The 250,594-nt window shown below is 45.0% G+C and overlaps 4 protein-coding genes across 18 annotated transcripts; 2 read left to right on the forward strand and 2 right to left on the reverse strand.

The window, feature by feature from the left end:
* Window positions 1-4,716: 4,716 nt before the first annotated feature.
* Window positions 4,717-85,235, reverse strand: CLUAP1 (clusterin associated protein 1). Of its 2 annotated transcripts, none has more exons than XM_067306208.1 (12): window positions 85,133-85,235; window positions 84,343-84,454; window positions 78,854-78,938; window positions 73,062-73,241; window positions 71,808-71,903; window positions 56,875-56,958; window positions 53,805-53,938; window positions 52,488-52,629; window positions 29,812-29,884; window positions 19,412-19,513; window positions 8,095-8,150; window positions 4,717-5,042 (listed from the first exon to the last, which is right to left on the reverse strand). In XM_067306208.1, exons 1-12 carry the CDS (start codon window positions 85,152-85,154, stop codon window positions 4,896-4,898), a joined length of 1,233 nt encoding a protein of 410 aa, XP_067162309.1. In that variant the 5' UTR covers window positions 85,155-85,235; the 3' UTR covers window positions 4,717-4,895. The 2 variants fall into 2 exon arrangements, with proteins under 2 accessions (XP_067162309.1, XP_013795434.1); XM_013939980.2 differs by lacking the exon at window positions 85,133-85,235 and adding an exon at window positions 84,905-84,987.
* A 28,050-nt stretch (window positions 85,236-113,285) lies between these two features.
* LOC106482325 (glucagon receptor-like) lies at window positions 113,286-121,332 on the forward strand. Its single transcript, XM_067306447.1, has 13 exons — window positions 113,286-113,396; window positions 113,765-113,861; window positions 114,447-114,554; window positions 114,920-115,041; window positions 115,190-115,296; window positions 115,448-115,604; window positions 115,773-115,932; window positions 116,144-116,204; window positions 116,429-116,498; window positions 117,138-117,226; window positions 117,467-117,605; window positions 118,255-118,296; window positions 118,951-121,332. Exons 1-13 carry the CDS (start codon window positions 113,319-113,321, stop codon window positions 119,020-119,022), a joined length of 1,302 nt encoding a protein of 433 aa, XP_067162548.1. The 5' UTR covers window positions 113,286-113,318; the 3' UTR covers window positions 119,023-121,332.
* Window positions 121,333-122,586: 1,254 nt separating this feature from the next.
* On the reverse strand, window positions 122,587-141,781 carry ANKS3 (ankyrin repeat and sterile alpha motif domain containing 3). 4 transcript variants are annotated; one of them, XM_067306240.1, is made up of 19 exons: window positions 141,752-141,781; window positions 140,743-140,858; window positions 137,940-138,043; window positions 137,617-137,792; window positions 137,065-137,263; window positions 136,721-136,912; window positions 136,534-136,653; window positions 135,692-135,827; window positions 133,831-133,989; window positions 132,539-132,664; window positions 131,759-131,874; window positions 130,875-131,042; window positions 130,216-130,340; window positions 129,797-129,938; window positions 129,470-129,642; window positions 128,071-128,174; window positions 126,996-127,079; window positions 125,596-125,690; window positions 122,587-125,354 (listed from the first exon to the last, which is right to left on the reverse strand). In XM_067306240.1, exons 2-18 carry the CDS (start codon window positions 140,834-140,836, stop codon window positions 125,608-125,610), a joined length of 2,301 nt encoding a protein of 766 aa, XP_067162341.1. In that variant the 5' UTR covers window positions 140,837-140,858; window positions 141,752-141,781; the 3' UTR covers window positions 122,587-125,354; window positions 125,596-125,607. The 4 variants fall into 4 exon arrangements, with proteins under 4 accessions (XP_067162341.1, XP_067162339.1, XP_013795330.2 ...); XM_067306238.1 differs by lacking the exon at window positions 140,743-140,858; XM_013939876.2 differs by lacking the exon at window positions 141,752-141,781 and having other exon boundaries at window positions 136,534-136,615; window positions 136,721-136,842; window positions 140,743-141,152.
* A 632-nt stretch (window positions 141,782-142,413) lies between these two features.
* Window positions 142,414-241,100, forward strand: DNAAF8 (dynein axonemal assembly factor 8). 11 transcript variants are annotated; one of them, XM_067305969.1, is made up of 32 exons: window positions 142,414-142,512; window positions 143,692-143,877; window positions 146,270-146,383; window positions 147,555-148,049; window positions 150,645-150,747; window positions 151,165-151,306; window positions 152,387-152,533; window positions 153,122-153,187; window positions 155,515-155,883; window positions 157,763-157,922; window positions 174,424-174,615; window positions 177,216-177,371; window positions 182,318-182,512; window positions 189,754-189,870; window positions 191,945-192,089; window positions 194,358-194,670; window positions 197,411-197,517; window positions 200,731-200,885; window positions 202,927-203,074; window positions 206,428-206,556; window positions 208,422-208,616; window positions 209,916-210,242; window positions 212,235-212,297; window positions 213,991-214,044; window positions 216,120-216,289; window positions 223,666-223,861; window positions 227,591-227,685; window positions 228,958-229,078; window positions 231,690-231,907; window positions 233,511-233,596; window positions 237,700-237,769; window positions 240,928-241,100. In XM_067305969.1, the coding sequence occupies exons 2-32, from the start codon at window positions 143,731-143,733 to the stop codon at window positions 241,003-241,005; spliced, it is 5,073 nt and encodes a 1,690-aa protein (XP_067162070.1). In that variant the 5' UTR covers window positions 142,414-142,512; window positions 143,692-143,730; the 3' UTR covers window positions 241,006-241,100. The 11 variants fall into 11 exon arrangements, 10 of the variants coding, with proteins under 10 accessions (XP_067162070.1, XP_067162072.1, XP_067162073.1 ...); XM_067305971.1 differs by having other exon boundaries at window positions 213,994-214,044; XM_067305972.1 differs by having other exon boundaries at window positions 209,919-210,242.
* The last annotated feature ends 9,494 nt before the right edge of the window (window positions 241,101-250,594 follow it).

Here is a 250,594-nt window from a genome sequence, read left to right on the forward strand (position 1 = left end):
AAGTACAACCTGTGGTGTTTGTCTTGCCCTCAATAGCAGGTTGGTTTTGGCTGAGCATGACAGAAGTGTTTGGTAGTGCTGCTCTCTATCAAAGCCTCTTGGAAGAGATACGAATCCCAAGAGAGTGGAGCCATCTAGAAAGACCACGGGAAATAAGGAGGAGGAGCAGGAGGGTGCTTGTGGGAGGAAGAGCACTGCACAAGGATAGGCCATCTGTAGCAGATGTGGCTAGATGCTACACTTGGGAGCACCTTATCAAAAAGTTCTGCTGCTCAAATTTAGGCTGGACTTCTTGGGTCTCCTGCTGTTGCCATCAGTGAACACTGACCTTCGGACATGCCTTCCCGATGCCCCGGCTGCAGAGTGGGTCCTCCCCTAGCAGGTCACCTTTTGGGTAGGCGGCTGCTGAAAGCAGAGGTGCTAGGTGATGCCTTTGTGTGCATGGCTGAGACTCAGCAATTCCCCAGAAGCTGCTGGGATTACAGATGGACCAGTTGCCAATGTGTGCAACCCCCAGAGTCCTCCTGCAGCAACTGCCCCCTATCCTCTACTCTGTTCCAGCCAGAGTCCAACATGCTGCTGCTGCATTCAGTCCAGTAAGCAACTGCTTCAAGGACCTGTGTGGCCTGATCCTGGAGAAATGCTGGGGTGACCTATGTCATTATGTGCATACTTGGAAATAAAGTGGTTCCTAGCTGAAAAGTTGCCTTGTGCTGCCTTCCTCTCAGTTGTGGAACATCACATGTGACTTTCAGGGGGCACTGTCAGGCCCAAGCTCCGCTGCCTGGACAAGAGATTCCATGCCATGTACTAGTGTGACAAGAAGGCTCATGGCTCATCCTGCCTCTTACCAGGGGCAAGGAGTATGAGCCGTATGGTGACCAGCCTCCAGGCAAGCGAAGGAGGACCCAGCCTGTAAAGGAAGGGTTTAGAGGCCTGGTCAGTGCTGAAGTCCTTGCACATGGGAATGACTTCCTGCTGCTTTTCTCACTAAAGTCAGTGGTCATTCCCAACAGTGTCTGTCTAGTAGTGGTGGCCAGAAGGCAATCCCAGCTGGCGTACACAGAAGCAGATGTCCTTTGCAGATTACAAAATGGAGAGAAAAGCTGGCTCTGGTTGAAAGGAGCACTCAGTCACATCATGGAAACAAATGGCCTCGGCAGGATGCACAGCTCAAGGCACCAATTCTCGTCTGAGCTTTGGAACAAGCCCCTGGAACTGTTAAACCTCTTTCACTCTCCTACAACTAACCTGTAGCTCAGCATCTCCCAGCCTCAGAAACACCAATACTTCATACACACACTATTAAGATGTTATCTATGGGGAGACTATTTAGCTATTCAGGCTGTAGTTAGGAACATGCGTCTTGGCTTTTTATCCGTTTTCTTCCTAAGGAACCTGATATTCACAGTGATTCTTCCCCCAGCACAGACCCTGAAGGGAACGTGCCACATGGACAGACTGTGCTGAAATGGAGCTGGCTGTACTCAGCACTGCGCCTGGGACAGGAGGGGAGCAGGGACCTGTTCTCTGCCCACGGCCATGGTTCCTGGGAAGACATCATGCCAGGATAAGCCAGAACCAAACCTGAAAAGAACATCTAGTCCCAAAGCAGTGAGCTGGGCTGACTCCAAGTCGTTGCTGGTATAAGCCCAGAGTCAGGATTGTCCCTCTGTCCCCACTGTGGCAACTCTTGCTGAAATTCTGGGATTTCAGCTCACAACTCTGAGCCTCAGCCTGCTGCTTGAGAACCTTCTAATGCAAACAATGAGTAACTGTGGAAACAACCTACTGTCCTGAAGAAGGCTCAGTCAACTAACAGGGATGGAATAAGCATCAGCCCAGGATGGGAGGCACATTTTCTCACCTGCCTCTTCAAGAAGCAGATGGCATTTGCCTGAGGGAGTGCCTCCAAAGCCTTTTTTCCAGGTGGGGGAACATGAGTTAGGGGCTGTCTCACAATCTCCAACAGGACATAGTGATGTGGAGTGATTAAGTCCTACCTCTTTCACCATTATTTCCAAGCAGATGGAGTGGCTCAGGGTCAGCCCTGTCCAAAGCCTGTGTATAACCCATAGCTGTCACCCATCCGAGGTCATCTGGAATACCAACAGGAGACAGCAGTCAACAATCCCAAGCTGTCTCCTATGCTCTGAAACTCCAGGAAACGCAGAGTTAACACAACAATTTGGAATATGTTTTATCTGTCTGTACGCATGTATGAGTATCTAGCTACACACTAACCCTTCCGAGCTGAAGGCATCAAATGCTTGGAGGGTGCATTTCCACTGGAATTGGGAGGTAGATGCTAAAAGCACTGCTGTTTATGTCTCATACAAGAACCTGCAATACAAACCACAGCTACCCTAAGACCTGGCTGGCTGTGCTGAAAGGCTGGGTTGCAGTGCTGCCTGAAGAGGCTCCGTTTCTATGCACAGAAGGTATAAAGTCAGCTTTCCATTTCAGCTACAGAATAGGAAATAAGATGGAAAACTTTAAAACTGCAGCCCAAACCCAGAAACTGGGCCCAATTTCATGAGAAATCTCTCTCTTGGGCCAGATGCACCTCTTTCAGTATGAGGGGAGGACCAGCATGAACTCCTTGCATCACATGGGAGAATGTTTTCAGAACAGGTCCTAAAACTGGACATTCTCAGCACTGAGGAAAGGGAATGGCAAGCATGTGCACTCTCTAACTGGCTGTCACAGGACTACCCTAACAAATTTGCAGTAGATGTCTAACACTAAGGAAGCTGTCCTCCATGTTTGCTTCTTCTGAAGTGAGGCGCAAAATGCCAATTAACTTTACAGAGGGCAACATGGTGTCAGCCTGTTCAGCTCAGACCTGTATAATTGTGGGCATTTCAGTACATCACTGCACCCACATATGTCCCCTGTTACTGCACAAACTTAGTGGTTTATTTACCTGTAAACTTTCGTCCCATCCTGACATGACATTTCAAGTTCTGAGTTCTGCTGATGGGGATCTGCCTGAAGTGTGAAGATTCCACCTTTAGGGTCAGAGACACGGAGAGATGAAAAAGCTCTTGGTTTTTCAAGTAATTCATGTGCATTCCTTCCTTCAGCACAATAATGGAGGGGTTGGACCTGACACTAGATTTCAGGTGGAGGGAAAGCAAAGTACTTTGCTGACGCAGAAAAAGGGAAGGGCAGAAGAACAGCCTGGGCTTATCTGCCTTGATGAACACACACTGAAGTGAACTCTTCTAATCAAACACTGATTTCTGCTCCTGTGAAGATAAATTGTGATGCTACAGCAGAACTAAAAGAAAAGAGGCAATACACTAGACAAACTCGAGTTTTTTGCTCTAACCTCAGTATGCTTTCGCTGATGGCATCAGTCTAACCTAATGAACCCCTCAGTATACCAAGTTCTTCTGTGAGCAGGAGACTAACAAAGCCTGGTTACCTATAAATTTGTGCTGAAGTCCCAATACCATCACTACCCTACACTAATCCCCAGCTCCTACCATATTGCTTATGATCTTCTGGCCCTTGCACACACTATCTCTTATTCCTTGCCAGGGTAACTGACCATCTCCTTGAAATATTCTCATAACATCCCTCTCCCTCTCTGCCAGTAGTGCAGAGGGTAACATGCGGTAGCTGATACCAAGTTATTATGACCTGAATGGCTGGTTGTGCATGTATGCTGATGGGTCAGCCACAGGCTCCACAGAGCAGGTAACTGCTAAGCTCAGACAACAGCCTTGCATCTGGGAAAGGAGCACAAATTTGGCTCTTTCCAGTGTACTTGGCAAATATTTTTTTTAAAATGTGCAGAAATTTAATATCTGGAAACCTTTATCACTCTTAGCTGAAACTGGCCAGCTGTCCAAAAGTTCTTTGGGGGGTGGTGGGGGAGGGGGATTGGCACAGACAAATGAACAATTGCTTTATCTTGTTTCTATAAGAAGACAAGGTAGAAAATGGTGTATAAATAAATACGGAAAATACGTCTATTCATGACACAAGGAAGAAAAAACATAAACAAAAAATGCAACAGGGGAGCTATTCGAAGAAGCATTTTGTACCTGTCAGCTTCTATGGATTTTTGGGTTTGGACATTTGTTCTCCTGGGTTCCCACGGACGAAAATGAAGACAGGCAGGTATAGAAACAAAGGGGAACAATGGTAGCTAAACTTCTGGCCTGTTTGAGTGCCTAAAGCTCAGCTGACCCCAGAAGTACCAGTATAATTAAAGGGCTGATATTGTATGGATTTAATTACAATGCAGTCCTGCATGGCTGCTCTCAGGGCATTCAAGCATGGCCCATTTCAATTTAATTTAGGAACACTTCCCATTGACACAGCTGAAATACTGAGAGATACTGCATCGAAGGTGGTATTTGAGAATCCCTTCACTGGTTCCCCTGTTTTAACTTCACTCCTTTAGTCCAACTGGTGCTGCTCTTTGTGGAGACAAGCCCTTGATTTAGTAAGGGGTATGTTTAGGATAAATACATTTAAGCCAGATTTAAAATCAATTTAAATGTGCTCCCAAAGCGGCTTTCCATCCAGATTTATTAAGCCAACAAGTCTGTTTGGATATTGTGAAATGCAGGGAAATCAAGCACACAATGCTCACTGGAGTGCAACTTTTGGCACTGTGGTGCATGAGGGCCTGTTCTAAGGCAATTATGGAAATAACAGCATTCCACATTACTGTGATTCTAATTACGGATAAACTGCTCGTACTTTGAGAGTCACAAGATTAGCAATCCAAGTTTAATTTTCAAGTTTAATGAACATTATATACCAACTTCTGAATTCGGGCTGGCAAGCACTTTTCAGATGGCAGGCTATTAACTCCTGACCTGCACGCTGTCCAAAGTTTGCATTTCAAGATGCCTCCTGGTCCTGCTACTGAAGAGTCAGAAGTCATTATCACTTTCCTCTAGCGGCTCTGGCTTCCTTGCCCGGCGATTGGATTTGCTCGGGGAGATTTCCATGCTGTCATCTTCCACTTCTTCATCATCATCATCATCATCCAGGTCAATTTCACTGTCCTCCGAGTCCTCCTGCAGGAGAGAGCGCACAGAATTCACGGCCAGTTCAGATCTCAGAGCTATGTGCTACCAACAGACAAAGCTCACCGTTCACAAGGCATCTCTGTCAGCTCAAAAGTAGAGGATACTGCTTCTGGCTGACATTAAGTAGCTTCCTCCCCTGCACGCGGCATGATCACACACTTGGGGGCTGAGGGGAAGGCTCTTTGCCTGGACTGGTAGGACTCTAGATTTGGACTTGCTCCAGCGAGCAGCAGCAGATTCTGCAAAAGGCTTTGCTCCAGCCTGTAGCTCAGGCTGCTGTGCTGCTGGCCTCCCAAAACAGTGAAGGGCTGAGCTAAAGGCCCCCATGGCCCCATGGCTTTCACCTGCAGTTCCCCACTTTACTAGACAGTGGCTGCTCCATACAATCTGTTGCACACCTCCTTCCACACTGCATGGGGCTGACAACAGACTCCCTCACTTCTGCTCAATCTGTGGTATTAAAAACTTTGTGGGGCTTTAACTTTAAAGTAGGACCTAATGCAAGACCAAGGGACTTGGGCCTAGTGGAAAAAAATTAACTGCAGGAGAAAAACCTACCTGTGCCTTGTTCTTGTATGTGCCTGGCTGGGCTGGGGCAGATCCCCCCTTGGAGAGTCAGAGTGGAAAGAACAGGAGAGGCAGAGCAGAAAAAAAAATGTACGAGAACATAAAAGAAAACAGAAGGCAACCAGGATGACAGCAGGAGAGAAGGCAGCAGGGAAAGCAGGTACAGCTGAGGTGCCGTGTGCCATATTCGAGAACTGTTGCACTCCTTCCAACAAAGACACTGAGAGTACAAACAAAATGGGGGAAACTCAGCTTAAGCTACCAAGAAAGAGCAGGTGCTCAGAGACCTGCTCCCCAAGAGGAGGCCTGCAGGTCCTCCTGCCTGACACACATCCTCCAGGAAAAGCAGCTGCCTAGAATGGGAGGGGAGCTGAGATGAGAAGCAGGGAAAGGTGGGAGAGCTGGAGCTCACCTAAAGCACTGGCAGCTCCCATCCCTACCTAGAGATGGGTCTGAATGCCAAAGGCATAAATCATTCCCCAAAAGGCACCAAACAGCCTTAACCAGATCCATTCTGGCAGAGACAAACAGCAGAGCATGGCCAGGCAAGCTCCTTTCCAGGGAAATGCGAAGATGGGAAGAATGAAAGGCAGTTCTTCCCTCTCTAGCAAGAAACTTAACTCCCTTAACACTATAGTGCTCGTGTCTTCCCACAGGGAACACAGAACAGCAGAGGTTTTTTCTCTCTTTTGGCCCTGCCTACAGGAGAAAGTCTGCCCAGACCTCTGTGTGGTTAACCTAGCAGTGTGGACAACTGTGGCAAAGAATGCCTTTTGTATTTGGTGGTGAACGTTAGGAGTTTCCTGCTGTTCTCGTCGTCTTTGGTGACGATTTTCCCTGTCAGCTTCCCTCCAATTTTAAATCTTTTCCTTGGGACTCTGGGGCTTAACAGTCCATTTTGGCTCTGGTGGGACACATCTCTCACTGGAGGTCTCCAAGGTAGGTACTGCAATACTATCAGGGGCTTTGAGTGTGAGGGCAGAGTCTCTGAACCAGCTTATGGCCAGCAGGTGCCGAGCTCTCAGAGACCCGTGTGTAACTACCTAATATGCAGGCTGCTGTGCTGAAACCTCACTGGAGCTCTGAGTTGCAACAGATAAACCCAAAGGCCCCAAATGCTGGATTACAGGGTAGAGCTCTGTCTCACTGTAAGACTCAACATCTCCACTCCCAATGCAGAATGACAGAGCAGCTTTTGCTAGCTGATGACTGTCCATTAATCTCATTTTTTTGATCCAAGCCAGTGTTTCGTTGCTCACCCAGGGTCTGCTGTCCATAATGGGCTTTTGTGAAAGACTTTTTGAAAGAGCAAATTCTTTGTTTCAAAGAGGCTTAATTTCTATGGCATGAAGGTGCCAAAAGGCAGAGGCAGGACTGAGAGAGACTGAGGATGCCCCAGTACTGCAGGGCTTCTTGCTGGCCCAGACAGGATGTCTGAACTTCTAGCATGTCCTCCTCACCTAGACAGGCAACACTGGCAGGGCCCATGTCCACTGGACAGTGAGACAGAAGGGCTACATCTGTACTTGCAAACTAACAGACAGCACAGGTTCAAAGACTAGTCCACCGTCATCACAGTTTTTAAGTGTTTGCACTACTTCCTAGCACAATTTTGACCTGTGCTAACTAGCACTCTCCCAGACAATATCCCAGCACCATCTGGGGAATAGGACATCCCCACTGTTCCCAATAGACAGGTTGGATGCAGGCACCTTTTTGGATGGTGTACTGTATGGATGCAAAGCACATCAGGGCAGCTGCGTTAAGGGCCGGAGGCCCTGTTTTACTTCCTAGTACAGACATACCACTTAGAGCACCCGAAGGCACGGCAAGATCGCCTCTCTGCAGCAGGCTGAGCACGGCAGCCAGAATACCTGCCTGCTGTACAAGCCTGTGCGCACCTGTGAGGCACTGCCTGCTCACCACGTCGACCTAGACCAGACACAAAGCAAGGAGCCATGAGATGGCTCTATCTGCAAAGCAGGGACCTCGAGGGGCGCAGAGATCACAGTTCAACTCTCATCCTGTCACAGCAGCTGAAGGACTGATGCTTGCGATGCTGTGTTAACACAGGCCAGCGTGAGGGCTACGAGTCATGGTACAACTTTGGAGCAGTGCATATGCACAGATCCATATGTCCGACTCCTGCTGCACTGCACTGATGCCCTCCTCCCAGCAATCTGCCCCAACAGCTCAGCAGAACAGCACGATGGCAGCATTCCTGCAGCACATGTACCATTATTTACACACTGCAAGCTGAGGTTAAAGCACAGGCCAATGCCCAGAGACTCCACGAGCAAAATAAAAATGGAAAAGTATGTATGTATACAGATAGCTGGAGGAAAGGAAGGGAGAAGCAGGCCTGTGGCATGAAGATTCACCAGGTAAGAAACTGTTTCTCTAGCTGAGGAGAGGGCAGTAATTCTAAAGCACTGTCAGAGAAGCTCCGCAGGCATGTGGGATGGTTACTTACGTCTTCCTCTGTGTCTCCACCGTGCATTGTTCCCACGATCCGTTTGCCAGATCTTCCTGCAGAGCAAAGAAAATCACCATAACGACTGGTTCATGGTTAAGAGAGAGGGAGAATGAAAGAAAAAGTTCAGGGTTTACCTTTTAGAGAGGCAGTGAAAGGGTAAGATCCCAATGCATGTAAGGTCATCCCACTTGTTAAGCCACAGAGCTCAGGAGAAGGTAGAAGAGGGAAAGGCTGAGATATCAGAGTAATTCCAGTCAAGATCATGTTTCCACAGCTACCTTATGCCACTATGACAGTTCTGTAGGCCAGGGCATATAATTGCTTGAAGAACAAGCATTTACTTGCCATGCATAAGGAACTTGATAGCAATTTCTTGCCTGTTGCATAAAGTTTCAAGCAGGGAGAAGTTCTGGTCACGTAGCTCAATCTATTTAGCTTACTGAAAATTTGGCTGAGAGATGACATGATTATGGTGTACAGGTATTCATCAGGAGAAAATCCTAGGGCATACAAGCTCTTAAACTGCTAGGAGAAAGACACAAGAATCTGGGGCTGGAAGCTGAAGCCAAATGAACTTCAATCCGAAATATGGCAGTGATTTCTCACCCTAAGGGTGATCAAACATTGGAACAAGATGCTACAGGCAGTGTCAGGTTCTCCATTTCTTGTTTTCTTTAAATCCTAACAAATCATTGGTTCAAGGATAACAGGGTAAAATTTAGTGTCCTGTGATACACAGGATATCAGATCTAAACAATTGTTCTGGCTTCAAATTCTAGGAAAAAAATCACAAGGGGGACTTAGCATAAAACTCTTCCAGAAAAGAGGACCAAATATTTGCCATTAATACTGAACTACAAGAAAGTTCCTTAACACATGAAGCATGAAGTGAAATAGGTTTTATGCTTTTTAGCTAGCACTCTGTTATGTGGGACAAAGATTATCATACACTGAATGTCCAGCAAGAAAACAATAACTCCAGCTAAAGTTTGGGAAAAACAACAGGGAAGCTCCTAAGGACTCTCTCTATCCAACTTCCTCTAAGTCTGATTCAGTAATCTTATTCAGTACATGAGTCATTCCCAAAACGCCTCCTGTAAAGCTCTACGTACTCAGGGCAGAAAATATTAAGTGGAACCATGTACATAACTGTTTTAAGGATTTCCACATAAACCTCTACTTGCTTCCCATCTGCCCATGTGAAGTTTGAGAAAAACAGGTCAATCTGTACAAATCTGTAGAATTCACCTGAAACAGGGCAAAACAAATAAAAGGACCATCCTAGGTTTGGCTGCAGATCAACCAAACACTGGGCTTCTGTGGCTCCTGTATACACCAGCGTGGCAGTTCCTTGGGATTTCAGGGGGTAGGATACCTTGACTCTCTGAACTAAACTGGTATATTCCTTCCTCTCCTTTGGTGCTCAGAGAACAAAAATTCTTCTTTTCCATGCAGTCAGTTCCTTAAAGAGCCTCCAATATTCTGATCTTTTCAGACCTTCTAGCAGGGATAGATCTCTCACAGGTATCCCAGGCAGCACCAGGGCAAATGTCAAGAATTCCCTGCTGAGAGCCGGAGGTGCAAGTTTGCAGAGGCAGGTGGAGTTCTCACCGGTGGAAGAAGGGTTGGAAGGAATTCACTGCAAAGGGAGAAAACACTTGTGCCTTGCTTTGCTACTTTTGGATACGTAGGGGCCATCTGAAATGGGGAAGATGCCAGTGTGGCCTTCCTTTGTGGTTACCTGGAAGGGGTGGGAAAGGGTAGAGCGGAGCTGACGGGGGAATTCTGCATGTGGGTTGCCTGGGCAAAGGGAAAATGTTTCACTTCTCTCCGCCCTGCTTTCTGCAGCCACTGAAAGTCACTCGGTGCTAATCGGATGCCTATTCAACAGATCTGCTGTGACCATCAGATTTCACCATTTATTTATCTCCTGTCATCACTAGTTTTTTCCACATTGGATATAGGTTTTTCCAATCTTGACAAAACCTATCTTTTTAGCATGAGAACAAAGCAACTTTAAAATATACACTGTCAACCTCCTTTGTACATCCCAAAGTACCAAAACAATACGGGTCCCTTTCGCTCCCTTTGCAAGTTTGATTTTGGTTAGGTGTAGCAAAAAGCTGGCTAACTCATCTAGAATTTGTAAAAAAACCTTGCTATGTCAGGGCAGATAATTTAAGGCACCTTATGTCTCTAAACAAAAAGCCATGTCCTCTACCCACCTGCTTGCTGACAACAGAGGCAATGGAGATTTGTCTCCAGAGAATTCCTGAAAAGAGGATCTCTTGTCAAGCTTTAGAGACATTTGCTGTGATATACACTAGACCAAACTATGTAAATTCAGCGACAATTACAACCAACATCCTTAGGAGACAATAGATCTACATTGTCTATAGATGGGTCCAAGAGTTTAACTGTAATTTTGGTATGTACAAGACTCAGAAACCAAGTGCTAGATGGGGAATTATTACTTCAAAGAAGAAAGCAGAAGAGAGCTCCTGAAATTTACTGATGAGAAAAAGATGAGACACATCCTGAATATAAAAGAGAATCAGGATATCAGAAAAGGTGATGTGATGAAATAGGACAGTGCAAAATCACCAAGGGAAGAGCTTAGAGAATGCCAGCAGAAGACCTGCGGGATACTGGCAGACCATCAGTGTAAAGAGAAAAGACATCTTGTGAGCATCTGACTGACTGCTGCAGCTGGAGAAAGAAGAGGATCAAATATTGCCCCGACTTTGATCCTTACATTGGTTTAAGCCAGGAGCACCTTTTGAACTAATGTCTGTGGGATCAGCAGTAGGTCTTGTGGCACAACCCTGGGCACTCGCAGGGGACACTAGGGGATGTGGAGGGCCTGGAGCTTCAGGGTGTGCAATATGCTGTAGCCTACGCAGGAGAGAAAGCAGATTTTCCACATTAATAGAAGACCCTCTGTGACAAAGGTGGGAGGCATGTTTTATTTTTTAGATATTGAATAAACAAGTCTGTCTGTGTGGGAGCAAGAGACATGACAGATGGCCAGAGTGCATTTGTGTACTGGAGGGGAGGCAGGAAAGAGAGAAGTTGTCTGCACCGAACAGGGAGAGTTGGCAGCTACGGGGGGTTTGTCGCTTGAAATTTATTGGGTTCAATTTAGCTGGGCTCAGGTCACTATGACATTAGTGCTGCACCACTCTGGCCACAGAGGCTCATACAGCTTCCAAGCGGGCGAAAGCCGGTTATGTTTACTTACAGACAATGTGAATTCAGGTGGGACAGACTGTACGGAGTGATAATTAGGTAAAATGCTAGTAACGAGCAGACTGTAATTCACCGCACCTTTGGACTCAAATCTAATCTCAGTGCATTGCCACGGTTTATAGCCACTAGAGCCGTCAAAGATCAGAAGCGAACGCATATCCAAGATTTTAAGCCTGTGAGCATTTGCAATTTTTCCTCTGCATGTGAGGCTTGCCATTGTACTAATCTGTGCAGCTGCCTACAACGGATCTAGAGGATATGAATGATTTACATGTTCTTACTCAGCAGAGGGTATATGTTAACCCCGTGCCTGACAACAAGACGTGACACTTAACCAGAGAGGTCAGGACAACCTACCATGACAGGGAAGATAGACTTGCAGATGAAACATTTTGCTCTCACTTTGGAGATCTGCATTCAGTCTTGAACTCTTAATGCAAATTCCCAGTGTGAGCTTGGACAAGACACCTCCCTTCCCTCCGCTTCACCTCCTCACCCAGAGAACAGGGATAAATCTTTTGCCCGGTCTCTCTGATCTGCAAGTCCTTTGGGGACTGCCTTCTGATGCGTGAGTGTTTGCATCCCTTAGCACAAGGCCCTGACTTCAGCAGAGTTTTCTAGGCATTGCCAAAGTACAACAGTCAATTAAGTCCACTACAGCTGTTGCTCAGGATAAGCAACACTTCTAGCTATTTCTTATAACCTTCCCGAAAAGGAAATTTGCTTGGGAGCTAGTTGCCAGTGTTAAGCCCACCATTTCTGACCTACAGCCTCTCCTTCTCCTCCAGCATTGCAGCTGCCATAACATGGGCTGAAGGCATATGGAAAAACCTTTTCTCTCCCAATGTGCACTCAACTTTGCTGACACAGCACATGCACCTGAACACAGCTCTGTTAGGAGAAGATGAAGAGATTGAGGGAGGAAGCTCTATTTCCAGTTAAGACAAATTACTTTCTGCGACTTCCAAATGGCAGCCCCTTTTCTAGGATCTGGACTCTTATTATGTGCTGAGTGTTTCCAAAAAGGCTTGACTGCTACCCTTTCCCCAGGCACACAATCCCAGTAATGTCCAGCAGCTGGCCATCTCACTAAAGCAAAAGACTTTTCAGACTCTTATCTAGAGGATGGGAATCTACAGAGATTCACACAGAAATATGTTAAAATCACAACAGCAACTCTGCCAAGTTTCTTCCTTCCCAGATTTGTTTCCTTTAAGCGCTGGCATTCAAACACAGTAGTTCCTAAAGTACCTGCAGCGTTGACTGTTTTTCCTTCCTGCTTGAACTGAAGAGGCAAGGAAGAAGAGACTAACCTGATGTTAACCAAAATGTTTTTATGGGGTTTGCAATTAGAACTTGCTTTGCTTTACTAGAGAAATACATTCACTCCAGAAGCATGGTCACAAGGAGCTGCTGTATGCCATGCGTACAAAGTCCCAATCAGTGTAAAATTGCACTTTGTGATGTTCACAAAGGAGGAATTCATTTTTAAAAGTTCATGGAGATCAATACCAGTTTGGTAGAGTCCTGCAAGACTGTGAGCTGCTTTGAGAGCAGATGCATTTAGAAAATTGTTCCCCTTGACTTCATACGTTATTAAACAGCTGGAGAAGTCGAATACTGCTAATACATAGCCAAACACCTTCCTGCATGACGCATTCTTTACGCCTCTCTAGTTCTCCTCCTCTGCCACCACCATGGTAAGAGCAAAATCCAAACCTCTCACTCACTCACTCATCTCCTCACTTTCACAGACTTTGGATCAAGGCCCATTTGCAAAGACATGCAATAAGAGGCCTCATTGCATGTCATGGTTCATGAAGAACCATCAGGAAGAGAGCAGCAGTCTGACCAGATTGAAGGATTTATTGTGTTTCCAGGGCTGTGTATCCAGCGTTAATTGCCAAGAAATCAGATGGGGGTTTTCAAAGCTTCCAAGCACAATAATCACAAACCCTACACGGAAAGGAAAGGTATGAAGAGTTATAAGCCCAGTAGAGCCTATGGTGAGGCTGCTATTCATACCTGTCTCACCACTGCCTGTTTGGCACCACAAAAAGGCTATAGCTCTCCCTTCTGTGCAGACATCGAAGCCTATCCGGGAGCAGGCCTCCAAAGGCATGAGGTGCAGGGTACCTGCAAGCCCCACAGAGTATGTGACCTGCAGATTCCTGGTACTTTTGAGACTCAGGCCTTGACATGCTGGAATTGCTGGGACATCAGAAGGAGACTGGCAGTTTCTTGAGTCTGTGGCTGAAGGGTGCACGTGAAACAGACCCTTGACAAATCTTCCAAAGTGGCAGAGTGCTTTAATTACCAAGGGTGGGCAATTCTAAATGAGACACTTTCTTCTGGTCTTCCAACAACACAAGCTCCAGTGCCTCTGACTGCAGCAGCAGGGACATCCTGTTCACTGTTTCTTAATGGTTTCTGGATATACTGATTGGGAGGAATGCCTTTGGAAAAGTAAAAAGGGACACTATATCCTGCACTAAGCTGCACACAAGTAAGAGGCAGCTGTCCCTACGGAAGAAGCGGAAAGACCAGGGCTGATGGGATCACACAGCATTTGAATGATGCCTAGGGAAGTGCAGGGTGCTTCAGCATGTTTTTCCTATCAAGAATCATTTCCACTATAGAAAGGAAGGCAACACTTTGAGAAAAAGTGCAGAACTGTTCATCTTGTATTTGTAAAGATAAACGCACTTGCATATGTTTCTTGGTCTTGGACTCCTAGATATAATTTCCTTTAGGAATCAGAGAGAAGGGAAGAAATAGATTAATTATTTAACATATATTTTTAACAATCAGGCAGGTGACATCCGCAGGAACTCAATGTGAGCAAGGCACTGAACAAGGAGCAGGCAGCTGTTGTACATTCCTAATCGAATTCCTTCACTCCCCTTCAGATTTATGGCACGTCTGTGGTTTCGACACACCTTGGGGAGGCTAGAGAGAAGGAAAGCATTCTAGAAATGCAGTAGCAGATGTCTGAATGTTGTCGCAAGCTGGAGAGGGGATTTCTGTAAGAGAAGTCTGACCATTTCAACAGAGAACAAATCCAGATCATGACTTTCCTACTTTTTATCTTGTGTATTGTAAGAAGGGATTTGGAAACAGGTCGGTGGAGCTATTTCTTGCTGTTGTGTCAAACCTCCCTTTTCCCCCTAAAAAAAAAAAAAAAAAAAGTGGGCTGCTTCAGCCTTCATACCCTGCACACTGCGAAAAGTTATCTCTGGCCCTTGCCCATATCTACTGGTCAGCTCCTACTTTACACTCTCAAGCTCAAATTTAACAAGAAAACTAGGACAGGGAGGCTAAACATCATCATCACCTCAAGACCCTGAATGTCTGACATAGCAGCAGCAGCAGCATGCTTTGGATATGTGCCACTCCATGTGCAATCCCTCCGTGAAATGCATCTGTAGCCGGACCAGGAATGCGCACAGGCCTGGCTATAGCGCAGGAAGAGCTGGCACTGGCGAGTCAGCCTGTGGTTGGGTTTCATTGTTGCATATTTGGTTTTACTTCCTCCAGGGAGATACAGTTTACTTTCTTAACAAAAAACTTTTATTCTCCTCATCTGCTGCATCCAGACATTTTTGTCCTTGCTATGTTTAACTGTGCAGGTTTTCACAGGCTGAGATTTTATCCAAGTACACTTGCTAAACTGTCTGCCAACACATCATTATCACATTGATCCTCTGGGTGCAGTTCTGGAAAGGTAAAAGGCTCCAAGAAAGCTGAGGTCTCATTGTTTGACTTTGGACTGACTGTTTACTGAGTAGCATTTGGAGTCTGATAAAGCTGCCTTCTTACAATAAATACCAAATGAGGTTGAAGCTGTTATTGCCTCGATAGCGAAACAGTCTTTTCAATACAAACAGGACAAAAATGCCACTTAACATCAACATTCCAAAGGGAAGCATATGAGCTTCTAAAACATTTGGATATGGGAGCTGAAAGATGGATAGAGGAACAGATGCTGATTTAATATGGACAGGCACAGTCCCACAGCTCTGCAAGTGTAGATCATTTCTGTTTCACTCTGTCGCATTTCCACTGCCTACCTTGTTCCAAGCACAGCGTGTACCAGTCTGCCATGGCCTACACAACGAGCCTAGTAGTACACTGGGAACAGGAGAGATCCTGAATTGATTCATGATTCCAAAACGCATTTCAGAGCTCTGGTCTGAATGAAGCTGAAATGATAGATCTGCACATGTACTCACAATGTCACTTCAAAATCTGCCACTTCTGATAGTGCGGATGCTAAAAATTCACTTTAGTTCAAGGGGAGACTGCAGGTTCTTAGAAAAAAAAAAAATCTACTGAGGGTTAAACTAAGTATGTGGAAATCACATTCAGCTCAGGAAACCCTGATGGGGTCGAAACAGCTAGAGGATGGGGGAGCACCTGAGGGAAGTTCTTGCACTCTCCCCTTGGTGTTTTCTTTCAGCCAGTGCTGGAGACAGGAGATCAGGCTCAGTGGACCTTTCACCTGACCTGGCATGGCAACCTCTGCATTCCTAGCACAAGGTTTTGCTTTCCTCATCCCGACATCCACCCTGTCTGCACATGAACAACTAACCAGCTGCAAACTAGTGGTCTACAGCCCGTTTCAGTCAAGAGGGTTCTTTACATTGCAGATGATTAAGACCTTAGGACACTGCAAGAATTTATTTTCTTTATTTTTTGGCACTCTGATGAAACACAGTCTTATTCCAAATTCCACCACTCACCCATAGTGTGACCCTGGCGAGGGCTGCTTAACTTCTCCATGCATCTGCTATTTCATTTGTACAACTGCCTCACTTATCTCTTGCCAGAAGGAATGAAAGTGGATTGTGCATTTTTAGTCACATTTACAACCTTCAAATTAGAAGGTACAGAAGATCAATATATTCTTTTATTTATAAAAGCAATGATTAGTGACACGTGGATTTAATTTTAATAAGCCACATCAAGCAGGAGACCTGCCTGCAATTGTGAAACACTATAAAACAGGCTGTAGTTTCACAAACTCAATAAGCCAGCATCTGCCAGTTTGGCTACTATCTTCCTAGCCATTTTTTCTCAACCCCATGCCTCTTCTCTTCTTGTACCAACACAAGCCTTCTGGCTTCCTGAAGCCAGGTTTTCTGCTTTTTGAACCAGAGCCTAAAAATCTTGAACTCAGTGGAGATGCAAGCTACATAGCTCATTAAAACTTCCTTCTCAAACTGCCCCTTATTATTCCTCCTTGTATGAAGGGAATAATGATTTAATTTTCTCTCTGTACCACAGGAACTAGCAGTTTGTCATGCCTCCCCTTGCTAACACTCTTCTGCTTCATGGGAGACTAAATCCTATCCCTTCAAGTCTCTTAACTGACAAAACTAGGAGCAATTGTGTCAAAGTTGCATTTAGTTTGAATTTTGCTGCATCTAGACAGACCTCGTGAAAGGACTCTTGAGCTTGAAAGTGTGCCCATTTTTCTCAATTATACCAAGTGGCCTAATAAGAGATATTATCTCTCCCTGCAAATCTTGCCTCTATAATGGCCAAACACACTGGAGTACCTGCCCACCTATTACGAACAGAGGGAGGAAGTCTCCTCTTACCATATTAATAACCTGGAAATTAGAGATGTAAAACTGAACCACAGCATCTGCAGAAAGTAACCACAGTGGCCCGTTTCTCCTCAGCAGGAGGGCAGATGCGGCTCAGAAACACAACTTTTTAAGAAAATACAATTCTTTAAAAGAAAATGACTGAAATGTCTTGAACTGAGTCAGGAAAAGAAAGTAATAATTAATACAATAATGTTCTTATTATACTGCCTTAATAATTAAGTACATTTTAAATGCAAACAATATCTATGCTGAACTATATGTATAGATTTTCTATGTGTTTAATGACAAATGCCCAGTAAATGTTCAGGCTTGATTTTCCAAAGAAGCTGAAGCACCTGACTTTAGTCTCAGGTCTTGACATGGTCTTCAGCACATTAGTGTGTGAGGGTCACACAGTCAAACATATAACCTCACTACTGATGAAGGATCGGGGCCAAAGGGGCCCATTTACACAGACAAGTGCAGATCCGAACCTGTTCAAGTCTAGAATTGCTCATCATGTAAGTATGCACTCTGGATCATGCTGGAGCTCCTGGAGGAAAGCTCTGGCCTGACCGCTATCTAGACATAGTCCAAGTTTTTGTTCATAAAGTCTGGACAGAAAAAGGATGGGCAGGACTGAGTGAGCCAGAAGAACAGAAATCCCAAGGTTGAATTTTCTTAAAAAAAAATGTAGGCATTTTGAACCAAAGCCAGCAGTGTGGACAGAAAGCCTGCTCTTAACCTCACAGTATAGATACAGCTAGAGAGACTAGGTGACTAGGCTCAAGATTATGAAGAGAAACCTTAGCAAGGCAGAAAAGTGAGCCCAGGACTCTCAGCTTAAAAGCCTAACAGCATTTGTATCTGTCTCTGCCAGAAGACTGTAGGACTGAAGTGCTATGCGTAAGAATGGGAGAGTACAGTCATTACTCTTCCGGACAAATTGCAGAAAAGGAGCCATTTACCATACCTGGAGCTGATCCAATAGTTCTGTTCATAGCAGGCGGAAGGCAGAAAGAGGACAGAGCAGCTAAAGGGTGACTTCCAAAATACACAGAGATAAGGAAACAGTAAAACCTGGGATAGCGACCTTGGAGCCAGCAAACAGCAGAGTATGTGAAAGTCAGAGGATAATTATGTGCTAGAAGTAGTTTACTGTACAAAGAAGAGAGGTACAAAAGCATAGCAAGCTATCTAAACAGCATGGCAAAGAAAACATCTCGGGGATTACGGGTGCTTGAAGTGTGACAAGCATCGATTTAATACTGAGTTTGCAGTCAGTGTAATTAGTGATAACAAAGGTCTTCCTAGAAAAATTTTACTTGTAACAAAATTTACAATTTTTATAATAGAGCTTCTTTCTCCAAAAACTGATGTTAAGAGCTGACTATTTGACTGCAACCAGTTCCCATGTCCCTAGGTTATCACTCCCGGCCTAAGAAAAGCAATGAGATGGGGCATCATAAACAGTTATACATAGTGACCTCTAAAGTCCTAAAAACTTTGTACAGTCTTTTCTCTGAAAAACTGCAATGTAAAAAATATTAGCGAATATCAGGGTTTCCGGCATTTTCCAAGACGTTTCAAGAAATAGAGAAAACAGGGATAAAAATTCTTGAATTATATTGATCTGCAAACTTCAGCTTCCAGCTCTAGCCTCACTCAGAGAAGGGAGAGCAGAATTAGGCTCAGAAAAAAGTCATTTGCAGTCTATCCAAGTAACAGGTTTGAGCAGAAGTACTGGCACATGAAATTATCCGCACTGGTACTTCATCCAGAACCCAGAGGGGCTTTTGCTGGTGGTCAAAATCACTCACAACAGACAAAAATGCCAATGAGAGCTAGCCAGATTTTGTGGTTTCATTTTGCTGGACTGTAAGCTGGGTAGAACTTTTTTTTTTTTTTTTTTTTTTTTGCACCTAAGTGAAACACAGCCCCTCAGACAGCAATTTCTTTGAGTTCCTATTGCCCAGAGTCTACTGGAATCAGCAGTCGGAGGCTAAAACTTCACTACATGTAAGCAGAGACAGAAGCCAGATGTCTTTCCATGAAAGAAATAATTCAGGTGTCTTGCACCCATAACTGCGTCAGTGACAGTGGCTTTAGGAACTCAGTAAAGGTCTCCTTTTGAAGATGACCCTACCAGGACTAGTGTCTAGAGCTAAAGGAAAAGAAATGCTTTGCGATGAGAAATGCAATTACTTTTCTAAGGCTTTCTGTACAAAGCTACTTCTGAATCTGCAAGGCAAAACCAAGGGAGGATTCTTCTCACGTGGTACTCTTTCCAGAAAATACTCCCGAATATGCTCCCTTGAAAGCATTGTATTTTTTCTGCAAAATACTGTCCTCTTGAAGCTCAAGAGGACTCTGCAATGTCCTTGAACTGTAAAGGATCTTGCATTTAAGGTGATTCAGACACTTTCAGCGTGTTCTTCTGAATAAAGGAAACTAAGGAAAGGTTAAGATACCTTGCACTTTGGTCTCCATGGCTGTGCGCTGCTTCATTATCTGCCTCTCTTCGCTATCGGATCCTTCATCCTCCCGAATCTCTACGTCAGAATCATCATTATCTGGATAAAACAAAAGCAGCTGAGTAACATCATTCGAGCCAACCCACAACAACTCAGAATAGCAGTTGGATGCAAGAGCATGCTAGTAGTCTCTGCCTCTGTTACAGACCAAGATGAATTCAAAATGTGGTAGCAGACAGAGCATTGCCTCTGCTGACAAGCACACGGAAACAGCCAACCTCCTGGTCCTCACTAAGGAAGGCATCATTGTAGGCATCAGTGCCAAAGAAGTTGAGATGAACAGCATGTACAATATAAAAACCCTTGAGACAATTCTCAGATTGTACCATAAAGGCAATGTTCTAAATATACTCCCTGGCTATGAATCATATATACAGTCAGAATGTGCTATTTCAGCAATTGATTTCAGAATAAAAATCTTTTAAAAGCCTTTGGAAACTGTGGTGTTATTAATATATCTCCAAGTCTTTTACCCTGACATAAGCAATACCAAAAAATGTCCCCTTAGACTCTTTACCTTTCATTTAATCATAGATTAGAAAAGCACAATGTAACATCCCACATAAATGGAATTAGTTATGGCTAAACCCAAAATGCCTGGAAGAACAGGAGAACTTCCCAAGGTGCAGGAACTTCTCCAGATATTTTCATAATCTGCCTTTTCATTTTCTCCTTCCTATCCCAATCAAATCCTCCCGAGTCCTGACTCCCGTTCCCCAGTCACTGAATTGAAACAAACCTTAAGAACTCAAGTTAAACTGTCCTTCAGTTGTATGAAAGGATGGCAAAAACCTTCAAATGTGTAAAAGTGTCTGCAGAAGGAAGAGGGCAGACTGTTCTTCACGTTAGATGTACCAGTCCCATCTTGGTCCTCACAAGCATGACCAACTGAACTGATTCTCCTCCAAGTCTCCTCTGAAGCTGTCCAACTGGGCTCAGAAGCAGGTAGGAGGTTTGGAAGAGGCTCTGCTCCATTTAAGTCTCCTTCTATCCCATGGGCTTTTCTGCCCCCCCCTCCCCATTCCTGTTCATGCCAACCTGCTTCTGCAGACTCCCTGGCTCTCCAGACTGAGCCCTCAAACAGTCTGTCAATGAGGCAGGTCCTCAGCTGACGGAGGCTTAACATACTCTCTGATGAACCCCTCTACGCCAGCTGACCCTACGGCTCAGAGCTGGTGCTCTGGCAAGGACTGCTGCGTATGGCAGATCTACACAAGCCTGTGGAATCAACAGCCCTGTGACAAACCCAGCCGGACTCGGTGTTAGGTCATCACCCCGTGCAGCTACAACAATACCAGTTAGTTATTTAGAGAAAACAGGCAATCCTTTCCCAGGCTCATTTAATTATACACATGTCTCCGTGGAAAATGGAAATAACCACTTTTATTTATGATTAGTAATGAGCTGATATATCTTTGCAATATTTAATTAGCAGGCAACGTACAAATACTAGACATTTTTCCATAATCTTTTTTTCATTGCAATATTAAGTTAATGACAAAACATAATAGCAAGGGATGTATCTGATATCCTGGTAAGATTATGAAGCTCATAACAGCGCTGGCTACGATTTCTATTTGTATTGCAGTTTCTTCTTTGGCAAGTGAAAGAATCACTTACTGCAGTGTGACCTGGATACTGTTTCTGTTTACCTGGTATTCAGGAAAGCTAGATTTTGTTTAGACCTTGCCCAGGCAAACACCTTGGGAAGAGCAATGTGTAGTCTACCTAAAGGACTTTGGTTCACGCTCTATATGTTAAATAGCAAGACTGCTTCATCTGCAATGGTTCTCAGGCAACTACCAAAATGCTGTCTTGCTTATTTTGGATTGTTTTTTGTTTCTCTGTTTTTCTGAGCAGCAATTCCTCCTTTTCAGGTTTTGTCAAACATGGTACTCCTGCCACCAGCATCACTGGCCAGGGCTGATGCCACAGAGGGCCAATATGATTCCTTTGCCAAACCACTTCAGTTTCATTCCCATTAGCACTTTATCCTTTTCCCAGGGACCTCCTGAGCACGAGTTGCCAGCTGAGATGCAGACTAATGGTCCCAGGGCTTTCTGCTGATAACCCAAAGTGACAAACCCAGTTAACACCGCTTCGGGTGTCGTTAGGCTTACAGCATTCACTCGGCAGAGAGGTGCAGTGCTGTGATTCTGCTCTGGGTAGGGACTGCTGTTACAACACGGGACTTTAATTTTATACTTCACTTTTCTGGAAACCCTTTTTAAAAAAAAAAAAAAAAAGAAAAAAAAAGACACTTGTGGCAGCAGACTCTCAGATATAAGTGTAAAATATAATTCCCTTGGGAAAAAGCAGGGGTAAGAAGACAAAAAAAAAACAGGAATGAATCTGCCATCTTCCTTTAATATACATAGAAATGTTATTCCCTAAATACCCATCTTCCTCTGTGGCTTAATGCTCTCCTGAACTACATGAACCCTTCCAACTCCCCATAGCGCACTCCTTCGCACTCCAGCCATTTCTGACCCACTTCCACTTGCTAAAAGGAAGCTCATGTCATCATACAATTCCCCACAACATTTTTCTGTTGGAAAATGGGACTTGCTGTAAGATCCCGTGCCTTGGGATAGAAGTGGTAGCTACTTTGGAGAATGACGGCTGGAGGGGTCCAAGCTTTTTCTTTATGGAAGGAGATGGTTTAAACACAGCTTTTTCTCACCCAGCCCTTTTTTTCTTTCTCTCGGTTTCTTAGTTACTCTCCACTCCCTCTTATTCACATTTCTTTTATCTTTCTTGCCCACTAACTTAGATGTTTAAACTTAATGATGGAGCTGCAGTTCTGTCCTGTTCAGCCCGTATGTGGACGCAATAGCACACAACTGCCAGCCCCTGGAAAGCACGCCCTGCGTCCCAGCTCTACCGCCCAAGTTTCCTAATTACGCTCAACAAGTAATGCCAAGAGCAACTGAACATCTAGCTTTCATTTCTGCCTTTAAAAATCCTGGATTACTCTTCAATAAAAAAAATGAAGGAAGATTCATCAGGCGATTAGCAGCACATAAACACAGTGCAACCTTTTTCCTTCCAAGTTGTGACTTTGAAACAATTCTTGTTACGAGTGTATGGCAAGAGTTTGGATTTTCATTAGTCTGGCTGAAACTCTAATATGAAGCATAAGCCTGCTGCTATAGTGAAAGCATGCTGGAGGAACAGAAAAAAGGGAACTGCAAATGCAAATTCAGCATCAATAAAATCTGTGCCTGTGAGTCTCCTGCAAACCATTTAGAAAGAAATCCAGCACGTTTTCACTTACAAAAAAATAAATGTCCTGCTCTGACCCAGCACTCTGTGATGGATGGCTCAGGAGCTGCTATCACCAACCCCAGCTCTGCCTTGCTGGAGTTATCACCAGCAGAGCAGAATTATGCCAGGCCAAAATACCAAGGATGCAGAAGCAGAGCATATTGCTGAAAATTTATTTAAATACACAAGATAAAGACAAGCTGAGCAGAGGCTTCTTAATGGGATTAAACAGCACACTAGGCTAATGCTCTGTGTGACCCATCTTATCTAGAGGACTACAGGGTTCTAGCATCCGACATTTCTCATCGTATATGCCCACTGTGTCCAATTTTCAGCAAAATATTCTTGTTATTCATGAAAAGATGACAAGTCAGGAAGCTTCACTTAACAACACATAGAGGGAAACTACCTGCTGACCTAGGAGAAGTCACAGTCGTTCACTGGCTATTACTGCATTAATAGAAACGACGATGCATGAATTCCAGGGAGCTAAGGAATACTCTTTATGGAGAAAACGTACGTTTCTCTTAGTATCAGCATAAAGCAATGAATACGATAAAGCATACTACTCCAAATCCACACATACCGGTACATGAAGTACAGAACACACTCTAATGCAGCTGGCTTATGAGATTTGCATGGGTTTACATGAAGATTATTTGACGTTTAACAATAAACTGTGATTCAGCAATCCATGTGCCTAAATTTAAGCCAATGCTGGCAGCTTCCTGGAGCTTAATGCTGGTCTGTTTACTAAACCCTGTATTTTTACTGTGAAAAGGCAATCAACAGAGAGACTCTATAAACTGCATTTGGCCCATTTCCCCACTGTAGTGATTTGCTCTCATGCACTGACAGCACTGGCAAAGTATGAGACTGTCAGAGAGAATATACTGAACTTCGGCATTTTGGACTTCTCTCTCCTTACATTTTAAAATTTCTGAAGTAGAAATGTTGATCAACTACATTAGTGTCAATTAAACCAGTTCAGCAGTAAAAAGTACATACTGGCCATAGCTGAAAAACACTGCTCTCAGAAGATACGTTATTTGCTTCCAAAGCACATGTGCTGTTTCCAGAGAGAAAAGGGGCAGATACTTGGACCGATTAATATGGATAATGATTTAATTTTAGGTAGTTTGCAATGTTTGAAAGAAAAACAGTATGATTTAATAACTTACAGTGATTTCATTACAGATTTGTTTGTTTGCATAAATATTCAAGTAAATGTATGCAACTAAAATAAGGTATTGGGGTGCAGATAATGAGCATAAGGCGCATAGTTTAGTGAGAAGCTTTAGAATTAAATATAAATGTTGTTTAGCATATAATTTCATAATAAAAATCACTGCTTTGAAAACACAAGCATTGGCTCCACAGCGATTACTGAATTCAGTAAGGTGTTGATTTTGGTGAAGCAACATTATGAGAAAAACAAGTGGGTAACTGACAGCCACTTGATCCAAAAATAAAATCTATTTAATAATACAAGGAAATTTCAGAACTGGAAAAAAATGGGGGGATTGAGATTTTTAATGTGAGCTAAGGGAGAGTGGAGCTCAGTTCTCATTTGAAAGTCTCAGTCTCAATTTTACTAAAACTCATATTCACGTCTTGTCTCAAACTCAGAGAAACCAGTCATGTGTATCAACCTGAACAGTTACATGTTCACAGCTCTGCAATTTGAATTAAAAAAAACCAAAAAACTCATCTGATTTGAGAGAAATTCATCGCAGTACCAAGAGCTAGTGACCAAGCTCCAAGCCCCTGCAGCTCCTACAAACTTCAGCAGAAAGTGTGGGTGTCCAGACCTTAACACACTAAAACTGGGCAAGAACATACTAATAAACCCCAACTAGCATGTTGCAGAGTTGCGTCTAAGGGCATTTTCTTACATCTCTTGGTTATTTCAAAATGGCCTATTGCTGCAGTATCCAAGTCTCACATTTTTAACAGTAAGGATAATTAACCATTGCCTGGGGAAGGAACAGTTCTCTGTCACCTGAAATCATTAAAAATAATTGTTAATGACAAGTTCCATTTAAACCAGGATTTGTAGTCTTGGCTCAGGAACGAGTAGGTAAGATACTTTTTGGCCCATTTTACAGAAGAGGTCATACTCAGTGACCATAACAGTTTCTAATGTCTTTAAAAGCCAAAAATCCATCAAAGCACTACTGAATTAAAACACGAATTTGCAATTATCTAGCAGGCAACACACAAGATTTGTGGACGAACTCCAAGCGCCTGTTACAAAAAGAGAGATGGTCTCAGCGCCCCGCTGGCGAGGGTGCCGAGCATTAGCAAAGGTACCCGGGCTCCCAGCCCTCCTGGGCATTACCCAGCGCCTTACTGCTACCCTGCAAATGCGACAGCTGTTGCAATAGGGCTTTTTGGTTATCGCCTATCAGCCTTCAAAGCATCGATTCCTGACTAGAGAGAGTACACGAGAGTCAGGATAACACCAAACTGCAAGCGTCCCGTGATTTGCCACCCTAAGCACATCTCTTTGCTTTGCTTAATCGAGCAGGACGATGAAGTTGAGCACATTTTACTTGCCTGTTCAAAAGAGAAAGCAGCCCTTGCCAAGAAAAGGTTTTGGGCGTGTATCGGGCAGAATCCAAGCTCTACAGAAGCATCAGTTAATCTTGTCGGGACAGGAGTTTTGCCGAACAACGCTGAACTACTGCAAATTCACAATCCTGTGTAACATGAACATCCATTCGTTTTACAGGCCAAGCGAGACTCCGCAGGGCTGATGGACTGCACTGACAAACCTGTGATTACATCTTCAGTCTTTCAGATTTACCTAGCTGAAGCTCGGCACAGTTGTTGCACAAAGTAGTATATTCATTGAGGAAAAAATGCAGTTTTACAGCAATTTTTTTGCAAACTGAAATCAAATCCTGAGCATAGCTTTGGCCAAAAGAAATGCAGGAAATATTCTGAAAGTTTAGAGGGCTTATTTTTATATTTTCAAAACCAAATATTTTAAGTTTTTTGCTTTACTTGATATTTTCTACTTTTAAACAGACACAAAAATTAACAGAAAGAAGGAAAATGAAACAAGCTGATTAGTCTGCAAAAAGTGTCTTTTAGGCTGGAACATTTGCCACGTGTTCCTTTTTGCTCAGCAAACGTGTTTTTTCAACCATGGATGAACCAGAAGAAATAAATCCTGAATTTCTGCTGGGGTCAGTGACTTTCCTAGCCCCCTCCTTCCACACCAAGCCATTACCAGAGCAGCTCTTCATGTATCTCTGTCTGACAATAGTTCTACCAATGGTCTTCACAGTGGTCATCTGAGCAGCATCTAATACAATATTTTAAGAGTCATTATTCCATTTTCCACAGTCAAACTGAGCCCTGCGTTCCTGTCAGTTGGCACTTGTTTCTTGCACCAACCTCGGATGCGCTACAAGGACAGCAAGCGTGTCAAAAATACCCCGCTGTATGACAAACACCACATTGTATATTGGTTTCTCCAGCAGCGCCTTATGTGAAATAAAGATTACAAAAAAATACCAGCAATTTTCTTATCACTCATCGCAAGACATTTTTTGTACTGCCACAAATACTTAATTGCGTGTATTTTCATCATGCAAATAATACTAAAAGCTTGATCTGTATCTAAAGTTTGACATCTTCACATAATTTAAGAATGTTTTTTCACATAACTTAGTATTAGCTTTTTTTAGTGCAGTAGTTTTATGGAGATGCTCTGTGAGAAATAAGAGATGATTTGCAATGTATTCCAGCAGAAGAAAAGAACCAAGCTGTTACTGAATTACACCAAAGCTTTTGGCAAATTTTATGCAAGTGTCAGGACTTATCTAGCAGCTTTCTATATTCCTAACCTGGACCTGCACTATTTAACCTATCTTCCATAACACATTTTCAAAAAATATAGGCTATGATTTAGGTTTCTCTGGAGTTAGTTCAGCCTGAAACTAAAGGGAGAGCTGTCTAGAACTCCGGCAACTTTTGCTGCAGAGAAACGAACTGTTAATTTGCAATCACTTCTTACCAAATTAGCAGTAGAAAAGGTCAAAGGATTCAGACAGCAAGAGAAGTGCATCAATTACTAAGGCACGCAAAGGTAAGAGTGCTTACGGGGACAGGACGAATGCTTTTATCAGTTAATTGTAACAAATTTATCAACAGATTCCTGTTTATGCTGTTGGAAGAGCCTCATTAAGTGGTTTGCAGCTCTTGGGGACAAAGTGTAACGGGACTTGGAGAACCTTTCCCTTCCCTTGCAGGAGGCACTGGACCACTATCTGGAAACACCTTTGTGCAGGAAAACAAGAAGTCTATTCAAAAGAAGCTAATAGCACCACTCGGGGACCTTGAAGATTCACATGGAGAGTCTTAGGGTATTAGGAGACACCAGGCCAGCTTGCCTGCTTTCCACCGAGGGAGGCTGCATGGGAAAGAAGGTAATCCCTTTGACTCCAGAGCACATTATGTAGGCAGGACCAAGGCATTGCAGGACCTGCTTTAACAGCTCTGTGACCAGGCATTAATATATTACTTGACTTAAAGGCCCAGACATTTAAGTCCAGAGGTGGGGTTTTTTTGTTCGTTTTTACAAACTGAATACAGATGACAACTTATGATAAAAGCACTTTGCTGTGTACGTGTGGGTTTACTTAAAAATGCAAGTGGAATAAGCATTTTTCTGAAACCTACTTTAGAAAGATCTTTCTGATGGTGAGGAAAAGCCCTTCTCTATCTTCCGTGCATCTCTCGTTAAAAGGGCAACATCCTATCTTAGGACGAGGATATGGCATACAGAATCTCACAATATGGGTAAAATAAGGTTTAAGTGTTCATGCCTGTTCCACTTTACACCATTTCCCCAGAATATATATGATGCTTATAGTACACGTTGATAAAATCACTGACTGCCGGACCAAGGTTGTAGGGCTCTTGGGAAGCCTCGATTGCAGAAACTCCATCCCTTATCATGCTTTCTATTTCGAGTGCGAATTTCACTATAATTAACTTTTGGGGTGGTCTGGGCAGGCAAAGTTGTTTAGGTTTTTTTAGCTGCACTGATTCTGCTGCTGTTTCTTTATTTCCCTTTGTGCACAGTATGTGCCTTTTCTCGTGACCAGGATCCTAGAGTTATACTAACCCTTCTGTAAACATACCCCTAATAGGGCACCATGTCATTTAAGATACCAACCTCTGCATTTCTTACCAAAACAAGTATCTTGGTTTTGAATTGTATAAAGGGCATCATTTAACTAATAATGAGAGGAGGAGAGTGGGGTCTGGTCTAAAGGGAAAGCAAAGGCTGGTACTTGATCATTATCTGATAGCAAATGGCCGTCTCAGACAGCTTTACAAAATTCAGTAAATTAATCTTACAGCATCCAGTAATGAAGCCGTATTCCATGCTCATGCCTGGGGAAACAGCCTTCAAGAGTCAAATTATTCTCTCAGTTATACTTCTGCAACCCCATAGACTTCAAAGCTGTATGCAGACGACGACGGGCAAAGGCTCAGAAAGATCGCTGCATTTGCCCAGGGTTATAGGACAATCAGTAAATGAGCCAACAATGAAACCACGATCCTGGGGTTCTTATCACTAGAATAAATCCTAATTTTGACAATTAAATACTTGAATAATGATGTATTATGGTAATATTCTCTATGATAGTCTCTATCACTCATTAAAAGGCAAGATTCAAGTATTTCAGAGATGCAAAATCACCAAACAGTTTTTCAAGTGAAGGAAATCTTCACACTATCCTTCACGGTGCTAACTACTAATCATAAATGTTCTTCCCCTATTGAACTTACACCTACCCTGGCACCTGGCAGATAGCAGGCCATGGAATTTCTCATTCAAGAAAATCCTTGAAACAATTCCACATTCTTGTCATTGATATTAAACATCCTGTATGTTTCAGCTAAAACTTCTTCACTTTGCACTGCACTGCCATGAAGAGATGAGATTAAAGATGGGCAGAAAGGAGTGAGTTTTCTCTTTCACGAGCTTGCTCACAGAATATCTGCCAGCAAACTGAAACCATCATGCGTAACTTTAGCTTTCATGTACTTCCTCTGATCCTGAGAATTAATCCTCCTTCTATTTTTTTCTCCACCATATAAAAATGCACATATTACAATATTAAACTCATACAGTAATTAATGAGGAAGTTCTGCTGATGCTTAACTCAAAAGGAGCAAAATCTGGGTTGTGAGCTTTCTGCAAAATCTCCAGAGGTTATTATTCTCTTCTGATCCTCAGCTAGGATTCTAATTAATTAAAAGTTAGTTTAGAAAAAAAGAAAAAAAAACCCAAATTTTAATTGCTTTCACATTTTGTAGGTACCCCAAAATCAAGGAAATTCAAGCAGGCCAACATGGACCACTCTTTGAAGATCACTGAAATTAAAGAGCATTTCAAACTGAGGGTTTTTTTCATCTGTGAAAGTTATGACCTGGTACACATGTCACAAGGAATTAGCCTGTACACAAAACCAAACTCCAGGGCACACATGCAGCAGGCAAACTACTGAGAACAAGAGCTGTACTCCAGTTTTGCAAGGCACACAAACACATGTGTAACATGAGGCAGTCGAGCGGTCCCATACACCAGTGGGACTACTCACCTACACGCAAGCATTCTGCTGGATGAAATCTAACCAAATTTGTTAGCACACCGACCTTTCACAAGCAATTCCATTGTGCTGGGACAATGGCAGAGACCACAGCTAGTCCTTGCAGGCTTGAATAGCAAAATGAAGGCTAAATCTGCTCTCTGCAATTGCATAGTATGTTTAACGAGGGAGTGCTCTCACCCCTCAGCACTGCAGGTAAAATTCGCAAGGCGCAGGAGCATTTTATGGAGGTTAGGTTACCAATTTCACTGCTGTCCTTTTCGAGTCATTATCATTCCACTTTTTCCAATATAGTCTGTTGACTCTATCTTTCTGTTCCCACGTGGTTGACCCATCTCTGCTCAGCTTCAGGCTTTTAAGTGGATACTTATATATAGAGCAGCTGGTACTTAACAATCTTTCTGCTAGAACAAATAGTGAAGAAATGCAACTTACTTCCACTCTTAAGTAGGTTCTGCTCCTCTTCCTTCAGCCTGTTCTGCATTAGATGGAGTATGTTGGCTGCTTCCTGTAAGAGGTGAAAACAACTGAATCAGAAAAGCTGCCACATTGCCCAGTTGAGTGGCTATTTGGATGGTCCTGCAGCAGTTAAGGACACTCATAGGCAGAGTGAGAACGGAAAATTTCAGCATTGAAAATGTCTTAGGGGGAAAAAAAAAAAAAAAAAAAGGTCTTAATTGAAGTATGGGAGCTCCTACCTACTTTGCCCAAAAGGTCAGGATATAAAGAATATACCCAGAAAATCAACCACATATTCCCAGTGGCTGAAACCTCACTCATCACATTGAAAATGGGTTCACTTGTCTTCATTCCACAGAGAATTACTGCCATTACAGAATGAAGAAGACTTCCTGTGGAAAGCAGTCTTTGGTAGCCGTTTTCAACTCCTTTAAACCCCGGAAGTGGTTTGTGAAATGACTGTCCCCTCATAACACGTAAACTAAAACAGAACAAATTCACACATTTCCACACATGCAAACAAAACAGGAGGAAAAAGACCAATCATTAAGCATTAGAAGTACAGCCAAAATTGTATTTGGGTGTAAACACGAACCACTATAGCAACCCTGTGCAAGATGGTTTGTTGACTTCCTTCATTAAATGTAGCAGGTCTTTAGATAAAAATAGGCTGAGACACACTATTGTATGTTGTACTACTGTATGTACATATGTATATACATATGTGCATTGTATATACATATGTACATTGTATCAGTTATAATACAATTATGACACAAAGGGGGTTAAGAGCAAACAGAAGCAGGTAGGTAGAACAGTGGTTGCTGTAAGAGAAGCAAATCACAACAATTCTCAACCCATTCAAATGAATTCCAGTGAAAACAGAAAATGTTACAAAGATGCCTACAGAAACTTATAAAATCTAAGTCTGGCAGAGATAACCGAGTAAGATATGTGTCTCTTAGGCAGAAAAGGTGCAGAAATGGCAAGTATTACTTTATATTTAGGAGTCTGATGAAAAGCTCAGAGGGAAGAAGCCAAGCTGATGGTAGCAGGGGCAACGGCAGTTAAGACAGACAGACATTTCCATTCCACCACAACGGATTAGGAAGAAAACGTGCCTGCCTCTGTAAACAGTAATGGATGAGAGCAATTTTGGTCTTCTAGGATGCATGCCTTTGCAGAGCATCATGGACAAGGAGACTAAAGGTACTATTTGATTGCTAAGCAGCCCAAAGCAATTCTAGAAGGTGTTGCACTGATTTCATGAAGTCCTCCATCCAGCTGGGACTAAAATTTATCCAAGACATTAAGAGACTGAATTTTAGGAACTAGTGTTCACTATTCCAGGAGCAGCATCAGACAGGAAAATGTATTTTTTAATGACAGCAAGTTTAAATTAGGACAATTTTAATGGTGAAAAGCAGACTAGATGTGATAGAGTAGACGAGATACAAATGCATACAATAAGATTAAGACAGAACCTACAAAAGTAACCATATGGTAAAAAACTAATTGAAGGACTTAGCCACTAATTTGCTCAAAATACTCTTGATTTTTCATCTCTTCTACAATTCCAACCAAGCAAGACAAGTAGACAGGGACACTAAACTGTGGATTGAACTTAGATTTTTTCTGAGCCTTTGATTTGCTAGGCAGAACCACACACAACCAGCAAGATAACGAAGTAGTATACAATTAAAAATCATTTTAAAAAAGTTGCCCTGACAGGCCAACTATGGGTCAAATCTATATATTATCTGTGCATTTGTGGAAAGGAAACAAGGGCTCCAACTGGTGTACATGTGGGACAGAGGGAAAGAGATGAGAGGAGAATCCAAAAAGGGTTATGCTTTGGCAGAATCATAGGCAAGCTTTCCACGCTTTCAGATGGCTACATGTACCTTTATGCATAGAGCCGTGCACTAGCAGGGAAATAAAATCTCCTCCCACCAACCGCTAGGCAGGAGCAAATCACAAGTCCTACCCAGCGCACAGGGAAATTGCTAGGGACAGAGGCCTGGGGACTGGCTTGTGTGCTGCATCACTTCCAGTCTAACCGGCATAAACACTTGTCTTGGGAGTCGAAACTCGTGCTGAAAAAGCTTACAGAAAAGTTGCTTACAAGTAGTAAGGGGAGGTGATTCAAGTTCTGCATTTGTCAATTAGTATTTGAAATAAGTACTGAATAAGTCTTTTTTTTGTGTGTTGCTCGAGTTTGGTGGTTAGATTGAATTAGTGAAATGGTAAATTGTCACAATTTATGTCTAATCCTATATTTAGCAGAATTAAGCAAGGTCAGTAGTGACAGGGATAACAGGGATCAGCACCTGCATTAGTGCGTGGCACACATGCCGGCATCCAAATCATATCATATAACCTTATAACTTGTTTCCAAGTTGTTGTGTTTAACCAAACATATAGTTTTGAATGTAACCAAAGTGGGGTGACTGCAGGCAAAGTTTTTATCAAAACTTTGACCAGTTTGGGAGGCCAGTCACCTACACTGCCACCTCCGCCACCGACAAAAGCTGCCAGCACAGGCGTCTCAGGAAATTTCAACTGACCCAGCCGAAGACGTCCTGGAGGATGCTTGCGGAGGGGATTCCCACAACACCCTTCAGACAGCCACCGTCCATCCTGTCTAAGAGCTTTCTGATCAAGGTGCACCCCATTTTGAAGATCCTAATTAAGCTCACTTACCAACATATTGCTGCAGTTGTTCACATAACACACGCAATAATTAAAGAAGCACGAGCAAAGATCTTTGGATTTGCCTAAACTGTAGGAAAAAGAAACTGTAGAAATGGAAGCCAGAAGTTACCCAACCCAAAGACAAATATGCCCTCATATTGAGGGAACTGCTCATTGATAAGGCTAATTGTTTGGGTAATTATAGCAGTGGCTGCCCAGATCTCACACCATGACAGATGCAGAAGAACTCTTAGTTGGGGGAACTGCACCTGTTCCCCAAGACCAGGCAGACACAAAACCTGTACCTGCTGTCCTGGTGAGAAACAAAGGTCAGTGCCTCTCTCGTGCCCACACAAGGAATAAATTCTGATCCAAAATCTGCTTCAGACAACCCTGGAAAGTGTCTGCCACACAAAATCCTTCACTACGGCTCCACAGACTCTAGGAAGACTGATAATGTTTGCTTGGAGTCCTAGAAATAATACTGCAGAGGCAAAGTAGGCATGATGGCTTCCAGAGCTATAAAGCAGAAGGTCAAATGCAAAGTCATAATGAATATAAGATACTCGAACAGCAACTGGCAATAACAAACTACTGAAATCTCTGGAGTATTGGGATTCCATGCTTTCAAGTAACCAGTTTTCATTGCCTATGATTCAAGGTCTACAAACCCTTACTTACATATTCTAATTTTGCACAGTCCAAGGGGAGGAGCATGAATGCAAGGAAAGAATCTCAAGTTCAGCACAAACTTGACATACTAATATATTTCATATTCCTCTTCTCAAAGGTTTAGTTACTCCTACCTATTGAGCAGGAATCACTGCTTCCTTGTTCACAAAACATATTTATTTAAATTGAACTCACTGCACATCCTATACCAAAACTAAGCAGAGTTCCCCAGTTCCCAGAAGCTCCTGGTTGTTCTTCTACAGCACTCATGAGATCGATTGAGCCTGTGGTCCCAAATCACAATTCCCACAAGGAAGAATCCCTGCTCTTTGGCTTTCATCCTCATTACTGATTTTGTCCCCTAGGTACCGAAGATGTGACTGTGTATTCACAAAAGACTTTGCTGGGGAAAGCGGAACACACCAAAGAGGCTAGCATAGTTGTTAACCTCTGCCCAGCAATGATACAGCCTAGAGGAGAGGAAGGTTTGAAAGCGAAGCAGCATATGATATCTACTCACAGCGGTGGCTTTCTAGGCCTTGCCACTGAAGAGATCTGCCTTTCAGGATGCCTCTGTCCTTCAGTTCTCTTACGGAAACATAAAACATTTCAGTGAAACACCAAGCACTTCAGAAAGATGCACAGTTTTCACTTTGTTTTTATACACTAAGCAGCTCTGAAGTTTCTTTCATTACACACTTTTCCCCTTTTTTCTTAAATTTTTCTCGGGGAGTAATTGTGTGTTCCTCCACCACCACCTGTCTTCTGAGATGGAGGAGGACAGTTAAGCAAAACAAGGAGGTTGTGGTTTCTTCGAGTCTCAGCTGTTCCAAAGAAATTATAACACCGTTACCTTTCACAATTACCTTGCACAATACAGACAATGCCCAAAGGGAGAAAATGATCGAGTTCAATAGTTATCTAAGTAATACTGCAGTAGTTCGTAAGGGCGGTATGGGCAAGACACAAAATACTGGAACCTGGCGAACAAAACGGTGCATTTTAACAACACAGAGGATGAGACAGTGAGAAAAGGCTCACTGGGGATTGTCAGCATGGATGTAGGGAAAGGCCAGTAGACACAAAGAAATATTTCAGCTCATAATGAAAACATTCTGAGCAGAATCTCCTGTGTGTTTGTATAGGTATGTGTGAAACATTCAACTGAGTACTGGTGGATTTTCAAAATCACCAACAACTTGCTCTGATGGACTTCCATTCAGTGTGGGTCACCTGCATTTACAAAACTGCCTGGGAATATAGCAAAGATTCTGAGAAAAACCGAATGATTGCTTGCTGGGAGATGAAAAGGAGACTGCTGTTGCAGAGTGCTAAATAAAAGGCAATCATGTAGTAGCCATTCTACCTAGAAATTAAAACTGCTGGTGATGGATAAATATTCTGCAGAAAGAAGCTTCCAAAAGGAAAACAAACTAATTCAAGCTGAAGAACAAGGAAGGAAAAGAAAAAAAAAAAAAGTGGTGCATATTTTATTACAACTTATTTCTTCTTGATAACTTGTTTTCTTTCAGTACATTTTAAATATCCTGTTTAGGAAACTGTGCTTCTTCATCAATTCCTTCTGTAAGGAACAAATGACCAGTGAGGACAGAAGAGTGTGACCAAAGATTGAAAGAAAGGGAAGATGCAGGGATGCTGAGAACTATGAGGTACGGTAAGCAGGCCAGTGAAGGTCATCTGCCTCTTCAGGATCCATGCTGTTGACAATGACACAAATGACCTACACATAGCAGCAACATGTCCACACACCAACAAAGCCTTTTTAAAGGCTGATGAAAGTGGAAATGAATATGAGAAGCAAAATATTCACAGAATTGTAGCTACCAGTAAGTCAGTCATTCCTTTGTTCCCATTAGCACATGCCCTTTCCAAGATCTCACTCTACAACACCGGGTCCCAGCGCTTTCAGAGTTAGCCTCACAGTTGCTATTTTTCTCTCCTCACCTTTCCTCCCCAGTTGGTTCTTCCCAGTCAATCATAAGGTTTAAAGACAGTCAGTAAAAGTACAGAAACTGGCTTAAATAAGTCTTGCCCCAGCAAACATTTACAATATAGCCTCCTCACTACTATGCCCTTGGGACAAACGGGGCAAGTGAATAGGGAACGGAAGAATCAGCCATATGAACCTCAATCTCACTGGCTGTTGCAGCCTTCACATTGCATATGGCAAAGAAAATCTACAAGGAGGAAAAAAGGAAAAGACATTCCCCAAATATCCTAGGGACAAATTCATAAATCTGGAAAGCGTGTTTAAAACACACCTGCTCATGGGCCAGTGAAATAATAGGTACTGATATAACCACTGCCTAATACTGTAATTCCATGGACACATTAAGCCAGCTGAAGCTGGCAATTCAGTCAAAAAAGCAGTCTCACCCTCCCCAGTATCCTGGTCAACTGTTCTTTCCCTTATATCACCCTTTCTCCTGCTCTGGTGCAAGCATTTGTGCAGCTACACAATAGTGAAAACTAATCCATCACAACAAAACTAAGCCAGGCGAACTATCCAGTGCAGTTCAGCATGTGGCTGCACAAATTCTTGACTGGCACAGGGCAGGGAAGACAGTGCTGCAGTTGTGGCGAAAAAGTAGCAAGGGTAAGAAGAGGTGGTACTATCTCTTTCAGCTCCAGTGCTGGTTTGCGTGCTTAAAATACAGGGGAAGTGGAGTCGAAGAAAGTGGTTTGACCATACAGACGAGCCACTTCTCCCTCTTTCTCCTAGTCTCTTCCCTGTGCTTGGACTAGAAGCTCTGCCGACCTCATGGTGAGCCAGTTCCAAGAGCTACACTGGCAGAGCAACGTTCACTGGTGTTTCTTGTGTTGATTTTCTGCTGGTTTAGGTTCCTGAACGGCTCAATGCAGGGTCAAACAAATGCCACTGTCAGCCCAAGGGAACTGGGCAACCACGCTGTCCCTTCAGTTCAGCCGTGCTGCCAAACCACAGCCTCCAAAAGCTTACCATACACTGCAGAAAAAACCTGTTTCGAAAGACTGGCCTCAACTACGCTGATAAACCCTAGTTCTGGTGAAGTTAATGACAAAACTGCAATAATTTCATTGGTTAAGGAAAAAAAAACAAAAACATTTTTTTAAACAGCTGAGATGGTGGTAGCTTCAGATACTCCCCTTCTCCCTGCCACTTTCAATGACTGTAATCATGCTTCTATGTTTCTGGCCTGACTGGGTTTCCTTTCACCTTCACTGTAGACGCTATTCCTCATACTATAAATCATCTTAGCAGAAATTATTTATATCATGTGTGTGTATTTAATTTTCAGCTCAGCTTGTTTTTCCTCAAACAAGACCACGCTAATCAGAGATGCTTTTCAGCTGGCCACTTTTACGTGACCCAGTGCTTTTGAAATGTGACACGGGAGAAAAGCTAAGATGATGATGAATGTAACGGCACAGATGCTTTTTCAACCCATTAAGTAACGCGGTACAAAGGACTTGAACAGAATAGCACTGCACACAGGCCAACGGGCGCGCTTGCTTGCAGAGTGACAGCTCCATGCAACAACAGCCCTGGCCTCGCCCTCGCGAAGCGCCCATGAGGAACGGACTGAACGCCTCAGGAGGCACAAGAGCACGAGCCAATGCTTAAGCTCTCTGTTCAGTCTATCCAGTAAACAAACAAGACTGAAAGGCTGCAGGCAAAATGCCTCACGTATCTTACTCTAAAAGCTAACTCTAGCCAAATCAAGTGGCAGCATCAGCTGTGGAACCACAGTGTCGAGTTAACACAATTAACACAGTGCCAATTAACACAAAACCAGTGCCCGTGCGCCCCATCAGAACAAGGTCCCAGGCCTTTCAGGACACCAGAGAACCCAGATGTCCCGGGGCTGAAACCCCCGTTTCAGAGGCAGATCGATCTCCATCGAGATGGAACTTTACACCTTCTGCCTCGTAGAACATGCATTCTTTTGTAATGCACTGACAAAGTCTGCTCTCTAAAGAGTAGTCAAACAGATCATTTTTACAGTCTCAAAGCAGACAGTCTAGTGAAATGTGCAGCAATGCAGGAATTTGTGTTATCTAATCTATGACTTAGAATCATAGGGTCCAAGCTGAGGACCTTAGGAAGTCCCTAGTCCAACCTCCTGCTCCAAGCAGGATCAGCTACGGGATCAGACCGTATTGCTCAGTGCTTCAACCAGTTGGGTCTTAAAAATTTCTAAGGATAGAGACTGCACAACCTCACTGGGCAACCTGTTCTGATACCTGGCTGTCCTAAAGTGAAAGTTTCCTTATATCATTGCTAACAACTTGTCCAGGTCTTTACCATATAAGGGTTCTACTCACACTAGTTACTATTATGTTACCAGTTTTCCACAAAGGCACCTTATCTTGTGACATTTAAACAAACAGTCTCTGTATATTCAAAACTAATAGGAAATAAAAAAATCATTTTCTTGACCTACTAGGACAAACAAGGGCTTTTTAAACAAATAAATCTCATCTATGTTTACAGTCCACTTAGCCCTTTCCATGCCAACTTCAAGTTTGTCCAATTCAGCAAGAATTTTACCTGTCTTCCACAGAATTTTGAATGCACTATTTCAAGACAGATGTATGCTTTTCATAGAATAGAATTTGAATGAGAACAATACAGATATTCTCCTGTATCTCAATCTACTATAATTGGCAAAGCAGATGGCATTACATCTTGTATCTGACTGCAAAAGCCTTTGAAAAACAGGAATAAGACAACACATAGCTGCTTAGCAGAATGTTTTAACATAAACTAACCTATTTATCTACAGACGAGTAAAACCTCATCTGCAGGTTCCTAAGGCAGGGTGAGTGGGAGTCAGCTTTGAAAAATCTTTTTTTACACAAAGCTATATAAATGCATAGCCTGAGAAATGATTTTTTTATTTATCAGCTTTTTATTTAATTTATAGTATAATTTCTTGAAGAGGATGGTTATTAAAAAGCATGAAATTACAACTATGTGCAGTGATCTTTGTTAAAACAAAGAAAAACAACAAAGGAGGCCAATGTGCCAACATGTAGAATATCCTCCAGCAGTTGAAAACATTGTTTGACTTTGGGCAAGTGAACCATGACTTGAATAAGCCATACAATTTCTTGATTGCCAATTCTTTATGATATAAACTCATGCTGTTGAGCGTTGTTTTAAACAATAAAATCAAGTTGCTGAAATCATGATACTGAAGAAGACTCTCTACCCCTTTAGACTGCAAAGCACCAAATCTGAACAACAGGCTAAAAATAGGAAAAAAAAAGATGCAGTATTTGATCATTTAAAACATTTAAATACTAAGTTACACTCAAAATTTTATTGAGAAAGTTGTGGAGAAAATGCTGACAGGATTTTGAATAGAAAGAATCTGCGCCCTGGAGCCAGCTGGCTAGACAACATGGTCACCACTAAGAAGAAAGAAAAGAAAAAGAAATGGGAAAAACAGGAAGGTGATAAGTGTAAAAGAATGACAGGACAACAACTGAGATAGGAAACGTTGGCATCTGAACAAAGAAGTCAGCTTTTTTTCCTAAGCTATTTCTTCTGTTCATACCTGAAACGTCCTCCAAACCCCAGAAATCTCTCTAGACATCTCTATATATGTACACCTTTTCGTCTTAGTAAGGGAAAACGATGTTTCCTTCTGTTTTTTTCTGGTGATTTGCCAGAGAATATTGGTAATCCTGCTGCTCTGTAGTAAACTTAAAATGAACCGATTTGAAGATGGATTGAAATGCCTCCTCTTCACATTGCCTATTAATCTCAGCAGCTGTTTCTTGCTTTGTTATAGAACAAAGCAACTGAGATTAGCTCTTACTACGTGCACATAACGGGATTTTTTTTTCATAATAGAGTGTTGCCACTCATTCAGCAGGGGTGAGATATAAGGACTAGGAGAAATTGCGTGGTGCCTGAATAGAGAATGTGACAGTATTCTTAATAAGAGGAAGGCTGCTTAGGTGCAACAGAAAGGTAAGTGAGCACAGTATTAAGGCTGCACAGTTAAAGTACACGATAGCATGAGATGCCAACTTACCAGAGCTCCTCTTTAAGAACTGAAGACAATGCTTAGTATCTTGCTGAACTGCTTTTAATACCTGTCCCTATGCTCATGCCCATTTTTTTGCTTTGAACTGAAACCTGCGTAGCTATGGTTATGTTTGACTAAAAGCGACTGTAATGCTATAGGGTTTTTTCCTTCTTATTTTATTGAAGAACAAAGACTACAGGAGAGAGATGAAATCTGTCAGAAAGAGTGAAGTAGAAGACTCCTTGCCGACAGATTTGCTAACCAATGAGAGGGGCTTTAAACTAGGTTTGTCAGGGAATGATGATGAAGGCCTGAGGAGAAGCAGAAGCACTCGGAACAGTGAAAGGACAGGCTCCGGCACTTCCCCTGTGAAGGCAGCACAGGTGGGAGCCCATCTCTGGTGCTTATACACACACGCACATGGCATAGGAAGCAAATGAGAGGAATTAGAAGTTTATGCAGAGCTGCTGAACTTTGATCCCACGAGGATTACAGAAATATGGTGAGATAGTTCACATGACTGGAGTGGTGCAATAGATGGATATAGGCACTTTAGAAAGGACAAGCTGGAAGGTGAGGAGGAGGGGTTGCTCTCTGCAGAGAAGCAGCTTGAATGCACAGGACTTTGCCTTACAGTAGGGTATGAGTCCGTTGAGAGTTTACGGGTAAGGATCAGAGGACAAACTGCTAGCCTATAATACAACACAGCTCACACCGCAGAAACTAATGTTCACTTTAACGTTACACTTTCTTAAACTTTTAAATGCTTAAGTCATATTCTCAGCAGATCAGTAACTTAGTAAAAACCACAACAGGGACTTTCACTTTCCCATAAAAGCTACCAAAACTCAAAATTGAAAAACTTCTCTCAATATCACATGATATTGCACTCAGTAAATAGTATAGAACCACAATGAAACTGGTTTACAACTGCTTAGGGCAATAAAGTAGGTTCCTGGCATTCTGACATAAAGAAGAATTTTGCATCTGGAGGTCACTCTTCACAATTACTGAGGTGGCATCATCAGTCAAAGAAGTACTATTACTGTGATACAGCTGTCTGAGGAATACCAAAGCAGCTTCTCCCCTCTTTCCCTGCCCTGAATTAAATCAAGTACTGTGCGCTTTGGAGAATGTGGTCTCAAAGGAGCTACTGCTCTAAATACAGCTTCTTCTCCAAAACATACAAACAAACAAAAAAAACCCAAAACCAAACACACACATGATTCCCTGGATCCATCATCAAGGTTTATACCAATAAGTATTCAGCTTTTACATACGCTTAGGGATCTTTAGCATTTTAGCCTGAGGAGTATCTGAAAATCACTGCCATTTGCCTATTTTACTGTTTTAGAGAGGTCATCCTTACAGTGGACGGGCACACACTGAATGAACTGAAAATCATCATCCCCTGTTATAAAACCATCTGCCTCCTCTCTATTTTCATTATTCTCATCTTCTCCCTCACTTTCATGTCCCGAAGTAGTCATCTCCTCTTATCATTAATACTCATTTTAGAGTAATCATTTCCATTGAAACACATGTAAATCATACTTAAGAGTATTTTATAGACTTAAGTGATACTCAGCTGAAATTCACCAACTGTTATCATAACATTGTCACCACCCGTCATGGTGGAAAGGAGGAAAAATTCATTTCTGCTGTAGTGCCATTATTTTAAATGTGGTGCCATTATTTTAAATAACAATGATTCATTGCCATTCTTCAGAGAAATTCTTCTTCTTTCCCAACTAGCCATTACATCTATCTAGAATCAAATTCTTTTAAAAACCAGGAAAGCTTATGCTGCTTTATGATGCGACTTGGTCTTTTTAGCTTATTCTTTTCCCATCTTAAATCTTGATAGTCTCCTGCTTTTCTTCCTGTTGTGGTAGAAGTGTTCATTGACAGTACTGTAATAGTAGAAGTACTTCAATAAATGTGGGAGAAGACTATTATTCCTTAAAGTTGAGAGAATAATCCAAGGGAAGCATCAAATCTGATTTCATACTGAAAGAAGCTCTGCAGAAGCACAATGTCACTTCTCAAGAAAATATATAATAACCTAACTAAGCTTCATTCAGGATGTCATGAAAATTAGGGAAAATGCCTAAAAAAATTTTCTGATGTAAATGAAAACTACCATAGTAAAAGACTCCTGGGATTACTTTGTTCTGGGGAAAGTCTTCAAGGTAAATTGCTGTTACAGATCTGTGAGACCATGAAGCAAGGATCAGGCTACCCAGACGGGCCTTTGCACAGTGTCATGTGAGAAGCAGAAAGCAGAGACAGGAAAAGATGCAGTTTATGGCCTAAGATACCTATGCTGATGCTATCCTAACACGGCAGCTCTTGCATGAAACCAGCCAGTGAAGTGTTAAAAAACAAACAAACAAACAATCCCCCCCCCAAAATAACAAGATTAACACAGTCCACAGAACAAGTATTTTGAAATTACATTGGTTTTATGTTTCTCACATACAGACTTTTTCCTAAAGCAGCCACAGGATTATTTAGCAGCTCTGACTTCAGTATGTCCCACTCAAGCAGTGCAATAACCACTTGTTGCAGAACAGAAATTGGAGACGGAACTGAGCAGCATGCTTCATAATCAAAAGTCGAGAGACTGAGTCCTGAGACTTAAGACAGATCAGTTATTGGCCCTCTTTAATAAGCAGTCTGTGCATGAAGGCCTCATCTAGAAATGAATACCTTTCCTTTGGGAACTCAAAGAGAAGGGACTAAACAGAAAGAACATATTAGCTCAAGGGTACACATGCAAACTTTGTAGCAGTTGGTTGTTCCTGCACTATGGATTAGGTTTAATGACTTGCACTATAAATACAGATGCCATATTGATGCTTCATAAGAACCTAGTTAGCTTCTCTCTACAGCTCTCCCCTCTTACCCTCAAAAAGTAAGCAGATATTTATCCCAAGGGCAACTTTCTTGAACAACTTTCAATGCAATATAAAAACTTCTGCCCAGGTTACTCCACTTCTGTGCCTACACATTGCATGTTTTTCATCATTAAACAACCAAACGGTGGAACAGCCTGCCCAGAGAGGCTGCGCAATCTCTACCCTTGGAGGTTTTCAAGACCTTATTTAAAGCTTTGAGCAATGTGGTCCAATCCCACAGCTGACCCTGCTGCAAGCAAGAGGTTGGGCTAGAGACCTCATGATGTCCCCTCCAACCAGAATTCTTTGGTGATTCTATGATCAAGAAAGCTGCTCATGAAAGTTATTTAGCTATTCAGACTTGATTCTATTAAAAACAAACAAACAAATAAAACAAACACTCAAACACTCCCCTGCCCCTGCTGCACTGTGTTTATTTTGGGTTATATATTAGGATGAATAGCAATTCAAATTAAAAGAATTGGACATAAGCTACCTGAAGGCTCTTGAAAAGAATGGCAGTTCAGCTCTGTGCAACCCTATCTACGTCACTATGAGCTCTGACAGTTCTGGAGTCATTTCTGGCTCTGACAAGCTTGATGCTTCACATCCTGCTTTATTCTGTGACATTCTTGCCCTCTCTTTTGAAGCTCCAATGATTAGGATCCCTTCTCACATACACACACATGCAGCCTATTTTTTTTCCACTGCTTCTTGGACCAGCCAGTTTCCCCCACGCCCATGCAGCACTTTGTACAGTATGGGTCACTTCCTTTCAGATTGACATAAGTGTTCCCTTGACCACCTCTATTTGTTCAACAACAAGAAACAGGCACCATAAATATTGAGGAGTTTTCATAAAAAGACAGGTGACATTTATACCAAATGCTTCTGCTGAACTGTTTTTCCACCACTGTTCCCAGAGTGCACTTGGCCATGCCACTAGCCAGAACCACCTTGTTATTCACATAAATCGGGCCATCTTGAGAGTGAGGAGTTTTGCAGTGTCATGATTCACCAGAACAAGTACACGAATAAATGCCTTTTTCAGTTGGTTAAAGGTAGCATAAGGATCCTGCTTTCAGATAAGTAGCACATTTAGGCATAAATTGAGTTAGCAGGAACACCATTTTTCAAAATAAGCTTTTAAAAATTGGCATACCCAAGGAATTGCAAAGCCTTAAGCTGTAAGAGGTAGCACAGCACAGGATAGGAATAGGGCAAACAGGCACAGAATCACACAAAGGTTGAGGTTGGAAGGGACCTTTAGAGATCTTCTTGTCCAACCTCCCTGCTCAAACCTAGACCTAGGTCACCTAGACCAGGACCATGTCCAGTCAACTGTTGAACATCTCCACAGATGGAGACTCCGCAACCTCTCTGGGCAACCTGTTCCAGCGCTCAGTCACCCTCAGGGTAAAAAGGTTTCTTCCAAGATTCAGACTGAACTTCCTGTGTTTCAGGTTGTGCCCGTTGCCTCTCATCCTATCGTTGGGCACCACTGAAAAGAGTCTGGCCCCATCCTCTTTACACCCTCCCTTCAGATACTTCAGATACACATTGATAAAATTCCCCCCCAGCCTTCTCTTCTCCAGGCTGAACAGTCCCAGCCCTCTCAGCCTTTCCTCATATGAGAGTTGCTCTAGTCCCTTAATCATCTTAGGGACCCTTTGCAGACTTGCTGCAGTAGCTCTGTGTCTCTCTTGTACTGGTGAGCCCAGAACTGGACACAGTACTCCAGATGTGGCCTCACCAGGGCTGAGTAGAGGGGAAGGATCACCTCCCTTGATCTGTTGGCAATGCTCTTCCTAATGCAGCCATTGGCCTTCTTGGCCACAAGGGCACATTGCTGGCATGTTCAACTTCTTGTCCACCAGGACCCGCAAGTCCTTCTCTGCAAAGCTGCTTTCCACAGCAGGTCAACCCCCAACCTGCACTGGTGCATGGTGTTATTCTTCCCTAGGTGCAGGGCTCTGCACTACGCTTTATAAACTTCATGAGGTTCCTCTCTGCCCATTTCTCCAACTTGTTGAGGTCCCTCTGACTGGCAGCACAACTCTCTGGTGTAGCAGTCACTCCTCCCAGTTTTATATGATCAGCAAACTTGCTGAAGGTACACTCTGTCCCATCATCCAGGTCATTAATAAGTTGAACAGAGGCATCAACATAGAAACGAGAACTGCAACAGCCAAGACTCACAGAAGATTTGTAGGAGGGGACTGCATACCATAAAGTGACTATAACTTGACAATAAACTGCTAGGTGACTTCAGGGCTCTTCCTTACTCTTCCTGGGAAGCTCTCATTCCTAGTGCTTCATGATACTAGCTCACCTGGCAAGATCAGGAAGATTCTCTGAGGAAGAGAATGTTATGATACCATGGTGGCCAGAACAGTCTTGTGAGTATAGAAATAAGCTACAGGGCAAACTGAAGTTGGAACAAAAATCAAATATACTGATAAAACCAAATCAAATATACCGACAAAACTAATCATTTCCTGTGTCCCCTGTGTTGGTGGAGGGCAAATGAACCCCTAAAGCCTTCCCAAGCTTTTTTTGTTTCACTGTAAGTGAAGCATGCCCTCCTGTTATGAGTACTAAAAGGAGCAGTTACCTCAAGACTTTGCCGAAGCCACAAACCTGAGAATTGATGGAAAGCTTACATGCTTTGGTTTTCCCTTTTGGTTTTCCTTTCAGAATCAGTACGGTCCAGATTCAGTAAAGCTGGCTAGAGGCCTGAAGTCAAAGGACCCAAAAGGATGTAAGAAAGATTCCTGAGTCTAAGGGGCAGAACATTACAGGTAACACACCACCGAGCACACTGCTGAGGATTTACATGACCATCTACAATAGAGTACAGGGCAAGAGGATTGTGAAGAGAGAAACAGAAGACGAAAAGATCGGAAAGGAACTAGCACAGACTGCAGCAAGGGACTAGTTAAGATCACAAGCCTTTAAATCCTTCCACAGTGTCAAATGATAGAATCCAAACAGGACTAGGTGGTGGGGGGTGGAAACCAGCAACAGACTAACATTTTCTGCCCAGAGTTTTCCAATTAAAAATGCTTTTATGCTTTTATACAAGGTTCAAGTCAGCACTAACACTCAGGAATTCACTACTGCCTAAAATAATGTGACAGAGGAGGGACTTCATTCTGCAAATCAAATGTATTCATCATTAGATAATATGTAAATTTACCATAATGACAACTCCTCTCTTTACTTTTCCTATTCGTTTTTGCAGAAGATATGAATTATAATGACTCAATAACAGTTCATTGAGCATTCCCTTCATGCACTACATTTTTATTGTATTAGCTTACAAGCTATATTGGTTGGATGTGTGATATTTATTTGAATAATGTGCAATTTTGCAATGTAAACCTGAGGTCAGTTTGCACTGTCTGAAGAAATTATCACCAAATTAATATTGATTGGAAGTTAGTAGTCACAGCTGTGCCTTGCTCCCCACCATAAAGCAGTCACATCATTGCTCGAATCTAACATCAGAATTATGCTCTCCCTGTATCACAGGTAGCACAAACACTTAAGTGTTCCAAAGGGAGTTGGGAGTATTCGCTCCTTTCAAGTATACTGTTTATTATATTAAAGAGTAGTTCTTGGTGAACTTGATGGTTCCAGGAATTGATAATGGAATCTGTTGGCTTTCATCTTGAGATCAACTAGTCTGAATACAGCCCATGTTTGTTATAACAAAGTATCTCTTCTCCAGGTGGCTGAACACTTCAGTTTATTTCTTGTTTCTCACCAGTCAAGTCCCAAATTAAGAAGCAGCATGAGCATCCCTCTCTCTAACAGTCTTGCTGTTAGAGCCCTTGCACAGGAATTAGAGACCTGGGTTTAAGGATTTCTCCAGTCTGAGAACATCTGAGCCCCCAGTTCCTGCTTTCCAAGACAGTGGTCCAGATATCCGACTAGAAGACTAGGATAAAACTATTATATATCTCATTTTGATGAGTTAGAGAAGGAAAAGTAAGAAAGACTAGTAACGCAGACAAATCCCTCATTTGAAAGGGGATGGCAAGTTCTGTTTACAGCACTGTTTACATGCATTAGGTTATGATTCTTTAGTACAAAACGAATATGTAATCTCTGAGCAACCAACCTACAACAGCTACAAAAATTAGGCTTCTGTTTACTTATCTTCTTTTCTAAGTTCAATAATTCTGCATTCTTCTCTACAAAATCTGCCAGTTTAAGCAGTAGGGATACAGGAGTTTCATTTCAGTCTGCTCTACAGATTAAGAAACACAAGCTGTGGGTTCAAAATCCTTGTGCCTGAGGAGCAATTGGGATGTAGGATGCACTCACTTTAAAGACATCCTTGTTTCTTGTCAGAAGACAGCCACCACCAGGTATTTAAAGTGAATGCAACACTGCCACAGTGAGTTAGACCCTTCTTAACAGGCTGGCTATGACCAAGTCAGGTTTCTCCTCACCCCTCTCAGAGGTGCAACAAAGCTTGAGTAGGATAGAGGCATATAGCTCTCCAGGTCGACACATTTAAAAGAGGAGGCTTTCAGAGAATTTAGTGGCCTAAAATGGAGGTTCCCATTGGTTTCAGGCATTTCCAGGGACAATATTGTGCTTGAGATAAGCTTGTCCCAAGCTCCGTTGCCCCTCCTCTCCCTCTGTGTACTCCTTTCCTCCTCCACTTTTTTTTCCCTCCACATTTCTCCATTATGGGATTTGCGTGTCTCAGCCCACCAAGCTTGTCATACATGCACCCCAGACTAAATACAAAAATAGATGCAATCAACAATCAAGATGCCTATGCTTACTTTTAATTCTGATATTCAATATAATTTAGCTATGCTGGACCAAGAGTGTTCTCCTAGTACCCATAAAAATGTTACCGGTCATAATTCAAATGTACATTAGCTGGAAGTTTAAAAGACTGTAACCAAATGCTTTTCATATTAACCTTCTGTCCAGCTATTTTAACAAGGACACATTGCAATGGGAATTTCTAGATTTAATACTTCAAACAGGACAGCTGAATGCAGAAGATATAAAAAGCCACAGAACAAAGGAGTATCTTGGAGTGAAGCAGAACTCAGATATCCCTACTATGTATATATTCAAAATAAAGCATCTTCTCCAGGTATGGAGCTCTGATGAGAAAACAAGTTTAATGAAGAGAAGAGGTTACTTGGTGTGGAGGGTAGGAAGTGCGAACGGAAAGTCACAATATACTCTGTTTGTTTGGCTTTTCCTTGCTTAATCTTTTATCACGATGGCTTGCTTACAAATACTAGTACCAGGGTGATGAAAAGAAAAATATTTTAAGCAGTCTGAAGCCAAAGATAAGCACCAAGTAACTGTGTGTGTATTCTCCCTTGTGCGTCCACCACAACACTGGTACTCCTTAGTGGAGAATTCACAGTACCATCATAAAAGCAATTTTAAAAGGATGTTTGATGATATAGTATCTTAGTAGAAGGTAGCTGAAGGAGAAGAAAGTACTTCAGGGATGTTCTCTGAAAAGCAGAAGAATGAATAAGCACGTTCTGTCTAGAGAAAAGGCCAGCAAGTGGCAAAATATATTGCAGAGTTATTCTGGCATTACGCAAGCTAGTTTCAGAAACACCTTTTTGAACTGTATTAGTTTGTACTGTCCTTTAAAGTACAGACATTCATTATAGTCCACGGAAAAATTCAGCCTCCAAGTCTGAAAAGCCCTGAAACTTTGATTTTTAGGGTAGACAAAGTTCTAATAGCTTTAACATCTAAACATCAGAAAATTTCATTTTAAAAACAGAATAAAAATTAATGAAATGTACTTTTCTACTACGTAAAAATAGACAGTAGGAACAAATCTTTGAGGAGAACTGGCACATACAAACCCCTGCTAGCACACAAACGCAAAGGCACGGACCCCATGAACAGCACAAGAGAACAGCAACAGAATAAAAGAGGTGACTGAAAATGGAAAAAAGGCTACGGAAACTGCAAAGGCAAAATATGCTCATTTAAACTCCTTTGATCCAATAGGTGCATGTCAGTCTGTCAACAAATATGAAAAAGCTTACTCAAAGGAAGAGTTATGTGGGGACTTCTGACATGTCCATGAATCAGAGTTGATAACAGATGCATAATTTCATATTTTTCATACATTTCAAAGGGCTTTCACAGCAAACAGGCAGCTACTTTGCAGGTAGCAGTTTCGCCATCAGTTAACTATTCAGTTCTTGCAGTACATTCAGTTCAGACTCAACGCCACGCTTTTAAGTTCTTTTTAACACCCAGGGATGTTTCTCAGTCCAGCGCCTAGCAGGAAACCACTGTCAATTGCTTTCCAAATGTTACTCAGTGTTTTTACAAACAGTATGTAGCAAAAGGAACAGGAAACTCAAGACCACCACAAAACAGGCTACAGAGCCCCTCTCTCTATACAACTATATACCTATGAAATGAAAGAACAACCCCTCCCCCCCCCCCAAAAAAAAAAACCACAAAAAAACCACAAAACCAACTCAAACAACCAGTAGTGTGGTTTGGAAAGGCTGGAGTGCTTCATCTGCTCAAAGTCACTTAATTAAAATTGTGTACTTGCGTACAATCTTTAAATCACTTTTCTAATTAGGAAATGCACTCTGGCCAATGTCATTAGCTGTGCAACGTCAGCATGGTACCAAAACAGCTTTGAGTGCAAGTGCACTAGAGATTAGTCTCATTATTCTGCAATAGTATCCTAATCAGAGGAAAAATTCATCCTAAAAATATGCATTTAGTGAAGGAAGAGGGTCCAGGAATCAGTCCCCGCTACCGAATGCCACACAGAGTGCTGGATTAATCTAATTACATTGGAGTTCTTTTTCCTAGGAAGCTATTTAACAAAATACACAGATATGATAATAGAATTGACTCTCATTTCTCCTACAAAAGGTAATTAAGATTTGTTTGGTGGAACAAAAGACAAATCATGGCTGGAAAAAAAAAATCAATGTAATTTTTGACAGTTGGATAGAGTGGGTATTGTAATAGATTAAATGCAATTATCCTAGTCATTTTCCCTCTTGTTGATTCTAAAAATGATAATGGGATGATAAAGCTCAGAACAACATGCAGCACCAGTTTCAACCTCTTGGTGTGCAATCGTGCTAACTTTGGAGCAAACTGCTTTTTTCCAAGCATGGAATAAGCTGCCCACAATTTTGCTTCAGCAACAAATAGCCAAAGGTGATGAAATACTACCTGAAAAGCAGACCAAGACCGATGGAAGAAGTCAGAGAGACGCATGAATGTTTCGGGATGGCAAGGAATTAATCTGAAGTGGATTAAACACACTACACTGTCTTTTTTAAATTAAAAAAATACATATATATATATCCCACCACTGGTTTGGAAATAGGAGTGCACCAGCAAGTCTCTTGGTTTAGTTAAGCCTCAGATTCTTCATCCTCTTTCATTTGCCTAGTCTTGGAGTCTGGCTTTGAGCACTGACACCTCATGATGACTTCAAATGATAGTTTGGACTCCAGCTCTACTGAAAACCTGCTGGCAAAACAGACATAGGCCTAGCTTCTTCTCCTACCTAAGCAGAAGCTTCTACAGCTAAATAGTTGCGGCTACTTGAGTCACTGGATTGCTCCCCATAAAGAGACAGTTAGCGTCTCATCCTTTAAATATTCTAATATTATTTAGACGTTCAGATTTTCTGTTGTTGATCCCTATGCTTCTTTCTCCTGATCTGGAGAACAACTATCGGATGTAACCCTCTCCCCCACCTTTTCTAAGTTCACACAAGGCCTGTGAACTAATGCTGAATCCACACACAAAGATATAGGATGGTCAGGACTCAAAAGTTTACAGAAAGTGGGATTCCTATCAACTACTTAAGTGAAAATACTTAATAGGCTCTAATATAAAGAAAGGGAAATGAAATAACCTCCGAGTCTTTTCGGGGTTAAACTCGAACTACAGAACTAGATTTCATGCTGGTTTAAGCTAACACAGCATATTCTGCAGAAGTTTTAAGCACAGGCAGCTTGATCACGTGCGATCATGGGAGTATAGCCATAGTTAGAGACACCCAAGCACAGACCGCTACACGTGGTAAGAATGTATTCCAAATGCAGACGACCTGATGGTATTTTAGCACAAAGCATATCTCTGTTAAAGATCTTTCCCAGTTGTGATGCCTAGCGATGCATACTGCATACAGCAAGCGACTGCAGCAAGCGGAGAGAAACGCGCCTTTTGTGACAAGATTTTATACTCCTTAATTTTGCATGATGCTGAAGTATTGCTATCTGCTTATCCTAATAAATTAAAAGCCAAAGTATAAGGGCATGTTCTTTAGGGGTCTGACAGTTAGAGAGAAGGAGGAACAAAAGGTGTGCTCCATATTCTAAGCACAGACACATTCCTGAATGACAAAGGCTTTTCCTTCATCTTATTGTCTTTTAAAAAAATTCCTCTGAAGAGCTGTATGCCAACTTATTAATAACTTTTGTTCAAAAAAACAGGTTCTAGTAGCTCAGTTCAAAACATTCCTACTCTTGATATTAAGTTTCAACAGTATCTGAACAGAAAGGAAAAAATAAGATTTTAGGCTACATTTCAAGATTACCATTTAATTGAGGTCTTTTTTTTTTTTTTTTTTGCTAAAGATATGGGCAAGAACAAGAACATTATAAAACAAAAGACATGAAAATGTGAAGCTGACTCAAGATTAAAAATACGTGAACTAAAGTTTATAGAGATAGTGCTTATAAAAAGGGATGTTAATGGGAAATTGTTTCACAGTGATTAGCAAGTTGTCAAATGCCTGGGTGGACTTGTCAATCTTATTCCAGCTTTTCAAATCCCATGTTATCTTTTAAAATACAGGGTATGTTGCCCCTCAAGCAAACAATGCAGCAAAATACTTGAGCCTTCTCACCAGAATACAGCACACCTTTCCTACGTTGGAAACGGGATGCAAACCGATCCCATTTCCCCCATGTCCGTAAAGCCAACCGAAGCCTGGCTGTAAAGCCCCCTGCCCATCGCGCTGTGCGTCTTCGGCAACACTCAGTGCGGGAGGCTTCTGGGCGCAATCAGTGCTACAGAGTGACAAGGCTTTCTAAAAACACATCAGCTCATAGATATAAGATGTGCAGTTCGTAGGAGGAGAGGGACTACAAAAGTTACCTTATCTTCAGCGTAAACACAGGTCACAACATTTCACTGTAACTGAACAGAGGTATGATGATGTTGAAGGAGGAGGGTAAACAAACATGGGACCAAATTTTTTTTTCTTCACATCAGTAGGCACATACAGACACAGGAAAAGCAAAATATGCATTTATAGGCCGGATATGAGGAACGTTATTCAAAGCCCTCCAATATTTCTGTCAAGAACAAGTTGTGTTAATAAAATAAAATACGATTGTCATATGCAAGATAGGAAGATCCAGAGAAAGGAATCACTGGTTAACTTAAACAAGGTATAGAACACACACCGATTAATAATAAAAGTCCAAGGAGACATCATTCACTGAAACATCTGTTTAAAATGAAGAACAGAAAACGTATGGGGTAATGATTGTAAGAAAGATGAAAAGCCAATAATATCAGTAAAACACAAAGCTACAGAAAGCTGAAAGGAAGGCTGCCTGAATGTACTGCAGTCTAGTAAACACCCAAAGGAAAAGAGGGAGCAAGAAGAGACAGAGATGCTGTTTATCCAGCAAGATAGAAAAGAAACTGATAATCACACTGAATTGATACAATTCAGGAAGTGAACAGAAAACAAAATCTCTGCCAAACAAGAGTGAGGTCTGTGTTAGAGAGGATTTCAGCATATCTGACCTTTTCATTGATACTTTTTGCTATGTTTTCACTGAAGAGAGCAATTACAAGGAAATTGAAGAACCTTGTGCTAAGAAGCCCTTTTACATCAGTTGTCAGCAGGCGATTAAAAAAAAAAAAAATCTAATAACTCTTAACATATACAACGTATGTGGCACTGGAAGATCAGAAACGTTGAAAACATCCTTCAGGAACAGAGACAGAGAGATAAAGGAAGAATCAGGGAAAGTTAGAAATAGGCAAAAGGTATCAAAGCCCAGCATTGAGTTTTATGTGTGTTTTACACTGGTCTAGCTTCAAAAGCTGCATTAGGTTTGTCTGAGAGCAGTCAAACTTGCACTGCCTGGCAGAAAACGGCCAGTCACTCAGAGGTGGATCTTCAGTTAGTAACATGCTGCTTTAGTAAAGTGGGTGCTAGAAAGTTTTTCATTACAAGGCCAAAGCCAATAGTGTATGTACTGGAAGCTGGCTCTTAAGTAGATGCAGCTAAACTACAGTGTCACTTGGAACTTCTAAGCTGTCTTACCTCAAACATCTCTTGCTCTGTTCTACGATGCTCATCTAGGAGCTGCTCCATATAGGACAGATTATGGAATTTTTCTAGGTAACTGCTGTATTGTTTCTGCAGTTCCTCCTCAATCTTCTCATACTCATCCATAAAAGCAGGACTAGAGAGAAAAAGGACAAAGTGCTCAGAGAGATATTGACCTGTAGACACAGAATTCTGAAATGCATTTTTGTTTTTGAAGTTGCCTTTCTACATCTGCTAAACCAATCTAAAAGGACCTTTAATTTTCAAGATTCTTTATTACTTCAGAGACTAAAAGCATTAGACAAAAAATACTAACCTATCCTGCAAAAATTACACATAGCAAAGGAAAGGTTACTGCGTACCCGCTACCAAGCCCTTCCAAACAGGCAGAGGGGCAGCATTTCAGCAGACAAAGCTAAGGAGAGGTTAATCATCTTGCTATTCCATGACTTCAAGAACTAGCTTGTAGTATGGCTTGTAGGTCACCTACCTTGCCTGGAGACTTATTTTATTTGCAGCAAAACTGTGCTATGTAGCTAGAAGTATAATCAGACTTGACAGCAATAAGCCATGATGTCCTTTGCTACAAATACAACTATTGGGCCCCAGAGAACACTACTGCTGTTTTATGCTTCACACCTATGCAATATACCTCCTCCAAAGTGCTACTGACCAAAACGCATCTAAATGAATTCAATGCCATTCCTTCCACCTCTCATTTTTCTAATATTTCTATTATTTTCTCTTTGTATGAGGTCACAAACAGATCTTGTAGACCGTATAATCCCACTAGCTAACTAGGGGCATGAAATCAGCCCAAATTGTGATTCTCAACACCTTGATTTTATGGCAGGCTGCATCACAGCCTAGAGGAACTGATCCCAACAAAGGATGCTTAATGACCTTCCCTTACTGGTGGCTGGGAATGCTAGAAGCCTCTAGCAACACAGGGCACGGTTGCACCAGTCAGTTGTCATTTTCAGGAGAACTATCCGATACCATTTACATTTAATATCCTAAAGAAGAGCCAGGCCTGCTACCTGACTACTTTGTATGGCTCAAGCAGCAATTAATAAAAAAACCTCCAAATAATATTCTGGCCACTTTAACAGCACTGTATTGCTGATTTCAAATACACAGCAGCTGAAGAACAAACAATTGCATCCGCACTGGGCATCTGTAGAGAAGAAAATCTCTCTTGCACAGGCCATCAACTCAGACTCATTCCAGATTTCACTTCTCACTGCAGTAAGCATTAAGAATGCACAGTACCCTCATTTACACAGTAAATGATCAGTTCATAATGTTTACCGAACACTTTGTAGGGTCTGTAGCCTCTTCTGGCTTATTTCCAGTTCCAATTTTCGTTTTTCAATCCTGGCTTCCAAATTGGCTTCATCCAAAGTCACGTTATTCAACATGTCCTTAGTCTTTTGGACTTGTTCCTATGAGAGAAGAGTGGTGAACCACGGCTTGCACTGGAATAATTAGAATAGTCTTTCAGATGCTGGACCAGATTCCATATTATCTCACATTGCATGCTATCAAAGAACCTCAGAACAATGAGCTAGAGCATAAACTAAGCTCAGGTGAATAAAAGGTTTTTTTTTTTTTAAAAAAAAAAGCTCTTTGGGGCATCGGTAACAAACTAGCTGGACTCCTGGTCTGACCTGGCCTATTCTTTGTTACGTGTTTACACGTTGGCCACATCAAACAGTATCAAAATCATTAGGTGTCAGTAGGGCTTAAGATATTTGTCCCATGCTCTCCACCAACAAGTGCATACCAACCTGACCTTGTTTTGAGCTGCCCAGTCTTGCGCTGGCTTCCCCAGCCAAGCTGGGAGTGCTGGTGAACAGTCCCTCTGTTACAACTATCTAGAGGATGGGGGGCTGGAGATGGCCTCCCCTTTCTGCTTCTTGGGTGGCAGCACTCCTCTCCCTGTTCTCAGCAGAGGCCCAAGCAGAGCTTTTACATTTGAGAAGGGTCAATGTATCCTAAAAGATGGATAGGTCAGGGTCTCTTACTTCAGGAGGTACAGAGCATAAGGGTTAGCATAGGGACAGAGAGACCTGACAATTCACAACCCCTAAAATCTCCCAGACGCTTCATCCAGAAAGATTAGTAATATTAGAATATCTGTATTAAAGAAAAAAAAAGAAAAAGAAAAAAAAGCCAACCATCATCCATCACTACAGAGCATCTTGCCTTGCTGCAGGCTGAATTCAAACAGCATAAGCTACAGCCAATGGGCCTGCTACCACCACTGTTATGCCTGGCCGTAGACTTCCCATTAAAATACCAACACAAAGCAGCAAATATTACTTACATTAAGAGAGAATTCAAGCATTATTCATTGTGGAAAGCTAGCATAACTGGAAAACGTCCACAGGTATTTTCACAGGTAAGAGCACATGGGGCAAGACTAATATGCCCCAGCTACAAGTCAGCTTCTCTACAACTTCCTGTCTCTCATTTTTGTATTTCCCGACTTCTGCAAATGTAAAATATCACATTTCCTTAAAAATTAAAAAAAAAAAAAAAATCTGCCCTGGCCTTTATTTTTCCTTCTCACTGAAAAAGCAGTAAAAATAGGAAGGAAATAAGCCCCAAAAGAAAATCTGACAGGATGCACGAAGACATCTTTCGAGGTACAATGCCTGAACAAACACAGCTGAGAAATCCTTGGTACTATAGTGAATTTTAGGCTTCCATCAATATTTTCCTTCTTCCTGACAAATGCCACTTTATAAAGAACTTAATCTGTCCCATATCTTTGTCCTTTTCCGAGTCCTGCTGCATGCATCTTTTCAGAAGCTAGGAAGCATCCCCAACATTAAAACAGATGCTACTGGAATCAGAGGGGAAGTGGAAATATTCCAGCTTCTTAAAATGAGCTGGGTACATTAAATGTGCTTGTGTTCTAGAAATTGTGAGCATCTTGAGTGAGAGAGAGTGACTACATGGTTGCTGAAATTCCAGCACTGTTACTTGCTGTTCAACTGTAATAGGTCATTTCATTAACTGGTCCAGAACTAAACCAGCTGAGGTATGTGTTATTGATATTTCCCAAGAAACCAATTGCTCTAATATGCTGGTGTTAGTTTATTAGCACTACTGCCTAGAATATCAATGCCCATTAACAACATTTAGAATTCATATAGACTGCAAGCCATAGCAGAAATGTAAGGAAAGATCACCTGGAGTATCTATTGATTAGGCATCAGCTATTTAAACCTGGAACTCTGCTCTGTGTAATTATACAATTGGACTGGATACAGTTTGCAGTTAAATAACTCAAATTACTTACTAGGGTTTAATTAGCCACCATACTTGCACAAGGGCTGGCAGGGCAGCTCACGGTTCAGAGATATAGAAGCCAAGTACTGGAGCAAGAACAATGTTCCCAAGACTGGAACAGACCAAGGGACCTCTGGAACTAAAACCACACCGATGCACCAACGTGACACTAAATTAGCTCAGTGCCAGTACCTCTCACCTCTTGACCGGTTCAACTATTCTGCCTCCAGAGCCCAATTTCATACCTCCAAAGGTACCGGCACATTTTGAGTTACCAAATCTACAGAGTTAGGGCAGCAAGTTTAAGTGGCTTAGATGATATAGATGGATTGTAGATTTCTGTGTTGATTTAGGCAACTTTTATCCTTCCTAGAGTCTCTGGGGCTACTATCGAGCCCCTGTCAGAGACGGATAGCGACTAAAATGGCGAGGATTTTTCTGTCATTTGCTCCCTAAAGCAAGGGAGGCCAAGCACAGCTCTGTGATGCAGCTGTATTGACAGAAATACCACAGGCTTATCAGCAAAGCCACATCAGCTGAGGGAATGTTTCTGCACGTTGAACCAACACAGTTATACAGTGCAACAGTCTGACAGTAGATCTGGTCCTAACAGGTTCTTCTAGGGCCTGCTGCTAACACAGTTTACCCCTTCTGCTGCAGGCTGCGATTTCTAACAGTCAGCTCAGAATCAGCCCTGTGCAGGCACCTCTTACTCTACCAAGAGCTATTAGCTTCAACTAACAGGTTTGTTCACTTTGAACACAATAATTCTCCTACGGAAACCAAAAGGAACATCAATGACCATATTCATTGTCATGACAGCAGGAGTCCTCACAGACTGATCACTGCCCTGATGAACTTGTGTTTGCACATTTGATGTTACTTAAAGACCAAAAGTAGCCATTAACCAAAGTTCAACATTGCCTGTTAACTAACCAGGTGCAGCACTGCTTGGCCCAGACATTTGAAGGCGATGTGCACTATGCCAAGTTTAACCCTAGACTGTTGCTAAAACAAACTATGTTCTTCTTGCAAGAGAGAAATGAAGGTTTTGCAAATAAATAAGTAGCAATTTGTTTACCAGAATATTGTTGATGGCAATTTTCATCATCTTTTCAGCCTCGTTTATCTCCAAAGGTCTGGCAATAGATTCTGTTCTTGCTTCCTGTGAAATAAAAATACACTGATACATTCAAACACTACACAAGGGAATTCATATTTGCAGAACAGAGGGTGTTCAAGCAACTCCGATATGACCAGTTGCATAACAAATGGAATAGGACACTATGTAAACACCATGACTCAGATTGTTTAAAGAATGGGAAATTATGAAGAAGTCAGTTAAGAGTTGATGGGATTAACACTGAGTGTTGGGGCCTGGAGCATATTTGCCTTCCAGGAGTTTAGTTTGTTAAGTTAAAGAGTTTAGCTGGCTGAGTCCGAGGTCAGCTCCATTGCTGGTAAGAGCTGTGGTGAAGAAAGCTAGAAGCAAGGGCCTGCCTAACCCTTCCCATGGGAACTGCTTTTAAACTAAGGCTCTACCGCTGGCCCCTGCCTGTGCTATGTAGCTGCAGTGCAGCTGCAGTGTCTGCACCCAGTCTCCTACCTCCGCAAGTCTGACCCTGCACCCACCAGCTCAGCTGCCTGGCTTGACCTCAGACCTGCCTCAACCCTATGGACTCGCTGGGTGATCACTGGACTGCATCTGACCCTGACCACTGTCTCTGGCCCTGATCCTGACCTGGACTTGCCACTCTGTGTCCTGGCTCCTTGTTAGGGAGGTTGCTGCTCATGCTTGCCTTATTATCGCGCTCAGTTCCTGGCTCACCTTCCTTTGCAGAGCAGCCAGCCCTCAACGCTCCCTGATACTAAGCACTTAAGATACCATATCAAAAAAGAGGAGTGCTACTGCTCTGAACTGCAAGTATTCTGGAATACTTATTATTATTATTATTTATTTATTTAGGAACTGCTTACTGTTAACATAAAGGAAACCACACTGGTCATTGCACTGAGCAAAGTGTGCTACATAACAGATTTTATCATCTTTGCAACACAACCCGAGAAAGCAATAGGGCAGGTGGACGAGCCCAGTGTCACAAATATGCAGAGCAACAAGCAACATGAATGCATCTAACCCAGCCAGGCAGCTGCCACAATCAGCAGGTGCCTTCTGTGCCCATATGAAAATTAGATGATCCAGGTGTATTGATATTTTTTGACTCTGATAATCAAATGACCTGAATTCAGACTCCTCATCAAAACAGTGCTCCTTGTTTAGATCCCAAAGGATGAAGAATCCTCTCGCAGCCTCATCAGCTTTGGGGAAAGATGGGACGAGGGGTATTCATGCATTTATCTTTATGCTGTCTTACAAAACTGACCTGGTCATTCTATGAAAACACTGGACTGCCTGTGTGCTACTAGGACAAAAAGGGGGAGACCTGTCCAGCTAAATATCCTTAAAAATCATTTTCTGTTGTCAAACCATTTGGCAACAGATGGATGAAGATGGAAATAGCATCTCTAGCAAAAATCTAAGAATCTAAAAATGCTTTAGACACCCTGCAATAGGCTGTACCCAGCCTACTGAAGGATGTATTCTAGCAGCAGATGCAATTACTTTGCTATGTTACAGTTCCAGACACACTCCAAGTGGCATAAGCAAGTACTGGAAGAGGCAGCCTAGCTCCCTCCACCACCTCACCAGCATGAATTCAGGGAGCTCCCTGGTTTGGAGTGAACCAAACCAGGGAGTTGATCCAGCTGGAAAAAACAAAAAAACACCCCCCCCCCCCAGCTTTTTGTGCCGAGTTTATTCTTCCATTGGATCAGTTCCCTGAACCAGCCTACCGCATGCTGCACAAACGCTTTTTTTGGCACAAGGGAAGAAGCAGGAGAAATATTCTGCTGGGGACAATGACAGGAGGTACATCTGTTGGTGGCAGTGACAGCTTATGTTGCCTAAAGTGCTTGTGAACGTTCCCCTACCCACGCAGAAATATAAGCTCCAAGCAGCAGAATGTTAGTTTGGATGAATATAAGGTATGAAGAGACAACACAATACATATTCCTCAATAACTCCACAGGTAGGCACTTTTGGAGGAAGACGAGACAAAAATAATGCATCTCAGTAGCTGTTAGGAGAATACTATGTATATACAAGCTCAACCAAATGCCTATTTATTTGTGAAGATTTTCCCTGAGAGAAGATGCACAGAAACTGAAACGGAAGCCAGGATTCAGCCTGCTGGAGATACTGCCCTCCCTATTATGCTCAGTTCTTCTGAGGGCAACAGCGAGATCTCTCCTACAGAGCAAACATATTTCAAACAAAATAGTTCATCACCCAGCAGGAGGAAGGAAATGATTTTCCTTCCCATTTTCAAAAGAGAGAGAAGAAACAGCAAGGACCTTAGGTTTTAATTGGAAATAACCCTCTTGCCAATCTCCTTCTAGTAACCTGGCAAAACACCCGCAGAACATGCACAAGTCGCTACAGTCTGTGCCAGATCCGGGTAACTGCTTTAGACATACATTTGATTTAATATAAATTTAGATATAAAATATTTAAAACTGTTTTAGACATACTTCTGAGGATCTGCTGTTTTAAGTTGGAGTCATTTATGTAAGTTTGACGTGGTTTCCTCCTCCGCCTTCCCTCTATTATCCACGCAAGTCCCACATACAGACCCCAGTCTTTGTGCAGAAATCCCCATCAGTTTCTCGAGCTCGTGAAAATTCATCAGGCCGTCAAGAGCACTACAAAAGCAGAGAACTATATGTTCAGACCTATCTGCAGGTCAGGGCCTGACTGAACAGCAAGAAGGTCAGTGCAGTTAACCTCCCTGCACCCCCGCGGACAGGGAAGCGGATCCAAGTGGGATGTCACAGCTTCTGCGCAGGCACAGCTGCCCCCCGAGACTCTAACCTGACACACACATGTTTTTCACTATCAACAATTACCACTAACCCAGTTGTGACACTTCAAAGTAGTAAATGCAAGCGGGTACTAGATTGCAATGGAAAAACAAATTGTATCTTGTAAGTAACAAAGCTGTTGAAAGTTTTTGATTTTTTTTTTTGGTACCAGTTTTCCTGGATATCTGTCACTGGGTCACTTTCTGTTCTCCTATGAATGCTCTTCAGGAGGAAGCTTTTATTTTTAATATCTCTTTTCAGAGAGGACCCTGCAGCTGGCCATACAGAAGAGGATTAAAAGGAAGGCAGCTTATATTAGTATGCCTGGCAAAAAAACAAAAATAACATAAAATAATCCTAATAATAAAGATTACCAGTATGTTAGGAAAAAATTTTCAAAATAGCAAAGTAGGTTATTTTAAACATTGTTAAGCCATTAGCAAATTAAGCAAATTAATTTAACATCACACAACTACTTTGACAATCTGACTGCCCAGATGAGCAAATAAAGTATGTTTTTCTCCAGTTCAATTCATCGCTGCTATTTCTTGCAGAATATAGAATACTTAGCAATAGGACAACTGAGATTTTTAAAACCCAGCTTTGCACAAAAGCTCCCCACTTGCGCTTAAATCTGTGAATACAAATAGACTGTATATTTGAAGGCAAAACCAATTTTCCACTTCTGTCCAAATACCAGGTACTACATTGTCACTGGCTGTACTCATAACTCCTTGTGCTCAAAAAAAAGCCTGCAAATGAAACTGAGCTGAAAAATATGGCCTTGTTCATTTTCTTTTAAAGTAATGTACTCTTTGCAATTAGGTGTGCTAATCAGAATACACATTATAATACACAAGAGGTTTCCTTTAAATTAAGCATTAAAAATAGACTTCTCGGGAGAGATGAAAAATATAGAAAAAAATTATCGAGACAAGAGGAGGTAAGAAGCAGAACAATTTAGGTCTATGCCTGATAATTACAATTTAAGAAAACAAACAGACGCAGAAGCAGAGAGGTATTCATGAGCAATCGGATTGTTTACCACTTACCAGTGCTTCCTGTTCAAAGTGTCCAAGAGGTCCATGGCTACGGTTTTACATGATAAATACTGATTAAAAAAAATCAGGGAAGCCAAGTGTAAAATTATTTCTGATGAACTAAAGCTGACAATTATTACAGAAAACACATAAAAGCACACAGGAGACACTATTTGCTGGCATTTTTACCCTTTCTGCTTTAACTAATATGTGGTGCTGCACGGAAGGGCTGAGGTTTTAACTCGGCAAGTTTTGAATCTCACTTTTGGACACAGCCAATTGGAAGAACTAACAAATTAGTTGGCTGCTTTAGACTAGAAAACTTTGTTTTCTTTGGAAATGAGAATTTCATTAGAAATTAAGAAAGGTCTCTACTCAAAGACTCAAAGACCAGCTGACTGCCCAGCTGACTAACCAGACCAGAGCACAGCCTGACGGGACATTCCCCACAGGAGACGGAAGGCTAACGCTGAAGTCCGCTCTGCCCAAGTCACACAAGTTTTGGCATCAGAAGTGAAGACAAATTTCCTTAAACAAAATTGCCCTGCAGTCGTTTCGGGAAATAACACCGATCTTAAAGTCTTTAAACCTCCATCTGTCTAAAGAATTTACTCGTCTCAAACCTTCATCCACACTGAGGGATGGTCCCTTGGGTCAAAAACATCTGCTAGGGAGAAGGCCACAGTTGAGCTTGGCGGCAGCAGCGCTGAGGCTCTGTCCACAAGAATCAGATCAGCCGCCAGCCTTGGAACGGCGGTGCTGGCCACTTACTGCCTCTGCTACCTTTTAGCTCTTACTGGAAAAGTCAGACTAATACAGGACACAAAATACCCTATTCTCTCAACGTGCAGTTTACTGGCACAGCACAGCTTTTTTCTGCCAAAGGATAACAAAGCAACTGCCTCAATTGCCTGAGGCATCCACTGTCATTTTCCAGGTGGTGCAGGTGTGCCCTAATCCCTGTATTATATATTTGCCAGCCCTTTTCAAACGTCTTGGACGCCCTCAGACATCTCAAATGGTACTAGGCACCTGTACGGCAGCTTACGAGAGCACAGGATGGCTTTGTCATCTTCCTGAACACAAACAGCTAAAAAAAAAAGCTTCTGAAAGTTTGGATTTTAGCCCACTTACAGTGTCAATTATAACTGTCAATATAGACTATTTCTTGTTTTAAAACAGTTGAGAAGACAATTTGAAACTCTCCAAAAGCATCGGGATTTAGCAGTAAACACAACAGAGGGAACTGGTATGTTGTCAAGGTCTGTGGAGCCCATATGATACAAGTACTGGGAGAGGGTCAAGATTCAGCTTCCTCTGAAGGCACATGTGATCATGGCCCTAGCAGAAACTGGTAAGAGCAAACAGCACTTTCTGGGTACACCATACCTTTTCCATTACATGGATGATATTATAACCTGATTCAGAACTCTCATATGAAAGATAATGCTGCAAGTGCCTGAGAACATGGTCTTGTACCTGCACCGGAGGAAGGAGTTTAGGGAGAGGAAGGTTTTCCCATTCTGAAATCTAGAAGCACTTTCAGGCACTCATTTAACTTAAATTTCAGACCTAGAATAGGAAACAGCTGTACAATCACTTGGCCTTCTCCTGAAGAGCTTCTCTTAAAGTCAGTCAATTGTCAAGGAAGCAGCAGTGATGCAAGCGCTTGTCTGTATGCGAGAATCGCTGTGACGTGAACTGGGGTGTGAACATTGACCTCACCAGCTATCTCGCGTTGTCTTGCTGCGTGACCATGCTAATGTGCAAGAGTGATGCCAGACTGAGGTAACTCATCCCAACTTCTTTCTGCCCCTGCTGATACTCCTGTCTCCCTGTCCCCCAGTGCTAACATGGAACACCTAAGCCATCCTAAATTCACATACTGCCTTGTTGCACAGTATTGTCACCATGTGGAGAAGCCAAATGTACTTACTAGCCTCAAAAAGTGAGAGAACGAGGACACTACCTACCATTTCTGCAAATGCACCCTCCCACTTCTATTACTGAGATTTTTTTTCCCCTGGGAACTTTATACTTGGCTAACAATTAGGAGCCACTACTGTAAAAAATCGTTCTGTAAATATGCCCAATGAAGCTGACTGACTGAAAAGGGGCATTTTCAGCTGGTAATGATTTCCATCACAGTGATCCAAAAACAAATCAACTTCCTACATGCTTGACTTACAGAAAGATAGATGTACGTATCTTCTGAACTGAGGTAAGGAAGCAAGATAAGCAATTAAGCTTGACGAGCACACAAATCACTCATGCTAAATGTGATGTAATATACGTATATATTACAGAATCACAGAATGGTTGAGGTTGGAAGGGACCTCTGGAAATCATCTAGTCCAACCCCCCTGCTCAAGCAGGGTCACCTAATATTCATGTGTGTAAGGTCTAGCAGATGTTTCTAAACACCTTTTTTGTGATAAGGACAAGAAACGAAATCTTTTTCCTGATTTACCAGTCTTTGCACCAAACATTTTTTGACCACAGGTTAACTCCTGCTGGTTGTCTCAGGAGCTCATAAGCCTCATGCATACAAAAGAGGTCCCTCCTCACTGCTACTTCCTGTTGCCCTCAGTCTTAATCCAGGATCTATTACATCCCACACACTGTTCAGATAGATTTTTGCAACTACTGCTCTCTAGGTAGGCAATAAAACTCTCCTTTTGGAGAGTTTATTATCCAGGGAGTTTATTAACAAACACTGGGATTACATTTGGCCAAAACAAGGAATGGATCATTAAGCATAGTTACATCTAAACAGGAAGATACAGGAGAGATATTAAAAATAATCAAGATGTTCTGAAGGAACCTGATCCTTCCTAACAGCTTATTTTCTTCCTCAAGAGATTAAAGCTCAAACTAATTGAGAATTTTTGCTGCCTCCAGACTCCCATAAAGCTATGCTGCTTTCCTGTATGCTCATCTCGGCAGTCGACAAAGTGAATCCACAGAGATATATCCCTACTCAGCTATGCATAGCCCTCAATCAAAGACTGTGTCCGAAACTCCCCTGGCTGTCATGTTGTTTAAAAAGTATGCCACAAGAAGAGAATCTGAGATAGAGAACCAATTGGGAAGCTTAAGGTTTTAACGTGAGTGACTTTTCTGCAGACAGACCCAAAAGAATCAGAAGGTCTGCCTAGCTGGATAAGAAGGAATCTGAACATATGCTATATGACAGAATAACCCCCTTAACAATACTAGCATACAAACTGCTGGACTGTGAAGCAAGAAAGAGAAATTTAGAAATTTCTGATAGGTGTGAAGTTATACTGCTCTCTTCCCTCTCCTGCCCACAATACAGATCTCCAGGCGGTCAGTCCATCTCCTATTTCAATAGCTAATTTCACTGAATTACCCTTAGTTCACAAACCCTAGCATGTGCTTATCTGTATCTTCCTGCAACCCCCAAAACCTCATCTTTAACCTACTTCTTGCAAGGCTTCATGGCATGTTACAATGATAAAGCTCGGATTAGTCCACAGGACTCTACAGGATGTTACTTGGACAATAGGCCCTTACCGAGGAGGTGGTTTGCTAAGTCTCTTCTGCCGTCTGGCGAGAAAAGAATGAGCATTTTTCTCCTGGCAAATGAAAAGCTACACTTGTGAATGAATTTCCTAATACACACAGACAAAAACGTCCTTGGGCAGCAAAGCCAGGTGGAAGTTTGTCTTGAGTTCTCGAACAGGGAAAACAGCAGGGTCATCAAAAAGGCAAAACATCCAGTTAGGCAAAGAAAAAAATATATATCTTTTTAGGATCTCCTTTTATCTACATTCTCACGTAACAAATGTTAGAAATAGCATTTCTTTTCATTACTAGATAATATAAAAGAAAAACCTCAGTAAGGGTTGAGATTTTTCCTCAGAAAAAAAACAATCAACAGAAAAGAATATACTCCTCAGTAGCACCTTTCAGACCTGAAAGATACCCAAAGGCACCATGCAAAGCTGCAGCGTAAGTAGGACCAGGCATCGTGTATGCGGCAATGTTGTATGAAGAGACAGTTTAATCTTTAAATGTGCATTAAGCCTTTGACTTTAGCAAACATTGCCACATGACTCAGGCTTTTATTCTCAGCAAAGCTTAACCAGCCAGGGAAGTGGCTGTAGCATTCGAATGACAGAAGTACCGTGTGGCTCTCGTCAAGCAGAAACAAAGGCAGGTTAAGTCAGCACATTTTGCTCTGGTGTAATTAAAGTTTTGACATGGTTTTGCTTTGCGTCTAATGAAAGATTAGGAATAACAAGCAACAGAAACCTCACCAGTGTTTCTGATTTAGACCAACTATTAAGTGGAGTTTCTTGCACAGTCATGCTGTTTTTGACAAACCCTGTGACACACAGAAGATGGTTTGAATGTGATTTTCTTTCTAGTCAAGCTAGAAAGAGTTTTCAAGACAACCTAGATCTGAGCTACAAGCATTCAGACTTTCCAACTAGTTAACAAGATCATCAATACACTGAAATAACTCGTCCTCAAACTGTAAGAGAAATGCGCCACCTATCAATTTATAGATAATGTTATGTCTTCATGCCAAATACTAATGGAAAGTTCACTACAAAATCCTTTGTTACCTAAGTATCCACATAGCATATAACCATGGTTATAGCTAAAGCAATCTAAAGTATGGGGTGCTATCAGTTCAACTATATTTTATAATTGCAAATTAATTTGTATTAGAGGTTTCATTTTGGCTCCCCACTTTGAAATAAGTCTCCTGCCTCAAAGCTGATAATTCAGGTTTCAGGTTGAAGCAGGATGGTTCAAAACCTTGAAGTAAACTAGGCGCTTCTCCAGAATCCTGGCCATTCCAAGTTACAAATTTTCACTAGAAATCATTTTCTCCGAGATGGATGGGGCAACTTTGTAATCGAAACACATGAAATGAGAAAAATTAGTTTATCAGACTCTCCACAGCAGTATCTAGTGCCGAGAACTAACATTTGGCAGATCAATAATGTTTCCAATGTTGCAAACGAGTAATTTTCTGTAGTTAATTTTCCAGGAGTACTGAAGAATGCGTCTGTCACTCAAACACATACCCATACTTTATAACGAGAGGCAGGTAGCGATCTACAATGGCATGAGCGGGGAGACACGGAAGAAGGGTTCTTTAATCAAAAAGTTGGGAATAAAGAGACCCAGTTAAGTGTCTTTAGTGGCAACTCTTTTCAGTGTAACTACTATCCTTTCGATGCCACAGCTGGATCTAAGTGCCTCTGGCTCTCCTAAGAATTTAATTCAAACATTTCACACATTGAAGTCTGTAAAGAGGTTCCCAATGACTTTCATAAGCTTTGGAACAAGCTTATACTGTGTGCACGCATAACAATAATAATTAATCACAATAATAAGTGCAACACCCTGCACTTATTTTTAAATTTCTCCTCCATAAATCTGGAAACACTATCTGGCTGTTAAAAGCTTTAAAATAACTTCTGGAATTTAGTAGATTATTTACACTCAAGGATATACAGGGACTAAATGGTTTGCTTAAGCTCCCAGAAGGAGTAAGCACCAAGAGTAGGATTCGAATACAGACCCGCTTTGTCACCCATCTTCGACACAAGCAAAGTACATCAGGAGAAAGATTATTTTCACCCTTTGATTTTACATGGCTTAAATCTAATTGAGAGGTAAATAAATGAAATCAACCTTGAGAAGGTCGGAATTCTTTATGCCTGCCATCAGCACAGAGGCAAGTTTTATTCTGGGATTTTTTTTGCTTCATTATCTTACTGCATCTAATAATTCAGCAAGTCCAAGCAAGGCGGCTTCTCGACAGGCTGCTGCTAATGTGTCCACAGGACCTCTGGCAGATGCAAAGCGGCAGGCTCTCAGAGTCAGGCAGCTTAGCTGAGGCGTTATAAATAGACGGGAATTTTTCCTTTTGGATTTCAAATGTTCAATGCATGGTAACTCAGGAGTGTCCTTCCTCAACTGATCCCAGCCGACCTTGAAGGTCATTACTGCTTTATTTCGAGCTATTTAATTTTTCTGGATCACCTCATTTCCCTCCTCCCCGCACCATCCGTCTTGCCATTTCCCCCATGAATGACCTCCCACCAGCTGCTACACAAATACAGAAGACCACTGATTTTCTAACATCTTTTGGCTGTTTACAAGACTGCAGCAGTCAGCTGTGCAAGTCCGGAGTCAGGCACCACATACGAAAGCCAAAGGCACTGCATAGGGAAGCAGTGCTGCATTTTGCTCAGCTACCAACATTAATTACATTGCTGCTTTTTTTTTTTTTTGGGGGGGGGGGTTAACAGCAGCACATAAAATTTCCCATCTCTACCCAAAATCCAAATCAAAATATATCAAAATTAGAATGATTTTACATATGGAGAAACAATTAGAACGTTAGGAACCAGCATATTCAAAAAACAGACTCCATGAATACCCATTTTCCAATTTCTATGTTCTAAGATGTAGACCATCAAGACTTCAAACTGCAAAACACCTTGCAAAAAAAAAGGGTTAAGCGGGTTGTGAAATAAAAATAGTCTCTCACACATTGCACTGCCACAGGACACCAATAACCTATGCTGTGCTCATTTACAGTTGCTCTAGGGAAAAATAAAAAACACCCCAGCAACTTGAACGCAGGATTGCACTGAACTCCAGCAATCCTCTCACCAAATAAGGCTCCTCATCTCTTTCTTCCTTAGCGCTGAATCGCGGCCCATGGTTAACTGCGCCAAGTTTGCACCTAACACCCATGGGTGGCCCAGCCGTAACAACTCGTCTGCAGCTCCTGCGCTTCTCCCGCTCTGCACTTCACACGCCACAGCCCCCTGCACAAGGTGGTGTCCCACCGACACGGGATCTGCGGACAGCAGTCGGGAGAGAGGAAATCTCTTTACCTACCTGCACGCTGGAACCAAATGGTTTCTCTTCACCTTCCAGCTTTCTACTGTCTCAGGAAATGCTTCTCTCGTTTTTAAAGATAAAATCTGACTTCTTTTTTAAACTAAAAATGACATTTGTAATTTTTCGCTTTACAAAAAAAGAGTATAGCTTTGGGGTCTCCCCCCCCCAACAGCATCATAGTCTGAATTCAGCAAATGAATACTTGCAGGTTTTGTTTCCTCTGCTGTTTTTAAATTGAAGGGTTTTTTTGTTTTGTTTTGTTTTTTTACATTGTATATTAGTTTTGCAATTAGTTTATGTATATATTAGAACCATATATTCAATCTGGAAATGATCTATTTAAAAGGAATCAGAAAGTCACAGTACTGCATTTCTAAGAAAATGGGTACAGACTTAAGTCCTAAGCAATAAATGCACACACATAATAAGATCAATATCACACATAATAAGATCAATATGCATCTACAATACATCTATTAGAAACATTCCCTTGTTCAATATATTCTGTTCTGCTCCAGCTGAAATCTGTTTTCATTCAAAAATAATTTATTAAAAAGCAAATCTTCTTTTTCCAAGTCGTAGGATATTTTATCTTATGTGTAGGCTTTTCTACACAATCTTTATACAAATTACATGCAAAAAAAGCTTCAATAAAGAAAGTAGAGGGAAAGTAGAGGTTGTGACGCAAATTAAAGTCAATATTTCTATAAGAAATAAGAATGAAAAATTTACTTCACTTTTCCCAGTGATCTTTCCCCAAAAGCTGCTGAAAGGAAACAATGAAAAGAGACCAGTTCAACCCATTAGTGTCAAATGCTGATATTTCTTTTACAGTTATAGGAAAATAAAGTATCCTTCATTTAGGATAGAAATGAGACATACCATTGGCCTAAGCCTAGGTAGCAAGATCCTTTATTTCAATATAGGGAAATGAATGGATTGGAAAAAAAGAGGTGCAGCAGTGCAGAGAATACAAAACTATCATGTTTTAAAACCCATTAAAACAATATCACAGCTGTCAATACATTTTAATATATGCAACAGGTTTCAGGACATAAAATGTAATGAGCAAATAAACCATATTGCTCTCCTACTGCCCTTTCATAGCACAATCCCTCTGCCCATGCAATTTATTGTGTGCATTACTTTGCCGTGCAACACTAGAAAAAAAAAAAAGCAATGGAAATCAATAATTTCCAAATTAAAAAATAATAGAAGTAACCTGAGATTAATGGCAACTAATCTGACATATAGAGACAAAGGTCTAATTCCCTACACAAAGCCAGAGTTAATGACACTTCTTTCTTCTATTTCTGCTCACCTGGAATGGGGTGGAGAAGAGCAAACAGGATCATATCTCTGCGATCCTAAAGAGCACAAGCCTATGAAGAACCCGAGGAAGAGAGCGTGACCTGGAACGGGGCAATTCCTCACTGCCCTCAGTACTGGCTATTGCAAAGAACTGTAACGCCACTGACTTCCTCGGGGTTTAACAGATTTAACAGTGATGGGGGGGGCCCCAGCATTTGACCCTAAGTCTCTCACTAGATAACTTTCAAGCGAAAGGCAGAGCTAGGTGTTCCTATAAGCTCCTAATTATTTTTAAATATTTTCAAAGAAAACCTAGGATGACGAAATCTTCTAATACATCAGGTTACATTTAACAGATCACCTGCCCTAAGTTTACCATCCATGCCCTTTTCCCAAGGGGCACGGCAGTGCCAAAGCCAATAAAACTGACCAAACTTTGATAACTTCCTAGCGTAAATGGTCTGCAAAAAACTTGGAATGACAGGTTATATTCGATTCATTTTTAGAAGATCACTTTTTCCAATGTGCGGCCTTGAAATATTTTTACAAAATGTCGGTTTTAGACACCACAGAAATTAACAGCAACAGCTAGCTATTCATTAAAGAAACTTCCTATTACTAATGGAAAGCAATTCTTCAAGCCTTGCTATCAGTTCATATAGTCTTTAAATGATTTAATAAGCTTTCCTTAAGAAGTAAAATAAAGAGACCCCAACTAAAAGTCAGCCGCTGTGAAAGTGCTTTTCTACCATCCATTTTACAACATCCATCCAGCAGAATGGGACTTGAAGACGCAGCAATCAAAGACCATATCCACTGCGTTCCCATAGGCAGTACGAGACGGCCCGCGGGCCTGAGTCAGTTCTGAAGAGGAAACAGCCAACACCGAGTTTCTCCCTTTCTCTTTCAAACACAGGGCAAGTGCTCAGAGCCACCATTTAAAAAAGAAAACAAAACCCAACCCCCCCTCCAAAAAACCCAGCAACAACCACCACCACCACAGTGGTAGTCTTTGTAAAGGAAAGCACAAAGCAATGAAATCAAAAACTAAAAATATAAACAGCCCTTTTTAAAAAATGAAAACTCAATAAAGTCAATTCAAAAATTGGTTACTGCAGCCTCATGGCTTTCAACAAGAAAACTTTGTTGCCAAATGGTCAAGTCTCAAACTAGTCACACACTATGTACCAAATTTGTGTTTAGCACATAAGCCAAAAACAGGTTTTTCCGTTTTAATAAATCACTCCGAAGACTGGAACCAGTCACAAATCATCAGGAACAGACCATGAAAGTCTTTTCTGCTGCTCTCCGGAGGTTCTCACTGTGCTGTCATAGTGTCACCATATGCCTTTAGGATATAAACTCATAGCTAATGAGACAGAAGCAAAGGTCACCTTTCCTAAGGCTGGATTTCTTAAAGACAAGAAGTTCACTCTGTCAAACCTTTGCACAAAATATGAAGTATGTACCTATACAAGACTGGCCTGCCCCAACTTGGGCAGTCAGTCATTACGCCATGAGAAACATGCTCTCTACAGGATATAATAAGTCCTGCCCTTTTAGAAATTGCACCTTTAAATAGGCTTCCACTGGAGATTTCTTAACAGGCCCAATGAGAAGTGGTTGCACAGAAGCACTTACTTATCTCTTGATTTTTCATTTCATGCTTTCAGCACTCTGCACCTGCCTAAGTCTCTTTTTTAGGGCTCAGTTCTAAAGTCAGTTGGACTCCTAAAAGCTGTGATTTAAAGCGATTAAAGAATGCCCAATTTCAAAGCAATGCTTAAGCACTTTTTAAAAATGTTGCCTCCTAGTGACCTTTACTTGATTTTTTAGCCAAGTTCTAAATAAGGGATGCTGCGCGCAGAAGGAGCTTAACGCCCTGAAGCCAACATTAATACATCAGGCAGTATTCACGTGAAAACTATTTCAAAAGCCAAGAAACTAAACAAACTTAATCAATCACTTCTCATCTTGCATTAACAGTTTTATTCAATACATACGATTGGTACAAAACTGAGGTTATCACTTCTCTCTCTCTTCAAGTATCAATGTCTTTCACACCTCTGCATACACGCTGACATAGGGAGCAGAAAAGGCAATGATCCATAGAAAATCTTCTCTGTCCATCACCTACCCTTTGAAACACTTGCACTCAATCAAACAAGGATCTGGGAGCATTAACTATCAAGGCACACAGTCTCCTACTCCTACAGGGTGCACTTTCTACAGCTCAGACACTGCAAATCTGAAGATTACCAAAAAGAATACTAGAACATTCAGGGTTTAGTGTCTGCTATCAGTAAAAGAATAACCTCTGGCATTACAGATAAAGGTATTTAAGAAAATAATTGAAAGACTTACTGGCAAACATGAGTGTTCAGTCACGCTTCTCTGATTTCATGCAATAGCTTGTAATTTTACAACTCAGCTAACCAATATGTACCTATAGGTTTATGAGGCCCTCAGCTACCATAACAGGAACGAGCAGCCTTGCACTTAGATAACTAAAAGCAGTAATCGTTCATTTATCTTTTAGAACATATCTATCCCCACTGCTAAAGCACACATAAAGCATTAATATTTCTAAATGATTTTACAAAGAGTATTTCAGCTTTCTTCTGAAGAGAAAATGCTGAACTGTTCTCCTCTCAGACTTACTGCAAGGCAAGTATTAATATGAGTGGGAAGGAAAGGCAAACTTTCCGATCCCTTCCTTTAACTCACAGAATCTTAATTTTAGGTGCAGCTGTTAAAAACAGCTACTCATACTCGTTTCACCTTATTCCTTTGCAGCATCCAGTGACCACAGCAAGTTCTTACACACTCTCCAAGGTGTACTTACCCTTAGTTCAACTTCTTTGCCAAGTAAGTCATACAAACTTGCTCCTTTGGAGGTGATTTCAGAAGCAAGCTGTCTAGCAGCCTTCAGATCAGCTACCTGGAAACACAGTAACAGCACTGAATAGCAAAAGAGAATCCCCAATAACACAAAGAAAGTCCATAACAGATTTTCCCCATTTTGATGGTAAAATGACATAGGGGGTCAGCACAGCGGCTAAAACACTGCTGTAACATTGAAGAAGTTGTCCACTGAATCAAAGTGAGCCTGTCTCTTGGTCTTACTAATATCTGGAATAGGCTCCATTTACTTCTAGGTGAAACCCTAATCACATCAGGGCAACAGAAAAACTCCCCAAAACTGTGATTTTGCCTCTGCCCTGGGTAACACCAACCAACAACTGCCTAAGGCAAACTTCTTAGTATTTATGAGCAAAAGGACAAAGCATATATTCCAAAGTACATGACTAGCACATTGCATGGGTAATGTTTTTTGACAATCTAGAAAAGTTTTTTTCATGATTTCATCAGGTACTTACTTTGAGGAGTCACAACAGATTTTACACAAACATACACAAATTCCTCTTAGAGGGAAAAGTCTCTGTGGTACTGCCATTTTTTCAAGAAAAGTACTAGCACTGCCTAACAAACAGACATGATGTAATATAGCTATAAAAGAAACACAGACTAAAAATATCAAAATGTAGAAAAGGTGCAAAAATTAACAACAAGCAGCAATAGGGACTCAAGTTATTTAAGAATCTTTTTTAATATCTGCAGAAGGATTTTATTTTAAGGACGTGAACAGATTTGATGTCTGTTAGGACAATACAAAGATTCCCTCTTCCTTCAAAGCAAACTGGTTGAAAAACATATTTCAGTCAGTATTGTGCAAGCTTCCCCCTTACAATAACGTCAATAGGTTGGAAAAAATCATCTCTTCTGGCCTACTCCCACTTCCACAATTTCAATAGCATCCTGAAACAAAGATGACCAGTTTCGTGCCATTGCTGCCTTGTACTATGCTGCTGGTTAAAACTACACAGAGATTAAAACAAGTCATAGCACACAAACTCAACTACAGAAAATTTGAGGTAAAAATACAATTAAGCCATACTAATTCCCTTGCGTGGACATTCTCTATTTAAGTTTCTGTGTGGACATTCTCTATTTAAGTTTCAGATAGAAAACAGATTTGTGTTTCATAAGCTAACACAACTCCCCCCACACACAAAATAAGAGTCCAAATTTTCCTTACTTTTGAGCCAAGATCAAACTTGAACTTGCTGCTGTCTTCCTCACTCACTTCTGTGCGCTCCGTTCCTTTGGTGTTCATGGCACCATAAAGCACAGAGGTGATCTTCAGCAGTTCCTTCACTGCATAGCCATCTGCCTGGTAAAGCTTCTTAGTGTTGAGCTTGATGTGCGCTTTGGTAGCCTTTTGGAAAGAAAGAATTCACCATGTCACAGAGAACAAAATTTTCATTTACTTTTTCACACTTCATTCAAAAGCACTTTCTGGGGGTACCATGCTCTGCTTTACACAAATAAAACTTGCTGTTTAGAAACACAAATCTGTCTAAAAGATATTTACCGATGTTTCTAAAAGAAATCTGATACACATGCACTTTCTGCGTGTCAGAAACATTTGCAGATAATTACCAGAATGAAAAAACTCAAACTATCCATTAGTTCTTCCCTGTGTGAAGATCAGCAAAAACCCTGTACGCCACTTAAATTCAAATTAAATTTAAGTGGAATGTAAGCACTGCTCAGGTCTCCTGATGCTGCTGCACAGAGGTAAATTTCACCCTTGATGAGTTACAAGAATAAGATCAATTATCCTAAATTAACTGTCTTCTTTTCCAGGAGTACCTTCAGAATGATATTTTATTGTTTCTCTCAAATTATTCCCTGCTTTGATATTAGTGACTTTGATCCCTTTTCTTCCACCTCTGAAAAGCACAGGCAAATGGGTAAGGAAACGCCACTAAAAATTACAACATTATCTTTTTATACTTTAAAATACCAAAGGAAAGGAAAAGTTAGCATAACGGAAAGTACACATCTGTCACAGGTAGGACACAAATGCAGTTCTTGAAATTCCTGACAAGATTATGTTATAGATAAACAGCCACAAAGAGCCAAGAGCTAACGGCAGGGAAAACTTTGCAAAAGCCTAAGATTCAACTATTAACGTGGTACAAGTTTTGTTCTCTCTGCTCTGGCCTTCACTGAACAATTCTGCGGGAAAACTCCCTGTGAAACTAAAGGGAGAAAGGACCACATCTCAAACCATGGATTTAGCTCCAGCTTTTAAGGAACAAAACCACAGCAGAAAGTTGTAGGCCCATATCTTTTCTTATGCATCTTGCCAAACTTTGTGACTTTACAGTCAGATTTCTCCATTTTTAAAGTGTTTCACTCTTACCTCTTTCTTGCACGAAATCTCAACACAGAAGAGCAAATTGATTCTACCTGTACTTCCTGTACAGAAGGAAACAGCTGAAAAAATGAAGCCAAGACTTCCAGAGAGATTACTGATGTTGTATACCCTGCCTGGGGGGAGTACAAGACTTAAGGCGCAAAAACACCTGGTCACTTTTGAAAATTTTGACCAGCATGACTTTGAATTAACCAATACATGAGGTAGAGAGTCAGATATGTTCTCCTGTACTCTAAAAACCTACCTGTAGAAGCAGTAGGTATAAAATTTAAGAGAAGCATGACATTAAATTGACAGAATCCGTTAACCATCTTCTACACAAAGGAGCCTAACACACTGCATTATAAAGGATGTTGTTAAAGACAGGAATTCCAATTTCAGTTCCATTCAACCCCAAGAGAGAAAAATCAATGTGTAATAAAAGGGAAAAAGTGTTTTCCACTCAAAGACGGCTCAGAAAAAGAAAAGGAAAAAATACACATGCAAGTATGTGTATTTTTCAGATTGACATAAGGTCGCTGCTTATTTGCGTAGGTAATTTCATGTTTGGAAAGTTTGAGCCTTGATCAGCTATTTTGTAACAACTCTGAATGGTTTTAAAGTATCATTAAAAAAAACATCCCCACTTACTCTGAATATCAGATTACCACAATGGAATACAAAAGAAAATTTAAAATACACTGCAAGAATGGCATTGATAGGCAGGAAGTCTGCTTTATTTTAAGATCTGTCTTACTATTATTATAGAGCCAAATTTTGCACGCAAGGCAGAGCCTCAGAAAACAGAGCGATAAAACCAGTAATGCGAATGGTACCTGCATGATCCACGGAGTAACCCTGCACCACTTCACAGCCACCGCTGTTGCATTATGTTTCTCTTTCTGGGGAACTGGTAAGGCTGGTGGATTTTTACAGTCCCATCCTAGTTTCCCGTGCGTGTTGGGGGGAGGAGGGAACACTACAGCCCCGATGCACAAGTTATTTTCAACCAAAGGGTAGGCTCAGCACTTTAGTCCTTGCTTTTCTGGTCTGTCCACATCTTGCCTATTATGTTAAAACTTTCTATCAATTGATTAATTCAAGTAACAGATGACCACAGGAGTCAGGGGCAACAGGGGAATTTACCTTCCTACCAGGCAAGACAGATGAAACACAGACCAAATTACAAATGGCCAAACTGATCTTACTCTTCTCCAAGCCCCACAAAACCATTAGGTCTCAATTCTGACAACAAATTTCAAACAGCGAGGGTAGTCCCAGGACTCACAACTATGGATGTGCCACACAAGCAACAAACCCTGCAATTTATTCCCTCCATCCCCAAAAGACTGTTTTTTCATAAATATTTTTGCAGTATAGCGCTGTATTTCACAGCTCTCTACTAACACATTCCTGTGCATGTAAGAGCTCCCTGCACGTTCCCCCTAGGGCATTCAAAGAACAGATTAACAGTTCAGCCCCAGAGATCCTTCTTCAGTTTCAGCAGCCATCCCTGTTGCTGGGCATTTGCTGACACAAATCTGTAAAGCACACAGCCTCGGCAGGCTGTGCCAAGAGCAGGATTTGAGTGCCGATGCCAGCCAGCAGTTCCAGTCCTTACGATCAGGTAGGTAGCCAACGACTGTGTAATCCCAACGCACAAACAGCCCAAGGAAAAAGAACCAGAACTCGTAGCTGAGTGCTCCAGCCATGTGGTTGTGGAGTCCTGGTCTTTATCCGATCTAGCCCAAACATTTTGCATTCCTTTCTGTACAATGGCAAAGCCTCAACAGGAACGATAAGGATTGCTCTCAGCTCCCTGCCTTGCCCAATACCTAGGAGAATAACCTAGGAGCTGAAGTAGTGGCTCTAAACCTCCACAGGCTGAAATTAAAACTGAACGCACCATGCTTCCTCGGAAGCACTCAAGAAGATTTATTAGCAGACACCGCCACCACTTCTATCATCCATCATTGTTTAAAAGGAGCGCAAATACGGCTGCTTTCGCAAAATGTTTGGTACCTTGGTTTGCTAACTACACATGCATGAATGCATTCCTATGAGATCGAACTCTTAAGAGGCTTTATATAGCACTATCTCAATTTTGGATCCCAATGGAGACAAGTAGGAACCAGGCGTTAAGCCACTCAGGCTGGGACAGTTTGGGGGGGGGGGGGGGCAAACAATGAAAAAAAAATAAAATAAAAATCAGCAGACACTTGAGGAATTTCTGGGTCCAAAAAGGAGGCATTTGGTAAGTTCTAGCACTAAAGAGTTAGCTACCCACTTACATGAACACATTCTGGATTCCCATTTTATGCTTAAGGACCTAAGTCTTGTTCTGGATCTGGCCTAGGATCATTAGAGAAAGTGGAAGGGCAGAAACTATTTTCTCAGATATTAAAATGGCATGGTGGTGTTGAACTATTAGAAATATTAATTAGATTAGAAATATTTAAGCCCAGTGACACAAGGAAATGCACCATTCGGGTAAAAACTTAATACATTTTTACACCTTGGTCAGTAAAGGAGACAGATACTCTAATATTTCATGATACTCACTTTTGAGGTAAATCTATCTCCATCAAATGTCACAGGTGGTTATAGACGCAAAAAGCTATTAGCTACTGGAGAAGATAATTGTGGATTTCATGGACAACAAACTATTACAGAAATGTCTAAAAGATTTTCTTATTCTGAAGAGGAAGAAAAAAACCTCTGCGCTGACAGTCTGGTTATTGAAGAACTACAATAATTCCCATATTATCTTGTAACATTAACCAAGACTTTAAGTACAGGATGATTGAAGAACCTTCCACTCATTTCATCTTCCGAATCATATTATATAATTCTTCAAACCCTCTGGGGATATCTTACATGAAATCAACAATTACAAGAAAAATGTATTAACAATATTATTTCTGATTCCATCCTTGTCCTTTTAAAACATGCTTGACTTGAAGGGTGGAAATCTCTCTAAACAAAATAGATCTGTCAACCACATCTTACCACGCTCCAAGGCTGAAAAGTGCATTCTGGTACAGACAGAAATGCATCGTATTTGAACACATTAAAATTAGGAATTAAGATAATTTATGGTGGACACCATCATAAATCTCAAGGCAAAAGCTAGCTTGGATAGAGTGTCATTTTAAGATATTACTAAAAAAAAAGTTTCAGAAAAACTTTAAGGAATTAGTCTTTGCCCTTAGCATAAGGATCCCCATTGTTTCCTGACACACCTGCAGCCCTATTAAGTTTAGTCAATCTGATCAATAGTGCTACCTAAGTCTTGTCATTACAGCAAAGTTTCATGCTACATCAAAATAATAAGTGACGTGAACAATGTTATGTTATTCCATCAGACAAAAAAGTTAATAGCCTAATTCAAGTACACTCATGCCTTAAAAAAAGTCTATCAGAAGTTGCAATACTTCTGTGTATCCAATCTTAGTGAAACCAATTCTTTTAAAAATATTACATATTATAATATTTTTTATTTTTCTACAATAATAAAAAATAGCAAATACCCAGGATTTAAAAAAATATATATATAAAATCAGAAGCATTACACTTGGGAAGCTAGAAGATTTTTACTATTAGAATTTCCATCTTCCTCTTCAAGTGCTAAAAGCCTTTTGTACTGTTTTAACTGAATTATCTGGTCCTTGATCTTTTCAACTTCAGCCTTCATTCTAACACCTCTCTAACAGTAGGACCCATGATAAAGGTTCAGTACGGTAACAGCTCCTTAACAAAGACAAGGCTGGTAAAAGATTTAATCTGGGAATATATGCCTTAATAGAGTAATGAGAAGGCTCATTCAATAGAACACCAGCATATGATTTTATATCAAACTGAATATATCAGTAGACGCTATGACTACCCTAGTGTATACAAAAGAATCAGGTATCTGAAGTTAGTAATAGATATGACAGGGCCTCTTCTGAACTCATTTAAAGGGCTTCAAATCATTTCATATCTACAGCTGAATCTCCCACTATTATATTACTTTAAAAAAAAATTGAGAGTGACAAGGATGAATATTGTTTTATAGTGTTAGATGTTTAGATCCCAATTCTGCAAAGACTTACACATAATTACACAATTTCAGTAACAACACACCTGGCCTTTTCAAATTTATAACAGCTCTTACCACAGGGCCTCAAATCATGGACAAGGTCTCCACTCGGTTTGGTGCTAGGCAAACACAAATTGAAAAGACTCCCCTAAGCCCAAAAGGGCTTGTGATCCAAGCAAGAATTCTTCTATTTGACTTTACTGCTATGACTTAAAGGAAACTACCTACATTAATATGTATACATTTACACTTGCATCGCTGCAAGTTTTGAAGCTATAATATCAATAAAGTTCAAGAACAAACCTCTCTCTCCCCTGCTTCATCTCCTCACTGTTTTTTAATCCTTAGCAGAATATCCAGGTCAATTTTATAGCTTGTACATGGTCATTTCAGAAAGAAAACAAAGCTGATTTGCAATTGACATAGAGCACTAGAATACAACACACGCTCGGCCACCTATAGCAAAGAAATTACAAGGGGTTAAGATATAAAGCATTAAATCTAATATTGAAGAGTTATTTCAGCGGGCTTAAACCAGACCTACCATAAACTGAGCTACAGCCTTAATGAAAAAGACCCGGTCCTGCTCCGTCTCCACATCAGGAGGAATATCAGTCTGAGGTTCATACCTGTGGAAAGAAAAATCCATAGATTTGGACAAGAAATACACATGCAGTATTAAAAGACTGGTACCTCTGTGAGGCAGAGTCAGACAAAAAAAAAAAAAAAAAAATCAATGTAAGAGACTGCAAAATAAATCTTTAGCTCCTAAGGCAGATGCGGTATCTAAATCCAGCACTGCATACAGTGGGATTGTGTAAAAACTGCAAAAGTCATAAAACCCGAGATACTTCTGCAGAAGTAATTGTTACTTTGGGGACCTGAATTAATCTTTTCACTCAGTTTTGCAAAGGAACAAAGTTTAGCTGGCTCAGTCAAGTCTATGAAATCTTGTTTTTCAGAAGTAATTTATCACTTAAATCACGAGATGCTTAAAGAAATCAAACTAAGTTTAATTACACATGGCTTCACAATTTAAAAACACTAGGCATACGATTAATAATCTCAACCTTTTGGATAGCATATTAAAATGACTTGTAATAAAACAGTTCATAGCAAAAACAGTCCCCTTGTCATTTAAAATGTTGATATGTGTTACCACTTCCTGAAATACAGGCATACCCTGGAGATATTGTGGGTTCCGGTCCAGACCACCGCAATAAAGGGAGTCACATGAATTTTTTTTGTTTTTTCAGTGCATATAAAAGCTATTTTTACACTATACTGTAGTCTATTAAGTGTGCAATAGCATTATGTCTAAAAAAACAATGTACATAATTAAAAAAATACTTTATTGCTAAAAAATGCTAACCATCATCTGAGCCTTCAGCGAGTAGTAATCTTTTTGCTGATGGAGGGTCTTGCCTTGATGTTGATGGCTGCTGACTGATCAGGGTGGCGGCTGCTGAAGGTCGGGGTGGCTGCGGCAATTTCTTAAAATAAGACAGCAATTAAGTTTGCCACATCCATTGACTCTTCCTTGCACAAAGGATTTCTCTGTAGCATGCGATGCTGTTTGATAGCATTTTACCCACAACAGAACTTCTTTCAAAATTGGAGTCAATCCTCTCAAACCCTGCCACTGCTTTATCAACTAAGTTTATGCAATATTCCAAATCCTTTGTTGTCACTTCAACAATGTTCACAGCATCTTCACCCGGAGTAGATTCCATCTCAAGAAACCACTTTCTTTGCTCATCCTTAAGCAGCTGTTCCTCATCCACTAAAGTTTTAGCATGAGATTGCAGCAATTCAGTCACATCTTCAGGCTCCACTTCTAATTCCAGTTCACTTGCTGTTTCCACCACATCTGCAGTTACTTCCTCCGCTGAAGTCTTGAACCCCTCAAAGTCATCCATGAGGGCTGGAACCAACTTCTTCCAAACTCCTGTTAATGTTGGTATTTTGATCTCCTCCCATGAATCACGAATGTTCTTAACAGCATCTAGAATGGTGAATCCTTTCCAGAAGGTTTTCATTTTACTTTTCCCAGATCCATCAGAGGAATCACTATCTATGGCAGCTATAGCCTAACAAAATGTATTTCTTAAATAATAAGACCTGAAAGTTGAAATTACTCCTTGATCCATGGGCTGCAGAATGGATGTTGTGTTAGCAGGCATGAAAACAACATTAATCTCATCGTACATCTCTATCAGAGCTCTTGGGTGACCAGGTGCATTGTCAATGAGCAGTAATATTTTGAAAGGAATCTTTTCTTCTGAGCAGTAGGTCTCAACAGTGGGCTTAAAATATTCAGTAAACCATGTTGTAAACAGATGTGCTGTCATCCAGGCTTTGTTGTTCCATTTATAGAGCACAGGCAGAGTAGATTTAGCATAATTCTTAAGGGCCCTAGGATTTTCAGAATGGTAAATGAGCATTGGCTTCAACTTCAAGTCACCAGCTGCATTAGCCCCTAGCAAGAGAGTCAGCCTGTCCTTTGAGGCCAGGCATTGACTTCTCCTCTCTAGCTATGAAAGTCCTAGATGGCATCTTCTTCCAATAGAAGGCTGTTTCATCTACATTAAAAATCTGCTGTTTAGTGTAGCCACCTTCATCCATTATCTTAGCTAGATCTTCTGGATAACTTGCTGCAGCTTCTACATCAGCACTTGCTGCTTCACCTTACACTTTTAAGTTACAGAGACAGCTTCTTTCCTTAAACCTCATGAACCAACTTCTGCTAGCTTCCAACTTTTCCTCTGCAGCTTCCTCACCTCTCTCAGCCTTCACAGAATTGAAGAGAGTTAGGGCCTTGTTCTGGATTAGGCTTTGGCTTAAGGGAATGTTGTGGCTGGTTTGATCTTCTATCCAGACCACTAAAACTTACTCCATATCAGCACTAAGGCCATTTCGCTTTCTTATCATTCGTGTGTTCACTGGAGTAGCACTTTGAATTTCCTTCAAGAACTTTTCCTTTGCCTTCACAACTTGGCTAACTGTTTGGCACAAGAGGCCAAGCTTTCAGCCTGTCTTGGCTTTCGACATGCCTTCTGCACTAAGCTGAATCACTTCTAGTTTTTGATTTAAAGTGAGAGACGCGCGACTCTTCCTTTCACTTGAACACTTAGAGGCCATTGTAGGCTCATTAATTGCCCTAATTTCAATATTGCTGTGTCTCAGGGAATAGGGAGGCCCGAGGAGAGGGAGAGAGATGGGGGAACGGCCGGTCGGTGGAGCAGTCAGAACACAGACAACATTTATCGATTAAGTTAGCCATCTTATACAGGCATGGCTAGTGACGCCCCAAAACAATTCCAATAGTAATATCAAAGATCACTGATCACAGATCACCATAACAGATATAATAATAATGAAAAAGTTTGAAATATTGCGAGAATTACCAAAATGTGACACAGAGAGACGAAGTGAGCACGTGCTGTTGGAAAAATGGTGCCGATAGACTTGCTCAACGCAGGGTTGCCACAAACCTTCAATTTGTAAAAAACGCAGCATCTGCGAAGTGCAGTAAAACGAGGTATGCCCGTACAGAAAGAAGTTCACACTCACAGATATCATTTCAAACACATTACGTTCAAAGGTAATCCAAACTAATGAAACAGTAGGTTTTTGAGCTTGTGGATATAAAAGTATGCTCTGCAAGAAAATTTCTGGACATACAGAGAAGCAAATATAGAATTCTAATTACTACTTCACCTTGTCACCACACTAACTTCTCCTTCACTAATAATATATTCAATATCAGATCTTTATAATGCCTTTCAACTTGAAAGAACGTGAAATGCTTTTAAAAAAACTGTTAGTGAGATACAGAAACTTCTAGAGTGGAAGTCACCAGTCTACAGGAATCAGGGAAGAAAAAAAGAAAGCAAATTCCCCGAGTCTTATAAAAGGCTTTGATATTTTCAACATTCAGACAGACAAAATAGCACCTGCACTTTTAAATCACATTTGAGACTAAGAGCAAGTCAAGTGCAAATTAGCCTCTCCGCTTTAAAGTAAAATTAAAAGGCTTCTAGAAGCAGGAATAGCTGTCTGTTGGTGTTAAGTGCAAATTTGACTTGTTACACAAAAGAAACCTAGTGTTTTGTTGCTATTTGGTCTGCAAGTGAAGCACTTCACTAATAGGCATAGGGTTCCTAGCAATCTTATAAAAAAGAAGTTTAAACATCTAAAAGTGTTCGGGTGCATTAGACAAATAAAAATGTTGTTTTAAAAAAATGTATTTTCCTTCAATTGTTCTATTGTGTTGCTGTTACATATTGAGGAGGGATACTGATTTTTGTTTTTAAACATGAGATGGAAATGGCAAGTAATTTAGACCCTTGTTATTAACAGCAGTACTTTAAAGAATGATAGGTAATTTAACCAAGTGATTTTGACTGGTTTAAGTATTCCCCTATTCTATTTCTTCCCACTTGTTACAGTATTCAGTAAACATATAACAGAAAAGAAATTAAACTTAATGGAGATTAATTGCAAATCCAGGCCAAAAACCCCCTGGAAAATAGGTTATTTTCACATTTTTCCATTGTAATATTCTACATTGAGTAGTTTAAAAGTTAAAGTATTTTATTTTTTTCATGTACATGAGTGAAAGAAGATTATGTGTAATTTAATCAGCACATCAAGTTTCATAAATATTTAAATAGAGTTTGTCAATAGGTTAGGTGGACATAAAACTACATCTAGATAGTTGCAGATTAGTACTGTGGGGTTTTTTTTATTTTTTATTTTTAAATAAAGCATGAGTGCTACACACTACCGGGTTGAAACAACAATTCTGATTACAAGATAAGAACTAAATATATCTTGAGAAGTTCTTATTGTATACTGCCTTGTTCAGTGTACAAGGTCAGACACAGCAAGGATGGTAAAAGAGTTTGCAGAACACAGGACTGAGGGATACAGCTACACTTGAGCAATAAATATATCCACCTTCAGAAGGCAAACTCTGCCAGGACTGACTCATTTTATTTTTTACTTCAGCTATTAAAACACATTTTTAGGGTTCTATAATTAAATTAAAGAGCTGAGAGAGCACTGCATCAAATTTAAATAGGAAGACAGGGCACAGGCTCAGCAGCTTAATAACAGGACAAAACCACAAAAGAGTAAAATGAGATATTTTACCATGAGCTTAAGTCACAATTATAATACCCTTTTCATTTATTAAAAGCCAAAGAAACAATCACTCCAGCCAACAAAATAAAAATGGAAAAAAACAGAACATTTGATTATTTCAATTTATTCCTACAGAAATATTATTCAAATCCAGAGTGACGGGACGCCACAGGGTTCCTTGGGGTGCCGAGTCACTATTGTATCTGTCAATGCAGAACACTAGCAAAAAGCTACCACTGTGCATTTCAAACACTAATCTTGTCTTCCAGTTTGGAAACTATTTTAAACTGATGTCTAGCTAAGAACCAGGTTTGAAAGTCCAAGTTAAGACTTTACTGCGTGGAAGTTTTCTGAAGCGTCAGAAGGGCCATGCTCTGCACAAAGACAGATGTGGTATAGCTCACTTTACTTTCAAGGAAGTACTTGCAGATCATTCAAACACCACAAATGATTGGGAATGAAAATAGCTCAGTCTTGTACTACCTGAATTTAATACTGCCAAAGCAAGACTCATGCTGTGCACTGGACTACAGGTCTCAGAAGAGTGGAAGCTACTACTGGTAGCCAGAAGAAAGTTTCGTTTACTGTTTGTGTCATTCTTTGGGTTTAACCATTGTTGGCTTCTTTGAAAAGTACAGTGAGATCCATGATACACATAGACTATTGAAGCCACAGGCCTGACACTTAAAATGCAAGCTGAAGTACAAACTTCCTGCCTGATACTCGTAACAGTAGCTCCCTCAAAACAGTAGCACTCTCTTATGTTTCAGTTTCTTTAAGTTCCTCTTTAGACATCTTAACACAATTTCACATCAAAACATCAGCTTCAAGAGCAAATGTCACATCCCAGCATCAGTCTTGACATTCATTAGCCTAATCACCAACCTTTTCACTAGCCAGAGAAGCACCTCTGAAACCAGCATGAAGTTTGGGGTGCGAAAATTCTCCATAGAAATGAGTCGGGGATACCCCAGTGCCTTCATCATCTCAGTAAAATCTGAAAAACAACCAAAAGCAGCGATTTTTTTTTCCCCATATCCACCACAGACGTCAATAACAACTCAGGTTCCCACAGCACGCTGTTCATTCACCATTAGACGCGCCCTGTTAAAACTACTCTTCATAAAGCTTCTGAGCAGATTAAGGGAGAAAAATAATATCATTTCACTAGAAAATCATGTCTAACCAAGTAAAAAGTGACTTTTCAACTAAAGAGTCGCTAGGTGGGGAGAGAACTTTGAAACAGTTTATCTTTATAAAACACACCTTTTAAAAAAATCAACTAAGGACAGCAATAATCACCGCTAGGTGAAGGCAGCACCACCCCACTCTCAGGGCCCGAGCACTCGGCCGCTGCGGTTTTACACTACGTTAAGGCAAAGGCTGCCCGTTAATTTAAGAAACACTCTGGCCATCTTTTCAGCAAGATTGCCTGCATCTGAAGCACCTGGAAGGCCATAACTGACTTAATCCACCTGCGCTGCATCTTCGTGTGGAACTGCAGGGCTTCAAAAGAACTTAAAAAACCCTTAAAGCTTAGAAAATCCGAACAGCGGCGGGGCCGCTCGGCTGCAGCCCGCGCAGCGGAGCTACGCGCGGCCCCGCCGCCCCCCGCGCGCTACCGGCCGCCGGGGCCGCCGCTCCCCCCCCGCACCGCCCAGCGCGGCGCCCTCACTCCTGAGGTCGCGGAACGACATCGCGGCTCCGCGCCGGCGAAGCGCGCAGGGAACCCGCAGGCCGCCGCCGCCGCAGCACTAGGCCGCGCCGCGCCGCGGGGTCGCTATGGCAACCCCCCTACGGCACCGCGGCCGGGCCAAACTGCCGTAGAAAGCGAAGCGCCGGGGTGGGGGCGAAGGCCTCGGCGCCCCCCGGCAGCCCGCGGCGCCCCCAGCGCCTCAGCAGGGCGTCCCGCGGGGGCGAGAAACCGCGGAGGGGCCAGCTGTGCTTAGCTTTGCTAAGCCCTGGGTGAAAACAAGACATTCGGGGAATGGCGGGGAGGGAGGGCCTACAAGCCGCCTCCACACGTTCTTGGAGAAGACCCCGAGCGCCGCTGCCACGTTCAGTCAGTGAGGAGCCAGGGCGCAGGGCATTCCCTCCGCCGGGGCCCTCGCAGCCTGGGCGGCCAGGCGGAGCGGGGCAAGGGACGCCGAGGAGGGCAGGCTGAGCACCTGCCTGCCCGGCCTGCAGGCGCTCGTCGGTCTCCGGCTGACGTCCGGGGTGCTGGAGCTGGCAGCGATGTTTCCTGTGCCCCTGTGTCCCCCCGTGTCCCCCGGTGGCCTCCTTCCCCCCAGCTCAGCTCCGTGCCGCCCCTCGCCTCCCGCCGTCAGCTGTCGCTGGCTGCTCATGTCAGCGCCGCTTCATAACGTACCGGCTGCTGGTGTCCTGGGTCTGCCCCAACGGACCTCGTAGCCGACAGGAGTTTCCCTGTCGATGCATCAAGGGCAAGATGACGCTTTTTTCTGCTGACGCTTTGTGGTTCCAGACGTCCTAGAGGCATAAGAGCTCTGACCACAGGACTCTGCTGAAACACCGGCCAGAGTGGCCGCAGCACTGCTGGCAGGGTCATCAATATTGCGGGGTGGAATGAGCTGGAAATGATCTAGGTGTCAGGCTGATCTATGGCTGTCTCAGGACACTTTGCAAAGCTTTCCAGCTGTAACTGCCCAAGTATATATAACACATGCACACATCCATGCACCTGGCTCTATATTGAGCTGTACCTATTCAAATGATTTAAAAAGTAATCAAAAAACAACGAAATAACAATGAATCCTTGAAAGATAAGTACTGGAAAGAAGCAGCTTCATTAGAAAATATGAGACATGATTAAAGGTCAGGTTTCTTATGATGGAAAAGCACAGGATAGCAGACCTTAAATAAGTCACTAGTTCCAGATTGAGTGTCAGGCATCTAATAACTTTGGCAGGGAGGACAAGAGAAGGAAGGAAATGTTCATCTGTTTTATTGCTGTGGTACATTGACTAGTGGGATGTGTTATGTGTGGGGGAAATCCAAACTCATAAAATAAATGGAATATAAATGGCTGGTGTACTGTTTACCTCAGGCACATCACATCTTCATATAAATATCAATGATATTCTTATAGGAGAATATTAGGTAGCACAGATGTGCAGCTGGAGGTGGGGTGGCTGCAGCTTTGAACTGAACAGTGGCCCAGAGGGAAGCAAACTGCAGCCATTTAACTGTGGCAGAAGCTCAAACCACATCAGTGAGGGCTAAGCCCTCCTCCCTCCCACCATCCTGTTCCCGGAAATCCACACCCGAAAGAAAAAGTGATACACATCTATGTTCATACCTCCGACACAAGAACCAGCTCCCTTGGAAACAACTCCCTGTCCCACAGCAAAGTGAGCAAAGTGAAGTTATTCTTCTGCCATGTAATCCCCTTCCCAATTGCCCCTGACAGGTGTGCATACAACTACAGTTCTTGATTGTGGCTACCCATGGACCTGGCTTCCCCAAATTCTCCAGCTGTGAGGCAGTCTCCGGACCTGGCCCCCCCAGAACCCCACTGCTTCACTCCTGTAAGCAAAGAGTTCATACTTTAATCCAGAAGTTACCCTACGTGGGGGAAGCTGAGGAGTGAGAGGCAACAACCGACACGCTCCAGCGGGACAGGGACGCAGAAACCAGACCATCAGGTCCTGAGCTGAACCTGCCGGCAGCTCCGCAGCACAAGCGCTCCTCTGGCACGGGATTGCAGCCAGAGGTGCCGTGACTGACATAAATGAGGGGAGCTGTCACCCCTCCAGATTTTGTTTTGTATTTTCAGTGGATGTTGTCTACCTAGACTTCAGCAAGGCTTTTGACACTGTCTCCCATAGCATCCTCATAGACAAGCTCAGGAAGTGTGGGTTAGATGAGTGGACAGTGAGGTGGATTGAGACCTGGCTGAATGGCAGAGCTCAGAGAGTTGTGATCAGTGGCACAGAGTCTAGTTGGAGGCCTGTAGCTAGCGGTGTCCCCCAGGGGTCAGTACTGGGTCCAGTCTTGTTCAACTTCTTCATCAATGACCTGGATGAAGGGACAGAGTGCACCCTCAGCAAGTTTGCTGACGACACCAAACTGGGAGGAGTGGCCGATACGCCAGAGGGCTGTGCTGCCATTCAGAGAGACTTGGACAGGCTGGAGAGGTGGGCAGAGAGGAACCTCATGAAGTTCAACAAAGGGAAGCGCAGGGTCCTGCACCTGGGGAGGAATAACCCCATGCACCAGTACAGGCTGGGGGTTGACCTGCTGGAAAGCAGCTCTGCCGAGAAGGACCTGGGAGTGCTGGTGGACACCAAGTTAAGCATGAGGCAGCAATGTGCCCTTGTGGCCAAGAAGGCCAATGGTATCCTGGGGTGCATGAGGAAGAGTGTTGCCAGCAGGTCGAGGGAGGTGATTCTCCCCCTCTACTCAGCCCTGGTGAGGCCACATCTGGAGTACTGTGTCCAGTTCCGGGCTCCCCAGTGCAAGAGGGATGTGGCACTACTGCAGCAAGTGCAGCCAAGGGCTACAAAGATGATTAGGGGACTGGAGCATCTCTCTTATGAGGAAAGGCTGAGAGAGCTTGGCCTGTTTAGCTTGGAGAAGAGAAGGCTGAGAGGAGATCTTATCAACGTGTACAAGTATCTGAAGGGAGGGTGTCGAGAGGATGGGACCAGACTCTTTTCAGTGGTGCCGAGCGACAGGACGCGAGGCAACGGGCACAAACTGAAACACAGACACTTCCATCTGAACATGAGGAAAAACTTCTTCACTGTGAGGGTGACAGAGCACTGGAACAGGTTGCCCCGAGAGGTGGTGGAGTCTCCTTCTCTGGAGATATTCAAAATGCGCCTGGATGCAATCCTGTGCAATGTGCTCTAGGTGACCCTGCTTGAGCAGGAGGGTTGGACTAGATGATCTCCAGAGGTCCCTTCCAACCTCAGCGATTCTGTGATTCTGTGATTCAGACTCTGCAGACTCAAAATCACTGGGCCCAGCTGACACTTCTGAGGATCATTTTCCTCCTTCACTGCTACAAAAGCTGCAAACCTTTTTGGAAAGGAACAGAGACCTAAAATTTTGGCCCAGCTTTCTGTGGCAACAGGTGAACTGTCAGACAACAGTCATGATGTAGCAGGTTTTGGAGTACAGCTGATAGCGTCTTTACTGCACATCTGCAGTGACTGGTCTCTATCAGAATCACTAATTTCTTTTAGGAAAGGGCAGTGGGAAGCCACAGCCCCTGCTAGGGACCTGGTAGGGCTGGGGGAGAAGCCGGCCAGGAGCGGGGCTGGCCAGCCCTGTCCAAACTGTACGTGAACGTGCTGGGCACTGACCATCACTCAGACCCAGACAGACTGATTTCTGGAGGAAGGTGGTGACCCTGCCTCTCAGCCTGAACCGCTGGCAATTAAGGAATTAACAGCCCCAGCTGTGAATGTCTTTATTTTGAAATGTAGTTTGGGATGACAAAAGAGACCATTAGCAACAGCTATTATTCAACACCTCACAGATAAATTATTCTGCTCTGCTTGTTTCATATTCTGTACATGGGGGCTCACCAAATGACTTCAGGGCTGACAAGCTCTAAGCGTGCTACAGGTGGGCCAGGCAAGCCTCTCACACCCCAGCCCCGCTAGTATGCTTTCATCCTATTTACCGCCTTCCTTTTGGTTTCAGGACTCTGCCAATGCACCTTAGCCCAGCAATCTGGCTCCCACACATCCTCAAAACACAACTGGTATAGTCATCCTTTGGCCTGCGAACATCCATTAATCAATGATTTCCCCAAGAAATCGTTGACCTGGGCAACTGAACATCATCGATTCAGGCTGCGTGCCATTGGGTCGCTTTTGACTACTGAGAGCGTGGTTAGTACAATATGCTTTTAAGTAGCAGTACATCATTCAAATGTGTCATCAGACAACAGACAATCCGATGTTTTTGTGGCAGCTCCCAACAGAGCGAAAACAGTGCCCTAGTTTGCTGAGCACAGACTCTCCTTGCCTGAACTCCAGACTTCTCCTTGGGAGAACCTTGTTTTCCAGACCGATGCTAGAGACGCAAGCTCTGTGGTCAAAGGAATAAGGGAGGGAGAAGTAGTCTCATTGCAAGGGTAGCCAGGCCTTGTGGTGCTCCACCAGTCTCCTCTGCTTATTCATGAAAGCCATTTTCACAGACTTGAGGAAGGAAGAGCTCTTTCATCACATTTGCCCAGGCAGGACTCCCCCTTCCTCCTGTACATATTTTCTGCCACTTTGCCCTGTTGTGATGCTTTAGGATTGGAGAAACAATCTTTTGATTTGTCTGTAGGCTGAGAGACCCCTTTCCTCACTGTATTGTCCAAACAGTCCTTATGTCTAGAACAGTGTCATTGATCTATCAGATTCCCCAGATGATCAGCCAGCATTTTTCATTTCTTCCAATCTCATCTCAGAACTGCTGGTTGCACCCTTCAACAAATGCTCCCCGTCTCGGGCTCTGCACAATTCCATCACTTCTGGATGTTTCCCCTTGTATCTGGCAGGTTTTCAACATATAAATAATCAGCTCTATTAATCTTTCCCTGTGTCAGTCCCTTCAGCCTTCTGAACTCTTGTCGCCATCCTTTTATTTTATTTATTTTTAAATAGATCTCCTACTCTTTCCCTAGGCTGTTTTTTGGGGAGGGCTTTGCTATCACATGTTTTTAGCCAAATTTTCACTTCTTACATTACATTACCTTGCAGATTTCCCTCTCCACAAAGTTTTTCCCTCCAGTACCAGAGAATAATGTTTCATGGAAAATTGTTGTTTCGTGCTGTTCCCATGGAAAAAACTTTTACTTTGGGTCAGGTTGACCTTGGCTGTGCTTGGGGTACACAACTGGGCTTATGGACACAGCAGGTAGATGAGGGCCTCTGGCCAGCTGTGAAAACAGGGCTTGCTCCAGCTCATACACAGCCTGAAGGAACAGCAGTGGTGCTGCTACAAGATTGCTGGAATGGAGATTTTGATGCCTTTTGATGCCCGAAGGAAACTGTGCTCAGCAGCCAGGTGAGCCATGCCTGCAGGGCAGTTTGGAGTGAGGGAGCGTGAGGGCACGGAGAGGCCCTGCTGTGGTAGCCACAAACACCTTCCCAGGGGACAGGCTAAGACATGGGAGGGTGAAGAAAACTCTGTGTCAGATGCTGAGACACTCATCCGTGACCCTGCTTCTGCTGTGTGCCTGAAGCAATGGCTCAGGTATATTCATGGTGCAAAGTACTAAATTGTTAGTCTTTCCACTGTCCCACCGCCTGGTTTGCTCATGTATTAGAAAAAGCCAGCAACATTTGATTTTGCTTCCTAAATATGCAGAACTATCCAGTCGGGAGCAGACCACACTGCTGTCAGTGCAGATAAACAGGCTCTTCCAAGACTGGGTTTCGTCTCGGAGTGAGACTGCCGCTGGTGCAAAGCTGTCCAGCTCTTCTGTGCTGGGCTGCAGACCCATTTCTCCTTAGGGCATTTAAACAGGCTGTACCACAGTTCCATCCAAAACTGCACCCAGATGCCTGCCTAGGAATCCACATGCATCTAAAGCTGAAAAAGAAATTTTTCCAGCCAAGACCTACTTCTGAGTGCCTGACTGCAGCCTCCCCTGGCAAAACTGCTGCAGAGGGGCCAGGGGCACGCTGCCCTGAGCCAGGGAAAGCAGCACCACAGGAATGACCTGTAGAGCAAAATAAATAAATAAATAAAAATAAAATAATGCTTTCCCCACTTCTTTCTGATATTGTCTTATCTGGTTATTCTTGCACTGCAAATTCAGTTCTTCATCCTAGGCATGGGGTGACTATAGGTCTTGGCAAGGCTAAGACATGCTCTGCTTTTGAAACTCTGAGTAATTTTTATTCTTGCTTCTGATGTTTTTAAATCAGGGACAGAAAAACCTTTGAGATATTAGGCTTTCCTGAGGTTTCTCAAGCACCAAATAAAAAAAGCAAACTCATCTGTGCCCTCCCTTTCGGGAGGAGGGTTTAAAAAAAAAAAAAAAAAAGCCTCCAGCTTCATTTACGCCCCAAGAGACCCTAGGGTGAAGTCACTGTACTCTTTAATTTACTTTTCTAAGTTGCCTTTCAGACAACAGGGTCTTCTCAATGGTTGAGAATACTTGCAGCCTCCTTGGTGTTAGCACTGCAGTTTCAAGAGCAGCCCTCTTCCTTCCCACCTTCCTTGCTGCTTTATTTAACGTTATCCTCACTGCAGAAGCGAGAGAGGAAAATTGCTGCTACTTCTAAGTGCAGCAATACAGCGCAGACCCAGAGGAGTGGAAGTGGCTCAGGATCACTGGTGGAAGCCTGAAGTACCATTTGTGTTGAGGAACCCAGGGAAATCAGAAGCCTTTGTTTGGTGAAGGAAAACATGCAGGAATGTCACGTTTCCCGTAATTACATCGCACCGCAGCTCCCTTCCTGCTAATGTGCTGCCATTAAAGAGAGCGCTAAGAGCAGAGTGCGATGCCCAGGATAACAAGCAGCCCATGTATCAAGTGGAAGGGGTAATATATCAACAGCCACCACTTGATCACTCAGCAGATAAGCAAGTAAAGCTACTTAGGGTGAAAAAGCATTCCCAAGCAAGTAGATTTCCAGATCTATCTCAGACTTTGCCTGACAGGTCAGGAGAGGAGAGACCAGGTACTCGTTTATATGCGGTGAAAAGCAAGATTGCATTTCCCTCTCTGCTAGCTTTCCTCTAAGCTGAGCACCACTTGGCCTGCCTGAAGCCAGCCTGAAGTGCTTATCTACCCCCATCCTCCTGGTTCTGGGGTGTCCAGCTTCAGATGACACAGCACAGCTTGATTTATAGAGACAGGGGGAGTCCCCATGTCTCTGGAGCTGGAGGTTCAGATCACCTTCCCTTAGGAGCGTTGTTTGCTCTTGAAAACTTTTTGGGTATTTTCCTGCAGAATCAGCATTTAGGCTCTTGACATGCAAGGAGGAATGGTATGGAGAGCAACTAGCCAACATAAGCACAGCCTTCGATGAACCTCTTCAGAGACAGAGAGTCAAAGTAGGCTTGGAATAATTCTGTCACCAAGTATTGATTTGGCCTTTGAGATGGGGATCACCAAGCAAAACACAGTGCTTTCCCATGGGAGCAATACATGCTCCGTAAAGAACAGGGGGGAAGCAAGCCCTGCTGGGCAAGCTCTTTTTCTCTGGGCTCTGGTCTTCTTGACACAACTACATTAATTAACTAATTGCAGTCACAACTGAGGAATTGCCATCGGAACTAAGGACACAAGCAGCTGGAAGTGAGCTCTTCCAAGATTATCCTACGGACTCATTACCTGTGGAGTTGCAGCAAGGCTTTTGCTGCCGAGGTGCTGTCCTCGCCCTGTTGGCACCCCGAGCGCACCTTTCCTCCCTCCTTCACTCATGGGCTGCTTGCTCCCCTCTGCTGCTGCCAGGGACCTGGTTTCTTGCAGCAGAGCCCAAAGGGAAAAGCAGAAGTAATATTAGCATTTAAACAGTGAGCAGATGCTTCAGCTTACAGCATTTTACACTGTCAGGAGAAGAAACCGCTTGCTTCAAATCATTTCAGATTTGTCAAATTGTAATAGAGGTCCTGCAATGCCTCTCTGCCTGCACGGCCGAGCGGAGCAGCTGAGCCCTGCGAGGGCAAGTTCCCTTCGTTGGGGCATTGCTTACACACGCTGCAGGAGCGGGGGCCCTTTCCCCGAGATTTTGGTCACTGCTGCCTTCTGGGTGCTGTCAAAAGCTGCTTTTAGGCCAAACGGAGAGAGGGAACTCGGCGACGGGAAGCAGTGGGAGAAAGGCAGGGTGAGTGCCGAGGGGACGCACAAGGCAGCACTGCGCCGAGCGTGCACCGACACCACGGGTGGGTCACCGCATGGCCGAAAGCTCCAGGTGCTGCTCATGCCTTGGTCCGAGCAGGTTCAGCCCCAAGGATGCTGCCCTGAAACCCTCAGCCTGGTGGGCAGGGCACTTCTTTAGGAAGGGAGCTGGGTTTGTCTTCTGTTCCCAGATCTGCTTATACATTAAGCAGTCATTGGTTAAACCAAAGCCCCTCCACAACTCTTAGCTCATGGGGGAAGTCAGGGTCTTGGATAAATAGACCTTGGGTCCGAGCCAGCCTGGCAACTTTTTGTCCCTGCGGCAGCAGAAACTGGTGATCTCAGCAGCAGAATTAAGTGTTGCCCTGTTATGAGGTCAGGGCAGCTGGTTTAGGTTCAATACAGTTAAAAAATAGGTTTGTGACAAGAAAACATTTGAGTTGAAAATAATGGAATAGAGGAAGGGCTTGGAGCAAGGGAAAGGGTGCAGCAGGAGCTGTGAAGAGATGTGCAAGAGGCAGCAGGGAGGATCGGTGGGGTGCAGTGTGGGGAGACCAGGACGAAGGGCCCCTTACAGACCTGTGCTGGGGAGACCAGATGGGGCAGCATGGCAGAAGGAAACCCATGTTCACCCATCTTGTCCGAGTCCGTGCAATGCTGGCAGGCTCAGGACCACCAAGGAGCACTCTCCACTCATCCTGGTTGGGTGCTTTGCACTGCTGGGGAGCAGCTCCTGCTGAGCCACCTCAGGGTTGTCATCTCCCAGCTGATGGGTCCCCCAAGAGCTTCCCATCCTCCTTTGCTGGCTGCTGGAGATGCTCCTCTCCTTTTGCAGGACACAGTGCCCTGAGGTCCCACATCTCATAGCTGGATCAAGGCCCCATCCTGTCCATCTGAGGCTGAAAGCTCAAGGCATAGGGGACTCCCTTTGGATCTTCCTCATGGATTAACACTCTGCTCAGAAATTCAGGAAAGATAGAATGGGTATAAAAGCAGAAATGGGAACTTGCTTTTCAGTGGTGTGTGATCCAGGTAATCCCAGCACAGGCAGGTGACCGTGGCTGAGGAGAGGCTTGGACTGCCAAGTCCTCCTGCAGGACCCTGCCTCTCAGCTTACAGCAAAGTCGGTGGGACTGCAGTGCCTGGCGTCCCTTGCACCTCGGGGAGCACAGCCAGGCCCAAAGCACAGGAATGCTATTGCAAGAAGAGATGGGCAATAGCAGAGACCTCATCTGGAAATAAACCCAGCTCCAGCCCCTTTATCCTTTCTTGTAGCTACCTTTTTCTATTGCAAAAATACATTCAGCTGTGAAATTGAGCTTAGAGGAAGCTATTCCTCTTAGATAAATTCAGCAACATTTTCAGCAGCTGTCTTTGCTGCAGCTGTGTCACGTGCCTCTGTCTGAATCGTATGACGGATGTAGGGAGACCTTATAACCTTTCTGCTGTTGAAGCAAAAGCTATTGCACTGAAGATATTATGGGATTTGGGGAATTATTATCCCTTTTGGTTAGGGAACAAGGATCTAAGGCTCCCTGAGCAAGTGATAGATTGCTTTCTCTGCAGGCTGGGAGACTTCATTGGCTTTTAAGCTGTTAGAAGATCTCTGGTCACATCAAAAAAACCTTGGGATGAGTATGTCCTGTGCCTCTTTATGAGAGGAGGTGATATGTACATCCAGAGATCTCTTTTTACTGAAGCTCCAGGAAACACACCATGTTGCCAGCTGAGGTTTCACTAGCTAAAACAGAAACGAATACTCCCCAAAACCTAGTCTAAAGCTTATTGAATCCACCTTCAGGGTGGAAAAGCTGCAGAGCAGGAGCCTGGGGTCATTCCTGCTTGCACCTCATCAGCAGAGAGGTTTGCTAGTGTCCCATCACTGCCTGTTGGCACTCTGCTGGAGCATGGAAACCTCCTGAGTCAACGCACAGCCTCCAGTGCTAGTGATGCCCAGGAGAGAGGAGCCCAGGCCGGCTCACAGGACCTGGGCTACAGCTGCGAGACTGAGAGCTAAAGATATTCCTGATGCTATTCTGGTGCTGATGCATCCAGAGATTTTCCCCACAGCATTCACAGCAGAGTGAATGAAAAAGGAGAAAACCAGGGAACTATGGAGCATCAATTTTTTATACTAATTAATTGGTCTTTCTATCATCAGAAGCCAAGTCATGCAAAAGCAGCTGACTAATATGTCAGAATCAAAGGGGCTGTTTTCAGCCCAGCCCACAGCATCTATTAATAGAGACATACGGTCCAGAACAGCATTTTTAATGAAGATTTTGTACATACATAAAAAAATCCAGTGCCAAGAAGGGCCCAGAACAATAGCATGTGCCAAGGTACCCAGATTGTGTGTGTTGGAGCTTCAAGGGACAGCAGTGTGCAGGAGGCTGTGTTTAAGCAGAGCAGTCATTCCCCCGCACATAGCAAGAGAAAGAAGCACGGCAAACAGCAGCCTCTTCCATTAACATCATACTGCAGACCAGTGTCAAGCCTTCCCAGCCTACTGGCTAATTGGGAGCTGGTGGGTTCATGTATGCAAGAAAATGATAAGAAGGGAAGAAGCCAGCAAGTCTGTCTGTCTTCAGTTTCCCCAGAAGAAGGGAAAGGGTCAAATTTTCACAGCAAGCACGGTTAAGTTAAATAGCCCAGCATCCTGCAATATGGTAACAGACCTGTGATGGGCAGGCTGGACCCTTGTGAACCTGCGGGCTCGGGGCAATTCCTGCACGGAACGTTGGAGAAGATGCATCTTGACATGCAGAGCACAGGAATGGTAGCTGGGCTTCAGGGGCTGTCACTCCCGCCTCAAATGATCTGCCCCGCAACACAGCACGGGGCACGTACAGGCTCAGCACCTCCCTTTCTTCAACTAAAATATATTAGTTATCACAAGGGGGGGTTATCATCCTTGTTATCATCTTTTTAAAACACTTTAGATCTACTGGTGAGAGGTGCTAAGGAGAGGCAAAGCACTCCTCTAACCCTGCAGGTCTGAGCAACTCCAGTGTCTCACTAGACTAGAGCATTAATGAATCATGCAGATTACAGTCCTGGGGAAAAATACACTTTCTTCCATCTTATTATACAAGAAGTTGGCAAAAGACCCAACTCAAGATAGCTGAAAGGCTAGGAAGGACTCAGAATACACTCTAGGACAAGGCAGCTTCTTAAGTCACTGCTTGTCTCCATTTTGCAAAAAGAGATGTCAAAGTCATAAAACATCAACACCTTTCAAGGCAGCTGAGCCCCGAGAGCACAGGGAAGCAAGGACAGGGCTTGCTGTGCCACCGCAGCTCCAAGAGGCCATGCTAGCTCCCCCCGGGAAACACGATTACCTTTGAGCACGGCTGCTCCCGACACAGCTTCTTCTGCCAGCAGCCCAGACAAATCACTTGGGGTATTAGCACCATCAGAATAAAAATAAATACAGCCCAGCTTGCACAGAGAGGGAGAGGCATATTGCAGGAGCAAACACTCCTGGTTTTACAAGCCCACATCATGTACATGGCTTGCACTAATGCGCAGCCTCCCCACCTTCTGCTCCTCTGCTTCCACCACAAGTCTTCAGAAATGCCCCCAGGCCACATCACAGGGTGGGAGAAGACAGGCTGCAGGAGGCCACATACCTTTGCAGGCAGGATTGGTCCACTTATTCCCTAGGGCAATAGCAAACATGTATTTTAGCAGGCAGTGAATGAGACCTTTCAGGCTACCCAGCTTCCCTTCAAAGATACTTGGAGAATAAATTACCTCCTTGTATCCTCCCTCCCCCAATCCAGCAAAACACCCCCTCAAGCACATCTGAGCACGAAACACATAAATAGTCCCAGCAAAGCCAGTGGGATGGTTGGATGAAGATGCCCTTAAGAGATCACACCTGTGTTAGCCCTGCCTGTTACCCAGCCTGTGCTTAATGACAGATTAGCCCTTGCCCCACCTGGAGAGGGGTCAGGAGAGATGCAGGTTAAAGACGTGGTTCATTGCTAAGCCCGCAGTGGCTGCAGCAGTATATATCTCGGTGCATGCGGTGGCATTCTGAAGCAAGACCTGTTTTTCCTATCTGAGACAGTAAGGACTAACATGAGCATCTCCCAGACTGAGCAGACGCTCCATTTGCTACCCATCGCTAATAAAGCAACAGCCTTGTTTTGTTACTGTGAGCCGTCTCGCTTGTGGGCTCACTGCCCGTGGTGGCCAGGGGGAACGGTCCCTGCCGAGGAAGCCAGCATCCTCCTCCTGCGCATCCATCCAGCGGACTTCCCAAGTAGCGTAGGCAAGGTCTCTGGGGATTTTTTTTCAATTCAAAGATTATTCCATCGCTTCTTACAACCTTCCTATGAATATTCTCCCAGCCCCTGTGGGGAAATGGAGGCACTGAAGCAGGACACATCTCCTCCAGTGCTGCAGTCAGTGCATTGCTGGCCGAGCTGGGAATTAAAACTATTGGGTAGACAAGACCCTGTCTGTCATAAATACAGTGAAATCCACTGAGCTGCAAAACACCTCACACGATGCTGGCTTGTCTGTAACGGAGGCATCGCAAGAGGTCCTGCGGGTCGTGGGGTGGGCTGGGGCCATGTCTGGAGGCCCCAGGTACAGCAGCTCAGGCGCTGCCACAAATGGCCTTCCCTTGGTGCTGGAAATGCCAAAAATTGTAAGTGTAATTTTCATCCCAGATTGGGTGAAAAGCTGAAATAGCCCTTAAATTTTTTCAATAAACCCAAATGATGGTAAGATCTTTGGGAGAGAAATGTGCACGTGGACATACAGAGCATTTTTAGAGTGCTTTGTACAATGTACTTCTCAGATAGGACTCTGAGCACTACCAAAATATTACCAGTATCATTAGTACAGGCAGCTATTCCTGCAGTGAGCAGTATTGTAATGCAGAGCTCGGCAAGGTATACAAAGTTACTGGCTACCTTTTTAACGATTGAACCTGTCCTTTGTGAAAAGAAACCAGAAAAAGAAATCAGAAAAAGAGAGCTGATAGGCAATACAAACACAAGCCTATGGAGAGACCCGAAACCAACCTAAGCTCCTGGTCTGAGGTGATCTCGTAGAAACGTGGTCGAAGAGAGCTGGCAGGCTGGGAGCACTGCTCTCCGATCGCTGCAGGCCAGCTACTACCATTTCCATTTTATCTGGGTTTTCTCAGCTATTCTGAAACGCATTCTTCAAACTGAGGCATGCATTGCATGAAGCATTTGCATTTGATTTAAAATTATTTCATCAGAAGAAAACTTTTGGTGCTCATTCAAGGTTTGGCTTCCCTGTATTTCAGTGGGACAAAGTAAAATTTGGCGAGAACTGACCTATAGCCAAATTGTTTCAGAAAATAGCATTAGTGTTTGCTGCTGCTGGACTTCTTTGCAATTCAGACGTGGAGGCACGGGGAGTCTCCTGAGGAGCTGCTCCGGCCAGGTGAAACCCCTCCAGAGCATCCCGCACGGTGCCTGCACCCCAGGACCAGCATTGCTGTGCCCGGCTCTGGGTAAAACGAGCAACACGGTACAGGCGAGCCTCGTCTCAAGTCTGTTATTAAAAGCTCAGCGAATGAGCAGGGTAGGATGTGCTGAGGAGGGGACCAGCTAGGCTCCAAATCCATCCGTTACTGCCCCCGGCTCCCCTGGGGAGGGGGCAGCTCCGCTTTCCCCGCGAGGGCAGAGCGGGTTTAGCAGAGAGGACCCTCCACAGCCATCACAGCAACTGCTGCAGGCAGTGGCCAACGTTTAACTCCTGCCGCTGCCAACCCGGAAACCTGTTCATACCCTCTCGTCTTTCTGGAAAGCAGCCGTACCCCAGTTTGCAGGGCACTCCGGGGCCAGGCCATGCCCCGAGGGCTGCCAGCGTGCTGCCTCTCGCTCAGTGGCCAAAGGAGTTTTGCAGTCCTCTTTGGGGCTGCACTTCCCATTTGGAAAGTCAGCCCCGTTTTCCGCACATGCACTGGCTGGAAATGCAGCTCAGCGCAGAGCCCGGCTCCTGCCCTGCAGGACAGCACGTGACGGCTTGCCTCGGTGCAAGGCACGGCTGCGCCTCCCCGGGGAGTGCACATGGCCGGCAGGACCGGCACCGCCTGTCCGCCCTGAGCCCAGCGTGCCTCTGCACTCTGCGTGGCAGAGCCGCTTTGGACATCACGTCTGCACGGGAAGGGGTCCAACACCTTTATTTTCATGCTGTGTCCGCGGGGCTGAAACCCGCGCGGAGACGTGCCGGGCGCACCGTGTCCGTGCAGGATGGCTGCGGGATGCTGTGCTGCACCTGCCGCATGGGAAAAAGCCTCCAGCGGGAGCCCTGGCCTCGGCTTTCCTCCTTTCCAGCTGGGCTAGTGACACCCTGAAGTGTCACGGGGCCCCGGAGGAGCAGCGCTGCTGCTCTGGGTGAATGGCCGCTAGTTTGGGGGGGTCAGGAGCAGAGCGACAGGCAGTAATATGCCTGAACACAGGGAAAAATGTAACTTTGAACAAAAAGCAGCTGGTCTGGCCAGAAAGGGAAGACAGGCAGCATATTAGACTGCAGTTCTGTTGAAATAGGTGGTAACAGAAGCGGCAAACAGCTTCCTAGTAGGCAGGAATGAAATAAAAGACGCAGCCTCTTATCTGCTCCTTGAATTACTGGTGCCAGGGGTGCAGCACCCTGGCGTGGGATAGGGATGCTGCTCTGCCTGCCGAGGCTTTACATATGGAAGAGGGCAGGCCGTGCCCTTCAGCGGAGGACGGGTACAAAGAGTCCAGCTATGAGGTAGGATGTGAATATAAATGATTTTCAGAGAAGTTCTTGATCTTATCGTTTAGCCTTTCCTCTTGAATAAGAAGGAGAACCGCTACGGAAACTAAGGGGACTTGCTAAGCTTTGAATACAGGTCCAGCAACCTAAATGTCCACAGGCGCTCTGTAAGAAAGGCGTCTGTTGAGGATTTCTCTGATTAAGTGCCGAATTCAGTAGTGGCGTTGTAAGCTGAGAGCAGTCATTTATCAAGAGCACATGGCAATGCTGCTCTGAAGCACCATGTTGCAAGTGACCTTTGCGGCAGACTGTTAAATGTAATGGGATCCCCCGGCCGCGACTGCCTGAGGAAAGGGAAATGGGATGCTCCCTTCCTACTCACAGTGTGCAAAACCCTGGGCTCAAAGCTTTGCCAGGGAGCACATAAGGGGAAAGGGCCAACTCTGCCGTGCTGCAGGGCTTTGGAGCACGGCAAGCTCATCGTGCTTGAATTTTAAGCCAGGTTGTAGAGTGAGGCTAGGTCACTATGACACTGTTTATGGATCCAGTAAGTGGACCTCAAAATCCCTGAGGGGCAGAGCGGGAAAGAGAAGTCCCCTCTGCACAGGCTTGCAGCACCCAGGAGGGATTCCTGGGCCAGGTGCTGGAGGGTAAAAGTGACACCATGGCTTCGGAGGGAGCCCGGAGCTGCCCCATGCTCGCCATGGCTGGCAGCAAACTTGCATGCTTCCTGCTTCTCTCCTCGAAAGGACATCTCTCTTATCCAGCCAAAGTCCTTTGGCCATTAGTATCTCTTGAAACCATTAAAACTATTTGGGAATAATTGTCCAAGCAGCTGATTCCGTACAAAATCCCTTAATCATAAATGGGTGGGATCTAGTGGCGTTTGGCTGATTTCTGGCTACGGACAGGTCAGCATATAATTAATCTCTTCATAATGATATTGGAACAAAGACTGTAGCAATCAGACAACTGCTGAAGCATATATTAGTATTAAATATTGCATTTCTCAAGGCCTTTGCAGGAATAAACCCCCAAAGCAGCATGTCTCCCAGAGGTGAGACCCAACGGTCTGCTCCCGTGAAATCCGTGCTGATGTCCTTCTTGGCTTGAGTGACTCAGTGCTTCCCAGAAGGTAATTAGGATATTGCTTTGTATCAGAGGGTGAAGTCAGACCCACCCAAAACCACTGCAGTAAAGAGAGAGGAAGCACTTTGTGGCTATGCAAAGCTCAGAGTCATTTTTGGGGAGGAAACATTAAGTCTGAAGGAAACTCATCACGAGTCCACCACTCAGCGGCTGCTGAAGAGAACCAATGGACCTGTTGCAGCACTTAGCCTGGCAACAGGTTGCTTTTGGCTCAGGGGAGGACTGTGTGTTGCGTTAGGGTAATATCCCCTCCTGAACCAGCAAATAAACCCAGACAGATTCAAGCAAGAAAGAAACTTTTGTTGCATGCACTCAACAGCTTCTAAAAAGAGCCAACACCAGATCAAGCAGCTCAGCACTTTCATGGATCTGCTGCCACATATTGTGGGACTGCACTTTTGCAGCTACCTTTAACAGCATCATTTGTTGATATTAAAAATATTTTGCTTTTTAGTATACAAAAGGCTTTAATGCATCCGAGATTAAAGTAGACTGCTATAATCAAGTAGTGAGCAGTGTGGAATTGATTGGTTGCAATGAGGAACATCTTCCCTGACTTTTGTTTTCTCACATGGCTTCGTATGCATTCATATGCTAATGAATGTCTCTACCTGGTAACAGTCTGGCAGTCCTTTCTGAGAAGTTCTTTGAATAATTGCAAGTCATGATGTGTTGATTAGCGTTTCTGCTCTCTGAATTGCTTCTGCGTGTGAAGCAAAGCAGCACCATTAGCAAAGTCTACGATAACACACACACGAGTTTCTCTGTCAATAATGGCTACATAAAGTGAAACCTGCTTTTGGGGTGCGTTTCTATGGGTAAGTCTAGTAACGGTCTTTGGAGTAAGGGGCTGATCCCTCTGCACCTTTCTGGTGCAGTATCTAGCGCAACGCGGCAATAACAGCGGTTGCTGGCGGATGTACTCCAATTTCTGAGCAGCTCTCGCAGCATAAGCCCTCATGACACTCAGCCTGCCCAAGAGAGACACCAGCATCTCAACGTGCACCACCACGCAGGGGTAATTTTCCCACCTCTAACAGCGAACCCTGTAACATGAGCTTTATTGAGCATGTGTCCGCAGCGGATGTTCACGCAGCACAACCAGCATCCCAAAACCCAGTCCTGGTGGGACAGGAGCTGCTGGAGAGCAGGGGCTGCTCTCCTGGGGTCTTGCATGTTGGGTGAGGAACTGGGAAGGGACGTTTCAAATGCCTGCGATTGCCACCCAGCAAAGGAGGATGCAGGCGCTGGGACAGCAAGGAGACATGGAGCAGCAGGCTCCATCAGCACGTCCACTCTGGGGACATCACTTGCACACTCGCTGCAGGTCTCCGCAGGGTCACCAGGTGAAAGTCTCCACTGTGCTCCAAGTTTCCTGGAAAGGAGGCAGCTGGGTGGGGGGGTCCTGGCCACATGCCCCACGCCCACCCCTACAGGCTGTTCAGTGACACCCTATCGATCTGACTCTGGCCGAGCCGCGGGCACTGCAGTCGCTGTGGCGGCTAGGCCAAGGCACATGGATGTGCGGTGCAATGGTTTGTTCCTCACCTGCCAGCTCCTCTCCATGGCCCCCTTCAAAGGTCCCATGAGCAGCTCCTCCCCAGATGGGCCCTCCATCCCCTTAGACCACCATGACCCTGGGCTGACTCAGCCTGCTGGGAGCGCCTGCTCTGCGGGGAGGTTGCCCCCAGCTGGGAGGCTCGAGGTGGGTCCCGTTGACAGCTCCCAGCCCCTCTCGCCCACCAGGTGCTCAGCCTCCCTTCATCGCTGCTTTACTCCAAATCCAGGATTACAGTGAGATGAGCCCATCCACGATGGCGATGCTGCAGCAGAGCTGTGGGGCATCCGGAGCCGGAGGACACGGCTTCAAGCAGCCTCCATTCCTGTGGGACACCACCATGGGCGAGGACACCGCTCAGAAGTACATTAAAGAAGCGGCAAAGCCTGCTGGAGGGCTGCGGCTCTGGGCAGAGATGGGGCAGGGTGCAGGGGACAGGTCCCCTGGGATCACTCCTCCCGCTCTACCGCCACCCCTGGACTTTTCACGCACAAAAGCCAAGGCTCTGCCTCCTCAGCGATGGCGAAGGGGTTCAATTCATGGAGGCAACAGAAACAGTCTCTTTAAGCAGCCGTTATTTCCGAAGGATTTAATTTACCAAACCCCGGGGAAAAAAGCCTGTCTTGCTCTTTCTTCCTGGCTGGACGTCTCCTCGAGCGCTCCCTTACACACGCGCGCTCTAACAAACTGCTAATTTCCGATGAAGATCCGAGTTTATTAATCTCCTCCAGGGCGGTTAATGCTAAAAGCCTGAATGCATATTAGCATCCTGGCGAGAGCGTTAAGCCCGTGCAGGCAGAGGGAGGGCAGGCGCCCAGCACAGCACCGCATGCTTGTTGTGCACGGTGCGGGCCTGCGTGCGGGGCAGGATGGGACCCTGCGAAAGCCAGCGCACGCTGGGCCCCGCGCGTTCGTGCGCCTTGGGTGGCACATGAGGGAGGCGCGCGGGAGCAGCGGAGGGGCCCCTGGGTGCTGCCACCCACGTGCCGAGGCCGTCAGGAGGGTCCTCTGGCCAGGCCCGCTGCTGAACGCTGTGCCGAGGGAGCGCGGGTGACGCGAGTGCTCCCCTGGTGCCGGCACACAGCCGGGGAGCCCCTTGCACAATTTTCCCCCCAGACAGAGGAGTCCTCATCTGCTTAGGGATGCTGCGTGCGGAAGCTTTCTGAGCCACCGAGCATCCTCCTTGCTCTTCTCCAGATGCATTTTGAAGCGGGGGGACTGTACCAGCACAGCAGCTACGTCATCCCCAAAGCCCCCGCTTTCCCCATCAGCACTAAAACCACCAGGCGGAAACATCAGCCCGTGGAGAGGGGGGCAAAGCTAGGATGAGAGCGGCCAGCAGCCCAGCAAGCAATGCAGGAGGGAGAAATAAGGAGGCGAAGCAGTTCTTTACCTGGAGCAACAGCCCGTCGAGGGAGACGAGCAAGCCTGCGAATGGCAGCGCCCAGGCAGCCATCCGGGGCAGGGCGAGACGGGGGGGACCATCTGGAGCTCGGTGTGCAAAATGAGCCACAGAGCTCCGGTGAGTCACGCTCGGCTGCCCGGTGTAATGGAAAAATCACGGCAAAAGGCAAAGTTTAACTGCGACCATCTGCAAGAGAAGCCGTGCCTGCGGGCAGCGGCGGGGGCGTCTGAGCCTGCCAGCCGGTGCACGGTGGCATCGGGCAGACGTTGGGTCCCAGCCTCGGTGGGGAGAGCAGGGGTAGCCAAAGCATCAGGCTGCAGTGGGACTTTTGGACCTTTAGCTCCGATTTCAAAGGAAACACGTGGCCGGACGTTTGCTGAATGGCCGTTCCTGTTCGGAGCGCTCGGAGACGCCAGGCTCGTCTCTCCGAAGGGCAGCGGCAGATGAATTTCCCCCACGGGCTTTCTGCATAAAGAGGGGAGAACGCTTCCAGATTCACCCGCGAAATGCGCGCCCCAGTGTCCAGCACTCGGGCGCCTGCCTCTGCGCTCGGGCAGCTGAAGAAGAGTGGCTCATGTTTCCACAGGCACGGCGCGAGATTCAAAATCTCCTGGCAAAGTTGCTTTTCAGTGGCAGCTTGGGATATCAGCAGAATTATATGCTCACACAGAAAGCGTTTGTCACTCTGAGAAAGAGTTTGCTGTCCACCAGCAAAGAAGGCAGCAAAACCCCCAGCAAAACTGCTTCAGTGGCATGGCTGCGGTGACTTCCCGAGGCCATGCACCCCCTTCGTGCCCCCGTCCTGCCCTGCTACTCGGTCACCTTTACAGGTAATAACTGAGGCCAACTGTTCTCAGCGTTAATAGTTGCTACATCTCATTCCAGCGAGGTTGTTACCAGGGGCAGAGCATCTCTGTTCGTATTAGCTAATCCTGCCTGCAGGCACACGCGCTCATTCGCTCACATCTCTCTTCGTCTCTGTGATTTACCAGTTTCCTTGCCCACAGTGCTGCTTGGTGGCTGGCCAAGGCTTCTGTCCCACGTGTTCAGGTGCTCCAGTGATGCTCGCGCAGAGAAACCCCACAGGAAACCCTCTTCTTTCTCATCATCTGCAGGCTGGAGGTTTCAAAGACTTCTAGCATGGTCCATCTTCCCTCTCCATGCTTGGAGGTTTTCAGGATCAGACTGGATAAAGCCTTGAGCAACCAGCTCTGACCCCGGCGCTGACCCTGCTTGGAGCAGGAGGTTGGACTAGAGACCTCCTGAGGTCCTTCCAGCCTGAATTATCCTGTGATCTCCACCGCCAGCAGTGTTGCTCTGTCTTAATCTTAATGGTGTCACCCATGTGTGAAAACAGCTGTCTCCTGCCACTACGTCCCCATCTTACGGTGAAGTTTGGGCAACTGGACCTTCAGATGACCCTGTCCTTCAGCCAGACCCTGCCAACTGTAGATATTCAGTACCGTGCACAAACATCCTCCCACAGTTTCTGCAAAGGCACCTTCATTCCTAGGAACCATACAGTGCTCCTACAATCCCTACCTACCGACTGCCTTTCTTGGGCCACCCCTGAGCACTCAGCTGACCAGCAGCTCTCACTCAGCAGGCTCTGATAAAGTCAGGACAGATGTCCATGGTAGGTTCCACCTAGAAACATCCTGCAAAAGGTTAATACATGATGTTTAGGTCTTTTCATTACCAGTTAACAGTTCTGGAGTGTTAACCAGCCCAGCTGTCTTAACCGGAGCTTGTGACTGTGGTCACAGGCTGTACTATTTTCTTCCCAGGTGTTTCTATAACCTGCCAGGATCAAACATCAGCCTCATGCTGGGGCAGCCACAGGGCATGGCCTAAGTCTTTAGAAACCATGTGAATAAGCTGCCGATGAAAACGTAGCCATCCGTGGTATTTCTCCGGCACTGGAGCACTGGAGCAGGTTGTCCAGAGAGGTTGCGGAGTCTCCATTTTTGGAGATATTCAAAAGCCGTCTGGACATGGTCCTGGGAAACCTGGTCTAGGAGACCCTGCTGGAGCAGGGAGTTTGGACTAGATGATCTCTAGAGGTCCCTCCAACCTCAGCTATTTTGTGATTCTCTGGCACCCACCCCTGTTTCCAAAGCGTTTTCTCCCAGCCTGATTTCTCACCCCCCATCACCGCTGTCCAAGGAACCCAGTGAGTTTTGGTGGGAGGAGGCTGCCTTCTGCCTGGGTCCAGATGAAAAGAGCCCCCAGGGAACGTGGTAGCTCGGGGCAGTGAACCCCAGAAGAGGAGGGTGACACGTGGGTGTGCACACACACTCCGCGCCAGTGTCCCCCACCAGGAACCCCTCTGGGACGCCCCTGCAAAGCACCAGGATGGCTCTGTTGGTGCTTCCCACCCGCAACACAAGGACCCCAGAAGCAAACACTGACCCCAGCAGCAGCGTCTTGAGGCTAACACTGATTTCTCAGTTTGGCAAGCTGCTGGTGCCCGGCCCGATCCTGCAGAGCTGCCTGCTGCCCTCCAGCACCTCTCGCCAGCCCGGGTGGTTGAACTGTGCGGCCCTCGGGCTGCCTCCCGCTCAATGCAGCTCTCCCCACACCGAAAACAGCAGCGGCAGAAACACCAGCAAAGCCGGGCGCCCAGCCTGGCTGCATCCCTCCTCTGCAGGCGCTCAGCCTTGGGGCGCCCGAGAGCGCCTGTGGGCTTGGACAAGGCAGCCACCGACTTTTCAGGTGCTGGGAAACCCTCCCTGCTGCAGCCCCCACTGGATGCGCCAGCGGCCGGGCTCGGGGAGGGAGGCCGGCTGATCTCTGGACCTGATGTTATCGATGTGGCCTGCCGCAAGCCCGGGAGCTTTGATGGATAAAGCAATTTCAGTTTTCTTTGGCTCTGGCAAAATAAAATATGGATTGCTGAGGGTCTGCGGAGCTGCATCACCCATCTCCACGCGACACTTCTCACAACACTGAGCGCTGCTCTCCACCTCCGCCGGCTGCGCGCTTGGCTACGCGATGCCATGCCCTGGCTCATTAACAAACGGGGAGGCAGGCGGGGGTACGCGCGAGGCAGCCTCCCTCCGAGCATCACCGACAAACTCCGGTCTGAGGAGCGTGGTGCCACCGCGGAGCCTGGCTGGGGGCTGGCAACCACGGCAAGATCCTCGGTGAGCAGCTCTGCTAGCTCGCAGGGCCATGCCGCGCGGCTTGCGCCGGGCACGAGGGAGGTTGGCTCCAGGCTGGAAGTGTCACCGACCCCGGCAGGGGACAGCTTTCGGCTGGTGCCACCACCGAGCTGAGGACCTGAGCCAGGACCCTTGCCGCCGGGTGCTCAGGGTGCCCTCCTGCGCTCCGTGGGGACGCGGGCACGTGTCCTGGATGCGGACGAGCCCCCACGGGGAGAACAGGCACGCAGCGCTCGTGTGCTACGTGCTGTCCTCAGGCAGCGGCTGTTTCATCCCTGCCAGCCCTCCCAGAAAACTGTTTTGTTTCTGCCAGTCCCCTTAGAAACGCTAAGGAAGCGCATTCCTCGCCGCTCGGCGAGCGAGCGTCACCACCACGCACCTGCCGGGCAGCTTTCCAGCCCCGGGAACGGCCGGCGCTGCCGGGACAGGGACCTTCCTCGGCGGTGGTAGGGCAGGTTGGCGCCTGCGGCATTTTGCATCCCGGCAGCACAGGGCGCCTTGGCCAAACCGAGCAGCACAGGCGGCCAGAAACAAGTTGCAGAGGCAGCTGGTGCCAAGTCCAAACCCGGGTTTGCAGCTTGCTGGAAAGATGCAGCCCGTCACAGCAGAGCATCCCCGTGCGCCTGCGCCCCAGGATGAACCCGCGTCACCGAGACCACGCCAGCACCCAGGCCGGGTGCAGAGATGCCCGCGTGGCTCCCATGCACCCAGGAAAACTGCTGAGGGTGGGCAGGCAGCCGCACGAGCTCGGAGCAACCCTCCGGCTCAGCTTCCCCTCCTGCCCCAGGCGGGAACAGCTGCACGGAGCAGGACGGACCCGCTCGCCCAGCGCCCACGGCCGGCGGCTGCGGCATCCCTAACACGGCAGCGCTGTTTGGATGGGGTGTCCCCTGGGTAAAAGCAGCAGGAAATCCTCCACCTCGCAGACACTGAAAAGGAGGCAAGGAGCCCAGAGGGCTCCACAGATCGCTCTATGGGGAGCAAAAGCATCTGATCTGGATGTCCCTCATGCCTGGCTTTATCTCACACCCTGGGTCTCTCCCGGGTTATCTCTGCCCCGGGAGCAGAGGGAAGCAAGAGACACCCAGGCTGAAGGGAGCAGCCTAGGGCAGGAGCACGATTCTCCCCACGCAGGACCAGTCCCAGCTCTCCCCTTCCCACCACAGCCCTTTACGTGGTGTTTCTGAGACAGTCACCCCTTTTCCCACGTGGTCACTGCCAACCAGGTGAGAAGCAGGGACCTGGGCTGGCCGTACGGGCCTGGACCTCTCCCCCGCGCCAGAGGGAACGTCCTTTGTATGCAGCCAGCACAGCACACGCTGCAACGTTCCCTCCCTGCTCTGCTCGGGCAGGCTAAGCCAGGGGCCCGTGCACCTCGCTGGGCCACGAAGGGGCTCATCCTTCGCTACTGGGACTTTGCGTGGCTTCACCGACTGCCAGGAACAGCCCTCGGTGCCCAGGGCTGTCCCCGGCCCCCGCAGACACACTCATGCCTCCTCCCAGGGGCCCTCCGGCGTCTCACGGGGCTGGTGGCCGCAGGGAGGCTCAGAGCAGGCCCACATCCGTCTGCAACCTGCCCGGACCGCTGCCCAAGCCCTGCCCTTTAAATCTTAAGTGAGTGCATTATTTTTAAGCCTTCCATCTGTACGTGCTGAACAGACCCAGGAAAGCAATATAATCTGCTTATAAGCAAAAGCATCTGTGAAGCGTGGGAGCAGAGAAGACCCAGAACAAAAGTGTGAAGCAGACAGCAGAGACCAGGGTCACCTCTCGTTGCAAAAGGCAACCGGAGGTCAAGGCTTCCCCCAGGAACAGCAAAACGCTGCGGCGAGAGACAGAGCTGCCCCTTGCGGCGTTACTGCAGGCGGCTCTGCTCAGCAACTTAAACGTGGTGTTTTTTTACTTGAGAGAGCTGGACATTGCTCATTTTGCTAGAGCAACAGATGCATCTCTTAATTGATCCAAATTTGTTTGTCTGTTTTGAGGCCATCAGACTGGTTTCAGAGTAAGCATCGTGCTTTTGTGAAATAAATACATTTTCAGATGCATTTGGCCAATGCTGTTTTCAGGGCATAAGCTAGACAGCCTGCTACCTCCCCTGACCTGAGCAGCTTCTGGGCAAGGGGAGCACCCCAGCACACACAAACTTCACGCTCTTTCACAAGACACACAGGAGGAAAGCGCTGCTGTTCCTACCGTGAACTTGAGAGTTTGGAGAAGCAAAACAGCTACTCAGGTGGAGCACAGCCAGGACACCAACACACGCTTTCTAGCCTTAGCACTCTTAATAAGCACATGCTATAAAGATCTCCTTCCCGCAGCCTGTCTGAAGGACAAGCCTCAGATTTGTTGAGCACCCCGCCAGTGCTGGACCCACTGCTCCTCCCCAGGCAGCTCTTCCACTCACCTTCCCAGTCTCCAAAGCTTCCCCTTGGGCTTTCAGGAAGATCTCAGCCTCTGCCAGATTTCCTCCTCCTTCTCCACTGACAGGAAAATCAAGTTCACCTGCACTTCCCTTATCTGCAAACCTTTTAATTAGCATGCAGTACAAATAGGGGAGCTCTGCCTTCACCCTCCTGGGTGCTTTTAGAGCTGGGGGAAGCTATCTCACAAGGGTTTAACATGTTGGGGTTGCACTCAGTGCATGGAAGAGGGTACTGCTGTGCCCACCTCTCCTTGAACAGTGGTAGAGGGTCAGCACAGGCCTGCTCCCTTCCCCTGTAAGGACCTGCTGGAGAGGCAGGGTGCCCAGGGGCCACCAGGCTTACTGCACAGCTTGCCCCGCGCCCTGCTCTCCTGGCTTCCTTGCTGTCGGGACCAGACGATTGGACCCGAGTCACAGGGTGTGCTCCTGTGCCAGAGGCTGAGCATGCAAGCCCTGCCTGGGCCCGTGCCTGGGGTGGCCTTGGGGTCACCCAGCTCCTTGTCCTTGCAGGCAGGGCAGCCCCTGGCAGCCCACCCTCCCTGCAAGGGGATCTGGGGGTGAGGGCCTGGGACCATGCCAGCACCCTGCAGCAGCTGGCCCAGGGGACAGTCATGGGGGAGCCCAAATGTGGGAGGCAAAGGTCCCCTGCGACTCACCTGGGGGCTGTACGTGGGGGCTCTGGGGGAGCCTGAGCAGGTCTGGTCCCTCATTGCTGTCCCCTATGTCCCCCAGTGCAGGTGCTTGAGGGAGCCCCGGCAGGGCTGGTCCCAAATCCCCATCCCTTCCCAGCCTGGGGCGCTCCCGCAGGGCTCTACATCCATCCCTGTCCCCATGTGCCCCAACCAGGGAGCCCCGGCAGGGCTGGTCCCAAATCCCCATCCCTTCCCAGCCTGGGGTGCTCCGGCCGGGCTCTACATCCATCCCTGTCCCTGTCCCCATGTGCCCCAACCGGGGAGCCCCGGCAGGGCTGGACCCAAATCCCCATCCCTTCCCAGCCTGGGGTGCTCCGGCTGGGCTCTACATCCATCCCTGTCCCTGTCCCTGTCCCCATGTGCCCCAACCGGGGAGCCCCGGCAGGGCTGGACCCCGTCCCCGTCCCCGTGTGCCCCGGCCGGGGGCTCCGGGGCGGCCGAGCCGGGGCAGCGCCGGGGGGGCGGGTGCCAGCGGCGCCCGCGGCGGCGGGGAGCGGCGGGGGGGGGGGCCGGGCGCGGCCGGAGCCCCGGGAGGCGGCGCCGCCCCCGAGCCCCCTCCCCGTCGGGGCACGGCGCTGGCGGGAGGCGGCCGCGCCGCAGACGCCGCTCGCTGCCGCCGCGCTCACGTCGCGGAGCCGCCGCTGCCGGGGCTGCCGGGGCTGCCGGGGCTGCCGGGCAGCGCAGAGCCGCCGCCGCCGCCGCGCACGGTAAGCGGGCTCCGCCGGGCCGGGGGGGGGGGGTCGCCCCGGGGGCCGCGCTGCGCCGTCCGGGCGAGGCTGCCCCGAGCTGCGGGCGGCGGGAGCGGCGCTGCCCGGGGGCGCGGCCGGGGGCTGCCCGGGCTGGACGGGGCGTCCCGGGGGCTCGGACGGGGACTTTGCCGCCCGGAGGGAAGGGGAGCCCTGGGGGCACATACCGGGGGCCACCTAGCCGGGACAGACAGGGACCCCCGGTGGGCTCGGAGCGGGGACTGTCCATGCTGGATGGGGGCCTGGTGGACTTGGACGGGGGCTGTCCATGCTGGGTGTGAGCCCCGGTGGGCTTGGACGGGGACTGTCCATGCTGGATGGGGGCCCCGGTGGGCTTGGACGGGGGATTGTCCATGCTGGATGGGGGCCCCGGTGGGCTTGGACGGGGGTTGTCCATGCTGGATGGGGGCCCTGGTGGGCTTGGACTGGGGATTGTCCCTGCTGGATGCGGCCCCGGGGGACCAGTCCCAGGCTGCGGTATGCCAGGTAACTTCTCCTGTGGAGCTCCCAGTAATTCCTCCCAGCCGGGTGTCCCTTGGCCGTGCTGTGCGGGTGCAGCTGGGGGAGGTGGGCTCCTGCAGGCCAGCAGGATGGAGGTTGTCTCAGTGCGCAGGGATGAGGCCCTGCTCCCCAGCCTGGAGGTGGTGCTGGAACAGCCTGGGCGGTGATGGGGACAGCTCACCGGGCACAGCTGATTCGGGGGTCCCATCGCAGGAAACATTTCCTGCTGCAGTGTGGGAAACGCTTGGCTGTCAGGCACTGGGGTGGGGGTGACACCACTGGTCCCACCAGAGCCACAGGGAGAGGTTTCCTTGCCTTTCCCTGGGGTCGGGGCCACTGTAGCACTGGCCTGAGCAGTCCCTGGCTTGGTGGAAGCCACACACCTCTTGGGGCCTGGAGAGAGCCACCACCACGCTGCCCACTGGGGTGCCCGCTGCCCATCGGGGTACAGGCTGCCTGTCGGTGCACTGCCGCGGGCTCTGCTGAGCCCTGCTGCAGCTTGGCACGGCTGCGAACCCAGCTGGCCTGCGTTTCTCCTGCCACCTCTTCGTGTCTTCCAGGCATGTGGGGACCAGGCGCCTCCAGGCAGCACCGCTCAGTAGCTGAACCGCTTCGTGTTAGCACGCTGCGTGGCTGCCGTGCCCGCCGCTGCTCAGCACCTACGTGTGGCTGTCCCGGCACGTACTAGGGTGGTGTGTTTGTATTCTAGCAATGATTTTTGCGCCCCTCTGGCTGCAATGTCGTGTACCCCCACTCGCTTGCCAGCTGCCTTGTGGGCTGGTGGAGGCAGAGCAGAAGCAGGCACCGCTCAGCCGAGAGGCGTGATGCAATTATGCCTCGCTCCGGGCTGCTTTGCCTAATGCTTCCCGAGATCTTGGGCTCCGTCAGAGAAATGACTCCAGGGTTGTGTCAGCCCGGCGCACGTCTGCGGCGCGCGCCCGTCTCGCTGTGGAGGACAGTGCCCGATGCGCCCGGGCTGGGCGTTCGGGGTCCAGGAGAGCTCAGGGACGTGTATCGCCAGCGCGGTCCCCAAGCAGTCCGCTCTGTCCTGGCGTGCTGCTCCGCGAACCCTGCAGGACGGCAGCCTGCACCCACAGGCAGCGCTGGCAAGTCGAGGCGGGACAGCGAGGTGACGCAGGGCACTGTGCTGCTGGTGCTCGGGGCGGGTGTCCTGTGGGGCTGGTGGGACTGGCTCCTTCCAGAGCTCACATCCTTCCCATGCTGCTGCCCGCCCACCCACCCCGAGGTCCGGGCGCCCTGTGCTTCTCTGCGCCCCATGCTTGGCCTTTCCGGTTCCCCCCTGTGTCCGAGCATAGAAAGTCCCCATGCCATCGCCTCCAGGACAGCCTTGATGAGCCCAAAAGCTGCCCTGTGACCATCTCTGCAATTTGTCCAAGTCTCCTCCCCACGCAGGGGCTTGACCGTGGCCAGGGAAGGGCCTTGCCGGCCTGGGCCTCGTTGGGATTTGCACCGTGGCACTGCCTTGGTTTTCCTCCTCCACCTTTGGGAGCACATCTCCCTTGCCCACGCTCGCAGGGGCGAGCTGGCAGCGGTGAGCTGCGCGCCGTCCTCAGTCGCTGCCCTTGTGTCTCTTGCTCAGGACCAGGGTCCCTGACTCAGCTCGGAGACTCACCGCGGTGCTGGGAGCTCTGGCCGTGGGCCAGCGGGGACAACCATGAGGGATGCGCCCGTCTCCGGGTACCGACGGAGGCTCGTCCATCTCGCCTGGATGTGCCTGTTCTCCTCGGTGCCGGTAAGGGGGCAGGGCTGGGGCCGGCCTGTGGGGCAGCGGGGTTGGCGCTAGCCGCTGTGCTTCCCTGCCTGCCCCCAGGGCATCCAGCCTGCAGCAGCCGTGCTGGGCAAGAGGGCCTCATCCAGTGGGCTCAGCACCATCGGATGGAAGTGACCCGGGGCTGAGCCCCTTGGCCCGCTCTTGGCGCTGCAGGTTGTGCTGTCCTCTGGGGCCACCACGCAGACCCGGGTGGGTGGCTGGACCCTCGCGGCAGGCAGGTGTGCACCGGCCCGGGCTGGCGAGCGCAGTCTTGCTGCGGCACAGGCAACGCGGTCCCCCAGGCCCCGGCGGGCAGGCAGGAGGCACTAACTCCAGCTCTGGGCTTGCAGCACAGCGGAGCCAAGGTGCTGGAAAGGACCTTTGAGGAGTGGATGAGGTACCGTGACGAGTGCCTGAGGAGGATGGCAAGTGAGCCGTACCCGGCAGGTAGGGCTTCTGTGGCCCTCGGAGGTGGTCACCCGTCTTGGTGGCTATGGGACGGCAGTGGGTGGAGTGTGGGGCCCTGGGCGCCTCTGTGCCGGGGATTTCTGTCCATGAGCGCTTGCAGACACCAAGCCTGGCAGAGCAAACCCCTCGCTGGGCCTGGTGCCGCAGGTAACCATGCACCAGCCAGATCCCGGCTGAGAAGAGATGGTCCAGGCTGTGAGCCAGGCAGGGGGCTGGCAGGCTCAGCAGGTCCCTGGTCATGCCTAGGGTCCTGTGCAGAGCTATACTGCCCCAGATGGACCATCCTAGTCCTGGGAGCTGAGGTCAGCACGAGGCAGAGCCTCCTCGGGAGCCACGCGGAGGGCAGCCAGCACCTCCTGCTCTGTCCTGGGAGGGAGAGCAGCCCTGCCTCTCCTGGGGCTGCTGGGGGGCAGAGGGCTCTTTCCCCTTCATATGTCCCTGCTCTTCCGTGGCACCTCCATCGCCACGGCCGGGGATGGCTCGGGGGCTGCGCATGGGCTGTGCTGTGCACGTGCGACTGTTGGCTTTTCCCAGGGCTCTGAGCTTTGTCTTTGCCTTTGGAAGGGCTTTTCTGCAACCGGACGTTTGACATGTACGCCTGCTGGCCGGACGGGAGCCCTGGCACCGCCGTCAACGTCTCCTGCCCTTTCTACCTGCCCTGGTTTGAGAAAGGTGATGACAACCCTCTTCCCTCCTGCACACCCAGGAGAAACAGGGGCCCAGGGCCGGGCTGGCCTGACGTGCGCCAGGGCGGGAGAGGCTGTCGGGTGCCTTCCCTTCCCTCCCGCTGCGAGGGGGAGGAAGGGGGCCACGAGCAGACGTAGCTATAAGGGGACATCCATGGCACGTGTAGGACTGAGCTGAGCCAGCCTGGCAGGCCAGTCCGGCTCATGCCCCATGGCGTGTGCGGGCAGGCTGCGAGCCGTCCCCGTGGGGCCGGGAGCGGGAGAGCAGAGGGTGACCCCACCGTGGCAGGGGGGATGTCTTGCGGGGACACGTCCGCCCGAAGGGGACGGGGCTGTGCTTTGTGTCCGCAGTGAAGGACGGGCAGGTGAGCCGCAGGTGTGGGCCGGACGGGCAGTGGGTGACGGTGAACGGCAGCCAGCCCTGGCGGGACTACTCGCAGTGCGAGGAGGAGATGGAGTCCACCATCGAGGAGGTGGGCTTCCCCTCGCCACTTGGTGGCGACCCAGCGGCCGCGGTGGCCGTCAGCGTCGCCCGGAGCAGGGCACCCGCCCTGGGGCGCTGGGGTGGGATGGCGATGCTCGGGGAGGAGCCGGGCTCACCAACGCTGTGTTGACACGCAGGAGGGCGCCCGCAGGCTGATGGTGAGTTTCAAAGTGCTCTACACCGTGGGGTATTCGCTGTCGCTGCTGACCCTCGTCTCGGCCCTGCTCGTCCTCACCGTCTTCAGGTAGGGAGCGCCGCGGCGGGACCCCCGCGCGCCGTGGAGGGGAAGGGGCCGGTGCCGCTGGGGCTGTGCTGGGGGCGCCCCGGCGGGTGTGCGGCCCCCTCCATCCCCGTGGCCGGCGGTGGAGGCCCCCCAACGCCCTTGCTGTCCGCAGGAAGCTCCGCTGCACCAGGAACTACATCCACGCCAACCTCTTTGCCTCCTTCGGGCTGCGGGCCACCTCGGTGATCGTCAAGGACGCGCTGCTGGAGAAGCGCTGGGGCATGGAGGTGGCGCGGGTGGCCGACTGGGAGGCCTTGCTGAGCAACGAGGCAAGCGCCGGGGCGGCCGCGGGGCCCCGGGGAAGGCGAGGCCGCGCGGGGCGCCACGGTCTCCCTCGCCCCCGCGCAGGGCCGCGCGAGCAGGGGCTGGTGGCCCGGGCGCCCCGCGGGCGAGCTTGCCGCCTCGCGGCCGCCTCATGGCCGCCGTCGTCTCCGCAGGCGGCGCTTGGCTGCCGGGCGGCGCAGGTGGTGATGCAGTACTGCATCCTGGCCAATCACTACTGGTTCCTGGTGGAGGCCGTCTACCTGTACAAGCTGCTGATTGGCGCCGTCTTCTCCGAGAGGAATTACTACAGGCTCTACCTCTACCTGGGCTGGGGTAGGGGCCACCCGGGCGCAGGCGGCGCCACGGTGTGGGCGAGCGCCGCGGCCCCATGGCGTCCCCGCAGCGTGGGCGAGCGCCGCGTCCCCACGGCGTCCCCACAGCGTCCCCGCGGCGTCCCCGCGGCCGGCCCGGCTGCCTTCGCCGGGCGGGTTTCCCAGCTCAGGCGGGCGCTTGGTTTTCACAGGGTTTGCTGTGTGACTTGCAGGCACTCCCGTGGTGTTCGTGGTGCCCTGGATGGCCGCCAAGTACCTGAAGGAAAACGCCGAGTGAGCGGGGAGGGACGCGGGTCCCCCGGGGGGTGCTGAGCCCCGGGGCCGGGTCTCCGCTGGGTTTGGGTGCTCAGGGAAGGGGACCGAGGCGGCCGCGGGGCGGGGGCCAGGTTGCACGCTGCCGAAACGCTGTGCCGCTCAGCGGGGCCTCCTCCCGCGTGTGCACGCGTGTCACCATCCCGCTCGCGGCCCGGCGTCACCATGCTGCTCTCCCTGCCCAGGTGCTGGGCGCTGAACGAGAACATGGCCTACTGGTGGATCATCCGCATCCCCATCCTGCTGGCATCCCTGGTAAGGGGGGCGCGGGTGCCTCTTCGCTGTCTCAAGCGCGTCCCACGGCTTTTTGGAGAATGGCAGTTTGGCCCCCAGCTCACGGCCCTGCACAGGGCCACGATCCATGGGGGCCGCTTCTGGTGCGGGAGCGGTTCCCAGCAGCCAGTCCTGCCCCTGTCCGGCTCCCCGCTGGGAGAGGCGTCACCATCCCTCCAGCCAGCCCCATGCCCACTGCGCAATAGGGCCATCTCAAAGGCCCAGCGCTAATTGCACATTTTTTTTTGCACAGAATTGCTAACTGTCCCTCTTGTAACCTCAGGGACATGGAGAAAAGGAGGGCTGCAGGCCCTACGGGTCAGCGCAGGGGGCATGTCTGTGCTCAGCCAGAGAGAAGGGTCCTGGGTGCAGGCCCTGCTGCTTCCCAGCCTGGATTTGGGGCCGAGGGACAGGTGCTGGGGCTCCAGCGCTGTTGGGCTGCACAGCTGGCTGTGGGTGTCCATGAGTCCGGGCAGCTCACCTTTGCCGGTGGGTGGGCACACCTGCCTTCTCCCAGAGCACAGCGGCCCACAGCCCCTCGAGGAGTGCCAGGGTGGGGGCATGCTGGGGTACAGGTGCCCCCGCCCAGGGCATTGCTGTGCTAGCAGCATCTCCCCCCAGATCAACCTGCTGATCTTCATGAGGATCCTCAAGGTGATCCTGGCCAAACTCCGTGCCAACCAGAAGGGCTACGCGGACTATAAGCTGCGGTGAGCTGGAGGGGGCAGCGGGGAGGGAGGAAGGGAGGAGGCTGCTCTCTATGCCATGCCACCCTCCACACTCCCATCTCCTCCAGGGCAGCACCCTGCTTCTCAGTCCTGTAATGTCATTAAATGACCATGCTGATGGTAATTAATGGACTGTCCCTGCTTAGCCCTGTGGTGCACTTTGCAAGCCTGCCCCAACCCTTTAGCGCTCACAGGCCTATGGACCCCTTTTTACTCTTTCAGACTGGCCAAAGCCACACTGACCCTCATCCCCCTCTTCGGGATCCATGAGGTAGTCTTCATCTTCGCCACTGATGAGCAAACCACGGGCATCCTGCGCTATGTCAAGGTGTTCTTCACCCTCTTCCTCAACTCCTTCCAGGTGAGGCAGGAGGGTGAGCTGTGCAGCAGCACATAGCCCATGCAGGGAGGAGAGGCCCCCCCTTTCTCTGCCCATTGCCAGCCTGGTGGTGCCCACCACCACCCCTTGTCTGGGCTGTGTTCCTGGCCTGGGGAGCCAGTGCCATGCCAGCTCCAGGCTGCATGCACTAAGAGCATCCATCTCACCCTCATGCGGCCCAGCAAAGGGCGCATGACCCAGGCTGTGGTCCTGGTTTACTGTCCCAGCTCCAGCCTACCTGACCCAGTGGTAGGAGAACACAGGCCTCGACCCTGCTTGCAGCTTACCAAAGCACCATGGAGCAAAAACCCAGCCATGCACTGCCCCCTGGCTGAGCTCCAAGAGCAGGGGGTCACGACTGCAGCAGCCCTACAGCTGGCAGCAAAACCAGTGGCACTGTCACCATCTGCTTGATGGCAACAGAGAAACTGATGCACGTGTGACTGCTGCACCATGCCCAGGATGTTCTCCAGGCTGGGTGACCTTGACTCCAAAGGCAGGGTGACCTGCGCCCAGAAACAGCCTCATGAGACAAAACGCACTGCAGCTCCCAGGGCCGCTGAGTGCACCAGCCCAGGGGAGAGGCCAGTGGAGGTGTCAGGCTCATTCTGTGCTCTTGTTCTCTCCCCAGGGCTTCCTGGTGGCGGTGCTGTATTGCTTCGCCAATAAAGAGGTACGTACCGCCTCTGCTAGCTTTGCCTTACAGCCAGCCCACTTCTGCCTAGTTTGTGCTCCCTCCCTTGACTTACAGCAGTGTGCTAACTGCATAACACAGCCACAGCTGGAGTGGGAGGTACTCTTCTTGGCCATGTCGTGGCAGGGGCTGGAACCAGTCACTGCATGAGTGCAAAAATGCTGGAGGACTGTTACAGCGCTTCCTTCCCCTAACATCAGACAGGATGACTTGCAGAGGTGGCCAGGCTCGGGCAGTGCGAGCAAGCTGTGCTATATGCTCAGCCCGGCTGTCGCTGGAGGTTGCATGAGTGTACTGAGCATAATCCATTTGCTACAGCACTAGTTTAGGGTGCCAGAAGCCAGTAAACCCAAAGACAGGAGGTTTCCTTGAGCCTCGACTTTATTGCCTTTTTGTGCTGGGAACTGGGCTAGGCTTGTGTCCTGCCAGCCACAGGCTTTGCAAACTTGTCTCGTGCTGACTGGTTTGTGGAGAGGAAAGATGCTCCTCCAGAGGATGCAGGCCCAGCTTGACCCCAGAACACCTCTAGTGTCCCAAAGGGCCCCAGCCTTACCTGTGCCTACAGCAGCAGGCGGGAAGTGTGACAAGGCACTGCTAGGGAAAAGCCTCTGTGACATCTCATCTCCTTGCTAGGTGAAGTCAGAAATGAAGAAGAAGTGGCAGCTCTGGAAGCTCGACCACCCAGTGCTCTGCTGTGCCCAGTGATGGCAGCACAGCACAGCTGCAATGACCTGCCCTGGAGAGCCAGAGGACATGGGGGCTGCAAGTGTCACGACCACCAAGGTGGGAGCTGCCCTGAAGCTTGCTCTGGTACTGCACCTCTGTTGTCTGCGAATGAGCATACCGGGGAGCCTATGTCCCAGCTGTGCCGAGGACCTGGAAGCAGGGCACAAGTCGTAAAGGAAACTGTGCAGCAGCATGCATCAGGAATGGCTGGGCTGCATCCAAAAGCAGTGGAGCTGCCAGAGGGAAGATTCCTTCCACTGCAGTCTAGGGCTGAGACGGACACACTTGGCTCTTACAAGACATTGCCATCTCCTCAGAAGAACCTCACCTCACTTAGGCTTCAGTGTGGAGCAGGTAAGCTACGTGGGGGAGGCCAGCCTGCTCATTTCTACCACTGTCTGACCTGAGTGTACAGCACCCCAAACTACCTCCGTTGGCATCTGCCAGCCCTGCACACAGGAACTCCCTCCCCATCAGCACTGATGCCTTGGGCTTCTGCAGGAGCGGGGGTCACAGCAGCTGGAGATGGAGCCCAGCCATCAGCAGAGGGCAAGCAGCAGGGAGACACTGCGATGCTGCTTGGCCCTGACATTCCTACACAGCATCTGCTGCCACTGTTCTGGTTAACAAGCATCTCTTGCTGCCACTGCATTCAGAGTTGGAAAGCTGAAGTGCCCTGAGCTGTGCCAAGCAATGCTGCAATCCAGGGAATCACGTTCCTGCTCTCCTTGCCCTAAGCAAAGACCATATTGCTAATGCCCTGTGAACTGTCTGTCCCAGAGAGAGTCCTCCTGCGAAGCTCCTCTTCATAGGAAGGTGCTGCTTCTGGACCTTCTCACCACCCTCATAACTGACACAGAACATGGCCTCCCTCAACACCTGCCTCCCTCCTTCTCTCACCGCCCTCTCCAGCTACACCAAACACCAGATTTCCTCCATTCTCTGAACTCTGCCTACAGCAGAGCCACATCAAAGCCTCCATTTGCAGTGAGCAGAACCAGCGGAGTAGGCAAGCATGTAGGTTACTGCAGCATTTGAGCACTTTGTGTTTATTCTCACAACAGCCCTTTAAGCAAGAGCAGCACCGCTTCCTCTTTGGCAGCAGGAGAAAACCACAACAAGGGAGGGTGAAGGACTCCAGAGCACCAGCCTGCAGCAGAGCTGGGAGCTGAGCCTTGACCTCAGCAAGTCCTAGGCCCAGCATCTTAACCACCTCTTCCCTCCGGAACTGTGAAGTCCTTCACAGGAAACATCTTGCACTTGGGAACTGTTTCACTGACAAAAGACTGGGCACTTCTAGTCCCAGCTGTGCAACAGATGTTTTAAGATGTTTGTTTTCCTGTAGGACACCAAAGCATTAGCTGCACACCCTTGTCAAGTGCCCTGCTGTACCCCAGAAAATCCAGAACCTCTTCCCTTCCTAGCTCTTCTCAGCAAATCCACTGATCCCAAGAGAGGGACACTGCAGAGACCCCTGCTCACAAGGAGTGCACACTGCAGAGCCTAACAGGAGAGCCTTGTCTACACTGCCCTGGCACACCTTGGTATCCTGGCCACCAGGCTGCAACAGGGACCCCGACATCCCCACGCAGAACATCAAAATCGGAGAAGAGCCAGCAGCAAGCAATACTCCCCTGTGAGCATGGCTCAGAGCATCTACACGTCTCTCCTTTTGGAAGCGAAGCGCCTGTGCAGTTCAAGTACTAATGTTCACTTGCATCTGGCTTCTGCCAGAGAACAGCAGCAGGCAGAGCTACCCCATGGGACTGATTCTGGTGCTCTCCCATAAGAGCCAAGAGTGCAGCAGCAGATTCCAACGATGTCCAAGCCCCCTTGCTCTTACCTTCAGTAGCAGTGTGCTTCTGAGACTGCAGTCCATATCATTTACTTTACCTTGCAGAAAGGGCCACACCTCCATCAGGAGGGTGAAAGCAGCTCCGACTCTTCATTACACAGAATTGGATACAGGTAGTTCTCCAGCTCCAGGCAAGCTGCCCACTCAGCCCCCTGGGCTTACAGGCAGAGGGAAAGCATCTTGGAAACGCAATGTCTTAAGGAGGGTTGCCTTGAGCATAGGAAGGAAAGAGGCCATGCCAGGCTCAGCTGCAACTGGGTTCAAGGCTGGAGAGCAAGTCATGCAGTTCTTTCCTGGCTAGATAACCCCCGTGAGACCATTTTGCACATTAACTCTCTTTTCAGATGTAAATAAATGTTTATTTTTCAGCAAATGGAGCATGCCACTTCTGTCTGCTCTGAGGGAGGAAAACAGCTCTCAGGCAGTGAGGTAAAGGCAGCAGCATATGCAAGGGCACTGATACTCACTTTGCCACATAAGCGCACACACTCCCAGTTATAGAGGTATCAACGGATACTTGAAATTAGAACTATGTTCTATTCTCTAGGAATAGATTTTAGTTTACACAACAAGGAGGTAAGTGGCAAAATAAAACACATGATAGTGATTTGGGTAGCTGTTTGTATTATTTATCACATCAGGCTGAGCCATCTACAAAACAAGGGAGCAGGTAGTTTCTTCTGGACAGGAGTTGGATTGCTCTCTGGATGCTCCTCTGCTCTTCACTGGCTGCTGCAAGCTCCAGCAACCTACTATCCGCGTGTGTTTGGGGGTGCTGCTACAGGATCTGATGCCAAATCTGTTAGAAGCTACACTGCCTTGGGAAGAGAAAGCTGGCTCTCTTCCCAAAATCACAATTAATCCCCTTGATGAGCACTGGCCTCTGTGCTTCCATATGCTCCTCTCTGAAGTGCTGCTCAGTGCAAGATGTAGCTAAGGAGAGGTAGCAGTTCTCAACTCCAAGGACCCCTGACTCATGGCAGTAAGGGGGAACTGCTTCCAGTTCTTTCCCAGCAGTTTCAAAACCGAGCACGGAGACAGAAAACCCTTGCTGCACACTGGACCACTGCCAGGCTGCTCTGGGATATAAGGACTGGGAGAGCAAGCCCAAAGTGCAGCCTACTCTGCTCCACTCCCACCAGTCCAGGCCCCAAGTCAGCTTAAGTTTGTACTGAAACACAAAGAGCTTTACTGCTGGCTAGAAAATGACAGAGATCCCTTTTTTGTTGCCCTATTTAAAGCTTTTTGTAATAGCTGCTGAATTATATCCTCTTGGTCTCCTATCTCCAGTGACAGATCAGAGCTTTGACTGAGGGCCTGGAAGAACTTGGTCACGCTGACAGCTCAGTCTCAGACCAGAGCTGGATGCAAGAAAATCAGTACTTCATCTTGAGAGCAAAATCCCAGCACACAACTCAACAAGGCCTAAGCTCATTTCTCAATTACTGTAGAGACAATAACCTTTGCCATGTAACTAGGGCCGTTTGGGGGCAAAAGTGTCAGTTCCCAAATAGGGGGGAAGGAGCTGAGCTCTTAGGGGAGCTCATGCTTTATTACCTGCACACACTCTTCCTCTGCAGCTCCAGCGCTGCCTGACCACGTGAGCTCCCACATCACCTACCCAGCTCGTGTTGCAAGGGTGTCCCCTTCATCAGGAACCAGGCAGGGACAGGTAAGCCATGGATAAGGAAGCCCCAGAGCCCTTCATCACACGAGTGCCTGGGGAGGAAGCTGGAAGAAGTTGTATGTATTTCTGACTATCCCAAAAGAAATCAATCAGGTTATTCATGATTCGACAACCCCAGCTCCCTCCAGGGAAGCCTACAGACCAGGCACCAGACACAGATTTTTATTTTTTATTTTTTTTTAATCCAAGTCAGCAAATGCTATTTTATTTAGCCAGCCAACATAGTCTGCAGGACAGCTCAACTTACAGCAGCACCAGACTCTCCCTGCTGCCTGCACAGCCTTCCTTTCAGCACTGAATGCTTTTGAAATCCTGCATTTCAGGGATTGCCTCCTTAAAGAAACACACTGTTCAAGGAACATCCCATCTCCAGTGTCCCTGGAGGACTACTCTGGAACTCCTTTAAACCTTTACATCTGGGCTCCTGCAGCACCTCTTCTGCGGGACTCCCCTTCTTCCTTCACATCTACACCACTGAGTCTCTGGCCCACCCACACTGCACCCTTGTTCCCAGTTCCCCAAGCATTAAAATCCCCAGGATGTCCCAACCCCCCCCAGAAACCCCTCCTTCCCCCCTAAGACCCAGCAAAGCTGATCCCAAATCCATGCAATCTCTTCTTCCTGCCACACAATTTCCTGCACAGTCTATCCAGCTCTACTGAGGCATCACCAGGCCGGGGCCTTCCAAGGCCCTTCCACTTATTTCTTGCCTCTGCAAAAGTCTCCTCTTCCCCCATAGGCACCTTGCTTTAACTGCAAGTCTGGGCTTCCAAGGGAAGCAGCACTGACAACGCTGTGCTACTGCAGCCAGAGATGCCCTCAAGGCTGGGGAGAAGGGGGGTACATGCTGCCTTGGCATTCCCCACATTTCCTCTGGCACCAGGGAATGGAGGACAAGGCCCAAAATACTGTTCCCAGTACAGTCATGTCCTCAATATTCTGAGGAGCTGTCAGGGTTGCTGCTTCAGGAACTAAAGCCTTCAGGAGAATCAGCTCTGCCACAGCAAAAAGTTTTTCAGGGTGAAGCCTCCTGCAGCCTTGTCCTACTGCACAGCTAGGCACTGGATGCCTACATGCATGTGCCCATGTCATTGACTCATTTGCTAAACATGGCAGACAATTTTTTGGTCTCAAGTTTAAGAGTCAAACATGAAAACAGGGCAATGCCACACAGCTGAGCACACAACTGCACACAAACTGCCAGTAGGGCAGGCTTGTGAAGTGGGCCATATCTGCCTCAGTACTCCAGGATTGCCCCCAGGAAGCACAGGTACACCTTTTCACTGGGACAACCAAGCTAGACATCACTTTTATCACAGATTAGCTTTCAAGTCCACCTAAATGGTCCTGGGCTGCTGATCAGAAGGGCTGACTCCTGCTCCAAGGATGGAGTTGGAACTGATTTTTGTACTTTGCCATCAGTGATCAAGCTCCAAAAATCAGAAAGAAAACACTGTTTCTTCCCCTTCCCAGCAAAGAGAAGGACAATTTTCCAGGCTCCTCAAGCCCATCACTCAGAATTAAGGTATTTTTTTTGACAGGACTCAGCAATACAGAAGAACAGAGAATCACTGCACAGTCCTGGAAACCATTTTGCTTTAACGCAACTGCCACTGGTCCCCATACGGCTGCTTGCACACCTCCAAGAGATGGGGTAGTTTCTCTGGGGAGTCATCCTCTTCCTGCACCACCTGCTTGCACTTTGCAAACACCTGCACTGCTGGTGCAAGAATGCCTGGGCAGATCTATTTCCAAACAGGGAAGCCTGGAATCCAAGGGCAAGCAGTGGTTGAGGACTGAAGCTTTGCACTGCAGCTGAAGCTGGGACATGATTTTTCACCCATCTCCCACATGGGACAGACCTCTCTCCCTCATTCTTGTTCTGCCTGCTTGGCACTCTGCTTCTTGCCAGAGGCACAGGAGACTGAACAGTCTCTGGAGCTTTTCCTTCTCTCTCATGTCCTTCCAGGTGCACATCTGCCTTGCAACTGCTCTCAGTGTTGGGACCCTTGCCAGGGTCTCTGCCCTGGTCTCTGCCATTAGGCAACCCCAAAGAGCTTGTTCTTGTGGCGAATGAAGAGCACAATCACAGATAACTCCTGAAGGGGGCAAGAATCTGGACTGAACCAGGGTGGCCTGGTAGGAGGGAGAGGTTTTGAAGGACAGATCTGGGATGGCAAAAGGAAAGACATGCCAGCTAGAGACTAGGGCTGCAAAAACTGTGCAGCTCAGTGAACTGACAGACACTAACTCTACTTGCTTTACCCACTCACCACAAGCCTGCCCTCCTTATTGCTTCAGACACATTTTTGGAGTCTGCTCCTGGACAACTACCAATTCACATGTCACAGGAGGGGCTGTGGCAGGTGTCAGAGGTCTTGGGGAGGATGGGATGCAGAGAAGGGTAGCCTGATGGCTGCAGTCAGCTTTCTAACACCACGCAGCCCTTAATGATGAAGGCTGCAGGAAGCTTAAGGCAGATAAACCCTCCCAGCTCAGTGCTTCTCCTCTTAACTGAACCTTTTGATGTGAACAACATGGTCCTGTGAACCCAGACAACAGTGAGGCCCATAGAGGTGTCGAGTCCTTGTCCTCTGCTGTCCCTCGTTCTCCCAGGCACGTTCTCCAATGGCTGAGACCTTCTTCCACGTATCTGTCAGCCGTTGCAGCACTCTCAGCCGAGCTGCGGTACTGCCAGCACAGCCCTCTCGCTCATTCTCCCAGGCACACTTAGCTTCCGGGTGGAACAGTCACCCGACGTCAGTATTCCTGCAGCCATCAGGAAACACAGGATGGTCATCCTTTCAGTGGGGCAGAGGGACAAGGGGGCTAGGGATTTTCCAAAGGGAAAGCCAGTCAAAGGGCACATGCTTAGGACTAGTTAGAGTGGAGCCACAGCTGTGCAGGCTATGACTGAGCACTGGGCACAAGCAGCAGATGGCTTTTACCTGCTGTGAGCAACTGTCCTCTATTCCAGAGCCCTCCATAGCTGTCAATACTTCCTACTCACCGTCCTGCTTCATTATGGCTCTAGCCAGCTCTGCCCACCCTGTCCTGGGGCTTGAAGCCTTTGGAGGTTTTGAGTCACAGTCTGCAGAGCTTTTCCTGAGGACAAATCAAAAGAAAAAAAAAATCATTAGCACAACAGGCCAACAAGTGGCAAAGAACAGGCTGCAGACAGCACTGTTGCTGTTCTCCTGCTTCTCACACTGCCCTCTCCCTTGCAGCTTCCAGTGCTCCTCAAACAACAGCCCCTTTGGCTGCCTGTTGCTGGGACAAGTTCCTGCCATCACGAGAACAGGGCACAGGCATTGGAAGCCACCTCGCAAGCAGCTCTGATAACTGAGCAAGAGGAGAGGATGGTAGCTGGGGGCACATATATCCCCTTCTCTTAGCCTGGTTCTGTCAACAGAGGACAAGGTAGAGCCCAAGCTTTGCAGTGAGAAAGATGCCTCCTCAGTGACCAGGGAACTGGATGGATGTTTCTGGCTGGGAAGCGGGGAAGGGACTAGGGCTCCTGAGCTGTTGGGCAGCTGGAAGCAGGGTCCACGTTCCCATCTCCTATGCAGCTCAGCACAGGGAGCAGCTCTCTCCTTTGCACAAAGGTGCTGCAGCAGATCTGGCCCTTTGCTGCAGCTTAGGCCCATAACCGTGTGGCCACAGGGTGTAACAACAAGTTACACTGACACTACAGCTTGGCAGTACAGCGCTCCTAGGCTTGTTTCAGAGCAAACAGCAATAAATCCTTGCTCTTGGCTAACACTCATCCTCTCAGCAAGGAAGATGCAACCATCCAAGGTCCAGGTATCAGCAGCTGCTTTATGCTCAGCAGTGACAGCATTCCCAGCACCTAGCATCTCTCAGGAGAGAGCATGCCGTAAAAGTCCTGCAACCCCCATGCTGGGAGCCTGCAGAAACGCAGAGCGCGTCTGCAAAGAAGTGGAGCCACAGGAGTCTAAGTGCCTTAGTATCATTGGAGATCAGACTGCTGGGACAACAGGGAGAGCAGTGACTGGGCAGAGTCCAGGGAAAGCTGCTGCTGGGCTGGACTGGCAGAGCTTACTGGGGCCCAGGGAACACAGCACTGGGGTAAAGCACAGAACAGCATTCACACCTTAACAGGAGAGCCAGAACTTCCGCAACACAAAGGGAAGGAAGAGATGCAGAAGATGACAGAAGAGGCTCTTCCTAGGAATTTGTCCCACAGAAACACAGCAGGATCTACTCTAGCAGCAGATAAGAAATGCAAGAAAATGCCAGCACCAGCTTCAGAGCCTGGAGACTTCTCTGAACATGATGGAGGATAATTAGGTTCCTCCAACCCACCACTGCCATCAGGAGCCTGCCCAGCCATGCCCCCAGTCCAGCACAACAGGCACTTCATGTGACCAGGGTTCTCCCTGACCTTACCCATTTCTCCCACACACTCCTCTAAGACAGCTGACAGCTCGGGCAAGCTCAGAGACTTCAAGGAAGGCGGCCATTCTTTTAGTCCTTCAAGAAAGAGAAACAACATTTATAAGTCTGCATGTTCTCTGTGACACAGTGGAAACAAACGCTTGGTGTCACTCTGACAGTGTTTGCACCCAAAGTGGCTCCAGAAAGGAGTTCTGTATTGCATGTTGAAAGAACTGGAATCATCTGCAATAGCCACAGAGTTTTTGGGTTTTTTTTTTGTTTGTTTGTTTTGTTTTTTTTCCTCCTCTCACTAATTCCATCATTTAAGAGAATTAAGCTCATGTGCTTGGATTTCCCCTCCTCCCCCTTTCTTTCTTCTCTCTTTCTGGACAGGTCACTATTAAGTGAATTACAGAGGGATTAAATGTAGTGGATGGGGAAACACCAAGATCCCCGTCTGTCTCACTTTTAAACACAAACAGTGAAATGCATCTCTGGAAGCTTGTCATCAGGCAGCAGGATCATTTGCTAACTCTCCGCAGCAGGGATGCAACGGGCCATCCCTGACCAGTCGCATAGAGTAGTTCGCACTGCCTCAATGTGTTAACAGCACGGTTCCCCAGATGGGGTCAGGAAACCTACTGGAGCTTCTGATTCAAACTTTGCTCTAGAGCACAGTGTGATAACACATCTGAGGAGCCCACGTGCTGCACAGCAAGGGGAAGCCACAGGCCCATGAAGCAGGACTGCCATTGAGTGTCTGTGCCACAGCCTTGCATTTTTGGACACAGACATACCTGCCAGACCCCAGCACGCACTTAGGAAAAAAGTTTCAGAGAAACTCTGCTGCAGTGAAAGCCCAAAGGCCCTGGATGCTTCAGATGCTTTCCCTGGGCTAGACCTTTAATATTAAATTTGAGGGTTTGGCCACTCAGCCATTTCCAAATCACTTCTAATATTATCCTCTCAGCAGCATAAGGCACAAGCATGTGGCTGCTCTGGGTTTCCTGTTGTTTACTCAGCCCCTGCACCCTTTCCCATAGCCTGGTAAGCTCTTCCTTCCCCAGGTGCAGCATTTGACTCTCACCAAGCTGCCTGCTCTCACTGGTTCCAAGCTGCACCTTTGCGTCCAGCACTCTGCCAACCGCCTGCTCTTGGGTTAGCCGGGAGGACAGCTCTGCCTGACAGGACCTGCCAAACAAGACAAAGACCATTAGAAGTGCCCCTGTGCACTTCTAAGAACAACATGCCAGTCTCTGCCCTCCTACATCCTGCAAGTACCTGCTTGGGGTGCCGAGGGACCGCATCTAACGCCCTGGATTACAAACTGCTCCTTGTTCCTTCCCAGGAAGAGGAAGACGTGCCCCAGACAAAGCTCAGGGCGCTCTCCACTGTGCCCCATCTCCACAGCAATCTCTGCCCCTGTCCACAGAGGAGCTGCGGGGGGAGAAGAGAAGGAGGCGGCGGGTTGAGCAGGAGAAAGCCTAAGGCAGGGACTATGCCCACTTTGCATGAGAATCAAGCCTGATCCAAGGTTTCTAATGGGCTAAGTGAAGCTAGCCCAGGATAGGCATCAGGTTAAAGGAAAAGGGCCATGGATAAAGTTGTCTGGCTAATATCACATCATTGGTTCAAGCAGTGCAGCCTCGGAGCATCACAGGGTCCTACTACCAGACAGCCTGAGCTTCAGTCAGAAGGAAGAGAACAGTGCTCTACCCCTCACAGTTGGGAAGATTACTTTGCCATCCCTTTGCAAGACAATCTCAATTTACCCTGGTTCAGAAGTGAACAGACCCCATCCTTCTACTGGGCCAGGAATTATAGCAGTAGGACTAGTGCCAGCTTCAAGGACATGTCAGTCCTCTAACTAGATAGAAAGGGGCCCAAGACAGAAGGGTAATCCAACCGGGGCAGGAAAAAAGGGCCACAAGTGCAATAAAGAATAGCTTAGGGGGTGTAAGAAGAGAAAACTCTAAGGCAGTGGTTGGCATAAACAGGACAGGTTTTTCTGTCAGGTGCCATTAGAGCTGCTAGCAAGGAGTCCTTCACTAGCCAGGGCAGGACACTGCTAGCTCTTTGATACTATCTGAAGTTAAAAACTCAGTCCTGCATCCACCTGAGCACCAAGATACACCCTGAAGCTGGTCCCTAGGCGTTCATATAACCATGAACAAAGCACTTAGCCCCTTAGTTCTGAAGGAGCCGAGTGCCTTCTCCTCCTAGCTGAAACAGGGCACTTGGCACCTTTGAAAAAAACAGGCCCTTTTCTATCTCATGCATCAGATGAAAGCTACACATCTTCTCACATGGCTTTGGCTTGCCAATTGAGACTGTCAGGAAGAATTCAGAATGGGTTCAGATGCCCAGTAAGCTCTCCTGTCTTACCCTAAGAGTCACATGCAGGAGTGCCAATATCACCCCTGAGCTCTGCACGGCCTATATGCCATTTCCAGTAGCCACAGTGCCATTTCCTGGCAATGACTTACTTGATTTGATCCAGCAGGACTCCAACATTCTTGGTGATAGCTTGAGCCTCTCTGAGCTGGCACTGGACATCATTCAAGGTCTCATCCCGCTCCATCAAACAGCTCTCAGCCACCGCACGCAGCTTCTGCTCCTGGCACACCTGGCCCTTCATCACCTCCACCTCTTCACACCTCTACAGCAGGGCAGAGCAGAACAGGGACTAGGCTGCAAGTGCTGTACATCACCCTCTCACACGCTTGCTCCCAAACACATACAACATAACAGTGCGCTGCTGATCCCTTACTGCAATGCGATTAGCCATTGAGCACTCACGGCAGACTTCTTACCTTGTGCAGTTGAATGGCCAGTTCCTGCATCTCAGCCTCCAGCCGATCCGCATAGGCCAGCTCCAGGGCATCGCTGGGGGGTCGAGCGTTGCTGTGCCAACGGGCAATGGCAGAAGTCATCTTCCTCTTGGGTCCAAACAAACTAGTGGGACAATGGCAAACACTTCACCATTTGGCCCCTGGCCCAAGGGGATGTCATGAGGATCTCTGCAACCTACTGGCTCCTCCAAGGCGCTGCCAACAGCAGGAGCCTGTTGCAGCCAATGACTAAGGGATCTCAATGTTGTGTGGGGGACAGGGCCAGGACAGAAAAGCGCTCACCAGCTAAACTCTCCTGATCAGGCTGTGTGCGCTGTTTCCAAGGGAGAGATTATGAGAATTGTAAGTGGAAATGCAAGAATCACATTACAGCCACTCACGTGATGCCTATTTCCTTCAGATCACTCTCTGTGAGGGTCAGGAAGATCCGGAGGTCAACATCTTGCTCCTCAAACACTTGCAGATACTTCAGGCACCCAATCTGCTCAAGGAATGTTGCCAGGTCCTGCAACCCATCCAAAACAAGCTTATTTATACTCTCATAAACAAGAGCACCACACTTCTTGTTCATCATAAACATCTGCTTCTTCATGTTGCTGTTACACCTTCCTAGGCTTTTGTAGCAGTCATAACTTCCCTGTATAACTGCACTTCTCTGGCATCACACAATGCAACAGAACTGGACTATGTGCTGCAGATATTGCATCTTGTACCTAACGCGGGGAAGACAGACGCACCAACGTTTCCCCTAGCCCCCACCACAGCCACATTTGAGAGCATGCTCACAGACCTAAAGGATCTGGAATAACCTTCAGAGAAACAGCAACATCTAAGCAAGCAGCTCTTTGTAGAAGAAGCTGCTGTTCCACAAGCATCTGAGCTGGGACAGAGGTTTGGTATCAAAGACATTTTGGTGACAAATTCCCTTCTACCTGATAAAGCCAAGAACAAAGCTTGGAAACCCTTAGACAAACCTCCAGAGCTTGATACAGAGGCATGGTCTGCACTACTCCAGAGGAAGCTCTCTGTCCTTAGTTACCTGGGGTCCTGTATAGACAGGGGGCTCAGGAAGGATGAGGTGCTGACTAGAGCTCCCAGGTTTCCCAGGGCAGTGGGTCCACTGGCTATCACTGTTGCTGTAGCGGTTCTTGATCTTAAAGCTTTTGGCTTGTTTCCGACTAGGAGGACTATTTGCATGGTCAGAATCCTGAAAAAGAAAAATCATCCCAGGAAATGTAAAGGTAAAGGAGGATCATGTAAAGATGACAGGATCACTACATGTAATAAAGCATCGAAAAAAGGAGAGAAAGTGCAGGCTCATTCAATTCCCAATCACTAAATTCAGGAAGTAGCCCACAAACACATGCATTTAAGACTTTATCAGAATCCTTTACCAGAAATCCTTTATCATTTGTTTTATATTTATCCAGAGCTGGCTTCAAAACGTGAACTGTGACTTGAATCAGTGAGTAACCTCCTGCCTCTTCCCCTCTGTTGGTACTTCAGAAATGCCAGTATGACACTGCTGTACTTCTCTAAACCTTGTGATATTGTTTGTTATCTTGCCAAGCTAAATAACTAGTCCAAGCTCTAGCAGAGAATGTCCTTTCTAGACTGCTAGCTAGATGGCATTTGAGAAAGAGCTCCAAAGCTAGGGAAGGGAGTACTTAAAAGTTACTGACTAGCCATCAAGGACCTACTCTAGAGTGACCATGCTCTAAGAGGTGGCTTGTTTGATCTCTCAGGCTAGTAGCCAGTTTGTAATGCTCACGTATGGAAACGGACTTTCTTGTCTCTGCAGTACTGCCTTCCTTCATCTAGCCTGCTACTACAGTCTCCTGTGGAGGTAGGGTCAGGAGGGTGACAGAAGGGTGACAGCATCAGCCAGTCTGAAGGTAGAGAAAGGAAATTGGACATCCCCACCTCATTGCTCTCCAGGGAGCCTTCACTGCTGACCCCCAGGGCTTTGGTCAGGCATTCACTGCTACTGCTGCTGCTCCTGATGGTTGCCAAGTTGTTGGTGCAGAAAACATTCTCCTCTGGAAAGGAGAGGAAGGAAAAAAACAAAACAAAAACAAAAAAGAAACCAAGGATCAGCTTCCTTATGTTCAATCCTGATTTTGTCACACAGCTAATCAGGGAAACCTGCTGGGAGGTGTAAAGAAAGGAGAAACCTTTCATGAAGCCAGGCTTCATGAACAATACTCATGACACGAGATGATTCTGCAGTATCACATGTCTGATCCCAGGCACTAGGTTTTCCCCAAGTCTGTTTAGTATCACAGAGAGCAGGAAGGCTGAGAGACAGGTACATAAGTGAAGCTCTGGGTAGCAGGGTGAAAAGGGGATTATTGCAACCAAGCCTGTACTCCCATTACTAAAATCCAGGAAAGTCCTTTCCTTGAGCACAGTGCCAATGCAGAGCTACATTTTCCTTTACTACACTTAAAGTGCCCACAGATCCTTTCTTCCCCCTGCTCCTTCCATTAGAGCACCACACACACTGCTTGGAGGACAGGGTCAGCACCACACAGTTTTAGCCACAGATGCAATAGCGTGATGCTAAAGACCCTGCGACCACTGCTGCCTAAACAGGCTAAGCAGATTGGGAAGGGAACATACAAGCCAAGGGGCTGCACGCAGGCTGGTCCCACATCCAGGCGTGCACCGCAAGTCAGGTTCTTTTCCGAGACAGTGACTTACCCCTGCTGCTGCTGCTCTCCACATCCTGCTCATTGATTGGAGAGGTAACATCCCGGTTCCGGATATCATCTGCTTCACAGCTGCCATCATCACTGAATGTAACATAGCCCTGAAGAGGGACCTGCTCTGTGTGCAAGAGAAGGGGAGAACAAGCAAAGAAATTAGGATGCAAGTTATCAGAGAGGTTCTAGCAAGAGGAAGGGCAACCACCAGCAACCACTCAGGGATTTGAAGAGAATCCAAAGAAGGGACTGTACTTTCAGCTGGCAGGTTCTATTTAAACAGCACACAGAAATTGAGAAATGCACATGCCTACAAGCTCCCTCACACAACCACACACCAAATGCACTTTATCTAGATAGTGGCATTGAAGAAAAGTCACAGGGAAACAGCCTTGTAGCAGAGATGCACCTTACTTATAGAGCTTTCAGCATTTCCTTCCCTCTTTACTCCCAGACCATCAAGGACAAAAACCATCTGCTTAGTAGAGCAAAGTGCAGACTGTGCACCCCCTCCCTGCCAAGCCAAGCGCATCCTGTAAAAGCAACCCTTTTGCATCTGTGTTAATACACCGGTAGCAGCCCACTATGATTTCAGAAGCTGGCAGTACTATTTTGGTACGGTTGCTATCCATGGGGTAGCATTCATCTGCGCTAAGAAAATTAACTAAACATTAAATATGCTTCTACGCCCATATTTGTAGCTATTTTAGACAAAGACGTAATCAACTTGAGGACTAGCTATGGTCATGTATGCAAAGCAAAACTCATACCATTGCATCTAGTGATTTGGGTCTAAACTAGGACACCTTTCTCCTTACCTATTACACAGGTTTTACAATCTCATTTTTAAGCAGTGAATATTTCAGCTGTCACAGAAGACAAAACCAACAGGTCTAGGAACAGCAAGTTCACTTTCATTATCAGTGATATCTTGGCCTGTGTAACTGCTTACTCCATCATCAGCTTGGGAACCGCTCTCAAACTTTTAAACCTACCTCCAAAAAGGAAGCTGGACTGTTCAAGAGTCAGGGAAACAGTGACTGAGCTAACAGCAGCATTTGTTCCACTGATAAGTGAAGCACACATCAATATCCAGCTCTGACAAGAAAGTTCAGGTGTTTTGTTTTTAAACCAGAGAGTGTATAGCCTTGTATGAGGGGGTTTGCTACCTTTTCCCCGTACAAGCCACACAGGACCCCCCCCAAAAAAAACCCAAAAAAGCACAGAAACAGCTGCAGAGCACTTAGAAGGTCAAAAAGAACTCTCAGTTTAGCTTTTAATTTTTCTCACCATAGTGAGACTGCTTCTTTCCCCCAATTCCAACTGCTGTTATCTTAGCCAAAGCCTGGGGCCCCTCATGAATGCTGGGACCCTTGGTCCTACGAGCAGGTCTCTGTCTCTGGGGAGCAGAACATGATTCATCTGAGGAACTCAAATCTTCATATTTTCCTGTGGTCAAAACAAAGGCTGTTAGCAGTATGTTAATTTACCTATTTTATTTTGCTACTGCTCCTGTAAAGAACAATGCACAAAAAACCCCATAAGTTAACTAGGTGAGAAAAGGGGCAGCAGACCAAAATTGCTGGATCCACGCTTCTTTCACTCCAGTCACTCTTGTCAGTCCAGTCTTCGAAAAGGGCAAGAAGGAAGACCCAGAGAACTACAGGCCAGTCAGCCTCACCTCAATCCCTAGAAAGGTGAAAGAACAGCTCATCCTGGACGCCATCTCTAAGCACATGAAAGATAAGATGATGATCAGGAGTAGTCAGCATGAATTCATAAAGGGGAAATCATGCTTAACCAGTCTGACTGATAGCCTTCTACAATGGGATGCCTGGCATGGTAGACAAGGGGAGAGCAGTGGATGTTGTCTACCTTCGTTTCAGGAAGGCTTTTGACACCGTCTCCCATAACAGCCTCATAGGCAAGCTGATGAAGTATGGGCTAGGTGAGCAGGCAGTGAGGTGGACTGAAAACTGGCTGAATGGTAGAGCTCAGAGGGTTGTGATCAGGGGCACAAAGTCTAGTTGGAGGCCTGTAGCTAGCAGTGTCCCCCAGGGGTCAATACTGGCTCCAATCCTGTTCAGCTCATTCATCAATGGCCTGGATGATGCGATAGAGTGCACCCTCAGCAACTTTGCCGATGCTACAAAACGGATACAAAAAGGAGCAGCTGATACCCCAGAGGGCTGTGCTGCCATGCAGAGGGACCTCGACAGGCTGGAGAGATGGGCAGAGAGGAACCTCGTGAAGTTCAACAAAGGGAAGTGCAGAGTCCTGCACCTAGGGAGGAATAACTGCATGCACCAGGACAGACTGGGGGCTGACCTGCTGGAAAGCAGCTCTGCAGAGAAAGACCTGGGGGTCCTGGTGGACAACAAGTTGGACGTGAGCCAGCAGCATGCCCCTGTGGCCAAAAAGGCCAATGGAATCCTGCGTTGCATTAGGCAGAGCACTGCCAGCAGGTCAAGGGAGGTGATCCTCTCCCTCTACTCAGCCCTGCTGAGGCCGCATCCGAGTACTGTGCCCAGTTTCGGGCTTCCCACAAGAGAAAGATGGTGCTACTGCAACAAGTCCAGCAAAGGGCTACTAAGATGATTAAGGGACTGGAGCAACTCTCATATAAGGAAAGGCTGAGAGGGCTGGGACTGTTCAGCCTGGAGAAGAGGAGGCTGGGGGGTGGATCTTATCAGTAAGCATTTGAAGAGAAGGTATAAAGAAGATGGGTCCAGGCTCTTCTCAGTGGTGCCCAGCAATAGGACAAGAGGCAACAGGCACAACCTGAAACACAGGAAGTTCTATCTGAACATGAGGAAAAACTTCTTTACTGTGAGGGCGACTGAGCACTGGAACAGGTTGCCCAGAGAGGTTGTGGAGTCTCCTTCCTTGGAGATATTCAAAAGCTGTTCGGACACAATCCTGGGCAACATGCTCTAGGTGACCCTGTTTGAGTAGAGGGGTTGGACTTGAAGATCTCCCAAGGTCCCTTCCAACCTCAACCATTTTGAGATTTGTCCTCAGAAGTACTGCAATTTCCAGGGCAAATCAGCCAATACTACCCCTACACAAATAATTACATGCTTTCAAAACAACAAGCACCTCTCTTCAGGCTCTGTCTAAAAATGAATGAGCTAAAACATTTCTCTGTTACCTGGACCCCGGCAGAAGACCTTGGGCACTGGGGCTGTATGCAAGTCTATCAATCCCACAATCTTCATATGTCCATACTTCATGGCCAGCGTCCGTGCTGTAGCTCCAGTGTTATCTCTCACATCTGCTTTTACTCCCTACAGAAAAAGAAACACGTTTATCATAGTTCCCTTTGCTAGATACATATATGAAATTCAAGGGAGCCAAAGAATTGTTTTACTTCCTCTAAACCCATCAGAAATACAGGCTCACCTTTGACACACAGTTCAAGCTCCACTAACTAATCCCTTGTTGCCCTCCTAATTATCTTATCTCTCCAGTCCCAGAATACCAATTAGCCCAGGTATTCTGCTCTTGTGCATTGCCACTGGGAACTAGTCTGTTTTATCCAAAATATGTTTTTGCACTGCTGCTTCCTTTTGGAAGCAAGCTGGACCAATTAAATGAGATATTAAAAAGGTGCTGTGTAATATCAAGAGATATGAATGTCCACAAGCTTTAGGACAGAGGCACAAGATGCCCACTAGCTAGAGCATACAAACCTGTAAACACAACACTGGGGTAACTGCATTAGTAGTTTACCAATTTAGTCATTATTTAGTCAAATCTGGACAGTTAGGTGTCACTCCTATTCATGCAAAGCCAGTGTACAGTCAGAGCACTAGCATTCTGAAAACATACTTCCAGAACAGTTCTGGAAGCTTGGGTCTTCAATCAGAGGTGACTCATCAAAACCCAAACATAACAACACTTTAAGAAGTCTGGTGTCAAACACCCAGTTCTTCCTCACCGAGGTGTGGAACCACAGATTTTCCACTTTACAAAAAACAGTCAAACACTTACATGGTTGAGAAGGTACTGAACAATTATCTCATGGCCAGAAGCAGCTGCTTCCATCAGAGGAGTATATCCATACACAGGCTCCCTAGAGAGAGGCAGAGAAAAAGAACACATCCACACGGGCTGAAATCAAAGATGATTCATACTTGAAATATTAGAGACATCTTTTGAGAGATGAATTCCTCCTTACTTGCAGTTGGCATTTGCCCCATTGTCCAGCAAGAACTTCACCATCTGCTGATGTCCAGCGCTGGTACAGTGAAATAAGGCTGTCCAACCATGAATATCCTTCATCTCCAGCTCCGCGCCTTGCTTCAAGAGAACAGAGAATGTTCTTTACTGCATCCCCTCTGCTGGGTCTGTTAGCCACTGCCCCTCTGTGCTGCGATACCAAGAAAGTTTAAATCCCTGTCGGGAAGCTGAACTCACAACAGAGCAAAAACTGCAGTTTGGTCACAACTGATGGAGAATCCTACTCTTTGTAGATGTAAAACATGTAGTAGTGGCTTTACCTATTTATTACTGGATACGCACCTGGAGAAGGAAATAAGCAACACTTTCATTTCCACAGCTGGAGGCCAGCATGAGCGGTGTCTGCCCTTCTGGTGTTGGGATGTTCACATTCACTCCTGCTTCCAGCAGCAGATGCACAATGGTGTCATGACCAATGTAGGAGGCATACATCAGTGGGGTCCAGCCACCACAGTTCCTCTTATTTAAATCCAGATCTCCACTAAATAACAGAGAAAAGAATTCTGCTGAACCACTGGCCTGGAGCTGTAGATCACAGTAGGTTCCTGTAGCCTCTTCCTACCATCACTGCACTGAAAGAAGGTTGAAAAAAATTCTAGCACCGAAGCCTTGTCCACATGGGAATTCTTATCAGGTGTAAAACAATTTCCACCCAAAAAATGAGGCAATATTTTTCACCAAAAGACCTGTCCCTTCCAACCTTGTGCCTAAAAACACTGCAGAAGTTCCAGTGATGTACCCTTGTCCCAGCATTAGGCAGACCTGTATGACAGCCAGCAAAAACACATAACCGGAATTAAGTAACAGACCTGTACCCTCTTTAACCTTCCTTACCGTTGAATACACTCCTGCACCACTTCATATTGGCCGACGGAGGAGGCTGTATGCAAGTCCAAGGGAACGTCCAGTTCTTCCCGACAGATCATCTGACTGACCCCATGCCACATAGAAAGGCTGCGGTTCAGCAGCTCCGACTCACTGGCTTCATCGCTCAGCTCCGACATCCTGCCCTGAGCAACCAAAGCAAAGTGAAACTTTTAGCTGGCTGATCTCACTTCTCTATACAACACGGCATCACCCTTTGGCTCTACAGCTCCAAGATGCCGTGGGCTTGGAAAGTGAGGTCATTTCAGAGGTATGACATGTCAAATTCCTACCTCTTCTTTGATCCCCTCCTTAGCCTGCTGTAGCCTGGAGCGACAAGACTTGCTGAGGAGGTTTGCTGGCAGTTTGCTGCAGTGGACTCTGGGATTCGTATACACTAGAAAAATAAAAGTCAATAATACTAAGAAATCATCTTTTAAATCTGATTTTAAGATTTCGGAAGCATTGGCTTGCTTTCTTCCCCCTTCTAATCAAAATCTGCTGAAGGCAACTTTTGAAAACCCTTGTCAAGAAAAGATATTAAACTCTTATTTAAGTGCTGACAGCATGCTTAGTATTATACTAAAGGACATAATTTCTGGTCTGTGTGGTTTATAATTCAGAGAAAATTAAAAATTCATGCATCAGGAACACCAGGAACATCTGTCTTATGCTGCAAAATAGCCCTGCTTAAATTACAATGAGGTCATTAATAATAACAACTATCAACTGCTTTCAAAAGTAGTTAATATCACCTGAATAGAGTGGACACTTCAATATGTCATCAGGCTGTTGGTAGGCTTTTACTGTTTATTGTTTCAGCACTTCACAAGCAATCCAGCAATCCTGTCTCTCTGATTCTTGGAAATGGCTGAAACACTTTGATCAGCAATGCACCTGCCCATTCCTTATCTGAGCGTGTCCACAGTACTGCAGACAGTAACTTAATTACAAAGCCAGCACAGTTTCACGACTGTCTGAAAGGTTTATTTTCCATCCCTAGCCTTGGGGAGCAATTGCGTATTAATCACTTTAACCACTCACAGGAGAATGTTCTTGTTTGGCACTTCATAAAAGCTCTTTGACACAGCTGCATCTATCATTCGATGTCTTCAGCTGCGGTTTCAGGCTACATCCAAGTCAATCCAATGGGGAGTGCTTTCCCTTCCCTCTAGTCTCACCGCCTCCCATGCACCACTTCTGGAGTTTGCCTGATCCCACCACGTGTTATGCTGGGCAGCTAAGCCAGCAAAACCTATTCTTTTTTCTGATAATTTCTTGCCAGTTTATCTCCTCAGACTGATTCATGGTGGGGTCATGCAAATGCCAAATTTGGCATCCGTGAAGAACAAAGGAGAGCAGGAGCATGTTTTTTTCAGCTGTAGTTGGTCTTTAGATTGCCTCAGCTGTAACGTTTCAAGACCATCCTTAGATTTTCTAAAGAATGCTGAGTCCTTTTCTTGCAACCACCAACCCCTTTTCTTACAAAGAAAGAAAAATGCCTTTAACTCCCACCCCCTTCACTCCCCAACTGGATCTTTTCTCCCACGAATTTGTCTTTTTTCCCCTCCTTCTTCTGAAGTTTGTTAAGATTAAAAAAGCACCATCCATTCTACCTAATAAAGGTCTACTAATAATAAGTGATTCCTTTTTAAAGAATATCTGTAAAGGCACATATTTTACCTAATAGCTATTTCAATTACACTTGCAATCCAAAGGCAAGAATATATAGGGCTGAACACAAATAAAAGACAGCCCACATCCTGAACACCATACAATCAAAATACGAAGAGATATAAATGGGTGTAAGTGGATGATAGAGGGAAAAAAGTAGGAGTGTTTCTTACTGCAACAGATTAAAGCTCCCATTGGAAGGCAAAAAGTCATGTTCACAGCTAAAGGAGGTAAAACCCATGACAACTTGGAGAAGCACATTCAGATGAAAATGAAGCTCCGTGTCTTCTCTCCAGACCTCCTTGCTAACTGGATATGCTAACTATAAAAACTACAGATGTTTGGTCTTTACCAGGATGTTGGCAATACTGACACAAAAGAAAGATTCTGAGACCAGAACCTTCAAGACTCTGCCTCCTTCCTACTGTCTCCACTGTGCTCTAACCACCTACATCACTGCTCCCTTTACTGAGAGATTTCTCCCTGGCATACTAAGCTGGAGCATGATGTCAGCTGCACCTGCACAAGCACGGAGGACAATCAGGCAGAATCCAGAGAACAATAAAAACAATCACAGCCCTAAAAACTGTGACATCCTATGCCTATCAGGGTTGTCTGGACTAAAGAAGGGAACACAGAAGGGGGCATGTGATAACAGCCTTCAAATTCATAAAAGGCTGCTGCAGACAGCGAGAGGAAAGAAATAATCTGTTCCTTGTGGCCATGGTGAATATGACAAGGTGTAATAGGCTTAAATTGTGGCAAGGAAGATTTTGGTTAAAGACCACAGAAATTACTCTGAAAGTAAAAACAACAGTACTGGAATAATTACCAATGGAGAATTAAGAATAGGCTAGACAGACACCCCAGGTTGTTCTGCTTTGGGGCTGAGTAATTAACTTGATATTCCTTTGAAAACTTTCTTAGCCCTGTGAGTCTAGTTATTATCAATTATACTTAACATATCAACACCTGCCTATTCACCATGGTCAGAGCTCTACTGTGCTGAGACTCAGTGCAGGCAGTGAACAACAGTGTTTTGGATTCAGAGAGTTTGCCTGTCGAAGCAGACAAGGTAACTGGAAGGTAGGGAAAGGGAAATGCATCACAACAACTTACTACGAAAAATCACAGCAAACAGCACCTTAGTATCCTTTTTTGGAGGATAAGACTAGGAAGGAATAAGTGACAGTATATGGAAAGAGAGGCAGAAGAACAATACTAAAGGAAGCAGGAGGCAATTTGAGAAGAAACTGGGGCAAACGGCCCCCCTCACAGAACAAAGTCCAGCATTGCATGTTTATCACTTGCCCCTCAGTCACCATTAAATTGCACTAACTCTGCTAAGTTCACTCCAAAACTCTTCCCCAAGCATAGGTAAGGAGGAGACAGCCGCAAAGGCTCTTCTGTGGCAAAAAATACCTCTCCAGGACAGCATAAGTGTGGATGCTGGTGCAGTTTCCAACTGAGCCACCAAGCTGATCACATGCTTCACTTCTGCTTCTACCTTTGCCATCTCCACTAAACTCAGCAGCAATCTATCAGAAATAAAAAGCCTTGTCACACCCCTGTAAAGGTTCAAACAGCCCAGCTATAACCAGCTCAGCCACAACCAGCACTCCCAGAGCTGCAACATCTCATATCCAGACCACTGTTTTCTGCTGACTGATCAGAGGCAGGTACACACTACATTTGTGGGAACTGCACTGGATTTCATGGGACTCAGGATACCATGATCATAATTAAGCGAGTGTGAGAGAAGGAGTATTCCCACAGGGTGAGCGCTGGCTGAGGACCCAGCGTACTTGTGTTCAATCCTACACGTGCCTGTGGACAAGTCCCTGGGCTGCTCTACTCCTCACCTGCAACCCAGGCACGACGCTCACAGAGGTGTTAAAACAAACACTGAACTCGGAAAGCGACAAAACATTGTCTAACAGAGCCAGGCAAGAGAGGAATGAAAAACGCTTCACGAGCCACGCCAGGAAGCACGTTTCCCGAGACAGCGGCTCCCGCCGCACCGCGCGGCGCCGAGCGGGCAGCGCCGCAAGCCGGGGCAGCCGGCGCCCGGCCCCGGGGGCGCCCTGCCCTCGCGACGGCAGCACGGGGCGCCCCAAGAGCGACTAGCTCGGGGGCAGCCTTCGCACCGGGACTGCCAGCCGCCTCCGCCAGCACGGTCGAGCGGCTCCCGAGCGCGTCGGCCCGCCCCCGCCGCGGCTCCCCCGAGGCCCTCCCAGAGCCCTGCGGCGGGGCAGGCCGGGCGCCCCCGCGCCGCGGAGCCCGCACGGCACGGCACGGCCGGCGGAGGGGCACCGCCCGGGCCCCGCCACGGCCCGGGAAGGGCCCCACAGGCGGCTGCGGCGGGACAGGTCCGCCCCACGGACGACGGCGGACGAGCGCCCAGCCCAGCCCCGCCGCCGCCGCCCCTCACCTGCCCGCCCGGTGGGCTCCGCTCCCGGAAGCCGCCCCGCCCGCGCGGAGGATGCCGGGAGCCCGGCGCCCTCGGCGACGCGAAACCACAAACCCCAAGAGACTCCGCGGCGAAAGCGCTGGCTCCGCCCCCTCGCGCCTCGCCAATAGCGGGCGGCGCCTCTCGAAGGCGGAGCGCCGGCTGGCCAGTGGGACTCGGGCCGCGCGGAAGTGCGGGCCGTCCTAGCAGAGGGTGCGGGCCGGGCAGCGTTGAGGCAGGGGGAAAGAGCTTCAAAGCGGTACCAATGGCATAAGGAAGCGCTGTAGACGCCACACCCCCCTGTTCTCTTGGGTTACCCGTCCTGGTTTTTCCTCACCACATAAGTTACGACGATTTGGTTCGCCCAGCTGCCAGGACCCCGGTCCGGGGGCGGGGCTGGGGGCGGGGCCAGTGCTGGGGCTCGGAGGCGCCCCGGCGGGAGCTGTGAGTGAGGGGAAGGGGCGGCGCGGCGCGGCGGGCGGGCGGCGGCGGCGGGGCACGGCACGGCGCCCGGGCGGCGGGGAGGGCGGGCGGCCGGGCCGGCCTGGCGGGGCGCCAGCGCAGGCAGCCGTTGGCCGCGTTGCCATGGCGACGGGGCAGCGGAGGGGCGGGGCTGCGCACGCGCAGCCGCCCGCCATCTTGGGGGCCCTTCGGTAGCGTCGCTGCGCCGCGCCGAGCTCGCCCTTGTCCTGGGGGTCCCGAAGGTGGTCGCAGCACCTAGATGTGCGTTAGCGCTGTCTGACGTAAGGCTGCTCGCACTTGGCTTAAGCACACGGTACTGCTTGTTCTGGGAGAAGAGGTTTTGGATTAGATGAGTGATGTCAGGAGCATCCTGAACTTGGGGATCCCGGCCCTTGCCTTGGGAGGCTCCCGGTGGCGGAGGGAGCCTCAGGAACTGGAGCCTCTTGTCCCCGTGGGAATCCCCTTCCTCTTAACAACTTCTGTTTATTGTGTGAACATATTTCGGTCTTGGTGATTCCCCCTAGCATTACGTAAATCAGATTCCAGCATTGACTGCATCATGTGGGGAAAAAAAAGAGCTGCTGTATGTGGATGACATCGACAGCGTTTGCAAAGGCACTTTGTGGGTTGTGAACTTCTCGGGGCATAAGATGAGTTTTGCTTTATATTGAGAGGAGTGTTGTCCATCCATGCTAACGCAAATAATAATGATATTGTAATTATATGAATAATCGGCTCAGTTCTGAACTACATACAGTCACAAACCTCTTAACTTTTCTTGCCAAATGGAACTGATTTACTCCCAGTTTTCATTCCCCAGGGAACTATGCAATTGTAGCACAGAAGTTCAAAAAGCAAAAGTCTTCCTTTAGGATTAGTTATCTAACAAGCACACTGGTAGTCCCTACTATGTTTTCTCGACTCCTCTTGTATATCAGGAAAAACATGAGGAAGCAGTCCAGTTTATAAATGGTTTGAGAGATCAAAATCCAAGAGCATGGCTAGTCTAAACTATTTTTATGCAAACCCACTGATAATAAGCAGTCGTAAATCATTTTATCAATCTCTGAATAGTGGAGGGGGGGAACATGAGGAGAAATAGGAAAGCGAGATAAAGGCCAAATGAGAGCAGAAGTGTCAGACCTTTTCTTTCCCTTTTGATGTGGGCAGTGAGAATGTGCTTTTCTGAGAACACAATTACAAATATATTTATAAATGAAGGGCTAAACTGACCAGTGGATGGCCCTAATTACGTGTGTATATAGTGAGCAAGCAGGGCAGAAAGCTCTCAGCCTTGTGGAACTCAGGTGGGAAGGAAAGGCTCCAGGAATGCAGATCTTATCATTCATTGCTGGAAGTGAAAACCCTCTGAGTGTTGAGAATTATTTTGACCCCGAATATACATGCTTTGTTCTTGCTTTGTACTGATGTTATCCTTTGTTTTCTTTCATGATGTGTAGCAAGCTCATTTTTCATTTGATTGAAGGGAAGCTGTTCAAATGGCCTCAGAAAGGCAAAGTGAGGATGCAGAGTGTCCACCAGAGCCTCTTACAGCTCCTGTTCAGAATAACAGAACATTTCAATGGGAAGCCATTCTCGCTGCAGTGAAAGATCAGCTCCCATCTCTGGACTCTGACACTTCCACGGTAAGCACTGGAACCCACCCTTCTTTCACAGTCTTTTAGAAAAATCTTTCAAAAGCAAGAGAAAGTCACCTCCTTAGCCAGGCATTTCTGAGTAGCTAGCATGGTATCCTTGAGGGGCTGCTTTTTTGTTCCGAGTACTGTTGTAGTGTCCATTAATCATCAGACTTTTGCATTAGCTGTAATTGCCAGGGTGTAATTGCCACCTCACCTCACTGCATTCTTTGGAATGTAAAAATGGGACTGATTTTCCCAGATGCTAGATATTCTCAAGGTGGGAAAATGGGGGTAGTGGGCATCTCACAAAATGAACCTACATGTCTTCTTTGTTTGCTCAGCGAAAGAAACATACAGCTGTGTTAAAATGAAATCTGATCTGGTTTTATCCTTGAGAGTATTATGCTATTCATTCAAATAGTGCACTAGTCAGGCAGTAGGCCTGTTAGTATGTTTTCCTATGTGTGATGCTTGCAGGGAAGTCATATTTCTGAAGACTTTGTGGTAATCTGGAAAAAGCAATTGGCAGATATTTGAGTCCTGGATTCCGTTTTCTTCCTTGCCTGGAATTCTTAGGAAGGCATATTATCTTCCTGTGCTTCAATTTTACCTGTAAAGAAGGATAACGCCACTTACCTTTTTAATATAAAGTATGAGGTTGATGGATATTGTGCAGTATTCTTCACTGTTACAGTTTTTTACAAGCTGTGACTCAGTGTCTGGGACTGACTGCTTATTGGCCACCTGATAACCTGAAGTTCTCTGTTCACAGGACAGCAACAATTTGGTGGCAATAATACAAGTGTATACCTCTCTAGTCTGAGATGCTAGCTCTCGTAGTGGCTTTCCTGAGGTAATCATATGTCTCAAGACTGGACTGAGTATTAGGGGCGTTTTGTCCAAATCAGAATATTCTGTTAGCTTTCAAACATGTATTTCCTTGAAGAAAATATTTTTGAACACTTAAGGGAAATATTTTATTCTAACTTAGTGCGTCCCTTCATCTTACAAAGGGAGTCCTGTGAGCAGTGACAGGGATGGAAATGCCTCCATGGGGTATTAAGTAGCTATTATTAATCAATCGTCAGAAGCAGTGTGATCTAATGGGTAAAGAGTTGATACGGATTCCACGACTTCATGTCTCTTCCTGGCTCTATCACTAACCTGTTGGACAAATCATATTACCTCACTGTTTCTCAGTTCCCTTCTGCCTACATTCTGTTTTAGTTATTTAAAGCAAGCATTGCATTTTAACGTGTCTGTACAGTACAGATTAAGGCCCTAGACTCAGGAATGAGTTCTAGGCATTCTTGTTGCATAAGTATACAGTAATGTTATGACAGAAAGACAGCTTTGTGCTTTGGTGCTAAGTACCAATCTGTAACTGTAAATCACGTTGAACATTTTTTTACTTACATAAATGATCTCCAAATTGTCTTTGTTTCTGTTACATATTGAGCACATTTCCTGCTGGAGGAACTGAGTCAATCTATTTGGCACTTACATGCTACCCTTAATTTGCATTCAAAAGATCTGATTGTATAATCCCTCTCCTGCTTAATATAAAACAGTAGCTTGCTGAGACTGTGGTTTCAGTGCTGCACCTTTGTCTGAGTGGTTTCTGCTCATGTCAAGATATGCATCTGAGATCTGTAATCTTAATGGGCTGTGGTCCTGTATTTGGAAGTGGCAGTGGCAAGCAGTATTTTATGCCCTAAGGGTACTTTGGTCACCCTGATAGGCATCTTATTAAGAGAAAAGCAGCTCTGCTGCAGTTTCCTCTATGGTGAGGAAAATTAATCACACGAGACAATGATAATTCTCCACAGTGCGAGTTAACTGAAAGTGTCACATTGCAAAACAAAGGGACAAACAGGAAACCTGGGTCCTGACTGTCTACTGAGGAGGTGCTTAATCTCAGTTTGGTGTCTATGCATAAAGATTCATCTCAAACATGTATCTTATGTTCAAGAAAGAGATTTTCAATTCTATTTAAACTCTGTCCAACCAAGGGTGGATACTGCTTTGCATTCTGAATAGTGAATGAGGCAGTGTGGTCTGTTAGATTGGCAGGTGCATGGGATCATTTGGGAGTTAGAAGACTTGCCCACTCTTGTCCTTATTTAGCTCAGGGGGATGTTAGTCATCAACCTCCATGGTAATTCAGTGTTTTATGTAGCTTTTCCTAATGCAGCTTGCTCAAATGTTAGACCACTGTAATGATAGCCTAGGTTGCTGAATGTTGCGATATCAAACTGTCTAGTGAAGATGTGACTGAAAAGAATATTCTTGTCTCTGAACTTTAGTGAAGTGGTGAAAAGATGAAATTTGTCACTACAAAACAGATGTTTAGTTGGGGGTTAGAGTCTCTCATTTAATTTCTCTTTTTTGTTGGCAGTCTGATTGTGAGAGCGATGGGGAGCTTTTCATCTTCCAAAGAGAACATCCAAACTTAATTCCTGACCTGTCAGAAGAACTGATGGATTTTTCCTGGGAAGACTCAAATATGCAGGTTGTTGGTTGGTCTGTGCAGACTGTACTGCTGTTAACCCCACTCTTTTGGTTGTCTGCAGTGTGGGTAGTTACTTTTATTAAACCTATTTGACTGAATTGTGTCATATAAGAGCATAGTCCCCAGTACTTCTTTGCACTTCTCTTTATATAGCTCCTCTTTGAAGCTTTCTCTGCTCTGGAGATTTAGTCCTTTTTTAGTTTGTCCCATCTTCTTGAAGTTTCTATTATTGTCCTTCTGCTCTTTTCTCAAGACCTGTGGCACTCCTTAGTTCCTAGTGCTATGGATCCTCTCTCTTCCTCTCTAAAATCCTAACCTTCACTTTACTCATTGTCCTGTCTCTCAAGATATCTTTTGGCCTCTTCTAAATCTAACAAAGCTTATTTTGAATAATGTACATATCAAAGATGAGGAAGGTACTGGTTGTTATATAATAACAGGTGCCCAGTGAGAAACAGATAGCAAACTGCTAGTCAGAAAAAGCATCCAAGTATTTATGGGTTGGTGATAACACCAAATTGTTAAGGAAGAAGATGCTGCTCGTTGAGTGTATGGCCCTTTCTGTAATAAACTCATTGCCTGCAGCTCAGTTGCTGAACACTCGTACCCTCAGGTTGAGGGCTCTGTGAAGCCACTGTGCATCCATGCATTAACATTAATGCTGTACAATGGCTTCTAAACTTTTCAGGGTTTGAAATCGTTTCAACCACTACTTTATGCATCTAGAAAATGTAGATTTAGAACAGTGGAGGACTAGTGGAGGACAAAGAGAACTAGTATGAAGTTAGTCCCTTGTACAGCTGTTCTGAGATAAAATGATTACATTATATCTGCAGTGATGAAGACTAGTCATCACAGGAAGATGGAAGAGAATTATTTCATCATGGGAAGACTAGCTGCCTGTGCCACTTTCCCCATTCATTTATCTTGGTGTAAGACATGTCACATTAGGACTAGATACAAGGCAAATTAATTTCAAGGACATTTAGCATTTTCTGAAGTTATAGACTTTGCAAGGTAAACAGTCTTACTATTTTCCATGGCAAATGCTACCAGATGGTGTCTGAGTTGGAACTGCTGTCTGCCAATCACTTTGTTTTGGCTTGTTGTCCTCTTCTGTAGTTTAGTAAGGAGATGTGACCTTCTGCATGTGTATTTTCTCTACCTGTAGCAAATACGGGAAACAGCAAGACATCCATGGGAGATCTGGAATGAAGACCTGGAAAGTTTTGACTTGCAGAAAGAAACAGATGGTGTCCAAGTCATTGGAACAAAACATGTGCAAGTGATTACAGATGAGACTTCCAGTCTTGCCAGCCATACTGAAGAAATTCCAGGCCAAAAGGAAACTGTTCTTGAAGAAACTCTTGCGGATTCCACAGATGAACTTGAAGAGAAAGAACTGGGCAGGAGACAGGCTGGGGAAACAGAGGAATTTTGTCTTAATACAGCGTTGTCTATGGAAGAGCCAGGCAATGAAAAAGAGAGAAGAAAGCTGATAGAGACAAAAATACTCTCTAAAATATTTCTGGAGCCATCACCAAACCACCCAGAGCTAAAAGTGAAGCCACCCTTGGAGGGCATTAGCGGCATTCTAGAACAAATCACTAAGGAAGAAACTTCCTCAGCTGAACATCCTCAAGAACTAACCCATTTGTCGTTGCAGGTAAGCGGGCCAAACAAATGGTTTCAAGGGGTGATGTTCGTGTGGTAGGGTGGATAGTGTATTGTGTGCAGAATCCTACTAAAATAAAATCCTACTAAACTAAACTAAAACTAAACTAAACTAAACTAAATTCTACAGAATCCTACTAAAATAAAGAACCAAAATGCTGAATTCTGCACACATCACAGCATTCTTTTTTGCATTTATTGCTGTCATGAGCTGGTGTTTTGTTGGATCAGATGCTGTATAAACACAGAACCAAAAAAACTATCTTTGTTCCATAGAGTTGTCATTAAAAGTGCATAATGGTAGCAAAAGCCATTGATCAGCAGCAGGGTAATGTTCATATTCTATGTCTAACTTAGAAGATGTTAAAACTAATATATATAGTTTCTGGTTTGTTCTAACCATATTTAAGACTGATTTTTAAGATGTAAGATTCATTTAAGACTGATTTTTTTTCTTCCTCAAAGTATATTTTCAAGTCTCTTTCTCTGCTAGGAGCTGAATCCTGCAGATGTTCATTTATTTTTTTTAAGGACTGAGTACAGTACCTTACAATATTCTTATTTCTGTGAATAAGGTTTCAGAAGATAAAGACTTAGTAATACAGCAGGTTACATGACAGTTTGATTTTTTTTTTAATTATAATGATTTGTATTAAAATATTAAGCACAATTTTAAAAATAAACTAAGTACTGATTATATTATAAATAAAGCAAATGTGTATGTTGTGTTTCCTTTCAGGTTGTTTGGTAAAAGCTGCCTTTTATCAAACAGCACCCGTGCTGAACTATGATGTGTTTCTCATGGTAGTAAGCTCAGTTGTCTGTCACTCTTCACTCTTTCCAGGCCAATACATCTAAATGATATTGCTGGACCAAGGTTATTTTCATGTCAGTGTAAGAGACTTCAGCTTGTGGCTATCATCAGGCTTTTATCTTTCTTCAGCTGCAGACTGTAAAGTTAGAATAGACCTAATGATGGTTCAGCTACCCATGGAGTTTTATTGGTCTGGAAAGAGTGAGAATCATCTCTTAGGTGACAGTGACAGATGATGAAGTTTTTTACAAGGTGAAACTGTGTTTGGTTTCGAGGCTGGTGCTGCTTTTCTAAAAGGCTCGAGTGGTTGTGTGAAATGTATGGTTTTGTTGTAGTTGTGACATAATTATGTCATAACTGACAGCCAACTTCCTTTTCAAGAAATCATAAGTATTTTTAAGTAATCTCTGTTCTGATGATGATATTTCACAGATTAGATGCAGATATTTGTAATGAAAAATTACATTTCAAATAATACTCATCAGGGAAAGCAATCAGTGTTTTAAATGCATGTGAATCTTTGTGTCATGGCAGATAGACTGGTTCTCATACCTAAATTAGCAGCATGCAGTGTGAGCATACCCTCAGCCAGTGTATGCATGGCTAAGCATTCACACTAACAAAATTGTTGCGATCATCTCATCTTCTCATTTTGGATAAACAGTTGTGAGATCACAGCTAATGTTGACTCTGCTTAAGGGAGCAGGAATATGCCCTGGTCAGGAGCTGGAGGTGGAAGAAAAGGTTGTGGGCCTCATCTCGAAAAGAACTGAGAAGCCAAAAGGCCTCCCCATGTCAGTGAGAGTAAGAAGTGCTCAGCACTTCTCAGCTTCAGAATCTGTTTGGTACAAGTATCAGGCCATCTTTTCATCCATTATACCGTCTCCCTTAGTTTTTGTAGTCTATTTCAAAGGGGTGAAGAGGCCTCAGCAGAAACGGCTGAGGCAGCTGGATAGATGCAGTACCCAAAGAGATGGTGTAAATGCTTCCCTTTCTTTACAGCATTTCTTGGTGTAACTTTTTAGCATAGCAAAATGGCAGTATTAATGGGGCCCTCATCTTTCCTGGAGATAGTGAAAGGGTGAGGAAAGGTAGTTGGAGACATGGAGAGAGGGAAATAAGATGTGGGGATATCTGATACTGCTAGTGGGTTTGAGGGAAGAAGGGGAGCGCTTGCTGTTGTACAGAGATTCCAGCATGTGAATGGATGTGGAAGACTGAGCTATATAGAGTATAGGTTATGCCCTAGCTGATGGAGGGAAGAGTCACATGGGTATTAGAGAGATGGGGCTTGTGTTTCTCTTTTTAAGGCACTGCCAGTTCAGTCCATTTTAGAAGCATGTGTTTAGGCTTTGCACTTTCTCCAAGTGTGGCACGAGACGGTATTTGATATTTGAACATCAGTTAGGTCCTTCATTGTGTTTTGTTAGAACTTGTACTGCACTTGCCTCTGCCAGATGTGCAGAGTCATGACAGTAACGTGAGGTAGGCAATGTTCAAACAGTAAATATCCTTTTGTTAGTCACGCTCAACTGTGTAGGCTCATGCTGAAGCTGCTGTGTCTACAGTGGAGCACTGGTTCATTTACTGGCAAGTGATGGCAGCACAGTACTGGAGATAAGTAGGACAAACTTCCAGATGTTATCCAGGCACTTACGTGTGGCAGAGGAATCTGACAGAGTTACCACATAGACTGTGACTCAAAGGGATTTATATGTTGTAGCAGCCTTTTGGGGGTGAATTTTTCATCACTGTTTGATGGTCTTCTTTCAGGATATTGAGAAATGGGATCTAGACAAGATTCTTGAGGAGCTGGAGCAGCAGAAGGATAATCACGCTCACTCAGAGGAAATTGCTTTTTCTTCAGCAGATCATGGTAACACTGCAAAACTAATACTACCTTTGCTGAAAATGTGTAAAAATCAGCTTCATGTTTTTTTATTAAGTCATTCCCTGCAGCAGCATCTTGAATATTGAGATCATAGTTGTGCTTTGATTGCCTCTTTAAAACATCTCTTTTAACTAAATAGCTCTCCTTAAGAATTTATTATGCTTTTTTAGCTTGAAACCACTACTTTGTGGCCTATCATGGTCTGAGAATGAATTGGGAACAAGACAGATGAGGGTTTGAAGTGAGCTTAGTTAGAGCCAGATGACAATAATACCTTTATTGCTCCCCTTCTTCTGACAAACTGTAGAGAAAGTGACAATGTGAAAACGGGGAAGGGGGTACATGGGGTGATCCCATGGCAAAAAGGTCATAACTGATCTTTTTTCTTTTGTTTTTCCATAGAGACCTTGAGGGCTAGTTCTGAAAATCAACTCATGAAAAAGCTAGAAGAGCTGTGTGCCAGGCAATCCGGGACATTATCTCCACACTGCAAGTGGCCATCATCCAAGCTCTCTTCCTCTCAAGAACAGCAAGAGAATAAGAAGTAGGTCCTCGTCTCTAATTGTCACATACACTGGGTAATCATTAGTAGCAATAGGAATGCCTGAAAACTCATGGTGTCTTATAGGTCCTTTTCTCTATAGCCTTTACCTTTGCAGAAAGTTGATAACGTAGTTGGAATGTGCTACAGTGACATTAAAGGAGAAAAATAAGGGTCAGTCATTCATGTTGTATATTTGATGATAGTATCCTGCCACCTTACCATTCTCCATCAAACACCACAGCTTTGTCTAGATCTGGTAGGATGTATGTTTAGCACTGCATTCTCCATGTTCTGGCAATTCGCTGTACAGAGAGCTTACAGTCTAAAAGGACAAACACGAAGGGCTGGAGAACAACTTTGAGCAAATAAATGATCAGGGTGTTAAGTGGCCGTGTTTTTGTCATTCAAAGTGTGTTTAAGGTTTGCAATTTCTCTTATTGGTCCCTTGATTTAGCTAAAATATACCGAGTAATTTTCTATAGGTGCCAGTGTAGATGTCAGTGCATCTTGGGGAAGGCTCTGTGTGAAGCAAGTGGATTTCCAGATAGTTCAGAGGGAACAACACTGACGGCAGTATGGAGGAAACAATAGCGAAAAAAGCCAGTAAAGTGAAAGATGGAAGGTGACCTCATTGGCAGAGCAGAGAGAGCTAGGAAGATATTTGCACTGTGTATACTCTGAAGGATAAGATAAAATTGCCAAAGGAGGCAGAGAGGGAAAAGGGACCTATTTTACTCATTGACTTGTGACTCCTTCAAAACTTATATACCTTTTGGTACAGCAACTGCGTGCCTTCGTGCGTTCTACAGTGTGATTTGACAATGTGACGTGCTCATCAGTTTTTAAGAACTAAAAATAGATCGCAGGCGGCATGATGAGGGGTATTCCTAGAGGGAAGCTGAATCTTTTAGTTCAGCTTTGAAAGTTGGTGGTCAGTAGGCAGAAACCGAGTTTGAATCTGTGCCTTAGCCAAACACAAAGTTCCTTTCTCAATCTAATTTTGATCATAACCCATGCCCTGCTGGATTTCTTGTTTGGATAAGGAGGAGGACATGCTGAAACAGTGTTTTCTGTACTTAGGGATGTTACCTTCCTGTCACCTTCACCAAATTCTCTAAGGATGAACATGATGAAATTACAATGCCCACCAGAGCCTCTAACAGTGTACATTGATTTAAGAGATGCTAAACCACAGAAGTCTGTATCATTCTCTGATGAGAAACAAAGGTAAATTTTGGCTTTACCGTTAATGAGAAGTAAGTAACAAAAAGTGGGAAATTTAAACCTTCTCTTTGCGTCTCATACTTACAGTGAAATATAACTTTTAAAGTTTTCTCTACTTTTCCACCTCTCTGTGACCTTAGTAGGAAGGCATAGCCCCTAGCTGAACATGGAAGCATTCTCAAGAGAAAATAACCTGTCTCAGAACAAGCAGAGGTGCAGGCAGCATGGAAAGGGCATGCAAGTCCTCCAGGGAAATACCATTTAGAAAGCTTTCCATCTCTGAAGAAGTGGGCAGTGCCCGCAAAGCAGTGCTTGTAGTTGCCTGTTGGAGTTGGGCTAGCATTCTGACAGCACTGTGTAAAAATGGAAGCCCTTGACTACATTTCTGGGTAAGCAACTGTTGGTGCTGGTTTCTCAGTCTCCTGTGTGATAGGAGGGCCCTATAGTCACTTCTGGGAGGCCAGGTTCTTCTCAAAGTCTGCTACAGATTCTGGCAAACATCCTTTCTCCTAGAGCTAATGGGGTCTGAGGTAGCTTCAGTCCAGTTTGAAGAGAGTTAACTAATACTCTGGTGTCTCATTTATTTCATAGTGGAAGTGACAGCTCCACCGAAGAAGAAGAAACTATGACAACTAAGGACCAAACAAAAGGGATAATGTAAGATTCTTTACCAGGACCCCAATTCAAATGACATAAATGTCCACTTTTTCTTGAAATTAAAGTAATTCCCCAAACAGCAATTAGAGTGAAAGCTCACATACTGAAATACCTCCATTTGTGGTCTTCACAGTAAAACTGCCCAGCCTAATAATAAAAACAAAGGGTTTCCGTCTGGCCTCAGGACATTGCTCTGTTCTTTCTGTGGCATGGTAAAGGTACCGAAGTTAGAAAATAGTTGTTGATGCTTGAGGCAGTACAGCACTGTGCTCCTTTACAGCTGCAGGGGAACAACTCAAAAGACACATTCAGAGTAGACATGGGTAGTTGGGAATTTGACTCTTTTCCACAGAGATGTTTGAATGACATGAGAAAACTGTTTTTTCAGTGACTCAGAACCAAACTTTGAAAATGTTAGAGGGAGTTGACTCAGACAAACCTTTTATTTTTAGAAATAATAAAACAGATCTAGAAATGGATGTTGATTTAATGAGGTTATTGAATACATTGAGTGGGTAGGAAGACTCACAGTTCTCCTTAATTGTGTAGATATATATAGTCATGGAATCCTAAACTGTAAATTCTTCAATATGCAGAGATGCCAGCTTTTTCCTGTTACTAAGCATAGGATTTGATTCATACCCATAGGTCGTTAGACATTTGTTTAACTCGAAGCAGGTATGTCAAGTTTTAAACATCTTACTGCATTTATGCTCTGGATTATCTTTAGGTATCTGATGCATGTAAGCTCACATTACAGCAGTACAGAGGACAAGCAGATCATTTTGTATTGTTGTGCCAGCCAATTAGTCTTACTCTTTTTTAGTAGTTTGAAAGAATAAATGACTTGCCAAGGAACGGGGCTCAAACAATGTAATTTAGCAGTTCAGAACACCTAATCCAAAGCCAGCATAAAGCTGGAATGTGGAGATGTTTGGCAAACTCACTGGCACTGATGCAAATTCAGAAGTTGCATCAGTGTAAATCTGCAGTGATGAAAAGCAGAGCTTAGCTGATGGAATTTTCATTAGTTTTAATGTTGCTAAAATAAATACACAAATCAAATGCTTGGCAAACATTGTCCTATTCTGTTCCCAAATAAGGAAGCTTCATCATCTGAGCAGGGCAAAATTCTGATCTTATTTACTTGGGGTAAATGCTAATTTCATTCTTTTGATCTGGATGGAGTTATTCTTAAACTGGGCTATGTCTTCCATAGCATAATATATCTACACGTTAGGGCCTTGGAGGGAGAAACTTCTGAAAATCTCCAGGAGCTTGCTTATCCTGTAAAATAGGCTGTTGGCTTATCCCAAAGTGGTCAGTTAGTCAGGGCCACCTCTAGCAGTATATCATGTGTGGCCTCAGTCCAATACATGCCTCTCTCCTAAAATTCCCACTTTATTGCCTGACTGTTTAGTGGGGCAGAGCAGGTAGAAGAACATGATACAACTTGTTTAGTTGTCCCTCTAGTCTTCTTAGAGACAAACAAATATCAATAACCTTCAGGAACTTGTAGATGTATGAGTACTCTCCATTTGGATTTTCTTTATGTTCCAAGAAGCATAAGTCTAATTTGGATAGGTACCGCACTGTGATGCTGTACACTCACAAACACTGCCTAACCACAATGTCAACATTCAGCTCAATCAGTCTGTCACTCAATCCTTGTATTTTTCAGCTACCACTAAAATAAGGTGTATTATTTGCTTATAACCCCCAGATGAGTTACAGATTAGTGGGAGTCTTACTATAGCAAATAACTTGGGAGTTTCATCATCACTGAACAGGACTGCAAACCAGAATAACCATATCCTGCTCGTTATGCTATGGGTAGGACATTTCACAGCAGAGTACAATCACAAGATTATGATGCTGACAGTTACACAGTCTCATTAACATGGAGGACACACAGGTGGAACAGAGCCAAATACTCCAAAATTCTAAGATTATTGGAAGAACTTTTCCCTCTCTATGTATTTGAAATTCAGCTGCTTTGTCCAAAGGGGAAAAAAGTCTGCAGAGTATCTGGTTGCCATGTGAACATTACATTTGGCCAGGGTTCCTCCAGTAGGTGTTTTTTAATCCTACTGCCTGAAATCCAGAAGAGGTAAGTAAATTGCCAGTAAGATCCGTTTCACGTTCTGTAACTGTAGTGCTGTATTCTGTTGCCTGTGTGCCAGTGCTGCTGTTGTCAATAACCACTACCCATATAGATGCCCAGTGCCTGTTTTGAGCTGTCACTCAAATGAGAGGTTCCTCAGTGTGTGAATTTATTCCCTGTAATGTTCTATCTTGATTAAATCAGTTTTGTATTTTCTTTGCAGAGAGAATTGCTCAGGGAAAAGCCTGCTGCTGCAACAACTCCGTGCAGTCCGTAAAGAAGCCTCAGGGCATCTTTGTAAAACATCTACCACAACTGAAAGACTTGAAGGCATAAAGCAGGATCCAGAAAGTTTGGAAGAGATAGGTGCCTTGAAAGTCAGGCGAAAACGATATTTTAAAGTGAGACAAGAGACAAACAAGGTGATTTCCAGGGAACTGATGAGTTTGGAACCAGAGAATGGAAATCTCCCCTTGTCGAGCCATGGGGGCAGCAAAGCTGACACAGAAAGGGAAAACAAAACAGAGACTGAGGTGGTTCAACATTCAGGAAATGCTCCAGATTCTCCTCTAACTACAACAGAATTGCTAAGGTACCATGCCAGAAAAAAAGTCATCAGTGGTTTTGATTACAATTTATCTAATTGTTTAAGATTAAAGAACATAATTTGTTATCTTGTCTGTAACTTGGGGAACAAAGATTTGTCTGGCTTTGTTGCCTAGAAAGACAGTCAAACCTGGCAGCTATTGTTTAATGGTTTTAGAGGCAGCCTGACTTAGTAGACCAGAGAACCGACGTGGGATTAGGTATACTTTGCCATGGCACCACTGACATCACAATTTTAGCCATTTTCTTTAGTTTTGATTCTACATAAAAGGAGGATAATAGTATTGATCTCCTTTATGAAGAAAAATACTGAGATCTAATAAGTATAGCATCATAGAAAATAGGGCTGGAAGGGATTTAAGAGATCACTCTGTCCATCTCCCTCTACCAGGAGAGATTAAGCTATAATCTAATCCTTTCCTGGCAGATCTTTATATAACTTGGTCTTGAAATTTTCATCGTGAAGATTCCTTGACTCCCTAGGCAGTATATTCCACTACTTAATTATCCTTACAATTGTAAAGCTTTGCCTTAAGTCTGATTTAAATTTTTCCATCTCCAATTTAAGCTTATTACTTCTTGTCCTGTTCCTAGGGAACGTGAGAATGGTTTATTCCTTTTCTCAGCACAGAAAGCCTTTTACACATTGAAAGACATATCATGTCTTGTCTCCTAACTTTTTTTTCCAAAAAAAGCAATTCTGATTCTTTTGTCTTACTTCATGAAAATTGCAAGAACTTGAAGGTACAATCTCTTTGCTTTTGAGAAAGTATACCCGTGAGGAACTGACATAGCACAGGAATATCTTGGAAAGCTAAAAAAAGAGGAATAGCAATGGTATCAATCAAAGAAATCACAGAGAGCTTACTCCAGTATTTGGGCCTCTGCCTAGTTGGGCTTAGTTTAATGTAATGCATCCTGCAAAAGGTCTAATTTTAAGATGAAATCAGCTCACAGCTGCCTTGTGCACCTGCCCAGTGATATGGGAGAGCTCCGTTATACTGACTTTTCAAAGGTTATATTAGCTGCCTGCTATTTTCAGGGTGAAATTTAATGTATTGACTTTGACATATGAGCCCTTGAAAGAATTAGAATCTGCCTGCTCCAGAGACTATTGCTTTTTCAGTGTTAAATAGTTGCCTATACCCAGCCACGGAGACACTTCAGCTAAGATGTACTTGGTTTAAATGGCAGATGGTTGGCTACAGGTTATTTCTCCAAGGGACTCCTGACATTAAAGCTCATTCCTTCCGTTGGTTCAATAAAACTCCAATTTGTTTACCTGTTAGCCTGCCACATAGATGACAGACCATCACTTGGCAGGAGTCTGGGTTATTTGTTATTATTGCAGTGAGTAAGAGCTCACAGTGATTTTAGTGAGTTTCAGTTCTCTTTCTGGCCAATCTAACTGTTGTTGGGGCACCTGGAGCTTGGATAAAGAATTCTGAAGAAATCAAACTTAATTTTTGCCATGGAAAATCTTACTGCAAACATCAAAATATACAAAGATGGAAAGCTGTGGTTCAGGGAAAGCTTGTCACTATTACAGCAGATGAGAAAGGAAAGGGACTTAGAGATCCACTGAGAATTTTGGTGTGGAAAAGCAGAGTGAAACATCAAAAACAAATCTCTGCTGACTTCCACTGTCTTAATGGCACGTTCCAGTCCCCAGATGAGTGGTTGTCACCACTAGTCAGAGATCTGGGCTTGCTCCTTATCTTCTTTGTTGTTTCACAGAGACATAATTTTACCCAATCGTGTAAGTCCTTGTGTCCCCACAAATACCAGAAATGCTTTCTAAATCTATTTTAGCTTTTTTCTCCTAAGTAAAAATTAAAGCAAAGAAGAATCTGTGTATTTTTCAGGAGAGAAGAAAGTAAAAGAGAGCTATCCCAAAAGGAAGTACAGATGAAAGAGAAACACAGGAGAAAGAGCTTCCAGGAGCAGCTGGAGAGATTGCAGCCTCAGCTCTCAGTTACTGGAAAGCAGCCCATGGCAGAGAAAACACCTGTTTTGTTCCACATGGTTAGTAGTTCAGTGTAGGACTATCCCTTTCAGAATGTTTTCCTGGCCAAATGCAACTGTGATCCCAGAAGCAAAAAGTCATTTTCATTGTATTATTTTAAATCTATGTTTGTTATGGAGTAGTAATACCCAGTTAGATGAGCAATCCTGACAGCTCTTCCCTCATGCTAATGATACCTTAACCTTTCACCTTTCTTATATGGGGAGTGCTCCCAAAACTGCCTACTCTCCTTCCATGCTTGATGTGTGAGAGCATAGGGGAAGTCCTGGCTTGCTGAAGTCAGTGGGCTCAGTGTTATCTACTTCACTGGAGCCAGATTTTCACACATAATTTTCATAACTTTTTAGAAAGATATTTTAACTGTCATACTTTTAAAGCAAAGTCTATATTTTGAGTTCTGTCTGGTTTTCTGTCCCTAGTAGCTTTATATTTCTTGGGTTTTTTTGTGTATGTGTGAATAAGCAGTTGATGAGGATTGTGGCTTTAGTAGTAGTTTCTGGTTTTGGCTGATGCTGTTATTAAGGGAGTATGAAGTTATTCTGATTTTTGAAAGCCCAAAACACATCTCAGAAGACTGGGCTGTTTCTCACTCGGATAAGATTTATCATCTAGTCCTATTTCAGTCTGGCACTGATTTCATGGAACACAAGGCCAGCTAAGAAGGTAAGAGGAGGTAAGAGAAACTCCAAAATTTGCCCATGGATCCACTGTAATGATTGATTTGGGTTAATAGCAATAACAAATCTTTTCTGTCACTGCAAAAGTTGAAAGACCTTACAGGCTTCTGACTGGGGGACAGGTTCGTGTGCTTTGTAAACGATCAACTACTGTGTTTCTGCACATTAAAAAACTCATTGATCAGTGAACTAATCACTGATGAGAGGTACAGGACTAAAATTGTCAGCTGAAATTCTCTCTACTGACTTGCTCTAGTAAGGACAATGCACTGCACACGGCTCTGTTCCCTTAGCTCCTTTGATCCCTGTTCTGAAGGTTGTGAAGGCTGTAAATACAGTCTTCAGACCTGCTTGGTTCTCAGCCTGCTGAAAGGTGCCACTGGCAATTCCAGTTAGCCCTCATTAAGATGCAGGCACTTGCTCATTAGAAGTGTACTCGAGTCTTGCTAACTCATTTCTCACATTGCACCAAATGATTGCTGGATTGTGCTGAATTTTGGTCATTTACCATATTTGCTGGACTGAATCACAGAATCACAGAAAGGTTGAGGTTGGAAGGGACCTTTAGAGATCATCTAGTCCAACCCCCCTGCTTAAACAGGGTCACTTACACCAGGACCAAATCCAGATGACTGTTGAATATCTCCACAGATGGAGACTCCGCAACCTCTCTGGGCAACCTATTCAGTCGTTCTCACAGTAAAAAAGTTTCTTCGTAGATTTAGACTGAACTTCCTGTGTTTCAGGTTGTGCCTGTTGCCTCTCACCCTATCGCTGGGCACCACTGAGAAGAGTCTGGCCCCATCCTCTTGACACCCTTCCTTCAGATATTTGTACACATTGATAAGATCCCCCTCAGCCTTCTCTTCTCCAGGCTGAACAGTCCCAGCTCTCTCAGCCTTTCCTTATATGAGAGTTGCTCCAGTCCCTTAATCATCTTAGTAGCCCTTTGCTGGACTTGTTGCAGTAGCACCATCTTTCTCTTGTGGGAAGCCCGAAACTGGGCACAGTACTCGGATGCGGCCTCAGCAGGGCTGAGTAGAGGGAGAGGATCACCTCCCTTGACCTGCTGGCAGTGCTCTGCCTAATGCAACGCAGGATTCCATTGGCCTTTTTGGCCACAGGGGCATGCTGCTGGCTCACGTCCAACTTGTTGTCCACCAGGACCCCCAGGTCTTTCTCTGCAGAGCTGCTTTCCAGCAGGTCAGCCCCCAGTCTGTCCTGGTGCATGCAGTTATTCCTCCCTAGGTGCAGGACTCTGCACTTCCCTTTGTTGAACTTCACGAGGTTCCTCTCTGCCCATCTCTCCAGCCTGTCGAGGTCCCTCTGCATGGCAGCACAGCCCTCTGGGGTATCAGCTGCTCCTTTTTGTATCCGTTTTGTAGCATCGGCAAAGTTGCTGAGGGTGCACTCTATCGCATCATCCAGGCCATTGATGAATGAGCTGAACAGGATTGGAGCCAGTATTGACCCCTGGGGGACACTGCTAGCTACAGGCCTCCAACTAGACTTTGTGCCCCTGATCACAACCCTCTGAGCTCTACCATTCAGCCAGTTTTCAGTCCACCTCACTGCCTGCTCACCTAGCCCATACTTCATCAGCTTGCCTATGAGGCTGTTATGGGAGACGGTGTCAAAAGCCTTCCTGAAACGAAGGTAGACAACATCCACTGCTCTCCCCTTGTCTACCATGCCAGGCATCCCATTGTAGAAGGCTATCAGTCAGACTGGTTAAGCATGATTTCCCCTTTATGAATTCATGCTGACTACTCCTGATCATCTTCTTATCCTTCATGTGCTCAGAAAGGATATCCAGGATTAGCTGCTCCTTGATTGAAGTCATTGGAGGATTGAAGTCAATAAAATGAAGATAGAGGTTTGGTAATGTGGTTTCAAGTACAGCTCGGAGTGTATCTACCCTGTAGTCCTGCCATCATGGCATCGCAGTGCAAATATACCCTGAGAGCTTTAAACGTACTGCTGCCAGCCCAGTCCATTGGGTTGAGCTAACCATCCCAGGGTTTACTCAACTTCTGATGCTTGTAGAAGCAGCTAATCTGCTAACTGGTGCATAAACTAAGTGACAGCCTGCTTGGGGGAAATCTGCCTGAGCTCTTGAGACACTGTCGGTAAAGCCAAAATCAGCACGACCCAGAGTAAACACATTCTGTGGGCAACATTGCTCTTAATTCTTGTTCAGAAATATTCATTATTAAAACTAAGAAGAGAATAAAAAAAAGTATCAGAATCATCCATCAAGTATAACAGTTGTTTATAAGATTATTTGAAATTCATCCTGACAGCAGCATTATTTGTCTTTGAATTAGAACAGGTTTTTCTTTTTTCTTTCTTTTTTCCTTTGCTACACATAGGGAAGCAGAAAAACTTGAATGTTTTGACATTTAAAACTAAAAAAGCTGTAATTTGGCAGCTGTGTCTCTCAGTGGAAATATGTAATATCTATATATAAACATGTATATTCAAAGAACAAACCAGAGTGTATGAAAGAGTAGCACACTTTCAAATTTGTTTTTGAAGTCCTTTGTTTTGGCAATGATAGATGTTCAGATCTGGAACACTTGTCATAGTTTCCAGAATTGCCCTGACCAGTTTTAATATACATAAATAATTGAACTGAATAATAATTATAAAGAAAAAGTTTAGAAACTCTGCAATTAGGGTAACAGAGGTACTTGGAAAGAAATGTAAAAAATTTAAAAAGCTACATTATGATTACGTTAGAGTTCTTGTTTAAACTTTGAAAGCAGTGAAATTCAAATTTAATGTTGCTGTCTTTTTAGCTTAGCCTAATTCAATCAAACTCTGTACTCAGTTTCACTGTCAGTGGGAAGCACTAATATAAATGAGAGCCAGGTTTGGGGAGAACACTTTCAAAACTATGCAGGTAATTTAGAAGACTGAGAACTAACTTTCAGAGGTATTTAAGCATCTAAGGAAGGAGCTGATATCCAGAGGTATTTTCAAGATACGCAAGTACCAAATTCTCATGGAAGTCAGTGGGAATTAAGCACCCGATCATTCCAAGAATTCTGCCTGTCAGTCTGCATCTTAGGTACCTGAATACTTTTGTAATCTGCCCCAACTCATATTTGCAAAGATGCATGGAAGAGCCTAATTTCCACTTCCACCCCCCAAAACTTTCAGCTCTTCTGAAAACAGGCCCCTTAGCCACATTTTAGCCTTTGGATTGAATTCAGAACTGAAGACCAGCTGAGTGGTGATGTAATCCATATTGTAAGGTCAGGTCGTATTAATAGCTTAGAGTAACACACATAGGTTTGGTTTCAGTTTTGGAGAAGAATAACTGTTATTAAGAAGGGAGATGGAGAAGGAATATTGGGCAGCATGTAAAACAACTAAATGGAAGATGTAAAATGAAATGGGGTTGACCCATCATTTCATTCATCTTGCATGTTATTATAGAGTAAATTAGTACTAATTTCTATGTCCATATTACATTGAGATTAGATAGGGGCCAGTTCATCGTTGTTATTTTTGCCAGGCTCGTGTCTGACTCTTATGTCAGGGGGAAGCAGAAGCAGGTCCTACTCTAGGGGAAGACAAGCCAGGAGCTGAGGGTAGCAGCAAGGCAGGCAGGGACCTCACCGGCAAGGAGCACAGTCTGACAGTACCCGAACAAGAAGAGCAGAGCAGGTCCAGTGAGGGTAGGCAGTTCCTTCGATAGTCCAGACCCCCAGGAAAGTCCATAGTGATGAAGTAGGTCCGAGGTCAAGCCAGAAACCCAAGTCAGAAGGCAGGGTCAGGACTGGGTCCAATAATGATAAGCAGGGTCAGCTGGTGATCACCCAGCAAGTCTGCAGTGATGAAGCCATGAAGTCAAATCACTGAGCTGGGGACAGGGTCGAGACCAGTGAGATACCTAGCCAGGCACAGCTATAGCTGCAGCATAGCTCAGTCAAGAGCAAGCAGCTCAGCTTAAATGCAGCTCCCAGGCGAAGAGGGAAGGGCTCCTGTGAAGGCTTCTCGCAGCTCTTTCTCACACAGCTCTTTTCATAGCAGTCTAATCTGAGGTTACACAGCTGCGCTGTACCAGACCTGGCCGTGAGCACTGGCAGCTAAACCCCTGCAGGGGTGGTACTCATGGCCTTCATATTTTACATCCAGCTATGGATTTAATTTAATTCAACAGACAGCAAAAGGCAGAGTTAGCTTTTATTATTAAATTATTTTATTGTTGGGACAAAACAGTGGTTTTCCAACATGGCTTCAGCTTGATTCTCTGTTTACCTTTATTGCTTTATCATGATATGGCAGAGCAAGATCATGTAGTTTGAAAGCCACCTCATTACCAGTACCTTGTAAACACTGTTTTATCTACCTTACCTAGTCAAAAACTATTAGGAAATGAATGTATTGACTCATATATACCGTGGCATCTAATTCTTGGCTTCATAATCACTTTGGTTAACCTCATATTAGTATTTATATTACCGTGATCATCATGTTATTACAGCTTAGCTTTACATCTAGTTTACTAAAAAAATGTTTTAGCATGGCAACCCTAGTCATTCTAGCTTAACAAATATATCATGCTGATGTTTTCTTTTCCAGCTTGCAAACATAATCCCTGTAACCTTTCTGGCAAAATCGGTAGTTTTTCTATATTAGTATGCCCTTGATTCAGCTCACTGATGTGAGGTAAAATTCTCAGACCAAAGGATTTTCTGCTTGGGTTCCTGCAAAGTTAAAATTAACAATATACCAGGGTCAAAACCTTCCTTGCCCCTTTACTGCTTTAATCTCCTCTTGGTCTGATATCACTTCCATTGGAGACCATAGGAAAATTCTTGACAAAATTCCCAGGTCTTGCCTGCAATCAAGAATAGTGCTGAAGCATTATACATTCCGTTACTGTGACAGTTACCCTGAGCTAGCATGGAAAGACTGTAAGTAGAGATTGATTTTCAATACTTGCAGAAATATTTTTCAGTTCCTTCTATTACTAGTGCCATATGGCCTTTTATATAGTAGATGCCTTGAGATCTGCACAGTTTCGGTGATATGTTTTTGATTATTTGCCTGTCTTACTGAAGCAGGTATCTGTGATTTCCGTTATTATAGCCTGACTGCCTTGATATTTTTAATGCAGGATTGCTTGCAACATCTTTGGAAATTGCCTTTATCTTACATTTTACTGGAGCACACAAAGGGTTGCTTAAGGTCCCCGAATCCCAGCCTAACAGTTTATGAGATGGACCATACTTCTGTGGTACCTCACCAACTCCTTTGTAGAGTTGCTAATGTCAGATTTTTTTCCTATATGGAAGACACTCAAAGGAGAGGAACTGTAAGATTTCAGCAGGTGGTTAACTTAATGGGTAAAGCCACTTACCTTTATACATTTGTTTCAGAGCAGGCTCATGTTGACCAAAGAGAGAAATGAAAGTGAAATTCACATCTCAGAAGAAACACTGTACAAGGCCTGATCCACCAGTTAGGAGAGGAATAGAATTTTTACTAATTCTGCACAGAAAGCCAAATGTATCTCCAACAAAGGGGTGCTATGTACATCTTAAGAGAAGTAGAGGAAAATAGTTATTTGCCTATTTCAGTTGTGATTTCCTATTTCAGATCTTGTGACAAAAGTAACTGAAGAATTTTTCTACATCTGTGTTACTCCAAAGCTGATTTTGTAAGTTTATATCATCCTGTGGCCAAATGTTGTTTTCATTTACACTGAACCGAAGTAACTGCTATGTTTGCACCTGAGTGAATGTAAATGAACCCAGCATTTGGCACTTGCTACTATTTTACTATAGGTTGAAAAACGTTAATTGTCAAATTTGCAAAATGTGTTTTCTAGACTAAATCTGTTTCTGGCACCAGAGCTGAATTTGGCTTGTGCTTCCTCTAAGTCGTCCTCACTTTCCTTGGTCTGATTCTATGGGGTTGTGGCCAGCAAGTGATGTGCCAAACTGCCAGCAGATGGCCCCTGAATTCTTCCCTTTTTGTACAGTGAAGTATTTAATGAGTTTCTGAAACAAGATTAAAATCTATTCTACTTAATGAACCTGCTGCCTCAACTCAGGAAAGGATTAAAAATAAACTAAGGCAATTAGAGATGGTGTAGTTAAATATAGTGTGCAAAAACAGAAGGCCAAGATTCCTTTGTGTGCCACCAGTCCAGCGCACAGAATCCAGAACAGCATAGAAATGCCCAAGAAAATTTTTCCTAGCACAGGGGACTGTTAGCTGGCACAGAGCTGGTATTTCTGGCCTCTTCATCGTCTTCCCACTTGGTACTAACATAGAAGAAAGAGGGGTTTGCTGGCACAGTATTTTAGGCTTTGATTGAGCTTAGCTGTTTTACGGTCTCCTCCTTGGTTGCAGTCAGCAAGGCAGAGGAGCTAAGGCTGCTACAGCCTCTGCCATGGCCCAGGGTAGCACAGATCCATCCTAAAGATTTGTCCATAGCAGACAAAGCAGAGAATCCAGGCCTCAGAAATGTTCATTATAAATAACTTGCTTTATATAGGTTTTTATAGGTTTGCCTGCTTGCTCCTCATGTTCTCAGAGTAATGGGAGTTATGGAAGTGTGTGCTTTGGATACTCCTGGGGCACAGATTAAAGCAAGTCAGGAACTTTACGTTCTGATGACTCTTCTCAGTAATTCTGCACACACAACCAGAGTGCTTGGTTAGAAAATGACATACAGGAATCCTGCCTTAATATGGCTCTTCAGCAGGTTCCTCAGACACATCGCTGCATTAGTGCTCACCTCATTCAGTGTGCTGTTCCTTGTCATTTCATTACATCCTTAACCGAACAGCGCAAAGAGCTAGAGCACTACTTATTTGAAATCAGTGACAGTATGGCAGATATTTATATTATGGCAACGTCTAGGAACCCCCATTAAGGACTGAGGTCTTGTCGTGCTAAGAATTGTACAAGCACAGAAGAAAAGAAAAACTCAGAACCAGATAACTCACATTCTGTACTGAACACAATGAAACTACCAAAGAAGCCATACAAAACCTTTCATTTCAACTTCTTTTTTGCCTCTTGCCTCTGTCCATACTAAAACATGACCCTGCCATTGTGGACTTACAGTAGGAGAAAATAAGTTGGAAAGAGAATTAAATCCCAGGAAGACAAAGTGGCTTGCCCCAGATTGTAAAATGTTTGCACAAGTGGAGTAAAATGCAGGTCTCTGCTCATGGTTTTGCAGGAGCTCCCATCTTTGTCCGTTGCACTTTCCAGCTGCAGAATGAATTGAACACAGCCAGGTCTTTCCAGAGTGACTGTTTTCAGTCCCGTTTCACTGATTGGAATTTGAAATGGCCCCAGGAAAATGTAAAATATTTAATCCTTTATATTCCTTGGCATGTCTTGGAGGTGATTAAAATGAATTTAGGCCTATCATTGAATATATTTGTGCCTGATCTTGACAGATGGGAACATTTGTTGCTGTTGCATAAGGGAAAGGTTAATATAAGTAAAATGAATATAGTTTCCAGAATTATGCGCATGAACTTGCTGCCAGTAGAGGTCCTAAATACTCCTCCATTTACAGTACCAGAATGGTTCAGATAAGCTTGAAGTAAGACAATATAAAGTGTAAACAGTAAGATAATAAAATAAAATGTCCGTTGGCTAAACTCTATTTCTCATTTTGGAGGGGGCAGGAGAGAAAACCATCTCTGTACCCTGTGTCTCTAAAGGTAGTTGCTCTTTGACAAGCCCCATGTTTGCTGGCAGAAGTAATAGCTGCCGTAAGTTTGCAATGCATACGAATGAGTGTCAGTCATGTTTACTCATACAGAGAAATACTTTCTGCCTTACATCTCTTCTTTGGGATCAGGATAGAATTCACAACTCCTGGCCTTACCTCACAGCTGTGATCAGCGATGCTATTTGTAAATGAAAGGAGGCTGATTCTGGCACTCCGTTTTTGCAAGGAGCAAAACGTGTCTTGCAAGGAGCATGTGTCTGACACAGCTATAACACTACTGTTAAAGCAGCTGTGTAGTCTAAACTGTATTCCTCGTTTTTCTCATGCCTTCTTGTTTAGCATTATGACTTAGGTTGGACTACAGTTCCACGTAAATCTTCACACATTGGGGATGAGCTCAGTCACAACTTGTAAACACATTACACAAATAATAATTACGGAAATGTTATTGTTACTGGCAGGACTATTGAATGGAATTTGGGGCTTTATCGGAGTTTACAAAATAGAAGAATCCTGCAGTTATTTTTATTTTAAAAGCATAAAGCACTGTCCGGCTATGTGCCAAGCACCTGGAGTTCCCACAAGCATCTGTGGAGATTGCAGGCACCTAGTATTTCTCAGAATCATAGAAAAGCCCTCTTTCATGCCCTGGAGAATTCACAGGTGTCAGAGTTTATCTACACAGTATTTTGCAGCTGGACACAAGATTACAGAGCCCATACTCTGACTAGCTGGACCCAATCCATTTCTAAACTGGAAGCTGATAGTTTGCATAGCAGGCCACTTGAGCTATGGTAAAACTTCGTGATAAAGCAGCTGAGGTGCTTTCAGCCATCAAGCTAGTACCTTTAGGATGCTGCACTTCGCCTTACAAATATTCCAAACTAGAACCTGTTACCACACTCACAGTGCAGCGTGGTTAAGCTCACTCTGAGTTTGGGTATGATACAGCCTCTGTGTGTGAGTGTTTCCTTTGGGGACTGGAGTATTGCTAAAATCAGGGGCTTGGCCACTGGAAATGGCCACAGTGAGTTACACACTGCAACAACGGGACCTGTGTAAGGACTTGAAAGAGAGAGCATAGTTGGTCAGTCTCCCCACTTTTATTTCCTGTGGGATTTCCGTAGAGCATCAGGAGAAAAGACATTCAAAGATAAATAGATTTAAAACTAGAAAAAATAAGGTTTAGGTAATTTACTGAGTTGGTGAATCTCTTGGAGTAACAAACTAGAGCCATTTCAGGAGTAAAGCCAGCTAAGACCAGGTGTCAGATGGTAGCCTAGTGCTTAGATGACTCAGGACCAATTCCTTGCTCTGTCACAGCACTTCAGAGTGATCATGTACAATTTCTTTCCCTGCTTGGGCCTGGAAACTGGGATACAGATTTTATTTGTGAGGCAATTTGAAATTGGTTGAAGAACTGTGCTATGGAAGATATAGTTACTACTGTTTGCATTATAGAGGACATGATATTGTTTCAGGAATGTAAAGAAAGGGAACAGAGAGGAATTTTGAATGTTTCTTGATAATCTCAACGGTTACTCTTCAGAGTGTTTTACAGGCTTCTGATAATTAATCCAGCTAGACAGGGACTAAGATAAGGAAGTATTATCCTCACTTTACAACTTCATGGAGATTGAGTTTCACAGAAGATAATCCATTTCAGATCCAGGACTAAGGCACAAGTTCCTAATTCCCAGTCCTGTGCTCACATGGAACGTGCAAGTAATTTAACTTCTTTTACTTACTTCAGCTGCTTCTCATTAACCAAGAGTATAAGCTCGTTAGAGCAGGAACTTTGTGTTACATGTGCTTATAACACCAACACAATGCGGTTCTGAACTGCTCTAAGCCTCTCTAAGTGTTACTGTAGTGTAAACACCAATCATGGAAAAGGCACTTCTCATTTTTAATGATTATGTCTCAGAAAGCAAACAAAATCAAATAGGATTTAGTGTCACTTTGATTTAAATATTAGTGCGATTTTCAGAGCAGTTCTTTGTTTACCTGGGAAGTTGAGCCTTTGTCAGAAAATTCTCCCCCCCTGCCCCCCCCAGCAAATAAAGACAAAATTGTATGTAGAGCAGCTATTTGTTACCAATTATTTGCAGCAGTTATTTGAATGTTTTTCAGCAGCACTCAGACTTGGTGCCAAATGGCCTCAACTGACACAGTTTTTCTTGTCAGAATTTGGGTGAAAATACCATTTTCAAACGTTTTGGGTTAGTTAACATGCATTACAACTGTGTGTCTTTTCTACATTCCAAACAAGTAATTCAAGAGCAATTCTGTCAAGGAAGTCCCCGTAGCTTTAACTGTGCTTGCCCATCACTGCTTCCTGATAGATATTTTTGTTCCATTCATAGTGTTCTGGTCTAGTGATCTCACAGACTAACTAGAGATATATTGTCTGAAAAAGGACATTAGCTGGTTGTATAGGACTATCTAATAGCAATAATGGTTCTAGACCCAGGATATGGCAGGAGGTCACGGTGAGACACACTTATATACACGTAAAGCATACACAGGAGAGACAGCATGGCAAGGGCAGTCCTGTATCCTCACATGAGGAGCACCATCAAGAAAAGTTCTGGTCAATACAGACAGAAATGAGCAGGTTAGGACTGGAAGTGTACTCTAAGATACAAGACTCTCTTGGTTTAGGAGCAAATGATTGATGCTTTTGAGTTGTCTTGTTCACTGCAGATAGCAGAATAAATGTATCTTGAATTTTGGGCCAAATATACCTTTCTGCCTGCAACTGATGACACAGTGTCTCTTCCCTAGCATATTCTTTGGGACAGATTCCTGACTCCCATGCCAGAGGGGTTATACATTTCTTTCATAGCACAGATAAACCATTAGCTACAGTGAAGTAGTTGAGGATTCCTTTAATGCAGGCTAATCCAGAAGTGGCATCGAACCAGTGGAACTCACTTGACATCCCATTCCTATGTTGTCTTCATTTGTGTGGAGAAGGATTATGGATTGGATAGGCTGAAAAGGGACTTTTGTGTAATGCTCACGTGTCCTGAGCTGGAAATTTAACTGGTCCTAACTATCATTAACTGTCTGCAAGTATTGTAGAAGCAATAAAGCTTCTTTAAATTGTACTTGGGGTTGACCACACTCAACTGGCAGCAACATAAAAGGGTGCGCAAAGTGAATTTTGCTCTGCTTGGTTCCTGGGCCAGGCAGAGCTCGGTTACTTTCTATGTGTCACTTCTGCACTGTGCTCCCATCCTCAGTAATTTCTGGTGATGAGCTGACATTTCTCTTTTACACTCGCCTTCTTTATGCTCCAGCAGAGATGCTGGCTAGCTTTAGCACCTTCGTGCTGACAGAGATGAAAAAGTAGTTCCTTCTGAATTAGGAGAGATTATATATTTCATGCTCAAGACTAAGCCTAAGTGTCCAGAACATAAGATACTTTCAGCAAAGACATTTTCTTAATTTTTATTATTTTTAACATAACCTCACGTGATGTGTAATTCCCTAACTAATTGGAGAACTGCAGAGATTATACCAAATAATGCTTTCATTATGCAGCTCTTTGAATTCCTGCAATCTTATTTTGGCAGTGTTTAAAATTATCTGTTTTGGAGGATCATACCTCCTCCATTTTGGCAAGCTGAAGCTCAGTTCAGGTCAGAAAATTTCAGTACAATCCTACTACCATCGTATTTTTCCGATCAGTAACCTCAGCATGTTTGATACTCAGAAAAACCACTTGTGCTATAGAGAGTGATCTGGTACAAAAATGAATTAACAGAAAGACCTTTCAGACCATTAAAATCAATCATACTCTCCTTTTTGTTATTAAATGTCGCCTTCCTAATTACAGTATGTTCTGCCAGTTGCATACAGGAAATGCAGATACTTTCTTCATTCTTCTCCATTGCTCCCACTTTGCAATGATAAAGCAGTTCTTTGAATAGTTTCAGGGTTTATTCCACAATTTAATGTGGAATTCAAATTGTCTAACAGATGGTATTGTCATCATTTTTCCTTCCCTAAAGAATGAAAAAGAACAAACACTTGACATTTCAGTACGTTTTCATCTAATGCAAGAATTTTTAGAAGCCATAAAAGTGTTATGTTATCTGCTTTGCATTGGAGAGATGGGCAGAACTGTTAAATGTATCCTAACTCTCTACTGTCCTACACTAGCAACTGTCCATCTGCATTTAAAACAGATGGATGACCTGATCTTCAACACGGTTGCTTTTTCTTTTTCTGCCGTGAGCTCTGTCTACAGTAAAGCATGAACATGTAAAGCTAGAGCTATTTCAGCATAAGGAGTATAGAATTTTCATTAGAGGAATTAGCTAGAGCCGCTAAAGTACCTAGAAATCAGTTCACATTTACAAACGTACAGCAGATGCATCATTTGGCAGAAGATTTCTGCAGTCAGTAATTTGCCATTCATCAGGGATTGCCTCTTAAATCTGCGTGATCCAAGCTAAGGAGCAGATGACATAGAAGGATAAATTTAGACATGACTGAAAACAATTATTTTGATTAATCCTCCAGCCAATGAGAGTAAGATTCCTCCTATCCCTCCCCTTCCCACCCCACCATAAAGAAGGGGGAGAAGGTGCAAGTATAACTTCTCCTCATTTTAAATGTAGTGCATGCTTTTGTTTAGTTCTTCCTGCTAGAGAATCTGCTCAGCACAGCAGAGATTATCTTTTAATTGACTGTGATACCTTGCTTCAACGTTAGCATCAGTTTAATGCCGAAGAAGGTGCTAGAGGTAAAATGCTGAAGCTTTATTTAGCTGCAAAGGAGAAACACTATCTGTAAAAGGTGGCCTCTTCCAGACCTTCCTGTCCGATGGGAGACACCCTCAGGCTGAATGAGCTGCTTCTGTTGAGAGTTACTAACTTCTTTCTTAGACCTTTGTGGTGAGAAGAACTTTCTAAGCATGCAGTGTAGGAAGTTTTTCAAACAGCAATTAGATAGCAGTTGAAAGTGGTTGCCATCAGCCTTGTAACCAGCAACAAAGTTCTCAGCTGGCCCTCTCTGGCTCCTGCACTGTTTTACTGCTCTGTCCTTCCAGCCCCTCACAGCTTGGAGAATGTTTCTGAGTATTGGGACAACAGAGCTGCCTGTCCAGTCCAGTATGTAGGCTCACTGAAAGGAACTGTAGAGTGATGCCAGCTAACCTCTTCAAAAACCATCAACAAAAGCATCGTTTAACCAATTAGACCCATTTTATTAGAAACAAAATAACATTAATCTTGGCTGACAAACATATATCCTCTCAACTTCAGCTTGCTGTGATTATAAACAGCTCTTTTTAAAAAAAATTGAGATAATATAGCATTTTTTTAGTGGCTGTCTGTACATATCCCTCCTGTGTGCAAATTCTTTATGAATAGTTGTTTCTTTTGGGTCTGTGCCTCCATGTATGTAATTTCAACACCACTGTTGCTGAAGGGTAGAGGATATGGGTATCCTTAAGTGGTTTTGCAATTCCTTTTTGCTCATTTCTTTTTGGTGTGGATTGGGAGTGGGAGGGTTGTTTAATTTTTACATAAAACAAACTATAGCAGCGTGCTCTTCCTTGGCTGCTCAATGTGGCTAGTGCTTCTACTTACAGTGTAATTATGCTGGGGTGGTGATAGATGGTCAGAGCTGGGGGTGGAGGGGTGGCTGGAAAATCAAGCTGAAGGGTGGTAAGCTGCAATATTGGAAGATTTAATTGCAAAATAAAATAGCAAGCACTTTGAAAATAGGAAATTTTATCTTATTTGCTCTATGGTAACTGTTGGCACTTGACTGCCATCAACTGCAAGCCTGTCTGTGATTGACAACACAGTTCAAGCAACCAAAAATAACCCAGGATTTAAGTCTTTTTTGTCTTTTTATAGCTTAATATTGTCCCAAATAAAAGCTGGTGTAAAATGTAGACAAATTGGACTCTCTTCATAGGTAGCCTAGGGTAAATTGGATAACTCTGGATGAAGGCATACTGAGAAAGCACTGAATGTAGCTGACTTCAGGTATTCTTGCCCAGAATGAAATAGGATTAGCTCTTTTTTTTTTCTTTTTTTTTTTTGTTCATTAGCTTTAATACTTTTGCAGCTAGTTAAGTTTTTATACTCTTAGATCCTTATTGGAGTAAGGGGTCTGGCAGAGGGAGGAGAGGGGAGGATTAACATTGTTCAAAACCTCATTCATTCTCAGGAAGAACCTTAATAAATGAAGAGGCAAAATTGTTAACTGGTCTCGGTCAGAAAACGTATTGAACCTTCCTCTGCTGCTGGGCCGAGCAGATATGGAACAGTTGGAATTTTTCCTGCTTAAGCAGCAGTAGATACTGGTTTAATCTTTTGCTTGTGAGTTATCTCCTGTCACTGATCTCACTACTCCCCTCTTGCAAGAGAGGAAGGAAGTAACGTTTTGCCAATATAGGATGTAGAAGCAGGCCATCTTTTCCTAAAAGTCCCCAAGTTTCTTTTTAGGCCTTCTCCTCTGAGAATTATGGTGGTAGTGTCAAAGCCCTGATCAGTTCTGTTAGCTCCCCAGGACTACAGTAACATTAGCAATGTGGGATCTGCAGCATCAGAAACTTTGGCGTGAATGTTTTTCCCTTATTACTGATTGTAGTTTTTATTTAGTACTGGTAGGCACTACTGCTATCTATGGCAGATGTCTCATCATCAAAACACTGTGCAGCACAGTAGATCTGCTTTTGACTTTAATAATGTCTTTTTTGAAAACTATTTTAAAAACTTGTGTATTTTCAGGACAGGCAGGAAAGTTAGGCTACATTATCTTGTAAAGCGGATTAGTCATTAAACACCTTTGTGGACATTTTAATTCAGAATTAAAGTGGCTTTAATTGGATTTAGCTTACTTTGCTTCCAAAGTAAATTCAGGTAAATCATATTAAGGTTAATTCAGTGTAAGAGCAAGGGCAGACATCCTCATTAAGGGCTACCTGGAGCAACTGAAAACATAACCGCCCAGCTGCTCCTCAACACCCTGCTGCTCGCTCCCATTGTGTTCCTACCACGTTCACACAGCTCCTCTCAAGGAAAGGGGTGCTCTCTAGTCTCCTGCAATAAGAGGTCATTTCAGATTAATTCTGCTCGTTTTAACTAGTAGTTCAGGCTGTTGGCTGACTGCATTGGCACGTACAGCAAATGCAGTCATATTCCACTTTGTCTCTGCCGTGGGGAGCATAGCCTTCAGCTGCTGCTGTAATAAGTAGCGGGGAAACAGTAACGCCATAAGCAGCTCCGGCTATTTGCAAAGTGAATGCGTGTCTCGGTCAGCCGAATGTATGCATTCAGGATGCCTTGGGGGCCCTTGGGGTCCTTATTAAAGGGTCATAACTGTTGAGATGCAATACTGTCTTTTGGCAGTGCTAGAAAAATTTTGTGATTTTATGTACTATCTATCTTCCTACTTTACAAAGGAAATGTCAGGAGCAGCAGACTGGATGTAGATAGGAACAGCAAACCAGCTACTAATTACAGCTGCAGCTATCACATCTTTGGAAGAACAAAAGAGATTCCGTGAACTGTAATTCTACAACCCAAGCTTGGGTTTTTTTCTTTAAAGAACAGGTCTTTTAAAGGAGAGGGATTTGTACCCTAATAGACCAAGTATCAATACTAAAGTAAAGAAAAAGGTGATGAGTTCACCTAAAAGTGCATCATCATCTAAAAATGAGGTATGTTAGACAAAGCAGAACATAATGAATGTTTTGACACTCTATCAGGCTTGTTTCAAAGGCATTTCACTGATTAAAAAGTTAATGCTAAAGCGTAATACAGAATACAAAATGAATTCGATCATGCTATTTCCAGCTGTGACCATGTAACCTTTCATTTGCCAAGCAGTATCAGACTAAGTAAAGACCCAGGCGATGGCTCTCCAAGAAAAGCTGAAGTGCTCCAGAAGGTGTTAGTGAAATAGTGACCCAGCTTTTATGGCACAGGCAATGTATGGGCTCATGATCCCTCTTTGATAAATGCTTGCTAGATATTAATTGCCCCTCCTGTGATGGCAATGAATGCAGTTCATTCATGATGATGAATACAATTCCAGTAATCCAAATGACTTTCATTTTCCTCCTTTTTTCTTTTTTGACAGGAAGCCTCTTATTTGCCAGATATTGATACGTTGCCTAGACCAGACAGTATGAGAAATGAGATGCTGCTTATGACAATTTGGCTGTCAAGTTGTGGCCAGGTAGCTGCAGATCAATACAGTGGGCAGGTGCCTAATGTGGTGCTGACAGCAGCTGACATCTACCAGGCCCTTGTGACATGGCTTCTTTCTCTGGTAAGTGCGTGCAGTGACAGTGTGCAAGAGGTGGTGCATTACTAAAGGTGTATTTTGTCCTCCAGCAGATATATAATCATTCTAGAAATATCCTTCCTCCAACAGATACAAAACAGGGGGCTAACCAAAAGAGAAGTTATGTCCCAACTTGCCTTGAAATCAGTAAATGAAAGTCATACTGATTTCAATGGATGCCGGAACATGCCTGTAGTTTACAAAGATTATGACACAGAAAATAGAAATAGGTGGGACAGACTTGAAGTAATCAGAATTGACTGAAAACAGAGGGCTGAGTATTATACTTGTCTTCTGCAAAAGAAATGAATGTAGACAGGTGCCTATTTCTTACCACTTGGTCTGATTAAGAGTAGATCCTTTCCAATAGCCAAAAGAGGGGTATAAACGAGTGGTGGTCTGTTTAATCTTGATTGTCCTTTGCATCACATCTCTTTCTCCCCTTTTCCTCACTCTCCCCATTCATCCTATGTTAGTCTTCTCCCTGAGGGAAAGCAGGCAATGTCTTTTTCCTTTTTTCCCACTCACATGTTGGCCTTATTCTTTTCCCCCATTATAGACATCAGCGTACCAATCTGCACACTCAAGGAAAATCTCATCCTGTGCAGACAGCCTGCACAAGGCTTTTAAATCACTTAAACTCCACTTAAACAGTATTAATTATTAATGATGTTCACACTTCCATTAAAATATAGCTAACATTCTTTAATGTTAGTCCAGTGCTAATGAAAATTGTCACTTGAACAGCCTCGGAGTCTGAATCTTCCATTCAGAAAGTAGCTCATAGGCAACTATTGTGCGAGCTTTCTTCTCTTGAGTTATTCCCACTAAAAAGCCTGAACTCGAAGCAGCTTTCTCCGAGGCTGAAAGGACATCTCAACTTCCAGGGCTCCGTGTCGCTCTACTGAGGCTGCAGGGCCAAATGTCGTGATGGACTTTGTGCCTGATAGAAACTGGAATGAAATACAACAATTCACTTCAAACAGTTCCCCTCCCAGCTGTTGGATAGCAATGACAAAAAAGGCCTGCATTTCTTTTTAAAAACAAACAAACAAACAGTTGAAAAGTTGAGCCATGTCAGACCAAATTCTCATCCAGTTTAAATCTGTATAACTCCACTGATTCACTGGCTTTCTGGCTTGTGTAAATCAACGTGACTTTGTGTTCTTTGGAGGTACACTGATTTATACCAGCTGAGAACATGATTCTCCAAATGTAAGCATTCCCCAGTGGCAGAGCTGCTACAGAAATTTCCTTGTGAAAGTAGTGATTGCAGCAGTCAAGGACTTTTTAGTGCTACTTTGAGTGATACATCTGACCTATAAAACAGTTTGAAAATGCACTCAAGGCTTGTGTTGAGAACGTGTTTTTAAAGGCATTTGTTTCACTGTAAGTAGTTTAGTAGTTTTATTTTATATATACAATAAATAGCAGGGCTGTAAATCCATCTAGAGATCATCTAGAGAACAAAGCTTAAGTGGTTTGTGTGTTCACCAGAACCCTGGGAAGGAATCATAGTCCTGTAGTTCAAATTTGCCTGTCTTTTTATCTAATATGTGATCTGATTCAGGGATCCTCACCTCACATGGCTGCTGTTCCTTTCTCATGGCTTCACTAGTTAACTGTGTCTTTATTTTCCCATAGCCCTCTCCCCTCTTTCACCTGCTATCCAAGTCTCAGGCTGTTTTTCAGCACTACAGTGCCTTCCCAGTCTGTTTCAGGTATCTTTCCTTTCTCTTTTCTACACAGTAATGAGATTTCTCATGTATTCTGTATACTAAAATGCATCATGTTTCAGCCTGACTTTGAGACTTGAAGCCAATGAGTGATCTATGCGTCTGGAACCCTATCTCTGGAGCTACACTGCTATTCATGATAAACAATGCCTAGTGTTCCTCTTGGGCTTGGCAGAAGTCACTTCTTATCCTCCTTATTTGGGATCAAATCTGTGTATTGGAAAATAGAATGCTTGCCTCCCACTCATGCACACGAAAATAAGATCTGTCAAAAAGAAACCACCTCAATCTAACTTAGAGGTGGTATCATTGGATAGGGATTGATGGAGTTTTGGCTATTAGTGATCACTAATGGGGAGGATGAAGGCTATTAAAAAAATCTGTACTAGCTCCTTAGAATGGCATAATCACTTAGCATTGATTTTGAACTGAGATTGTATTGATCTCATTATCATTAATAAAGGCAGCACACAGTACCACTGCGGTTAGAACATGCAGTACAGTGTTGACAGGGATTCCGTTCTCATTTCTTGCTAGACTAGGGAACTAATACAACCTTTTGCTTTCACATAGCTGGCTGAATTCAGAGCTTGCAAGTTATGAGAGTCCTCACTGAGAAAATAAATCCTATGACTTATCAAAACCTCCATGTTATTCCTATTTAATTTCATCTTTATTGAGTTTCTACTGGCTGAACCATAGCTAATCCAGTAATCAAGCTAGAGTACTCCCTGGATTATTGTACATTGTGTGTCTCTACTCAAAAGCAACGGAGTGAGATGAAGGGTTATTTTCAGTCTCTAAATATAGCTGTCTAAAAAATGACATTATGTTCAAATGGATTTACAGGTGCCTCCTGTGAAAGCGAAAGGTGAGACCAAAGCTCCATTTCAGGTGGTAGGACTCCAACAGACCTGGCAAGAGGATGGCTTGGCCCTATATGCTTGCCTAATGCCAGCAGATGAATCTCCAGCCCAAAACGGCACCAAGATCTGGAAGATTAAAGTGAGTAGCAGCACTTAGACTTGCTAGTCATGCAGAACTACCACGGGCATATACTACTGTTACTTACTAAGGACCAGGATTGGATATGCCAATTCAAGCTCAAACTTGAGTGAACCAAGATAGAGTGGCGCTTATGCTGCTCTAAATTATAATGGGGGAGCAGCCCAGGACTGTGGGAACAGAAAGATGAACATTGTGGGAACAGTGCAGAAATTTGACTGGAAGCATGTCTTTGACATGCATTTTTTTGCTTTTATATTTTAACCATGTGAAGAGTGTGGCCTAGGAGAGGGAATATTGTCTTGCTATTCAATTCCCAAGAGTCAAGACCCACAGAGGGGACCTGAGACTCCATTCCCTCAGAGCTGGTAGACTGATGAGTTTGTGCTGTGCAGTAAAGCACCAAGCTGCAAGGTCCTCAGGTAGCACACTGTAATGTAGGGCATGATTCTAGCTTGTGTCCTGGAAACAGCAGAGTTATGAAATAGCAGCTCTGGGCCCTTGTTTGTTAGTTCTGTCTTTCAGCAGAACTAATTTGAGCAGGTTATGCTCTGAGCATCCTGATGCATCCTCTCTCTTTTCCTTTTTGGAGACAGCTTGTTAGGTATTACCCTGAGACCCACTCTGGCCTTGCTATCCTTGCCTGCTATCAATACCTATAGAAACAAACATGTAGTGTAGCTGACTTGCTGGAAAATGTCCCCAGGTATATCTGAGGAACAGTGATCCTTGTGTACCTGAGATCTCCTCTGGATCACTTGCTTGAATAATTATCCTGTTTTCGAATAACCTTTGCTGAGACACTGTGGCCCTGTGCTCTGTAAGGGCTGGTGAGTCGCTCTCAGGTGGTTCAAAGTGGCACTTGTGGCTTTGGTGAGCTTGTAGCAGATTTTCTACTCCTGGCACTGTTTGACTGGCTCACCCTGACAACTGCACTGTCTCTGCATCCTTATTTACTGTCTGGTAATATGAACAGGAATGTGATGTGATAGATGTGATAACCCTTGGCATTTCCTCTATGCCGAAAAGACCCCATTGGATCCAGTAGCAGGTGGTGTTAGGGGGGCCCCCAGGTATCCTAATTCACACCTGCTGGACACATCATTATATGAAGTTTAAATGGAAGAGAAAGTGTAAACATGGTTTAAAAACACACTTCACTTCCCCTGTTCAACTGCAGCAAACATTCTTCATCTGCAGCTGCCTGTCTACGAGCCGTAAAGATTAAATTTCCCATGATGTATCATAAAGCCTAAAATGTGACAGCTGTGGCTCCAGTGCCCCTGCAAGTAAATGATTGATGCTAGCAACAAATGTAATGGTTAAAACACTTGGAAAAAAAAAACACAACAAGCAACCTTTTTGCCAGTGTCTGGGCACCTGTGGACAGAAGCAGCAGGGCTAATGAGACTCAGCAGCCTGCTGGACTGGCCAAGGGCTTAATGGTGATTTCTCTCTCAGGCACCTGGTTTCAAGACATTTTCTATGGCACAAAGAAAATGGAGGAACAGAGACTGACCTGTCTTCTGCCCATTTGCTTTGTTGCTATCTACTGATTTCAGCTGAAGAGCTGGCCAAAGTATCAAAATTATTGAGCATTGAATATGCTTAAAATAGGTATCTGGTGTCATGTAATTGATCTGGTGTCATGTAATTGAATGAACTTTTCAAGCTACAGGCTCTGGCTGCTCTAACATTTGGTTGGAGCTGGGAAGGTTGGCAGAACATACCTTACAGAGCTTCCAGTCTGCGTGTAAATTGTGATACTATTCTACTGATCCATTTACAGACACTGACATTGCTGTCGAGTTCAGCTAATACGCACTGCAATGAACATGCAAGGCATTTGGACAGTGTTCTTTAAAGCAAGACTAGGTATAACGGAGGTTTCCTCTCATTAGTGGCTCTATCATATGTCTTTCCAATAACAATGACTTTTATTGTTTCTACTTTCTTGCGGTATTTGTAAAGGTGCTGCTCTCTCCTCTTCAGAGATCTAAGTTGATGGGAACCACAAAAGTCCTTCAGAAATGTCAGCCACAGCAGGGACGAGAAAAACAACAGCACCTAGTCCTGTCTCCCCATTCCTCCCCTTGAGCAGCTTCAGCTGTTGTTGTAGAGAAATTTGATAGATTTTACTCTTCAGACTCAAGTCTCTTGGTGTAGTGTTAATGTACAATATTTAATGGTTGAATTGATTAACAATATTCTTCTGTTGCAACATTTAACAATTCTTGTTCTAGTTGTCTCCTATTGGCATAATGAGAATCAGTTACCAGGGCTTAGCTCCAAAATATGAATATCAGGAAAAATACCTGGGGTTCTAGGAGTTCTTGTTGCAGCTATTGGTTATAAAAATATAGGAAAATCTTAGTTGTGTTTTTTAGATGATGTATAAAAAGACACACTAAGTAGTATAAACATTAACCAGTAGCATGATAACAAACTGGCATTTTAATGGTCTTAATGTGAAGAGTACCGAGTTCATTTTTAGTGTCAAAGATGGATACATACTGACTGTGCAACATATTAGGTAGAAGTTGGTGCCTGCTTGATGGCAGGAGGGAAATGCCTGTTTTTCTATGTGCATCAGTACTTGTATCTTATGATAGGAGCAAAATGGCAGTTGTCCATGGAGCCTTACAATGAATTATTTTTGGATAATAATATGAATATGATTTTTACAGCAGGTGCTGGAGTGCTAGTCTAAGAGTCTAAGGACATATCTGTATCAACAGGGCAAGGTTTCACTTTCCCCAGCTTGTCCCACTGACATTTCCCAACGCTTATGTGTTGGAACATCCTGAGTGCATTTATCAGCCTTCTTGGCTTTTGGACTATTTGCTCCTGTGGCTTGTTGCCTGCTATAGTGCTGAAGCTCTAATGATGGTGGGGTGCAATCCATCAGTGAGAACAGGACCAAGACAACCTGCTTACTTCATGGAGCTATAGGTTGTTGGTGATTTCCAATTACTAGTAACTGGGGCTGAGCTACATTCTAGTCCTCTAAACCATCAATATTTTATTTACTAGCCTTTTTACTGTCAGCTGTGTGTCTTCTATTATTTGTCGTATTTTATTTCTCCAACCCAAGGTCTAATGGTTTATGAATATAAATATAATAATGGTTTCTCAAGGAAAGAGCTCCTGTCCTCGAGCAAGTTGAGTTTTGGCTCATTCAACCATGATGACATCTATTCGTATAAATTGAGCTGCTCCACAATGTTTTCTCTCATTATTGTCAGTTTCCTGGGTTTTCATTTGGGCTTTTTATTTCTGTCCTCCCTCCAGACAACTGATTGAAATGAGACAAATTTAAACATGCCTCCGTGGCTTTGCTTTCTTGAGTTGTTGTCAGAACAAATGCCCATACACACACCTCTTGTAATTTTTGCATGCTGGTAAACAAGCTTAATTTACAGGCATACCTGGGGGGAATTAGATTTGTATGGAGTGTGCTTTCTAAGAATCTACTCAGCATTCCCAATTAGGCAGATGAGCACTGAGCAGGGCAGCGTGGTTCTTTTCCGCACACTTTGGTCCCTTAACAGTTCTATGGTGGTTCAAAACAACTTGTGATCTCTGTCACAGGATTTGGGGGGTTTTGGAGGCTTCTACTGTTTGAGCTTTCATTTCCAGGGGCCATAATAGATGTTTTAGAGACGATGCTTTGTTCATTGTGTTAATTTCTAATTAGGCCTCATTGAGTTCACCAATTTTGTAATCTGAAGGTCCTACTAATATGGAAGAACAGGGAGCTTAGAGGGGAGGCTAAACGATGGAAAGCTGTATTTTAGCATCATCATGCAGTACTCAATAACAACCTTAAAAATCCTGAGATTGATAAAGCTATTCAATTATGTAAAATATCCCTGTGAAACCCTTAGCCAATTGATGTTATATTGTATTAGGCTGATTTATGGTCCTGTTTATGGTATTTTCTCCTTCTTCCACTTGGTTTATGAGAAGTCAGATCTGGTTATAATTACAGGGACTGCACCTTCGTAAAAGATTTATTCAGGAAACACATTCCATAAGGCTGCAGAACAAATGGGATATCCTTTGACCCCCCAAAATTACCTTTGGTACAAGAATGTTTGGAGATTAAAATTACTGGCTCATGCCATCTGTTAGGCAGGATTTTTAACCATTTGGGCATCCAGATGACTTCTGCAGTGCAAAAAATTGGCTGTACATGCTGCACTTTCCTCATCCATACCAACTCTCCTTTAACACTGGCCACTTCTTCCTTCCTTATCTTAACGTATAGGTCATGACACTGTGGTATGCAACCTGCCTCAGAGTAATTCATGTCGGCCAATGGATGTCATAAGCCAGTTATTTTATACCAGCATTTTGTAACCAATTGAACATTACTGTTACCTCTCCAACCATCTTCTGTGATGAAGTTCTATATCTTAGCAGTGTGAGTGTTTCAAGTGCCTTGGTGAAAGGGCAATGCTGCTAATCTCCCCAGTGGTCTTTACCAAGGGGGATTTTCTTTGAGTCAAGTCTATGTGGAGGCAGTCCCCTAGTCATGGGGTGAGCACTTCCACACAGTCAGCTGGTTAGTTACTGTTGCAGACAGCATCTGCTCTCAAAGAGCTCAGTCTGTATCAGGACTGATTTTGGATCTGAGATGAGAGACTTGGCAGGGTGATAGCAGGACCATGTGAAGAGTGCACTTTCTACGGGTAAGAGGACAAGGTTAGAGCTCTGGTTGTAGGGATGCAGGGTTTGATGGTTTGGGAGGCTGAGAGGGGTATTAAGTTAGGGTTTTGGCTTGGAGAATTTGAAATGCACCTGCATGGGAGATGCACAAGGTATGAGGTTGGGATTGGTTTTGTAGGCCAGAAAGAATGGAGAAAGCTGCTGCAGGTACATGGCACAGAACAGGGAGCTATTGAGGCCATCAGTGATGGGTTTTAACCATTGGTTCTTTGCAGACTAAAGAAGATCTACAAGGAACATCCACTTTTTACCAGAAGATCTCTGCATTTCTATCCCATACATGGCTTCCAGATGTTATCTGGTGGAGGGCAGAACTGGCCAATTACTTCCAAAACCAGCCGTATCCACTTCTTCCTGAAATTCCCTCTGTCCTGCTCAGTTACATCACTGCTGTTAATCCTGATCCTCAGGTACTGTACACAAATGCTTGGGCTTCTGATATTTTTTCTCATTAGATCCAGTAAAAGTTGTTGTTCTTCCTGTGTTACAGATATTTTCCTTTGGTTTAGTTAAGGATTTAAACTCATTTTGAAAAAAATGCTTCTAAGCAGTGTTGCTTACCACTGAAGAGTGTGAGATTACAAGTGCATAACATCTCTTAAAATCAAGTGCTTAAAATCATTTGCCTGCCTAGAGAAGTCTGGAAGGACATTCACCTCATGCATAAGTAGAATGATAATTAACTTTTCCATTTCTTTCGGGATAGCAAGTGCTCCATAAATATTTAAGTGAGAGAAATGTTACAATAATTCATATACCTCTGGCTTATTGTGGGAGTTTATTCCTTGAGGGCATCTAATATTGCTTTTAGGCCTCTAAGTACTGAACAGCCTGTCCTACCTTAGATATTCATACCATTTTTCAAAGAAGCACTGAGTACTTTTGAGGGAATGTTCCACTTATTCCTTTCCCATAATATCACCAGCCTTTAGTCAATCATGGTCTTTTCTGAAAATTCCTAGGTCAACAAAAACCTTGACACACAATTCCAGGGAATGTTGAACACTGAACTCAGGTTCACATCTAAGTCCAGTTGTCTGGAAAATAATGTAGCATCAGAACTCTTCTGCATTTTCAACCAGATTTGGGGATTAATATTACTTTGAGAATCAATACTGTGAAAGCTTAGGGGCTTAACAGTGCACTTAGCAAGTTGCCTAAAGTTTTATCCCAATTCTATGAAGGAAAGGGAGGCTTAAAATTGTTGATTTGCAGTCACTGTAGCTTTCAAGTACAGGCAAGTGCTAAAAAGCAGTCTGACATACTTGGGAAAGATAAATCTGCTGTACATTTGTAAGGCATAAAGTACAGCCTCATTTAAAATAGTCAGGGCCTTTTTGCATATCCCTTATTAGGGGAATTATAAATCATTAGAAATTGAACAGCAAGATAGCAGACACTTTCTGAGAGTGAATCTTTGCCTCAATGGCATAGAAAAACTGAAATCAATTTAAAGACCGCATTCTCATCCTAAGTTCAAAAGCTCAGTGCCACTCAGGTTCAAGGCCTGAATTGCACTGAGACCATTAGGTGTAATGGCTTCTTGACATATGTGTCTTGCAGTTAAATGGAAAGGCTGGCTTCTCTAAGCAAGGTGCAATGATCCAGACTCTCAGGGGACAGCAGGTAACCCTGTTGCCTGCCCTGAGGCTTTCCCAATTGGTACCAACTGAAAATGTGCATTAAAAAGCAACCACAGAAGTGGTGCATAGAAAATGCAGTATCATTTTCAATCAACTTTATCAGACTGAAAATTTTGTACAAGGCCAGTGATCCATGTATGTTATGTATATTGGAATGGTGTACACAAAGCTGAGTAGACCAAAGTATCCTGCTACTGTGTGTTGGAAAAGCATGCAGTGAGCAACCATTTTTGCTCCAAGTAGTTTATTGTCCCAGAGGCAAGTCCTGGCAGGTGGATGAAACAAGGAGTGAAGGAAGGGTGAACATGAGGTAAAACTGCAGTTTGCTTGTGTACTGATGAGCTCTGTGTGGTTTATAAGCAATTGGTAGCAGTAATAGTAATAACCTTTAAGTACATTGTTTGCTAGAGTGAGCCAATATCTTGTTTTCAGTCAATTGGTCTAGCAGTTGCTCAGTCTGTTCTGAACCCCAAATAGATTGCTTTTCTATTGCTGTCCTGCTTTGAGGCTCTCCATTGTAAATGCTATACATACAACCTATTAACCTGCAGTATTTCACTTTGGAAATGAAAAGTAAACTCACAACACAGTCATTAAAATCCCAGGTTAGGTTTGGAGTAACATAATCCTGTGGAAATTGTTAGCTACAATGTCTCTTGTCAGGAAAAAGAGGATTGCTTCATTTTAACATAAAGTAAATGTAAGTACTTTCTCCTGTTAAGCCTTAGGATGTAAGTATTAACCTTTAGGGACACAGGCAACATATGTAGCCATCACTGATCCTTTTTTGCTTCCACCTGTTCCTCCCATTAAAGCATACAGGATTTCTCTTGCTCTGTCTCCAGAACACTGGGACCCTTGCCCGAAGAGTGCATCTCTAACACTTCACTGCTTGCTACCTTTTTGGTCACCTTCCAGAGCATCTTGCCGAACTCCCAACCCATACAGGTGCCTTCCGTGACAGAGGAGTCAGGGCATAGCAGCATGGGGTGGGCAAACATGTCAGAATGAGGTTTCAAGGAGGAAGGGAGCCTCCACCTCTAAGTTGAGGAGAATGAGAAAATTTTCTGGCTCCAGCAAATTGATTTTGTTGCACCTCCTGGTGGTCGGAAGTCTCCCACTTACTTCCCCAGAGTGCTTTGTGTTAGTTGTTTCCCTGCTGACTTCCAGCACAATAACAACACCAAAAAACTTTGAAAGGTGCAGACTTCTTTTCGAAGACTGAAATAACCATGTAGCTGTAACAGAAGAGCAGTGCATTGCTGATGAAATTAGAAATCACTGTTTCTTCCTGTGGAAACATGGGCCCAGATTCATCACTTGTTACTTTGTGTACTTCGGGCACCTACTTTAGATATGCAATTGCCCTAAGCTCCACGTATAGTCTTTGCGGAGGGAGTGAGAGGCATTTCCAGAGGGTGATTCAGATCCATCGTTGGTGACAGCATGCACAATGTGACCCTTCTCCTGAGGGGAGAGGGAAGCTGCTTGAAATGAAAATTCTGTGACTTTGAAAAATCTCCCAAGAGAAGCAGCCAGAAACACCATTTGCAACATTCAAAACAAGAATAGGAAAAAAAAAATCTAGCAAGAAACTAAGGTGTTCCAGCAGAATGAGACAAATCACGTACTAGGGCTTTTCAGGCTCTCCACTTCTCTGACTGGAAATGAGGAAGCTCTTTCCAAAGAAAAACATACTAGTGGAACCAGAACCTGCTAGTGAAAAAGTTTGGGGAAAAAAGATTTTCGACATGGCTGAGAATAATCCTTAGCACTTCCATTTCCTGGTAGGTGTGAGGTTCATGCTCCATTACAGACAATACAATCTATAGGATATGTACAGTTTTGAGTCTGTTTTCCTAGCATAGGCTTGACAAGAAGACCCAGAGCTTTAGTGTTTGAATGCTGTCACATTGTTTCACGACAAGCATCATAGCCTTACCCCTGCTGAGTGGCTTCAGTATCTTCCACTTTTACTATAACTTCTTTTAACACCACTGCTAATGAGAGGCTTGCTCAGAAAATTGCTACTCGCCACATCAGCATCTCGCCTTCACCTGACTGTCTTCAGGCCCTTGGCTGTGAGGTCACTGCCTGTCACACGCAAACTCAATTGTAATAACTAATGGTATGCTCTGGTTCAGTGCCTCACGGATGTTGGCAGTTATGCTGTTCTGTTTTTGTTTTATTACCCCATGTGTTCTCTCTTTTTTTCTCCTTTCATGCTGTCTGAGAAGCAAAATAGCAGCACCCAAGTGAGGCCATGTAATGTTTCATGGGTATAACACAGCCTGAGCTACTTGGAGTGCAACACAATTTGGCCAGTTGTCAGATCTGATCCACATGTTGCTGTAAGCTGTCACATTCAGTGTATGGGCTCAGGGCCATATTTTCCTCTCCTGAAGCTTCTGCTGAGCCTGATGCTAAAGCTTGAAGGATATGATTGCTGAGCAGCTGAACTGGGCATTAGAGTACTGGTTTAACGTGCACGCAGTGGCATAGAACACCCAAAACAGCACCTCCACATGTCTGCTTCTCCAAACCAGAGCCAGGAGGTTGCTGAGGCTTGCAGCATGGCAGATGTTGACCCCTAAGACATCTGGACTGTTTGAAGTCTAGGCTGAAGCTGTAAAACAGGAGATTGCTCATCCATAGCAGATGTCCTTTGCTTTCCAAATCTTGCTCCTATCTCATCTTTACTGGAGTTGGTGCTAAGGATCAGGCCCTTGGGTGTCTGGCACCCTGAATCTGCCATGCAGCCTAATAAAGCCCTATCAACAGCTTTGGCAAGAGCACTTACATACGTATCACATGCCATCTGACTGATGAGTCCACATGGAGATGACTCACCCATAGGTGAGACATTTGTCCTGGGGCCTCATCTATACGAATTATAGAAATCCATCCACAGTCAGAGAATAGCTGCATGGCTGTGTCTCAAAGAGTCATCTTCATGAGGGTAGAAGGGAGAAGGTGACATCCTGTCCCTAGCTGAGTCCATTGGAGTTCGCCATTGATTATATGGGGCCAGGAGTTCATTCTGTCTTTGTCATTTGTAATTAAAAAATCTAATCTTTAAAATGAGAAAGCACTACAGTAATATTTGCCTGAGTTGGCACAGAGATGAAGACATAGCTTGGGGAGGAGTGAACCATTATAGTTGTTCATTCTTGCTAAAATTTGATAGCTCACATTTAAACTGTGACCATCACTAATTATTCCAAAGAGAGCAGTTTAAAAGAACTATCAAGCTAATGTGCTTAGCCATTAGTACTGTGCATGATGGTAGATAATGGGCAGAAAGAGTGGAAGTTAGTCTCATCCTTTCTCTCTTCTGTGTTTTAAGACACCTCTTTCCCTATCTGAAATGGAGGCAAAGGTAGGTGAGATGCACCTTCAAACTGCCTGAAATACAGTCACCAAAACTGCACATCTTCAGTGTCAAAGACCTTAAATACGCTGCCTCTATCCCCAGCCCTTCTGTTGCCTGGGGTCTTCCTACTGTGATTTCACATTTTCTGAATTAAATTCTGTAGCCAACTGAAGTGAGCATGGACAAGAGGGAAAGAAAGGTGTGCACGAAGCAAACTGAAATTTGTGTCAATCTGGATTCTGCAAGGACTTGTGCACTAACACATTGGAATTCATGACAGCAGGGAGAGGAGAGAGTTTAAGTATAATGCAGCCTAATTTGGGGCATGATTTAGTGTATCGCACTGGACATGAGCCTTGCTTGTATGTTAGCATCAAGCTAGATTGAGAACGGTTCTTCCCCTCTGCTGCCACAGATCTGTTCAGTGGAGTTGAAAGGGAAGGGATATACACATACAGAATTCACAGTCTGTCTCTAGAGGTAATGGAGGATACAGGATCCAAGGGAATTTGGGTGCTGTCTCATAGCGATAATGGCTGAGCTAATTTTTGCATCAGATAGCCCCTTGAGTGCAAGGGGATGAGACTGTGAAGTGCATAGGGATTCCTCTTTCTGCAGTTTCTTCTTTCCTGCTGTGGCTGAGAAACATTCCTCAGCCTAGAAGACTCTCGTTGCGACTTAAATGACTATTTAGGTCACCTGAGAGCAAAAGCCATTTCTTTGTTGTCAGAAAGGAGAACAGAATATACTGTAAACATGAAGAAGAGATATTAGATTTGGTCATATTTCTGTGTGATGGTTAAATATTCACGTTTTCGCTGTACACAGCTCCAGTGAAATGCAAGTTCCAGCTTTCTCTAAAATGTTCTTATTCTTGTTTCTGCTCAATATTTTACAAGATGTTTTTGTTCTGCTGTGAATTTCCTGCCTGTAACTGCCTGGTTTCATCACAGCATGTTGTCTGAAACAAAGAGTGGATCTGGGTGGTTTTTTACAATTTTTGAAAAACGATATGTGTATTCAATCCTAGTTATGGTACTAATCAGTCTTTTCCAGTGTCTTAAGGTAGCAGAAATAAGGATTTGTCTGCCAAAGAGCAAATAAGAAAAAGGATAGTTGCTGAGAAAAGCAAAGAATGCCTTCAAATGCGGAGTTCTGGACATGCCCTTCCCTTCCTCCTCTTTCTGATAGCAGTGATATGGATGGAGAGGATTTCAGTGCTAGAAGAAACCCTGCTTTCTTACAGTAGGGTTAGGGAGACCCAGTTGTAGAAACGGTTATGGTGAAATGATCTCAGGCTTCAAAGCCTGGCACAGCATAAGCCAAAGTATCCCTGGGGCTGCTGTATCTTCCACTGACTGTAGGATGCCTTTCTATCCTGGCACAATGACTGTGCCGTGAGACAGGAGGTTATTGCAATGCTCTGTGTCTGCAGGGTCTTAGAGAAGAAGTATTTTCCGCCAGGTATGGAAGGCTGAACTCCCTCTGCTCTGCTCTGCTCTGTTCTGAGTGGTGCGTGGCAAGGGAATTCCTTCTCGTCCCTGCACAATTAAATAGCGTTATATGTACCTCATAATCCAGAATGAACACTTTTTCATATAATTAGTATATCCTCTATCTGTAATAAAAGTCTTAATCAGACCGTGTTGAAATTTAATTTCCTTTCTATGGAAAAGGTTTTAGTAATGTCTGAAGAAAAACATGTGAGGTGAGGACAGACTCAGGCCTGCAGTAAATCAAAGTAGAGACTTTAAAACCAGTGAAGCTACTCTGATTTACACCACCTGAGCCAATGTCCCAGAAGTGACACTTTTTTTAGTCTTGGAGAGAATTCTGCTCAATGTGAAGTCCACAAAAATGGATCTATATTTCTGGAGTGCTCAGTAATGGCATAATTAAGAACACCACTTTTTCCCTGAACCAGAACTCGGTGAACGTGACTTTCAAAAGCTGCATTCATTTTGGGGCTGTGGCCTTGCTTACTAAGCATGGAGTCAGAGCAAATTCTCCTAAGTGATAAATCCTTAAACATCCTTAAATGTGCACTTATGCAAATTGCTTGCTTGGTGCTGAGAAATGTCACACTTTGTAACGCTGTGGCCTAAAGGCCAGTGTCTTCTGCCTAGATATGAGCATGTGGTACAATAGGACTTGCAGATATGCCACTTGAGGTGACATAACACGGAAGAAACATGCCATTTTTGTTACAGGCATGTAAAAATTCATACAAGTCTTTCCCTACCCCTTCACTTTGGTTAGTTAATGAGAGTGCTCTCTTTACAAAGCCCTCTTCTGCCAGGTGGTCAGCACAATCACAAAGAATCAAGGTGCTCAAGCTGTTGGGCCCGATCCTGCAGTGCATTTGGCGTGTAACTCCCATTCATGTCAGCGGGCAATGTGCACATCAGGGACTCTCAGGATGCCATTGCAGATTCATGTTCTTGGGATGTCGTTTAATTGGAGCTAGTGGAACAGATATAAAGCAAACGATGTGGTAACAACACTGGACTAATGAGACTAATCCATTATCACCTTGTGTGCTCTCTGTTAACATTAACTATACTATTTTTCTTCGCTCTTGATTTTGAGGGATCAAGATAACATACAGATAAGAGATGTCCTTTGTGCATTTCAGGCAGTGGAGAAGGTGTTTGCAGTTCCAGCTGGGTTTTACTGGCAGACAGTAGAAACTGGTGAAAAGTACTTCCCTAACAGCAGCAACATCGAGGCTAGCAGAGATACTGACACTGAGGTAAAAAAGCTCCTTTCTGACTTGTGGAATGATGTGGGAAGTTGAGAGACGATTAAAAATGACCTGGAGTAATTGAATCTGTAGGTTTGGTACGAATACTAATCTTGAAGTATTTCTCACTCAGACTTAAACATATCGGCTAAATCTTTTGTGTCATCGGTATTGATGTGCTGATTGCTTAGCTTAGCCTAGAAGAAGCTAAGCTTAGCTTAGCCTAGAAGAAGGGAAGGTTACGGTAATTTAACTCACATTTGCCTCAGTTTAAGCATGCATACCAAAATTTACTGGACCCCCACCCATGTATGAGAATTTGTTTACTCTGGTAACTCATTTTTCTTAGCTCTTGCACAGCACAGAACATAGCTGTTTGACTTGACAGAGTTCAGTTTCCTCTTAACATTGATTCAGGAAGGTGCAGATACATTATGTTCTTCCTGAACATGCAGTGAGTCTGTTGCTGAGAATGGTTGGCATGTGCCAGGCTTGCTCCTGGAAGATGCTCCAAGTCCACAATTAGGATGTGAAGATACTCAGCACTTGGCACAGTCAGGAAATACCTCATAATGTCTTTATTACAATTCCTCACCTTGCCTTTGGAGTGATACTACTGGGCCTATGCAGAACTTCTCACAGCAAGGGCAGGATGCTCTGGTAGGGACAGCAAACCAAGAGCTGAGACTAACAGCAAGGCAGACAGGGCCAGTGACCTTCCTGGCAGGGGTGCAATTCCATCTTACCTAAGCAAGAGGAGGAGAGCAGGTCCAGCAGCAGTAACCAGAGTCAGACAAGAGTCCAGTGGTTGCCCCGTAAGTCCATAGTGATGAGGACAATCCAGAAAGTCAAGTCAGCAGTTGGGATCAAGGCCAGAATCAGGGAGGTATGAGACTGGACACAGGCATACCTGCAACATAGCTCAGGGACCACGGCCAAGTGCCTGAGCTTAAAAGCAGCTCCCAAGCGAAGGAGAGACAGGTCCCTGCCAAGGTTTCTCAACACTGGACAGCTGCATGATCAAAGTTGGCTTTGAGCCCAGGCAGCCAAATCCCCAGGGGCAGGGGAATACACTCAGGGCCCTCATGGCAGCTACAGAAAAATCCATCTTTACTGGCTGTTATGAACAATGGGTTAATATCCGGAGAGTAGGACTAGATAAATATAAAGAAACAGAGCTTTTATTCCTAGTTAGACTACTTTTTTATGATTTGGGTAGATTTATAACTTCATTTATCATGATGTTATAAGCCTCATTATGTGTTTATGGACGAGTAGCATTTCATTTAAAGTGTCCAGTAATGATGAATTCATTTGGCATTCACTGCAGCAGTAAAGCTCCTTGCTGGGCATAGCACTGTGTCTCTACAGACAGGAGAACCATGCACAAATCTGAGGCCAGTACAATCATGCTTGCCTGATCTACAGCTAGACAATTTATTATCCGCAGAGTATCATGTACCACACAGCTTCCTGTCATAAAGCATGTGCTTCTTGAAACAATACATTTCTTCTGACAAGAAAGTGCAGAATTCGGAATGATTTACTTCCCTTTTGGGTAGATAGATTCAGTATGTGTCAGGGTATATCTTCCTGTACGCGAGGATGAGCTGAACTGGATTCATCTGGAAAAGAAAATTTCAAAATATAAATTAGTGACAGTACTAGCAATGTCTGCTGTTCGATTCTTTTCTTATGTTGATTTTGGCACTTTTGTAGGTATAAAGAAACAACCAGTTGGCCTATTATTATTTTACTGTATTTCTGTAATATGCACAGTTAAACAGCAGGATTGATACATTCCATTCTCTGCCCAGAGATCTTGCAGCCTTTTACTAGTAGGTTTATGTGACAAAAAGTGCAATTTTATTATTAGTAGTAGATTATTATTATGGTCCAATCTGAGGCTAAAAGCCTGCTGTACTCAACTGCATGTAAACATAAATGAAAAGAAAGCCTCTTTGTGGCTCTTACAATATAGATAAGGCATGGGAATTAAAGGTGAGGAGAGAGATACAGCTGTGTGATCGTTGTGGGCTTGGAAGTGTTTGGCTCATTTCTCCAATGTGCTCTTGCTGTTCAGGTTGCTATGGTATTGCTGTTTGAAACTCTGTTCCGAAGTCCCCTAGCTATCCATCACATGTTACAGCTGGTTCTCAGTTCTGGGTTGGATATCTGTGGACTCCGCCTGCTCTATCCTCAGCATGATGTGCTGCTCTCTAGCTCAGGTGAGGTCTAGTTTTCGTTTGGAGATTACACCGTGTAATAATACTAACATGAGGGTGAAGATCTGTAATTGTACTAAGCTGAAGACCCGCATGGGGAAGAGGATATTAGATTTACAATCTGATACTATTTATCAATGCTCTTATCATTTCTTTTGGAAATAGTAAGACCAGACCTTGGGCTTTTTCCTTCTGTCTGTTCTCAGTGTTGAATAGCCATGAGTTGTATTTCTAACTCTTGATAGCTTTGTGTCTCAAGCCTCTTTAGTTGTTTTTCCTGCGCAAAGATTTCCCAGATTGCACTGCTTTAAGCTGCAGGGTTAGGTTCATGTGAGTTAAATATGTTAATTTACCTCCCACTGATTTTCCTGGAGGTTTCAGTTACAGAGAAAACAGCCTCTCTCTTCTTCAGTCCCCCCATTGCCTCTGGGTCTTCAGTCCTTCCTTACCCTTTAGTAGCACTAAAAGAGCACTTTACCTAAAAGAAGACAACTGATCTGGCCATCCCATAATTGCTTTGGGTGATAAGCCATCACCAAAATGTCACAGTTTGCCTATAGAAGATGGCCTGAGATGAGTCACTGAGAAGATAAGGCCAAACAAAAATGTCACAGGTCTCTGAAGTTAAATTCCTAAACCTTTAATATTAGAAACCAATATTTGCAGATATTGGCCTGTACCACTCAGGTGTTCCGTTTCTCCATTTGTGAAATAAAGATAATGAAACTTGTCTCAAAGTGTGTGTTGAATAGTATTAATTGTTAATGCAATAAAACTCTAGAACAACAGCCATTGCATTATCTGCAAAATGTGGAGATTGCCTCTGCAGAATGGCTACTTTCTTTTAAGCCAAGGAGTTCTCCTGGAAGGCTTGGATGTGACATCAAATCACGTATATATCTAATCCTTTTCTCTTGAGGAGGGTTATGGGCAGACTGAGAGAAACAAGTTTCCTTTTGCTTAGACAGAAGATGAGTGAAGACCAGCTTAATCAGAGAAAAATTCTGCAGTCTCCTTGTCCCCTTTTTACACTTGAAAACAGTAGGAGCAGAATGGCTCAGAAATGGGATTGCACTTGCAGTTATCTCAGCACTGTGTACATAATACATTCATACTGATAGCTGAAGAGTTGAAGAAGGACTTCAGAAATGAATAAGAAAACTATAAAATCACCAGTCATTAAGAGAAGACAGGCAGCAGATCTGCTTCAGTGTTTTGTACCCTGCACGTTATTTAGGAACACTTCATATGAAGGGACAATTCATTTGAGCTGAGAACTGCTATGCAAGTCTGTAAATTGCATTTTTACCCTTAGCTCAAAAACTTTAAAATGATGATTTTAAATATTTACAGTCAGTTTCTCCGTTATCTACCTGTTCTGGAGATCTTTTGTTCTGGCTTCTGATTCTTTTGCAACAAATGATGTAACTGAATATTTTTAAACTCCAAAGCAGAGTGTGACACACCTTGCCTCTAACACCTGCAATAAGAACTGTGGAGGATCCAAACTTACTCTTTTTCTGTTTTCACTTATTGGACCCCAACTATGCTGACAGTAGACATGGAGAAGGATTTGCCAGAGATGTAGGAGAGGGCTGTTGCAGGAAGTACGGGAAGCTAGAGTTCATGTCATGGCAGGGAAATAAAGGCAGATAATTAAATACTTGTCTGAAGATATCACTACACATAGTGTAAAATCTTCATTTGATCCAAGAGGAAATAAACTGGAAAAGATGTCCATAGATTTCCAGCCTTTGATCCCTTTCTCAGTTTTCCCTTGTTTGATGAAAATTACAGAAGACATCCCTCTCCTCAAGCCCAGATTCTTGCCCCGTTTCCCCTTCAATCCCACCAGCCTTCCTTGTGGGTCTGAACAAGATACGGCACAAGAAATTAAAGTATTGCCTTCTCTCAGTTGCTCTGTAGTAACTACTCTGTGCACACCCTTCCCCATGGCAAATGTGAGGCTCCACTCCTTTTTCTTTGACAGATAAACTACCTTGAATTATCTCAGATTTACTATGAGGTAAAAATGTACAGCTAGTCGACCGGTAGGTAATTTTGTCTTAATCCAGCATGACAGAGCAAAAGTCTCCTTAGATGGGTAAATAAGGAAATACCTTGGCAAAATATAATGGGAGTGGAATTACTGATAAACTGTCACTCATCTGCGTGGAGGAATGATCTGAGAAGAGCCCTTGAAAGGAATGAATGAGCTTGGAGCAGCTTGGAGCACCATGCTGTAGTCACACATGTGTTTATCTTTCACAGAAAAACTGCCTTCTTCCTATACTCCAGAGCCTGGCAAGATGCCACCGGTGCTGGCATTAGGCATGAGAGGGCCTAAAGCGTGCAGCACCTTGCAGAATATCATGGGACCGTCTGACCCACAGCTGGCCAGTGTGACAGACTGCGCTTCCATCAATGCCCTTTACTGCAGGAGCCGAGCGGAGCCTCTCGCCTACCTGCCGCACCTGGACAGCCGTGTGCACATGGAGCTGTGCCTGTGGTTTGGAGGGAGAGCTGCCGATGCAGCACTGCATGTTGGTGTCCTGAATCTGGCTTGCAGATATAACAAAGCAAGGTGATGGCCCTGGCCTGCATGTTTCTGAGCTATTGTAGTTCTCCCAGAAGGAGTATGACATGGAGACCAGGCAGGCAAACAGCTAGTGTGCTTAGTCTTTACATATCAACCATTAGCAAAGCATCTCAGTGAACAAGAGCGCAGCATGGGAGCATCTGTCTAGTTCTGCATTTCCAGATGAGTTTGTGAAAGTCCTTCTTTCGCAGGGCTGTCTCCTCTGCAACAGATATTAGATATGTAAAGGTGTCACGCGTGGGGCATGGGACTCACACAGTTGCCTCTCATCACTTGTTTTCTGGCCTATATAATACATTTGCAGCACCTGCTCTTGGACCTTCTGTGGCAGATACAGCTGATCAGCCTGATCTGAGACCTCCTCCAGCTGCACCTGGTCTCCAGGAATAGCTTTGCCCTGTGTCCCTTTCATATCAACTGATTGGACACTGGGCATTTCAAATTGAAAAGGTTCTTTGGAGGACTCAGACAAAAGTATGTGAAAATGAAGAGTGGCTTAGAAAATCTTAATGCTAGCAATCGGCACGAGAAGCACAATTTAGGAACTGATAGCATAGCAACAGGGTGTCATAAAGTGTTGGGAACAAGTGAGATTCAGGAGTCAGGAATCCAGCTCACAGACAGGGCTGGATATGGCTGCAGAGGGAATTGGGCTGTTAAGCAGCTATTGCTCTATTACGCAACCTAGAGCACCTGTGCTCTGCTGGGTAGTGCTACAGGGAGGGGGACTACAGCCCCCAAAGCCTCCCATTAAATCCATTTCTGTCTAAGATAAAAATCATGAGCTAGATTTTGGTTATTCTTAAACTTGCTTGGTTTATAACAGTGATATTAGGCTGCCAGGCTTACTCAGCAGAGCAGAGTTGTATCAGGGAAAAGCTGAAAAAGGAGAAAAACTTCTGTTCAGCTTTGTGAAAGCCAGTACTGAATAGTCCTTGCACACCATCTCCCCCTGCAGAGAGACAGACAGAAGGCTGGATGAGTAGCCTGGATGCTCTTGCAGCACTCCTTCCCAGCTTTTCCCAAAGCTGTCTGGGGCTTTTCCATGATGAAGATGAGTACTTTCTGCAGTGTGAAACAGTCACGTCCCTTCCTGGCAATCTTGCAATTTCCTTGGCTGAGACTCAGATGTAAGAATCCAGGAAGCACATTTAATGTGTAAATGAAGGGCTCTGCTCTGCTCAGAGATCCCTTTCTTCATACCGTTACAAAGAAGGATCAGAGTACGCTGGCCTGCAGAGGGAAGAGAAGAGGTACTTGTCTTCCGTTAGCTTCTGGGAGACACCTCCCTGGCTGTTCCAAGCATGGATGGAGCTGCTATGGTTTGAAACATTTGTTTTACAGTGATTCATGGAAAGCTTTGGCTTAGGGCTGCAAGAAAGTTCCACTGATCAGGAGAATATGAAGCTACAGGCCACCTCTCCCTGGCTGTCATGTTTGTCACACAGGCCTGTGTAATTACATGGGATCCCTCCATACTGGGATTTTTAGGCTCTGGGCATCTCCTTTTAATATTACTGAACTGAATAAATGATGCTGTGGTGAAACTCCACTGCAGAAAGCCCAAACAAGGTCCATGCACCTGCAAGGTCTGGACAGGTTTTTAAAGATCTGCCACTTTATCAGTGGCATCAGGCTAGAGCTTAAGTAATCTGCAGTCCTCATGGTGCTTTCTGCAGAGAGGCAAAGCGTGCCCATATAGAATTAGTCTGATGCTGATATAGAGATTCCCCTTCATAAAGTTGTGTCAGATTCAGTTCTGCATGACCATGGACAGTGACTCTCATCATTTTTACTTTTAAGATTTGAAAAATCGATTTGGCAAAGTTTCATTCTTTTTTCCCCCCCCTTTTTTTTCCCCTAGTAATGGTTTTTCTCTTACAAAAGATAATGCATTCTGCTACTGTAGTATAACCAGTCTAGAGAGGTGCTACATTCTAAATAATGCACTCGTCTTGTTCTTAATGCTGGTAGTTTTGTCCATTGGGAGACCAGAATACAAACTGCACGTCAGTTTTCCGTTTTTCAGATTTCACTTGCAAACACCAGCAGCTTCTACTGGTCTACTGGGAGTGAACAAGCAGGATGTTATTCCAGCCTACTCAGTGGCAGGGGATGAGGCAGGCAGGTTTGCCTGAGCAGTCTGCACTTCACAGACTTAGTCAAACTGTTTCACAGGCTGTAGTTTGTGTTGTTGTCAGTCCCTGGCCTGCAGAACCACAACTTATATTCACCATACCATCATTTGGTCCTTTCAGGTATGCAGGAATGCTGTAGATGTTTCACTGCCCTTAAACATCTCTGCCAGACTTGGTTGTGCTTGTTGCCGAACATGAAATGCCAGAGGAGTATCATAATAGCTTTAAAACTGCTTAAACTCTGACTAAAGAACCAAAACTGAATAGTAACTAAGACATATCTGCGAGTAGGAAAAGCTTTGACAATATAGCCTGACATATTGCTTGACTCCCAGATTTCCTTGCCAAGCTGGCCACTTTGCATTAGCTACTTTTAATTGAACACAGAGAGCCTCAGAGGGGTAATATAGAAAAATATTCAATCAGAGAGACCTTGATGCAGCTCATGTCAGGGACAAGGGAATGAAATGTTTTTCCAGTAAAGCAGTTTTACCAGAGAAGTTTCCATGGTCCTGGGTTTGTTGCAGAAAGTGCGTTAGAGTCAGAACCTGGTATAACAACTTTTAATACTTACTGTTTTTCTCTAGACCTCAGAGTCCTTCATCAACTAGAACAGACGCCGAGGAAGAAAAGGTTCATCTGCAGGGCACAGTGCTGTCTCAACCTCCAGCAACACTCGTCGCAACCACCAAAGGTCACTGATAGGGAATAAATATTGAGGTTTTACAATGTTCCTTCACTGATATTATTTCTTTACTCCAGCCCACCTGTTTCAGGAAATTTATCTCCCTGGATTTCCCAGTGTTGTGACCTGGCCAGGTCTAGAGCCAGGAATGAATTTGTGGTGAAACATTATTGCCTAAAATGAAGGGACAGAGGAGTGTTATCATCACCTTGTCCTCCTCATGGGAGTAGCTGCTAGAGTCCTGTAGGCTGCTTAAATTTCATTGAAAGATTAAAAAATAAAAATAAAAAAAAAAACAGGAAATCTCTGCTCATAGGGGCATATTTATCAAGAAAACATTTATGTGAAGAGCTAACAGTGTCTTAAACTGCATGTTTATTTGATTACAGATCATCTGCCTCTACTGGTCAGGAGGTGAATATAATCATCACGGGGTATGAAATAGTTCAGACTTCACTCAGGCCAGGACTGACCACCCTATTGGAAATGAAAGCATTTTATAGAGCTAATATTAACTAGCTCTCACCTGGCTTCTCTGCCCAAATTCCCCTTTTTCCTTTGTGGGAGTAGTCTTCCAGTATCTGAATTCCTACTTAGTAGCAAGCTGACTGTGTTCAAGGGGAACCTGCCAAAGCATGCAGGCCTTACAGGCTAAGAAGGACCTGGGTGATATGGAGGTGTCTGATGTAGACGGACCAATGTGCTGGCAATCTTCTGTAGTTGAGCCTCTCTAGAGTTGGATCTCTCTAAAGCACAAGTGGTTTTGAGACAGTGCTACTAGAGCATTGCTATCCTGCTTCTACTCCCACAAGTGAAGATATTTCCACAGGAAAAAAAATTGAGGGTATGGAAGCTCAGCAGCTGTCAGGGAGAAGATGGCAGGAGGAAAATAGGGTTGCACTGGTGTAGAAAGAAGGAACATAAAATCAAACTGCCAAAGGAAGGAAAGTATGAGAAAAGAATGCAGGCGTAAACCCAAAACAGGAAAGGAAGGGAAAGTGACAGAGAGGATGACAGAAAAAAAATAGAGAAGAAAAAAGGAAAGAAAGGAAATTCTCACCTTTGAGCTACACTCATTGGTGTAAGTGGGCATGTTAACTCAAGTAGCTTGGCAGGCAGCCATTGACTCTATGTTATTTGGGATTGGTATTGATGGCAGCTGGTTGCTGCTGATGGAATGAGTCACATTTTCTGCCTCCCCTTCCTTTTATGGCCATTAATGATTCACATTTGATGGTGGGCTGCTGAGTTACACCACACCACGTTCCATCTGTATTTGGACTCAGGAAGTCACTTCCAAGCTTTGCTCCTCAGATAGATAACTGTATCATGACTCTGAAAAGCTGGTCTGGGAGCAGAAACCCTATAGGGGTATTAAGGAAAGGAAACATTCACTGACTCCTTCTGTCAGGTCTCCGGCAGCTCCTCTGGGAGAGAGGAAGATATACCCATGCAGAGCATGCAGAACAAATACACTGGTGCTCCTGCCAGATATATCTGCCCCTTCACAGTAATCAAAGCTTTACTGACCCTAGGAAATGTGATTGTTAATTTGGGATATATGTGTGTAAAATATATATTTTTTAAGTGTTATCAACTAGAGAGGGGCAAAAGTCTTACCACCTGCAACCTTGAGTTTTGACAATTCAGGTATAATGGATGTGGCACACTAATGTCAGTCTGGCTCAGAGCATGCAAAATTAAAGCCATATCGAAATTTTAAGCAAAAACACCCTGCCTGTCCCATCCTTAATAATAAACACAAGCTTTCCCTTCTTCTGTTGCCATGGCTTTGAAATAGCAGGCTAAGGCCTGGTCTAGTTCTTGGGGGACAGATATCCATATCACAAAGTTCATAGCTACAAGAAACATTCACTGTTGACAGTTTTACCCAAGAAACAAAGTGTAATTGGGGCACAGAGACTAAAATACTTCCAACCTTATTATATAATTTTGTCAGAGCTAGGGAAAGTTAACAGGGCAATGTAGAGGAAACTCATGTAGAAGGGATACTAAGCATATATCTTCTCAGAGCTCTTTCTTGGTAGGTTATGGAGATCTGAATGTACACTGTGTACAGAAAAAAGTTATGTTAGGACTAGGACAGTATAATACTGAAAGCAGTCATGAGAGCGGAGACCAAGGGTAGGATCAGAACAAATCAAGGACCTCAGGAAGATTAGAGGCTTCAGGGAAAAGCCTTGAGCAATGTCCTGTACCTCAGATGGGGCTTAGACACTACTCAGGAGGTCTTGGTTGCTCTTCCTCCTCAGTATGCTTACAGCGTGTGTTGCCACCCTGTTGGCATTGAGCTTGCGGCTTCAACTTAGAAAATAGGAGTCTACAAGTCCGAAGTTCTAACCTAACATAAACTCCACTGTTTCTGCAACCTTATTTACTGGGATGAGGGATGCAAGCAGAATGCAGGCAGTCAGCCCCATGTACAAGGCTCAAATGAATCCCAGGTGGAACAAGCAGGCTGGTATTGTTATCATGATGACTGAGGTCAGGAACTTGTGAAGCCACAGATGGTACCAAACTGAAGAATGTGGTGGGGTCATGATCAGAGTCTGTTCCAAAGATTCAGGAGTCTGTGCCATAAGGCAGGCTCTGGGATGGACATAAGACAGGACTAAAGAAGGGATGAGAGGAAGCAGAAGGTAGTGCTGAAGAAGATTGTAGAGGCTAGCTACAGATAAGGACCACCAGTAAGAGCAGAGAGGAATGGTGAGATTTCTTCATGTATCTAATAGTGGGTAAACCACCAGTTAGTCTTCCTGGCCTCATTTATCTACTCGCCAACATGGCCAGGCTTGTCAGGGAACTGACTGCTGTCAGATTGCTGGCTGTAGTTGTAATGGTCCAAACAGAGCCTGGCAGGGGCTGACACATAGCTATCACATGAACTGAGGGCGTAGACAGCTAGATAGATACTTCAAAGATAGATGAATAGCTCATAGATAGCTAGATTGACCTGATGAGCCAGACTGACTGCAATAGGTGATTCATAAAGAGATTATTAATGTTGCCATAAGCTTTTCTGTCCTCATCTGGCCTCTGATAGCTGCCATTATGGGCTGAATAGAGCACATCATAGAATGTGGTGTCTCCGTTTGGGAGGTATTTCAAGTTGGAGGTGGCCACAGTGAGAGTTTCCTTGTGTTGATACCACAGATTCTGTGGAAATAATATGCTGCTTTTCTTACCCTCTTTTTGATCTAGGGGACATCATTTTGTTGGTGTCACCTGTGGTATCTCCTCATGCATATGGTAATGTGATTTCAGTCTGTACTCATCGGGGGTTTGTTCTGCAAGGAATCAGACAGCTGCTGCTTTCACCCAAGCAAGCCGTTGTGCTGAGCATGACAACAAGTCAGGTACCGGACAGAACACAGAGCTTGCTTGTATACCTTGGGTTACCAGTTGTTCTGAAACTTTTTATGCTGTCACACTGAGCAAAGTTAATTCTAATCTTAACTTCTTGAAAGAATCCCTGATTTTGATATGCTTTCTTTGAAATTTGGCCTTCCGGGATATCACATGGTCATCCTAAGATTTTAAAAATTATAGCCAAAACCTTCAGGTTAACTTTGTGACATTCCTCTGATCAGTGCCTTTTTCAGTAGTTTCCCTCAACATGGTATAATTGCATTGGGAAACTCACTTTACAATTCTGTCTCAATTTGCAAGTATCAAAGCATTTCCTCCAAAGCAAACAAAGCCTAAACTGCGTTGCCATGACATTGTTTTAAATCAGTTATTTTATTTACTGTGCTGCCCTAACCAGAGGGATGATGGGCATCACAGCCATGCTGGTGTTCCCACCACAGTGTGCATTCAAAGCAGCCAGAGTGAATCTGGGAGAAGGTTGGGCAATGATGGCATTTATGTACTACACCATTTTCTTAGTCTACACAGAGCTAAATGGGACTATGAATAGTTTGTATTTGCTAATGGAAAATCCTGATATCTTTAATCTTTGTATCATATTGGAGCTGTATGTTAATACATGGCATTCTTGGGTGATCTTTGTTTTGTTGTTTTCTCACCCTAAGGATGTGTGAGCTGACGCTCCTCTAGTAAGTGTTGTCAAGGACGCTCATGTCTCTTTAGGAGCTAGCCAGCACTCATGTTCTCTGTATTCCTGCAAGTGGTACTCTGTTTGCTTTCAGTGCTGGGTTTTTTTTCTTTAGTAGGAAAATCCCACCAGGCTCCAGCCTCTCCCTTTTAACGGAGGTGAAAATTCACGATCAGGCCTTCTCCTACTAAGGCAGACATGAATTTTTCCATTGATTTCAAAATAAGCAAGAGCAGGTAGTAGCCGCATAAACCAAAATAACAATTTTTGATCTGTGAACATGTTTTCAGGAGAATAGTCTTCATCCAGCAAAATGATGTGTGATTATGTACTTCACAGTCCCTCCGGGACTGCTTATGGGCTTTCAGTATAAACGAGTCCCCTAGTTTTATGCATTCACATAGATTTTAAAAAGAGCTTTTCTGTTGTCAAAAACAACAATGATTTTTTTCTTTTTCTCTGAAGCTTTGTGCCACATGATGATAGATTTATTTGAGTTAGAGTGCAGTTGGCATTTTGACATGTCAGCCCAAGGAAACAGAAATAATCATAAATGCAAGACTTTCGGTCAAACTTACATATGCAACAGTCAAACTTACATATGCAAGAAGTCCAGTTCTGCGCTTCTTACCCAATAAATCACCCAGTGAATCCTATGACAGTTTTTCTTACAAAGCGAGGCACCCCTTACTTTAAATCTCTTACCATCATGCTTAGGGTTGTTTCCTCAGTGAATCAGGAAATGCATCATTTTGCAAACTAACATCACTAACTGAATTTTGTACAAATTTTTGTTCTTTTCTGCTTGTTTGCTGGTCAAGCCCGAGGAAGAACACTTTTCCTGCCCATAATACCTTGTAGAATAAACATAACTCTTATTCATTGAATATTATAGCCCGAATAGCCAAATATTTGGAGCAGTGCTCCTAAATGGAAATGGTCATTTCAGAAGTTAACAGCAGCAACAGCAATTAGTGCTTTAATGGGGCCTCTGGTGCTGAGTGTTTTTGAAAAATCATTTAGGGCTCAAAGTCATTTCTGCGTAAGTGCCTTAGGATGGTGGTACTACATGTCAGTTGAGTTTTAATAACTGTTGTGTTCTTAACCCAGCCCAGCCCAGTTGTAGGGCAAAACATGTTATATGAAACCTTTTCCCTGAGGTTTAAATTAAGTTGCTCAGTCTTATGAATAGATGATGCATGAACACACAGTTATTGGAAGTTACTATGGCTCAGCCGTTGTGCTGTATCATGTTATGCTGCTGTAACTTGACCATTTGCTTGAATCCAGTAGTGCCTAAATCTGGATTTAGTAGTCTAATCTGTCCCTCATTATTTCAGACTGCTGTATTTTGCCCTAGCAAGATTTCAAGTTCAGCTGATACCAGTTCTGAAAGAGGAGAACTTTCTGTTGAACCACGCATGCACTGTCTAATTTTATTGCTGAGAAAGGAGAATGCTAGTCATCATATTCCTGCACTGGTAAAAGGTAATGCTGTTACTTCTCAAGAACCTCAGAAGAGAAGATTTGCATTTCAGTGTGTGTGAGCTAAACTTAAAATTCCAACCAAAGCTGTTGCATTGCAGGAAAGATTTATTGAGAATATCAGGGCCTGATAGTTTTCCTGTATGTATCTGTAGACCCAAGTGTAAATCAGCCACTATTACATATCCTACATAGCAGACTGATCTTTGTCAGTCATTTGATCTTTAGCACTGAAGTCCTTTTGAACTTAGAATCATAGAATAATTCAGGTTGGAAGGGACATCAGGAGGTCTTTCATCCAACCTCCTGCTCAAAGCAACATCAGCACTGAATTCAGACCAGGATGTTCAGGGCTTTTTCCAGTCAGGATTTGAAAATCTCCAAGGACATAGATTCCCCCATCTTTCTGGGCCTCTGTTCCAATGCTTGACTATCCTCATGGGGAACTGGTTTTTCCTTATGTTGTGTTGGAACCACATCTGTTTGAATTCATGCCTATTATCTCTTGGGCTCTCACTGTGCACCTCCATAATGGGCCTGGCTTCATCTTCTCTTAGATATCCTTATTGCTCAGAGAGCTAGGGTAGCAGGAACATGTACGTGCCTCTGAGTCTGAGAATAGTATCCCATCCTGTCAACTTCAGACTTGAGTTCTGCATATGCCCTGCAGCCTCAACTTCCAAGCATATGCACTGCAGCTCATTTTTTAGGTAGAGTCTGTGAAATAATACTCAAGCCTCTGCCCCAAGTCAGTCTTCTTCTGATTGAGTCAGACTCTGTTCTGAGGCTCTGCTTCAGGCAGAGAGTATTTGGTTTTCTTAAGGATAGGCTGACTTGGTCACAAGTGCAGAAAATCACTAACAACAAGTGATCAGTAGGGAGCAAAGAACCTGCCCTGCCTGATTCACAGAATCACAGAATGGTTGAGGTTGGAAGGGACCTCTGGAGCTCATCTAGTCCAACCCCCCTGCTCAAGCAGGGTCACCTAGAGCACATTGCCCAGGACCCTGTCCAGACAGCTTTTGAATATCTCCAAGGAAGGAGACTCCACAACCTCTCTGGGCAACCTGATCCAGTGCTCTGTCACCCTCACAGTAAAGAAGTTTTTCCTTTTATTCAGACAGAACTTCCTGTGTTTCAGTTTGTGCCCGTTGCCTCTCGTCCTGTTACTGGGCACCACTGAGCAGAGTCTGGCTCTGTCTTCTTTACACCCTCCCTTCAGATATTTATACACATTGATAAGATCCACCCTGAGCCTTCTCTTCTCTAGTCTAAGCAATCCCAGCTCTTTCAGCCTTTCCTCCTGCTCTATCAGTGGGCTTGTTGCCTGCAATGGGAGAGTCCATTCTTGCATCTGTTTTTCTGAAATCCCCCCCTTCAGACACCACCACTGAGAGAAGAGGAACAGTGTACACTGCACAGCCTCCAACACAGCTGCTGACCCCTCCACCACAGCTAGCTCCAAATGGACCACTGAGAAGGAGTGGAGGGTATAGACATTTGTCCACTGTCTGATTGCCTCTTCTGATCCATCCACAATGGAAAAGACCATTTAGAGCTTTGAAAAAAAAGTGACAGCTCAGAAAGTCCTCTGCTTTGTCTCCCAAGACTATCACAGAATGCTCTGAAAATGTGTTCGGACACAGTGGATTAATCATGGCAGACCAAATACAGCACTGCATCACCTGCTACCTCTAGACCCGGGGAAAGTTACTCATTAAAGAATTACAGATTCTGCTCCTTCTGTGGGAACTGAGGCAAGCCACTCTCAAAGAGAGCGTCACAAACGATGTTTAGAGTGTTTATGTTTTGCACTGGGAAATTTGTACTAGAAATATTTAGGCAGACACTGGACCAAAGATCATTCTGCAAAGGTAAAAGGTTTTCCCTTGTTTCTGAGAACAGGTTTTTTTTCTTTGTTTGTAGACAGATTTTGCAAATGTCTCTTTCTTGTCATCTGTGATTGCTTCAGAACGAACCAGAAAAGTAGCTTATTTCAGAGCCCTGCAGTGTGGAAACTGATATTCTTGTCACATAAGCTTTGGTTTGTTGTTTGGGAAGTGTAGAAAAGCATTAAGAATTGAGTAGGGTAAACACCACACGAAGAACGTTTGCATTTTTAAACAGTACCCTTGAAAAGCAGTCACCCCTTCGTGCTCCAACACTTCAATTTTCCAAGCAGGGAAAACTTCAGCGATCATGCCTGAACTAGAGCACAGAGATATGTGTCTTTAAGTAACGGATCCGCAGCTTGAGGATCAAACCTCACAAAGTTTTGTCCAAACTTTACTTTCTGCCAGGCATTAAGTTTGAACAGACAGCAGGTAAAACTCTGGTGTAATAATGGCACATTTTTTAGTTACTTGTGCCATCTGAATTTTAAAAAGCAAGTAGGTGATTGTCACTGGTGCTAGCTCAAATCTCTGTCAGTGCCATGTGTGGCACATGTGGCTTGCCATCAGTGTCTAGTGCTAGCAATCCACTTCCCATACTAGGCCACAGTAAATTGCTGACAGGCATGTGTAGAGTAAAAAACTATAAAATGTTTAGAAAATAATTTGAAAACAAGCCTTTAAAACTGTTGTCTGAAATGTTATTGCAGAACATTGAATAAATTGTTACGAAATTATACTATATGCCAGTACCTTCATTTGCTGCCTGTGCATAACCTGGCACTTTGAAGGGAGAATGGGAACTGAGAGATTGCTGGTTTCAAGCACTTAGTGTTTGTGAAAGTGGAACAGAAGCAGGTATTTTCCTGACAGAAATGTGAGCAGAACATGATGACGCTTCTGTTAAAGACTGTAATCCTAGCGACACTTTCTGTGGCCATTGGTGCTGCACAGGATGCAGGACACTGGCATCGCTGCTGGCCTGGGGGGCCTGGTCTCAAGCACTGGTCTCAAGATTTGTGGCTTTTCTTCCCTGCAGACACCAGCTTACTCAAGGCACTTTTTAGAATTCAAGTGTTGTGTAGGCTGTCCTGTATGCATAATCTTTCATTCAACCTTTGATTTATGAAAAGTTTCATTTCACAGCAGGGGGTAGAAGTTAATCAAGACAACAGGGTGCTGGTCACAAAGCAAAGGTGTCTCCAGAGAAAGTAGTGGCCAAGCCTCAATTTTTCAGCAGCCACTTGCCCTGCTGTAAGAGAATATGACTTGTAGTCCTGGGGGAGAGGGGATGATGGGAGCACATCTCATGTATCACAGGTGAGCTCAGCATGACCCACATTAATGTCTCTGTAATGGGACTCTGGCCAGATGACTCAAAATATTTGATAAGAAGCATATTTTCATGTCACACTCCAGCATAGAGTTCTGTTTGCTTCACATATTCTTTTGTTCTGTACATAGCACTGATGGATGAACTGGCAAAACAACACCTTCTTGAAGATGGGCAGAGCAACTTGTGGGCCACTGGACTGGAGTCCTCAGTGTTTTTTCATGTGGCTCCTTACACCGAAACCTTGTTGCAGACACTGGGTAGGTCAAAGTATGGAAAATGCATTGTTCTGTCTTTTTTATAAGTCTGACAGCTATATTGGGGGATTTCCCTGAATAAGAACATTAGGAATGTGCTTGTTTTCTGCAATAACTCATTTAGCACTCTGATGTCTTTTAGTAATGACTCTCATGAGATGTGTCCTACAGCTAGGTAATGAACAGAAGGATCAATAGAAAAGCGATACAGAAATATACTTTGTAATGTAAATTAAAAAATATAGAAAAATAAATCTATTTAAAATCAAATGTGACCTGATAACAACCAATTAAGCCTTAAGCCTACTATAATTAAAAGAATAATACCCAATCAATACATATTTACTGCGATAGTTTCAAAGGGAAGTCAAAATATTAAAATGAGAGAAGTTGCTGGTTAAGCACATGAAACTGGAATTTGCTGAAGGGATAAATGTTGGCAGCTGTAGTTTCTTCTGTAGGTGCAGAGAAGGCACTTTTTCATTTCACTTCACTCAGATGTTCTTAATTTCAGTTTATAGAGCTGAATTCACTTCAGTAACTAGTTCTTTGAAAGCTGAGAAATCGATAGGACTTGAAAAAGCAAGTAAACTTGCTTTCTGTTATAAATCCATGTCTCAGATGGGTATGAGAGTCTTAGACCTACTAGTTCTAAACACTTGGAGGTCATGGAATCAGAAATAAGTAGTTTATTTCACTAACTACAGATAATATTTTCTTATGTGTTCAGCAGGTTTAATATAGTTTAATTTTGTTAATTTATTTTAAACATGGGATATTAGGATTTTTAAGTGACATATATTGCTGTCCAATAGCAAATTCACATAGATTATAAGTAAAAATAATAATCTAATCATTCACCATTCTCTGCTATTATGAAATGTTAAGAGGTAAAAATAAATAAATAAATGTTAAACTATGCATTTGCTTAAATAATGATTTAGTGTAACAGTACAGAATCACACACACACTTCTGATGAGGCTAGGGATTGTGTAGGTTGTATTGCTCCTGACAGGACCATGGATGTATGCATGATACAGTAACAGTCTCCTATCTAGCCCTAAATTGTATGCAGTGTATAAAAGGAAGTATTAATTTAATGTGAAGGCGGTCATTAGTTATCAGTCTGAAACTGATACCTTGAATCATTTTGGTATATATCTATCCACTCTGCTTGACAATTTGAATAAGGATGCCAAAATTAGGGTTAAATATATTTGTTTTACATGGCAAAAAGTAATTCCAGTTAAGGAGTGTGACTTGGTCGTAAGGATTCATGTCCTTCTCTGCCATATATGTTATGTAAAGAAGAGAAAAGAATGGATATTTCATTATGTGGATTACATTTGAATAGTGTTGTGTTACAGAGGATAACAGACTAGCTTCAAAAGATGAGGGTCAGATAATCCAAACAAAATTTTAAATCAAATCCTTTACATTGTACCTCAGAAAAAAACCTGCATGTGGTGTTTAGGGATGATCCATTATGCACACAGGAGAATTTTGATGGGAATTTTAAGAATTTGGGTCCTAAACCTTAATTGCTGTAATTGCAGACTTTTAAATCCAAGAGTGCCTGATAAACAAGCACTGGTTCTAAATATTTAATCTTTTGATTGAAGATTTAGACATTGATAAATATGGAGAATAAAATTGTTTCTTCAAGGGAACGTTAGTTGTTATGTCCTTCTTGTTCATGTATTTTGCTTCTTGGCCGTGCCAAGCTGCAGCATGAGGAGCATTATCACAGTGAGGCACTGGTCTTTGTCTGCCCAGTAGAGAATGAGACAATTCCTTCACACTAAATAAGAGAAGAGATTCATTTTCCTGGGGTAACTAGGCTTGTTTTGATGCTCTCCCTGGGCAGGAGGCAACCTCAGTGCAGTGCCAGACCCCTGTAACATTCCTCTGGATATTTTGTGCAATCGAACATATGCTTCTGATCCTGAAATGGAGCAAGTTGTCATGCTGACACTGATTGGAACAGATGCTATGAAGAGCGCTGGAGAACTCCTTCACCAGATCCTTCTTCCTGGGGACAATAAGCAACTTCAGAACGCAGGTGATCCCAGCTCCTGGGGAGGGCTCCAGAGGTGGGTCAGGAAAATCTAGTCTATCCAGCTATTGTTGTCATAGCAAGAACATGAAGAAATACGTGGTGAAAGGGGCCTCAGGAAGGACAGGTTTGTTTGCTTACCTGCCTAAAGCAGTGAAGAATCTGTCATGGCTGGTTAGTGATGGGCAAGGCCACTTTCCATACTGCAACAGTATGTTGGCTCAGGTGGACATCATTTTCTTCAGAGAGTATCAAATTAGTTCAAAGATGTGCCAAGGCATAGCAAGATCTATATGTAATCCAGACCATTTTTTCTCCTCCTAACTATCAGGAGGTAATGCAGTTGTGTAAGGGGGCACAGGGACAGGAAATCAGAAGGCATAAATTCTGCTCCCCTGGCCACTGACATCCTGTGTGATCAGAAGCAAGGCACTTCACCTCTTCGTGCTTCATTTCCTCATGTGCACAGGAGGAATAATGACACTATCCGCCTATATTAGATGCTTGCAAATGCATACATGAAGAGTGCTGTCAAGTGCTAAGAAGGATGCTGGTTTTATACAATTTCATGATACCGATTGTACCAAAGTGTAATAAAACAGATGGTGTACTAGCAAAGGGCAGAAGTCTGGCACCTTGGCTTTCACTGTGCTGTATCCTGCTCTCTTGAAACAATACTGTGGAGTGAGATCCATATCACAGCAGGCCAGGAAGGAGATCCTAGCTGACAGAAACTTCCAGCGACATGCAGTCATAAATTGAGCCCCTAAATCTGTTGCTACATTGGAAATAAGACCAGTTTGCAAACACAAAGTTTAAGTTATTTTAGAGACAAGTCAGCATTAAATTGTAGGTTATTACTATAATAAATACAGCTTAAAATGGAATGTTATGAGAGATGATACAGGATCTGTAATTATGGATTATGCTGTGTCAAAGCACATTGTTATCATTGTATTCTCAATGTTTCCCTTTCAACTCCTCTTCATTAGCCATTTTTTCTAATCAAATCATGACACTTATTCTCTGTGGCTCCCTGCTGATTTCCCAGATAACCCATTCTTTGTTTTCAGTGTAATGTAATTTCCTAGCACATGTAGTGTGTGGTGTTTCCCACTATGTTTCTATATCTGCATTATGCTCCATTTTGGATGGAAGAGGAAGTGGACTCAAAGCAACTTTGGAACCAGTTGTCTAGTAAAAAAAACAGTGTAAATTTAGAAAACTGGTCTCCAAAAGAAAAGCATGACTTCTAGGAAACACATGCTGTCGGCTGATGATAACCAGATTTCTCTTGACTTGCAGAAGGACCAGATTCAGGATTTGAGCTTCTAGGTCTGAAGTGGTTTCCCCACCTCACTCGAAGTCAGGCCAGAGAAATAACCCCTTTTGAGGTTGGAGATGTTTCCTGGCAAAGAAGCATTGATACACTCATGTCAAACCCAGTCCTTGTATGTGCATTACGGCGGATCAATGCCTTCAAAGTTCTTGCAGAGACATTGGAGAGATTAACACCATGCAGGGATAAGCTAGGCAAAAGTAACAGTGTTCTACAGAGAGTAATGGCCTTGACCCCGGAGATGACATTCCGACAAGCTGTCCTCTTCTTCACAGAGAAGGATTTTGTAACTGGTAAACCTTGTTTCTACTGTTTATAATGTTTTCAGTGAGAGGGTGTTTGGGAATTTATTGAACTTGGACAAAAGAGTCTTTTGCTGTGGGTTCTGCTAAGGCACAGAAAAACACATTAACAATAATTTGGGGTTAAATTCTGCACTTGGCTGAGTGATCAGGGATATTAAGTCAGCAGGAGTCAGCTGAGGTCACCTACAGTTTGGTCTGTTAATTTAATATGTCTGTACATGCCCTGGCTCCATTCCTCTGAAGATCTCAAGGTATTCCATAAATACTAAATAGGCATTAAAGCTCTTGGCAGGACCAGTAAATAATAGTGTATGCATTTTGCCTCTTTATATAAGAGAAACTGGGAAACAGAGACCAGGATCTATCCCACCTAAATGGGGGCACTTAATTCTGATGCCTGACTTAAGACGCTAGATGCCCTGATCTTGCCCTGTACACGCCTGCCAGCTTACCTAAGATCTGTATTGCTCTTGGGTGTAGCCTGTCTCTCTCCACTGACCACTGAAAAGGCTTAAAGCAGCCATCTCCTAAGGTGAGAACCTCTGTTAACCACTTACATCTAAGCTGAGAAAGGTAGCCCTACAAAGGGACTTAGCTGCTTTTCTGCTAGTCAGGTATTAATGAACTGTCCATAAAAGCATTTAGATGTTCCAGCACGCTTAAACAGCATAAAGTTTAGTCTAACTGACCTCCTGCTTTCCCATATATGTGCAACATTGCTTCCTCTTGCTCTGTTCAGCTTTCCCTCTGAGAGCCAGGAGCAGTACTGAGGAACTGTAACTCCTCTTGCCCTTGCAGAAGGAAGCAGATTTTCATGAGAATTTCTTTTTATCCTGGAGAAGAATGAACAGTTCATGAAGAACGGAGACCATTGTTGTCAATAGCATCTGAGACTCCAATGATATCCACCAGCATTGATCCTTCTGCGCAGTAAACCTGCTGCTTTTCTCCTGTAGCAAGAAATTTATAGCCACATCTCCTTAAACCAAATCACTGTGCAGACTGTGGTGTTATTCATATTGCATGTTTTGGAGCAGCGGAGTATGAACTCCCACTGTTTTCTTCTAATCGGAAATATATTGGCATATTGCTTAAGTTCTTTGGGAAGCCTGACTCCTCACGCTTGAAGATAAATGGTTCTGAGCCTGCCGATTTCTGATTATTCAGACACAGAGATAAATCAAGGTTGTGGTAATTCCATATATCAACTGAGAAGGAAGCAGCAGTGTTCCATAAGCACATTCACACTTTGTAATTAATAGCTTTTCCCCTATCTCTTCATAGGGAAGAAAGGTCCTTTGTTGTCAACACAAACTTATATGCCTGTGTCAAACACACAGTGCTTATGTAGTACAGAATAACAAACTGGCTTTATTGAATAGAAAGAAGAGAATGTGATGGTGGCAGGAGAAAGATACTCATTCTGTGCTCACAAAAGGTAGATCTGACAGTGAAATATGTCAGTGTTTTATGTAAGATTGGAGAGCAAGAAGAGGAGGTCTCCAAAAAAGAGAAGGTATCAAACATCCCCAGTTACTACATTAAACTCTAAGGATTCATGCAGTGCTGCCCTTAATTGACGTTATCTTGAGACCAAAGACCAGGATAAGAAAAATGCTGAGCTGTAAGATGAGCTTATTGAGGGAGGTTGTAGTCATAATGCCAGCCTTTCCCATCTAAGCCATTATCAAGAACACAGAAACATAGACAATACTTTTAACTATGGCTCTGACATCCTGCACTATCCTTTTTATAAGGCCATTACATTTTTTCCTTCTCTTTTGGTTGTTGTTGTTGTTGTTGTGGGAGGAAGGGGGGTCCTTTGTTTTTGAGAATAGCTTTTCAGTATTTTTCAGCTGCTCAAAGATCAGCATCCCCACTCCCCCAACTAAATACAATTACCTTTCCCTCCCCCCTCCACCAAACAGTGAAAGTCCTCCAACTGTGAATCCATAAAAACACCTCTCTTTCATTTTACAGATGCAGAACACCGCCCTGCTATGAAATACCTGCCACCACCTGGCAAGAGGTCCAGGGCTGAAGGTAAGATCAGAAGTATGTGCTAGTTGCCCCTTGGGTAAAAACAAATAATTTTATATTCTTAAAATAGATGGAAAAAAATACAACTCTACATCCTTTGTCAGAGTCATCAACATGGGATTAGTAGGCCTTTGGTTAGACATTGTAATCCGGTACAGGTAGGAATAAAAGGCCAGATGAGTCCAGCTGATACTGGGGAAAGTGGTAGTATCACCAGGGTCATCTAAATACTGGCTCATCTTTCTTCTGCACAGTTCTTCCCTGCTTGCCTGGACAATCTATCTAGAGCTGGTTTGGAATATAGATTAAAATAATAATCCCAGCTCATTTGTAGCACTTTTCAGTTGAAGACCTCAAAGAAGATAAGTTGCATTATGTTTTACAGAGTAGGTAATTGAAGCCTAGAGAGGTGAAATGATTTGGTCACCATTGCCCAACAGGCAAGTGACAGAAATCAGAGTAGAATGCACATTTCCTAAATCTCAGTCAGGGGCCTGTATCCATTGCATTTCAGTGCCACCCCAGTCACTAGGCACTTCACAGTTTCTAGGAGTTCTTTCAGATAACCCCAATACTAAAGAAAAAAGAATAATGCTGTGAGGATGTGACCTAAAAGGCTATGAGGCAAGGACCTCAGAGCTGGTTCTGCCTTTTATATTCACTCTTATTATTTGAGCAGAATAAGAGATAAGTGGAAAGAAATCAAGGTATCATTAAAAGGAGAGGACACTTTAGCTAGATAACTTCCAGATACAGTGCTCTGGGAAATAGAAATGCAGGGCTTTCAGACAGTAATAAATACAAAAGAATGGTAATGACTGTTTTGACAAACAGATTTCACTTTTCTGCTATCTATCTTGCCTTTCACACTGGTTAAACTTGCCAATTAAGATTTCTGGAAAAGGAAGTCCTTTATCAATCTGATACAAGCTTCTCCACATTGCATCCCAGTAGGTATCTTCTCAGTTCACATATGCCTTGAATTGCCTTAAATTCTTCTCACCTTTCCAGGTCACTGCAGGTTTCACATTAGACCGAAGGAAACATTTTTATATGTGCTTTTGTCATAAGTCCTGGCTCACTTATATCTGACTCCTTTTACACTGCTCTGCTCTTATAAGGAACTACTGAAGTGAGCATTCCTGGCTGTTTGGGGAAGGTCAGTGAGGTTTTATCAGCAGAGCTGGGGAAAGGGCTGTCCAGCAGATCTGCATTAAGTGTTCAGTCAGAATATACAGTCCTTCTTTGCTTCCAAGGGCACAAGAGTGAGGGTAAAACAAAACACAGTCTTGTGCTTCTCTGACTTATACCAGAAACCAGACAGGCTCCAACTTGACTGTGAAATATTGGGAGCACAAAGGTAGCTTAAATCCTCTTTTGCCAATATCTGCCTGAAATGCCCAGAAAAGGTAACTGAGAATCAGACCAACATACTTTAGCACTTGCAGTCCTTTTGGTGTATGCCATTGGGCTGACTGGAGAAGTGATAACTACTACATCTGCCAGGATCTTCCAGTATATCTGAATTCCCACCATGTCTGAAATCAAGCTATGTATGTCCCAGTATAATATTTTAAAATAACAGTACGTCATAGCAATGCTGGTTGCATTAGGTAGAGCTGGTGGTAGTATTCTCAAATTATTGTCCCAGAACATGCATACCTCTTACCCAAACATACCTGCTTTTCTTACTTAGCAGGAGAGACCTGGAGGTGCCATGTGGAATCACTGTTCACCTACTTGCAAACAGGTGAGAGAAGAGCAAATTGAAAAATGTAGGTTTGGCAAGGAATTTGTGGAACCCATTCATCTAGAAGAATCAGCAAAAACCAAGCAAAAGAAGTATACCAAATGTTTCCTTAGGCTTGAAAAAGGCAGTGATATACATTCTCTTTCCTAAACATGCCAGAAAATCTAGTATTTGCTTCTCTTGAGATTACACTTATTTTAAATCACATACATATCTAAAATATGGTATATAAAATAAACACAGCAGTGTGACTCTATCACCCTATGCAATCAAAACCTATGTAAATACTTTTTTGGAGAAGAAACATTGGCTTTGAGAAAGGGATCTAAAAGTACTTTGGAGCAGAAAAACATAATAAAGACCAGAAAACATGGGCGGACCTGGAAAGGCCACAAACCAGCCAGAACTGAAGGTGGAAATCAGGCATTTTTGAGGGCTGCCAGTCAGGTCTCTCTGGTAATTCATGATCAGTAGAGACTGTTCCACTGATGGTTAGAGATATTTTGTCTAACTGTAGTTGCTTATAGTCACTGGGGAGAGAAAACCAACTCTAGAGGGCAAAGTGTCCTACCTGTGTTAGACACTTGTCTTTAACCAGACCAAGATGGCAAAGTGAAATAAGACAAATCCCTCCTGAAGTGTCTATAAAGTACATAAATATGCAGCATGGATAGTGGTGATTCATGTACCACAAGAATGAGAATGTTTGCCCAGAAACATAGCAGATGGTGGGTAAAACATCTTGAGGACAATGAACACTTATATAACAGTATACAATTTAGATTGCATTCTGTACGCTAGCAGCTGAGTGGATCCGAGAGGCTTGCTGCTGCACTTGCAGGCTGTTGCTATGGCATTTAAACCTTTCAGTTCAAGAATGATGTGAAGAAAATAGCAGATCTTTAATAGGAGGGCTCCCAGCAGGATAAGGGTTAAGTTCTGATATCAAATGGGGGGCAGTACTCTTGCTTTTTATATTTAATCCCAGATTTCTCTGTCATGAATCAGCAACATGCCTCTTGCCAGTTGAAAATAACAGTATGCATCAAATTATATGTAGCATTGTTGATGCTTCAGTGCATTGACATCTGTATAATTAGTAACACGGTGTACAGGAAACATAAAATGACATTTTATGTACACAAACAGATAATCATAGATCAATTTTAGCAGCCTGCAGCACTGTTACCTCATGCTTCATGCTAATTGACATGGTTAGGCAACAGCAGTTAATAGGTCCTAGCTGGCTGGTTCCAACGCTACAGTTACCAATAAATCTTCAAAGGGTGTTATTAGGATAAAATCTTAACTATATTCCCAGTAATACAGTGCTTTACATTACTGAAACTAATAATTTGAAAATGCTGTCATTTAAACATGAAATTTTTGTGTTTTCTGCCCTTAAATACATTTTATATCATCAGACATCAGAACTATCTTGTTTTCTGGTTCTCATAGCACACTGAGCCTGGCTGGCAACCCTGCTGGGAGAGCTTTGTCAAAAACAAAAAGTTTTCGCTGAAATTTTAGTTTTAATAAACAGAATTCAGTCCACAATAAGTTTTGTAACATTACTTGGGGCCTATTGTACTTGTAAGTGCTTCTCTGAAACATATCTGTAACAGATACAAAACTCTGAGAAATTAACAAGGAGGAATAAGAATTTGATTGCCTCCGTAAGGATTACATCACATAATCACTGCAGTTTGCATGAAAAATGGAAAAGGGAATATTTTATCCTGTTTAAAACATTCATATATAATGCAAAGGATTGAATCTCATTCTACAGACCTGCCAGATAAACCTTTTGGACTCGTAGGTAGAGCAGATTTCCTGCAAAACAAATCTACAAGCCCTGACAGTTCTAGATATATTTTTTTAACTGAAAAGACAGGCTATATCCACATCTTTTTTATGGACTTGTTTGGTTCACTCAAGTTTCTATGAACCACATGCCAGCTGTTAGGTAGTCCAGTTCTATAGATGCCTGTCCTGGGTAGTAAACTAATATTGCTGTATGCTTCATCTCTGTTTTTAGGAGCAGCTTTGGGTTTCATTATTGTGCTTTGTTACAGGAGCCCAGGTTCTCTGCACAGTGTTGCTGATCAAACCTGGTGCCTGGACCCGTAGCCTTGCTAGGATCCTCCGAAAACTAGACCTAGAAAAATTCAGTGTGGTTGGGATGAAACACACAGACCTGGAACCAGACGTTGCCTTAGGACTCCTTTCTTCTGAAATGAAGCAGGTTTGTCAAAAAAAAAAAGTCAGATCTATGATTATACTTGGGTTTAGCATGAGGAAATGTGATAGGTGTTGAATAATCCATTCCTGGAAAAAACAGAAATTCCCTTCCAGGATTTCTGCCTATTGTCAGAGGTGAGCTATACAGAATCAGATCTGCCCTGGTATCAGACACAAAGAAAGCTGATGTGACAACCCTTTCTTTTATTGCCTGGTATAAAGAAACACACCAGGTTTCTCTAAAAGAAAAGTTCTGAAGGTATGGGAAATACAGACCCCCCCGCAATGCGTTTAGTCGCTAATTTACAATGCTGGTTCTTAATTGTGAAGCAGATGTCCGTTGTTTCTTCCCCATGGTCCTTCCAGGCAGGGCACCTCCAGGAGGGTACCGCACTCCCCACACGTGTGCCTGGCTTTCCTTCCGTGCATTTAAACCTGGAAGCTGGGAAACACTCTTAGCGCCACCAGAGCATATATACCTCTGGAGCCCTGTTATGTTTTGATATTATATTACATATACAGCTGAATCTCTGTTCCAGAAGCATGTGTTCACAAGTCCTTAAAAATGACCTGCATAGAGAGAAAACTGGGCTGCTGTCATTTCCCTTGTCTAATAGACAATAAAGAGGATTTTTAAAGCGTGGGGTATTACAGCTTTTTTAGCTAAAAATAGATTTATGTTTCTGTTCTTTTACAATACCAGAAATTCATTTTTGCCCAACGTGAAAGATTCTATGGTGACAGGAAATCTAGTGTAAAGATACTGTAAAAGCCAGGAAACTGAAAGCTGAGCATTTTAGGAGTTAGATTTTTTTCTTGAAAAAATCTTTCTTATTTAATTGTTTCCATGAAGAAATTTAACCAATTCACTTCTACAGAGAACAAGTCTTTATAATAGATACTGCTCTTGGGTTAAGCTGGGAGAGTTTATGCCAAATATCACAGAATTTTTTAATAGTCTTCCAGAAGAAGACAGGAAGGCAGTGCTCTAACATAACCAGCAATGAGGAAAAAGGAATACTTTCTGCATGATAGCAAACAAATGGGGCACAAACATCTGATTTTTAAATATTTACAAATCACTGGTAAGAGGGATGCGGTGGCTATTAGAGTTGCTGGGGAAGCGCTTTACAATACACTCTTTTAATCATATGACTAAAAAGAAAAATTATTAGTTGATCATCTGAAACAAAAACATTAAAAAAATCCATTGTTTACCCCAAGAAGTAATGTGTGTGTACACACACACACACACACACACACACACATATATATGCAGGGTAAATTTGTGCATATATACACACACTCATATATATGCAGGATAAATTTGGAGAGAGGTTGTTTCATGAATATTTTTTTTTACTTGTTTTTGGATTTCTCTAGCACACTAGAGCAGCTGGTGAGCACTGATACAGTTTCTTTGAAGAACTGGTGACTAATGAGTTTAAAAATTACAGAGCATTGTTTTTTTGTTCATGGAAAAAAAGCAGGTTTTGAAAGTGAGAAAACAGAGATAATAGACTGCCTTTGGGAAGCGGGAATGGACAGTAGGAAATGCTTTCTGCTGAACAGAGGCTCCTCTGAACAGAGGCTTTGTAGCACGTGTCTGAAAGTCTTTCACTCATGAGGGCTGAAAAGGGCTCAGCTCCCCAAGTAAGTAGGTAGATTTTCAAAAAGCCTCAGCATGCGTCATGGGCTGCGTTATTTTGAAAATACGACTGTAAGTTTTACAGTGGCAGCTTGTGGGGGCAGAACCTTTCTTCACAGCTGAACTTCATAAAAGCATTTAAATGGGAGCAGTGTTCATTGTAGACCTGTTTCTCAGTCTAGGGGACAATTGGATAAAATGCTGTTTTTCAAATGGGGCTCTTAAGAAGGAGACAAACTGCTGAGTATAGCAGCTCCTGTTGAAGAACATGGAGCCAGTGTGTCAAATCCTTCTAGAAATTCAGTCCAGCATTTTCTACCTCCTTCTCAGCTTGAGCCTGATCCAAAATCCACTGAAATCTCTAGAAAAGTCCCATGTGCTCTGCAATATGCCCCTTCCAGTTGCTTTTAGGTACATAATACTTAATAGCAGATTTTGGTTTTATTCACTGATCACAAGACTACCTAGCATCCCCTTCCTCTTTCAAATGTATTATTTACATGCATGTTGACAAATATCCCCAGCAACATGATTGCAGAAATGTGATTCCTTTTCCATCTTAAATATTAACTTTCATTTTCTAAGAAGCCTTTGGCCTGTGGCATACAATAAATAATGGATTGGTCTGCTATTTGCTGAGGTTATCTAATCACAAGAGCCACAATAATACTTTTTTTCTGAAGATTAAGAATAATAATAAAAATAACGGTCAACTAAATGGAGCTGACAGGCCTCACCATGATCTGATAGCCTTTGGACTGTGAGAGGGGACGGCTCCCAGGGGGAGTGCTGCCTGTAGAGGTTGTACCTCCTTTCTGCGCTTACCAGCAGATTCACAGTTGTGACTGCTGGCTAGAAAGTTTGATTTTAACATAGGACCTGATCATTGCTTTAGGGATTACCTGCTATGATTGCTTGTGGTAGCGGGTCACTGGACTCAATAACTTGATGGATTCCCTCCAGTCCTGTCCTGTGATTCTAACTGCAGAGGCTGAAGGACAGTTCTGCTGCTTTTTAATCCTGTTAGTCCTCCAGAGCTGGTGCCCAGCCAGAACCTCCTCTGTGTGCATCAGCAGAACTGCTCGCTGAATTCCAGTCCGCTGCACATGTGCAGTCCCGCTGCATCAGCAAGGACAGGATTTGAAGACAGTGTGGAGGCAGGATGTAAATAAGGGCATCATTTGGCTGGTAGAGTCTAGACTGGATGTGAGGATGTATCGGAAAGAAATCACCTTGACTCACTGACACCATCAGGAGCAGATAGAAACAACATGGTCTCTGACTCAGTCTACACATTTGCTGGGGAACAACTGAAAGACAAGAAACAGAGAAAATAGTTTTGTTACATAAATCTAAAAGCACTGTTCAAAAGCTTTGGAACAAAATAATTTTCTTTTTTTTTTTAACATTCTTTCTAACAGAAATGATATTGTTTAACTTTTGCTTTCGCAGCTGTTTCTGACATGGAGTCAAATGAATGTTGATATGTTACATCCAGTGCTTTTGAAACTTTTCTGAAATTGTCCTCACTATTTTTCAGCTCCCAAAGAAAAATCCTGGTGACTATTAGATTAGTGGATTATATGTGTATTTTTTAAAATAACAAACATTTTCAACAAAAAATGGGTTTGCTTTATATTGTACAGAACAGAAATAACTTCAAAAATTTGCAGTGCATTATGACATGCTTTATCCACATCTAAACAATGTTCTCTTATCACAGTACAGCCTGTGAAACATTTCTGTACATTTTTCATGGGCAATCATGCAATATAAGTGATATTGCAAAGGTTTCCTTTGTCCTATATTTCCATGAGACAGGAGGATTGGTAAGTATCACAACTTGTATCACAACTCTTACATAACAAATCAGCTGAAGAATGGAGCTGTCTCATGGATCATTTTGCATTTTCAGGTGCAGCAGGAAAACATCAGGATTGAGCCAATGGTTTTCAATTTAAAACCTACTTAGGAATGCAGTTTGGGAGGAATATGAGTGAGAACAGATTCGGGTCAAAGTCAGCGGATGGTTTCATATGATAAAAACAGAGGCTGTCTTGAAGTATATTATTTCCATATTTTTAAATAAAATGGTAGGATTTTCTTTTGGAAATGTTTTTATCTCGACAATTGCAATACTCTGGTGCTTTTAAAAGATGAAAGAAAGAGGGGAGTGAAAACCTTTAGGGCTGAATGAAGTGATTCAGCTGAATCAAACAGGGTTTTATCCCCATCTTTTCATTTCTTGAAAAAATGAAATAATTAAATAACCATGGTTTGGTTCAGCCAACAAGCTGAATATGCTGTTGTCTGAAAGCTGTATAGAACATACAGCACTGGCCTGGAGCTTCTCTGCAGCACAGGTGTTGCTGAACTTTTCCACGTGGAGCATAGGGAGGCAGAGCTGGGCTGCTCCTGCCACCTTTTAAAATACAGGGGGCAGGAAGAGGCAGCCTGCAGCTGCTATGCTGGACACCCTGTCATTACCCTCGGTGGAAACCTGTGCAACAAGCCTGGCTTTCCAAGGATTTCCTTAAAGAAAATAGTCAGTAGGACCTTGGCTGCTTTGCTGTCCCTTGGCAGCCTTCTGCCCTGGGCACCTGCTGCCTTTCCCTGTGCTTTTCACTCATTATATCGCTCTCTGGCCTACAAATTGGTCTCTTGTTGCTGGCACAGTGGTTGCCAGTTATTATAATCGCTCATCCTTAGTTGAAATCAAGATCCCAGAGTGTTGTGAGCTGCACAACTGCACGAGAAACATCTCTGCCCAGGAGTGTTTACAGGCTGAATGGACAACACTTGGAAAAGAAACCAAGTCAGAGAAATTTGCCATGGAGCACACAGTACATTAGGGACAAAGTCTGGAGGGCAAATGGTTTTCTTTCAGCCCCTGTCAAGTGCCCTATCCTGAGCCTCCTTGTTTTGAGCTCACTGTTTCTGTAGTCCTGACCCTAACTAGTGTATGAAATCATACTACACTCTAGAGGCTGGGATCTAGCAGTAGGGCAAGGAGGTCCTTCCTTTTGTGAATTCAAAAAGAAAAGTTCTGGTATTTTTAATCTTTCATTTTATATCAGCAGAAGAATTAAACATACCTCCTTATTCCAGAGTATTCTTGACTCTGAACATATTGCTGTTGTCCATTGCTTCTACTCTATCCATATGTCACATGGATGGAAATGCAAAAAGAAAAGGGTATTTTGCAAATGAGAGGTTCAGTAGTAGAAAAGTTTGCACCTGCTCAATCCCGAGCCTGCATCTCTCATGCGGACTGCCCACCATCAGCAGAGCATGTTTTACACTAAGCCTTAAAAGCAGTTGCAAAACTTTTGAACCTGCAGCCCTCTGTGCATATTGGATGCTGAAGAGGACACCTGCCAAGTACTTCAGGTCACCCATGGTTTTGCACTGTCACACATTTGGACCAAGCCTTTCCTCAGTCTCAGCCCTGTAAATGCTGATCTGGTAACACTGGTGCTGAAACCCTTTTGCGTGGCTCCTCTGCACTGGAGGTTACACCGCTCTCGCCTTTGAGCTGCTAGTACTGCTGCCAGCATCAGTATAGGTGTCATCTCCCACTACTTGCATCGCAACTGGATGAAAGCAAACCATATACTGTGGAACGTAGCCACTCTCTTTTCTTTCCAGTTTCTAACTCCATCCATCCTTTCATAAAGCCATCCAAACTGTATCCAGTGGCACTGTCTTCTGGAGGTAGCACAGGGAACCCTGCAGGGACATGTGAGCCAACAAGGGAGACTACTTCTGCTTTTCAAAGTCCTGCAGTGGGGCTGAGCCCAACCCTTAATCATTCAGAGGAAGAGCAACACTGTCATGGATTGGCTCAATCAAGTTGTAATCTCCCCCTATTCCTGCAGTTAGGAGCCTTGCTGGCAGCACTGGTGATCTGTTAGTGTCCACAAATTCATAGGTCTTAGGACTAGAACAGACCATTACAGATACGTGGTCTTACATTTTGCATAAGCTATACTAGAGAACCTGCCTTCTTTTCCTTGACAGTAGTCCAAGTCGGTGTGATTAATCACGAGGCAAGGAAGGAGATTCTCTCCTAAGAGAAGTGCTTCTTTTAAATGCCATGATATCTGCCATGGTATTTTCCTAAAAAAAGAGAAGTTCAGTGCAGAGAACCATTTATGAGGAAAACATTCTTTGTCCCATTAAATGAGACAGCAATAGCTGAGACTGTCTAGCCCGGATACGGATATAAACTTCTGTGCTTCAAAGTGATGTCTGATCACAAATTGCTTTAGGTCAGGAAGAAACTTCCCCTATGGGCAATTTGCAGGTTGCTCATTATGGTCTTCCTTGCACCTTTCTCTGTACCCCCTAAGGGAAAGAGTCCTTAGTCTGAGCTCTTGTCCCTGTTGTTGGGGTGATTCCCATGTGTGGTGTAACTCTTCTTTTCAATAAGTAGGTCAAAGCTTTGTAAAGCCGGTTGAGATAGACAGAGGATAATGTTCTATTCTAACACAAACTAACAAATTTCTGTAACACGGTATTAGTAGCTGCTACATTCCTGAAGCAGAGAAGGCATCAAAAGTTTCTAATGAAGTGTTTAGAGGTGTCATGTTTCCAATTATGTGTCTTCAGTGTGCAATTATGTAAGCCTAAAAATGATTTCAGCACATCCTTTGATCCCATGATTGATCAATAGCATTTTCACTCTTCCTGAGCAGGTTATGACGCACCCTTCTCTCTCCACTATAGACAATTGTTCAGTCCTTAGAAGGTCTCCATGTTGCAGAAGCCACTGAGAATTTTTTAAGATTTCCTTTGAAGAGAACTTTAGAACAAACTGTAGTAGCCAATCCATGGTAGTGATGGCTCTTGTAGAATAGATTATAGGCAATATTCAGCTGATATTCTTAGAATTGCCTTGTGGGCACCATGCAGAATTTTTCAGAAAGTAATCTCCCTTCTTGGTATCTCTCTTCTTCATTGTGATCATAGCAGCAATGTCTGATTCTTTTCATTCATCTCTAAGATCTTTAATCACTGACAATACTTCCATGAACAATTTAGAAGTGTTCTAAGAAAAGAACCAAGCTTGCTGTTTCACATAATCGGAGGTTGTTATGTGTTATAGTATTGCTGTCTCTACTATGCTTTTCCCGAGAAAATACTGTGATCTTTAAACAGAGCACTTTCTCCAGGTGAGAAGATGAGAATAATAGCTAACTGCAGAGTAGCAATTTATGTGTTCTTATCCGCTGCAAATGAACTCCACCTCTGGTGCCTAGCATACGTAGATACACAGAACATGTCACAGCACAAGACTTTTCTGTCTTTTAGAAATAGGTTTTTGTTTTCTTTCTTACCAAAGAATTTTAGGAAATTACTGCTGAAACTGTACGTGTAACAACCACCACTGGCTGATCTAAGACCCAGAGGACTGAAATCGTGAGCTACCATGACTACGGTACAAGCTCAACACCCAACTTTCTTTAGCTCTCTGTGGACCTAGGGTAGGAACTGGGCCTCCTATTACCTGGTGAATGTCACACACAAATACTGGCTCACTGGCTATAGCATATGCTCTGGAAGCTGCAGAGACTATTAGCATATATATTAAGAGGAGAGAAAACAAGGAATAATGACAGATGCGTTTGCTTCAAACAGGGATGGATCTAGCCAAAGAAAGGCTGGCATGTACCCAGCACTCACCAGCACTGATTATTTTAACCTGTTCCCTTTCCATTATTTCTTTTCAGGATCCTGCTGTTTTAGAAGCTCATTGTACCTACCTTACCTCAGGCTCTGCCCTTGTGCTGTGTCTTCAGAGACCAAATGCTGTGAAGAAGCTGCTAGATTTACTGGGGCCAGAGGATCCTAAGCTAGCCCAAGCACTAGACCCATTCCTCTGGAGGGCTCAGTATGGCATCAACACTATCCAAAATGGATTTTATGGTAGGTTTTTGTAGAAGAAGTCTGGAGGCTCAGATATACCAATGGAAAAAAATACCTAATGTTCTGTTACCTCCAGCATTGTCAGTACAGGTCTAGCTTTCTCAGGCAGTAGAGACCGTTACTCCCTAGAAAGCTTTCATTGTTTTCTTGGTGGCTGAGCTGAATATGTCTCAAGCTATGAAATATTCTCCCAGAAGATAAATAAAAAGGCTTCTTCCCAGAACAGTCCCAGATCTGTCTTCCACCAGAACAGACTTTCCTTTGGTCTCTTGACTGCTTGGTCACTTTGTAATTGTCCCCAAGCACCCATCTGCCTTCTCTCTGTTTGTGAGTTTCCTCCTGATAATTTCATAAGCCACTGGCCAACTGCAGGCAGGTTTCACAGAGGGGTAAAAGACTCCATGATACTGAGCTCCTGTAAGGTCTCAGAAAATTAGTGACTGGGTAGAGAGAGATGACCAAAAAGTGCTCTCACTGAGGAAAAGCAGGTAAACTCAGCTGTTTTCCATTCTGACAGTCACTTGCCAGCTGGCAGATCAGCACAGACATACCAGCTAGTCAGCATCCTCAGTGCAGTGAGCCAGTCACAGATCATGTTCCTGCCTGCCCAGCAGCAGGCAGAGGAAATGGGAGGGAGCTAGGATGTTGCAGTGTGTATGTTGGGTGGGTGGGTTGGGAGATGAGAGATAGCTGGGAGTATGGGGGTGGGGGGGAAGGATGGGGAAAATGGGAAGTATTGCTGGAGAAAGGGGTGTATGGAGAACCAAGAGTATTGCAAGAGGGGACCTGGGCTGTTGCCATAAGGAGGAGTGAAGGATGTAAGTCAAAAATTCTAAGTGTCATTAATTCACTGCTTATTAAATAATTTGTTTTTCTTCAGTGTGGTGCTGGTTGTACTGTAGCTACAGGAATATAACAATGATAAGATCAGTAGTTTCTAAAAATGTAGGTGAGCTAGCAGGAACAGTATGCCTTCAGGTTCCAGAAGAACTTTTCTTTCAAGATACATTGGATTAATTAGCTTTTTCTACTTTATTCTGTGCTATCAAATCACCCCCTTTTTCATCCCTATCAAATGGTCTTTTCAGGAGAATCAGTAGGGAATAAAGTATCCACCATGTACCGCCTGGGGAAATGAATCAGCCCCTTGATGTAGAATCTCTTTTTGTCAAATCTGATCATAATACTTAGGACCAAGAATAAACCTAGAGAGATCTTTCACCATGATTATTTACAGGACCTTATTCATGAGAGTGACTGAAGAGCAGGATCTACCTTCACAAAAGAAATGCTCAGGGCTGTTCAACCAATACTATTCCACTACCAGACCCTGCTTCTTTTGCTCTTAAGGATTAATGGGTTGTGTATCCAGGTTTTTTTGAGACTGAGAACTCATCAGTGAAGGCTAAGAACGACTAACATATATCCAAAACTTAATATACCTGTTCTAGGACTAGAGCACCCTTAGCATAACTCAGTTAAAGACTATTTTATATTAACAAAGGAGGTTTAGTCTCATCCTGTCTTTCAAGGGAGGTCACAGAGTGTTCACTGTTTTAGAAAAACCCTCAGATGTTTGCTTAGAGATTCTCTCAGATCCCTGCTTCCTTCCAAGATGGGACTGGCACACAGATGAGTTAGTTGGGAACCGGCCATTTGTATGCACCTGCCCCCTGAGACCAGATTATGTGTTAGTATGTCAGAGCCAGCTCGATGGTTGGCTCACAAAGCTGTCATTACACGCATACCAGGGAAAGGTTGTGAAAGGGATGCAGCTGTAGCTAATGCACTCAATAATTCAAACTGAAGAGAGAATCTGGACTAGCCCGCTATACCAAGAAGTCTGTCCTTAAGGAAAGGAGTGTTCATAACCCCTTGCACCTCAAAGAGCTTGTCTTCCAGTAAGGGAGGAACATCTGTAGACAAGTAAAGCAGCAGGAGCTTAATTATTGCATGAGCAATCATCTGGTGGACTGTGGAAGAACATCTTTTTTTCCTAGAAGGGAATACCAAGTTCCTTCAGTTTTGCCCCAAATGAGGGAGACCTCTGGCAGATGCCTTCTTGCTGAAGTGAAGCAAACTCTAGCTGTGTGTTTTTCTCCCAAAGGGACTAGGGAAATTCAAGTAAGATGAAGACCAAATTCCAATGATACAGTCGAACCAAGTAATGTAGTTTCAGTACTCTGAGAATCAGCTGCAGAGGTAAAGCTGCACTTCTCCCATCTCTTTTGGGCCTTATGAAATCAATGTATAATACTTTTTCTTGAACACAAAGAGCTCTTATACATGCATCTTATACAAACTTATACCTGGCACAAAGTGAATGTAAAATGTTGCTCTTCTGCTCTGGAAGCATTTGTGCCCTATTTGCAGTGGCATCGCTGATTTACACAATGGAAGATTTGACATAAAGGTACATAAAGGATATAGAATGACTTATACACTGGTGACATACACAATCTTAGGATTGTAAACTACTGCATTAAGGACTCTGTCTGTACAATACCTAGAATTATGAGGTCCCAAACATGGCTGACTGGTCTAAGAGCAGTATGGCATGATTTTTTGAATGTGTAGCCGGCAGAAGTAATAATATTTTAGAGGATATTTGCCTTTTGTGTATTTGTATCCCAGGAACATGGATCTGTGCCAGCACATTGACAATCTGTCTGAACTCCAGTTATATAGGAATAACTTTTCCTTCTCTAACGTTTTCCACCCACAAATCTGAAAACATTTGGAGTAAAGCTTTATAACACTGTAGCTTTACAGAGAAATATTCAGATGCAAAGCCTGGAGGGACCGCTCAAGTCACTGAGTTCAGTTAATTCTCTCACAGGCAGCCCATCATATATTCCCTTTCAGAAGCATTCACCCCTACTGGATGGTTGTTCCAGAACTTCACTTCTCTGATGGCTAGAAATCTTCTTACATTTTCAAACTTAAATATATTCATATCCAGTTTGGATGCATTTATTCTTGTGTCAATCCCTATGTTTTAATTTTAAGTAGTTCTTTTTCTTCTCTGGCCTTTTCCGCCTTGAGGTATTTATGGACAGAAATCAGATTCCTTGTTAGCTTTTTTATGTTGGGCTAAACAAGCCAAGATCTTTTAGTTTTAACTCTTCAAATGATTCACTTTTCCTTCCCTGATCCTCACATTCCTTCCCTTTGCCTGTTCCATGCTGAATTTACCTTTTGTGACCACAGGTGAACAGAATAATATACTGCTATAAGCAGTGTCTGTACTAATTCTGATTTCTGTTACTCTGTTGTAAATTGGAGCCACCAGCATATTTGGGACTTCCATTATTGTTACTAAGCACATTTGTTTTACTAACTAGTAGTTCCTTCCCATTCAGTAAGACCAGCCTGATGTGATCCAGAAGCATGGGAACAACGATGGGGGGCTCGGAGCTGGTCTTCAAGAGTTTCACAGGCTCCTTAACAAGATACCCTTGACAACACTGTTAGGAAATAGAAGGAGTCTTGTTTACATGAAGAACAAACTGAGCAATAATAGGGTGGAATCAAAATACCAAGAAGACAATGGATGTATTCTAAATATAATGGTTTTAAATGTTTGCTATTACTGTACAGAACAGCTGACCTTTAAAGCAATTACTTCAGTAAGTTGCACATCATCAGTCTCTCAAGAAGATGAGTGTGAGTCTAGAGAATGTTTAATTCATGGCCTGAGAGAATCTTCTCATTGTATTTATCTCTCAGGCTCCAAATCCTATCAAATAGCTGTCCGGGATATGAAGCTGTTTTTCCCAGAGGGGCTGTGCTGCGCTGACTGTCAGACATTAGAAGAAGAAGAGGTAGGAGTCTGCCCTTTCCTGGAAAGTATCCTGCTGTGTCAGAGCAATGGCTTTGGCCCTGCTATCCCATGACTTGGGCCCTCTTACGCTTTAAATAATGCTTTCTTGCTGTGTTTCACCAACTGCCAACTTTTTCTTCTGTAGATGTTCCTACCAGGGAGTGCTAACTTTGTATTGACCCAGACGATCTCAGTGGAAATGAGTGCTTTTTCGGATTTGTTTGTTCAGTAACCTGTGCTGCGGATTCAGGAGGGCTCAGAGCTGATGCTTTAGAACCAAAGTTCCCAGACTGAGTCAATGTTGTTCTGGCAGCCAGTCATGGGGAGGGACAGCAAAGTCATTGCCAGTTGTTAAGACACAGTTGGCCCAGAGGCTGGTTTTTATCAGCTTTTTTCATATAGCATTCAGGAACTGAGGTGAAGTAAGGCAGCTGATACTGTAACCCACTGGATACCAAATGTCTCCCAGAGTCTGCATACATCCCTGCACTCACAGCAGGAACCGCTGCCACGCTATGTGGAAATGGTGCTGTCCCATGTGCTCTGCCAGGAGAGGTGTCCTAAAAGGAAGCACCAGTCCACAGCACTGGAAAGGATGGAGCTGACTCATGTAAGACATGTCATGGTATAAAGTACAGGCCCAGTTTATAGAGCTGCTGGGTGCCTGCATCTTTCCCTGCTCTCAGTTAGAGGCATAAAGACTCAGGATCTTGCCCCTTGGCTTGTATTATAGGCAGCACTGAGAAGCCTACTAGCACTGGTGTAGCCGCCTCTAGCTCTTCCTGCTCTTCAGACTATGTGGATGCTAGTCTCTGATTCCAGACTTCAAACCACCATAATTTGCCGATGACTAAAATGAAACAGTAAGTCTTTCCTTTTCAAGGAGTTTTGCGTTTCAATTTGCCAGTTCATTCAGAGACAGTCTGGGAACCACTCTGCACCAGTGAGGCGCTGGATAAAGATGTCAAAGACGCTCAAAGTCCTTGAGTTTCTGGCCTTGAAGATCTAGGGACAGAGACTTTAGAAGGGTGTCAGGATGCAGGACCTTTAAAAGGATAACAAGGTGCCATGCTGAATTAAGCCCTGATAAAGGGGAATGCACACAAAATGTTCTTGTAACTCCAGACAGACAGGTGTTTTCTAGGCTGGCAATTACAGGAGTACACAACTCCTTCACAGCTTGCCTGAATCAATACTTGAGAAGTGTTACCTTCCTGATTAGGTAATGGTGTTCACATGACTTGCTTCTCTCTCCTTCCCTTCCCTCCTGCAGATCTATAACCTGAAACGTGACCCCATAGTTGGTTTGGAAATCAACAAGCAGCGCAAGATCATAAAACGTAAAACAAGAGGGCAACTCAATTTATCGGGCTCTGAGCAACCATGTGATCTTGGTAAGGAAATGTGTAACTCTTATTGTAGATTGAGACTGTTATTGATTAATTGGACAGCAAGACAAACCATCTGGAGGCAGCAAGATTTGGTATTGATGTCCTTTCAGATGACAGAGACAATTCTGAGCTGGAAAGAACAGCTCCAGTGGAGTCCAGCCATTTAACCATTTGACTGCTGGGCCTTCTTTCTACTGCCCATGTTTTCTTGGGTTTAAATACAGGGCTGTTCGGAAGTGCTGACCTGATTTCCTGCAGAAAAAAAAGTACTGTCACACAGATAATTCTCTGCTGAACTTTTATGATATGTTTCAACACCAGCTTGGTCACTATGGTTTCCATGTCCGTCCAAAGCCTGCCACAGAAGAGGCCAGGACACCACAGTGATGGAGGCATTGTAAGACCTTTTGTTCTGTGCGTAGATAAATAACATTTATGCAGGGAGTGCTTTTTGGCAATGTGGACGTCTATGTCTTGGGAACTGGACTGAGATCTCATTCAGTTCCCACTAGCTGCTGAACAGCTGCCAGCTCAAATTGACTTCCAGTTAGTTGTGGCCTGAATTTGATTCGAAGTTGTGGCTTCAGCAAGCCTGTAAACCATTTGGTTCCCTCAGATGCCTGCAGCTTCTCCGGGCCTTGCCTGTTGATTTTACTGGATAGGCACGTATATGAGAGAGGCTTTGCTGCAACCCCTTTTATGTCAGGAGGTGAAACTCAAACATGGATGCTTCCATGTTGGGATTTTGTTGATTGATCCCAACCCTTTATAACCAAGCAGTGGCCAGGTAATATATCCATGCACTATTGACTAGGGAGCAGACGTGTTTGGAATTGGATCTTTTTCATTCCTGTAGCTTGAGTTCTGAAGTGACTGGCAAGCAGAAGGGTGGGCGTCTAAGAAAATGTTCCTGTGCTACAACCATTCACTACAGTTCGTATTCCCCATCACTAAAGCCACAAGACTGTTTTAGACTGGTAGAAGAGCACAATAAAAATGCTACAGAATTACAGACCGTTACCTCCCACCTTGAACCCTTAGTGATACAGCGCCTTTGGGAGTTGATCCCATTACCACCAGGTGCACAAGACAGCACATGCAGAAATGCAAGAAGGGTGGTGGTAAGTCATGACCTTTGTCTCTGCCTTAATAAGAGCGTGGCTGCCTGGTAGCCACCAAGTTACTCTTGCACAGAGCTCCCTGAAGGACTTTTCCCAAGGTAACCATCAATGGGTTATTTCCATTATCTATTGGCTTTGGACTATGCCCTACACATGCTCCGTGAGCCTGACAAAAATCATGTGTAAGGCTATATCTTCTCAGACAAGCTCATTTTCTTACATTGCACACTAATACATCAGGGACTGACTGCATGAAAGTTTAAGGCTTAACTGTTGCACATGGTGAAGGGTGAGGCCTATCTCACAACATTACTTACATTCCCAAGCCATTATATGAGCACTGAAACAAGACACTGCTGATTGCATGTACGTAACAGCAGCTTTTTTGAGATGGCCAGGCTGCTCTGCACACGAGCATATGACCTTCTCATCTGCGTAACTGCGGAGATGTGGTCACATCATTGTGTTTCCTGTCTGGTGTGTCAGCTCAAGCTGTGTTCAGAGGACAAAAGCTGCAGGAAGAGGAGACTTCCACATGTTCCCAGTCCAATCTGTCCTCTGTTGCTATTGCTGACAGGCAGAGTATTTCCCCCGACAGGTGCTGCACAATGGGAAAGGACCAGGCCTGTGGCACAAGTCTGCTATGACTGAAGCACTTCTTGATTTTGGAAGAGATTGCAAGTGAAAAAAGTAATAAAGAGCTAGTTGTGGAGAGGTGACAAGCATTCTGCAAGCTTTGTACAGCCTAGTCTTGGGAGCAGATCTCATGATCTACGTCCATAATTTCCTGCTTCATGAGAACCTCTTATGTTTTTGCTTTGAAGATGGCTAAGCAGAGTGAAAAGGAAACCAGTGCACAGCCCTGATGTGTTAGTGCCTAAGAAAACGTTTTTCAGAGAGTTACTGTCTTGGGAAAGCAAGTACACATGATCTCTGAATTGTCAGGCACAATATAGTAAGCGCCTCCAGCGAGCCAGACGCATCATTCACATTATGGTCTCATCTTGAACACTAGAGGTAGCTCTTGCACACAGGAAACCTCTCCCTTCAGCAAATAATTATCACAAAGCTTCTGCCTAATAGACAGATAGATTTGTCATAGGGAAAATATGAAATACATTAAATCTTATGAATGCTAATCAGAATTACATTTTGGATTATAAAAGCAGCTGGATTAACAGATTTCTTTGCTTGGAAGAAATTAAATGGAATAGTATCTCCTGTAGCAAATCAGCAGCTGTCCTTGTCTGACTCTTGAAATGGGGTCACTACTGCTGCCTTGTGATCTCCAGATACGTACACGTAGGCATACAGCAGTTTGACAGTTTGGGATGAGCAGTCACATCTGCAAACATCCCCAACAATGTAACAGTGCCTGAATATCTGATCTTCCACTTATTTGTCTGTGGCAGGGAAGAATTATTTAGAGGGCTAGCAGCTGAAGGGGTAGATATAAAACAACCATCTGTTGTGTTTTGATCTTTTCCCATCAGACCTGCCATGGCTTGATACCCTCTGCCAAACCACTTGCCTCATACTGCCTGGGATAATCCTGCGGGGTTCAGAGCACCCGCCTTATGTTGAACTGCTCGATCAGCTTATTGGCAGAGATTTCACAGTGACTGGGGTGCGGCTCACTGTCCTGGATGCACCACAAGCTCATTGCATCTCTGAGACGTTAAGCAGGACAAAGTGCAGTGTTGCAGCAAAGGTAGGAAATAGCTGGAGCTGTGCTTTGCTTCTTTCCCCAAGAAAGAAGAGCTGTCTTAATGCAGTGCTGTGCTAAGGTACCCACACCAGCTCTGAGCAAACTAGCTTTGGTAGCAGTATTAGCAGAGCACTGCATCTGAACTGTAGTACCACTCATAAGTAATTTGGGCAGAGTGCCTTGCTAACTAGTCCCAACCTTGTGTTCCTATACTTCTGCAAGCTCATTGACACCTAACCTTGACATCATTACGTGCAAGCATACCCTTAGTTTGAATGACACCTCCCTATTAAACCTTTCGCTCCATTCACCTATCAGTGCACAGTTGCTACTATTATGTATGTTAGGCTGTTGTATCCTGTCTTGTTCTTCCAGATAAATACAGTTTCTGTTTCCCTTTCCGTAATCACACCCCATTAATCCTCTTCCACAATGATACATAACTCTTCCACTTTTTGGACTGTGCCCTAGACTTCTGGGCAGAGATTTTGTTTCACCTCTCCATTAGTCAGTGATGACAACTCAAGCCATGGTCCACAACAGGGTTTAAGCAAGTGCCCAAACTAAGCATGAGATGTACTTCTGAGGTCAGCAGGTGCATTGCTTTACATGAGCAGAATATCTGGCCCAAACTATTTTTCTCTTTGCACTTGGTCTAGAAGAAACCCTCCATTTCAGGAACCTGACTAGAGCAAAGCAGTAAGGTATAATATGCGAGAAGGTGCTGTCAAGAGCACAGAGTAAACAACAGAGGAAACAACTGCTTATGCTGGAAGTAGCTATCAATGAAGGGCTGTCAGAGGCGCACAGCAGTCCCTCTGAAAAAATACAGGCAAACATCTGTGTTTCCAGTCCTTCAGTTATAAGAGTCTTAGGTGTTACCTATAATAAGAGCAGGTCAGATCTTTTCAGATTGTGATTTTCTAAACTGACAGTATCCCTTTGAAGTATATCTCTATAGAATAGCAATTACATCTAGCATCCAATTAGTCTAAGCACTAGTTTGTTCCCCTGTGGTTCCCCTGAGGATGCCATCCCTCTGCACACAGGAATGTGCACAGCTCTCTAGGAAGGACAAAGGGAAGCAGCATGTTGTAAGCAGAGCCAAGGCAGTGGCACCGCTCAGCTGGCGATGGAAACGCTTCCTCTTGTCAGAGATTAATTCCTCTGGGCAGAGCTGGCGTGTTTCCAGAAGGCCTGGTGTTGCTGAGCCAAAGGTGAACATTACATCATTTGCTTTCCCTTGCCGGAAGGGAGATGGGTTCCTTCGAGTAAGAAGCATTCCAGCTACAGTATCTCAGACATTTACAGTTGTTATCTGTGTTCCTGCTTCCAGCAGACTTACTGGCTGAATAACACACCTAAGAAACCTGCTCATTTTCACTCTGAGAGAGGGAACAGGAATAATGGTATGCCATAGGAGCAGGATGCCTAACAGTTCAGACGTAATACTCTTTCAGTTTGAAGGAGTCTGTTGCAGCATGTCTTTCAGCCCCTCACACAGTACACAAGCATTTATCTATGCTGTCAGCAGCTCATCAGTGAGGCTTACAGACTTATTTAAATGGATATCAACACCAAAGCTCTGTTCTTCCCTCTCTTACAGTGTTCCCTCTTAATGGATGGCTTGTGTCTGGTGTTAGCAGCACAGCGAGACAATGCAGTCGTTTGCTTTGACTCCCTGCTGGACAGGTAAGTGAGGACAGTATCACTTTAACAGCACTTTTTCACCACTATCTCAACCCCCTATCAGAGAGCTTGTGATCTGAGCAAGGGCAGCCAAGCCTTCTTCTCTGTAATTCACTTCCAGTTTAGATTCTCATGAGGTTAGGTGCCTCTCAAAGACAACCCATGCTTCATAAGTTACATTTTTTCTGGTGCATCAATACCTCGGAGTCTTGCCCAGTTTGGAAGTCACATGTTCCATACTCAGGACCCTAAGTAGTGGCTTATGGTGTTTGTCAAAAACTCAGTGTGTCTGTGAGACTTGGCAGCATGGTTCCACAGATACAGGGAAATCTCTGAAGTAAAAGCTCACATTGGGAATAGACCTGCTGAATCGATGAAATTCCTAGGAGAAATATCTTAGCAGATTTTATGTTTGCTATGAAAAAAAATACTTAAGCACCAGAGAGCAAAGTCAAAAACCAGCCTCTTAAATAAATCACCAGAAATGCTGGGTAGAGGATTTATAAGCCTGATAAAACAAACAGAACCCCTCTATGGGGACTGATTAGTGGAATAGAATGATTATCAGGCTAATTAACCCACTTGCCCCAAGAGGGAAGGTTTCCTTGTAGGAGGGGCTGGTATTTGGCAATGTGATGTGCAATTCATGCACATGGTTTCCTCTGTGAAAGGAAGCCAAGATGTGTTTTCAGACACATCCAGCATGGAACAGTCCTATAGCCACACTGATAAGGCTGTCATGACTTTGGCTGTTCCCTCTGAAGGACTTCCAGACAGCACCATCATTGTGACAAGAGTAGGAACTCAAGGATGCTAGAGTTTACAAGCATCAAGGCGATCAAATCCGAGCATCAGTTGGTCACACCGTGGAGTTCCTGCACTTTGATCAATTTTTATGGTGCTCGGTCACAAGGCCACAGTGAGGACAGGGAGATGGAACAAATACCATAAGTAACTTTTCAAAAAGGTTTTTAAGCTTATGTCAACTTTTAGACATTGCTCGCATTCATTTAAAATCTCACACTTGGGAGCCATGTCCCAAACCTCCTACCCAACAAGTTACAGCACTGAGCGGAAGCAAAAAGCAAGTTACCTAATAACTTTTTAGTGAGTTTTCTTCCACCTTTTCTCTGATTTATAGGAAAAGAGGATCTGTCAGAAATCCCAAAGATCACTGCTGAAGGAGGGAGAGTGCCTGTCAGCAGAGCTGGGACCAGATACAGAATCCCCCAGCTCTTTATTTTTCCTAGACTTTTGTTCATCAGAGTCAGGGATGCTGCATAGCAAAATCCATCTGCAACATGGTGCTTACCAGTACTGTAGGTTTAACTTGATAGACTTCAAGACTGCCAGTCCCAAGGCAACACACCCAGAGCAAACACTGCGGTGGCTTCTCGCTGCTGCTTAGTGAGCCGTGGGGTTGAGGAGTAAATGGGGAGGAATAGGTGTGGACACTGCCAGTCTCAGCTGTCTCTCACCCCTCATCCTGGTCTATGCAAGTGCAGCTGTCTGTACAACTCAAAAACTTTCTTGCCAAACTCCAAAATATGTGTGCATAAACTATGGCTGTTAGGAGGCACTCCCAAATGGCGAGTTCCGCTCTGCCTCTTACCCCGCTGCCAGAACTGGTGATTGTGCAGCCTTTTAAAAATAGCCTTACAAAAAATATTATTTGTCTTCATGATTAATGGTGCCTGTGGAAGGGAGAGGCAGCAAGGTGTGCCCAAGGATGGGGAGGAGGAGAAGCAGCGATTCTCAGCTAGAGCAATTTAAGCCAGCAGTGAGATCATACCCTTACTGCATCGCGCAAGCCATCATGGTGTTCAAAATCAACTTTGCAAATATCTTCGAAAACCCAGCCTGACTTCGCTGGTGTCTCATAAGGACACTTCATGCTAAGACATCTTCATTGCCTAGCTTATAAACAGTTCAAATTAACATGTAAGGTTAATTACTCTTATGACTCCATCAACAGGAGCCACGTGACCTTTCTTGCACTAAATAAATCTCTGTATATTTGTTTCACTTCTATTGCCCTGGTCCAGGATTCCAATAATATCGCAGACTCTGGCCTGCATTTCCACTGTGTTGCTGAAGCACCACTGTGAGGGACTGTTTTATGGCCCTGGGAGTTGATTCCTAGCTGAGCCATATTACTTAGGCTTTGTGCCACAAGGAGAAACATTGCCATGTGTATGGAAGCCTGGACAGGGTGTCAGAGATGGGCGGTGATGAGAAGCAGGAATCGGGTGTTGAGAGGAACGATGTAGGCACTGCTACCGTAACTGCTGGTAGTTCAGAGCCTGTTAAAGCTTTCCTAAGCCAACTCTATCAGTGGCACATCAAGGAGAGACATTCACTCACTGGAGAATGTGCTGCGCAGAACAGTTGCCTTAAAGACAGGCACAGACCCTCGTAACTGTAGAGAGATTATTGTTCATGGATAGCAGTGCCCACTCCATCCATTCTCTGGACATGTATGAAGGGATTATTTCTGCTCCAAAGGGCAAGAAGAATAGAGTGGGGGACAAAATTTATGCAGGTGGGGGCACAAAAGCAGCCTGTGAGCTTGACTGACTGCAAAGAGTGGAGCCAAAGCAGGAATCTGGGATAATCTGGGAGAGTGCCAAGGCTAACTCACAGGGCTGAGTGAAGTAAATGTTTGAAGGAGGTGAGGGGAAGCTGAAACACAGCCTAAGAGCAGTAGGGACCCAGGGGAAGAATCCAAAGACGGAAGTGACACAGTCCTATCCACAGACAAGGAGTAATGATTTGAGACTTACCTTTCTTGTTCTGTCAGCATCCAGTTGCCTGGATCTCCAGTGTTAAGCATTTGAATTTCCCCTGTCATAACTTGTTTTTAAAGCCAGATTTCCTAGCTGCAGGGTGGCAGAGGGAAGAATTTATAAGTAGATTCAAAGCAGCTACTGGAAGAAAGGCATGCTCTGCTTTTTATGCTTCTTGCATGACATGCTCGATTTAGTTACCTTACTAAGTGACACTGATTTAATAGTGATCACACCAGAACTTGTTCCTCTATGGTTATTTGAGCTTTTTAAAAATAATGGCTTTACTTGAAGATGCTCATAAGACTGTTAGGACTTAACTGTATAGTGCACAGTCTTTAAGAGTTCACCTAGTTAACATCGTACTGAACACAGTAAGCAGGGATTGACTAAAGCACACCGACAGCCTAGCTGTTTCAGAAGCAAATCGGAGTGTAGGCTAGGCCTTGTACCTTCCCATTTTTTGAGAATGTAGTGCAATCAGAACAAAAGTCAAGTGATTAGGAACTTTGCTGGATGTTATTCTATCTGATGAAACATTCTTACCAAGTGTTAATTGCTGTCAGTGGGGAGTGACGTTATTCCTAGAGGAAGCTTATCTCTGGGTGCAAATTTGTACAGTGCTTCAGAGTGGAAGGAGGTGTAGAAATCAAAAAATGAACACACACGATGTAAAATCCTGGAGCTGTTGAAAACCGCTGAAGGGAAAACTGTTGCCAAGCACAATACCTGCTTATGGGAGCAGGGAGCAGGGAGTGGTTTCCAAAGTATCTGGAGAGTTTTCAAGCCTGAGACTCTGACTGTGGATGGAGTTAGTTACAAAGGCAATTTTGAGATTTGTGTCTTGCCTTTTAATTTCTCTTGAATACCTCTTGTGGTCAGTTCATGTGTGACTTCCGTGAGCTTGAGAGTGGTCAGAGCTAAACAAGGACTAGTGAAGCAGACCTGCTGCTGAGGGCAGCTCAGAAAGCCCTGCGTTTGTTTTGGGGGGGGAAAGCACACAGATCATCTTTGCTGAGAAAACGGCTCTTGCACAGAGCTTAAATCTCTAGAGGTAGGTATATTTCCCACTGCCCCAGAGACCCGCTTATGCAACAGGTCATTACTGTTTGTTTGAAAGCTTATATTTTAAGAATCCAAATCCATTTATACAAAGCTTTGTAAAACCCAGGATTTATCTGTGTAAAGAAGTTCGGTAACAGATGCACATGGCCAGAGCTGCTGGCACAGAACCTAACCCTCCTCAAAGCTAGGTCATCTGTAGTGTCTAACGGCTTAGATGGCAAAGTAACACTTACTTCCATTTTTCTTTACCCGCAGTGTTTGTTGGCAGAAGCAGTCAGTACTGGACACTGTGCAGCATCTCCTCTATCCCCAAAATAAGAAGCAGGCAAGTAAAGAAGTTTATGGTACAAATACATGTACTTTGTGCTCCCATGATGAATGAAGCTTGTCAAAATAGGTTGTGTTTTTAAAGAAAATTTCAACTTGCACAAGACAGAGGTGGTGCCTCGTGGCAGCCCCTAGCCTTGACTCATACTGAGAGCCCAGCACATGGTGGAAGGTGGGACCAAAAGCCAGTCAAACTGTATCTTCCACATGACACCAGGAGCACTATTTTGAATCAAAATATTTGGAGGTTTTGGTAAAGATTCAATATTTTCCATAGAAGTCTGTTACTTTTTATGAAGAATCAACACTTAGTAAAATTTTTGTGATATTTGTCAAAAAGAAGTGACAGAAAATGTTCATTCAGCCCTACTGCAAAGCTGGCACATGTCCTGTGTTCTAGAAGTCGTGTTTCAGGAGCCCAAGTCCAAATGGAGGAAGAGAAGTTAACTCATTAGCTATTCCACTGTTGGGCTAGCTGAATATTTTCTCAGTAGCTTATCCCAGAGAAGGAAACATTAAGCTCCGGGTTCTTAAAGCCATTTGGTCACTTAATGGGAATAAACTGCACAAATACTTTTAAAACTCTAGCTGTAATCATCAAAGTTCAGTACAAACCAAACAAGAGACTTGGAGACAGGAGGCAGTGCCTGAAGAGGTAGGACTAGGAGTTGTAGAAGACTTGGTGCAGAATTAAAAATGGTAACAAGTAGACAAGCCTCTCCTTTAGATTCCTTTTGCTCCCCAAGAAAATGCAGCAGGAGAGTTAGATGTGTTTGTAATATCATATAAGATAACAGAGCTGCTGCCTTCAGCACCAGTGTTCTAAGGATTGGGCCTTAAAAGACATAGGGCCCTCTTTGAGATCCATGTTCCTACTCGTAAACCAGGCCAAACTACCCCAAACTTCCCCAAAGTTGTACAGCTGCTGTTTGCAGCAACTTTCGCCAAGGCACAGTAAAATTCCCCAGGAGTTTAGCTGGGATTGTGTGGGATGCAGTGCCTGGGAAGGTCCGCATGCACAACTCTGGGAGAGCTGCAGGGCTGTCATAGCACAGTGCTTACTGCTGCCAAGGTGCCCGTCTGTTGCCAAGTAATGTGACAGGGCAGCAACTCTAGGCTGTCTTCTGATTTGCTTTGAAAAAGACATTTCATATCTCTGGCTGACATAAAATCACTTCTGCTTCATGGCTATGGGAAATTAGCCTATCAGAAAGAGGTTTATGATGCTTTCTGTGGTGGACGAGAGAAAAAGCAAGTATTTTCAGCCCCTCTTCTCCCTGCTCTTAGCAGCCTGCACCACTGCATCAAATCCCTCTGGCTTTGGTGGAAGCAGGGGCTATTCACAGCAGTTCATGGTTTAGACCATCAGCCTAATCCCTGAGAGGAGAAAGCGATGCCTCACCATTTTGCAGTCAAATCAGAAAACAGCTTCTGGGATAGTGGTGGGTGCAGCATTTCTCATTTGTTGGTTACCAGAAGCACAGCAGAAAGTAATGTGTCTTATTTTCAAGTGGGTCTTTTGCTCCAAAGTTCAGTGTAGATTTAGAAATCCTAAAGCAAAATCTGAGGAGCAAACTCACCAGAGAATGACTGTACCTCAAAGGATGTCTGTAGAAACCATATTTGATCCTCTGGTCTCTTGCTAATGAGTTTACGAAATGTCAGCCAGGCTTTCCAGGTCAGAGCTAATGAGCAACAACATGTTATCAGGCAAAGTTCAGCAGGGTTAAATGAACACAGATTTCAAATCCTCACGGTTTGAGCACGGCTGCAGTATTCACTGGTCTAGTCAAACCATGGAAGTGAAATGGAATTTCATACTTGCTCCCTGTGTGATTAGGGACTAGGCATCACGATGAGAATTCAGCTTTCCAAATGTGGACTATTTCAGTGCTGACGTCTCTGTCCGGGCTAGTTGTTTTGCCTTCTTCTATAGTCATTTAGACTATAGTAAGCACTTCTGCAGCTCATTTCATCTGCCCTATTTGAAATACCGCGTTAGGAGCAGGTGAATTCATGCTCTGGAAGTTCCTCATTCTCTCTGTCTACATAAAGGGCCCCTGGATGGGGAACTCGGATGCAGATCCTTCCACTGCCGTCCGCTAAAGTTTGCTGAAAAGACTTGGCTTGCCCTCACAGATTCCTTAGCAGGACTGCATTTCCAGAAACCAAGCTGGAATCTCCCCAGAGATAACGGAGCTGTCAGGGTGTGCTGTGCTCAAGCAGATGATACCGCAGGACTGGGACATCCTGTGGCTAGATGGAGTTTCTCCTCACATGCAGCTCTCCGCACCTTGACTGGGATGAGGCCGCACGGCTGGGGTGGCTGTTTCTCGGTGACGGTGCAGGATGTAGTACATCACTGACCTGCCACTGTTAGCCACTCAGAGGAGAGAGACGGCACAGTTCCTGCACAGCCATACCTCGCTCACCGTCCCATGGTTGTGCAGTCGCACCTCTGCTGACTGGCAGCACTAATCTTTCTGCTCTGCCTGGAGCCCTCAAGCTCTTACCAGCAGCCACGATGGCTGCTCCAGCATCTCCCTCCCTGCGGAGACAACTGAAACTTGGGAGTGGAGCAGAGCAGCACAGGGGAAAATGCATCCCAAGCACTCTGGGCAAGATCCTCAGCCCCTTAAGAGCAGGCAGAAGGGCTGGAGTGTGGTAAAAGAGTCCTAAAAGCCCAGGGCAGCTATGAAGATAGGCAGTGCTGGCAGAAGGGGAGCCTCAGAGGCTGCGTCAGAGGTACAGACAGGTTATGAAGCCCTTTGCACTAAGCTGGCTCTGAAGCAGCCACGCCAAAGAGCTGCACAGGAGCTAAGTTTGGGAAGGTGAGGCAGAAGCAGCCAAGGGGAGGGAGTTATATTTCCCACTTGGCACTTTGCATGTTGTTGGTTTTCTTCTCTTCCCCGAAAATGTGAATCTTGAGAAGGGCCAAATAGTAATAACTAGCAGACATTTCCCAGCTGTGGGACACTCACAGCCACCTCTGTGCTGGGACTTTTTCAGTCCAGGACACAGTTACCTGATAAAACATCCTCACTATGCTGCCTGCTTGCAGCACACACAAGAAACCTACCTCTGAAAGGAAGAAGTTTGTTGGACATGCACAGAAATCAGAGCTCTCTCCCAACCCCTTTCTTCTTTCCCCCGCAGGCTGAAGAGCTGCTCTGTTGCCTTTTCGACTCCCTGACATCTGACAGCATCCACTACATTGAATCCCAGGATTGCTAGCCAAGATGGTCTAGGCCCCCAGGCAGCCCATGGGTGATGCTATTGTGGGTATCTGTGCAAATGGACATGCTGGGAAATCCCAGCCTCCAAGAGCACTAATATTTGTTTGTCATTAAAATGTCAAACCTTGAGTATGGTATTTGCATCAGTAAGGTAAATGAGACTGGTGGGAGGAAGGGCCAGTGCCTAAGAGCGAATCCTTCTGAACAGTAGCTGTGCTTTCTAGTGGAGTGCGTTCAGCAACAATCTGCTTGCATTGCATGGGGCAAGGTTCAGAGCATTCTTCGAGCTGGCAAAAACTTAGGAGGTAAAGAGTAAATGCAGGGGCAGGGGTTAACAGCTGTCTTTCTCTCAGATACTTGGGTCTTCCCTCTTCCACAGCCCCAAAAGACGTTATGGAGACTCTCCATTTTCTGCTGCTACTTTGTTCTTCCTTGAAATGCAGCCAGCTCTTTGTGCTGACCAAGCCCAGACCCAGCAGAAGGGCTCAGAACAGAGGGAGTATCTTCCGTCTGTTGTTGGGAAAAAACTTGCCACTTCCATCCCTGCCCGTGCCGAGTGCTGCCTCCTTTCTCTTCTAGCACACCCTGCCATCAACTGTCCACACTAACTTCTGCTGGTTGCTACAAGGGTGAAACAGGCACTATTTATTTGACAGAGGAACTAGGAACCAAAGACAAAACCACAGTAAAAAGCAAATCAGGTAGAGCCATTGAATATGATTAAAAGTGTGACAGCTTAATGTTCACTTGCCTCTGTTCCAGCAGCCCTGTTATTGGCCATCTCTGCCCCAGGCCCAGCTCACTGCCCTCCCAAAGGTGCACTTGAACCCTGCCACTTGTTCCTCCTTCTCCAGCAGTCATGATCCTAGTGAGATTCCTCTTTTGCTGGGTCCTTTCAGTGAGCTGTTTGGCAACGGATGCAGGTGTTAATACAAAGTCCCTCAGTGTTCTTGGGACCCACTGGGCAAATTCAGCTCCTTTTGGTAAGATTCTTTTCAGCCCAGAAGGCCTCTTGTTCCTCTATCTGCAGTTAGTTGGCCAAAGACTTGGACATGCACATGCATCCAGTTACAGATCCTATCTTGGACATACTAAAAAGAGTCCCTGTGTAATATCCAAATGGTATTAAGTCAGGGCAGCATGCAGCTGGCTGGCTGGCCAGCCCACATGCGAGTGCTGCTTGGCCCGCTGGCAGGTGAGCGCATTCACACACAGCCTCTCCCACCACGAAGGCCTGATGTGAATCGATCTCCTCCCCAGCCATTAGCTCACACAAACATGTGAGGCTGTCACACCTGTAAGACCTCTGTCCCCTTTCCAACTAGGCTGAAACTGTCCAGTAAGTTCCAGCGTTGTTATAGGTCTGACCCTGCACACCCTGCTTCTTCAGTCTGGCATCAGTCCTGCCTCAATCTTTCCCTTTCTTCAAGCTACCTTGAAATAGAGCTAAGAGATTGTCGTTATTGCTGTCAGCTGGGTGAGCAGAGGCATGGGCAGGTGACCTGCCCCACCCTTGCACAGCAATTCGGTGTCAGAACTGGATGTAGCCCCCCAAACCTCTGCTCACCTGCACAGTTCTGTCTGGACAGAGGGTATTTGGGCTTTATAGTGGGGCCAAATGTCTCCTGAAGGGAAGCTTCAGAAATCACATGCCACTGAGGAAGGTGTGGAGCTGCCCCAGTGCCCAGGTCGCGATCACAGCAGTCAGGGAGATGGGAAAGCCAGCACTGTTCCTGCAGCTAAGCAGGCCATTTCCTGCACTCCGGGCACATTTCTGTCATGCTCATAAGCCTTGTACAGCTTTGAAACAAATGAGAATTAGAAGGATCCACCCCCAGCACTTGGGGAATTTGATCTGAAAAAGGGAAATGTTGGAATCAAGAGCAGCCAGTTAGCAGCTGAAAGACGAGGCCTGCAGAGCTACGCGTGAGCAAGTGGCACGCAGGGCTGGCAGTGCCCTGCGCCCAACCAGCAGGATGGGTGTGATGTGGCCACCAGCGCTGTGTCTGACTAGCCTGGGCTCTTGGACCTGTAAAAACATGGGATCACGGGGAGCTGCCCTGAGCTGCACGACCTTTATCCCGAGGCTGGGAGACTCCGTAGACCAAGAGATGATGCTCTGGGAAGCAGAGGCCTTCAAGCCTGGGCAATCAATATCCTGCTTGGATACGTGTGGCCCATTCTGGGCCAGATGTCAGGCCAGGGTGCTCCGAAGTTCCTGGCAGGAGTTGAGACCATGACTGTCTCTGTATTAGGCCATGTAACAACCAGAGCTTGGCACAAAAAGCACCACATACCCCACCTCCGTCCAGGCAGCTCCACTATTGAGGCTTGGGCTTTGCCAGCCCCCATCCACAAAACATGCAGAGACTCATGCCTCAGTTTCCCATCTATAAATAGAGATAACAGCTCTGCCACATCTCCCAGGCACATTAAGAACAGCAACATAACAAAAATGGGGCAACACCCAGATATTTTTGAGAGAGAGGCTGTTTGAGAGAGTCTTCAATTCCTATTTTAAAGCCCCGCTAATTAATCTTGGTGTAACAAACTAGCGTGTCCTGCACAAAGCAGGGGAAACAATCATCCGCTGATATTTCCAAAATGCCAACACTCCATAAATAACCTAAGCAGCCTTTCCTCCCAGAGCACCGCACTTCTCGCTAGAGAGCTGACAACCTGGAGCACCGTGGACCCTGCAAAAATCAATCCCGTCACCCTGCCACCAGCTCCAGCTCTGTCAAACGGAGCTGCAGTTCACATGGTGTTTTCCCTGCAAACTGCCACAAGGCAGCCAGGATTAGCTAATCAGAGCTGAGGAGCAAATTAATGATTGCTAGAACTAGGAGGAAGGCAGATTTGATCGGAGATTGTCAGCTTTGCAGCTGGCTCCTACTTGCAAACAATTCATTTAGATTATGAAAGCAAGGAATTGAGTACAAAACCCCCTAGATTGTTTGCTTCCTAGAGAAAGAAAAGAAAAGAAATGGAATTTAGATTAAAAATTATGCAGAATAGTATTAATTCCCCACCCTCTTGTGCCTCCCCTCTTGCTGGAAAACCAGAGCTAATCAGAATTTAGCATTGTTCTACTGCCAGTGCTCAGAGCTGGCCTCAATGGAGGACAGATAAAATACAGTAGGTGGCATTTTGTGTTAACTCCTTAGGGTCCTGCAATAAGGAAGATGGGAATGCAGCACCCTGGGCTGGTCCCTCATTTTCCCAGCGTGCTCTGACCTGATCGTCATCTCTCTTCAAGCCTGTAAGTGCCTTGGGGTACGAGGCAGCTTCACACCCCGCGCAGAGCTCGTGACGCTATGCCCCAGGACAGCCGGGCATGGGCACTTTGTTCACCTTGGTCATGTTTACTCACTCCGAGAAGCTCTTGCTCAACAAGGGCCACACACAGCCTGGCAGCTCCGGAGACTGAACTGAATTTGTGGCAGTGGCTGTTGGTGATGCTGGGAAATGGACGGGACCCCGCGGGTCTCGCAGGGAGCCCCGAGGAGCCAGCAGCCAGGCTGTGCCCACAGCCGACGCTCCAGGCGGCGATCTCTGCGTGGAGAGTGCAGCAGTCCCCCGCAGTCACATGAGCCCTTCACTTCACATCAGAGCAGATCCGTGTCCCGAGGGATGCGGAGGTGCTGGGAGCCTGTCCATCAGGCACTGGCAGAGCCACACTTATGTCATAGGTTTCTAAGTCAGTGTGCTCCACTTTGTGCCAAGGACACATTTAACTAATTACCAATTAGGCCTAGAAATCACTACGTTGCTGCCACCAACAGCAGCGGGACAGTGATATCAAGCCCTGTGAGTAGAGGGCTGCAACTGTTTCCTTATCAGCACCAGGCAAGGCACGCACGTGACGCAGCGCGATTCACAGGTGGAGGAGCTGATCTGGCGGCTGATCCGCTCTCGCCCCTCCTCTCCGCTCTGCCGGGGAGCTGCAAGAGGAGCCCCAGCCCCGAGGAGCGCACAGAGCCTGGGCTGAGCCCGGAGCCTCCTGCCCCGTTCCTCCGGCTGCCGTCCTCCTCCGGGTGTCCCGGGCTCAGGGTGCTGCCAAGAGAGGTGGGTGATCTCTCCCCACTGACCCTTTTGCAGCCACAGATGTGGATTCAGGAGCTGCTCAGAGGCTTTGCAGATTGGCCTAACTGACTCTTCCAGCCCCCAAATTAAAATGACAAGGAAAAACCTGAGATGAAATGAATAACCTCAGAGCAAAATGTCTGGGTATTTTGCTTTGAAGTCCCCCTCAGCCTTCTGCTGAAGTGAGCGTGTTTGAAAATGTACAACACCTGGAGTTGAAGCAAAACACCATTGTGGCTTTCATTTGGGCCAGAATGACTCTTTTTTTGTTTTACATTTGCATTCACCCGAAACAATAGTATCTGCTCCAGCCCTATGCACGAGTCCCACCCAGTGCCAGGGAAAGCTCACGTCACCGTTCAGACCTGCCAGCCTGAAAATCACTGTGTAGCAAACAGGATTTCCTGCACTCCCTGCAAACTGCATAGGCATGGCCTTAAAATTGGGCACTGGTTTTCATCCCAGGATGCCCACAATTGGTTTGGGAGGCAGGGAGCTGATGGACCTGATGAAGGAAGGGGGAGGCCTGGGGTGATGCTGAAACATCCTTGCTGGACTGGATGACCTTGGCCTGCAAAGTTCCCGTGCTCACAACTGTTTGCCTTGCTCTAGCTGGCTCAGCCCTAAGCACCTTTCCCTTGGCAGCTGGCTGCTGCTGTTGGATTTCCAGGTGTCTCTGCTTGCAGAGGGCTTGTTGGGCCATCGCACAATGACCTGACTGTCAGAGAGCCCAACCACTCTGGGTGTAAGTGAGGCAAGCAGCCAGGATGAGGGTATGGCAGAAGTGGTTGCTGGCTTCTGCTGGGGGGATAGAGCTGACACATGGTGCTGTGACCTCCCACCAACTCTGTGCGTGTTTGCGTGCACCCGTCGCGCTGTGCGTGTGGGAGGGTGAACCCCAGTGCGGTGGGTGAGAAGTGTGCATCAGGCTGTGCTGGGCAGGCTGGTGGCTGCTGCGTAGCCGTGCGTGGCTTCGTGCAGCAGCATCTCTGCTATTACAATCTCCTGTGGTTATCCTTGCTCCTGGCTTCAAATTTCAGGGACCAGCAAACGCATCATGTTAATGCAACCTTGGAGCACCCTGGAGGTTGTATGCTTCTCCCAGTGAACCGCTGCCTTCGTGATTTATAGGGCAGAACAGCCACAGGCTGGGGCCAGGGAGACGGAGAGACCCTGGCTGAACCTGTGGGGTCTCCCACCAGTCTCTTTCCTCTTGCCATTGGGGATCCACCACCCTGCCCCACTATGGGGGAAGTAGTAGGGTGAAGCCTGGGCTGATCCCTGCTTGCTGCCTCTGGATAGGGTGTGCGTACGACATGGCGGCAACCACCCAGCCTGAGGAGGCTGTGCCAGGGGCTGGCGCAGCAGCCGTGTGCTCTGCTCTGGGCTTTGCTGGGCGAAGCCTCCCTGTCATCTCCTTGCTGTGGGAGCAGGGCCTGGGCCCCAGTCCCAGCACCATCGCAGAGGCGCCTGCTACATGGAGAGGGCAGTGGCCCCTCTTCATTCCTTGATCTCCATCTGGGGAACCATCTCCCAGGCCCGTCACAGCAGGAGCTGCTGATTAATTGGTACTTGGCAATTCCCCGTTGACACGGGCTGGAGAAGCACAAAGGGCAATTTGTCTGCAAGGCTGCAAGCTTTGATAAAGCAGGGCTGGGATGACTCAGATGTGGGTAATTAAACTGGTTGAAACAGCCGATGGCTCAGTCAGAAACACCAGCTCAGTGCACTAGGAGCTTTTGAACTGCTCTAAGTGGGTCAAGCAGAAGCCTGGTGCTGGCAGTGTGCTGGTTCACCTGGCTCTGGCGTGGTGACACAGGCGCACAAGTAGAAAGCGATGACAATGCCACTCCCAGGATGTTCCTGCTGGGGGGGCGTCCTGAAGAGCTGCCGGGTTTGTGTCTGTTAAAGCAGACACCCCTGGCTGTGCAGGAGGCAGGTCGGAAGAGGATCTGTGCCCTGGCAGGTTTGCACGATGCAGGGCAAAGCTTGGAGGCTGTCAGCATTGCAAACACAGGCCCAGCTTGGTCAGCAGAGGTGCCACATCATCTCCAGTTGCGCTTCTCCAGCTGGGGTCCCAGAGACACCATGCAAAACCATTGCAAGCACTTGTAAACCCCAAAGCCATGCAAACAAGGGGGAAGATCTGTGTTGATAACAGCACTGAAAGATCAGCTAGGTTCTTTGTTCAATTGCAAGTAAAAGCCATTGTGGCATCTCTGCATGGGATGGACCTGGGATCATTTTTTTCAGAAGATGCTTTAGCTGAAACAGTCTGGAGAGATGGCATCCAGGAAGGAGGCTAAGCTTGGGCTGGGGATGCTGCAGAGAAGGCAGCAGCCCAGGGTGATGCAGGGTTACTGTCGGCATGGTCTCAGCATGGCACAGGACACTGAGGACTGTAAATGGGGTGACAGAATCAGAGCTAGGGTGACACAGGCCAGCCCCAGGTGGGCTCTGCAAGGCAGGTTGGACAGCACAGTGTTCGTCACCCTGGGGATGTCACCCTGGGGATGTCCAGCCCCATTCACCCCATCCACCTCAGGCCTGCCATCGCCCCCCCTCCCCAGCCACGCTTCCTCGTGCCAGAGACGCATCAGGGCTGGCTCTCCTGGGATGTAAATGCTGGCAGGCAGGCAGTCACCTCCGCTAGCCGGCCCTGCTGGGACACATTTCTCCTGCCTTAGGGCCACCTACAGCTGGTCCCATGTTGCTCCCGCCCTCCTGGATGGCTCCCACCCATCAGTCTGGGCAGAAATAGCCTCTGCTCTCCTCCCCCTTCCTCTCCTCCTCTTCTCCCCAGGGCTTGCGCTGCTGCTTTGCAGCTCCTGCTCTCGCTCCTGCTTCCCCTTCAGCAGGGATCTGGCGTTGCTAAGGGCCATGCTGATGCAAATCCCACCACTCCCAGCCTGCCACAAGACAGATGGGATGAGCACAGCCAGCACAATGATTCGGAGCCGTTCGGTTGGGGTGAGGCGAGGCCGCTTGGTCCCGCTGGTGGCTGGATTCATCTCCCACTGTTGCCTGAGCTGCCAAGGGGGGTCCTTCCCTGTGCCCCTCTCCCTCGGGAAGGTGTCTGTGTCTCCCCCTCCTGCAGAGGCCAAAGCCAAAGGAGGCCAAGCACCCCAGCATCTGTGCCTGTATCTGCCGAGCTCACCCCGAATGCCCTGGTGACTCTCCCGTAGCCTGAGGGCCAGGAGTTAATACCAGGCCCAGCCTTACCACCCCATTCTGCGGGCAGGCCTGGCAGCGTGCCGTGCCCTCTGCGGCGTTTGGGCCGCCTGGGTCTCTTGTGTGTTGTTGGCTGAGCCTTATTGCGTGGAGGCTTAGCTTTAAGCAGCCGTTTGCCTGTGCGGTGTTTCTCCTGTCACTAGCTGTGTTTCAAAGGTGAGACTGGCCAGTTAACACAGCCTCAAGGAGGTCGCAGAAGGGGCAGACGAACACCCCAGGCCCTGCTGAGCACAGCGGCTTCTCCTTCGTCCGTGGATGGCCTGGCCCACATGGACGTAGCTCATGGACGGGGCCCTGGGGCAAGAGAGGGAGACAGTATTTGGCGACTGCTGTCATGCCAGGCGCCCGCGGTGGGGAGCTGGCTCTGGCCAGCCCTGCTCTTGGCCCCAGGGCCCAGGCGAGCCGGCACCAAGGGCGCGTCCTGGCAGAGCTGTCAGCACCTGGCACGGGGCGCCCCGCGGCTGCAGCAGGCTAATTCCAGCCCTGGGCGACATAAATACAGCTTCTGCTAATTCTGCCGCTCCTGATGTGCCTTTTATCACATCACCGAGGATCAAAATATTTTCCCTCTGCTGCGGGGAAGTGGTCTGATTGGCGCTGGCTGCCTCCCCGCCGGGGGGGCGCGCGGCAGCAGCTGCGGCGGCAGGGGGGCGGCGGGGCCCACGCTGCGCCCGCCGGGAGCCCCCGGCCCGCAAGCGCCCGGCCACAAGGAGGGGGCCCAGGGCGGCAGTCGCGCTCCCGGCGCCGCCGCTCCCCTCCGCTGCCCTGAGGACGGCGGAAGGAGAGCGCGGCCGGGGCGCCTGCCCTGCCCCCCCCCCGCCAGCGCTGGGGCCCGGACCTGGGGGACGCCCTGGTCGTGGCCCCGGCACGGAGGGGGCAGCGCGTGCCTGGGGCCGTGGAGACACAGGCGGGACCGCGTGCGGGGACGGCGTGGGATGCTGGGACGGGTATGAGGCGCCGGGAGGGCGTGAAGGGACAGTGTGAGGCGCCGGGAGGCCAAGCACAGCCGGCCCCGGCCCCCGCGGCGGGTCGCGCAGGGCGACCCCGGCCCTCACACGGCCCCGCCGGGCTGGGCACGCAGCCGGGCGCCGCGGGGGGGCGGGGGGGGCGGAGCGCTCCTGGCCAATCCGGCGCTGCCAGCTGTCTCTGGCCAATCCCGCGTTTCCCTGCCCCCGCTGCTGGCCAATCGCGCACCACCACCGCCGCTCGGGGCTATATAAGCTCTCAGGGAGGCAGGCGGCTGCTGGAGCTGGTCTTGTGCTTGGGGGGTGTTTGGGTGCAGCTCCTGTGTCCTGCCTGGGACCCAGCTGCTGCCTGCCCGGGAGGAGCTGCTGCTGGCTCCTGGGTGTAGTGTCTGCCTTGAGGGCTCAGCAAGCAGGCTGTGACTGTGGGGGGACTGATCTCTGTGGTGTCCCTGCGGGCAGCTACCTGCTGTGGTGAGCTGTTATGGCAAGTCAGAGGAAAGGCCCTGGTGTGGGGTGATCTCTAGGGTGGTCTGTTGCTTGTTGTGGGCTGGGTTGGTGCTGAGGTGATACTGGTGGGTTCATCTTGCCCTGCCCCAAGTCAGCCAACCCGTGGCAGCCCACCTGAGGGAGATGGGCCACCCAAGCAGATGCTGTGGAGATGGAGAGTGTGTGCTGAGAGGCTGCTGCCTTCCTGCCTCTGCAAGAAATGGTACAGGGAGATGCCGGTACCCCTTTGCCTCCTGCTATGTGTGAGGGATGAGATGGGACAGTCCTGCTGCATGAGCTTGTAGCAAAGGCTCTGTCCACACTGATTAAGCCTGGCCTGTGCAGAGTTCTGCGGTCTTCCTGGGGATGGACTGGTCTGTAGCTCCCCTGGATCCTGCTGCTTGAAGATGTGTGTGATGCTTGCCTTTTTCTAGCTATTGGGAACCTTTCTTGATCTCTACGGCCTTAGAAAAAGACTTTTGCCTCCAGTAAGATCAGCAAGCTTCCACAGCACCCTTGGGTGCATCCAATGGACTTGTACATGGTCAGTGTTCGCTGGCTCTGGACTGAAGCTATTTCATGCACTATGGCAGACCCTGTTATGCTGTTGGTGCTGATCTAATAGCGGACACCTCAGTGAGATGAGCTGCAGGGTCCTGGCTGTCCTCTCTGGGGCTGGAATCTGTGAATTCTCACTCCTGTCTGATTTGGAAAGTGAGGGAGGAGAAGGGGGGGGGAGCCTGGCCCTCCCTGTGCGTCTGCCTCAGCTGAGCCTTAGCTCTCACCTGTCAAACACTAATTGGGGCCTGGGGAATGTAT

The sequence above is a fragment of the Apteryx mantelli genome, chromosome 16 (genome assembly GCF_036417845.1).
Source record: "Apteryx mantelli isolate bAptMan1 chromosome 16, bAptMan1.hap1, whole genome shotgun sequence".
In the NCBI taxonomy this organism is placed as follows: domain Eukaryota; kingdom Metazoa; phylum Chordata; class Aves; order Apterygiformes; family Apterygidae; genus Apteryx; species Apteryx mantelli.

Bases quoted from the DNA above. Each gene is read 5' to 3' on its own strand.
- ANKS3 (XM_067306240.1), bottom strand. From the start codon at position 140,836: ATGGCAAAGGTAGAAGCAGAAGTGAAGCATGTGATCAGCTTGGTGGCT. The intron at 138,044-140,742 runs GTATTTTTTGCC...TTATTTTTCTAG, and splicing joins ACTTATGCTGTCCTGGAGAG to TGTATACGAATCCCAGAGTC. The intron at 136,654-136,720 runs GTAAGGAGGAAT...CTTTGATTTCAG, and splicing joins GGGGCAAATGCCAACTGCAA to CCCGTGTGGATGTGTTCTTT.
- LOC106482325 (XM_067306447.1), top strand. From the start codon at position 113,319: ATGAGGGATGCGCCCGTCTCCGGGTACCGACGGAGGCTCGTCCATCTC. The intron at 115,933-116,143 runs GTAGGGGCCACC...TGTGACTTGCAG, and splicing joins CTACCTCTACCTGGGCTGGG to GCACTCCCGTGGTGTTCGTG. The intron at 118,297-118,950 runs GTACGTACCGCC...TCTCCTTGCTAG, and splicing joins ATTGCTTCGCCAATAAAGAG to GTGAAGTCAGAAATGAAGAA.
- DNAAF8 (XM_067305969.1), top strand. From the start codon at position 143,731: ATGGCCTCAGAAAGGCAAAGTGAGGATGCAGAGTGTCCACCAGAGCCT. The intron at 194,671-197,410 runs GTGATGGCCCTG...GTTTTTCTCTAG, and splicing joins TGCAGATATAACAAAGCAAG to ACCTCAGAGTCCTTCATCAA. The intron at 212,298-213,990 runs GTAAGATCAGAA...TTTCTTACTTAG, and splicing joins CAAGAGGTCCAGGGCTGAAG to CAGGAGAGACCTGGAGGTGC.
- CLUAP1 (XM_067306208.1), bottom strand. From the start codon at position 85,154: ATGTCGTTCCGCGACCTCAGGA. The intron at 53,939-56,874 runs GTAAACAAATTG...CTTCTCTCATAG, and splicing joins TTGCCATCAACAATATTCTG to GAACAAGTCCAAAAGACTAA. The intron at 29,885-52,487 runs GTAAGACAGCTT...CACCTCTTACAG, and splicing joins CAGAGCAAGAGATGTTTGAG to GAAGCAGCCAACATACTCCA.